This window comes from Oncorhynchus masou, chromosome 9 (genome assembly GCF_036934945.1).
Source record: "Oncorhynchus masou masou isolate Uvic2021 chromosome 9, UVic_Omas_1.1, whole genome shotgun sequence".
Taxonomy (NCBI): Eukaryota; Metazoa; Chordata; class Actinopteri; order Salmoniformes; family Salmonidae; genus Oncorhynchus; species Oncorhynchus masou.
In genome coordinates this window covers 29,873,180-30,109,740 of record NC_088220.1, presented here as the reverse complement: position 1 = coordinate 30,109,740, position 236,561 = coordinate 29,873,180, and the positions used below count along the sequence as shown (strand labels likewise).

Genomic DNA, 236,561 nt, shown 5'->3' with positions numbered 1-236,561 from the left:
CCATCTCAACCAAAAATGTAAATGAAAGAACAGGATCAAATCTAAATTTATATGCACTTTAAATAAAGTTATTTGATTTAGTCCTATTTTGTTTTACTTAGAATGTTGAGATGGAGATGCGAATCCAACATATACATTATAAATTAGTAGACAAACTGGAATTAAAGCCAGACTAATTCAGTGGCACATATTGAATTAACCCAGCAGAAGATACGTTGCCTTTAAATATTGATATTTGGTTGCGTTGACAACCAAACACAATTGAATATAACTAAATATCATTCCATTTGAAATCAACCAGAGCTTGAAGCCCACAAGGCCTATTGTATTGTCTATTGATGACTTTACAAATTCTTCATAGTATTTAGTTTCTCTCAATCGTTCTCATGATAGCACATTAGTAAGTCAGTGACAAATAACATAGCAGGGTTTGGTTAAAACCTTGGCTGGGAGTCTAAAGGGTTGCTGTTGATATATTTTCCAGTAGGAGGTGCCGCACAGCCTGGTTTTTTTCTGATCGTGGATATATACAATATACACTACATGTACAAAAGTATGTGAACACCCCTTCAAATTAGTGGATTCGGCTACTTCAGCCACAACCGTTAATGACCGGTGTATAAAATTGAGCACATTCATGCAAATCGCCATAGACAAACATTGGCAATAGAATGGCCTTACTGAAGAGCTTAGTGTATTTCAACGTGGCACCGTCATAGGATGCCACCTTTACAACAAGTCAGTTCGTCAAATTTATGCCCTTCTAGAGCTGTCCAGGTCAACTGTAAGTGCTGTTATTGTGAAGTGGAAACTGCGAGGAGAAATAACGACACAGTGCTGGCCCGTGAGTGCTGAAGTACGTTTATTTAAAAAAAAAAGTTACTTTTTTTAAAATCGCCAGTCCTTGGTTGCAACACTCACTACCGAGTTCTAAACGTCACAATAACTAGAGCTTCATGAAATGGGTTTCCATGACCAAGCCTAAGATCACAATGCGCTATGCCAAGTGAATGATGGAGTGGTGTAAAGCTTGCCGCCATTGGACTCTGGAGCAGTGGAAATGCGTTCTATGGATTTATGAATCCTGCTTAACCATCTGGTAGTCCAGACGAATCTGGGTTTGGTGGATGCCAGGAGAATGCTAGCTGCCCCAATGCATAGTGCCAACTGTAAGGAGGAATAATGGTCTGGGGCTGTTTTTCATGGTTTGGGCAAAAACAATAAAGAACAATTTAGTTATCTTGTCCCATCACTGCAACTCCCCTACAGAGAGGTGAAGGTCAAGAGGTGAAGGTCAAGAGCCTCTGAAACATGACCCTGCCAAGCCACACTGCTTCTTGACACACCAATGTGCCGCACCAATGTGTCAGAGGAAATACAGTTCAACTGGTGACCTAAGTCAGCTTGCAGGCACCCGTCCCGCCACAAGGAGCAGCTACAGCGCAATTAGACAAGGAAATCCCAGCTGGCCAAACCCTCCCCTAACCCGGATGACGCTGGGCCGATTGTGAGCCACCTCATGGGTTTCCTGGTCACGGCCGGCTGTGACAGAGCCTGGGGATGAACCCTGGTCTATAGTGACGTCTCAAGCACTGCGATGCAGAGCCTTTGATCCCTGTGCCACTCGGGAGGTTCAGTGAAGGGAAATCTTAACCCTACAGCATACAATGACATTCTAGACTATTCTGTGCATCCAACTTTTGGGAAAGCCTTTTCCGGTCTCAGCATGACAATGCCCCCATGCACAAAGCAAGGTCCATACAGAAATGGTTTGTCGAGATCAATGTGGAAGAACTTGACTGGCCTGCACAGAGCCCTGACCTCAACCCCATGGGGAACAGGCCTAATAGCCCAAATCCATATTAATACCCATGATTTTGGAATGAGATGTTTGTCGAGCAGGTGTCCACATACTTTTGGTCATATAAGGTATTTTAAACAGGGTTTGTCTGTTGAAATTCAGTTACCATGACACAATCCTGTGGTTGAAATTGCTCCCTCAAAATTATTTTTTTCTAATCCAATGTATTTCTCACGTAACAATACGTTGACAAACTACATTGAAACAATGTTGATTCAACCAGCTTGTACCCAGTGGGAAGACATTTTTGGAAATCCGCCCCTCTTTCAAGTATAGGTGCCCAAAAACCCACACTGGTTACAGAAAGAATTAGTCATTGTCAACCACACCAACGCTTGAGAGCCCAATGTTATCCCACAAATCAACAGCAGGGATGGTTGGTTTTCATCAGAATTCTGTAAATTGCTGTAAGAGCCACCCCCAGCCTCCTCTCATAGTGAAGCATTTGAGTTGGACCACAGGACGAGCAAGAATGGAAAGACTGCTAGCTTGAAGGTATGTTAATATATGTATGGTTTTACTGAAAGTGGAGCAGTGTTCCACATTTGCATGCAACATTTCACAGGTGGGTTGTGGGCAAAAAGTCATCCCCTGTGGCTTGCCTCAAAACAGACCCCAGAGTTGATGTAACCTTTTAGCTTGAAGGTGCACTATGCAGAAATCACTCTGCCATTTCCTGGTTGCTAAAATGTTAACAATTTCCCTAATTTCAGGTTGTGACAAAACAAGCAAATAGTGTAGAGTATCTAAATCGCTGTTTAATATATTTTCCATAACAAAGAGTATTTTCAGCTGATGTACAAAACCGAAAATAAAAGATGCAAAAAACAAAACTTGAGAACAGGAAGCATAGAAATAGCACACATAACAGATCTCCCGCTTCTTAGACTTGTTTTCAATGAGTGACATATCTATAACTCACATTTCTAGGCGCATTTGGTCAGGTCGCCCAAAAAAAGTTAGTTATTGCCGCTTTAAAGTGACACCCCATCCCGTGAACGGGACCGTTGTCATCATCTGACACTAATTAGCATAACGCAATGGACATAAATCTTCCTAGAAAATGTTCCTATTCATGAAAATCACAAGTGAAATATATTGGAACACAGCTTAGCCTTTTGTTAATCACCCTGTCATCTCGGATTTTCGAAATATGCTTTACAGCCAACACTAGACAAGCATTTGTGTAAGTTTATCATAGCCTAGCATAGCATTATGTCTTGCGAGCAGCAGGCAACCTTGTCACGGAAATCAGAAAAGCAATCAAATTAAATCGTTTACCTTTGATGAACTTCGGATGTTTTCACTCACGAGACTCCCAGGTAGACAGCCAAAGTAAATTTTTTCCCAAAATATTATTTTATGTAGGTGAAATAGCTCCGTTTGTTCTTCACGTTTGGCTGAGAAATCGCCCGGAAATTGCAGTCACCACAACACCGAAAAATATTACAAATTAGCTCCATAATATCGACAGAAACATGGCAAACCGTTATTTAGAATCCATTCTCAAGGTGTTTTTCTAATATCTATTCGATAATATATCCGTCGGGACAATTTGTTTTTCACTAGGACCAATTGGAGTAATGGCTACCTCCTGTATTTTGCGAGAATCTCTCTCGGAGCCACCATGTGACCACTTACGTAATGTGGCCGCCTGCGGCTATTCTTCAACAGAAATGCGTAAAACTACGTCACAATGCTGTAGACACCTTGGGGAATACGTAGAAAGTGTAAGCTCATTGATGATACATTCACAGCTGAATAGGGAGTCATTGGAACGCAGCGCTTTCAAAACTTGGGGCACTTCCGGATTGGATTTTTCTCAGGCTTTCGCCTGCAACATCAGTTCTGTTATACTCACAGACAATATCTTTACAGTTTTGGAAACGTTAGAGTGTTTTCTATCCAAAGCTGTCAATTATATGCACATTCTAGCATCTTTTCCTGACAAAATATCCCGTTTAAAACAGGAACGTTTTTTTTCCAAAAATGAAAATACTGACCCTAGCACCAAGAGGTTGGGACTGCAGTTGTGAAGCTTTCTAACAAAAAACAGTTAATGATACAAATACTCGCTCGTATCGCCATTCTTTCACTTATACACTTCCCTTTAACTGTATGAATTTTGTACGCTCCGTCTATGCGGAACTAATATCATTCACCTGCTTTTAAAATTGAATGAGTATTTTAACACCAGCGTTTGAGCTTGTTTTTCACCATTTGTGCTAATTCAAATGTAATTCAATTGGGGGGGGGGGGCTTAAATCCTGGAGTTAAATCAGCCATTTGTTTAGCCCAGTTGCACTAGAGACAATGACTTTGCTTGCACTCCAGGCACCATAAAAGGTACTTGAAGCACACTCAAGTCCTAATTTCCTTCTCTAATAGCCAATACAAGTTGGATGCTAACAACTGGGTCAGGATCTGACCTCCCCCATGGAACCAAAGTTAAAAGCACTTTCTAACTAGTTCTCCACTAATTTTTACCCCTGGGTGCAAAGGAGAAGTTTCTGTATGTGAGCGCATTTGAGTGGTAAAGCTACACTAACCACTGTAAACGAAAGTTGAAGAGGTGCCTCTGCAACAGCCAAATGTCAGACACTAATCTGTTTATCCAGCAAGGCTCAGAGTAACATGGCAGTGTTGCCATTGTTTGGAAGTTTCTTTGATGTAAAAAATCCCTCATCACACACACCCCACCAACTGAAATCCTGTGTGAACATGGTATAATCAGCCTCATATATCACAGAAATTTGTAGCCACTGTATGAATCTCGTCAAAGTTGGTTCCCGCTTCAGTCTCGTCACATTTGCGTCAAAACCAAACAAACACCCTAACGATTAGGGGACAAGAGAGGCTCCCACTATGCAGGTGATGAAAAGCGGTGATCAATGACTTGATGCCAGATCTTACAAGCCTGCATAAGTATTTTTCATATCAGCTAACCACATGTTGCAGGGCAGTCCTAGAGAGCCAAAATACTTATTGTTTTCATTCTCTCCTTCTACTCAGACCTGGGACACCAGGTGAGTGCAATTAACTACAAGGTAGAAAGAAAAAAACTGAAGTGCTTCAGCCCTCCTGGATCAGAATTGCACAGCCCTGTAAATCTGGTGCCCGAAGGCACAGTTGATGAAGTGTCAAGCGACCACTGATTGACACATGCAACGTGTGAGCAGAGGTACACACACACACACACACACTGTAGAGGAATCACAAGGTGGAACTCAAGGGAACTCAAGGGAAGATTATGGTCAAGTCAGGATTTCTCAGTAAATGGAAAGATTCTAATTTAATCCTATTGAGTCAAGCAGTTTCCATAGCATTTCATCAGCAGACTTATTTGGTGTGGTAGTCTACTTCCGAAATGGCACCCTAGTCGCTTTATAGTGCACAACAAGAGCCATGTTCAAAGGTAGTGCACTATAAAGACAATAGGGTGCCATTTCGGACGTAGACTACCACTAAATGTCTTGGGTTAACACTCTGCACTAGCAGTAAAAGAGGACTTAAGACAAACGAGGGGGGAAAAAACCCCTGAAACTTTCATTTTCATAATGCACATTGCTGAACAGAGAAATGACACAGTTTGAAGTGTTCCATTATTAAATGCAGCCTTGGCAGCAGTTCTTTTTTTTTTTTTTTACTACAAAAATGTTTTGGCATCAGTTTAGTTTCCTTGCATCTAAAATATGAACAATGACATACATTGCAACAATATAGCAACTAATACAGCAGCATATTAACATGACTGGCAAGCTGTCTAGACAAAGTTCATCAATACACAACTGCCATAGCACTAAATTCTACATTATAGGCATAAGGGAAATACACATTTATATTTAGTATGGTGATCAGTAACAGACCGGGGCTTCCCCTTCTCTCTGGTGGTGTGCCCCTTGAGCTATAGTATTTGTTTAATTTGTTCAGAGCACTTTGAATATGAAGTAGCAAGAACACTTCTTTTTAACGAGACTGTCCTTGAAAGAGATAATGTTTTTATATTTTCTCAACTGCAGTATTGATCTGACCATTTTTGCACCCCCCCTTTCCTTTAAATGTATTTCCATATCGTTTGTTGAAATCCGATTGGTTTTGCAAATTATTTTGATTCGACAGAATTGGCTGTAGAGCAAAAATATTATGGCGGTCCGCAAACAATCGTTTATGTACACGACACCACATACTGTAAAGTAAGATAAAATCATGATCTGCCCAATTCTGTACTACCATGAAAATAAAATTCTAAACCAAATAAATCCCTAACTTCTACCACACCCTCCCCCAAAACCCCCTCCCAATTAAACTTTCTCTATATCATGCTGAAACACTCCACCCTTAGGATTGTTCAGCATGTCAACAAACATTTCAACAGTAACATCTGTTACCCCCAATGTCTTTTGCCATCTCCACAATAACCTTCAACCTGGTATTTTGATATTGATAACCTTACCAATAAAAGTTATGAAGTCAACTTTATTCATTATTAAAGTATCCTTTGATGCTACACATTGATGAGCACAACATTTCTGAACAGGCCTCAAAACCCTGCCAGGACCATGAGAAGCATCAGCCCTGACAGTAGGTCCACTTACTACAGGTACATCCATGTAATCTCCATCAGTCCCCACTGTAGTTCTAGCAATCTGTTTCACGGCCTCTTCATATGACACATCATGACTGATCCTATATCTCTGAGCTTCTCTAGCCTCTCTCTGTACCTGGCATCCACCAAATGCTGCACTGTGTTCTCCCCCACATGTACAGCACTTAACCTTCACATCGCTTCTACATTCACCATAATCATGTTCCCACGTCTTTTCTTTACACTGAGCAACTACAGTACGTCCCATGCTTTGACATTTAAAACATTTCGGTACATATGGGACACATTCTAACATAGAATTCCTTAGTTTCAATCTGTACTTTGCCCAGCCAGACTTTCTCCTACCTCAGCATCACTGATAAGCTTTCACTTCTTTGACCAGCTTTCCTACTGATGAACCCTTTGGCCTCAATCACTCTGCCTCCTATCATATTTTCTTTAATGTCATCTGTGGACATAGATATTGGGATCTGCCATGACTGTCCTGTGAGGATCCAAATGGGTCAGATCAGGTTTGCAATGAATAGATGTCGGCAAGATCCTCTCTCCCCACATAGGGGGGAGGGAGCTGTTGGGGGTGGGGTTGACATTTCACACCCTGTTGCAAATCAAGGAAAAAGAAAACATCCCTCTCCAAATTCACACAGGAATGTTCCTTTGTCTCCACCAACAGTTTCCCACAGAAACTCTAACATGTTCTAAAGCCAATACTGGGACAATATTTCTAACATAGAACGTGGGGAATGGCCAGAGGTGATCTAAAGAATGTCATATGGGTTATTTTGTGATGCCATTAAAAATGTTATAAAGGAAATACTGTAACTTAAAGTATAAACACTACATGTACAAAATCTCCCTCCTCTACATTGTGCATGAAATATGAACAATTATGAAAGTATTTGTTAAAATATTTTTGGAGCCAGAGAATTTGCTTTCTATAAACGTTGCACAGTGAATAGCCTGGCGGAAACGTCCCTTTCGACCAGAATGTTTAAAAAGAATGGTAAAGAACATTTAGACCAGAGAGGAATGAAGCTGCAGCTCACGTCCAAAGTGGTTTGAACTCTGACTATCAACACGAGGTAGAGGCGATAAACTCACCTCCTGGACAATCACTGGTACAGCTGAATAGCGGTCCTAAGTAAAGTATCTAGAAAAGTGAATTTAAGTGGGACCATTCTACTACTCTTCTCAAATCACTGTAGTATGCTACTCTCAAAACAGCTGGCTAGCCTATCTTCAAATAATGATTTATTCCAGAGCAAGTGGAAGCAGAGTGAGCTCTAGTTCTGTTCAGGACTACACAACGGGTCACTGGATTCCAGGTGACGGCAGAGAAGAGCAACAGTAGAAGAGACCGTGTGCCGCAGAAAGACCCAACCAAACCCTTTCCAAGAAAGTTTGGTTCCGACATAGATAAATGGCAAATGAAGACATATACACGTAAATACATTCATGATTTCTTACTCCAAACGGACGGCGGTTAGTGTGCAAAGTATATGATTAATGGGAGAGTAGTTCCTAAAATGTATCAACGATAAGTGTCTTTCTATCTCCTTTGTAACAAGCCGCCATATGTTGTGTCAGTCTGCTAGTGACCTTTTTCTAATGTATTAAGTGTGTATGTTTATCCTGTGTTAGTTAGTTAGTAAATCAACCGATTTGTGTAGTGCTGAATCATAAATAAGGCTGGGGCTTTTGCAGATGCAGGAGGTTACAACTGTTCAGAATGATGATATGATACAAGGTTATGATGAATACATTGACTGTTTTATTGATGTGAGAGGTAAAGACCTTGAGTTTCATTCAGGAGATGGTAACTCTAAAACAACCGCTTGTGGTGCCCCAAATCCTAATGAGTTAATTGTTACATGATTCATTTCAATTAGGTAACAATTAAACATAGTTGATTATCTGATGACTTATCTAATGAAAGTAAAGTCACGACAGACCCCAGTGATGACTCCCCTTAACCTAGCATACGCAGCAGGTACATGGCTTTTAATCTTCACTCTCAAAATCTTCTCTTGCTGAGCCTGACTACCACACAATATTAACAATCTTTTAATCTTCACTCTCAAAATCTTCTCTTGCTGAGCCTGACTACCACACAATATTAACAATCTACCATTTCCAATTAACCAAGCTATTTTCACTTTACTACATTAGTTAGTCAGATAGGGCCTCACTTACACCCTGTGGTCGCAAACACCACCACTTCCCACTCCAACACATCATTACCACTTCCCACTCCAACACATCATTACCACTTCCCACTCCAACACATCATTACCACTTCCCACTCCAACACATCATTACCACTTCCCACTCCAACACATCATTACCACTTCCCACTCCAACACATCATTACCACTTCCCACTCCAACACATCATTACCACTTCCCACTCCAACACATCATTACCACTTCCCACTCCAACACATCATTACCACTTCCCACTCCAACACATCATTACCACTTCCCACTCCAACACATCATTACCACTTCCCACTCCAACACATCATTACCACTTCCCACTCCAACACATCATTACCACTTCCCACTCCAACACATCATTACCACTTCCCACTCCAACACATCATTACTCTTGCTTCCTACGTTGGCCCTCTTGACTAGACACTCCACTGCTCTCTTTTCCCCCCATGTCTTTCCATTATGGACCATCGACAGCATTCAGCCCTCGAACTTCTATGATCAGTGTACATCACATTATCCTCACACAGAATCAAAAGATCAAGGAAACTGATTTGACGTGTGTCAGATTGCATAGGGAATCTCAGGTGCTCAGAACAGGAGTTAAGAAAAGCTTGGAACGCCTGGAGCTGTTTAGCATCACCCCTCCATAGAACATATCTGTGGAGCCAGGCTAGTAACCATCACCCCTCCATAAAACAGAAATATCAATGCACCATTTCCAAATAATTACGTTATGCACATTTTTTTATTGGTGAGATGATTGATAATTTACTGTTTCTCCATGTAACCCACATACACATTAGCATAGTTAGGAGTGATAGGGGATCCCATAGCAGTACTAATAGTCTGGATAAAGAAGTTGTTTTGAAACATTAAATAGTGAGTACTATTTCAGTATTTCAGCCAATGTTATAATGCATGCACTGGAGGGTAGTTAATTTGGATCACATTGCAAAAGAAGAAAAAAAAATGTTCCATGGCTTCAATTACCGCCCTCATGTGGAATATTAGCAAAGATTTGTATAACTTAATTAACCAAGAGAACACAGCCTGTCGTTTCCAATGTGAACAAATGAGTCAGAGGGCAGAACATTCAAGGAAGTGGGCAGAGCCAAGCACGAGATAGCAAGATCCTATTGGCGCGTTCTAGTCTGCATCTGCATATTTCCGTTAGGGAACGCAACCTATGTGCACGTGCAATAACTCAATTTGCCTTTGTTTAAGAGTGCAATGACATTTTTTACACATTTTGCAAAGGGTAAAGTCTAGAAAACTTAGTCCACTCTGTTCATAACATTCTAGTTTTGGGAACCAAAAACTATTGAGATCAAATGTTTCATTGAGGAGAGAATTTTCAGTATGTCGGCAAAAATCTCTCGTTCCATCATCTCCCACTGTCAGCCAGTGGGCTTCTTCTCACTACCATATTTTGATGTTGACAGTGTGTAACGAGTCAACATCAAAAGTAACTGACAAAGTATTCTCAGGGAAAGGATAGCATATCAGGAAGTGATTTTGCAGGCTAGCTCAGTGCTGCCTCCTCTCTGAGTAACTCAAGTTGTAGGCACACTGGGCTACTGCAGGCTGTCACTAGCAACTAAACTATCCTTGTATCTTCTGTGTGCGATTTTAAAATAAAAATCGGTTCAAAGAAATACATCTGGTGTATTAAAAGCAATTACTTCCTTGGTGGCTTCCATGAGAGGGGGCAGTCGTTCTCCTCTGTTCCCAGGTCATGGTGTTCTTGGTTTGGATTTGTGTTGCGGTTCCTGTCCATTAGTGTTTCATATGTGTCATGTTTTGCGTGGACCACAGGAAGAATAGCTGCTGCTTCTTCAGTAGCGAATGGGAATCTGAAATAAAAATCCATCTCAGAGTGTGGTTCCCCCAGCCCAGTAGAGGGGGGGGGCGCTCTCAGGGTGTGTAGTGGACCACAGGTGACCTGGTGTGCCACTCACTCCGCAGGCCACAAAGGGGGGAATTGCTGGGGTTCCTGTAGCCTAGTGCATGTGGAGAGCCGAGCGAGTGCTGTTTTGGGACCAGGGAGGGGTGTGAGAGGGGTGTCTCGGGGTAGTGTTCTCCTCTCTGCTGCTCTGCTGGGTGTTGAAGCCGTACACAGACTGGGGCTCCTCTATGCACCTCACAAAGGCCACGAAACATCTGTAAAACTGACGCACACACACACCACTTTGAGTGTCAATCTCTTTCACACACACTGAAGCAATAGCATTTGACAAAGCATCCATAAAAGACAACACACTGAACTTCTAGTTTAGTATGTGTACTCTATTAACAGGAGTTATTTTAAATCCAGTCTGTGTTGATACTCCTCTTCTTGGCTCAAGGGCAGCCAGAGACAACAGATGGGATGCCAGATAGCTTTAAATCCTGCCTGCCTGAGCGCTTGTAGCCGCCAAACTAACTATGTCAGCCGGTCCATTCTTAAGTGACATTGGTAGCATCTGGGAGGCAGGATTGCAGAGGGTGTTGAGAGGCAAAGTAATTCCTGGGAGTGTGTCCTCTCAATGACAGGAGCCAGGGTGTCACTGTCAGTAGTCCTTGTGGGGACATTAGCAGTGTCACTCCACCCAGCCCCTCTCTGCTCTTCACTGACAAGCACTTTAACCCCCATTGATCAACCGAGCTCTCACAAGAGACATGATTAGCTGGTCAAGCTAAAGTCATCATGTCTATGAACAACACTGAACCTGAACTAGAGTATTTAGCAAAAACATCATGTCAGCATGGTAGGACAAATAATAATGATACCCACATAAAATGATGCCTCAATGATAGCCACAGTAATGACTCTGAAAGGCTGTCTGTGCTTGTTTTTCTGGCCTCACATGCCAGGATGCAATAGAAGGCTGTCTAAGCTGCTATTCAAGCGGCACCCCACTGCTGAAAAGGCTACACGACAGGTGAACACCATTGTCCTCTGGTCTGCCCTCTAGCGCCCCATCTCACCTGGTTGTTGAACAGCACGTAGATGACAGGGTTAATGACGGTGCTTCTCTTAGCCAAGACGGTGGGCACCACGCTGGCCACGGGGGTGACCAGGCCTGACCGAAGGTGGCCACTAGGGCCATGACGCCGTAGGGCATCCAGCACAACAGGTAGCACGACACCATGGACAGCACCATGATCAGGATGTGCTGCTCTCGCCTCTGGGCCGACAGCAGGTGGATCTTAGCCACCTGGGAACAGGAGGGAGAGAAGAGTTGGACTGCCAGAAAGTTGTATGGTTGCTATTAACAATGTGTAGCACCCTTGTAATGCTGTGGTGCTAGTCAAGCATGTTAAAGGTTCAAAGACAGTGGATCTTATGTAATGTGTGAAAGAGCTAAATGATCAACTGTGTGTCAATTTCACTCCTCAGAACATAAGGTTCTTCTGCATCCTGTCTTGGGGTTAAAGTAGCCCAGTCCTGGCATGAGACCTCCCCAGAGTTCATTTAACATTAAACAATGTCCATTGACGCCCCGCGTCAGCAACCTAGCCAATGAGCATGGCCGACTAGGGATACCACCTCTTAGATGCTCAATTGGGCCTTGTAGCCCATGTCATGACTGTCCTGATCAGGTCAGGTTACAGGAGACCACAACCCTACATATTATCTCTCAACCCCAACAGAGGAGGAGAGATCTAGGGGTCTGTAGATGTGGGGGGTTTATGACCCCTCACGCCCCTGGTAAATCTCAGGCCACAGACAAATTCCTTTGTCCTGTTAGTATGGAGAACCAGCTTCAGAACATTAAACATAAAATAAAGGGACTTTGAACAATGGTCTCCATCAGCCACAATGGTGGTCATGACGATAGATGGAATAAGAAAATGTATCTTATTTTTGTTTTGTTATTAAAGATTAATAGATGACCTTATTACAAAAACATCTACTAGTGAAGAGTTTTCCTAGTAGATGTTTGATGTTTATACATTGTATAATGTGTGGAAAATGTCCAAATCAAAGGGAATGTTTTGGTAAATATGAAATGTTAAGTTAGTTGTCTAAAATTGGATTTGAGTGAAATCTAGACCTTGCCCTCATTAACTTGGTACGCCCAGAGAATTGCCCTAAAGGCGGTTACGCCCACTTCTGACCCAAGGGTATAAAACCTGTGAGTAAAGAATTCACAGAGTAGACTACGTGACCCAAGCTGCAGCCAAGGTCTAAAAAGTCAACAAACCCAGAACGCAACACAAGTTTGAAGACAAAGAAATCCTTTTCTACCCAAGCTACGGATGAGTAGCTGTGTCTCAGCGGGTGAATTCAAGCCGGACCCCCTTCGCATCCAATCCCAACGAATCTTGGTATCTAAGAGGTTTCATTTCTATGCTGTGAGCTCTGAGCTACAGAGCTGTCTGTCCTCAGAAGACCCATTCCAGAGCAAAGGGTGAGGGAACAGACTCCTAAGCCAAAAGGACACTGACATCGGGAGGAGGATCAGAGAGGTGTGCATGAGAAGTGCATCATCGAGCAGCTGAACGGTCCCCGCAGAGAATCCTCAGAGATCATCCCCACGTAATTACATCATTATATTCTGACCCATAAGAGCGGCAGTTTGGGGCAAGGCTAGGGTTATTTATTTTATTTTACCTTTATTTAAATAGGCAAGTCAGTTAAGAACAAATTCTTATTTTCATTGACGGCCTAGGAACAGTGGGTTAACTGCCTTTTCAGGGGCAGAACGACAGATTTGTACCTTGTCAGCTCAGGGGTTTGAGCTTGCTGCAACCTTCCGGTTACTAGTCCAACGCTCTAACCACTAGGCTACCCTGCCACCCCAGTTAGAATAAACATAGCTGACAAATTCACCCAAATGTATATTTCTCTCGTGTACTTTCTCTTTTTCTCTCTCTTTGAAATCCCCATTTTGGGTAACATGTGCCATAGTGTGTTGGCCCGTTATACTAAGTTCTAATCAAGTTAATTTGGGAAATAGAAACTCAATAAAAACTAGTGTTCAACCATGTAGTGGCAAGGAAAAATGTGAACCCTTTTGAATTACCTGGATTTCTGCATAAATTGGTCATCAAATTTGATCTTCATCTAAGTCACAGACAAGCAATGTGATTAAACTAATAGCACACAAATTGTATTTCTCGTCTAAATTGAATACATATTTTAAACATTCACAGTGTAGGTTGTAAAAAGTATGTGAACCCCTAGGCTAATGACATCTCCAAAAGCTAATTGGAGACAGGAGTCAGCTAAGCTGGAGTCCAATCAATGAGACGAGATTGGAGATGTTGGTTAGAGCTTCCCTGCCCTATTAAAATATATATATATATGTATATACACTGCTCAAAAAAATAAAGTGAACACTAAAATAACACATCATAGAGCTGAATGAATGAAATATTCTTATGAAATACTTTTTCTTTACATAGTTGAATGTGCTGACAACAAATCACACAAATTATCAATGGAAATCAAATTTATCAACCCATGGAGGTCTGTATTTGGAGTCACACTCAAAATGAAAGTGGAAAACCACACTACAGGCTGATCCAACTTTGATGTAATGTCCTTAAAACAAGTCAAAATGAGGCTCAGTGGTGTGTGTGGCCTCCACGTGCCTGTATGACCTCCCTACAACGCCTGGGCATGCTCCTGATGAGGTGGCGGATGGTCTCCTGAGTGATCTCCTCCCAGACCTGGACTAAAGCATCCGCCAACTCCTGGACAGTCTGTGGTGCAATGTGGCATTGGTGAATGGAGCGAGACATGATGTCCCAGATGTGCTCAATTGGATTCAGGTCTGGGGAACGGGCGGTCCATAGCATCAATGCCTTCCTCTTGCAGGAACTGCTGACACACTCCAGCCACATGAGGTCTAGCATTGTCTTGCATTAGGAGGAACCCAGGGCCAACCGCACCAGCATATGGTCTCACAAGGGGTCTGAGGATCTCATCTCGGTACCTAATGGCAGTCAGGCTACCTCTGGCGAGCACATGGAGGGCTGTGCGGCCCCCCAAAGAAATGACACCCCACACCATGACTGACCCACCGCCAAACCGGTCATGCTGGAGGATGTTGCAGGCAGCAGAGTGTTCTCCACGGTGTCTCCAAACTCTGTCACGTCTGTCACATGTGCTCAGTGTGAACCTGCTTTCATCTGTGAAGAGCACAGGGCGCCAGTGGCGAATTTGCCAATCTTGGTGTTCTCTGGCAAATGCCAAACGTCCTGCACGGTGTTGGGCTGTAAGCACAACCCCCACCTGTGGACGTCGGGCCCTCATACCACCCTCATGGAGTCTGTTTGAGCAGACACATGCACATTTGTGGCCTACTGGAGGTCATTTTGCAGGGCTCTGGCAGTGCTCCTCCTGTTCCTCCTTGCACAAAGGCGGAGGTAGCGGTCCTGCTGCTGGGTTGTTGCCCTCCTATGGCCTCCTCCATGTCTCCTGATGTACTGGCCTGTCTCCTGGTAGTGCCTCCATGCTCTGGACACTACGCTGACAGACACAGCAAACCTTCTTGCCACAGCTCGCATTGATGTGCCATCCTGGATGAACTGCACTACCTGAGCCACTTGTGTGGGTTGTAGACTCCGTCTCATGCTACCACTAGAGTGAAAGCACTGCTAGCATTCAGAAGTGACCAAAACATCAGCCAGGAAGCATAGGAACTGAGGAGTGGTCTGTGGTCACCACCTGCAGAACCACTCCTTTATTGGGGGTGTCTTGCTAATTGCCTATAATTTCCACCTGTTGTCTATTCAATTTGCACAACAGCATGTGACATTTATTGTCAATCAGTGTTGCTTCCTAAGTGGACAGTTTGATTTCACAGAAGTGTGATTGACTTGGAGTTACATTGTGTTGTTTAAGTGTTCCCTTTATTTTTTTGAGCAGTGTATATATAAACTCTATTTGAGTTTGCTATTCACAAGAAGCATTGTCTGATGTGAACCATGCCTCGAACAAAATAGATCTCAGAAGACCTAAGAATTGTTGACTTGCATAGAAATTGACGTTATCAACCGGGAACTCTTGGCTGTTAAGCTGGCTCTTGAGGAGGGGCGTCACTGGTTAGATGGTTCAGTTCTTCCCTTCATTGTGTGGATGGATCACAAAAATGTTGCCTACATCCAGACCGCCAAATGTCTCAACTGTCGGCAGGCTAGATGGGCATTGTTTTTTGGAAGATTCAACTTCACACTCGCTTATCGCCCTGGATCTAAGAATACCAAGCCTGATGCCGTCTCTTGTCAGTTCACCGCAGACAACAAAAGTTCAGAGCCTGAGACCATTATGCCATCCTCCTGCATCGTTGCTGCCGTCTCCTGGGAGATTGAGTCCCGTGTTCGTCAGGCTCAGCTAAACCAGCCTGATCCTAGAAACAGCCCTTGTAAGGATCTGTTTGTGCCAGATTCAGTTCGTTCTGAGGTTCTTCAGTGGGCCCATTCTACTCACCTCACCTGTCACCCTGGCATGAACCGGACAATTGCCTTCCTGCATCAGCGATTTTGGTGTCCCACCATGGAGAGAGACACTTGGGAATTCATATCAGCCTGCTCAGTCTGTGCCTGGAATAAAACCTCCACCAAACCTACATCTGGGCTGCTTCATTCTGTCACATGTACTGACGCTGGAGAGATGAAGCAGGTACGGGGAGTAAACATTTTAATGAATAACAGACATATAATGAGCCCAGTCAGAGTCCTGACCTCAACCCGATTGATATGCTGTGGCATGACCTCAAGAGAGCAGTTCATACCAGACATCCCAAGAATACTGAAACAGTTTTGTTAGGAGGAATGGTACAAAATTCCTCCTGATCGTTGTGCAGGTCTGATCCGCAATTACAGAAAACATTTGGTTGAGGTTATTGCTGCCAAAGGAGGGTCAACCAGTTATTAAATCCAAGGGTTCACATACTTTTTCCAACCTGCACTGTGAATGTTTACACGGTATGTTCAATAAAGACATGAACATATAATTGTTGGTGTGTTATTAGTTCAAGCAGAATGTTTGTCTATTGTGACCTAGATCAGTTCAAATTTTATGACAAATTTATGCAGAAATCCAGGTATTTCCGAAGGGTTCACATACTTTTCCACTGTAATAGGTATTCTACTGCTGCCAAGACAAAGGGGCTCAATGTTTATTGCCTGGTACATTCTTTAATCTATCCCAGACCCACAGTGGAAGCAGGTACTGAGGAGCTTTTATCCTGGAAGCGCATGCTGATCTAGTCAGGAAATGGATAAAAGGTCATTCGTGACACCTGGGGATTTGGTCATGCAATTGAGTAACACATTCGGATGCATTAGTAACGTGTGCACTGTATTCATAGTGAGGCACAGTGGTGGCATGATACATCACTGTGAGAGTTGATGCAAAGGGAGAGCCTTTCACAACCAGCAGTGTGCCTGGAATTAAGATGTGCAGCAAGGCCCAACCATATATATATTTTAAAAACTTGATCCATACGGATTCTCTTCATATGAACATTATTTCTCTGTGTGATGTGTCATTACATGGTAGATGATTGGAAGATACTGACACCCGGCATCATAACAAATTGACACGGTCATAACTGCCAACAACCTGCCATAATAATGCTCTCTTGCTGATGACTGGGATGAAGGCAGGAGCAGGACAAGGCACCCTCTTTGTGACTTATGACTGACATAAGGGCATGTGATCGGTATTATATGATTGATTGTCATAGCGCTTCATGACAGTGTCATAAAGGGCATGTCAGAGCAAAAACCAAGCCATGAGGTTGAAGGAACTGTCCGAAGATCTGAGACATGATTGTGTCGAAGCATAGACATTGCAGCATCAACGGTCCCCAAGAAGACAGTGGCATCCATCATTTGTAAATGGAAGAAGTTTGGAGCCAACAAAACACTTCCTAGAGTTGGCCACCCAGCCAAACTGAGCAATCTGGGGAGAATGGCCTTGGGTCAGGGAGGTGACCAAGAGCCCGATGGTCACTCTGACAGCTCCAGAGTACTTCTGGGGAGGAACATTCTAGAAAGACAACCATCTCTGCAGCACTCCACCAATCAGGCCTTTATGGTAGCGTGGCCAGGTGGAAGCCACTCCTCAGTAAAAGGCCCGCTTGGAGTTTGCTAAAGGGCACCTAAAGACTCTCAGACCATGAGAAACAAGATTCTGGTCTGATGAAAACAAGATTGAACTCTTTGGCCTGAATGCCAAGTGCCATGTCTGGAGGAAACCTGGCACCATTCCTACGGTGAAGAGTGGTAGCAGAATCATGCTGTGGGGATGTTTTTCAGCGGCACGGAGACTAGTCAGGATCGAGGCAAAGATGAACAGAGCAAAGTACAGAGAGTTCCTTGATGAAAACCTGCTCAGGACAACGACCCCAAACACACAGCAAAGACAATGCAGGAGTGGCTTCGGGACAAGTCTCTGAATGTCCTTGAGTGGCCCAGCCAGAGCCCAGACTTAAACATCCTTAAACATATGGAAAGACCTGAAAATAGCTGTGCAGAGACACTCCCCAGGCAACCTGACAGAGCTGGAGAGGATCTCCAGATACAGTTGTGGCAAGCTTCTAGTGTCATACCCAAAACGACAAAGCTGTAATTGCTGACAAAGGTGCTTTGAAATACTGAGTCAAGGTTCTGAATATTAATGTGAATGTAATATTTCAGTATTTAATTTGAGCAAAATGTTCAGAAAACCTGTTTTGCTTTGTCATTATGGGGGTAGTGTGTAGATTAAGGGGGAAAACAATTTAAACAATTTTAGAATAAGGCTGTAACATAACAAAGTGTAAAAATCAAGGGGTCTGAATACTTTCCAAATGCATTTTTTCCAGATAGCCTTTCTATTCCAGTCACACTGCAAAGGGATAATAGATCAACAAGCTCAAAGGCTGAGCTTGGCCTACAGTACCAGTCAAAAGTTTGGACACACCTACTCATTCAAGGATTTTTATTTTTACTATTTTCTACATTGTAGAATAATAGTGAAGAGATCAATACAATGAAAATAAACACATGGAATCATGTAGTAACCAAATAAAGAGTTTAATCAAAATACATTTTATATTCTTCAAAGTAGCACCCCTTTGCCTTGATGACAGCTCTGCAAACTTGGCATTCACTCAATCAGCTTCACCTGGAATGCTTTTCCAACAGTCTTGAAGGAGGTCCCAAATATGCTGCTTTTCCTTCACTCTGCAGTCCAACTCATCCCAACTCATACTGTAGGTGCTGGATGTCAGGAAAGCTTGGCCCCAGAGAAGTATGGAACCGTACGCACTACCCTCTGTAGCACCTTATAGTTAGATGCTGAGCAGTTGCCATACCAGGCGGTGATGCAACAAGTCAGGATGCTCTCGATGGTGCAGCTGTATAACGTTTTGAGGATTTGTGGACCCATGCCATTCCTGAGGGGAAAAGGTGTTGTCGTGCCCTCTTCACAACTGTCTTGGTGTGTTTGGACCATAATAGTTTGATGGTGATGTGGACACCAAGGAAGTCTCGACCCGCTCCACTTCAGTCCTGTCGATGTTAATGGGGGCCTGTTCGGCCCTCCTTTTCCTATTGTCCACAATCAGCTCCTTTGTCTTGCTCATATTGAGAGAGAGGTTGTAATCATGGCACCACACCGCCAGGTCTCTGACCTCCTCCCTATAGGCTGTCTCATCATTTTCAGTGATCAGGCCTACCACTGTTGTGTTGTCAGCCTCTTGCTGCCATTATGTCTCTAATCATCCTCTGCTCCTTCTTCAGTCAGCTCCATTGGCGTGTGAAGGGCCGCTCGCCACGCCGGCCTCTCCTGTGGTGCTTAGATCACACCTACGATGACTGACACAAGGGGCAATGGGTGGGATAGAAAGCTTGGGTAGGTGGGTGACTCATCCGCCTCGGTTTCCTGGAGTTAAAAAAAAAAACCCCATCTGAGTATTATAAAGAGCAGCGCATTGCTTTTGATGAGGTGTTCTTCTATATTACGAAGAAACATTTCCTATCTACGTCTCATACTGAATCCCTGCTAGTTTATTACTCCTGGTCAACGACTTCCTGAGTATCGAAAAGCCTATGAGTGAGTGGTCTTCGTGACTTAGAATAACACGTTGAAAACACACTGTTGATTGACACCTACCCCTTTAGCCACAGCTCAAGCTGCTGAAACCTGTGGTTTTGGAGGAAAGGTGTATTCAGGAATGATGCTCTTTATTCCCTCTTCTGCCCTTCACAGGTGTGACCCCATGCTTGGCTGTTTGGACTCTCACTGAGAGTCATCTTACACCTGTTACCTCCCTGTAGACTGGTCTGTATTAGTGTCATAGGAGATGATCTGGGCTGTACGTCACACCTATTCAACTGAATCCCCCTCCTAAGACTGTCATGATGATCAATATTGCTTCTCAAAACTATTCCCTTTATTGACACTGACTACTATGACGACTTAAGTGGTTTGACAATGGATTGGGAAGGAAATTGGAATGGATTGAAACTGATAGAGGTGTAAAGTACTTAAGTTAAAATACTTTAAAGTACTACTTAAGTAGTTTGTTTGGTATCTGTACTTTATTATTTATATTTTTGCCAACTTTTACTTCACTACATTCCCTGACACCCAAAAGTACTTGTTACATTTGGCAAAAGAAACAGGTCCAATTCACACATCATTAAGAGAACATCCCTGGTCATCCCTATTGTCTCTGATCTGGCGGACTTATTAAACACAAATGCTTTATTTGTAATGATGTCTGAGTGTTGGAGTGTGCCCCTGGCAATCCATAACATAAGTTTGCCGCTTGGTTTGCTTAATATAAGGAATTTAAAAATAATTTATACTTTTAGCAATTCCATTTACTTTTGATACTTAAGTATATTTAAAACCAAATACTGACTTTCACTTTTACTTAAATCATTTTCTATTAAGGTATCTTTACTTTTACTCAACTACGACAACTGGGTACTTTTTCCACCACTGCAAACGTGGCAGGGGAAAGGTCAGACTCCGAGGTCAAAAGGTGACCTCACCACATAGCCTATAGAGGTTATGTCACCTTTTTTACTTCTGACCTGAACTTTTCCTAACTGTGACCTCATTTTTCTGCCTCATTGAAATTGTTTATCTGAGTCATTACAGTCAGAGGTTAAAAGGTGAAGGCTGATTGAGGAGTAGCTATGAAGGCACAGATCAGAATCAGAGAGGGGTTGAGTTATTTTCGGTTCCGTCATGTCAGTAAATGCAAGACTTGGTGATAGTTTACAGTGGTGGAAAAAGGCTTCTGAGTTAAATGTTAGCGACAGATAGAAATCAAATGTATTTATAAAGCCCTTCTTACATCAGCTAATGTCACAAAGTGCTATACAGAAACCCAGCCTAAAACCCCAAACAGCAAGCAATGCAGGTGTAGAAGCACGGTGACTAGGAAAAACACTCTAGAAAAGTTGAAACCTAGGAAGAAACCTAGAGAGGAACCAGGCTCTGAGGGGAGGCCAGTCCTCTTCTGGCTGTGCCGGGTGGAGATTATAACAGAACATGGCCAAGATGTTCACATGTTCATAGATGACCAGCAGGGTCAGATAATAATCACAGTGGTTGTAGAGGGTGCAACATGTCAGCACCTCAGGAGTAAAAAAGCCCCCCGACACATGAACTACTGCAGCATAAATACTGGTGTCTGAGACAGGAGGGGTCGGGAGACAATGTGGCCCCGTCCGACGATACCCCCGGACAGGGCCAAACACGCAGGATATAACCCCACCCACTTTGCCAAAGCACAGCCCCCACACCACTAGAGGAATATCTTCAACCACCAACTTACTATCCTTAGACAAGACCGAGTATAGCCCACGAAGATCTCCCCCACGGCACAAACCCGAGGGGAGGCACCAACCCGGACAGGAAGACCACGTCAGTACCACAACCCACTCAAGTGAGGCACCCCTCCTGGGGACGGCATGGAAGAGCACCAGTAAGCCAGTAAATCAGCCCCCATGTAGAAATGAAGATGGAGACCAGACAGAGCAAAAAGTAGAGTCCGTTATTTTGACCAACTGAAAAATCACAGCAGTTGAACATTTTTAGAGAGTGGAGAAAGGCATCGTCAACATGGTTTGAAGTGATTTAGGTTAGCCCACTAGAGCATGTTAAAGCGCTCTTTCAACACACTGTTTTGGACTCAACAATGCTAACTGACCAATGAAACAAACTCTTGGGTTACTAGCTCTCTGGGTCCATCAACTTTGAAGGTATCCATACGAGGTCAATCTGTAACTTCGACAAACTATCAGGTTCTAAACATTCTAATCGTCTTTGGGAAACTGAAATGACACATTACCAAAGGAATTATCTAGGTGACATTAATGAATCTCAGGGCTGTTATATTTTATTGTTCCACATTGACATCCCTGTTTGTCTTTAACTAATTAGCTAAGGATGTAAGGTATAGCACCACTGCTGTGGCTCCAACACTGCTGTGGCTCCAACACTGCTGTGGCTCCAACACTGCTGTGGCTCCAACACTGCTGTGGCTCCAACACTGGCCTCTGAGTCACTGATAAACTGTTAATGAAGGAAAAGAGCGAGCCCTACAAACTGATTGGACGGTGCTTCTGTGACAAAGGCAGATTGTAGTGAATCAGTCAACCCTCGATGTAGTGAATCAACCCCTCCTCTCCTCTAAGGAAAACCAAGATGTGAATGGAATGCTTAGAATGTCTGGAACTTTGAGTAATCAGCCAGTGATGTGAAATCTCAACAAAATACATCAATCCAATGATTGTCTCAGAAAGCTTTTTTCCATGTATTGAGATGCCCTCAGATGTCTGTTGGTGTTGAAGCTAAGGAACATAGGCTCTTTGGTATCACCCGTGGTGACACACAGTTTAGCCCAGGACAAACACATAGGCCATCTCAGCCAAGCAGGAGGCTCAAGGTGTTTCTATACTACAGTGCGGACCTTATAGTGTTTAGCTACTACATAGATAGGATGTGTGAGTGTGTGCATTGAGTTGGATGATGAGAGGATTGCCTGGTCCTGGCATTGCCCCTTTGGACTGGGGTTATTACAGTACCAGATGGGAAGGTGCTAAAATGAGTGCAGAGACATCCATAATCCACAAGCAAGCATGTGGAGATACAGTAGTTGTTCCTCCATCTGCAGCGTTCAATGTGGGTTCTTCCTATGCTACTGCCTCACCTGTCTGCTCTTTTCCTATGGTACTGCCTCGCCTGTCCGTCCTCTTCCTATGCTACTGCCTCACCTGCCCGTCCTCTTCCTATGCTACTGCCTCATCTGTCTTCTCTCTTCCTATGCTACTGCCTCACCTGTCTGCTCTCTTCCTATGCTACTGCCTCACCTGCCCGTCCTCTTCCTATGCTACTGCCTCATCTGTCTGCTCTCTTCCTCTGCTCCTGCCTCACCTGCCCATCCTCTTCCTATGCTACTGCCTCACCTGCCCGTCCTCTTCCGATGCTACTGCATCATCTGTCTGCTCTCTTCCTATGCTACTCCCTCACTTGTCTGCTCTCTTCCTATGCTACTGCCTTAACTGTCCGTCCTCTTCCTATGCTACAGCCTCACCTGCCTATCCTCTTCCTATGCTACTGCCTCACCTGTCTGTCCTCTTCCTATGCTACTGCCTCACCTGCCTTTCCTCTTCCTATGCTACTGCCTCACCTGCCCGTCCTCTTCCTATGCTACTGCCTCATCTGTCTTCTCTCTTCCTATGCTACTGCCTCATCTGTCTGATCTCTTCCTATGCTACTGCCTCATCTGTCTACTCTCTTCCTATGCTACTGCCTCATCTGTCTGCTCTCTTCCTATTCCACTGCCTCACCTGTCTGTCCTCTTCCTATGCTACTGCCTCACCTGCCTGTCCTCTTCCTATGCTACTGCCTCACCTGTCCGTCCTCTTCCTATGCTACTGCCTCTCTTGTCTGTCCTCTTCCTATGCTACTGCCTCACCTGCCCGTCCTCTTCCTATGCTACTGCCTCACCTGTCTGCTCTTTTCCTATGGTACTGCCTCGCCTGTCCGTCCTCTTCCTATGCTACTGCCTTACTTGCACGTCTTCTTCCATGCTACTGCCTCACCTGCCTATCCTCTTCCTATGCTACTGCCTCACCTGCCCGTCCTCTTCCTATGCTACTGCCTCACCTGCCCGTCCTCTTCCTATGCTACTGCCTCACCTGCCCGTCCTCTTCCTATGCTACTGCCTCACCTGTAATTCCTCTTCCTATGCTACTGCTTCGTCTGTCTGCTCACTTCCTATGCTACTGCCTCACCTGTATGTCCTCTTCCTATGCTCCTGCCTCACCTGCCCGTCCTCTTCCTATTCTACTGCCTCACCTGTCTGCTCTCTTCCCATACTACTGCCTCACCTGCACATCCTCTTCCTTTGCTACAGCCTCATCTGTCTGCTCTCTTCCTATGCTACTGCCTCACCTGCCCGTCCTCTTCCTATGGTACTGCATCACCTGTCTGTCCTCTTCCTATGCTACTGCCTCACCTGCACATGCTCTTCCTATGCTACTGCCTCATCTGTCTGCTCTCTTACTATGCTACTGCCTCATCTGTCTGCTCTCTTCCTATGCTACTGCCTCATCTGTCTACTCTCTTCCAATGCTACTGCCTCACCTGCCCGTCCTCTTCCTATGCTACTGCCTCACCTGTCTGCTCTCTTCCTATGCTACTGCATCACCTGTCTGTCCTCTTCCTATGCTACTGCCTCACCTGCACATCCTCTTCCTATGCTACTGCCTCATCTGTCTGCTCTCTTACTATGCTACTGCCTCATCTGTCTGCTCTCTTCCTATGCTACTGCCTCATCTGTCTACTCTCTTCCAATGCTACTGCCTCACCTGCCCGTCCTCTTCCTATGCTACTGCCTCATCTGTCTACTCTCTTCCTATGCTACTGCCTCATCTGTCTGCTCTCTTCCTATGCTACTGACTCATCTGTGTACTCTCTTCCTATGCTACTGCCTCATCTGTCGAGTCTCTTCCAATGCTACTGCCTCATTTGTATGCCCTCTTCCTATGCTACTGCCTCACCTGCCCGTCCTCTTCCTCTGCTACTGCCTCATCTGTCTACTCTCTTCCTATGCTACTGACTCATCTGTGTACTCTCTTCCTATGCTACTGCCTCATCTGTCTGCTCTCGTCCTATGCTACTGCCTCACCTGTCTGCTCTCTTCCTATGCTATTGCCTCACCTGCCCATCCTCTTCCTATGGTACTGCATAACCTGTCTGTCCTCTTCCTATGCTACTGCCTCACCTGCACATCCTCTTCCTATGCTACTGCCTCATCTGTCTGCTCTCTTACTATGCTACTGCCTCATCTGTCTGCTCTCTTCCTATGCTACTGCCTCATCTGTCTACTCTCTTCCAATGCTACTGCCTCACCTGCCCGTCCTCTTCCTATGCTACTGCCTCATCTGTCTACTCTCTTCCTATGCTACTGCCTCATCTGTCTGCTCTCTTCCTATGCTACTGACTCATCTGTGTACTCTCTTCCTATGCTACTGCCACATCTGTCGAGTCTCTTCCAATGCTACTGCCTCATTTGTATGCCCTCTTCCTATGCTACTGCCTCACCTGCCCGTCCTCTTCCTCTGCTACTGCTTCATCTGTCTGCTCTCTTCCTATGCTACTGCCTCACCTGTCTGTCCTCTTCCTATGCTACTGCCTCAATTGTCTGTCCTCTTCCTATGCTACTGCCTCACCTGTCCGTCCTCTTCCTATGCTACTGCCTCACCTGTCTGCTCTTTTCCTATGGTACTGCCTCGCTGTCCGTCCTCTTCCTATGCTACTGCCTCACTTGTCTGTCCCCTTCCTATGCTACTGCCTCACCTGCCCGTCATCTTCCTATGCTACTGCCTCACCTGTCTGCTCTCTTTCTATGCTACTGCCTCACCTGTTTGTCCTATCCATATGCTACTGCCTCACCTGTCTGTCCTCTTCCTATGCTACTGCCTCACCTGCCAGTCCTCTTCCAATGCTACTGCCTCACCTGTCTGTCCTATCCATATGCTACTGCCTCACCTGTCTGCTCTTTTCCTATGGTACTGCCTCACTTGTCTGTCCCCTTCCTATGCTACTGCCTCACCTGCCCGTCCTCTTCCTATGCTACTGCCTCACCTGTCTGCTCTCTTTCTATGCTACTGCCTCACCTGTTTGTCCTATCCATATGCTACTGCCTCACCTGTCTGTCCTCTTCCTATGCTACTGCCTCACTTGTCTGCTCTCTTCCTATGCTACTGCCTCACCTGTCTGTCCTATCCATATGCTACTGCCTCACCTGTCTGCTCTTTTCCTATGGTACTGCCTCGCCTGTCCGTCCTCTTCCTATGCAACTGCCTCACTTGTCTGTCCTCTTCCTATGCTACTGCCTCACCTGTCTGTCCTCTTCCTATGCTACTCCCTCACTTGTCTGCTCTCTTCCTATGCTACTGCCTCGCCTGTCCGTCCTCTTCCTATGCTACAGCCTCACCTGCTGTCCCCTTCCTATGAAACTGCCTCACCTGCCTATCCTCTTTCTATGGTACTGCCTCACCTGCCTGTCCTCTTCCTATGTCACTGCCTCACCTACCCGTCCTCTTCCTATGCTACTGCCTCGCCTGTCCGTCCTCTTCCTATGCTACAGCCTCACCTGCTGTCCCCTTCCTATGCAACTGCCTCACCTGCCTATCCTCTTTCTATGGTACTGCCTCACCTGCCTGTCCTCTTCCTATGCTACTGCCTCACCTGTCTGCTCTCTTCCTATGCTCCTGCCTCACCTGCCCATCCTCTTCCTATGCTACTGCCTCACCTGCCCGTCCTCTTCCGATGCTACTGCATCATCTGTCTGCTCTCTTCCTATGCTACTCCCTCACTTGTCTGCTCTCTTCCTATGCTACTGCCTTACCTGTCCGTCCTCTTCCTATGCTACTGCCTCACCTGCCTATCCTCTTCCTATGCTACTGCCTCACCTGTCTGTCCTCTTTCTATGCTACTGCCTCACCTGCCTTTCCTCTTCCTATGCTACTGCCTCACCTGCCCGTCCTCTTCCTATGCTACTGCCTCATCTGTCTTCTCTCTTCCTATGCTACTGCCTCATCTGTCTGATCTCTTCCTATGCTACTGCCTCATCTGTCTACTCTCTTCCTATGCTACTGCCTCATCTGTCTGCTCTCTTCCTATTCCACTGCCTCACCTGTCTGTCCTCTTCCTATGCTACTGCCTCACCTGCCCGTCCTCTTCCTATGCTACTGCCTCACCTGTCCGTCCTCTTCCTATGCTACTGCCTCACTTGTCTGTCCTCTTCCTATGCTACTGCCTCACCTGCCCGTCCTCTTCCTATGCTACTGCCTCACCTGTCTGCTCTTTTCCTATGGTACTGCCTCGCCTGTCCGTCCTCTTCCTATGCTACTGCCTTACTTGCACGTCTTCTTCCATGCTACTGCCTCACCTGCCTATCCTCTTCCTATGCTACTGCCTCACCTGTAATTCCTCTTCCTATGCTACTGCTTCGTCTGTCTGCTCACTTCCTATGCTACTGCCTCACCTGTATGTCCTCTTCCTATGCTCCTGCCTCACCTGCCCGTCCTCTTCCTATTCTACTGCCTCACCTGTCTGCTCTCTTCCCATACTACTGCCTCACCTGCACATCCTCTTCCTTTGCTACAGCCTCATCTGTCTGCTCTCTTCCTATGCTACTGCCTCATCTGTCTGCTCTCGTCCTATGCTACTGCCTCACCTGTCTGCTCTCTTCCTATGCTATTGCCTCACCTGCCCGTCCTCTTCCTATGCTACTGCCTCACCTGTCTGTCCTCTTCCTATGCTACTGCCTCACCTGCACATCCTCTTCCTATGCTACTGCCTGATCTGTCTGCTCTCTTACTATGCTACTGCCTCATCTGTCTGCTCTCTTCCTATGCTACTGCCTCATCTGTCTACTCTCTTCCAATGCTACTGCCTCACCTGCCCGTCCTCTTCCTATGCTACTGCCTCATCTGTCTACTCTCTTCCTATGCTACTGCCTCATCTGTCTGCTCTCTTCCTATGCTACTGACTCATCTGTGTACTCTCTTCCTATGCTACTGCCTCATCTGTCGAGTCTCTTCCAATGCTACTGCCTCATCTGTATGCCCTCTTCCTATGCTACTGCCTCACCTGCCCGTCCTCTTCCTCTGCTACTGCTTCATCTGTCTGCTCTCTTCCTATGCTACTGCCTCACCTGTCTGTCCTCTTCCTATGCTACTGCCTCACCTGCCCGTCCTCTTCCTATGCTACTGCCTCACCTGTCTGTCCTCTTCCTATGCTACTACTGTATGTCCTCTTCCTATGCTACTGCCTCACCTGTCCGTCCTCTTCCTATGCTACTGCCTCACCTGTCTGCTCTTTTCCTATGGTACTGCCTCGCTGTCCGTCCTCTTCCTATGCTACTGCCTCATTTGTCTGTCCTCTTCCTATGCTACTGCCTCACCTGCCCGTCCTCTTCCTATGCTACTGCCTCACCTGTCTGCTCTTTTCCTATGGTACTGCCTCTCTGCCTGTCCATCCTCTTCCAATGCTACTGCCTAGCCTGTCTGTCCTCTTCCTATGCTACTGCCTTACCTGCCCGTCTTCTTCCATGCTACTGCCTCACCTGCCTATCCTCTTCCTATTCTACTGCCTCACCTGCCCGTCCTCTTCCTATGCTACTGCTTCATCTGTCTGCTCTCTTCCTATGCTACTGCCTTACCTGCCCGTCTTCTTCCATGCTACTGCCTCACCTGCCTATCCTCTTCCTATGCTACTGCCTCACCTGTCTGCTCTTTTCCTATGGTACTGCCTCACCTGCCCATCCTCTTCCTATACTACTGCTTCATCTGTCTGCTCTCTTCCTATGCTACTGCCTCACCTGTCTGTCCTCTTAATATGCCACTGCCTCACCTGCCCGTCCTCTTCCTATGCTACTGCCTCATCTGTCTACTCTCTTCCTATGCTACTGCCTCATCTGTCTGCTCTCTTCCTATGCTACTGACTCATCTGTGTACTCTCTTCCTATGCTACTGCCTCATCTGTCGAGTCTCTTCCAATGCTACTGCCTCATTTGTATGCCCTCTTCCTATGCTACTGCCTCACCTGCCCGTCCTCTTCCTCTGCTACTGCTTCATCTGTCTGCTCTCTTCCTATGCTACTGCCTCACCTGCCCGTCCTCTTCCTATGCCACTGCCTCACCTGTCTGTCCTCTTCCTATGCTACTGCCTCAATTGTCTGTCCTCTTCCTATGCTACTGCCTCACCTGTCCGTCCTCTTCCTATGCTACTGCCTCACCTGTCTGCTCTTTTCCTATGGTACTGCCTCGCTGTCCGTCCTCTTCCTATGCTACTGCCTCACTTGTCTGTCCTCTTCCTATGCTACTGCCTCACCTGCCCGTCCTCTTCCTATGCTACTGCCTCACCTGTCTGCTCTTTTCCTATGGTACTGCCTCGCCTGTCCATCCTCTTCCAATGCTACTGCCTCGCCTGTCCGTCCTCTTCCTATGCTACTGCCTTACCTGCCCGTCTTCTTCCATGCTACTGCCTCACCTGCCTATCCTCTTCCTATGCTACTGCCTCACCTGCCCGTCCTCTTCCTATGCTACTGCTTCATCTGTCTGCTCTCTTCCTATGCTACTGCCTACCTGCCCGTCTTCTTCCATGCTACTGCCTCACCTGTCTATCCTCTTCCTATGCTACTGCCTCACCTGTCTGCTCTCTTCCTATGGTACTGCCTCACCTGCCCGTCCTCTTCCTATGCTACTGCTCATCTGTCTCTCTCTTCCTATGCTACTGCCTCACCTGTCTGTCCTCTTAATATGCCACTGCCTCACCTGCCCGTCCTCTTCCTATGCTACTGCCTCACCTGTCTGCTCTTTTCCTATGGTACTGCCTTGCCTGTCCGTCCTCTTCCTATGCTACTGCCTTACTGCACGTCTTCTTCCATGCTACTGCCTCACCTGCCTATCCTCTTCCTATGCTACTGCTTCACCTGCCCGTCCTCTTCCTATGCTACTGCTTCATCTGTCTGTCCTCTTCCTATGCTACTGCCTCACCTGTCTGTCCTCTTCCTATGCTACTGCCTCAGCTGCCCGTCCTCTTCCTATTCTACTGCCTCACCTGTCCTCTCTTCCTATGCTACTACCTCACCTGCAAATCCTCTTCCTTTGCTACTGCCTCATCTGTCTGCTCTCTTCCTATGCTACTGCCTCATCTGTCTGCTCTCTTCCTATGCTACTGCCTCACCTGTCTGCTCTCTTCCTATGCTACTGCCTCACCTGCCCGTCCTCTTCCTATGCTACTGCCTCACCTGTCTGTCCTCTTCCTATGCTACTGCCTCACCTGCCCGTCCTCTTCCTATGCCACTGCCTCACCTGCCCGTCCTCTTCCGATGATACTCCCTCACTTGTCTGCTCTCTTCCTATGCTACTGCCTCGCCTGTCCGTCCTCTTCCTATGCTACTGCCTCACCTGCCCGTCCTCTTCCTATGCTACTGCCTCACCTGCCCGTCCTCTTCCTATGTTACTGCCTCACCTGTCTGTCCTCTTCCCATGCTACTGCCTCATCTGCCCGTCCTCTTCCTATGCTACTGCCTCATCTGTCTGCTCTCTTCCTATGCTACTGCCTCACCTGCCTGTCCTCTTCCTATGCTACTGCCTCACCTGTCTGCTCTCTTCCTATGCTACTGCCTCACCTGTCTGCTCTCTTCCTATGCTACTGCCTCACCTGCCCGTCCTCTTCCGATGCTACTGCATCATCTGTCTTCTCTCTTCCTATGCTACTGCCTCATCTGTCTGATCTCTTCCTATGCTACTGCCTCATCTGTCTACTCTCTTCCTATGCTACTGCCTCATCTGTCTGCTCTCTTCCTATTCCACTGCCTCACCTGTCTGTCCTCTTCCTATGCTACTGCCTCACCTGCCCGTCCTCTTCCTATGCTACTGCTTCACCTGTCCGTCCTCTTCCTATGCTACTGCCTCACTTGTCTGTCCTCTTCCTATGCTACTGCCTCACCTGCCCGTCCTCTTCCTATGCTACTGCCTCACCTGTCTGCTCTTTTCCTATGGTACTGCCTCGCCTGTCCGTCCTCTTCCTATGCTACTGCCTTACTTGCACGTCTTCTTCCATGCTACTGCCTCACCTGCCTATCCTCTTCCTATGCTACTGCCTCGCCTGTCCGTCCTCTTCCTATGCTACTGCCTCACCTGCCCGTCCTCTTCCTATGCTACTGCCTCACCTGCCCGTCCTCTTCCTATGTTACTGCCTCACCTGTCTGTCCTCTTCCCATGCTACTGCCTCATCTGCCCGTCCTCTTCCTATGCTACTGCCTCATCTGTCTGCTCTCTTCCTATGCTACTGCCTCACCTGCCTGTCCTCTTCCTATGCTACTGCCTCACCTGCCCGTCCTCTTCCTATGCTACTGCCTCACCTGTCTGCTCTCTTCCTATGCTACTGCCTCACCTGTCTGCTCTCTTCCTATGCTACTGCCTCACCTGCCCGTCCTCTTCCGATGCTACTGCATCATCTGTCTTCTCTCTTCCTATGCTACTGCCTCATCTGTCTGATCTCTTCCTATGCTACTGCCTCATCTGTCTACTCTCTTCCTATGCTACTGCCTCATCTGTCTGCTCTCTTCCTATTCCACTGCCTCACCTGTCTGTCCTTTTCCTATGGTACTGCCTCGCCTGTCCATCCTCTTCCAATGCTACTGCCTCGCCTGTCCGTCCTCTTCCTATGCTACTGCCTTACCTGCCCGTCTTCTTCCATGCTACTGCCTCACCTGCCTATCCTCTTCCTATGCTACTGCCTCACCTGCCCGTCCTCTTCCTATGCTACTGCTTCATCTGTCTGCTCTCTTCCTATGCTACTGCCTTACCTGCCCGTCTTCTTCCATGCTACTGCCTCACCTGCCTATCCTCTTCCTATGCTACTGCTTCACCTGCCCGTCCTCTTCCTATGCTACTGCTTCATCTGTCTGCTCACTTCCTATGCTACTGCCTCACCTGTCTGTCATCTTCCTATGGTACTGCCTCACCTGCCCGTCCTCTTCCTATGCTACTGCTTCATCTGTCTGCTCTCTTCCTATGCTACTGCCTCACCTGTCTGTCCTCTTAATATGCTACTGCCTCACCTGCCCGTCCTCTTCCTATGCTACTGCCTCACCTGTCTGCTCTTTTCCTATGGTACTGCCTCGCCTGTCTGTCCTCTTCCTATGCTACTGCCTTACTTGCACGTCTTCTTCCATGCTACTGCCTCACCTGCCTATCCTCTTCCTATGCTACTGCTTCACCTGCCCGTCCTCTTCCTATGCTACTGCTTCATCTGTCTGCTCACTTCCTATGCTACTGCCTCACCTGTCTGTCCTCTTCCTATGCTACTGCCTCAGCTGCCCGTCCTCTTCCTATTCTACTGCCTCACCTGTCTGCTCTCTTCGGATACTACTACCTCACCTGCAAATCCTCTTCCTTTGCTACTGCCTCATCTGTCTGCTCTCTTTCTATGCTACTGCCTCATCTGTCTGCTCTCGTCCTATGCTACTGCCTCACCTGTCTGCTCTCTTCCTATGCTATTGCCTCACCTGCCCGTCCTCTTCCTATGCTACTGCCTCACCTGTCTGTCCTCTTCCTATGCTACTGCCTCACCTGCCCGTCCTCTTCCTATGCCACTGCCTCACCTGCCCGTCCTCTTCCGATGATACTCCCTCACTTGTCTGCTCTCTTCCTATGCTACTGCCTCGTCTGTCCGTCCTCTTCCTATGCTACTGCCTCACCTGCCCGTCCTCTTCCTATGCTACTGCCTCACCTGCCCGTCCTCTTCCTATGTTACTGCCTCACCTGTCTGTCCTCTTCCCATGCTACTGCCTCATCTGCCCGTCCTCTTCCTATGCTACTGCCTCATCTGTCTGCTCTCTTCCTATGCTACTGCCTCACCTGCCTGTCCTCTTCCTATGCTACTGCCTCACCTGTCTGCTCTCTTCCTATGCTACTGCCTCACCTGCCCGTCCTCTTCCGATGCTACTGCATCATCTGTCTTCTCTCTTCCTATGCTACTGCCTCATCTGTCTGATCTCTTCCTATGCTACTGCCTCATCTGTCTACTCTCTTCCTATGCTACTGCCTCATCTGTCTGCTCTCTTCCTATTCCACTGCCTCACCTGTCTGTCCTCTTCCTATGCTACTGCCTCACCTGCCCGTCCTCTTCCTATGCTACTGCCTCACCTGTCTGTCCTCTTCCTATGCTACTGCCTCACTTGTCTGTCCTCTTCCTATGCTACTGCCTCACCTGCCCGTCCTCTTCCTATGCTACTGCCTCACCTGTCTGCTCTTTTCCTATGGTACTGCCTCGCCTGTCCGTCCTCTTCCTATGCTACTGCCTTACTTGCACGTCTTCTTCCATGCTACTGCCTCACCTGCCTATCCTCTTCCTATGCTACTGCCTCACCTGTAATTCATCTTCCTATGCTACTGCTTCGTCTGTCTGCTCACTTCCTATGTTACTGCCTCACCTGTATGTCCTCTTCCTATGCTCCTGCCTCACCTGCCCGTCCTCTTCCTATTCTACTGCCTCACCTGTCTGCTCTCTTTCCATACTACTGTCTCACCTGCACATCCTCTTCCTTTGCTACTGCCTCATCTGTCTGCTCTCTTCCTATGCTACTGCCTCATCTGTCTGCTCTCGTCCTATGCTACTGCCTCACCTGTCTGCTCTCTTCCTATGCTATTGCCTCACCTGCCCGTCCTCTTCCTATGCTACTGCCTCACCTGTCTGTCCTCTTCCTATGCTACTGCCTCAACTGCACATCCTCTTCCTATGCTACTGCCTCATCTGTCTGCTCTCTTACTATGCTACTGCCTCATCTGTCTGCTCTCTTCCTATGCTACTGCCTCATCTGTCTACTCTCTTCCAATGCTACTGCCTCACCTGCCCGTCCTCTTCCTATGCTACTGCCTCATCTGTCTTCTCTCTTCCTATGCTACTGACTCATCTGTGTACTCTCTTCCTATGCTACTGCCTCATCTGTCGAGTCTCTTCCAATGCTACTGCCTCATCTCTATGCTCTCTTCCTATGCTACTGCCTCACCTGCCCGTCCTCTTCCTATGCTACTGCCTCATCTGTCTACTCTCTTCCTATGCTACTGCGTCATCTGTCTTCTCTCTTCCTATGCTACTGACTCATCTGTGTACTCTCTTCCTATGCTACTGCCTCACCTGTCTGTCCTCTTCCTATGCTACTGCCTCACCTGCCCGTCCTCTTCCTATGCCACTGCCTCACCTGTCCTTCCTCTTCCTATGCTACTGAATCACTTGTCTGTCCTCTTCCTATGCTACTGCCTCACCTGTCCGTCCTCTTCCTATGCTACTGCCTCACCTGTCTGCTCTTTTCCTATGGTACTGCCTCGCTGTCCGTCCTCTTCCTATGCTACTGCCTCACTTGTCTGTCCCCTTCCTATGCTACTGCCTCACCTGCCTGTCCTCTTCCTATGCTACTGCCTCACCTGCCCGTCCTCTTCCTATGCTACTGCCTCACCTGCCCGTCCTCTTCCTATGCTACTGCCTCACCTGCCCGTCCTCTTCCGATGATACTCCCTCACTTGTCTGCTCTCTTCCTATGCTACTGCCTCGCCTGTCCGTCCTCTTCCTATGCTACTGCCTCACCTGCCCGTCCTCTTCCTATGCTACTGCCTCACCTGCCCGTCCTCTTCCTATGTTACTGCCTCACCTGTCTGTCCTCTTCCCATGCTACTGCCTCACCTGCCTGTCCTCTTCCTATGCTACTGCCTCACCTGCCCGTCCTCTTCCTATGCTACTGCCTCACCTGTCTGCTCTCTTCCTATGCTACTGCCTCACCTGTCTGCTCTCTTCATATGCTACTGCCTCACCTGCCCGTCCTCTTCCGATGCTACTGCATCATCTGTCTTCTCTCTTCCTATGCTACTGCCTCATCTGTCTGATCTCTTCCTATGCTACTGCCTCATCTGTCTACTCTCTTCCTATGCTACTGCCTCATCTGTCTGCTCTCTTCCTATTCCACTGCCTCACCTGTCTGTCCTCTTCCTATGCTACTGCCTCACCTGCCCGTCCTCTTCCTATGCTACTGCCTCACCTGTCCGTCCTCTTCCTATGCTACTGCCTCACTTGTCTGTCCTCTTCCTATGCTACTGCCTCACCTGCCCGTCCTCTTCCTATGCTACTGCCTCACCTGTCTGCTCTTTTCCTATGCTACTGCCTCGCCTGTCCGTCCTCTTCCTATGCTACTGCCTTACTTGCACGTCTTCTTCCATGCTACTGCCTCACCTGCCTATCCTCTTCCTATGCTACTGCCTCACCTGTAATTCCTCTTCCTATGCTACTGCTTCGTCGGTCTGCTCACTTCCTATGCTACTGCCTCACCTGTATGTCCTCTTCCTATGCTCCTGCCTCACCTGCCCGTCCTCTTCCTATTCTACTGCCTCACCTGTCTGCTCTCTTCCCATACTACTGCCTCACCTGCACATCCTCTTCCTTTGCTACTGCCTCATCTGTCTGCTCTCTTCCTATGCTACTGCCTCATCTGTCTGCTCTCGTCCTATGCTACTGCCTCACCTGTCTGCTCTCTTCCTATGCTATTGCCTCACCTGCCCGTCCTCTTCCTATGCTACTGCCTCACCTGTCTGTCCTCTTCCTATGCTACTGCCTCACCTGCACATCCTCTTCCTATGCTACTGCCTAATCTGTCTGCTCTCTTACTATGCTACTGCCTCATCTGTCTGCTCTCTTCCTATGCTACTGACTCATCTGTGTACTCTCTTCCTATGCTACTGCCTCATCTGTCGAGTCTCTTCCAATGCTACTGCCTCATCTCTATGCTCTCTTCCTATGCTACTGCCTCACCTGCCCGTCCTCTTCCTCTGCTACTGCTTCATCTGTCTGCTCTCTTCCTATGCTACTGCCTCACCTGTCTGTCCTCTTCCTATGCTACTGCCTCACCTGCCCGTCCTCTTCCTATGCCACTGCCTCACCTGTCCTTCCTCTTCCTATGCTACTGCCTCACTTGTCTGTCCTCTTCCTATGCTACTGCCTCACCTGTCCGTCCTCTTCCTATGCTACTGCCTCACCTGTCTGCTCTTTTCCTATGGTACTGCCTCGCTGTCCGTCCTCTTCCTATGCTACTGCCTCACTTGTCTGTCCCCTTCCTATGCTACTGCCTCACCTGCCCGTCCTCTTCCTATGCTACTGCCTCACCTGTCTGCTCTTTTCCTATGGTACTGCCTCGCCTGTCCATCCTCTTCCAATGCTACTGCCTCGCCTGTCCGTCCTCTTCCTATGCTACTGCCTTACCTGCCCGTCTTCTTCCATGCAACTGCCTCACCTGCCTATCCTCTTCCTATGCTACTGCCTCACCTGCCCGTCCTCTTCCTATGCTACTGCTTCATCTGTCTGCTCTCTTCCTATGCTACTGCCTTACCTGCCCGTCTTCTTCCATGCTACTGCCTAACCTGCCTATCCTCTTCCTATGCTACTGCCTCACCTGTCTGCTCTTTTCCTATGGTACTGCCTCACCTGCCCGTCCTCTTCCTATGCTACTGCTTCATCTGTCTGCTCTCTTCCTATGCTACTGCCTCACCTGTCTGTCCTCTTAATATGCTACTGCCTCACCTGCCCGTCCTCTTCCTATGCTACTGCCTCACCTGTCTGCTCTTTTCCTATGGTACTGCCTCGCCTGTCCGTCCTCTTCCTATGCTACTGCCTTACATGCACGTCTTCTTCCATGCTACTGCCTCACCTGCCTATCCTCTTCCTATGCTACTGCTTCACCTGCCCGTCCTCTTCCTATGCTACTGCTTCATCTGTCTGCTCACTTCCTATGCTACTGCCTCACATGTCTGTCCTCTTCCTATGCTACTGCCTCAGCTGCCCGTCCTCTTCCTATTCTACTGCCTCACCTGTCTGCTCTCTTCGGATACTACTACCTCACCTGCAAATCCTCTTCCTTTGCTACTGCCTCATCTGTCTGCTCTCTTTCTATGCTACTGCCTCATCTGTCTGTTCTCTTCCTATGCCACTGCCTTATCTGTCTACTCTCTTCCTATGCTACTGCCTCATCTATCAAGTCTCTTCCAATGCTACTGCCTCATTTGTATGCTCTCTTCCTATGCTACTGCCTCACCTGCCCGTCCTCTTCCTCTGCTACTGCTTCATCTGTCTGCTCTCTTCCTATGCTACTGCCTCACCTGTCTGCTCTCTTCCTATGCTACTGCCTCACCTGTCTGCTCTCTTCCTATGCTACTGCCTCACCTGTCTTCTCTCTTCCTATGCTACTGCCTCATCTGTCTGATCTCTTCCTATGCTACTGCCTCATCTGTCTACTCTCTTCCTATGCTACTGCCTCATCTGTCTGCTCTCTTCCTATTACACTGCCTCACCTGTCCGTCCTCTTCCTATGCTACTGCCTCACCTGTCTGCTCTTTTCCTATGGTACTGCCTCGCTGTCCGTCCTCTTCCTATGCTACTGCCTCACTTGTCTGTCCTCTTCCTATGCTACTGACTCACCTGCCCGTCCTCTTCCTATGCTACTGCCTCACCTGTCTGCTCTTTTCCTATGGTACTGCCTCGCCTGTCCATCCTCTTCCAATGCTACTGCCTCGCCTGTCCGTCCTCTTCCTATGCTACTGCCTTACCTGCCCTTCTTCTTCCATGCTACTGCCTCACCTGCCTATCCTCTTCCTATGCTACTGCCTCACCTGCCCGTCCTCTTCCTATGCTACTGCTTCATCTGTCTGCTCTCTTCCTATGCTACTGCCTCACTTGTCTGTCCTCTTCCTATGCTACTGCCTCACCTGCCCGTCCTCTTCCTATGCTACTGCTTCATCTGTCTGCTCTTTTCCTATGGTACTGCCTCGCCTGTCCATCCTCTTCCAATGCTACTGCCTCGCCTGTCCGTCCTCTTCCTATGCTACTGCCTCACCTGCCCGTCCTCTTCCTATGCTACTGCCTCACCTGTCTGCTCTTTTCCTATGGTACTGCCTCGCCTGTCCATCCTCTTCCAATGCTACTGCCTCATCTGTCTGCTCTCTTCCTATGCTACTGACTCATCTGTGTACTCTCTTCCTATGCTACTGCCTCATCTGTCAAGTCTCTTCCAATGCTACTGCCTCATTTGTATGCTCTCTTCCTATGCTACTGCCTCACCTGCCCGTCCTCTTCCTCTGCTACTGCTTCATCTGTCTGCTCTCTTCCTATGCTACTGCCTCACCTGTCTGCTCTCTTCCTATGCTACTGCCTCACCTGTCTGCTCTCTTCCTATGCTACTGCCTCACCTGTCTTCTCTCTTCCTATGCTACTGCCTCATCTGTCTGATCTCTTCCTATGCTACTGCCTCATCTGTCTACTCTCTTCCTATGCTACTGCCTCATCTGTCTGCTCTCTTCCTATTCCACTGCCTCACCTGTCTGTCCTCTTCCTATGCTACTGCCTCACCTGTCCGTCCTCTTCCTATGCTACTGCCTCACCTGTCTGCTCTTTTCCTATGGTACTGCCTCGCTGTCCGTCCTCTTCCTATGCTACTGCCTCACTTGTTTGTCCTCTTCCTATGCTACTGACTCACCTGCCCGTCCTCTTCCTATGCTACTGCCTCACCTGTCTGCTCTTTTCCTATGGTACTGCCTCGCCTGTCCATCCTCTTCCAATGCTACTGCCTCGCCTGTCCGTCCTCTTCCTATGCTACTGCCTTACCTGCCCGTCTTCTTCCATGCTACTGCCTCAACTGCCTATCCTCTTCCTATGCTACTGCCTCACCTGCCCGTCCAATTCCTATGCTACTGCTTCATCTGTCTGCTCTCTTCCTATGCTACTGCCTCACTTGTCTGTCCTCTTCCTATGCTACTGCCTCACCTGCCCGTCCTCTTCCTATGCTACTGCCTCACCTGTCTGCTCTTTTCCTATGGTACTGCCTCGCCTGTCCATCCTCTTCCAATGCTACTGCCTCGCCTGTCCGTCCTCTTCCTATGCTACTGCCTTACCTGCCCGTCTTCTTCCATGCTACTGCCTCACCTGCCTATCCTCTTCCTATGCTACTGCCTCACCTGCCCGTCCTCTTCCTATGCTACTGCTTCATCTGTCTGCTCTCTTCCTATGCTACTGCCTCACCTGTCTGTCCTCTTCCTATGCTACTGCCTCACCTGCCCGTCCTCTTCCTATGCTACTGCCTCATCTGTCTGCTCTCTTCCTATGCTACTGCCTCACCTGTCTGCTCTCTTCCTATGCTATTGCCTCACCTGCCCATCCTCTTCCTATGGTACTGCCTCACCTGTCTGTCCTCTTCCTATGCTACTGCCTCACCTGCACATGCTCTTCCTATGCTACTGCCTCATCTGTCTGCTCTCTTACTATGCTACTGCCCCATCTGTCTGCTCTCTTCCTATGCTACTGCCTCATCTGTCTACTCTCTTCCAATGCTACTGACTCACCTGCCCGTCCTCATCCTATGCTACTGCCTCATCTGTCTACTCTCTTCCTATGCTACTGCCTCATCTGTCTGCTCTCTTCCTATGCTACTGACTCATCTGTGTACTCTCTTCCTATGCTACTGCCTCATCTGTCGAGTCTCTTCCAATGCTACTGCCTCATCTGTATGCTCTCTTCCTATGCTACTGCCTCACCTGCCCGTCCTCTTCCTATGCTACTGCTTCATCTGTCTGCTCTCTTCCTATGCTACTGCCTCACCTGTCTGTCCTCTTCCTATGCTACTGCCTCACCTGCCCGTCCTCTTCCTATGCCACTGCATCACCTGCCCGTCCTCTTCCTATGCTACTGCCTCACCTGTCTGCTCTCTTCCTATGCTACTGCCTCGCCTGTCCGTCCTCTTCCTATGCTACTGCCTCACCTGCCCGTCTTCTTCCTTTGCTACTGCCTCACCTGTCTGCTCTCTCCCTATGCTACTGCCTCATCTGTCTGCTCTCTTCATTTGCTACTGCCTCACCTGCCCGTCCTCTTCCTATGCTACTGCCTCATCTGTCTGCTCTCTTCCTATGCTACTGCCTCATCTGTCTGCTCTCTTCCTATGCTACTGCCTCATCTGTCTGCTCTCTTCCTATGCTACTGCCTCACCTACCCGTCCTCTTCCTATGCTACTGCCTCACCTGCCCGTCCTCTTCCTATGCTACTGCCTCATCTGTCTGCTCTTTTCCTATGCTACTGCCTCACCTGCCCGTCCTCTTCCTGTGCTACTGCCTCACATGCCCGTCCTCTTCCTATGCTACTGCCTCACCTGCCTGTCCTCTTCCTATGCTACTGCCTCACCTGCCCGTTCTCTTCCTATGCTACTGCCTCACCTGTCTGCTCTCTTCCTATGCTACTGCCTCATCTGTCTGCTCTCTTCCTATGCTACTGCCTCACCTGCCCGTCCTCTTCCTATGCTACTGCCTCACCTGCCCGTCCTCTTTCTATTCTTCTGCCTCACCTGTCTGCTCTCTTCCTATGCTACTGCCTCACCTGTCTGCTCTCTTCCTATGCTACTGCCTCACCTGGCCATCCTCTTCCTATGCTACTGCCTCACATGCCCTTCCTCTTCCTATGCTACTGCCTCATCTCTCTGCTCTCTTCATATGCTACTGCCTCATCTGTTTGCTCTCTTCCTATGCTACTGGCTCATCTGTCTGCTCTCTTCCTATGCTACTGCCTCATCTGTCTACTCTCTTCCTATGCTACTGCCTCACCTACCCGTCCTCTTCCTATGAACGGCCTCATCTGTCTCCTCTCTTCCTATGCTACTGCCTCATCTGTCTGCTCTCTTCCTATGCTACTGCCTCATCTGTATGCACTCTTCCTATGATACTGCCTCACCTGCCCGTCCTATTCCTGTGCTACTGCTTCATCTGTCTGCTCTCTTCCTATGCTACTGCCTCACCTGCCCGTCTTCTTCCTATGCTACTGCCTCACCTGTCTGCTCTCTTCCTATGCTACTGCCTCATCTGTCTGCTCTCTTCCTATGCTACTGCCTCACCAGCCCATCCTCTTCCTATGCTACTGCCTCACCTGTCTGTCCTCTTCCTATGCTACTGCCTCACCTGTCTGCTCTCTTCCTATGCTACTGCCTCATCTGTCTGCTCTCTTCCTATGCTACTGCCTCACCTGCCCGTCCTCTTCCTATGCTACTGCCTCACCTGCCCATCCTCTTCCTGTGCTACTGCCTCACCTGCCCGTCCTCTTCCTATGCTACTGCCTCACCTGCCCATCCTCTTCCTATGCTACTGCCTCACCTGCCCGTCCTCTTCCTATGCTACTGCCTCACCTGTCTGCTCTCTTCCTATGCTACTGCCTCATCTGTCTACTCTTTTCCTATGCTACTGCCTCATCTGTCTGCTCTCTTCCTATGCTTCTGCCTCATCTGTCTACTCTCTTCCTATGCTACTGCCTCATCTGTCTACTCTATTCCTATGCTACTGCCTCACCTGCCCATCCTCTTCCTATGCTACTGCCTCACCTGCCCTTCCTCTTCCTATGCTACTGCCTCATCTGTCTGCTCTCTTCCTATGCTACTGCCTCATCTGTCTGCTCTCTTCCTATGCTACTGCCTCACCTGTCTGCTCTCTTCCTATGCTACTGCCTCACCAGCCCATCCTCTTCCTATGCTACTGCCTCACCTGTCTGCTCTTTTCCTATGGTACTGCCTCGCTGTCCGTCCTCTTCCTATGCTACTGCCTCACTTGTCTGTCCCCTTCCTATGCTACTGCCTCACCTGCCCGTCCTCTTCCTATGCTACTGCCTCACCTGTCTGCTCTTTTCCTATGGTACTGCCTCGCCTGTCCATCCTCTTCCAATGCTACTGCCTCGCCTGTCCGTCCTCTTCCTATGCTACTGCCTTACCTGCCCGTCTTCTTCCATGCTACTGCCTCACCTGCCTATCCTCTTCCTATGCTACTGCCTCACCTGCCCGTCCTCTTCCTATGCTACTGCTTCATCTGTCTGCTCTCTTCCTATGCTACTGCCTTACCTGCCCGTCTTCTTCCATGCTACTGCCTCACCTGCCTATCCTCTTCCTATGCTACTGCCTCACCTGTCTGCTCTTTTCCTATGGTACTGCCTCACCTGCCCGTCCTCTTCCTATGCTACTGCTTCATCTGTCTGCTCTCTTCCTATGCTACTGCCTCACCTGTCTGTCCTCTTAATATGCTACTGCCTCACCTGCCCGTCCTCTTCCTATGCTACTGCCTCACCTGTCTGCTCTTTTCCTATGGTACTGCCTCGCCTGTCCGTCCTCTTCCTATGCTACTGCCTTACTTGCACGTCTTCTTCCATGCTACTGCCTCACCTGCCTATCCTCTTCCTATGCTACTGCTTCACCTGCCCGTCCTCTTCCTATGCTACTGCTTCATCTGTCTGCTCACTTCCAATGCTACTGCCTCACCTGTCTGTCCTCTTCCTATGCTACTGCCTCAGCTGCCCGTCCTCTTCCTATTCTACTGCCTCACCTGTCTGCTCTCTTCGGATACTACTACCTCACCTGCAAATCCTCTTCCTTTGCTACTGCCTCATCTGTCTGCTCTCTTTCTATGCTACTGCCTCATCTGTCTGCTCTCGTCCTATGCTACTGCCTCACCTGTCTGCTCTCTTCCTATGCTATTGCCTCACCTGCCCGTCCTCTTCCTATGCTACTGCCTCACCTGTCTGTCCTCTTCCTATGCTACTGCCTCACCTGCACATCCTCTTCCTATGCTACTGCCTCATCTGTCTGCTCTCTTACTATGCTACTGCCTCATCTGTCTGCTCTCTTCCTATGCCACTGCCTTATCTGTCTACTCTCTTCCAATGCTACTGCCTCACCTGCCCGTCCTCTTGCTATGCTACTGCCTCATCTGTCTACTCTCTTCCTATGCTACTGCCTCATCTGTCTGCTCTCTTCCTATGCTACTGACTCATCTGTGTACTCTCTTCCTATGCTACTGCCTCATCTGTCAAGTCTCTTCCAATGCTACTGCCTCATTTGTATGCTCTCTTCCTATGCTACTGCCTCACCTGCCCGTCCTCTTCCTCTGCTACTGCTTCATCTGTCTGCTCTCTTCCTATGCTACTGCCTCACCTGTCTGCTCTCTTCCTATGCTACTGCCTCACCTGTCTGCTCTCTTCCTATGCTACTGCCTCACCTGTCTTCTCTCTTCCTATGCTACTGCCTCATCTGTCTGCTCTCTTCCTATTCCACTGCCTCACCTGTCTGTCCTCTTCCTATGCTACTGCCTCACCTGTCCGTCCTCTTCCTATGCTACTGCCTCACCTGTCTGCTCTTTTCCTATGGTACTGCCTCGCTGTCCGTCCTCTTCCTATGCTACTGCCTCACCTGTCTGCTCTTTTCCTATGGTACTGCCTCGCTGTCCGTCCTCTTCCTATGCTACTGCCTCACTTGTCTGTCCTCTTCCTATGCTACTGCCTCACCTGCCCGTCCTCTTCCTATGCTACTGCCTCACCTGTCTGCTCTTTTCCTATGGTACTGCCTCGCCTGTCCATCCTCTTCCAATGCTACTGCCTCGCCTGTCCGTCCTCTTCCTATGCTACTGCCTTACCTGCCCGTCTTCTTCCATGCTACTGCCTCACCTGCCTATCCTCTTCCTATGCTACTGCCTCACCTGCCCGTCCTCTTCCTATGCTACTGCTTCATCTGTCTGCTCTCTTCCTATGCTACTGCCTCACTTGTCTGTCCTCTTCCTATGCTACTGCCTCACATGCCCGTCCTCTTCCTATGCTACTGCCTCACCTGTCTGCTCTTTTCCTATGGTACTGCCTCGCCTGTCCATCCTCTTCCAATGCTACTGCCTCGCCTGTGTCTCTTCCTATGCTACTGCCTTACCTGCCCGTCTTCTTCCATGCTACTGCCTCACCTGCCTATCCTCTTCCTATGCTACTGCCTCACCTGCCCGTCCTCTTCCTATGCTACTGCTTCATCTGTCTGCTCTCTTCCTATGCTACTGCCTCACCTGTCTGTCCTCTTCCTATGCTACTGCCTCACCTGCCCGTCCTCTTCCTATGCTACTGCCTCATCTGTCTGCTCTCTTCCTATGCTACTGCCTCACCTGTCTGCTCTCTTCCTATGCTATTGCCTCACCTGCCCATCCTCTTCCTATGGTACTGCCTCACCTGTCTGTCCTCTTCCTATGCTACTGCCTCACCTGCACATGCTCTTCCTATGCTACTGCAGCATCTGTCTGCTCTCTTACTATGCTACTGCCTCATCTGTCTGCTCTCTTCCTATGCTACTGCCTCATCTGTCTACTCTCTTCCAATGCTACTGCCTCACCTGCCCGTCCTCTTCCTATGCTACTGCCTCATCTGTCTACTCTCTTCCTATGCTACTGCCTCATCTGTCTGCTCTCTTCCTATGCTACTGACTCATCTGTGTACTCTCTTCCTATGCTACTGCCTCATCTGTCGAGTCTCTTCCAATGCTACTGCCTCATCTGTATGCTCTCTTCCTATGCTACTGCCTCACCTGCCCATCCTCTTCCTATGCTACTGCTTCATCTGTCTGCTCTCTTCCTATGCTACTGCCTCACCTGTCTGTCCTCTTCCTATGCTACTGCCTCACCTGCCCGTCCTCTTCCTATGCTACTGCCTCACCTGTCTGTCTCTCCCTATGCTACTGCCTCGCCTGTCCGTCCTCTTCCTATGCTACTGCCTCACCTGCCCATCATCTTCCTTTGCTACTGCCTCACCTGTCTGCTCTCTCCCTATGCTACTGCCTCATCTGTCTGCTCTCTTCATTTGCTACTGCCTCACCTGCCCGTCCTCTTCCTATGCTACTGCCTCACCTGCCTGTCGTCTTCCTATGCTACTGCCTCACCTGTCTGTCCTATTCCTATGCTACTGCCTCACCTGCCCGTCCTCTTCCTATGCTACTGCCTCACCTGTCTGCTCTCTTCCTATGCTACTGCCTCATCTGTCTGCTCTCTTCCTATGCTACTGCCTCACCTGCCCGTCCTCTTCCTATGCTACTGCCTCACCTGCCCGCCCTCTTCCTATGCTACTGCCTCACCTGTCTGTCCTATTCCTATGCTACTGCCTCACCTGCCCGTCCTCTTCCTATGCTACTGCCTCACCTGTCTGCTCTCTTCCTATGCTACTGCCTCATCTGTCTGCTCTTTTCCTATGCTACTGCCTCACCTGCCCGTCCTCTTCCTGTGCTACTGCCTCACATGCCCGTCCTCTTCCTATGCTACTGCCTCACCTGCCTGTCCTCTTCCTATGCTACTGCCTCACCTGCCCGTTCTCTTCCTATGCTACTGCCTCACCTGTCTGCTCTCTTCCTATGCTACTGCCTCATCTGTCTGCTCTCTTCCTATGCTACTGCCTCACCTGCCCGTCCTCTTCCTATGCTACTGCCTCACCTGCCCGTCCTCTTTCTATTCTTCTGCCTCACCTGTCTGCTCTCTTCCTATGCTACTGCCTCACCTGTCTGCTCTCTTCCTATGCTACTGCCTCACCTGGCCATCCTCTTCCTATGCTACTGCCTCACCTGCCCTTCCTCTTCCTATGCTACTGCCTCATCTCTCTGCTCTCTTCATATGCTACTGCCTCATCTGTTTGCTCTCTTCCTATGCTACTGTCTCATCTGTCTGCTCTCTTCCTATGCTACTGCCTCATCTGTCTACTCTCTTCCTATGCTACTGCCTCACCTACCCGTCCTCTTCCTATGAACTGCCTCATCTGTCTCCTCTCTTCCTATGCTACTGCCTCATCTGTCTGCTCTCTTCCTATGCTACTGCCTCATCTGTATGCTCTCTTCCTATGATACTGCCTCACCTGCCCGTCCTCCTATTCCTGTGCTACTGCTTCATCTGTCTGCTCTCTTCCTATGCTACTGCCTCACCTGTTTGTCTTCTTCCTATGCTACTGCCTCACCTGTCTGCTCTCTTCCTATGCTACTGCCTCATCTGTCTGCTCTCTTCCTATGCTACTGCCTCACCTGCCCGTCCTCTTCCTATGCTACTGCCTCACCTGCCCATCCTCTTCCTATGCTACTGCCTCACCTGCCCGTCCTCTTCCTATGCTACTGCCTCACCTGCCCGTCCTCTTCCTATGCTACTGCCTCACCTGCCCGTCCTCTTCCTATGCTACTGCCTCACCTGTCTGCTCTCTTCCTATGCTACTGCCTCATCTGTCTACTCTTTTCCTATGCTACTGCCTCATCTGTCTGCTCTCTTCCTATGCTTCTGCCTCATCTGTCTACTCTCTTCCTATGCTACTGCCTCATCTGTCTACTCTCTTCCTATGCTACTGCCTCACCTGCCCATCCTCTTCCTATGCTACTGCCTCACCTGCCCTTCCTCTTCCTATGCTACTGCCTCATCTGTCTGCTCTCTTCCTATGCTACTGCCTCATCTGTCTGCTCTCTTCATATGCTACTGCCTCATCTGTCTGCTCTCTTCCTATGCTACTGTCTTATCTGTCTGCTCTCTTCCTATGCTACTGCCTCATCTGTCTACTCTCTTCCTATGCTACTGCCTCAACCACCCGTCCTATTCCTATGTACTGCCTCACCTGTCTCTTCTCTTCCTATGCTACTGCCTCATCTGTCTGCTCTCTTCCTATGCTACTGCCTCATCTGTCTGCTCTCTTCCTATGCTACTGCCTCATCTCTCTGCTCTCTTCCAATGCTACTGTCTCATCTGTCTGCTCTCTTCCTATGCTACTGCCTCACCTGCCCGTCCTCTTCCTATGCTACCGCCTCACATGCCCGTCCTCTTCCTATGGTACTGCCTCACCTGTCTGCTCTCTTCCTATGCTACTGCCTCACCAGCCCATCCTCTTCCTATGCTACTGCCTCACCTGTCTGCTCTCTTCCTATGCTACTGCCTCATCTGTCTGCTCTCTTCCTATGCTACTGCCTCACCTGCCCGTCCTCTTCCTATGCTACTGCCTCACCTTCCCGTCCTCTTCCTATGCTACTGCCTCACCTGCCCGTCCTCTTCCTATGCTACTGCCTCACCTGTCTGCTCTCTTCCTATGCTACTGTCTCATCTGTTTGCTCTCTTCCTATGCTACTGCCTCGCCTGTCCGTCCTCTTCCTATGCTACTGCCTCACTTGTCTATCCTCTTCCTATGCTACTGCCTCACCTGTCTTTCCTCTTCCTATGCTACTGCCTCACCTGTCTGTCCTATTCCTATGCTACTGCCTCACCTGTCCTTCCTCTTCCTATGCTACTGCCTCACCTGCCCGTCTTCTTCCGATGCTACTGCCTCACCTGCCCGTCTTCTTCCGATGCTACTGCCTCACCTGTCCGTCCTCTTCCGATGCTACTGCCTCACCTGTCTGTCCTCTTCCGATGCTACTGCATCACCTGCCCGTCCTCTTCTGATGCTACTGCCTCACCTGCCTTTCCTCTCCCTATGCTACTGCCTCACCTGCCCGTCCTCTTCCTATGCTACTGCTTCATCTGTCTGCTCTCTTCCTATGCTACTGCCTCACCTGTCTGTCCTCTTCCTACGCTACTGCCTCACCTGCCCGTCCTCTTCCTATGCTACTGCCTCACCTGCCCGTCCTCTTCCTATGCTACTGCCTCACCTGTCTGTCCGCTTCCTATGCTACTGCCTCATCTGCCCGTCCTCTTCCTATGCTACTGCCTCACCTGCCCGTCCTCTTCCTATGCTACTGCCTCACCTCTCTGCTCTCTTCCTATGCTACTGCCTCACCTGTCTGCTCTCTTCCTATGCTACTGCCTCACCTGGCCATCCTCTTCCAATGCTACTGCCTCACCTGCCCTTCCTCTTCCTATGCTACTGCCTCATCTCTCTGCTCTCTTCCTATGCTACTGCCTCATCTGTCTGCTCTCTTCCTATGCTACTGTCTCATCTGTCTGCTCTCTTCCTATGCTACTGCCTCATCTGTCTACTCTCTTCCTATGCTACTGCCTCACCTACCCGTCCTCTTCCTATGTACTGCCTCATCTGTCTCCTCTCTTCCTATGCTACTGCCTCATCTGTCTACTCTCTTCCTATGCTACTGCCTCATCTGTATGCTCTCTTCCTATGCTACTGCCTCACCTGCCCGTCCTCATCCTGTGCTACTGCTTCATTTGTCTGCTCTCTTCCTATGCTACTGCCTCATCTGTATGCTCTCTTCCTATGCTACTGCCTCACCTGTCTGTCCTCTTCCTATGCTACTGCCTCACCTGTCTGCTCTCTTCCTATGCTATTGCCTTGCCTGTCCGTCCTCTTCCTATGCTACTGCCTCACCTGCCCGTCTTCTTCCTATGCTACTGCCTCACCTGCCCGTCCTCTTCCTATGCTACTGCCTCACCTGCCCGTCCTCTTCCTATGCTAATACTGAAACACAATGCAACACCCCTCTAGCTGTCGTTCCTCTCTTTTTTAGTATCATTGGATAAAGAATTTGACAGTTATGTTTAACACCTTTTAGCAATGTACCGTTCAAAAACATTTACAGGGAGGAAGATGCATTGTCATAGCCACTTTGTTCTAACCAACATTTTAACAAAAATGCTCTGCCCAGTTCGGAGGAGATAAAATATTTTATTTGTATTCCTGAATATAATCCACTATGCATCAATAAAATATCCACACATGAAAAATGAATGAGAAAACAAAATAACTTTTCTAATATTCATTTCAAGTGACATTTTGTACATTTGGCACCTCTTCCCTCTTCATGTTTCAGCCATATGGTGGCAGTATGGTCAAACTTGTTCTAAATGGCTCGAGGTCTGTTCCTGTGAGAGTAATGTACACTTTCCAGGCAAAAGATATTTAATCTAATCCAGATCAATCCAGATGTCCAGATGTTTTTGCACTTCATTAAGATGTAACAGATAATTTTTTTTATGTTTAATCCAAAGTCTTACAACTCAATTATTACAGTAAAAGAGGTTTGTGTCAATGCCTACAGTGCAATGTAGATTGCTGCGGAGCATACAAAGTAGACAATTTCTGAATAACCTATTTCATAAACCTCTCCAAAAAAAACCTTTCATTTTCATGACAATCATAAGGATATCAACTGCATTTCATTCATTTGCTGTGAGCTAAACCTTATTAGCTGGTTCCACATCACAAATGAAGATCACATTTTTAAAAAACTCCTTCCGAAGTCCACACATTGAAGGAAGCAAGAGCTATTCATAAACACCCGTATTTCAATAAATGTTTGAAATTGTTAAATTGTAAAAAAAAAAAAAAACATTGAAAGTTTTTTTACATTTTTTACATAGGAACTTGATGTAAGTATCTAATGTAAACTTTCTCCACAGTCGAAACAGGCTATTTTTGATTTTTGATGTGACACTGACACCCCACCCCCCGACTCCTTGAATTATAATCCGGTTTGCAAACAGGTTAGTCAGAAAGTGTTTTGTTTCTGAGAGGCCGTTCCAGCTGTTGCATTTCAGGGAACTGATATCCTTCTGCGAGTGGCTGTGGAGGAGGCTGGTTTGGCAGGAAATTGTCTGATTACCAGAGGAGGGAGCACAGCATGAATGTGTTGCAGACTCTTCTCTCTCTTCCCTGCGCAGTGACACTTCATTTAATACCAATACAGGTCCTTTTTCTCCAGAACTAGTCCTGAAAGAGGGAGGAATAGGTGATGAATAACTCAAAACAGACCTTTTGAAAACCAACCAAACAATCAAATGATATGAAGTTGAGAAAAAGTACTGAAGCACAGGTACTGTGAAACCTCCCTAATCTTCACATCATCAATTCATTTTGGATGGTAGATTTATCTGACAGTGAACTAGGCTACAGTCGACTATCTAATCTGTGTAAGAGAGAAGTCTTCCTTTTCCTACACATGAATAGTGATAAGGGATCTGTGTTGAGGCAGCCATACCTGAGTCAGGGTTCATGGGTTCTCTGAAGACCGGGTGACCCGTCCAGCTAGGGAAAAGCTCTGGTTTGGAGCCTGAGACCATGTCTGCAGCCACCTCTGACCGGTCACTGTGGAGGAGATTGAGCAGGGAGTTGGTGTAATGCTGTCCAGTGACCCCCAGGCCCTCAGGGGACATGGCATGGGGATAGGCCATGGCGGGAAGGCCCAGACCACCATGTTGCCTGGAGGCAAAGGCCCAGGGGCTGGGGCTCTCGTCTGGGGAGTCGAGGGCGAGGGGGTGGCTGGAGCTGGACTCCTTGGTGTTGCTCAGCTGAAGGGAACCAGAGACAGGGGCAAAGTGGCCTTCAGACCAGGACGGGGTTGAGACACCCCACCGACAAGACGTTAAGTCAGACTCTGAAACAGATTGAGAGAAAGTATCTAGAATTTTATTTCATTGTGTACATTTCACATGTTAGTGAACACCTGTTTTCTTGTTTGGTGCACACAGCATCAGGATGATAAACTTAATTGCACAGTAAGAGATATTGTGCAATATTGTCTGCTCACCAGATTTGACAGCTTTGCGGCTCTTTTTGCCCTTCCCGCTGGGGGCCTTGTTCTTGTCGGCCTTGCCGAGGGCACGGGTGAAGTGTTGGTCCACCATGCTACCAATGTCACCCTGGAAGTAGGTGAAGATGACTCTATCGGACTGCACCTCTGTCTTTACAACTTCCTGGGGGCTACCTGAACGAACTGCCATCGCTGACTCAACTCAGATCCTGGTGGAACATAGGAGAGTACAGTGGAGGCTGCTGAGGGGAGGATGGCTCATAATAATGGCCGTAAGGAGCATATTGAATGGCATCAAACACATGGAAACCATTTGTTTGATGTGTTTGATACCATTCCGCTCCAGCCTTTACCAACGAGCCCGTCCTACCCAATTAAGGTGTCACCAGCCTCCTGTGGTAGAGTACAATTGTTGAAAGGTAGAGAACATTGATATTGTGAATAGCAAATCCATCTGTAGGCTAGGCTACTCATACAGCATGTGATTGTTTCATTCATTGGAATTATGCTGTTTGTAAGTCTATCATTTAGGATATGGATTTAATTTGCTTTGCTTTGCTTTATCTTGGCCAGGGCGCAGTTGTAAATGAGAACTTGTTCTCAACCAGCTTACCTGGTTAAATAAAGGTGAAATGAATTTTTTTTTTTTTTTTTAAATGTTATAACTCTCTCGGTTTGGATTGGATTTCCTGACTTGGATGGATACTGTAGCATCCAGGGGAATTAACAAATCATCTCGCCATGAAGTAGTCAAATGCTTATTTTTTATTTGGTTTTAATCCAAAAAAAGGAAAGTATCCTGGTGAGCTTATTTGATTCACAGACAGTTGAAAAATCCCCATCAACCGTGTATGTATGACCGCAATAGAATGGGCAGGATAAGCTTTCCAAAACGTGACTGAAATGACATCTTTTAATTAGCAGATATCTGTTATTTAAAAACAATGTCTGCTTGTCAGTACACACATTATAGGTACAAAGTAAATCAATGCTCATTGCTGTCCACATGTTACAAGCTCCATACCTTTTATCACAACTTTGTGATAGACAGATTTTTATCTTTGATTCAGTCAAATTGTATCAACAACCACATCAAATTGAATGAAAAAGTTCCTAAGTGACATAAATTAGAGAATAATAATAATTCACCATAAACGGTTATGGTGAATTATAATAATCAGACATGTATCTGCAAATATTGTTAAAACCATATATTACATTGACAGTATTCTTAGATTATATCAGAAGAAAGGAATACGTGACATGTACTCTTACCTGAGCAGGTGAGCTCCTCTGACCAAGGACCAAGTTCCTGGTTGGATTGATTGAAGGAACCTTTGCTGTTGTTGATTACATGCAATTTCCAAAAATGAGTCAAAATATCATTCCTTTGACAACAGCACTGGCATTCTTCAAATGCTGCTGATATAATACAACCTTTGAAGATCGTCGTGCTCTTTCAAGTTTCCAGATTGACGGAGTAAACATCAAACTGTCCGCTTGCTTATTGGAGTCAGTCAACCCGCCTCCCTTCAACACATCCAGCGCTCCAGCTGCCTGCTGTGCAGTAGACGTCGGGAGGGAGGGCGTGACGGGCTACAAACTCGGTATGATGAGAATGTAACTCAACAAGTTCTTCCACACACTTGCAGCACCTACTAAAAACATTCCTTAGTGAACTGCACTGCCAAAAACGTCTGTTCACTTTTAAAGAAGAATTTATGGGGAACACATTCTATATGGGAAGGGTTTGTCAGTTAGAAAGTTTGGAAATATCTACAGTTTGATATTTGAAGGGTTAAAATAAACAATAGCATGGTTATAGAAGGCTATTGCTTTGTGATATTTACATTATCTTACTTTATGTGCACTGTGCAAGTAATAATCCTCATGGCAATCTAAGACAAGCATTGTATGCTCAGTATAGATGTTTTCCTATGGGCAGAATGCAGACAGCTGACCATTTTCGGACAGTAAGGTAATTGCAATAATGCAATAAATAAATATTCTATATTAGACTTGAAATTCTTATTTGAAACAGCTGTCTTTAGAAAAGGAGACAGTGTTCCACATTCAGACAGAGAACTACAATGAAAGTCCCAGCCACCAATGAAGATGTGATGCAGACATCTTTTCACTAGTCAACACAAGGACACATTGCCTTGTAACCATACAGCTGAAACAACATGAGATGTTATGCTGTCATATGCTTGACACAGATCCTCCTTGTCAGATGTCTTTCCATTGAAATGTCCCCAAGTTTACATTCGGCACCTTTTGAATGGGCCACCTAGCCTTATCTTTCTGTCAAAATGCAAGTGTGGGAAGAGTGCTTTTCATAAGGTGTATTTTAGATGGAGAAATGGAGAAAAGACTGAAAATAAAAGATTCTCCGCTATGCTAAACAAACCACATTCATCAACCTTCAAGTCTTTTGGAGATGGCGGTAAACATAACGTGTTTCATTAAATGTCATGGATTGTTTCCTGTTAAAATGGCGAGAGACTGCCCAATGGAATGCCTACATTACGAGGCATTGAAAATATAGGGTTCTATGAAGTCAATAAAGGTTTTAAAGTGTCGTTGACTCTTTACACTTCAAGGTTTTCATTCCTCTTCTTTATTTGCAAAAGTTTTTAATTTAACATCATGAAAAGATAAACAGAAACACATTATGGAGAAGAGAAATGCAATTTACCAGATAGAATGCACAAGGTAACAACATATTGATCATTTACTACAACAATAGTTCACTTAGAATACACATCATTCATAGAGTTTGTGTCCTTTAATGCACAGAACAGGCTAACACTTAAACCTAGATTATGTTTGTCTCCTGAGGAAGTTGAGACTGCACTGCAGTGAGACATACGACAGTGCAATTCAGAATGGACTGAACTCAGGTGTCTGCTATTATGTCCTGAGCTCAAGCTTTTCCCATCGTTTCAGATGAAGGATGTTATAGCACATGTTGTGTAAAGTTCAGTGTCCCTGTCCTGTGAGCCATGCTAGGCCCCCTGGTGGAGCTAGGCTTGGCCCCCTGGTGGAGCAAGGCTAGGCCCCCTGGTGGAGCTAGTCTAGGCCCCCTGGTAGAGCTAGGCTCCCTGGTGGAGCTAGGCTGGTGGAGCCCCCTGGTGGAGCTAGGCTCCCTGGTGGAGCTAGACTAGGCCCCGTGGTGGAGCTACAGTAGACTAGGCCCCCTGTTGGTAGGGTGTGCCAGAGCTACAGCTGGCTGTAGTGGAGTCATCAGAGATCTTCCTAGAGGAGGTGTTGACAGACTTGACAGATGGAGAGCGGTGCACCAGCTGGTTCTGCTTGGTCTTGCTGCCCATCGTCATGGAGTGACTCCAATCTAAACCCAGGTCAAAGGTAAAAATGAAGCAACTTCAGGAACACTCTCTATGAACCATATTTACATTTACATTTGAGTCATTTAGCAGACAAACTGCTTGGAGGTCCATCGACTGTACCTGAGTAGTCATTGAGCCTGAATCGGCCACAGCACAGATGGATCCTCCACTGCTTCCTCACATTCTCTTTCATCAGGCAGTGGAAGACAAAGATAAAGAACCCTGAAACATAGACAGAGAGGAGATAATGGGGCTTCTCTCTTTCTTTCTATCTCTCTCTCTCTCTCTCTCTCTCTCTCTCTCTCTTTCTCTCTCTCTCTCTTCCTCTCTCTTCCATACCTTCTTGTACAATAGACACTATTATATTGGTCCCTTACCTTGCAGACTGTTGAGGACTGAGAAGAGGTAGAGCATAGGGACCCTGGCTGGTCCCCAGGTAAAGAAGGCTATTGGCCAGGTGAGACCCAATAGGAAGGTGAGACTGGCCACTGCTCTCAAATCATGCATGGCACAGCGCTTGTTTCCTGTTGCTGCAGGCTTATTGGTCTGCATGTGGCGGATTTGGACCAGAACCACAATGAACACGACCACGTTAAAAACAAGGACCAGCAGCACGAACGACACGACCGTGACGTAGAAGAAAACATTACTCTGCATCCAACAGCTGAGAAAGGGAGAGAGAGAGATGATTAATAACATGGATGTGATGAACTGCCACACACCCCTATCAATAACCTTTATCAGTAACACTGGTCAACTGACTGTGTAGCACACTCACAATGGCTCAGAGCCCTGTAGAGAGTCAAGGGAGGCCTCAGATAGAACATTGCCATAGGCATCCTTCTCTACGGCTAGGACCATGCTGACAATCACCAGAGGAATGCCTGTGTGGAGACAGAGAACTTTACCTCTTCATTCTATTCCCTCATCAAACATGGTCAGCTAATCCGTTAGATCAGGGCCTGTGTAAACGTTTCAAACACTGACTACAATACAAAAGCGTCTATAAGGAAAGTAAATCACTGTCATTTACCTTGAATTGATTGATCTTTTTTTATCGACTCAAGGCTCTCAACACATATTAGAATGTTATTCGGAGACAAGCAAATAAAAAAAGATAATTGGAGTCATACAATTCTTGCTCTAAAATATTTGACAATTCTTGCTCTAAAATACAAGTGTCCTTATTTTGCTTCAGACTAACTTACCCCAGCCGAGGGCGCAGAACTTGTGGATGTAGAGGGGGACATAGACGTTGAAGACCTTGACCAGAGCGAAGTACATGTGGATGGCCTCCAGGCCCATCCAGGTGAATGAGGCTAACAGGAAGTAGTGCAGCGTGGCTGCCGTGCTGATGCAGAGACCGTAGCTGCCGAAGGAGGACAGCCAGGAGTCCAGCAGGAAGACTAAGTTCAGGCCCAGCAGAGCCGCAGAAAGATTGATGAGGATCTTAGATGGGTAGTCGCTACGCAGCTTCCTATGACGGAGTGGAAGAGAGAGAGTGAGAGAGAGAGAGAGAGAGAGAGAGAGAGAGAGAGGGAGAGAGAGTGAGAGAGTGAGAGAGAGAGAGAGAGAGAGAGAGAGAGAGAATGAGAGAGTGAGAGAGAGAGAGAGAGAGAGAGAGAGAGAGAGAGAGAGAGAGAGAGAGAGAGAGTGAGAGAGAGAGAGAGAAAAAATAATAATATTGGGAGATGAATGGAAAGAGGGTGAGAATGAGAAGAATAGTGTGAATGGCAGATGAAGCACAGGAGGAAATAAGCCAATGACACAGAGAGAAAGGAGGAGAGATTGAGAATGTGATGTGAAAGGCTACAGAAAAGTAGAAAACAGTGTGTAGTAATATCACCAAATAGTCTGCCCTGCCTGTCCCATCCATGAATCTGCCTCCTTGACTATCTATCCAGATGCTGACTTACTCAAATACCACGTAGGTGAGCAGGCTGATGCCCAGGAAGATGGAGGACACACCACAGCCCAGGTAAGAGATGACCGTCAGGATCTCCTGGTCAGCCTCACCGATAGGAGTCCTGGACACATCCTGTAGGACACCACAGAGGCCAAAGGTCAATAGGAGCCTTATATCAGTTCAGATGCAGTGCACTAATGTCTTTTGTTTCCCTCAGTCGACGACCAAAGTGACTCACCAGGAGCACGCCGAAATGGGTCAGGTGGTAGCATTGGCAGGTGGTCTGATAAGCGGAGATACTTGGAAGTGTCTCACAGCCGTTGCTGTCCCATCCACCGCACCCATTGTTCTTCTGGAAGTCCCAGTACACACACACCACCTTGTCGTTTTTCTGTTGGGGAAGCAAAGGGTGCAGCTAGTCAGGCTCTAAAGCAGAAACATCACTATGTTCAGTGGTAAGATGAAGCTATTTTTCATTCCTCACCTCTTTAGGCTTGAGGTGACGAAGTGTCACCACCACGGGATCCCTGAGGTTGCTGACATTGCTGTTGTTGACACTGGCAGACACCACATAACTATTCAGCGTGCAGTTGGTTGCTGGGTCCTGTGAATGATCATAAAACTTTTAACACTGAACTACTGTACGTTTGCTGTAAGCTTCCCTTCAAAATAAGTAAACCATCCTTCCATAGCGTCCTGCAGTCAAGTGACCACATCGCCCTCTAGTGGCCTCATGGGTGGAACGTTATAAATATTGTTCATCATTTCCTAAATTACTTTTAAAAACTTGCTGTTTCTATGTCAAATGTTTAAAAATATATATATTTCAGTTTTCTGTGATATATATTAAGTGTAATATTGGGATGCAAACTCAAAATGTAATACATTTCAACTCTATATCTGACATGGTACAGGTGTCTTCTTTTTTTAAGCCATAACCTTGTGTGTGAGGTGTATAATTTTGTTTCGGAGTAGATTTGTTTAAGACTACCAAGAAACACTCTGTTTGACCCTGATTTAGCCCACTGAGGTAAAAGGTTATTCATAAATAATTAACCAAAAATCATGATGCACCTCATACGTTGTTAACGACATCAAGTCATTCTTAACCAGGTACCTTGAAAAGCTCTTGTATGCCATAGAAGTGGAACTGAACTCTCTTTTTTTTGTTTCCCTGGGGGAAGAAGTTGTGAAGGGACTGCGGAAGGGAGATGGATGCGACTGTGCCATCACAAGGCCGACTCAAGAACGTCTGGTTGACGTAGGTCTATAAAAGAAAGTGGTGTACCAATAATCAAAACGCATGTACAATGATTTATTCAAATGGCCATATATAACTACATTTCATCATGGAACAAAAGGTCATTGCACCACAATGAAAACAATGGACACATGCTGGAATAAACAATCTTCTTGTTTCTGTAAATCGTCATATTTTCATTACCATTTGCTGTGTCAGCACAGTTGAAATTAATGCTACAGATGTAGGATCTTAATTTGATCACCCTGTTGCAGGAGAGTTTTTCTGCAGTGCAGGAAATGTAAAACTTGGAATGTCCACATAAAAATTCACATTTGCTGTTATGCAGGATTATTTATCTTTTCCTTTCTCCATATAACATCTACATGTGTCATATAACATCTACATGTGTCACATAACATCTACATGTGTCATATAACATCTACATGTGTCGTATAACATCTACATGCGTCGTATAACATCTACATGTGTCACATAACATCTACATGTGTCATATAACATCTACATGTGTCGTATAACATCTACATGTGTCACATAACATCTACATGTGTCATATAACATCTACATGTGTCACATAACATCTACATGTGTCGTATAACATCTACATGTGCCGTATAACATCTACATGTGCCGTATAACATCTACATGTGTCGTATAACGTTATATAACATCTACATGTGTCACATAACATCTACATGTGTCATATAACATCTACATGTGTCATATAACATCTACATGTGTCACATAACATCTACATATGTCATATAACATCTACATGTGTCACATAACATCTACATGTGTCACATAACATCTACGTGTGTCACATAACATCTACGTGTGTCACATAACATCTACATGTGTCACATAACATCTACATGTGTCGTATAACATCTACATGTGTGTTGTATAACATCTACATGTGTCATATAACATCTACATGTGTCATATAACATCTACATGTGTCGTATAACATCTACATGTGTCACATAACATCTACATGTGTCGTATAACATCTACATGTGTTGTATAACATTTACGTGTGTCGTATAACATCTACATGTGTCGTATAACATCTACATGTGTCGTATAATATCTACATGTGTCATATAACATCTACATGTGTCACATAACATCTACATGTGTCACATAACATCTACATGTGTCACATAACATCTACATGTGTCACATAACATCTACATGTGTCACATAACATCTACATGTGTCGTATAACATCTACATGTGTTGTATAACATCTACATGTGTCGTATAATATCTACATGTGTCATATAACATCTACATGTGTCGTATTTCATCTACATGTGTCGTATAACATCTACATGTGTCGTATAACATCTACATGTGTCGTATAATATCTACATGTGTCGTATAACATCTACATGTGTTGTATAACATCTACATGTGTCGTATAACATCTACATGTGTCGTATAACATCTACATATGTCGTATAACATCTACATGTGTCGTATAACATCTACATGTGTCGTATAACATCTACATGTGTCACATAACATCTACATGTGTCGTATAACATCTACATGTGTCGTATAACATCTACATGTGTCGTATAACATCTACATATGTCGTATAACATCTACATGTGTCGTGTAATATCTACATGTGTCATATAACATCTACATGTGTCACTTAACATCTACATGTGTCACATAACATCTACATGTGTTGTATAACATCTACATGTGTCACATAACATCTACATGTGTCGTATAACATCTACATGTGTCGTATAATATCTACATGTGTCATATAACATCTACATGTGTCACATAACATCTACATGTGTCACATAACATCTACATGTGTCACATAACATCTACATGTGTCATATAACATCTACATGTGTCACACATTTCTCCGTTCCCTTAAGGACATGTCCTCATTTAAATGGAATAAAAACAGTCCAGTTAATTATGTCATTTATTTTTAGTAGGAAGGGCTCAGTATATCACAGGGAGCAATAAAGAACGGGACATTTATATGGACATATTGACAGGACAGGAAATTGGCTGCGCTACTGGACCATGGACACTGTATCTCTGAGTTGTGATACTCACTGCTAGTCAAATCCAGAAAGTGCTTGACCAGACAATAGGGTCATGTTACAATTTTACCTCTGGAACAAGGCCAGTCGAAAACGAGGAGACACCAAACGTGAGGCCCTGGAACTGCTCTGGATCTACGTTGATCATGGAGAGGGCCAGGGAAGTCACGGTCACATTTAGTGACTCCTCGGGGAAATCCATCTGGTCCCCAATGCTGTCTGTGATACCCAGAATTCTGTTGGGAACATGATGGAAAATGTCAGTGACAAATTTGTCATAAAGAACAGCAGAGGAGGAGGAAAATACACAGGTGACATCAGAAAATGAGGAAAAATTACACGAAATCTTGCAACCATATTCCCTCTCCCCATTGCCCCTTCCCCTTACTCATTGGCAACCGCTGACAGGTCAGAATTGGACACCAGGATGTCAGCGACGATGTTGACAATATCTCTGCCGAGCTGAGGGGTCACCGTGCTGACCCACAGAACCTCATCCAGCTTCTGGACCACGGTGGCCAGCTGGGAGTCACTCAGGTCCCCCTCGTCACCCAGGAGGTTCTTAATCATGTCCATCACATCTGCTGAGTTGTCTGGGAGGAAAAGACACAAAGTCCAATGTTATGTAGCACACTGCACTGTGGAATATTTTAATATAATACAACTGAAAAACACAGGGGAAGAGGCTAGGGAAGAACATGCATGCCATAGCTACAGTACAACATAACAAATGACGGTTATTTCACCAAAACCTAGTGACTGGTATTTAGACTGCACAAGGCACTTACTTGCTGTGACGGTGACTTTGTCCAGATCAGAGATGGTGATTACCGGCTTGCATGCCTTCAGGTTTGGCTTAGCCCATTGGGCTTTCTCAGTCACTCCATCTAACTCACTAAAGGGAAGAAGGGGGCCAGGAGAAAAAAGAGATGAAGGTGAAATGAGCAGAAGACGAGAGGACCAGTCTTGTCTTGTTCTGATCTGTTGTCAATAAACAATTTGTTACTATTTTGCATAATTGCACACTTCTTTTTACGATGATTTAAAAAAATATTTGGTGTATTGTCGTTTCAGGGAGAAGGGTGGACTACGGAGGCATCATGGGAAACGTAAGTCAAAGGGCTTTCTTTCAATTATAGGTAATGATTCTTTTCTTTCCCTTCAATGTTTACTTCCTGCAGACAACCTTCCCCTGGTAGGCTTAATAAACATTGGCATAATGTATCACTGCTAGCATAATACACGCTAGGACAATGTTTCACTCTGACACCAGAGGCGTTCCGTCCACCCAATTCAATTGAAGGAAATGGATTCTTGCACTGAGAGATCCACCAGTGTCACCTCTGTGACTGAGTGATTGTGTGCACATAGGTAAGAGCGTGTGTGACAGGGTTGCACTGTGTCTAGAAGACATTTGAAGGATCTCTTCGCTGAGCCGTCTCTATGGCAACGGGTGATTTTACCCATAGAAATATGATCTTGCCCTTTGACCGTAGTCACAGCTCTGGTATTGAACAGGTTAAAAGACATATTCTGAATCCTCAGAAAGACTTATAGCGCTAAGATGATTCAGCAAGAAACTGTTTGAATAAAGATAACAAGATCTACCATACCATGGAATATAATGCACATCATTTTACTTCACAGTATCTACTATATAAACCACCATTTATGGTACTCCCACCATCATCACTACAGCCATGAGATTTTCCGACCCCAATTAACAAGCATTATTGCAAATGTAACGTTAGCTGGGCCTTCACCATTTCCTGGAAGCCCTTGATCCAAGGTTCTTCTCACAGATCATAGTTATTGTCACCTGGACCTCTGTGATTGGCCATTTATACACGCCCCAGAAACTCTCATGGGTGTCCTTAGGACAGCTCCCAGGATCTGGAGAGGGGAAAATAGGTTAATAAGTCAGGCACGTTCCTTCCTCCTTTCTCTTTCTCCTCCTTTCTTTCTTTCTTTCTTTCTTTCTTTCTCTCTCTCTCTCTCTCTCTCTCTCTCTCTCTCTCTCTCTCTCTCTCTCTCTCTCTCTCTTTCTTTCTTTCTTTCTTTCTTCCATGCCTCCCTCTTGGAAGTATGATCTGAGAAAGTATGATTGGTGACAGTAGTTGGGTGGACACCATTCATTCACTCTAAAATAGATTGGAAAATCGAATACAGATGGAGGAATGGTCAAAGGTCAGCCATACTGTACCTATATGTGAAACGTGGACATCTCTGCGGTCAACCTGGATCTCTTCATCAACATGGTTCCCAGACAGAAGGTCAGTGATGAGTGTTTGAGTGGTCGTGACATTACGTGCATCAGCATCCTCAACCTGGAAGGTACATCTAAACCTACAGATAAAATGTGGGATGAAAACCCAAAACCAACCTGGTGACCAACCTGGGGCAGCAGGTAGCCTAGTGGTTAGAGCGTTGGGCCAGTAACTGAAATGTTGCTGGATTGAATCCTGAGCTGACAAGATTAACATCTGTTGTTCAGCCTCTGAACAAGGCAGTTAGCCCACTGTTCCCTGGTAGACTGTCATTGTAAATAAGAATTTGTTCTTAACTGACTTGCCTAGTTAAATAAAAGGTACATTTTAAAAAACAGATTCAGTTAAAAAAAATGGTTACTGAAATGTCAACAGCATACTAAAACAAGTTGGGGAAAACAAAACACAACATGTTGGCATCAATATCTATCAAGTCTACATAACAAAAGGGCAACTGCTGTTTTTTTTTTAAAGAATCTCTTACCTCTTTTATCATCTCTTACCTTTTTTATCATCTCTTACCTTTTTTATCATCTCTTTCCATTCTTATCATCTCTTACCTTTTTTATCATCTCTTTCCATTCTTATCATCTCTTAACTTTTTTATCATCTCTTTCCATTCTTATCATCTCTTACCTTTTTTATCATCTCTTACCTTTTCTCATGTCTCAGCTCAGCAGTCTAACAGAGAAGACACCACAATGAAATATGCACTATACATCTTACTTAACCAAAAACAATTCATGACTAGTGGGCAATAAATTGTTTACTCATATTGAAAGCCATAAACTTACAGTGTGGTAATAAAGATTATGCTCATTAATTTTCGCAATAGTATAACTGGTTCCTTACTGCTGCGATTATGATTAAATGTAGTTACACCCTAAATCAATTTCCAATGTTGATACAGTCATTTGTTTTTAAAACAGCCTCACCATCTCCAGTTCTTGAATCTTTTTATGATCATTGACTCTACAACAAAAACAGAAGGAACAAGCCCCCGTTAAAAAGCGCACCTCAGGGTCTTATTTATCTTATGCTATACAGCATGTCATAATGCAGTTAATGCCAGGACTTACTTATAAGTCGAGTTTAAAATATTGATGTTTAATACGTTCATCTTGACTTTCCCAAGGTTTCTCTGAACCTGTAACCCAGACAAAAAGACGCTGTGACGACCGTTAGGCTGAAGAGAATGTTGTTGTACGTTTATCATCCTCCAGTGCCGATGCTGTTGTTGTTGTGTTTCTTACCCACTTCTGAATGATCTCCCCTGGGTCGTTGCCAGTTACAGTCGTTGTCATATTCAGTTTCATATTAACTCTGTAGAAGGTGGATGCAATGCCTAATAACAGCATAACAGTGGAAATTGTTGTACATTTGAACAGCCTTCATCTCTCAACCTAGGTCTTACACCTATGGAAAATAAACTTATTTTAGAGCCACTGATATTTTTATATGAAAATGAAGCTTATTTGTAGCGTAAGCAGACAGGTAATCAAATGTGTCATATTGGCTGACCAGGTTTTGTTGAGTTGAAGTCTAAAGATTCTCTGGTTGTAGACAGGCCAGTGGGATTTGCAGGCACTCCAATGGATGGTTGGTGTGTCTCTGAAGGAGAGCCAGGGTCTACAGACAAGAAAGGAACCAGCTTCTTTAGAATAGAGATTGGTGAAAATGGAATGGAAGCCAATTTCAGGTCCTCCTTAGTGCATAGCAGTCCAGCATTTCTATTTGATGAAAGAACTGTGTCACCTGATGCAGTAGTGCTGGTTGGTGAGCAGGTAGTAGTTCTGGTTGGTGAGCCAGTAGTAGTTCTGGTTGGTGAGCCAGCAGTGGTGCTGGTTGGTGAGCCAGCTGTGGTGCTGGTTGGTGAGCCAGCAGTGGTGCTGGTTGGTGAGCCAGCAGTGGTTCTGGTTGGTGAGCCAGCAGTGGTGCTGGTTGGTGAGCCAGCTGTGGTTCTGGTTGGTGAGCCAGCAGAAATTCTGGTTGGTAAGCCAGCAGTGGTGCTGGTTGGTGAGCCAGCAGTGGTTCTGGTTGGTGAGCCAGCAGTGGTGCTGGTTGGTGAGCCAGTAGTAGTTCTGGTTGGTGGGCCAGCAGTGGTTCTGGTTGGTAAGCCAGCAGTGGTTCTGGTTGGTGAGCCAGCAGTGGTGCTGGTTGGTGAGCCAGTAGTAGTTCTGGTTGGTGAGCCAGCAGTGGTGCTGGTTGGTGAGCCAGCAGTGGTGTTGGTGTCAGTGGGAGGATAAGCTGTTGCATTGGGGAAAGCCCCTGTGAGGAATGAGCAAGATATTACACAACAGGGTGCATAACAGTGTGCGAAAATATGAATGTGCAATCCATTTGAATCCATGTGCATGTGTGGGCATGCTATTTGTAGGTGTATATGTGAATATGTACAGTACCAGTAAAAGGTTTGGACACACCTACTCATTCAAGGGTTTTTCTTTATTTTTTACTATTTTCTACATTGTAGAATAACAGTGAATACATCAAAACTATGACATAACACATATGGAATCATGCCGTAACCAAAAAAGTGTTAAACAAATCAAAATATATGCTATATTTGAGATTTTTCAAAGTAGCCACCCTTTGCCTTGATGACAGCTTTGCACACTCTTGCTCTTTCTCTCAACAAGCTTCATGAAGTAGGCACCTGGAATGCATTTCAATTAATAGGTGTGCATTGTTAAGTTAATTTGTGGAATTTCTTTCCTTCTTCATGAGCCAATCAGTTGTGTTGTTACAAGTTAGGGGTGGTTTACAGAAGATAGCCCTATTTGGTAAAAGACCAAGTCCATATTGTGGCAAGAACAGCTCAAATAAGCAAAGAGAAACGACAGTCCATCGTTACTTTAAGACATGAAGGTCAGTCAATATGGAACATTTCAAGAACTTTGAAAGTTTCTTCAAGTGCAGTTGCAAAAACCATCAAGAGCTATGATGAAACTGGCTCTCATAAGGACCGCCACAGGAAAGGAAGACCCAGAGTTACCTCTGCTGCAGAGGATACGTTCATTAGAGTTACCAGCCTCAGAAATTCCAGCCCATAGAAATACTTCAGAGAGTTCAAGTAACAGGCACATCTCAGCATCAACTGTTCAGAGGAGACTGCTTGAATTAGGGCTTCATGGTTGAATTGCTGAAAATAAACCACTACTAAAGGACACCAATAAGCAGCAGAGACTTGCTTGGGCCAAGAGGCATGAACAATGGACATTAGACCGGTGGAAATCTGTCTTTTGGACTGATGAGTCCAAATTTGAGATTTTTGGTTCCAACCGCCATGTCTTTGTGAGATGCAGAGTAGGTGAACGGATGATCTCCGCATGTGTGGTTCCCACCGTGAAGCATGGAGGAGGAGGTGTGATGGAGCGGGGCTGCTTTGCTGGTGACACTGTCTGTGATTTATTTAGAACAAGTCACACTTAACCTGCATGGCTATCACAGCATTCTGAAGCGATACGACATCCCATCTAGTTTGCGTTTAGTGGGACTATAATTTGTTTTTCAACAGGACAATGACCCAACACACCTCCAGGCTGTGTAGGGGCTATTTGACCAAGACGGAGAGTGATGGTGTGCTGTATCAGATGACCTGGCCTCCACAATCACCCAACCTCAACTCAATTGAGATGGTTTGAGATGAGTTGGACTGCAGAGTGAAGGGAAAGCAGCCAACAATTGCTCAGCATATGTGGGAACTGCTTCAAGACTGTTGGAAAAGCATTCCAGGTGAAGCTGGTTGAGAGAATGCCAAGAGTGTGCAAAGCTGTCATCATCATGGCAAAGGGTGGCTACTTTGAAGAATCTCAAATCTCAAATATATTTTCAACACTTTTTTGGTTACTACATGATTCCATATGTGTTTTTCATAGTTTTGATGTCTTCACTATTATTCTATATGCATAAAATATAAAATATTAAAAATAAACAAAAACTCTTGTACAGCTAGGTGTGTCCAAACTTTTGACTGGTACTGTATGTGTCTGTGTGTGTGTGTGTGTGTGTGTGTGTGTGTGTGTGTGTGTGTGTGTGTGTGTGTGTGTGTGTGTGTGTGTGTGTGTGTGTGTGTGTGTGTGTGTGTGTGTGTGTGTGTGTGTGTGTGTGTGTGTGTGTGTACCCACCTATGGGGCGTACACTGAGGCTGCTGGGGTCTGCAATAAGGGTGACTTGGCCAGAGGTGAAGGCTAGACTCAGCTTTCCAAAGATATCATTCTGGGCCGCTCCAACATCAGTCTCAGGACTAACACTCAAATAGACCAAACAGCTGACACTATGGAGAGAGACACTACAGTGAAGCAATAAAACATCAGACTAGAAACTATAATGTCCATTATGCATCCTCATGCATCCTTATGCATTCTCCTCATACCACTTATCAGAAGTTGAGATGAACTCCATTTTTCTTGATTCCTGGAAACAAACACATATTTATGATTTTAGTTCTAACTTGTAAGGTCTCTTAATTACAATTCTCCCACTTGTTCATGAGTTTACCTTTCCCCTCGTCTGTGACCTGACAAAAGGGTTTACGATGAAAGCCTGTCTGCCAGTTTCCTGCCTGTCCTGTTGAATAACAACGTTATCTGGAGCCCTTCACTGCTGTCCCTATCAGCACGGTGCTTCTCTGAGGATATTGCAATCCTCGTTATGGAAAATCAAATTGAGGCACTGGATAGTGACGTACCTGAGCTTTCTCTGTGTTTCGCACACTAGGATTATAGCCCACTTGACAGATCTGGCTGTGTGGGAACACAGAAACACTAGAGATTAGGCTAAGGGGCATGTGTCCACGCAGTGTTCATTTCAATGTTCTAGGTTGCTTCAACACACACACATACACACATCATCATATTCACACAAGATGTTGAAAGTCTAGACAGTTTTGTTATTTATGTTGGTTTCTCATATAGATATGGCTTCGCTATAGTACACGCACATACAAGCACCCACAAACATACACGCACACTTGCACACACGTACGCATATACGCATGCACACACACACACATATAAAAACACCCTCCCCATTCAAGCAATGCTGTACATTATATTCCAATGGACAATTCCGTTCAATTGACACATGAAACTACCTTGGAGATGACACAAAGATGTCACGCACAGAAATGTTCCCAGGAAATATGGTCCCCAGCTGATGGAAAATGACAAAAGAGACAAATAGGGTTCATATTCAACTGGGATTGAATATCATGGCACCTTCACGTAATGGAAAAAGCAATCCTTTATCACATTCTTCTTACCCATTTGCGTATGATGTCCTCTGGGGAATTGAAAGGCTTGTCAAGAGGGTGCCATTGTGCTATGACGGCCTTCATTTCAATTTTGAACATTGACCATGCTAAGAAAGGTGACCGAGACGATCCAAACGGAGAAGACAGGGCATTAACCAGATATTCCATTATAGACATCACATACAGATGTTCCCTCACATTACCTACAGATGTTCCCTTACACATTATATCAAAAGGATGAAATCTCCCTACTTACTCAAAGAATACATATTTGGTCACAATCATTTTTTCCACTTCACTGTACATTTGTTCAGTGGGGCCCTTTGAATAGAATAGAATGGTGCCCAGGGCTGCCTTTCTCAATAGGACTCAAAATAGAATACAGTGGAAGACAATAAGTATGGAAGCTAACCACACTGGAGGCTAGTGTCATCTTCAGGTAGGCAGCTCTGGTAGTCCCAGTCACGGGTGTCCCAGCTCACCACGTTCCCATCGGCACAGCTATGGGCCCTCACCTCCTCAGCCGTCTGCTCCCACCCCCACATCCTGAACAGGCTTATGTCCCCCAGGAAGTTCTTCCCGTCCTCAAACTCCATCACCCCATCTACTATGTTATGGGACACCCCCAGGGTCAGGGTGCCATTGTGGGACAGTTGCCGGGACAGGCTGGCATTAACGTGGGCGTCCAAGCGACTGCTCCCATTGATGTAGAGTCTGAGCCTGTTGGAGTTGCTGGACCAGGTGAGGCAGACGTTTTGCCAATGTTCCAGGGGCAGGTCCTCTGGTACCAACCACTCCTGCCCAAACAGCCATGCCACCAGGAGCCCTCCCCGGCCTGCAAGCCCCAGCTCTACCTGCCTGTTGCCAGGCACCTTGTACACAAAGCCGGTCCACTCAGGCGTCGCGATCTTCCGGCACAGGTGCACACACACACTGAGCTCTTCCAGGAGGGGCATTACACACTCCTTACCCAGCTGCCACATACATGGACGGCCCAAGAACACCGCCTTCTTACCCCACAGGCTGGGGCTCTGGGAGCCTGGCACAAACACAGAACCAACGTCACACACTGACATTGGACATTTTGGGGACAATTGGACAAAACGTCCTCTAGTGGAGTTCAGTCTTCAGCCATAATGCATTCTATTGACACTACTTTTACACTAGCAAGTATACAATTGCTTCATAATCACTTCATTAAATATTTGTATGTGACCAATACAATTTGATTTGATTTATTTATGGCCATACCGGAATATGGAAGACAGGTGGTTGCCAGTACCCAGAAAAACACGGTTATGAAACAGGGCCTCCTGGCAGAATCCATCACCAGTCTAAAACAAAAGAGGAATATCTCTCCATGTAAATATCATGTCAGAAAAGGGGAACAATGAAGTATATCTGCAAAATAGAACCGTTATCAGACAAGAGTACAATATGCAGTACCAGTCAAAAGTTTGGACACACCTACTCATTCAAGGGTTTTCCTTTATTTTACTATTTTCTACATTGTAGAATAATTGTGAATACATCAAAACTATTAAATGGAATCATGTAGTAACCAAATAAGTGTTAAACACATCAAAATATATTTTATATTTTTCAATGTAGCCACCCTTTGCCTTGATAACAGCTTTGCACACTCTTGGTGTTCTCTCAACCAGCTTCACCTGGAACGCTTTTCCAACAGTCTTGAAGGAGTTCCCACATATGCTGAGCACTTGTCGGCTGCTTTTCCTTCACTCTATGGTCTAACTCATCCAAACCATCTCAATTGGGTTGAGGTTGGGTAATTGGAGTGGCCAGGTCATCAAATAGCCCTTTCGTCCTCCATGCTTCACGGTGGGAACCACAAATGCAGAGATCATCCATTCACCTACTCTGTGTCTCTCAAAGACATGGCGGTTGGAACCAAAATCTGAAAGTTGGACTCATCAGACCAAAAGATAGATTTCCACCGGTCTAATGTCCATTGGTCGTTTTTTTTTGGCCCAAGCAAGACTCTTCTTCTTATTGGTGTCCTTGAATAGTGGTTTCTTTGCAGCAATTCGACCATGAAGTGTCTGTTACTTGAACTCTGTGAAGCATTTATTTCAGCTGCAATCTGAGGTGCCGTTAACTTTAATTAACGTATCCTCTGCAGCAGAGGTAACTCTGGGTCTTCCTTTCCTGTGGTGGTCCTCATGAGAACCAGTTCCATCATAGCACTTGATGTTTTTTGCGACTGCACTTGAAGAAACTTTCAAAGTTCTTGAAATTTTCCATATTGACTGACCTTCATGTCTTTATTCATTTTTTTTATTAACCCCTCCACCACCCCCCCTCCTCGGAGGACAAATATCTTTGATTTTTTTTTTACATCTTTTTTGCAACATATATATTGCTTATTTGAGATGTTCTTGCCATACTATGGACTTGGTATTTTACCAAATAGGGTTATCTTCTGTATACCACCCTTACCTTGTGATTGGTTCAAATGAATTAAGAAGAAAAGAAATTCCACAAATGTACTTTTAACGAGGCACACCTGTTAATTGCAATGCATACCAGGTGACTATCTTTTTTGGTTACTACATGATTCCTTTTGTGTTATTTCACAGTTTTGATGTCTTCACTATTAATCTACAATGTAGAAAAATGGTAAATGGTAAAAATTGTTGAAAAAAATTAAGAAAAACCCTGGAATGAGTAGGTGTGTCCAAACTTGACTGGTACTGTACATGCAAACAAAACTATGACTTACCTGTGTCATCCCCCAGTCCAAAAAGCAATGTCCTTCGCCAGATAAAACAAGCAAATTAGAATTGAATAAACTGTCTCTTACATGTCTATAACACAAAATGGATGGTTAAGAGAAAAGGTTGACCTCCTGGGATAATAGTCTTTGTTGAATGAGGGAGACTACAATGTCTTCCTCTTTAAGAAGACCTCCACGCCCTCTCCTTTTGTATCCTGGCTTACTTATTAATCAGACACAGAGCAATAAACATAACTAAGGCAACAGAGGGCAGATTGACCATGATATCTACAACTTTAGTTCTTCAAATATCGAAATAGGTATATACAAATTCTACCCAATTTTGAATTCTACTAAATGTATATGAAAGGCTTTGGGTGAATGGTTTTGGATGATTTACTTGGTCCTGTCACTATATTCTGACTATAACACATGTTCCTGTTGATTGGTATGGAGCTAACAGACAGACAGGTCCAGAGAATCAGTAAAGAGTGTTGGGAAACTGACTGATGCCTTGACATCTTACACAATGTGTGTTTCTAATCCTGGGTGCTGATTGGTTAAAACCGCATTCCAGACCGTGTCTATTCCACAAGTTACCACCTGCTAAACCTATGACCTTAAAATGCCTATTTACTCTGTTCCATCTGACTGCGCAATCCACTGTCTCATCAACTCAGCCAGGCAATTTATATACTAGATCTACATTGTAAAAAGCCTCTAGACATTATCTACCATTTCTTTTAGATTAGCATTTGGTTGTCAACAGCGGAGATTTGTAATAACCTTGCTCTCTGTATCGCTGAAATTTGCAGCATTGCTTCAGTATTGAAATTTGATCTCCGCTAGCATGTCGTGGTACACACCTTCCATGTCCGTCATTATTCTCCATAGAACGCAAAGCCTCTTGTTGATCATCCCTTATGTAATGTACAGAACGTCTGCTTTTATCCCTTACTTATCTAGTCACTTTGCCCTACTATAACTAAATACAGTGCCTTCGGAAAGTATTCAGACCCCTTGACTTTTTCCACATTTTGTTACGTTACAGCCTTTTTCTAAAATGGATGAAATAAAAACAAATCTTCAGCAATCTACACACACAAAAACTGTTTTTTAGAAATGTTTGCAAATGTATCAAAAATACCTTATTTCAACAAGTATTCAGTCCCTTTGCTATGAGACTCAAAATCAAAGTCAGGTGCATCCTGTTTCCATTGATCATCCTTGAGATGTTTCTACAACTTGATCGGAGTCCATCTGTGGTAAATTCAATTGATTGGACATGATTTGGAATGGCCCACACCTGTCTATATAAAGGTCCCACAGTTGACAGTGCATGTCAGAGCAAAAACTAAACCATGAGGTTGAAGGAACTGTCCGTAGAGCTTCGAGATAGGATTGTGTCGAGGCACAGATTTGGGGAAGGGTACCAAAATATTTCTGCAGCATTGAAGGTCCCCTCGAACACAGAGGCCTCCATCATTCTTAAATGGAAGAAGTTTGGAATCACCAAGACTCTAACTAGAGCTGGCTGCCCGGCCAAACTGAGTATTTGGGGGAGAAGTACCTTGGTTAGGGAGATGACCAAGAACCCGATGGTCACTGTGACAGAGCTCCAGAGGTTCTCTGTGGAGATGGGAGAACCTTTCAGACGGACAACCATCTCAGCAGCACTCCACCAATCAGGCCTTTATGGTAGAGTGGCCAGACGGAAGCCACTCCTCAGTAAAAGGCACATCACAGCCTGCTTAGTGTTTACCAAAAGGCACCTAAAGGACTCTCAGACCATAAGAACAAGATTCTCTGGTCTGATGAAACCTGAATGCCAAGCCTTACGTGTGGAGGAAACCTGGCACCATCCCTACGGTGAAGCATGGTGGTGGCAGAATCATGCTGTGGGGATGTTTTTCAGTGGCAGGGACTGGGAGACTAGTCAATATCGAGGCATGGGTGAACGGAGCAAATTACAGAGCGATCCTTGATGGAAACCTGCTCCAGAGCTCTCAGGACCTCAGACTGGGGAGAAGGTTCACCTTCCAACAGGACAACAATCCTAACACAGGATTAAAATTTTATTTGTCACATGCTGTTACGTTCGTTGAATGGAGGAGACCAAGGTGCAGCGTGATGTGAATACATTCTTCTTATTTAATGAAACGAAGAACACTTAAACTTACAAAACAACAAAACAAACATGAAGCTATATATGATAAATGCAGACACAGGCAACTAACCCACAGAGAACCTAAGGAATATGGCTGCCTAAATATGGTTCCCAACCAGAGACAACGATAAACAGCTGCCTAATTGAGAACCGATCTAGGCAACCATAGACATACATAACACCTACACTAGAAACACCCCCATAACCATACAAAACCCCTAGACAAGACAAAAACACATAAATCACCCTTGTCACACCCTGACCTAACCAAAATAATAAAGAAAACAAAGAATACTAAGGTCAGGGCGTGACAGTACCCCCCCCCCCCCCAAAAGGTGAGGAAACCCGGCCACGCAAATAGGCCTATATGGGAGGGTCTGAGTGGGCATAACTCCGCGGTGGCGGTTCTGGTGAGGGACGTGGACCCCGCTCCACTTCTGACTCGGCCCACTTACGTGATGTCTCTGGAGCGGGAACCCTCACCGCCGACCCCGGACTAGAGGACGCCACTGGACTGATGTTCGAGTCTGGAGTGAGTGGCGCCTCTGGACTGGAGGGAGACTCTGGCGGATCCGGACTGGAGGGAGGCTCTGGCGGATCCGGACTGGAGTGAGACTCTGGTGGTACCGGACTGGAGGGAGACTCTGGCGGTACCGGACTGTGACCCGTTGTGGTAAGTTCCGGACTGTGACCCGTCGTGGTAGGTTCCGGACTGCGGCCCGTGGTAGGTTCCGGTCTGCGGCCCGTCGTAGGAGGTTCCGGACTGCGGCCCGTCGTAGGAGGTTCCGGTCTGCGGCCCGTCGTAGGAGGTTCCGGTCTGCGGCCCCTGCGGCCCATCGTAGGAGTTTCCGGTCTGCGGCCCGACTGGACTGGGTACTGTTGCCGGACGCTCTGGACTGGGTACTGTCGTCGGATGCTCTGGACTGGCGAGGCGCACTGTAGGCCTGGTGCGTGGTGCCGGCACTGGTGGTACCGGGCTGGGGACATGCATGTCATGGCGAGTGCGGGGAGGAGGAACAGGGCGTAATGGACTGCCGAGGCGCACTATAGGCCTGGTGCGTGGTGCCGGTACTGGTGGTACCGGGCTGGGGACATGCACCTCAGAGTGAGTGCGAGGAGCAGGAATCAGGGAGTACTGGACCCTGGAGACGCACTGGAGGCCTGGTGCCGGCACTGGTGGTACCGGGATGAGGACACGCACCTCAGGATGAGTGCGGGGTGGAGGAACAGGGCGTACATGGTTCTGAAGGCATACTGGAGTTATGGAGTGTAGAGCTGACACAACCCGTCCTGGCTGGATGTTTATACTCACCCTTCAAATGCAGGGCGCTGGCACAGGACGCACTGGGCTGTGCAGACTCACAGTGCGCAAAGCCGGCGCAGGATATCCTGGTCCAAGGAGGTATCCTGGTGACCAGGAGCACTGAGCCGGCACCCTCCTTCCTGGCTGGATGCCCATTCTAGCCCGGCCAATGCGATGAGCTGAAATAGAGCGCACTGGGCTAGAAATGCGCACTGGAGACACCGTGCCACCGCATAACACAGTGCCTGACCAGTAACACGCTCCCCACGGTAAGCACGAGGAGTTGGCTTAGGTCTCCTACCTGACTCAGCCAGTCTCCTCGTGTGCCTCCCCCCCAAAATCTTGGGGCTGCCTCTCGGGCTTCCGTGCTAGCCGTGTACCCTTATATCGTCGCCGTTCCTCCTGTGCTAACTCCAACTGCCTCCATGGTAGGTGATCCTCTCCTGCCAGTATCTCCTCCCACGTCCAGGATCCGTTAGCGTCCATTATTTCGTCCCAGGTCCATCTTTCCACCAAGCGCTGTTCCTCCCTTTCACGCTGCTTGGTCTTTGTTTGGTGGGTTATTCTGTCACGTTCATTGAATGGAGGAGACCAAGGTTGCAGCGTGATGTCTGTCTGTCTGTCTGTCTGTTAACCTGTCCCTGCCTCTACACCTGTGCTTACAGACACAGTAACTCTATGTGTTACATCTGTCTGTCTGTCTGTCTGTTAACCTGTCCCTGCCTCTACACCTGTGCTTACAGACACAGTAACTCTATTTGTTACGTCTGTCATCTGTCTGTCTGTCTGTCTGTCTGTCTGTCTGTCTGTTAACCTGTCCCTGCCTCTACACCTGTGCTTACAGACACAGTAACTCTATGTGTTACATCTGTCTGTCTGTCTGTCTGTCTGTCTGTTAACCTGTCCCTGCCTCTACACCTGTGCTTACAGACACAGTAACTCTATGTGTTACATCTGTCTGTCTGTCTGTCTGTCTGTCTGTTAACCTGTCCCTGCCTCTACACCTGTGCTTACAGACACAGTAACTCTATGTGTTACATCTGTCTGTCTGTCTGTCTGTCTGTTAACCTGTCCCTGCCTGTCCCTGCCTCTACACCTGTGCTTACAGACACAGTAACTCTATGTGTTACATCTGTCTGTCTGTCTGTAAACTCTACCTGTGTTAACTCTGTCTGTTACATCTGTCTGTCTGTCTGTCTGTTAACCTGTCCCTGCCTCTACACCTGTGCTTACAGACACAGTAACTCTATGTGTTACATCTGTCTGTCTGTCTGTCTGTTAACCTGTCCCTGCCTCTACACCTGTGCTTACAGACACAGTCTCTGTCTGTCTGTCTGTCTGTCTGTCTGTCTGTCTGTCTGTCTGTCTGTTAACCTGTCCCTGCCTCTACACCTGTGCTTACAGACACAGTAACTCTATGTGTTACATCTGTCTGTCTGTCTGTCTGTCCCTGCCTCTGTCCCTGACACTAACTCTATTTGTTACATCTGTCTGTCTGTCTGTTAACCTGTCCCTGCCTCTACATCTGTGCTTACAGACACAGTAACTCTATGTGTTACATCTGTCTGTCTGTCTGTCTGTCTGTCTGTCTGTCTGTCTGTCTGTCTGTCTGTCTGTCTGTCTGTCTGTTAACCTGTCCCTGCCTCTACACCTGTGCTTACAGACACAGTAACTCTATGTGTTACATCTGTCTGTCTGTCTGTCTGTTAACCTGTCCCTGCCTCTACACCTGTGCTTACAGACACAGTAACTCTATGTGTTACATCTGTCTGTCTGTCTGTCTGTTAACCTGTCCCTGCCTCTACACCTGTGCTTACAGACACAGTAACTCTATGTGTTACATCTGTCTGTCTGTCTGTCTGTTAACCTGTCCCTGCCTCTACACCTGTGCTTACAGACACAGTAACTCTATGTGTTACATCTGTCTGTCTGTCTGTCTGTCTGTTAACCTGTCCCTGCCTCTACACCTGTGCTTACAGACACAGTAACTCTATTTGTTACATCTGTCTGTCTGTCTGTCTGTCTGTCTGTTAACCTGTCCTGCCTCTACACCTGTGCTTACAGACACAGTAACTCTATGTGTTACATCTGTCTGTCTGTCTGTCTGTCTGTCTGTCTACTGTCTGTTAACCTGTCCCTGCTCTACACCTGTGCTTACAGACACAGTAACTCTATTTGTTACATCTGTCTGTCTGTCTGTCTGTCTGTTAACCTGTCCCTGCCTCTACACCTGTGCTTACAGACACAGTAACAGTCTGTCTGTCTGTCTGTCTGTCTGTCTGTCTGTTAACCTGTCCCTGTACACCTGTTGTCATCTGTCTGTCTGTCTGTCTGTTAACCTGTCCCTGCCTCTACACCTGTGCTTACAGACACAGTAACTCTATGTGTTACATCTGTTGTCTGTCTGTCTGTCTGTCTGTCTGTCTGTCTGTCTGTCTGTCTGTCTGTCTGTCTGTCTGTTAACCTGTCCCTGCCTCTACACCTGTGCTTACAGACACAGTAACTCTATTTGTTACATCTGTCTGTCTGTCTGTCTGTCTGTCTGTTAACCTGTCCCTGCCTCTACACCTGTGCTTACTGTCTGTCTGTCTGTCTGTCTGTTAACCTGTCCCTGCCTCAGTAGACACAGTAACTCTATTTGTTACATCTGTCTGTACTGTCTGTCTGTCTGTCTGTCTGTCTGTCTGTCTGTCTGTCTGTCTGTTAACCTGTCCCTGCCTCTACACCTGTGCTTACAGACACAGTAACTCTATTTGTTACATCTGTCTGTCTGTCTGTTAACCTGTCCCTGCCTCTACACCTGTGCTTACAGACACAGTAACTCTATGTGTTACATCTGTCTGTCTGTCTGTCTGTTAACCTGTCCCTGCCTCTACACCTGTGCTTACAGACACAGTAACTCTATGTGTTACATCTGTCTGTCTGTCTGTCTGTCTGTTAACCTGTCCCTTACAGCAGTAACTCTACACACCTGTGCTTACAGACACAGTAACTCTATGTGTTACATCTGTCTGTCTGTCTGTCTGTTAACCTGTCCCTGCCTCTACACCTGTGCTTACAGACACAGTAACTCTATGTGTTACATCTGTCTGTCTGTTAACCTGTCTCTGTCTGTCTGTTAACCTGTCCCTGCCTCTACACTCTACACCTGTGCTTACAGACACAGTAACTCTATGTGTTACATCTGTCTGTCTGTCTGTCTGTTAACCTGTCCCTGCCTCTACACCTGTGCTTACAGACACAGTAACTCTATTTGTTACGTCTGTCTGTCTGTCTGTTAACCTGTCCCTGCCTCTACACCTGTGCTTACAGACACAGTAACTCTATGTGTTACATCTGTCTGTCTGTCTGTCTGTTAACCTGTCCCTGCCTCTACACCTGTGCTTACAGACACAGTAACTATATGTGTTACATCTGTCTGTCTGTCTGTCTGTCTGTCTGTCTGTCTGTCTGTTAACAGTAACTCTGTCCATCTGTCTGTCTGTCTGTCTGTCTACACCTGCCTCTACACCTGTGCTTACAGACACAGTAACTCTATTTGTTACATCTGTCTGTCTGTCTGTCTGTCTGTCTGTCTGTCTGTCTGTCTGTCTGTCTGTCTGTCTGTCTGTCTGTTAACCTGTCCCTGCCTCTACACCTGTGCTTACAGACACAGACACAGTAACTGTCTATGTGTTACATCTGTCTGTCTGTCTGTCTGTAACCTGTCCCTGTCTGTGCTTGACACTGTAACTGTATGTGTTGTCTGTCTGTCTGTCTGTCTGTTAACCTGTCCCTGCCTCTACACCTGTGCTTACAGACACACAGTAACTGTCTATGTCTGTTACTGTCTGTCTGTCTGTCTGTCTGTCTGTCTGTCTGTCTGTTAACCTGTCCCTGTCTGTGCTTACAGACACAGTAACTCTATGTTGTCTGTCTGTCTGTCTGTCTGTTAACCTGTCCCTGCCTCTACACCTGTGCTTACAGACACAGTAACTCTATGTGTTACATCTGTCTGTCTGTCTGTCTGTTAACCTGTCCCTGCCTCTACACCTGTGCTTACAGACACAGTAACTCTATGTGTTACATCTGTCTGTCTGTCTGTCTGTTAACCTGTCCCTGCCTCTACACCTGTGCTTACAGACACAGTAACTCTATTTGTTACGTCTGTCTGTCTGTCTGTCTGTCTGTTAACCTGTCCCTGCCTCTACACCTGTGCTTACAGACACAGTAACACAGTCTGTCTGTCTGCCTCTCTGTCTGTACATCTGTCTGTCTGTCTGTCTGTCTGTCTGTCTGTCTGTTGTCTGTCTGTCTGTCTGTCTGTCTGTTAACCTGTCCCTGCCTCTACACCTGTGCTTACAGACACAGTAACTCTGTCTGTCTGTCTGTCTGTCTGTCTGTCTGTCTGTCTAACCTGTCCCTGCCTGTCTACTGTCTGTCTGTGCTTACAGACACAGTAACTCTATTTGTTACATCTGTCTGTCTGTCTGTTAACCTGTCCCTGCCTCTACACCTGTGCTTACAGACACAGTAACTCTATGTGTTACATCTGTCTGTCTGTCTGTCTGTCTGTTAACCTGTCCCTGCCTCTACACCTGTGCTTACAGACACAGTAACTCTATGTGTTACATCTGTCTGTCTGTCTGTCTGTTAACCTGTCCCTGCCTCTACACCTGTGCTTACAGACACAGTAACTCTATGTGTTACATCTGTCTGTCTGTCTGTCTGTTAACCTGTCCCTGTCCCTGCCTCTACACCTGTGCTTACAGACACAGTAATTCTATGTGTTACATCTGTCTGTCTGTCTGTCTGTTAACCTGTCCCTGCCTCTACACCTGTGCTTACAGACACAGTAACTCTATTTGTTACGTCTGTCTGTCTGTCTGTTAACCTGTCCCTGCCTCTACACCTGTGCTTACAGACACAGTAACTCTATTTGTTACAGTAACTCTCTGTCTGTGTTGTCTGTCTGTCTGTCTGTCTGTCTGTCTGTCTGTCTGTTAACCTGTCCCTGCCTCTACACCTGTGCTTACAGACACAGTAACTCTACCTGTGCTTGTTACATCTGTCTGTCTGTCTGTCTGTTAACCTGTCCCTGCCTCTACACCTGTCCCTGCCTCCTGTGCTTACAGACACAGTAACTCTATGTGTTACATCTGTCTGTCTGTCTGTTAACCTGTCCTGTCTGTCTGTTAACCTGTCCCTGCCTCTACACCTGTGCTTACAGACACACAGTAACTCTGTTAACCTGTCCCTGTGCTTACAGACACAGTAACTCTATTTGTTACGTCTGTCTGTCTGTCTGTCTGTCTGTCTGTCTGTCTGTCTGTCTGTCTGTCTGTCTGTCTGTCTGTTAACCTGTCCCTGCCTCTACACCTGTGCTTACAGACACAGTAACTCTATGTGTTACATGTCTGTCTGTCTGTCTGTCTGTCTGTCTGTCTGTCTGTCTGTCTGTCTGTCTGTCTGTCTGTCTGTCTGTCTGTCTGTCTGTTAACCTGTCCCTGCCTCTACACCTGTGCTTACTGTCCCAGCACTGTGGCTATGGGGATGGGGAGAGGGGAGAGGGGGCTGCTGTGTGCCGTGTGCTGAGGGGCAGTTCAGTGTCTAGACTGGGTTAGCCTCCTGCTGGTAGTGCATTCAGTGTATTCTGCTAAACCGCCAGGAGAGTGCAGCGTGCTCACCCACCAACAATGCCCAGTGTGACAACCTCCTCCCAGGGTTCGATGTCTATAGAGGGCTGGTGGCACCTTAATTGGGGAGGACGGCTCATAGTAATGTCAGGAACCGAATAAATGGAATGGGTTCAAACACAGTATAGTTTTCTTTTCAATAATTTAAAGATAACTGAAGCCACTGTGATCTTAGAGAGCAGTAAGGAAACAGAATCGGTCATGATCATCCCCATAGGCCATGCTGTGTACATCATTATGTGTGGTGTTTATGTGTGGTGTTTATGTATGGTGTTTATGTGTGGTGTTTATGTGTGGTGTTTTTATGGTGTGTGGTGTTTATGTGTGGTGTTTATGTGTGGTGTTTATGTGTGGTGTTTATGTGTGGTGTTTATGTGTGGTGTTTATGTGTGGTGTTTATGTATGGTGTTTATGTGTGGTGTTTATGTGTGGTGTTTATGTATGGTGTTTATGTGTGGTGTTTATGTGTGGTGTTTATGTATGGTGTTTATGTGTGGTGTTTATGTGTGGTGTTTATGTGTGTTTATGTGTGGTGTTTATGTGTGGTGTTTATGTGTGGTGTTTATGTGTGGTGTTTATGTGTGGTGTTTATGTGTGGTGTTTATGTGTGGTGTTTATGTGTGGTGTTTATGTGTGGTGTTTATGTGTGGTGTTTATGTGTGGTGTTTATGTGTGGTGTTTATGTGTGGTGTTTATGTGTGGTGTTTATGTGTGGTGTTTATGGTGTTTATGTGTGGTGTTTATGTGTGGTGTTTATGTATGGTGTTTATGTGTGGTGTTTTATGGTGTTTATGTGTGGTGTTTATGTGTGGTGTTTATGTGTGGTGTTTATGTGTGGTGTTTATGTGTGGTGTTTATGTGTGGTGTTTATGTGTGGTGTTTATGTGTGGTGTTTATGTGTGGTTTTTATGTGTGGTGTTTATGTATGGTGTTTATGTATGGTGTTTATGTATGGTGTTTATGTATGGTGTTTATGTATGGTGTTTATGGTGTAGTGTTTATGTGTGGTGTTTATGTGTGGTGTTTATGTGTGGTGTTTATGTGTGGTGTTTATGTGTGGTGTTTATGTGTGGTGTTTATGTGTGGTGTTTATGTGTGGTGATATAAGCTCCTGTCATGGACCTGTTGTGCATGCCCTCACAGCAGGCAAGGTCAACAGCCAGCCAACAGATTAATGCTGTTTAGCAAACAACTACAACATCACCGTAAGCTTTCCACTGGTAGATCCTGTTAATTTTCAAATGATTCTTCTCATACTGAGAATTAGTCAACAGAATTTAATTTCATCAGAATTGGCCATCACTATTTCCAAGAGAAGTTCCAAAGTGTAACGATCTGGGTGTAGTGGGTGTGAAGTCAGGCGCAGGAAGCAGAAAGTTCAGGGTAGTGCTATTTAATGCACAAACGGCGAACATAAGCCACCCCACGAAACACAGGGCAACACAAAACAAATGCCCCAAACACGGTCCAGCAAAAACCCACGAAATGGGAAACACGTTAACCTCAAACGTGCACACTAGTCACACAAACAATCCCGCACAAAGAGCAGGCGGGCCTACTGGTTAACATAGCCCGACTAATCAGCCTAAACACAAAACAGGTGAAACCAATAAACAGAAAGGGGGAAAAGGATCAGTGGCATCTAGTAGGCCGGTGACGACGACCGCCGAGAGCCACCCGAACAGGAAGGGGAGCCACCTTCGGTAGGAGTCGTGACACAAAGGAGTTACAGAGAACATTGAGTACATGACGTTGTAAAACAAGTTGTGTAGAAGAGGGTTATGTGTGTATTGTTGAGCTACAGTAGTGACACTGGATACGGTTCATGTCTCCATGGCTCTTATTGATTCAGTGACTTCCACATCGACCTATCTACTACTTCTGTTGCTCTGGGCCCTTCTGCTGTTCATTGAAAGATTCAGTGAATTTTGACTTTACTGAAAAGAGAACACTTGTACCCCCTCAGAGAGACAACCAGTACCCCCTCAGAGAGACAACCAGTACCCCATCAGAGAGACAACCAGTACCCCCTCAGAGACATCACCAGTATCCCCTCAGTGAGACCACCAGTATCCCCTCAGTGAGACCACCAGTATCCCTTCAGAGAGACAACCAGTACCCCCTCAGAGACATCACCAGTATCCCCTCAGTGAGACCACCAGTATCCCCTCAGAGTCCACCAGTACACCCCTCAGAGAGACCACCAGTATCCCCTCAGTGAGAACACCAGTATCCCATCAGTGAGACCACCACTATCCCCTCAGAGTCCACCAGTATCCTCTCAGTGAGACCACCAGTACTCTCTCTCAGAGAGAGAGAGGCTTTGCCCTGTTTAAATAATACACTACTGTGGCCCATTAAATGCTGTTACACAATCAAATCATTGCTTGGATTTTTACATGAACATTCAACCAACTGTATGTTTTCAAAAACTGAAATCAGGTTTTCTGTGTCAAACTGTTTTCAACTCTCTATCACTGCGCTGACACCAATATTTAAGTAATTGACTGACACTGAACTCTTCTCTTCTTGTCTTCTTGTTGGTCCAGGTGAAGAGGCTGGGCTATTCCCTGGGCTTCTCCCCTGAGGTCCTTTCTAACCTCCATGGGTTCCATGATCTGTTCCAGTACCTACACCCTACTGTCCCAAGCCGCCGCCCTCCTGCCCCGCCTTGACATTGTTGCTAGGATACATTGTGCTCTGGTGGCCACTCATACGGTGACGTCCAGGCCCTAGGGACATGTTGCCATGACTCCAAGCAATCCAAGCTCAACTTGGCCTTTGTGACATATATACTCCCCTATATATTTATTTGTTCAGTGAAGCTAAAATGTTTTAGTTGTCTCTATATTGCATTATTTTGGATTTGAGATCAAATGTGTCATATGAGGCGACAGTACTTAATGTCACCTTTTATTTGAGGGTATTTTCATACAAAACTATTTTACAATTAAGAAATGAAAGCACATAATGTATCTTGTCCCCCCATTTGAAGTATTTGGACGAATTCACTTATATATGTATTAAAGTAGTCAAATGTTTAGTATTTGGTTTCATATTCCGATATATATCAGCAAAATTATACTCCCAGAAATATGACCCTCCCCTGTTATTGGTTATGGTGAGAGGTCAGCATGTCTTGGGGGTATGATGATTGTGTGTCTAACTTCCTCACTCATCATTATTCCCGATTCATTCAGGATTATCTGTAATCATGGTAGCATCCACATTAATGTAGAAGTAGTCAAAAGTTTAGCATTTGGTCCCATATTCCTAGTACGCAATGACTACATCAAGCTTGTGAATCTACAAACATGTTGGATGCATTTGCAATTTGTTTTGGTTGTTGCAAACTTTGTTGTGCCCAGTAGAAATGCCATTTTGGACTCACTTTACGGAGAATCCTGAATGAATTGTGAATAATATTGTTTGAGAAAGTTACAGATGCACCAATATCATATACCCAAGTCATGCTAACCTCTCACCATTATTATAACAGAGGAGGTTAGCATTTTATATCATACCTCCAAGTCATGCTAACCTCTCACCATTATTATAACAGAGGAGGTTAGCATTTTATATCATACCTCCAAGACATGCTAACCTCTCACCATTACAATAACAGAGGAGGTTAGTATTTTATATCATACCCCCAAGACATGCTAATCTCTCACCATTACAATAACAGGGATGTTAGCTATGATCTTTGTGCCTCTGTAACTTTCTCAAACCTTAATATTTACTAAATATTTACTATTGATTCATGATAATCGGTAATCATGGTAGCATCCACATTAATGTAAAAGTGTTCAGAAACATATTCACTTCTTATTTACAATAAAAGTGACTCCAAAATGACACTACATTATTTACCATTCATTTCTGTTGGCCAACATAATCTGAAACACAACCAAAACAAACTGCAAGTGCTTTTAACAAGTTTATAGAGTCACAAGCTTTATGTAGTCATTGCGTGCTAGGAATATGGGACTAAATATAAACATTTTGACTACTAATGAGTGAATTTGTCCAAATACTTATGACACCTTCAATTGGGGGGACTAAATACAGTACAGAAAGTGGTTTCATTTCTAAACGGTAGAACAGATATGTATGAATTAAAATATCCTCAAATAAAAGGTGACATTATGTACTGTTGCCTCATACAGTATAAACCAGTTTAACTGAATTCCAAAATGCTGGAGTATAGAGCCAAATTAAACGCTTTAGCTTCACTGTACAAATAAATACGTAGGGAAGTGTACTGTATGTAGCACTATGACCAGAATCCTCATCATGGTATGCCACACCATGGGAAAGGGACACCAGTATAGTGCAGAGTGTGACATGAGACTCCTGGATAATGTTCTAGTTCTGCAACGTATTGTTAGACAGTGGGGCTACCAGCTTGTTATATGATATCCAATTATGTCAATGTTCCTTTAGTAAAACAACTCAAAGGGAAAGGGAGCAGAACTTGACCGTTTGAAACTTTTTTTAGGGGGGGGGGGGGCTAGAAACTGCTATTGCTTGTTCACAGTGGGTTAAATCGATCCATTAAATGTATAGCCATTATATATGTAATACCCTTGAACTATTTTCTGTTGCATAAGCCATAATGGTATCATTTGTCTGCATACTGTAAGGTGTGAATAGTCAGCATTGTAATGTGACCTAGATTACTTTTTCATCTGAGTCACTGGATGCAACGCACAGAGACTTGGCAATGAGGCCCTTTATCTACCTCCCAGAGTCAAAGGAACTGCTGGATAACATTTGTATGTCTCTGTGTCCAGAATGAAGGAAGTAAGAGGTAGTTTCGCGAGCCAATGCTAACTATCTTTAGTGCAATGACTGGAAGTCTATGGGTATCTGCTAGCATGCTTTTCAATGCGAAGCTAACTCTAATTTCCTTCATACTGGACACAGAGACATGCAAACACTATCCACAAGTTAATCTGACTCTGGGGAAGTAAACAAAGGGCCTCATTGCCAAAATCTTGAAGCATCCCTTTAACCATGTCAATGGGAAGGCTATTTGCCTATGATGAATACCAGTATAGGGTTTATGGTATCTCACTGCTATACCGGACCAACCTCTCACTTAACACTTCCATTATATGTGATGGTTGTTAGTGTTAAATAACCTCTTCTGTATTGTTCAGTGCAGTATAACTGAACCCACAATGTATTTTTGTTTACCCTGTTTTCCATGTAAAACGAACGAGGGCCCCGCTGGCTAAGGCATGTGACATGGGGTAGGACAGAAGCGTTAGTGTTGGATGAAAATAGACAGAACAGAGCACAGGGAGGATGTGGTGTTTTCTTTATTTGTAGGGGTTGGTTCACTACTGCTGCAAAGCAGTTCCCCCTGAAACTAACTCCTTAGACTCTTCAACTCTTTCCATAAGGTAAGTCCTCAAGGAAGCCAATGCCTTGACTTCTCTAAACTGCTTCTCTAATGTAATGTCATGACAGAGACAGAACAATATGATTGACACAAATGCATCTCTAACTTTTATAGTGCATCTGACAAAGTTTAGCTTTTATGTTCTGACATAAATATTACTTTCTGTTTGCTTGAGTTAATTGTATTCCCACTATCATTCCCTGGGTGGTTTGATTACACTTTATATTCAACATGGCAAACTTTGATAAGCAGCTGTTGCCTTCTCACAACCATAGATTTTCACGCTAGGTGGCGCTATTGCCTATCGATGGCCCGTTCCCTAGTTTTACTTGGATGTCCACGTAACCGCGTACGTATTATGCGCGCCTCTGTTGCCCCAAAAAAATTGAGAAGGAAAACTTCATAGAAATGGCGGAGGGTGCAACATCTCTGAAGGGTTTGCGAGCTCAAATGGGTAAGGAATACACTTAGCATAACTAATTGTTGATGTGCCAATGTAGCTACTTAATGAAGTCGAATTTCCTCTAAGTTGCTTGCTAAGTGACCCCTCTACCGGCAACCTACTCATTTTGAACATGTTTTGTGGCTAGCAAGCTAACCTTATCCGCTGACAAAAGGAGTTGGAAGTCCGCAACTCTGATCCCCTCCTGCCAGTTTGAAAGCTAGCTGCACAACCTAATAAGCTAGCTGCATGAACATCAACGTTTACCGGGTCATTTATTTTGCACTATATGTAACTAGTACAACGTTCCTATTGAATGTACTTATTGTAAAATCACATTAAAACCTACTCTAACTGAGCCATAGTAGCAGAACCAGAGAGCCAATCGTTGTTGGATCCAAAATTAAATGTAATCACCGGTTGGAACGGATCTGTGTGCGCGCTGCTGAGGCGCCATAAATTGCTACCTAGCTAACGTTACACATCAAACTTGTTGAAATAGTTGCCTAATTAGCTAGCTAATTATTAACTAAATAATTAATTTGCCAATAAGCATAGTTTACTTAGCTAGCTGGGTAGCTAACTTATACAGGTAGCGTCATAACAGTGCCTATTTTCTGACTAGCTAATTTAACTAATACTAGCTACAGTAGCTACTTTATGGTCATCTTTGACATCTCCAAGTTCAAGCTAGGAGGTAACGTTAGCCAACGACTTGCTAGCCATTGTCTGCAAAGGAGCAAACCGTATTTTCTGGTTGGCTAGTTAGTTTAATCAGATTGACCCTGGAGAGGCTGCACGAAACTGTCGTGTAAACTACACAAATTGTCTGTTGGTATGTTAAGTGACGCTAGGCCAATTCTAAAACGGTGATGTGCAAGTAACGTTAGCTACGTAAGTATTGCTATTTTTTTGTGCCGGTCTTAATGCCCAGAAAGTACGTTTGTTGTGGTATTCCTGAGGGCTTTGAATGAGAGTATTCCCGTGGGCTTTGGATGTTGACAGGTTTTGACCTGGAACTGGGAGGTGATTGGTGGTTTCATGGGATTTGAGAGGAAGTTATGGTGGTTTTTGTGTGTTGCATGCCTAGCTAGCTAATTCCTCTCTAGAGACAAGTCACCAATGCAGTTTTCCTTCAATGCATGTGGCTCATTGGTATTCAAGCAGTGAAGAGAATCTGAAATTAAACTATTTGTCTAAGCTTGTTGACATGTGACAGATTCCGTTGTCTTGGCAAGGTAGCTAGCTGCTACATTTATTTTATTTAACCTTTATTTAACTAGGCAAGACAGTTAAGAACAAATTCTTATTTACAATGACGGCCTACTGGGAAACAGTGGGTTAACTGCCTTCAGGAGCAGAACTACAGATTTTTACCTTGTCAGCTCGGGGATTCGATCTACATCACGATGTCTGACGTGGTTTTGCACTGAGTTCCACAGACACTGAACCAAAAGTCCACAAAGCTGCTCATGGGATGATGACTATCCATTTACTGCTAGTTTTCTTGGATGCAGTCAGTGATAAGGGGTTGTTTGTTTCTTGTGTATTTGGTTCCACTTTTTCACTGTACAAAATTGCTGTATAAGCCAACGCTTTTTCTGTCTTAACATTGTTAACAGAAGTTATTTTACGTCGTAAGCTGGGCCTCTTCCTGAGTGGCAGCCAAAAGCACAGATGTTTACTGTTTGTCTGCATCAGAAGGTCTGAATCCCCAGTTTGTTTTGTACTCAAACTGTTGGACTGGGCTGAATTGCTAGTGTTTCTTTCCGTCAACATACCAGGCATGAAGGGTTGTTTTTGAAAGTAGGTCATATCTTTTCTTCATCCACTTTTTCATTCACTATTTTCACTCTGAAAGCTATATCCACTGAAATATGTGTCTTTGTGAAAGTATTTTCCAGGGATATTCAATCTTGCCCGTCAGTGAACTGCTGAGAAAGAGGGTGATGAGGGGAGGTTTGAAAAACCCAACCGCACTGTGTTCATAGATAGGAAGGGTAACAAAAGAATGGCTGGAATCCAGTACATTGTTGAAACACACAAATACTTGGTTATCTCCGCAAGATTGTGGGTTGTACCTACACTGTCATTATGAGTGCAGATCAGATGCCTGTGACTGGAACCTAGCAGGGCTATCTGAATCCTGGCTCTGCCTGGCCTGAAGAATCAAAAGCATGAAAAATATTTCTGAATTGTTCTGAGGGAACCGAAGGAGGAAATTGTTTAGCCTTTTTTTGCTCGGAATCTTGTAGCAATGAAACAGAAACAACTAGTTAGGAGTTCCTCTCATCCCAGTCTTCTACAGGAGGTTAACCCTGAGTTCAGAGGTCATGACATGCTAGTCTGAGATTGCAGAGCCCCCGACAGTGACACAGTTTGGTTTCATGGCAGGCATTACAGCACAGAGAGAAACGAGCCCCAGGCAGGTCAACTATTTTATCGGGTGAATAAGAGCTGATTCATGTGATGCAGTAAAATATCATGGAAGTTGGATGTGCCCACTCATATAATACATCAATAAAAATCAATTTAGCCTCATAAATAATGAAACATGTTCAATTTGGTTTAAATAATGCAAAAATAAAGTGTTGGAAAAGAAAGTAAAAGTGCAATATGTGCCATGTAAAAAAAGCTTGCTCAGTTTTTGCTCAGAACATGAGAACATATGAAAGCTGGTGCTTCCTTTTAACACGAGACTTCAATATTCCAAGGTAAGAGGTTTTAGGTTGTAGTTAATATAGTATTTATTTGACTATTTCTCTCTGTACCATTTGTATTTCATATACCTTTGACTATTGGATGTTCTTATAGGCACTTTAGTATTGCCAGTGTAACAGTATAGCAGTATTGCAATGTCCGTACTGTGAGACGCTTAAGACAGGGCGGACAGCTGACCCACCGTCGCTGGACCAGACAGGACTGGCAAAAAGTGCTCTTCACTGACGAGTCGTGGTTTTGTCTCACCATTGGTGATGGTCGGATTTGCGGTTATCGTTGAAGGAATGAGCATTACACTGAGGCCTTTACTCTGGAGCGGGATTTCTGAGGTGGAGGGTCCATCATGGTCTGGGGCGGTGTGTCACAGCATCATCAGACTGAGCTTGTTGTCATTGCAGGCAATCTCAACCCTGTGCGTTACAGGGAAGACATCCTCCCCCCTCATGTGGTACCCTTCCTGCAGGCTCATCCTGACATGACCCTGCAGCATGACAATGCCACCAGCCAGGCTGCTCGTTCTGTGTGTGATTTCCTGCAAGACAGTAATGTAATGTCATTGAGCACGTCTCAGACTGTTGGATTGGAGGGTGGGGGCAGGGCCATTTCCCCCCCCCCCCCCCCCCCCCCCCAGAAATGTCTGGGAACTTGCAGGTGCCTTGGTGGAAGATTGGTGTAACATCTCAAAGCAAGAACTGACAAATCTGGAGGAGATGCGCTGCGGTACTTCATGCAGCTGGTGGCCCCACCAGGTACTGACTGTTACTTTTGATTTCGACACCGCCCTTTGTTCAGGGACACATTATTCCATTTATGTTAGTCACATTTCTGTGGAACTTGTTCAGTTTTTGTCTGTTGAATCTTGTTATGATCATAAAAATACATACACATGTTAAGTTTGCAGTTGACAGTGAGGATGTTTCTTTTTTGTTGAGTTTAGATGCTTTGTATGAGTTGAGTGTATAAGCATTGAGCCTAGGCCTTTCCACTCCATTGTGCTTGTTGGCCTGCCATGAGTGATGCTGATGAAACGTGATGTGTGTGTTACACATCAGCTAGTCCTTGTGTGAGCCCAACTCTGGTCAGGGCATTCTGTCATTAGCCAGTGAGAATGGAGCTCAACCTGCTGTCGTCAAGGTGTCATCATCCCGGTGGCTCTGGAAATAGCCCCGGCTTACCTCTGAGTGAATGTGTCCCCAATAATCCTGGACAAGATCTGCTGTGTGTGTGTGTGTGTGCGCACCCTCATCGCAGCTGTGCCCGGTGAAGACTGTCATTATTAGACAGTGTGGACACATTCCCCTCCAGGTATCTGCAGTACTGCACTTCCTGCTTGCCAAGAAACACCCAACCATTTCTACTGCTGGGCCCCAGAGGGAATGAGGTCACTTCACTGACCCACTGAACTCACTATTGTCTCTGACTGATATTTGTGTGTGTTGAGTGGTGGATGGTTGTGTTAAGGGTGGGGGTGGGGGCTGTCGTTTCTTTGTGCCCTGTCTACTGACAAGTGGCTGGACTCTGCTTTATTTTTGGCTGACTGGTACTGAGCACTGAGGTGTCAATCTCACTGTGGCTTTGGACAGGAGGCACGAACGCAGCAGTCAGCATGTCTTCAGCAGTGGCCCAATGTAAATTTATTGTGAATAGTATGTAATTTATGAACAGAAGGTTATATGCCTCATACTCTTTTATATTGGTGTTCATTACCCATAGTGCTTTGAAGTTAGACATTTCCTGTTTGAACACTGGTGGTTTTGTCCGGCTGTGAACAGAACTGCAGCTGCATGATGGTGCAGGCTGGCCTGCTTCCTGTTTATGACCAGTGCCTGCCCTGTCTGTGGAGCCATGATGAGTGTTCCAGGACAAGACAGGAGCCCCCTGATGAGTTGGATTTTACTGCCTCCCCTAACTGCTCTGCCTGGGGGATGTTTCCTAGCCTAGCTAGCCTAATCAATATAGCCAGTCTATTTACTATGTTGTGTGTGATTATAGAGTGCAAAGCTGTTGCGGTGCATACTGTACCCTAACTGCCTAATAGGATAAGTTAGGTACTGCAGACTAATCGGTGAGGTGTTTCCCCCATCACAGCAATATGTTGACACTGTAGCTAGCAAGCATAGGCTAATTAAAATGGCATGTCGTCTATGGTTTGATGAAAAAAAAGTAGGTTGTTTTTAAACATATTGTATCTTAGTTGTGGACATAAAATAAACACATATTTTTCCAGGTTAGTCTCATTGTTAATCTGTCTGTTTTACAAGAGAGACCTGGCCAAAATGGCAGCACACAAAGTTGCAGACACATTTACATCATAAAACACGAAGCGCTACATTTAAAAAAAACATACATTTACATACAGAAAAGCAAGATGTTTTGGGAAAGTGTGGTGCAACTGTGGGTCAGAACATTGATAATCCTCTTATTTTCCATCATAGAGTTCAACCTAACTTTAAACACATTTTGAAATGGGATGAGCTCCTGTCATTTTCGGACCTTTTCAAGTTTGTTCCAAGTGGAAGGGGCAGAGTTAAAAAGCTTTTTGCCCTAGCTCTGTACGGGCCTTAGGCACAATCAGCTAGACACAGTCATCTGTGCACAGACGATAGTTTTCATTTGACTGCTAGACAATGTAGTTACAAAAGTAAAATGGTAGCTGTCTCAATATTGTCTTATAAATAAAAATGTACCAATGATTTAATCTCTGAAGACCTAACAAAGGCCAACCCACTCATGTAGAGGGTACAGTGATGTGAGAGTTTTGGAGTTAGTAACAAACCTCAGCTCCTCATGGCTTTTATTTGTATTTATTTTTTTATTGCAGAAAAAACAGACAATGGCAAAATAAATCTAAAACTCTTTCTGGATGCTCAACACAAAGTACAGTTAATGTATTTTTTGTTTCATCTGGTAATGATTCGCAGGGTAATACTTATGGATCATTCTGAACGAGACCTTTGACCTTGTTAACAAGCAGGTATTTGTGTGGTAATAACCATACTTTTTCCCCAACAGATATTATTGACAAATGTATTCCAGTGAGTCGTGACATAAGGAATTGATTCTATATCCCTTTTGAAGAAAGCAGGGATGTATCTGTTGTTCTGAGGGAGCAAGGAGAAACACAGTTTACCTATTGGAGAGTCAACTGGATTAAGCGAGGGCAGGTCAAGAAGGTGAGGTCTGGCTACACCTCTAAATAACATGAGAGTTCCAGATGGAATAGCATCAGACTATGGTGAACTCTCTAGGTGTGACAGGGATATTGTAAAGAGAAAAATTCCTTATAATGATTGACAATCCTTCTGCATTAAAATGTTGACTCACCAGCAGGATATGACTATTAAACCAGTTCTTAAAAAAATAGACTTGTTTCTATACAAAATATCCTTATTTTTCCAAATGAAATTTAATGAGCATCTTTCCTGTTGTTCCTTAGATATGGTAATCCCAAGGTACGTTACTTTTTCCTTGACTGGAATATTGAATATAGAGGGTATCACACAGTCTTTAACAGCAAACAATTCACACTTAATACAGTTTAGGCAAAGACCAGATGCTTTGGAAAATATATTTATCACATCTACTGCTCTAGGAATCTGGTCAGCATCTTTCAAAAAGAGGGTGGTGTCATCTACAGGCTTACTGGTGATGATATCTGTCAGCAATAGAGATCCCTTTTTATATTGCTGGATTTAACAAAACTTGTAAAAGTTGGGTTGCAAGCAGGAAGAGGTAAGGTGAAATTGGGCAACCTTGCCTAGTTCCTCTTTTCAATTCTAGGAGGAGTGCCATGCTCTAATTTACTGGAACTGTTCCCATTCTCCTCATGTTAGTGTCCAGCATGTGTAATGATGTCACAGGGACAAACATGTTCAAGATATCACCATAATCAATTACAGGCACGAAAATAGCGGAAACGAGCCTCTTTCTCTCTTCAAAAGGAAAAAATGACTTATTATGAAAATAAAAACCCAACTTGAACCTTCGATGTGGGTTTTAAAGGTGACACTCATCTATCAAGAGACCCAGCCACTTGTAAGTTGCTTCTCTTTATACTCTGTCTGCATAGTGACTATACATGGGAGAGTCTGAGGTTTCATCTTAGATTTTGTGAAAACCATAAACTTTTTTTGCATTTTAAAAGCCACTTCAGCTGACAGAGCTGATTCTGGACAATAGTGAAGGTAGATTGCAGTTCTTCAAAGGCCTTATTCAATGTTGCGGCACAACAATAAATATCTGTTGTCAGCATAAAAATGAAAACTAGCATTTGACACGTCATTATTATACCAACATTATTAAAGGGATTCTTCGGGATTTTGGTAATGAGGCCATTTATCTACTTCCCCGTAGTCCGATGAACTCATGGATTCCATTTGGTCAGTGTGCGGTTTGAAGAACGTCTCTAACTAGTGATAGCGCAAATGCTAACTAGCGTTAGCGCAATGTCTTGAAGTCTAAACCCATAGATTTCTAATTGTGCTAAAACTAGTTAGCATCGGCTCGCAAAACTTCCTCCAACGTTCTTCATACTGGACACAGAGACCTACAAATGGTATTGAGAAGTTCATGTGACTCATTTCCAAAATCCATAAGTGTCCCTTTAATATAAATAGAGAACTGTGGTCCTGCCCCCTTCTGGACAGTTAACCTATCTGGTGTCTTGCCATCAGAACTCTATGTCCAGTTTTTGACACACAGCTTTTGAACCAAGAGACTGCCTGATCAGATAATTCTGTGTTGGCAAGTCTTTGCAACATGTCATGATCAACTGTGTCAAATGCCTTTTGATAGATCGATTAATAAGGGTGCCGTTTCTTGTCCATGGAATCAATGATATAATTAACAACATTTGTTGCTGCAGTAGAAGTGCCATGCTGTTTTCTGAAACCTGATTGAAACGTAACTCCAATTGACATTGACATCGGCTAGGCAGGCAAATTTGTTGTGTGTGCTAATGGTTTTGCTTAATACCTTCACTCCGTCACCATTGCTGTTGTCCCCATTGACATTACTGTTATAAAAACGCCACCCACGCTCTTGTCCGGCTTTGTGCTGCGTCATCCAGTGTCTGATTTACAGCAGCCAGCCCACTCGGGTCTAATGTATGCTTATCAATGCAAATCTCCGTAGTGATGGATGCAGATGCCCTCTCCCCCCTCTCGTCAGCTCTCCTTTCAGTGTGCACAAGGACACCTGGCTCTTTCAGTTCTACAATACGTGGTCCTGTGTGGTTCAGTTGTTGGAGCATGGCTCGAACCCAGGATTGTGGGTTCAATTCCCATGGGGGACCAGTACGATAGCAACAAGTAAGTCACTCTGAATAAGAGCGTCTGCTAAATGACTAAAATGTCATATGTTTAAGTCTCTGTGGTGAAAAGACCTGAATAAAAGCATTATATTCAATTGAAACCCCTATTGCATTGTCCAGTTAATGTAGGCTAGTCTATGACCAATATTAACTTTGGATAAATTGATGCTATCACTAGCCTCCCAGGTGTGGCAGAGTTAATGGGTATGGACTGGAGCATAGGTGGTGTAACCAGGGACTCAGTCCTTTTATTGTTGCTATGGTGTACTGTTATTTGCATGCTTTGTGCTGGAGGAGAGGGCTCACTGTTTGCCCACTGTTCTCCTTTGTGAGTGACTGAGAGGATGAGGACAGTGACTCAGACAATCCCTTTTGCATATTCTCTATATCCTCTGGCCTGCTCTTTTAATCTGCGTCTGTGAGGGTAGGGTGCACCTACTTCTAATCACGCTATCACACAAGCAGGGAATTATTTCAACTTCTTTTAAAGATGACTGTCTTCAGTGGAACTCTTTTTGGATTGACAATCTGAATGACCACTGCCTGGGCCAAGAGTCTGTCTATGAGAGGTTGTCTGAGTTTGGTTCGCTTGAATTCTGTGCCCCAAAAAAGGGACCAGATCAATGTGAACACAAAGCTCTCCACGTTCGCTTGTCATTATTCCCACACCACACAGTAGACTACTGCAACACCATTTCCCCTGCCATAACCCCTCACATTGATGAGAGAAGATGATGTGCAGGTTCGTGGGAAAAGAATGTGTGCTGTTTATGGATATTGAGTAGAGATTGTCAAGGATGCACAGAAATTCAAAGATACAGTTTTGTACTGACATGATGTTCAGATTATTTTTTATTTCACCTTTATCTAACCAGTTAAGCTAGTTGAGAACAAGTTCTCATTTGCAACTGCAACCTGGCCAAGATAAAGCATAGCAGTTCGGCACATACAACAACACAGTTACACCTGGAATGAACAAAACATACAGTCAATAATACAGTAGAAAAAAAAAAACAAAAAGTCTATATACAGTGAGTTCAAATAAGGAAGTTAAGGCAAAAAATAGGCCATGGTGGCGAAGTAATTACAATATGGCAATTAAACACTGGAATGATGGATGTGCAAGTAGAGATACTGTGGTGCAAAAGGAGCAAAATAAATAAATACAGTATGGGAATGAGGTAGATGGGCTGTATACAGATGGGCTATGAACAGGTGCAGTGATCTGTGAGCTGCTCTGACAGCTGGTTCTTAAAGATAGTGAGGGAGATGGGAATCTCCAGCTTCAGTGATTTTTGCAGTCCGTTCCAGTCAGTGGCAGCAGAGAACTGGAAGGAAAGGCGACCAAAGGAGGAATTGACTTTGGGGGTAACCTGTGACTAATACCTGCTGGATCGTGTGCTAGGAGTGGGTGCTGCTATGGTGACCAGCGAGCTGAGATAGGGCGGGGCTTTACCTAGCAGAGACTTGTAGATAGATAACCTGTAGCCAGTGGGTTTGGCGACGAGTATGAAGCGAGGGCCAGCCAACGAGAGCGTACAGGTCGCAGTGGTGGGTAGTATATGGGGCTTTGGTGACAAAACGGATGGCACTGTGGTAGACTACATCCAGTTTGCTGAGTAGAGTGTTGGAGGCTATTTTATAGATGACATCCCCGAAGTCAAGGATCAGTAGGGTGGTCAGTTTTACGAGGGTATGTTTGGCAGCATGAGTGAAGGAAGCTTTGTTGCGAAATAGGAAGCCGATTCTAGATTTAATTTTTGATTGGAGATACTTAATGTGAGTCTGGAAGGAGAGTTTACAGTCTAGCCAGACACCTAGAATATGTGTATAACTACAAATACCTAAGTCAGAGCCGTCCAGAGTAGTGATGCTGGATGGGCGGGCAGGTGCGGGCAATGATCGGTTGAATGGCATGCATTTTATTTGCGTTTAAGAGCAGTTGGAGGCCACGGAAGGAAAGTTATATGGCATTGAAGCTCGCCTGGAGGGTTGTTAACACAGTGTCCAAAGATGGACCAGAGGTATACAGAATGGTGTCGTCTGCGTAGAGTTGGATTAGAGAATCACCAGCAGCAAGAGCGACATCATTGATGTATACGGAGAAGAGAGTCGGCCCGAGAATTGACCCTGTGGCACCCCCAGAGACTGCCAGAGGCCCGGACAACAGGCCCTTCGATTTGACACACTGAACTCTATCAGAGAAGTAGTTGATGAACCAGGCGAGGCAATCATTTGAGAAACCAAGGTTGTTGTGTCTGCCAATAAGAATGTGGTGATTGACAGTCGAAAGCCTTGGCCAGGTCAATGAATACGGCTGCACAGTAATGTCTCTTATTGATAGCCGTTATGATACCGTTAGGACCTTCTTGAGGTGCACTCTGACCAGGGAAACCAGATTTAGAGGAGAAGGTATTTTGATTCAAAAATCTCAGATGATACAAAAGAGGTTTTGCAACAAGAGATAATTTAAGAAAAGATGTCCAGATTGTCTATGCATATAATTGCAGCTCTTTCAGAACATCAGCTATCTGGATATGGGTGAAGGAGAAATAGATCTTCTCTGGCGTGCCCTTTGGAGGGAGCTTCAGGCAATGACCAAGATGAGATGGCAGCCAGGTGGAAAATGACAAGGATTTTGATTTTGAAATTCTCTGTTTGTGGATTTGATCTGTTTAATATGGCTAGCCTCCGAGCAGTGGGTAGCTGGGATGAGGTCTCTTATTCTCCATGGACTTTACAGTGTCCCAGAAGGTTTTTGAGTTTGAACTGCAGGATGCAAATTTCTGTTTGTAGCCTTAGCTTTCCTAACTGCCTGTGAATATTGGTTCCTAACCCTGAAGAGTTGCCACACGGGGCTATTCGATGCTAATCCGCACAGGATGTTTGCGCGAAAGTGGTCAAGGGCAGACAGGTCAGTGAACAAAGGGCTACATTTTCCCAAACAATACAGAATGGGGCATGCATATTTAAGATGGTCAATGAAGGATATGTGAAAAAACACATCTTCTACTGATTGGGAAGGTCAATGTTTGCCAGGATACCCCGGCCAGGTATTATGAAAGGTTAATCCGGAAATGTTTGAGGGACGTTGTAGGATGACTGGTCGTTTGCTTTCAGTAGCCATTACGGATGCAGGCAATGAACGGAATGATCTTCTCCTGAAAACACAGATGTTTTGGAGGGTGATTTGGTGATGTGACTGAGGGTCTCCTCGGATTTGGGGTTATATCTGGAAGCTCTTGATAAATTGGTAAATGATTTAGATTTATTTGTTAATCTGGCTTTTGTGAAAATGTATTGGGTGCGTAATCATGCCTCAAGCTCATTAGCAAAATGCAATGTTAACTATTTATGAAACTCGCAAATGAAATAAATATATTGGTCAATTTCTTTGGTTCAACACTGTCATCTATTTTCAAAAATCTGAGATGACAGCATTTGTTAAGAAAAGGCTAGCTAGCATAGCAAACGCATTATTTTACATTTTCACAAAAACAAGAAAATTTTCAAATAAAATAATTTACCTTTGAAGAACTTTGGATGTTTTAATGAGACTCTGTTAGATAGCAAATGTTCAGTTTTTCCAAAAAGATTATTTGATGGGGAGTTTTGTTCAACGTTTGGTTAAGAAAAACCTTGAAAATTCAGTCATTACAACGTGCAAACTTTTTTCCAAATTAACTCCATAATATCGACAGAAACATGGCAAACGTTGTTTAGAATCAATCCTCAATGTGTTTTTCACATATCTATTCAATGATAAATCATTCGTGGCAGTTGCCTTTCTCCTCTGAACCAAATGGAAAAGTGGACGCAGCTGGAGATTGCGCAACACCAAGTGGACACCTGGTAAATGTTGTCTCTTATGGTCAATCTTCCAATGATATGCCTACAAATATGTCACAATGCTGCAGACACCTTGGGGAAACAACAAAGTGTAGGCTCATTCCAGGCGCATTCACATCCATATAAGGAGACATTGGGACACAGCACATTCAAAATCTGGGGCATTTCCTGTATGAAATTTCATCTTGGTTTCGCCTGTAGCATTAGTTCTGTGGCACTCACAGACAATATCTTTGCAGTTTTGGAAACGTCAGTGTTTTCTTTCCAAAGCTGTCAATTATATGCATAGTCAAGCATCTTTTGGTGACAAAATATCTTGTTTAAAACGGGAACGTTTTTTTTATCCAAAAATTAAGAGCGCCCCCTATATCGAAGAAGTTAAACATGTCAAGCATTTGTTTGCAATATGTTGATCTATAGGCTAAGATAGCTTCATACGCTGTTTATTGGTTGTGGGGTTTGAATAGTGTGAAGACCACTTATTTGGTGAGACTCCATAACATGATCGTCAAATCCATTCTAGCTCTTAAAGGGGCAGTAGCCTACATTGGGTGTACAATTTTAAATTAGGCCTACAGCATGATTTAATCAGCAGTTATTCTACTGGTATTTTAATGTTACAAATACTATTTACATGTTCATTTTATCTTCTGATTACAATTGTCATCTTTTAACAAAATGCTATCTATTAGCTTCCAAAATGTTAGTAGGTAAGTATATCTAGTTGTCCGATAGCATATTCTGATGGAGTGGCTTGTCCTGTATTTTTACCCAGAGTGCATTGAGTGAATGTTGGAAAAATACACCGAACAAAAATATAAAATCAAAATGTGAAGTGTTGGTCCCCATGTTTCATGAGCTGAAATAAAATATGCGCAAAAATAATCTAATTTTGTGCACAAATTTGTTTACATCCCTCTAGGTGAGCATTTCTCTTTCGCCAAGATAATCCATCCACCTGACAGGTGTGGCATATCAAGAAGCTGATTTATACAGCATGATCATTACACATGTGCGCCTGGGTAAAATAAAAGGCCATTCTAAAATGTGCAGTTTTGTCAAACGACACAATGCCACGGACGTCTCAAGTTGAGGGAGTGAGCAATTATCATGCTGACTGCAGGAATGTCCACCAGAGCTGAATTGAAGAGAATTGAAAGTACATTTCTCTACCATAAACTGCCTCCAATGTCATTTTAGAAAAATGTGTCAGTACGTCCAACTGGGCTCACAACCACCACACCTGTAACCACACCAGCCTAGGACCACCTCATCTGGCTTCTTTGCCTGTGGGATCGTCTGAGACCAGCAACTCAGACAGCTGATAAAACTGAGTAGTATTTCTGTCTATAATAAAGCCCTTTTGTGGAGAAAAGCTCATAGTTGGCTGGGCCTGGCTCCCCACCCATGGCTGTACTCTTGCCGAGTTGTGTGAAATCCATAGATTAGGGCCTATTGAATTAATTTAAATTGGCAAATTTACTTATATGCACTAATTCAGTAAAATTGTTGAAACTGTTGCATGTTGCATTTTTATATTTTTTGTTCAGTGTTTCTTGGTTCCTTTCTAAACATAGCAATGTAAATGCATAGAGTACTGGGACCTAACAAAGTTGAATTTAACTGGCGGTAGAGAGAAATCCTCATTCAAAGGTGAGGGCAGTGTGAATTCTTTACTTTTTTTACCCAGAGCCCTGCCCAACTACATGACATGCTACCTCAGACATGGCCCCTGATGACAGACCAGACTTTCATTTGATAAATGTGGTCAATATATGGCCCAAGTGTTCATGTAAAGGAACTACTAACCTAAAATTGGTCATTATGAAATTGACTGCAATCTTTTTAAAGAGAATTGTTCTGGATTTTGGCAATGTCGGATGAACTGGTGAATACCATTTTATGTCTCTGCGTGCATTTTGTAGGATGTTTCTATCTTGCGTTTGCGCAATTACTAACTAGCATGCTCGCTGTTCCCATAGACTAATAATTGTGCTAATGCTAGTTGGCATTGGTTTGCAAATCTACCTCAAACTTTCTTCATACAGTATGCAGAAACATAAAAAGGTATCCACAAGTTCATCTGACTTAGGGCTCCCGAGTGGCGCAGCGGTCTAAGGCACTGCGTCTTAGTGCTAGAGTCGTCACTACAGACCCTGCTTCGATTCCAGGCTGTATCACAACTGGCCTTGATTGGGAGTCCCATAGTGCGGCGCACAATTGGCCCAGCGTTGTCCGGATTTAGCCCGCGTAGGCCGTCATTGTAAATCAGAATTTGTTCTTAAATGCCTTGCCTAGTTAAATAAATAAAACAATAAAATCCTTCACTATCCATTTTAAAATTCTTTCAGTTGTCTTGGGTCTCTGAAAAGACTTTGGTGCTTGTCTTGGAATGAGTGAATTGAGGCTTGTAATGACAGTGAGTGAGATGCATAAGCCCTTTTCTGGTCGCAAGCTGTACTCTGCTGGACAGTTGCCATGTGACAGAACAGCCTAAGTCTTGGCAGGGTGAGGAGGACACTAGATGAATGGTGTGTTGTAAGAGTCCCTTTTAGGCCGATGTGATGAGGTTCTGAAGTTCGTCTAGTGGATGATTCCTTATCTGCACCAACTTGGATTAGATTATATATTTTTCCTCTGTTTCGTACATTCAAGAGTTGTATATTGGCCTACCTTAATCTATTTTCACACCCTCTCATTGTGTTTTGTTTATTCCCCTGAGGGAAGGATGGATGTTAGTCACTAGCTCATGAGACACCACTAATACTAAGCACCCCTCAGTTTCTAAAGAGGCGCAGTGGGTTAGCTCATTTGTGTATTAGACCTATCTGAGTCTAAGAAGGTAGGTATCAGATAGTTATAAGGCCATTTAACTTTTCACTTAACCTGGGATTCCCACTCTGTGAAGCGTGATGAAAGTAAACTGATGTCCACTTCCTATGGGATTATCAGCAGACTTTGACCGAGTCATTCATCTGTGACGACCTGAGTGAAATATATTGATGCTGTTCCATTGAAGACTATGGTATTGATGCAGCTTTGTTTGTTTGTCGTGTTGGTTTTGTCCTCCCGTTGACTTTTGCTATCTGCTCTGTAAAGGCCAATGGCTAAAGATATACATCAATGCCAGTCCGTCCGTTTGGGAGTGGAAGAGTGAACTTACAGATCCATTGTCTGTTGTTTTGAGGTTTCTCTTCTCCAGTCAGAACCACACTGATATGGGCTAATGTAAAGAGCTGTAGCATAGTCCTCTTCTGTAGTCCACTTCCTGATTTGGAGTTTCCACTCACTCATAACCTGCCTTTGGTTTTATTGTGTTCATATCCGGATGAGTTTTCTCCCGCAGATTCTCGCCCTCTGTATATGAGCTTTCCTGTACTATGCACTCCCACTCAACAAACAGCATGGCAGATAGCAGTGAACACAGAGCACCATCAGGGTCTTGTAAAGAGGGCCATTGTCACCACTCCCCATTGGATAATACTTTAGTGTTGCCATACTGTCTCATGTTAGGGATAAGCAGAGGTGCTGTGGGGAGTAGGGTTCATGGTTCCCTTCTGTTGCACTAAAGTTGTTTGTATGTGACATAAAGGCATTTAGACAGGACATGTTTTTTGTTGATGTTGTTATGATGGCTTGAAGTAGCATGATGGCTACTTTAGTATCCCATACACTCACGGGGCTTTGCTAGCCTATAGCACTGAACTGCAGAGACAATGTTGCTGTTTTAATGCTAATTTAAGCAAATTCTGCACATTTTGCCATCGGGAAGAGAATATTTGAATTATTTTTTTAAATTCTAGTTTCCTGTAATTCTACACATTTGTCATGTGGCTGAGAGCGAATTCCGTATTTAAACAAAGTAACTGCAATTATACACATTTTACCATGGCTTATGCCTTGTTCATATGTTATCTGAGGGACTCAAACATTATAACAAAGTCAATGGCGGGCCTATGCCATGACATTGTTTTAAATTTCAGGTTCTTCCTGGGATGTTTGTATAGAAAAGCCCAGCACTGTTAGTGTCATGACCAAAGCGCATCTGACCCAGTGTGTCACAGAGCCCTGTGTACAGCTGCCTGGCTGACCATTGACGAGGGGGTGGCTAGAGGCTGACTAGATGGATTGTTCTGTAGTGTTAAATCATCTGGATCTCTCTAGAACATGCATTCCTATGGAGGATAAACAAGGCACAGTGTAAACTGCTTGCTCAGCAGCTCCTTATTCCAAAATCATTTTCATTTCATTAGATGTCTTTTTTTAAATGTATTTTTATTGATCATGCTAGACTGTGTGTGTATCTCTCTCTCTCTCTCTCTGTGTGCTTACAGCTGCAGCTGCGCAGGCACAGGCAGAGGAGCGGCGCAGCCTAGCAGGGAACAGCCCAGGGCCTGCAGTAGCAGCAGCTAACACGCCATCCGCAGTTGTAGCAGCAGCTAACACGCCATCCCCAGTAGTAGCAGCAGCTAACACGCCATCCCCAGCAGTAGCAGCAAAGTCTCCCCGACCAGGTAACAAAACAGCCCCTGCCTTCTGCATCTGTATAAACCCAAACTGTCACACACACATGTACGAATATAGAGTACACACACATGTATATATTATGCATAGGCATACATACCACCAGAATGAGTCCTAATGTCACTCTAAGCCTCTGCCGTATTTCAAGGAGGCCTAGCTAATGTTATGTTTTTATCATGCGCTAACATGATCTTAACCTCAGTAGTAATAAATTAGGCCTACCTGCTATAATTCATTGCAGAGTAGCCTAATCAGTCCCTCTGTGATTCCACGATCACTGTTTTTCTGCAAAATCAATAATTCACTGGAAATGAGGGCTTGGAAATTTGACCGATCTTCGCACTATTTCCACGTAACAGTTACAGTAATACGACTCAAGGTAGGCACATGATGGACACATCTGCCTGTCAGGTGATTCACTCAGTGACACTGCAGCTCATTATAATCCCCCAACGATGCTCCACCCATGTTCACACTTTCTCCACCGCGTGTGAAGGTGAGTATGTTCCCACTTACCTGTGTGTCTGTGTGTGCATGCAGTCATTGATGGTGCTGCACTAAGGATAGACGAGCGTCTTCGAGTGGCGAAAGAGAGACGAGAGGAGGCCGATAGGCAGCAAGGTAAGAGCTCAGTCTGAATGGTGGTTCAGAATCCAACAGAACATTCTCGTAGAGGTCGCAGGATACCTGTACCCCATCCTCTTTAATGGGTCCAGTCTTGGACCCTGACCGTTTCAGCCCTAATCAAATCATTGGATTAGCAACATACACAAGTACATACATTGCAAGTCCTCAGAGGCATTTCCTGTTAAGACAGGAAATGCCTTTAGAGTGTAAAGGGACCTTACTGGGAGATTTAATCAGGTGACCTCTGGGCTGGTCACAAAGTAAACGAACCAATGTGTTTTCCCTCGGTTTTTTCATCACACCCTTTCACACCAACACACACTTGCACCCTCACAACCCCGCCCCATCTTTAGCTACAAAGGAAACTCAGATCCTGGAGCGGGAGCGTAAGGCCAAGCTGCAGGTGGAGCGTCAGATGGAGGAGCGCCAGAAGAAGCTGGACGAGCAGCGCAGGAAGGAGGAGCAGAGACGCTCAGCCGTGGAGGGGAAGAGGAAGCTAAAACAGGAGGAGGAGAAGGTACAGGCCCCTGGGGTCATCCTCAACACCAGGGCACACTACAGATACAGCTGGTATTATTGGGATATATTCTAGTTAACTGGTGTGTGCAGTGCTGGGCATGGAACCTTTTTGTCCACCAGCTACTGTGGCAGGTAGATGAGAAAAATAATTTATTTCTGCTACAATTACTGCTGCATTTATTTTGGTGATGAATGTTCTCATAATTTACTTAATTCTTATTATTTGCTAATGGGAGTGAAATGCTTGCACTGTGGGTCCCAGACCACCTGCCAACGTGGCTGGAATAGACATCTTACCCGCCGATGTCAACACCGACCCGTATTTGGCATGTGTTAATTTTAGCCCCTGAGATGCAGTGGTTTGGGAATGATACAAATGTGTCTGGACCAGGCTATGCAGATGTACAAGTAAGCAAGAAGAATGTATTTAAATTGGTACTGGTGAACTTAACTCATCACGAGGTGGTTATGCTCACTGCTCAGGTCTGTGGTATTTTGTGGTGTAGCCTAATTGGCAGAGTTAATGCTATGTCTCGGTTAGAGCATGGGTGAAGAACTTCAGGGAAGTCTGCATACTTTGGTACGTGTTATGAATGAAACCGTATCCTGTTTTAGCTTCTTTTCATGGGCGTCTGCTGCAGGAAGCTCAGTCACTCAGAGTTCTTATTCCAGACACTTTATTAGTAGCCTGCTGCTTTTCACCACTACAGCAACGGCCCCAGAACAATTTAGTGATGGTCGTGACATCTGAAAGATTTCAGAATTTACAAGATATTTTAGGGATATGTGTTTTTATTTCAAACAGAACAGACTATTTGGCTTGATCTCTCATATGACGTTATCTGACATCTTGTTTGTCTCTCAAAATGATCTCCCTCACTTACCTCCCCTCACACCACTATGGTCATATTATAGAGAACTGTTAGTGTCAGCTAGTCAGGCAGAAAATGGCATTTCACCTTGAGTTACTGACTCAAATCATTCTGGGACATATGTTCATGTTGTTATTTTTGTCCCATTATCTGTTTGACCTTGTTTATTTTGGTTTGGGAGACCAAGATTATTTCTGAATGACTTTGCATTCTACCAATGTGCCCATCTCTCTCCATATCTCTCAATCTCCCCCTCTCTCTCTTTCTCCTCTCCATCCCCCCCCCTCTCTTATATCTCTCGCTCGCTATCCCCCCTCTCTTGCTATCCCCGACTTTCTCTCTCGCTCCCCTATCTCTCTCTTTCGCCCTCTCGCTCCCCCATCTCTCTCTTTCGCCCTCTCGCTCCCCCATCTCTCTCTTTCGCCCTCTCGCTCCCCCATCTCTCTCTTTCGCTCTCTCGCTCCCCCATCTCTCTCTTTCGCTCTCTCGCTCCCCCTCTCTCGCCTTTCCCTCTCTCCCCCCTCTCTCTTTCGCCCTCTCGCTCCCCCATCTCTCTCTTTTTCGCTCCCCCATCCCTCTTTCGCTCTCTCCCCCATCTCTCTCTTTTTCGCATCTCTCTCTCTTTCGCTCTCTCGCCCCCATCTCTCTCTTTCGCCCTCTCGCTCCCCCCATCTCTCTCTTTCGCCCTCTCGCTCCCCCATCTCTCTCTTTCGCCCTCTCGCTCCCCCATCTCTCTCTTTCGCCCTCTCGCTCCCCCATCTCTCTCTTTCGCTCTCTCGCTCCCCCATCTCTCTCTTTCGCTCTCTCGCTCCCCCATCTCTCTCTTTCGCTCTCTCGCTCCCCCATCTCTCTCTTTCGCCCTCTCGCTCCCCCATCTCTCTCTTTCGCCCTCTCGCTCCCCCTTCTCTCTCTTTTTCCCCCATCTCTCTCTTTCGCCCTCTCGCTCCCCCATCTCTCTCTTTCGCCCTCTCGCTCCCCCCATCTCTCTCTTTCGCTCTCTCGCTCCCCATCTCTCTCTTTCGCCCTCTCGCTCCCCCATCTCTCTCTTTCGCCCTCTCGCTCCCCCATCTCTCTCTTTCGCCCTCTCGCTCCCCCATCTCTCTCTTTCGCCCTCTCGCTCCCCCATCTCTCTCTTTCGCCTCTCGCTCCCCATCTCTCTCTTTCGCTCTCTCGCTCCCCCCATCTCTCTCTTTTCTCTCTCCCCCATCTCTCTCTTTCTCTCTCGCTCCCCCATCTCTCTCTTTCGCCCTCTCGCTCCCCCATCTCTCTCTTTCGCCCTCTCGCTCCCCCATCTCTCTCTTTCGCTCTCTCGCTCCCCCATCTCTCTCTCTCTGTGTGTTCGTGCTGCAGGAGCACTATGAGGCGGTGATGCGACGGACCCTGGAGCGCAGCCAGAGAGTGGAGCAGAAGCAGAAGAGGTGGTCCTGGGGGGGGCTTTCAGAGTCAGACAACCGACCTGGTAAGGAACCCTCCATCATACCATTCCCACTGCTTTCTATACCATCTAGATACGACTACAACGTGTATAGGACTCCACCTGTGTGTAAGAAGTTTCTGTTTCTGCTTGTCTGACAGCGGGACGCTGAATGACACAAGTTGGTTAAACTTGCTGATGCATCTTCACATTGACTGGCTCGTTATTGGTTCTCTGTCAGCTGGAGTTATGTTGATTGGCTCTGTTTCTCAATGTTTTCTGTTTTTAGTCTTGACTGCCTTTAGTTAATGAAGCGTACTATTAATGTGCAGTGACACAGCTGGCTCACTCTATCACAAAAAAAGTTTAGTTTTTATTTCAGTCAAGGCATTTATTGTATATCTAGGGGCAGTTTCCCAGGAATAGATTACACCTAGTTCTGGATTTAAAAACATGATAGAAGATAGTCTCCATTTGAAAGTGCTTTTCAGTCCAATTGTGCTTAATCTGTGTCAGGGAATACAACCCATACTGTATAAAACCAATGTATTTATTAGTATAGGTCCAAAATATGTACGTTATCAGTCTTTATTTGACATTTCTGTGGTCCGATCCCATAGAGCCTCATCCAAGTCTTATGAGCCTGTTTCCCAGTAGTGTTGTGGGCTCTGATGGTCAGAGAGGTGAATCTGTTGATGTTTGTCAGCCAGCCCTGTTCCTCTTCCACTCTGTCCATGTGGGGATCTGTTGATGTTTGTCAGGGGTCCATGTGGGGGGGGGGGGGGGTGTTGGGCTCTGATGGTCAGAGAGGTGAATCTGTTGATGTTTGTCAGCCAGCCCTGTTCCTCTTCCACTCTGTCCATGTGGGGAGGGGGGGGGGGGGGGTGTTGTGGGCTCTGATGGTCAGAGAGGTGAATCTGTTGATGTTTGTCAGCCAGCCCTGTTCCTCTGTCCAGGGGGTGTTGTGGGCTCATGGTCTGTCCATGTCAGGGGATGTGGGGGGGTGTTGTGGGCTCTGATGGTCAGAGAGGTGAATCTGTTGATGTTTGTCAGCCAGCCCTGTTCCTCTTCCACTCTGTCCATGTGGGGAGGGGGGGTGTTGTGGGCTCTGGTCCATGTTTGTCAGGGACTCTGTCCATGTGGGGAGGGGGGGGGTGTTGTGATGGCTCTGATGGTCAGAGAGGTGAATCTGTTGATGTTTGTCAGCCAGCCCTGTTCCTCTTCCACTCTGTCCATGTGGGGGGGTGGGGGGGGGGGTGTTGTGTCTTCTTCCCTCTCCCTGCTGAGACCCTTTCTCACCCACAGGAGACCCTGACGCAGGCGCCTCCTCTCCAGTAGCTATAGTTATCTCCCCCGCGTCTCCAGAAAAGCCCCCCAGGACACAAGGTGCTGGTTGATACCTGTACTATACCTACAGTACAGTAGCATGGACTGGCACTGTTATGTTAACCACTAGCCCTTTTCTTAGTCACTCACTGCCTCACTAATATCTTCCTGTTCTCCCAGGGATGGTTTAATGTTGCTTGTATGCACAGATCTAGTATCAGCTTACCCTCCCCCAATCCTAAAATGAACCGTCAGGAGTGAAAATGCAAGGCTGACCTTAGATCAACATGTAAGGGAACTTCACTGTTGCTTCTGTCCCACATGCCTTGGGCTCGCTGAATGGAAACGCAGCCTGTGGGCGTCCTCACCTTCTTTCACTCTCACTCACGCTTTACCACTTCCAGGTCAGCTGTCACATGGAGGCACTGAGCTCTCTGAGCAGCACTACTGTTGACTGTTTCACGCATGTGCCAACTAATGTCCACGTTCTCTTGACTGTTCACCTGTGGTGTCTATTCAGTTGATATTTTCTGGATTTTCAATTCTTTCCACTAACTGCTGTGCCTGGCTAAGAATTGGAATGGCTTTGGTCTGGCCCTTGATGTTCATGTATGCCTCACTTTTATATCCATGGCTGATCAAAAACTCATGCTCTCTTGTCTCTCTGCAGCAGACACATAGGCTGCATTTAAACAGGCAGCCCAATTCTGATATTTTTTCTACTAATTGGTCTTTTGACCGATCACATCAGATCTTTTTCAGAGCTGTTCTGATTGGTCAAAAGGCCAATTAGTGAAGAAAAAACCCTGAATTGCGCTGTGTGTAAACGTAGCCATAGTAAGCAATATGTTTTGGAACATCAGATTACAGTATCTAATCACAATACATCTAGAATCGTGAAAGTCACAGTACAATTCTGCACCAAACTATCGTGAAAATTATCGTACTGTGAGGTCCCTGGCAATTCCCATCCCTATTGATCAATGTTTGGTTTAAACATTGCCCCGCTAGTGCAGTATACCATAGACATGAGACTAAATGAGTGTTGAATATTAGCTGCCGGCAGGGCATTCGGACACTGCAAGAACCCTGCCCCTATCTCCCTCTTTCCTCTCCCCCATGCCCAGTCTCCAAGTGGTCCTCCTGTATAACTCCCTCATCCCTTCCTGTCTGTCTGTCCCTGCCTCCCCTTAGCTGACAAGCGCTCTACCTCCACCATGAACCTGAAACAGCCGGCCGATTCTGGCATCAACAAGCGCCTGTCCTCCTCCTCTGCCACCCTCATCAAATCACCTGACAAAAGTAAGTCCCTGCCCACCTTCATGCCCAGCCACTGTCACAGTTGTCGTCAACCTTGTTGACCCTCTTCTTCCTATGTCCAGGAACTGAGTGACAAGCCGATCAGAGGAGCATTAAGAGACTGGTAAACAAATGCTGTGGCTCGCTGTCTCTGATCTCAACCAATGACAAACCCAGCATGAACTTGTGATTCCATTGCATCCATTTAGTGCTCCCTTCCACTTTCTAGTGCAATTTGTGACACAGGGAAGTGTCTCAGAATCATAAGGAGGGGTGCCAAAGGATCAGTAATCTGTTTATGATCTACCTTCTCTCTCCTCTCTTCTTCAGTAGTCATTGTACTGTACCTTCCTTTCTTATCCTAATGCAGTTCATCCTGATTTGATTCACAAGGAATTGCACTGTTTCTGTCCTTTGAGAAGACTCATCATTCTGGTTCCAATCTAGGCTTGGGCAGTATAGCATATATACCATATACTGGGGTATTTTGAAATACCCGTGGTATGATTTTCAATACTGTCTCTATTTATTATTTTAATGTATTTTATTTATTTTTATTCACAAATCAATTGAGTCAGTTACATGGTATACTTGTTTACAAGGAGCACGTGGAGCCAGCTGACGTTTCCTAACTTGACGCCCACTGTTGAGTAGCACAAGAGGTGATCATGTTGCGCTTCAAATTCAATCCTATTGTTTTCCCGCTAAATATCTTAAATTATAGTTATAACTCTCAAAGTGCCAAATAATTTTCTCCAGTTCAGGGCTCCAGCTTTGCATTTGGTTTGCTAACTTGCTAGGTATAGGTGGCTCGCTTGCAAAGTCAAACTTTTGGGATACAGCAGGGACAATCAATCCCATCCTCGATCAATTGTGAGTAGCCTTTTGACAGTTTATATTTGAGCTGGGTGGTCTTTCCTAGCATTTACTTTGTTCTTTTGCGCTTGTTAGCATTTAGCTACCGTCCGCAATGGCAATTTGTTCTAATCAATATAAACAGTACCAGTCAAAAGTGTGGACACCTACTCATTCAAGGTTTTTCTTTATTTTTACTATTTTCTACATTGTAGAATAATAGTGAAGACATCAACTGAAATAATACATATGGAATCATGTACAGTTGAAGTCAGAAGTTTACATACACCTTAGCGAAATACATGTAAACTCAGTTTTTCACAATTCCTGACATTTAATCCTAGTAAAAATGTCCAGTCTTAGCACAGTTAGGATCACCACTTTATTTTAAGAATGTGAAATGTCAGAATAATAGTAGAGTGATTTATTTCAGCTTTTATTTCTTTCATCACATTCCCAGTGGGTCAGAATTTTACATACACTCAATTAGTACTTGGTAGCATTGCCTTAAAATTGTTTAACTTGGGTCAAATGTTTCAGGTAGCCATCCACAAGCTTCCCACAATAAGCTGGGTGAATTTTGGCCAATTTCTCCTGACAGAGCTGGTATAACTGAGTCAGGGTTGTAAGGCCTCCTTGCTTGCACACGCTTTTTCAGTTCTGCCCACAAATGTTCTATAGGATTGAGGTCAGGGTTATATGATGGCCACTCCAATACCTTGACTTTGTTGTCCTTAAGCCATTTTGCCACAACTTTGTAAGTATGCTTGGGGTCATTGTCCATTTGGAAGACCCATTTGCCACCAAGCTTTAACTGATGTCTTGAGATGTTGCTTCAATATATCCACAATTTTCTCCCTCATCTATTTTGTGAAGTGCACCAGTCCCTCCTGCAGCAAAGCACCCCACAACATGATGCCTCCACCCCGTGCTTCACAGTTGGGATGGTGTTCTTCAGCTTGCAAGCTTCCCTTCTTTTCCTCCAAACATAACGATGGCCATTATGGCCAAACAGTTCTATTTTTGTTTCATCAGACCAGAGGACATTTCTCCAAAAAGTATTATCTTTGTCCCCATGTGCAGTTGCAAACCGTAGTCTGGCTTTTTTTATGGAGGTTTTGGAGCAGTGGCTTCTTCCTTGCTGAGCGGCCTTTCAGGTTATGTCGATATCATTTTACATCATTTACATTTAAGTCATTTAGCAGACGCTCTTATCCAGAGCGACTTACAAATTGGTGAATTCACCTTCTGACATCCAGTGGAACAGCCACTTTACAATAGTGCATCTAAATCATTAAGGGGGGGGGTGGTGAGAAGGATTACTTATCTTATCCTAGGTATTCCTTGAAGAGGTGGGGTTTCAGGTGTCTCCGGAAGGTGGTGATTGACTCCGCTGTCCTGGCGTTGAGGGAGTTTGTTCCACCATTGGGGGCCAGAGAGCGAACAGTTTTGACTGGGCTGAGCGGGAACTGTACTTCCTCAATGGTAGGGAGGCGAGCAGGCCAGAGGTGGATGAACGCAGTGCCCTTGCTTGGGTGTAGGGCCTGATCAGAGCCTGGAGGTACTGCGGTGCCGTTCCCCTCACAGCTCCGTAGGCAAGCACCATGGTCTTGTAGCGGATGCGAGCTTCAACTGGAAGCCAGTGGAGAGAGCGGAGGAGCGGGGTGACGTGAGAGAACTTGGGAAGGTTGAACACCAGACGGGCTGCGGCGTTCTGGATGAGTTGTAGGGGTTTAATGGCACAGGCAGGGAGCCCAGCCAACAGCGAGTTGCAGTAATCCAGACGGGAGATGACAAGTGCCTGGATTAGGACCTGCGCCGCTTCCTGTGTGAGGCAGGGTCGTACTCTGCGGATGTTGTAGAGCATGAACCTACAGGAACGGGCCACCGCCATGATGTTGGTTGAGAACGACAGGGTGTTGTCCAGGATCACGCCAAGGTTCTTAGCGCTCTGGGAGGAGGACACAATGGAGTTGTCAACCGTGATGGCGAGATCATGGAACGGGCAGTCCTTCCCCGGGAGGAAGAGCAGCTCCGTCTTGCCGAGGTTCAGCTTGAGGTGGTGATCCGTCATCCACACTGATATGTCTGCCAGACATGCAGAGATGCGATTCGCCACCTGGTCATCAGAAGGGGGAAAGGAGAAGATTAATTGTGTGTCGTCTGCATAGCAATGATAGGAGAGACCATGTGAGGTTATGACAGAGCCAAGTGACTTGGTGTAAAGATATTGAACTCGTTTTACTGTGGATATAGATACTTTTGTATCTGTTTCCTCCAGCATCTTCACAAGGTCCTTTGCTGCTGTTCCGGGATTGATTTTCACTTTTCGCACCAAAGTACATTCATCTCTAGGAGACAGAACGTGTCTCTTTCCTGAGCGGTATGACAGTTGCGTGGTCCCTTGGTGTTTATACTTGCGTACTATTGTTTGTACAGATGAACGTGGTACCTTCAGGCGTTTGGAAATTGCCCCCAAGGATGAACCAGACTTGTGGAGGTCTTGGCTGATTTCTTTTGATTTTCCCATGATGTCAAGCAAAGAGGCACTGACTTTGAAGGTGGACCTTGAAATACATCCACAGATACATCTCCAATTGACTCAAATGATGTCAATTAGCCTATCAGAAGCTTCTAAATTTATGACATTGTTTTCTGGAATTTTCCAAGCTGTTTAAAGGCACAGTCAACTTAGTGTATGTAAACTTCTGACCCACTGGAATTGTGATACAGTAAGTTATAATTGAAATAATCTGTCTGTAAACAGTTGTTGGCAAAATTACTTGTCATGCACAAAGTAGATGTCCTAAACGACTTGCCAAAACTATAGTTTGTTAACAAGACATTTGTGGAATGGTTGAAAAACAAGTTTTAATGACTCCAACCTAAGTGTATATAAACTTCTGACTTCAACTCTAAAGAGAGCTGTGTCACAGCTTCACCGTTTCACCGTGGGTGTCTCCTCGTTGTCTCTCAGGTGCTCGTGTGAGGAGTTTGTCACTGAACCGGTTGCCTAGAAACAACAAAGTCGACCTAGACACTCAGCCCACTAAGGAAGGCAGAAAAAAGCTTCAGGTGGAACAGACAGGTGCATATTAAGCCCCCCCAGTACACCACTATCCTCACCCAACTCAGCCATCCTCTTCATGCTCCACACTCCATTTGATAGGTCTGAGCAACCATTGCCTGATGTGGCTCTGAAGCTTTTGACAACACCCTCATTCTGCACAGGAAACAAGCACCTATAGAGATGAACACAATTGATCTGGAGAGTACCACGTGTCTAGACATGTTTTGCTTGTTAGAGAAACAAATGTTTTCTTTAAGACTGAATAGTTGGCAGATGCAGGCTAACGTCACGGTGGTGCTAGACATCATGTATCCCTCTATCGAGAGAAAGCAAGTAATCAGATTATGATCATAGTGTCATTTAGCCACACAGTCCACTAAACATAGAATTCAAGGCATATTGATTTGTACTGTAATGAGAGAACAAAATTACTCTTAATGAAAACCATGTGTTTCGAGAGGCCCTTTCAGGGGAAATTGCTCCTGCCCCCTCTGTCCTTGATAGGCTGTAACCCCACTCTCCTGTCTGTAGGCCCCTCCCTGAAGAAGAGAAGCTCCTCCCTGACACGAGCTGGGGGGGGCAGAACGCCGACCCCCTCCAAGCTCGATAAGGGGACGTCAGACGACCAAGGTGGCTAGCATGAACCAAGTTTATTTTCTTTTCTTGTCCTTGTCTGCATTACTCGGGCCTCCTCCTTTTGTAATAACAAGCACGCATCTCCAACATTTGTCTGCTCATTCTCTTCACTCTTATTCAGCTCCTAGTACTGATTTGTATGCGCAAGCTAGGGAGGTTTAGGCAGTTCAGGCTACTGTTGGTGCAGTGCTTGTAAAATGCAGCAAGCTAGTGATTTAAAACTTCCAAACCGGCCTTCATCCCTTTCCTCCACTCTTTCCTCCTCTCTCTATAGGTGTGCTCTTTTCCAGCCAACACTACACCCTCGACTGCCCCGAACTCCTGCGCCTTTGTCTGTCCCTGGTTTTTACCAGGGGTTCTCTCTGGTGCCTCGTGTCACTAACACACCCTGCTCTTTCTCTTACAGATCTCTCCTGTATTGTTGCTCTCCTGTGTGTTTAACGCCCAGCTAATCTTGTCTTAACCTCTCCCCTCCACCCTTCTTACCCCCCCCCTCTCCTTCTCTCTCATTCCTTTGAGCTGCTAAGCACCAGGAATGGCTCCTAACTAACACAATGTTTTGTTTGTTGGTCATGTTGTGTTTGTTGTTTTGCCTGCAGATGACGTTTGTAAGCATTGGATTTGACACATGGTCTCGTGCACCGCGCTGTCTCTCGGTGCCATCCCACTGTAGCTCCTAGGGTTTAGAGAGCACTGACATGGCCTCTGTCTGTGTTAACCATATCCCACTGCATCCAACATACTGTATGTCAATGTGTTAACCATGTCCCACTGTATCCAACATACTGTATGTCTGTGTTAACCATGTCCCACTGTATCCAACATACTGTATGTCTGTGTTAACCATGTCCCACTGTATCCAACATACTGTATGTCTGTGTTAACCATGTCCCACTGTCTGTTACTGTATATCTGTGTTAACCATGTCCCACTGTATGTCTGTTACTGTATATCAATGTGTTAACCATGTCCCACTGTATCCAACATACTACTCTTGTAGTAGTTGTTCAAAGTGACTATTTAGAGTATTCTCATTTACAGGGTAAATAGTTTCTCAGTGATATGAGACGCCATGAACTGTTTAAACATCCTTTAGCCTTTTTTGTTTATCAACTCAAACTTTGAATCTCCCATACTGAGAGGAATCCCACAACGAGCCATCCATGTCTGTCCTTAACCTGGATCCTTTCACTAACCAGACAGGGAAAACTCTCCCATCCCCAACCGTTCCTAACCACGTTCCCTGGCCGACCCTGACCTCCAATCAGTCTGGAGCTTCACAGCTGGATCTGAAGAAGTTTAAGGGTCTGGCTCCATGCTTTAAGAGGCTGGCCCACTCTACGTCTAACATGAGTGTCTGCAACAGATGTCCCCTCTCTGTCAGGGAGCCTGAAGGAGGCCTCAACGCAAATCCCTTTATCCAAAGTGCCAAACAGGAATATAGAGCAACGGCCGATTTACTTTAACGTTTCTGTTGTTTATTGACCTTTGTTACTGGGATACTGGTCTTCCATAGGAACCAAGGGGGAACTGTCATCCTTCATTTCGTGAGATCAAGAGCTCTTGGTTTCTACTGTCAGACTCCAGGTCTCCTGCTAATATGTACACCACTGTGTATTCACATACAGTGCATTCTGGAACTATTCAGACCCCTTGACTTATTCCATATTTTGTTAAGTTACAACTTTATTCAAAAATTGATTGGAGCAAAAATAGAATGTTTGTTTCCTTCTGTTTCTACTTTTTAAAATTGTATTTATCACAAGTGCAATATTTAGGTGTGTGTGTGTGGGGTCACATGCGTTCTATTATAAAGGCTGTCATGACTAACTACAATATTAGTGTATTGTTTTTTTTCTCAAGATTTGAGTGTCATTTGCAGTCAAGTCTAGGGAAAAAATAACATTGGATTGCTTTCTTTAATTATTTTTTTTAGCTGTGACTTAGGTTCACATTAACCACTTTTATTTTACACAAAGAGACTGCTCATGTAGATCATATTCTTTATTGATTAGTTAGTTAAAGCCTGCATTTCCCCCTAGCAGGGATTTTTTTTGAATGTTTCGGTGCCAAAAAAAAAGTGTCACCTTTTTGGGCCCTCACCAGTTTTCTTGAGTCTTGGTGGTTCCAAACTACTTCAATTTAAGAATTCTGGAGGCCACTGTGGTCTTGGGTCAATGTTGTTGAAATTTTTTAGTACCCTTCCCCAGATCTGTGTCACGACACAATCCTGTCTCAGAGCTATACGGACAATTCCTTCAATCTCATGTCTTGGTTTTTGCTCTGACATGAACTGTCAACTGTGGGACCTTAGATAGGTGTATGTGCCTTTCCAAATCATGTCCAATCAATTGAATTTATCAATTGAATTTACCACAAGTGGACTCCAAGTTGCAGAAACATCGCAAGGATGATCAATGGAAACAGGATGCACCTGAGCTCATTTGAGTCTCATAGCAAAGGGTCTGAATACTTATGTTAAGTTAATTGTGTTTTTATTTTTATATATTTGCACACACAAAAATCTACAAACCTGTTTTTGCTTTGACATTATGGGGTATTGTGTGTAGATTCATTAGGAAATTGTTTTATTTAAGCCATTTAGAATAAGGCTGTAACAACAAAATGTGGAAAAGGTCCAGGGGTCTGAATACTTTACAAATGCGTAGTGGGCAGGGCCTGGAGTTACCATCTTGGTTTGGCAATTTCAATGTAAGACTTTAAGTTCTTGTTCTTTCCAATACAAAACACTGCTATAGTCTGAACAGTAGAAACCACTTACTTTGAGCCCTTAGCTCCATGTTCCCGGTACGTCCTATCCACCCCATAGCACACCCCCTCCTGTTTGTGGGCGGAGTTCACTAATACCCTTTTTACCCCTCAGCATCCCCTCTGCACCAGGAACACACCTTGATTAAACCTCATTTGTAGTACTCTTCAGTTGCTTGACACTCACTCTGGGTCTGTGTACCAATACTCTTTCCTGGTCTCCTTGTCTTCATTCCCACTGGGTGGAGTCGGTGAAAGGACTAGGTTTCCTCAAGGACTCCCTTTAAGACTATTGAGACACAGCCTTGGTTTCTTAAGTGGATTCTCTCCTGTGACTGGTTGAAATCAATCATATGGTGACCCCAAATCCCGCCCCCTTCTTTGTGTTGACCCCCCCCCCCACTCGCCTCATTCTTTTCTTCTTGTTTTGGCTTCTCCATATTTTGGGGGGTTTGCCTTGTTCCGGCCATGTAGCTCGCAAGCCCCTGGCGAGCCCCGTGGACGGAGGGTTCCTCAGTCGCCTTCTCATCCCCACCCAGGCATCAATAGCTAGGAGCAAGAGCGCCGCAGCCCTGTCCGAAGGAGGTGAAGCCCCAGGTAACCCCCACAGAGGAGACCCCCTGTAGAGAGTGAGGACCCAGCAACGCACAGGGACCCACCCCACTGCTGTCCTCCATTATATCACTAGATACAGTATAAGATAATTCCACCTCAATCCACACCCCTGCCCCCATTACATCACCAGTTAATAGCTATAAAACACCCACCCAAGGTCCCTACTATGCCCCTAGCTGTTTAGACATATCTCTATAGCCCAGGTCACTACTATGTCCCTAGCTGTATAGACGTATATCTCTCTAGCCCAGGTCCCTACTATGTCCCTAGCTGTATAGACGTATATCTCTCTAGCCCAGGTCCCTACTATGTCCCTAGCTGTATAGACGTATATCTCTCTAGCCCAGGTCCCTACTATGTCCCTAGCTGTATAGACGTATATCTCTCTAGCCCAGGTCCCTACTATGCCCCTAGCTGTATAGACTATGTCTATGTCCTAGCTGTATAGCCCAGGTCCCTGCTATGTCCCCAGCTGTATAGACGTATATCTCTCTAGCCCAGGTCCCTACTATGTCCCTAGCTGTATAGATGTATATCTCTCTAGCCCAGGTCCCTACTATGTCCCTAGCTTTATAGACGTATATCTCTCTAGCCCAGGTCCCTGCTATGTCCCCAGCTGTATAGACGTAGCCCAGGTCCCCCTATATAGCCCAGGTCCCTGCTATGTCCCTAGCTTTATAGACGTATATCTCTCTAGCCCAGGTCCCTGCTATGTCCCTAGCTGTATAGACGTATATCTCTAGCCCAGGTCCCTGCTATGTCCCTAGCTGTATAGACGTATATCTCTCTAGCCCAGGTCCCTGCTATGTCCCTAGCTGTATAGACGTATATCTCTCTAGCCCAGGTCCCCTGTATAGACATATAGCCCAGGTGCTATGTCCCTAGCTGTATAGACGTATATCTCTCTAGCCCAGGTCCTGCTATGTCCCTAGCTGTATAGACGTATATCTCTCTAGCCCAGGTCCCTGCTATGTCCCTAGCTTTATAGACGTATATCTCTCTAGCCCAGGTCCCTACTATGTCCCTAGCTGTATAGACGTATATCTCTCTAGCCCAGGTCCCTGCTACTGGCTCGGCAAATCCTTTGAAGAAAACTGGCCCTTTTCTGGTTTATTTTTTTTCTGGTGGTTGTCCAGCGGTGTCTATATTACTGTTGATGAGGCCTGCTTGCTCAGTGGTTCATGTCTTGAACAGAATGTGCTATCCAGTAAAAGTACACTTGAGATCACAGTTGTGCATACATATGTAGATGGGCGCCACACATACAAGTGCAGGATCTGCTCACATGCACTCACAGCTCAGACACAATTGGCTGGGGTGTGTGCAGAGTCTTGTCTGGGAGCTGGTTCAGTGTCTGAGGAGCCTTGGGAATCAGAGTTCATGCTGGGTGGCTTTGCACTAAGCTACTTTCCTGTGGGCCCAGTGCAGCCCGCAGCTGGTTGCCTAAGAGATTGAGTGTTTGTGCTGGTAACTGGTCAATGAACCCAGGGTGCTGGAGACTTGCTAGACGGTATTAAGAACTAGTCTCAAACCACAGACCAGCAGCTTACACTGACTCTGTATGAAAGACTTACTCACTTACTTACTTCTAGAGGGGCTAGCTACTGGAATACGCAGGGTTGTGGCTGACGTACATCATTCTCTGTGAAGGATTTGTCCTATTCAACTTTGGGGTTTTTGATTTGGATTGGATTCAAACTGCATATAATATTGTGTGTGGCATTGGCATACTAGACTAAGCCCCTAAAACTCTCTTTTAAAAAACAGAAAATGCTAGAAAGCCTGAAATGACCAGCCTGAAATGACAGAATATGATTGAATAGGGATGGGAATTTTTGCAACCTCATTATACCATATTATCACAATACTTAGGTGCCGATACGATATACACTATTGTGATTTTCACGATTCTATATGTATTGTGATTCGATATTCCAAACATTTTGCTCATCATATGTCTGCTGCAGATTCAAGCGAGCCATGAGAAAATGAGTTTTGATCATGGAAATAAAAGTGATGAAAACAATTTGGCTCAAAAAACAATATAGTTTTGGTGCAGGTCCAGCCATTAGAGCAAAATTATTGTGACATTGTCAAAAACAATATTGCTATATATCTCTCGCTCTCTGTAAATGTATACCCCGACATGTAACTACCAATTTTTTTCTCACCCATCACCATGAATGAATACTAGAAATGAATGCACTACTCCAGCGTGCTTGAGTGTTGCTATTGGATAGTGATGGTTTAGGGTGTTTATAGACTAATGTGTGTGTGTGTGAGCGCTGCCAGCGTTTTCTGCTTTGATGTGATTTTGTGACGGTGGTGGGTTGTGTGTCAGCTGTGGTGATGTGCTCATTGCCGTGTTGTCTGTGTTATTGCCGTGTTGTCCATGTGTTTTGCTATGAGCAGCACCGGAGCTTTGGCACCAATCAGGGGATACCAGTCTCTGTCCTTGCCTCTCTGCCTCCACCCTCCAGCCCTTCCACTTCCAGTTTTCCCCAATGCTTCAACAACCAACTGCGTGCTACCATAATCTAACAATAGGTTGTTTTGTGCTCTTATCCCGCAAACCATTGTCTTCCTCTCTTTGTACTCTCTCTCCATTTTTTTCCCCCATGCCTCCTGCTTTGCTCACCCAACTCGGCTGCTTCTACCCGTGCTCCCATTGGCTGGTTTCCCTGCGCTACGATGACTGTGTCCTTTTACCAGAGTGTCACCTGTGTCCTCGTTCAGCCTCACCCAGCCCCCTGCACCTGATGCAGAGAGGACCCGTGCGCAGCCGCAGCATCGACCGGCAGAAGAGCACCACCCTGCCCACCTCGGCCTCGGCAGACCAATTGAACCCCTCACTGGTGAGACGTCATGAATCTAGAAGACATAGAATGGACCAATGGAAGACACCGAATTAGTGGAGTGGTGCAAATGTAGAGCACTTAGAACTAATGTGTTCATGTGCACGATGACAACCTGTTAACTTCTTGGTGCACCCATCCTGTTAGCAGGATCATTTTCATCAACATCCGCTGAATTGCAGAGCGCCAAATTTAAATTACATTTTTTTAAACATTTTCATGAATTCGCAATATAGCAAAACACAGCTTAGCTTGATGTTAATCCACCTGGTGTGTCAGATTTCAAAAAAGCTTTTCGGCGAAAGCTATCCAAGCGTTTATGCTAGGACATCTCTCTCAGCAGACAAAACATTACAAACAGCTAGCAGCAAAGTATATTGTTCACGAAAGTCAGAAAAGCAATAAAATGAATCTCTTTGATCTTCGGATGTTTGCACTCACGAGACTCCCAGTTACACAATAAATGTTCCTTTTGTTCCATAAAGATTATTTTTAAATCCAAAAACCTCCATTTGGTTGGCGCGTTATGTTCAGAAATCCACAGGCCGGAGCGGTCACAACGGGGCAGACTAATTCAAAATAGTATCCATAAAGTTCGTAGAAACATGTCAGTTTTTTAAATAATCAATCCTCAGGTTGTTTTTACAATAAATAATAAATAATATTTCAACCGGACTGTAGCTTTCTCAATAGGGGTGAGAGAGAAAATGTCTGATCCAAGCTGCTCGCGCATGCAAAACACCGCTGGCACCCAGCCTTCCACTGATGCGATGTGATCTTTCTCGCTCATTTTTCAGAATAAAAGCCTGAAACTATGTATAAAGACTGTTCACGCCATGTGGGAACCATAGGAAAAGGAATCCGGTTGATATCCCTTTAAATGGAGGGAAGGCATGCAATGGAACAGAGGTTTCAGGAAAAACAGCACTTCCTGGTTGGATTTTCCTCAGGTTTTCGCCTGCAATATCAGTTCTGTTATACTCACAGACAATATTTTGACAGTTTTGGAAACTTTAGTGTTTTCTATCCTAATCTGACAATTATATGCATATTCTAGATTCTGGGCCTGGGAAATAGGCAGTTTAATTTGGGTATGTTTTTCATCCAAACATCCAAAAAATGCCCCCTACACTCGAGGTTAATGGGGTGTGATTAGGTTTCAATTTTAGCGACTTAGCAGTCGGCTATGCATGCATAGATTTTGTGTTCTTAGCAAGTACAGTCCCCTCCCAGGTCATCAAAAATAAATGAAGGAGACAGTGGAAATGTAGATCATGTAAAGGTGTGTGGGTTGTCTTTCCCAGAAGCCCTTTGGACACCAGGATTTAGTTACAGGAACATGGTGATAACACTCTCGCCAAACCTGCAATGATGTTGAACAAAATAACTGTATACAAATGTCACTCAGTTATATGCGTACATCCTCTATAATTTGCCAGTCAAAGCAGCCCTGTGGGTTATCCATCCATCCATGATACTGAGCTGTTTGCTCAGAATCCCACTGCTCTCTCACGACTCGGACATGTCGGAATTACATTGAATACCTTCATTGTCCATTGGGGAGAAGACCATTGTTCACTAGAGAAATGCTTCTTTCACTCTTGTTGCATTAGAGATGTTTACCAAACAATTCAGTAAGACGAGGTTGCCACTACTGCATTCAAGTGTTTTAGGTTCATTGGGCATTAGTAACGTCATGTTAGCCTCGAGACATGTTCCATGCAGCCTGAGGCAAGCTTTGATTCGTTCAGTGTCCTCCACTGCCTGGCTCTCTCGCCCTCTGTCCTTTCTCCATGGTCCTCCATGGATATGAAGGAGCGCCTTTGTCACAGACAGACAAAGGAGCCCACAACAGGCTGAGTACAGTTGGGAGTGGCTGGCTGTGGCTGGTTCAGGCCATGCAGAGCAGGACAGACAGACGGCGCAGGCAACACCCTGGGCCTATCAAATCAAATTGTATTTGTCACATGATATAGATAGATCTTACAGTGAAATGCTTACTTACAAGCCCTTAACCAACAATGCAGTTTTAAGAAAAGTGGTAAGTAAAAAAATAATAATTAAATAAAAAATAATTACAGCAGCAGTAAAATAACAGTAGCAAGGCTATATACAGGGGGTACCGGTACAGAGTCAATGTAATATGTACATGTACAGTAGGTGGAGTTATTAAAGTGACTATGCATAGATAGTAAGAGTAGCAGTGGTGTAAAAGAGGGTAGCCCTTTGAGCTGTTCAGGAGTCTTAACGCTTGGGGGTAGAAGCTGTTAAGAAGCCTTTTGGACCAAGACGTGGCGCTCCGGTACCGCTTGCTGTGCGGTAGCAGAGAGAACACTGACTAGGATGGCTGGAGTCTTTGACAATTTTTAGGGCCTTCCTCTGACACTGCCTGTTATAGAGGTCCTGGATGGCAGGAATCTTGGCCCCAGTGATGTACTGGGGCGTTCGCACTACCCTCTGTAGTGCCTTGCGGTCGGAGGCTGAGCAGTTGCTATACCAGGCAGTGAAGCAACCAGTCAGAATGCTCTCAATGGTGGAGCTGTAGAACCTTTTGAGGATCTGAGGACCCATGCCAAATCTTTTCAGTCTCTTGAGGGGGAATAGGTTTTTTGTGCCGCCTTCACAACTGTCTTGGTGTGCTTGGACCATGTTAGTTTGTTGGTGTTGTTGTGGACACCAAGGAAGTTGAAGCTCTCGACCTGCTCCTTTACAGCCCTATCGATGAGAATGGGGGTGTGCTCGGTCATCCTTTTTCCTGTAGTCCACAATCCTCTCCTTTGTCTTGATCACGTTGAGGGATAGGTTGTTATCCTGGCACCACACGGCCAGGTCTCAGCCTATAGGGAGGAGGTCAGTCTCATCATTGTCGCTGATCAGGCCTACCACTGTTGTTCTTGCAGTCATGAGTGAACAGGGAGTGCGGGACTGAGCACGCCCCAAATATTGAGGATCAGCGTTGCAGATGTTGTTACCTATCCTTACCACCTGGGGGCGGCCAGTCAGGAAGTCCAGGATCCAGTTGCAGAGGGAGGTGTTTAGTCCCAGTGTCCTTAGCTTAGTGATGTGCTTTTAAGGGCACTATGGTGTTGAACGCTGAGCTGTAGTCAATAAATAGCATTCTCACGTAGGTGTTCCTTTTGTCCAGGTGGGAAAGGGCAGTGTGGAGTGCAATAGAGTGCATCATCTGTGGATCTGTTGGGGTGGTATGCAAATTGAAGTGGGTCTTTGGTTTCTAGGATAATGGTGTTGATGTGAGCCATGACCAGCCTTTCAAAGCACTTCATGGCTGCAGACGTGAGGGCTACAGGTCGGTAGTCATTAAGGCAGGTTACCTTAGTGTTCTTGGGCACAGGGGACTATGGTGGTCTGATTGAAACATGTTGGTATAACAGACTGTCAGGGACAGTTGAAAATGTCAGGGACAGGTTGAAAATGTCAGTGAAGGCACTTGCCAGTTGGTCAGCACATGCTTGGAAATCACGTCCTGGTAATCCATCTGGCCTTGCGGCCTTGTGAATGTTGACCTGTTTAAAGATGTACTTCTCCTTAATGCAACCACTGTGTCAGATTTAAAAAAAGCTTTACGGAAAAAGCACACCATGCAATAATCTGAGTACAGCGCTCAGGCACCAAATCTAGCCATACAGATATTCGCCATGTTGTGGAGTCAACAGAAGTCAAACATAACATTATAAATATTCACTTACCTTTGATCTTCATCGGAATGCACTCCCAGGAATCCCAGTTCCACAATAAATGTTTGTTTTTGTTCGATAAAGTCCATAATTTATGTTCAAATACCTCCTTTTTGTTCACACGTTTAGTTCACAAATCCAAATTCACGAGGCGCAGGCACTTAGTCCAGACAAAGTCAAAAAGTTATATTACAGTTAGTAGAAACATGTCAAACGATGTATATAATCAATCTTAAGGATGTTTTTATCATAAATCTTCAATAATATTCCAACCGGACAATTCCTTTGTCTTTAGAAATGAAAAGGAACACTGCTCACCCTCACTGCCGCGCGCATGACTTGGCTCATGGCATTCTGCCAGACCTCTTAGTTAAGCAGCTCTTATTCGCTCCCCCTTCACAGTAGAAGCCTAAAACAAGGTTCTAAAGATGGTTGACATCGAGTGGAAGCCTGAGGAAGTGCAATCGGACTAAACTTACACTATCTTGGATAGGCAAAGACTTGAAAACCAACAAACCTCAGATTTCCCACTTCCTGGTTGGATTTTTTTCTCAGGTTTTTGCCTGCCATATGAGTTCTGTTATACTCACAGACATCATTCAAACAGTTTTAGAAGCTTCAGTGTGTTTTCTATCCAAATCTAAATATATCTAATAATATGCATATCTTAGCTTCTGGGCCTGAGTAGCAGGCAGTTTTCTCTGGGTACCTTATTCATCCAAGCTACTCAATACAGCCCCCCAGCCATAAGAAGTTAAAGGTCTTGCTCACATTTGCCAGCCCTGCCACATCCAACAAGCGTCGGAGCCGGTGTAGTACGATTCAATGTTAGTCCTGTATTGACTCTTTGCCTGTTTGATGGTTCGTCAGAAGACGTAACAGGATTTCTTATAAGCATCCGGGTTAGAATCCCGCTCCTTGGAAGCGGAAGCTCTGCCCTTTAGCTCAGTGCGGATGTTGCCTGTAATCCATGGCTTCTGGTTGGGGTATGTATTAGAGGTCGACTGATAATGATTTTTCAACGCCGATACCGATTATTGGAGGACCAAAAAAAGCCGAAACCGAAATCTTCCGATTTCAACAACAACAAAAATCACATTTTTTTTTTTTTACATTTATTTGTAATAATGACAGGAATATTTAATATTATTTAAATTATTATTTAATATAATATTTAAAATACGGAACGGTTCCATATTTCACTGAAATAATAAGTTTTTTTTCCGAAATGATAGTTTCCGGATTCGGCCATATTAATGACCTACGGCTCCTATTTCTGTGTGTTATTATGTTATAATTAAGTCTATGATTTGATAGAGCAGTCTGAGCGATGGTAGGCACCAGCAGGCTCGTAAACATTCATTCAAACAGCATTTTCATGCGTTTTGCCAGCAGCTCTTCGCAATGTTTCAAGCATTGTGCTGTTTGTGACTTCAAGCCTATCAACTCCCGAGATTAGGCTGGTGTAACCGATGTGAAATGGCTAGCTAGTTAGTGGGGTGCGCGCTAATAGCGTTTCAAACGTCACTCGCTCTGAGACTTGGAGTAGTTGTTCCCCTTGCTCTGCATGGGTAACGCTGCATCGAGGGTGGCTGTTGTCGATGTGTCCCTGGTTTGAGCCCAGGTAGCGGCGAGGAGAGGGATGGAAGCTATACTGTCACACTGGCAATACTAAAGTGCCTATAATAACATCCAATAGTAAAGGTATATGAAATACAAATCATATAGAGAGAAATAGTCCTGTAATTCCTATAATAACTACACCTTAAACCTTACCTGAGAATATTGAAGACTCATGTTAAAAGGAACCACCAGCTTTCATATGTTCTCATGTTCTGAGCAAGGAACTTAAACGTTAGCTTTCTTACATGGCGCATATTGAACTTTTATTTTTTTCTCCAACACTTTGTTTTTGCATTATTTAAACCAAATTGAACATGTTTCATTATTTATTTGAGGCTAAATTGATTTTATTGATGTATTATATTAAGTTAAAATAAGTGTTAATTCAGTAGTGTTGTAATTGTCATTAAAACAAATACATTTATTATTCAGTGTCTGCTTTTTTTTTTGGTCCTCCAATAATCGGTATCGGCGTTGAAAAATCATAATCGGTCGACCTCTAGTCAAGATTGATTGTTTTTTTTACAAGTTTAATGCAAGCAAGCAACTTACCATGGCTCCTCGCTGCCTGCACTCGCATAACAGGTGGTCAGCCTGGCACGCAATCTTATCGTGAATTGCAACATAATCGGCGTCCAAAAATGCTGATTACCGATTATTATGAAATCTTGAAATTGGTCCTAAATAATCGGTCGACCTCTAACTTCTACCCCACTAGAAGCAAACAGTTTAGAACTAAATTCACCCTGCTCTTTTACTAAGCAGTGTTCAGATAAACCCTGATTAAATAGTTATAGCTGTACACACACACCTCCTAAGTTTGGCATGCATGTCAGTTTACGTGTGTGACCCTCTGTGTTACCAGGTGTGGGTGTCCTTGCTGTGCCGGTCAGCATACCCCTCTTGTGGTACGGGCTTTTTATAAATGGATATATTTGAATCAGACTTGCCCACACCTGTGATGTTATTTAAAGCCTGCTGTCTGCTGCAGTAGGGGGGGACACTCTGAGACCACATGGGGAGACTCTGTGTCATGGATCAAGTGCTATCTGGTCATTCCATGTTCTCGATCCACTTCTACTGGTTCACTGTATTCTCATGAAGGGTTGCTGTTCTAGTGTTAATCCAACGTGTTATTTTAAGGATACCCTAGCCGGATGACGTAATGGACTGAATTGTCTCTCTCTTTGTGGAACGACAGAAGGAGAAACGGTTCTCGTCGCCCGGAGGGAAGCGCCCTGCCTCGCCCTCCAACATCGCGGGACGCCACCGCTCGCCCTCCCCTGCCACCCTCCCCGCCAGCAAAAGAACCCCCTCCCCCAGTGCAGCAAAGTAAGACATCACAGCTCTCCGCCAGAAAATGTGTTAACAATATTGGATATTAAACAATATTAGATGTTTCTTGTTTAATTGTGTACTATGAAATAGTTTAGATTTGTTGGATAGTTGATAAAACTGTCAAATCTTGTCTCCCCTCTACAGGCAAAGTCCCCGTAACCGTCCCCCGTCACCCGGAGGTACCAAACATCGCCCCCCGTCCCCTCAACCCAGCTCGGCCAAGCCCCCATCCCCTCAGCCCAGCTCGGCCAAGCCACCACCCATCCAGAGACCGGCCCTCACCCCGACCGGCCCCCCCACCCTGCGGAAGAAAGACTCCAAGCCAAAGGACCTGTGTCCCATCCAGGCTGTGGCCCCCCAGTCCCCAGAGCCCCCCCAGACCAGCTCAACACAGACTCCTGCTCCCACATCCTCCACTAAGACCAAAGACAAGGACGGTGAGCAAAGAGAACCTACAACCTCACTGAGATGGCCTTTCTCTCAGCTGAGTAAGCTATTTCCATCTGTTAGTACCACAGTCATGACATAAGGCTGAAATCTCACTTAAGTAAGGACTTTGCCGAGCTCAGATTAATCAAGAACCAACGCGGACAATCTCAGTGTTCTGAGACTCACTTTCTTTGAATAAGGAGAGAGGGAGCCTATACTGTAAGCCCCTGAGGCAGTGTGTTGGAAACCCTGTATTGTATTACTGAGTTCCCATAAAGAGCATCAGCCTCTGCTCTGTCCTCTATCCGGATGTATTTAAATGATTTATGGCAGTGATCATCAACTAGATTCAGCAGCATATTTCTTTTGTTGAGTGGATGGATCGGGGGCCAGAACATAATTATAAATGATTTGTAGACTGCAAATTGACCGCAAGAAGCCCAAACCGATATAATATGTATGTATATGATCTCTGTTATACGTGGAAATACTTTAAGAGATTTCCCAAATTAAATTAACTTGGACCTGATTTCCTGGTATGAAAAACAATATACAAATATGTCCAACAGAGGGCCAAATAAAAACGTGCGGCCTGCCAGTTGGGGAACCCTGATCTATGGCTTAATAGCTGTTTCAACACAGTGTGGTAGTGGGCTCCTGTGCGGTTCATTAGCAAGGGAAAGGGACATGGCAGCCCGAGCAGCAGCTTAGTGTGGAGCTGTAAATGCTCTGTGAACCAGCTGTAGTTCCATGCTGTTAGCCCTAGAGGTCTAGTACCCCCTTCTGGTTCGAGTCCTGTACTACTACTGTATAACTCATTAGGAGATAGTTAAGGAGAGGGTTAATGGATTGTGTGTGTGTGTGCGCGCTGAAGGCCCTCACTGCTCCCAATGGGACTTATTCTGCAGTATATATTTTTATGACCAGCAGCCACAGAGATGGCTGTGTCGCTCTCTGTGTGTCGCTCTCTGTGTGTCGCTCTCTGTGTGTCGCTCTCTGTGTGTCGCTCTCTGTGTGTCGCTCTCTGTAGTAGTGCTATGGCTGCTGTGTGGTTATTATGTTGTGGCTTGGTTATGTCAAAGGTTCACCCATTTTTAATGTTTTGTGGTTTTAGTGCATCTGAGTGATTTATCAATTCCCTGGGTCATTTCATGTTTTCATGTGTATCTGAGTGATTGGCGGTGAAGCAGGCAGAAATCCATAGCGTTGTGATAGAACTTCCAGTGTAGTGATAGCGACTAAGTTGCAATATTCCTACCTGGAGAATTGTCATTTATTAACAGAGGGTCTAGCACATTATTTCTGTTTGTCTGCCTCTTTAGTCCAGGGTGCATTGCATGGCGACGTTGCCAGAGATATTATAGAAAGGAGATAGGAATCCAATGAATGAAGGAATGTATATCGCCCCACCCAGTAGACTTTTGACCAATCGCGTTCACGTTGTCATGCTGTGTCACGCGGTTGCTAAGCTAATCGTCATGCGATCCCTTCTCAGCCTATTTTCCTCAATGCCACGATTCCAAAGCTATACGATACTATAGATGGCAAGTTAATTCTCACATCTCAGAAAAGATTTGTAATGATGTACTTCTTGTTGACGAAATTCGTGCTAATGTTGGGTTTTTGAGCTAGTGACCCAAAAGACTCCCATTCACTCCTTGAAGGAGAGCACACTATTGACGTTTCCCATCACCTCAAAGGTATATCGGCCGTTGTGAATGTCAGACTACTGTGAGGCACATCGATCTGCAGGTTGAACCTGGTGAGATTGTAGACTCCTAAATTGATAGTGCAGTTTGTTTAGGCGATTTCTACAGCTAACTAGCTACTTTGCATGCTGATATTGTCTTTCGAATTTGTGTGTAGCTACGTTTGCTAGCTAGCTAGATAGCCAGCCAGCCCATAAAGAGAACATTGCATTGTGGATTTTGTAGTCGACTTGAGCTGCAACCGATATCCACAACAATTCTCCTTGTTGCTACCAGCCTTCATTATAATGCTGAAATGAAACATTTGTTCACAAAAAAATATTGTTCTCACATATTAGTGTTATTTAACACTCTAAATTAAAGCAATGGTTTTGGGTGGATTTTTTCCTTTTAAAGAAACAATACATTTACTAACCTCCTGTGTGGCTCCTATCGGTCTCTCAGAGAAGTCCATGGCGGGCACCAACTCTGCAGCCGAGGCCGCCATGATCCTTGCCGAGAACCGCCGTCTGGCACGGGAGAAGAAGGAGAGAGAAGAGGCACTCCGAGTACTGAGAGAGGAGGAGGAGAAGTAAGGAGGCATGCTGCTAGAACACTTTCAGGTGGTCTCCATCTTTCTGTGGGGGGGGGCATTGACCTTTCCTATCCTATCTACAGGCTGAGGAAGGAGGAGGAGAAACGCTTGGCCGAGGAGGCACGGTTGAAACGCCTGGAGGAGGAGAGGAGGCTGGCGGAGGAGAAGAAGAAAAAGGAGGAGGAGGACGCTCTCATGGCCGAGGCAGACCGAGAGAGACTGGAGGCTGAGGAGGCCGGGAGACAGGCTGAGCTACAGAAAGAGGTAGGGGGACACACATTGACAGTGTTGTTGGTGTCATTTTATAGTTTGATTGGTTGCTTGTGATTGACCACTTGTTTGTCCAATCGCAGCGTGAAGAGGCGGAGGCTCAGGCTGCAATTGATGCAGAGAAGGTCCGCGTTGAGAGGGAGAGGGTAATGGCCCAGAACCATAAGGAACGCATGGAGAGGAAGAAGGTGGGTGGAGAATCACCATCACATCATGCATGCTTGATCATACACACTGCATACGTTGACTGGATGTTTCAGTAACCTGTTCATCATGCACACTCAGTGAAAATAGCACCTGCATCCACACCCTGTATACCAACACTTGAACGTAAAGGCAGCCCAACCATTCAAACATTTTATAACTTGTTTTATATTGAGCATGTCTGCAGGGTGTAATTTGCCAGAAGTTGTTCACGTGAATCTCCCTGTTGCTCTTCGACTTGCAGAGAATTGAGGAGATCATGAAGAGAACCAGAAAAGGGGACCAAGAAAAGGTGAGTTCACATTTCTCAGGCTCTGATATCTCCATGGAAACTGCTTTCCACAATAGCCAAATCAGCTGGCTTAAAACATCCAGTAATCCTCCCACATACTAGTTGATACATATTTTAACTGACGCTCTGTCCATGTGTCCTGTGTAGGGAGGAGGAGATGATGATGATGATGAGGATGAGAAAGACATACAGGATGAAGAGGGAGAGGAAGAGGGCGAAGAAGAAACCAACTGTGTCGAAACCAAAGGTAACTGTCCTCACTTAACCATCCCTTTGACACAACGGGGGTGTGTGTGTGAGACAGCTGGGCAGTATGGGCAAAAATCCCATAAATGGACTGAGTTATAGCGATAAATAGAACTAACTTTAATGAGTACTTGCTACTTTAGATGTAACCATCAACTGTCTTGTTAGAAATTTCCCAAATTAGCAGACTTCTTTAATTTCAAACTTCACATTTCTCTGGTATAGGCCATTTATCCCAGTTATCGATATCAGTAAAATGCCTTTGGTAAGTGGTCGTTGTTAATCATTTTCAGTATGTCATCCCAGCTCCAGCGTGTGTTAGGGGTGTGAACGTTTAAACATTCAAATGTTTAAACAAAGTTGGGATCCTTATAATTACGTTTTTTTTATACCAAATTTAAATCACAATGCAATTATCTAATTATTATAACATATTATTTTCTGTGTTATAGCCTAACTAGATGGTTGGCTATGAAGGCCTGGAGAATGTTGTCCTTTAAATAAAAACAGAGTGTGAGGGGCCAACTTTAGGCTACTTTGGTGAATTTGCAAGGCAAGAAAATCAAGACATTGTGAGACAGATTTCCTAGACATTCTTTCAGCCTGCCCCCTCGTCCCTCTCTCTTACCCTGGCTTGCCTGATCTTGGCCAGAGTTCTGTATATGATGACGAGACACTCATGTCTCCACCCTAACAATGGGAATTGTTGTCCCAAAGGCGGGAAAGCAGGTGACAAGCTCAGGTCCAAAATAAATAAGACCTTTTTGGACAGATTTTGGCAAGAGTGAAACCTCTCTTCCTCTGTCTTTGCTAATGATGCAAGTGTGTGTGTGTGTGTTCAGTCTTCGGTCTTTTGCACGTAGAATATCCTAGCCAGGACCTCCCGTGTGGCGCAGTGGTCTAGGGCACTGTATCACTGTGCCACCAGAGACTCTGTGTTTGAGCCCAGGCTCTGTCGCAGCCGGCCGCGACCGGGAGGTCCATGGGGCGACGCACAATTGGCCTAGCGTCGTCCGGGTTAGGGAGGGGTTGGCCGGAAGGGATATCTTGTCTCATCGCGCACTAGCGACTCCTGTGGCGGGCCGGGCGCAGTGCACGTTAACTGGGTTGCCAGGTGCACAGTGTTTCCTCTGACACATTGGTGCGGCTGGCTTCCTGGTTGCGCACTGTGTAAACTGTCGTGGCTGAAGCAAAGAAATTGTGGGATACAGCTTTTGATTGCGATGGATAGGACATTGCAATGGAAAGACCTGCCTATAATGGATGCTGACCTACCTATACTGATGGGGATGACTGTCTGGTGGCAGCTTACTGATGGATGCCTAGTGCACGGTTCTTGCCTATACTGATGGATAGGCCTAGGTTCTGACTGTCTGGTGGCTGACCTGCCTATACTGATGGATAGGCCTAGTGCACGGTTCTGACTGTCTGGTGGCTGACCTGCCTATACTGATGGATAGGCCTGATGGATAGTGCACGGTTCTGACTGTCTGGTGGCTGACCTGCCTATACTGATGGATAGGCCTAGTGCACGGTTCTGACTGTCTGGTGGCTGACCTGCCTATACTGATGGATAGGCCTAGTGCACGGTTCTGACTGTCTGGTGGCTGACCTGCCTATACTGATGGATAGGCCTAGTGCACGGTTCTGACTGTCTGGTGGCTGACCTGCCTATACTGATGGATAGGCCTAGTGCACGGTTCTGACTGTCTGGTGGCTGACCTGCCTATACTGATGGATAGGCCTAGTGCACTGGTGGCTGTTCTGACTGTCTGGTGGCTGACCTGCCTATACTGATGGATAGGCCTAGTGCACGGTTCTGACTGTCTGGTGGCTGACCTGCCTATACTATACTGATGGATAGGCCTAGTGCACGGTTCTGACGGTTGACCTGCCTATACTGACTGACCTACCTATACTGATGGATGGTGTCTGGTGGCTGCTGACCGTGCCTATACTGATGGATAGGCCTAGTGCACGGTGCTGACCTGCCTATACTGATGGATAGGCCTACTTATGATGGATAGGCCTAATTTGTCTTGGTTTTAACGGACACAGATACAAAAATGGCAGTTTAAACTTTAAGAAAAATTGTCCAGGCGTCACATCCCAAGTGAGTGCATACACTGTATGTGATTGACTTGTCTGTTTGCACAGACACCACTCCTGTTTGTGAGTGTGCATATTGAGTCATCTGCTTATTTGTCCCCGCAGACAACGAGTCAACCCAGCCCGGAGATGTTGCCTTGGAGACGGATGACCTGGAGCGTGGACTGGCCCGCAGTGAACCAATGGGAGTGCGGGAGGAGCCGTTGGGATGCGTGAACGGGATACCGGAGGCAGACAACAAGGAGAACAACAGAACCACCGCTGAGGGGCCTCTGGCTGTTAGGTATGACACACACACCCACACAAAGTATACCACTCCCAAATGCTCTAGACACAATGATATAGGATTATTTTTGGCTATAGGCATCTTTCATTCACTCCCTCTCTCCCCTCCAGTCCAGTGCCTAAGGTTTGTTCAGTGGGGGGCTCAGAGTTCCTGAATGAGGACTCTAACAAGCTGGCCCCGGGGCTGAACGGTAAGCCTGGCCCCTGGAGCTTCGAGGAATTCATTGACCTGGGCGTCAACTCCAAGGGCCGTCCCCTCATCGATGCTGACGGCCGCAACCAGGGCCTCATCGACTGTGACGGGGCCCCCAATGGACCCAGGGTGGCCTTCGAGGACAAGGGGGCCCCCGTGTCCACCCTCCACCCCTCCAGTCAGCCCATTGAAGCCCTGTCAGGTGTGAGAGTTATTTTGGAAACAACTGTTTGTATAGTTGATTTATTGTTACTGTACTGCACATGTTGTATAGAAAAGTGAATTGCTTTATGGATGTCAAATATTGACACTTGTTCTCTTTGTATCTTTTTCTCTTTAGAGATGTGAGGCTGCAGCTCTCCCTTCAGAGGCCTGTGAATATTGCACTTCCAGAGTTCTTGTCCAGCTGAGCTCTAGACCCCGTTACCCCCTCCACACGTACACACCCGCCCTCAGCCAGAGGAAGAGCACAGGGGTTGAGGGGGGGACAGGGACTCCCAGAACGCTAACTTTGCACCCCCACCACATGAAAAGAAAAACATATATATATATATATAAAAAGAGAAACAAAGCTTCAGGGGAAAATCTCTATTCCTCCTTCAATGTGCTCACTTCAAGGGCTCTCATCCTCCCATACTTACAACAGTTGACACTTGGTTATTTTTTTAAATGTTGTTTTGTTCATACTGTTGTTTTTTAAGTGTTGTGCAGAGCGTGCGACGTAATTTATTAATTTTGTTGTCTTCGTTAGATGTAATTGCTGTTATCTCATGTCTAGTTTTAGGGGGGTAGGCTGGTTTGAGAATATTCCAGGACCTATGTACATAACACTTTGCTATATGATCGCTAGTACTGATTGGTGGGCTGGGGAACCTGGGTATTGTAGTCTCTCAGGGTCTGCCTACATGATCCCTAAGTATCTCCAGTGGATAAGGGAGTATTTACACGTGTGTTACGACTTGCCGGTTCCCAAACCAGAAGCGGCACTATGTAACTCTAATCCCATCCTACCCAAATTGTAATCCGACCTAGAATTCTGGATTTGTCTGGGTCTGGTAAGACTCTCCAGGTCCTATTCTCCCATGGTTTACCCCTATGCCCCAAAGGGCTGGTCAGAGCCCCTCCGCCTTCCCTTGCCATCTCCCAGCAGTCCCTCACTCCTGCACTTCTCCTTATTGGCCACTAGGGGGCACTCAGGTCTATGAATCAAACAAATGGTTTTATGAAATGACTGTTGCCTACTAACCTAAGGTAGCAGGCATAAAATAAATGCCTGAGTGGGGTCGTAAGAAACCGGAAGCATCCGGCTTTCAAACTTCGCCTCTTCTCAGCTTTTCCCCTGAAAACCGGATGCTTCCGGTTTCTTCCGGCACTGCTGAGGGTGGTTGCCTACTATTTCAAATTTACAAACGGAAGGATGTAGGAATTTGACAAAGCTGGTGATTTAGTAAATATTTGAACTGTTGCTGTTAACTTTCGGTTCCTGGTCTTTAGGTTTATGTCCTCAGATCTTGACATGTTATGTTTTTACATGTATGTAGACTTAATGTTTAACTAACTCATATCAATTTTGAATTTAATTGCATCCTGAGCGCTGAGGTATAACTTGACCCCCAGCAATGACTGCATGAATTTATACACTTACCATATGAATGGCTATAGCCTGTAGTGGATTAACGTGTGTGTGTTGGTTAATTGCAGTCAGACGAGGTCCATGAGTTTCATTTTACGTCACTCTTCTCTAAGGGGTGTACTAGTCCAGAAACTAACTTGAATGGTTGGAAGTTTTCTCTTACGATGCCCAAAGTTCCTTTTTCTAGGGCTAAAACGCAGTTTTGACCTGGCTGTAGATGTATGGAGTGTCTCCTACATTCGCTGTCTGTCTGTCTAGCTCGTTCCATACAAATTCCAGTGCTTCTCCACTAAGCTTCTATGTTACTTCTCCTGGCAAAAAAAAAAGTGTTTCAAATATTTGTGTCATAATTTGGCTGTCTGTTTATATACAATATACGAAAATACATTTCCTCTTATTTAAGTGTTATTGTATTATGTATGTAATCAGTATTGGGCCAATGCGTCTGTGGGTGGGGTACTGCGAATGGATGTTACTTTATTTAAATGTTGGTTCTATTAGACTCGTGCCCTTTGCCAGGGTAGTCAGTGCTGTTACCCTATGGTCTGTTCTAAATTAAGCCCTGTCTCCTGCCCTCTAGGCCCTTTAGTAGATTGGATTGGTGTAAGCAATATGGTAACAATTCCACAAGGTGAAGCTATTATATTGCTTATACCTGTCAAATGCTTACAAAGTGCCAAGGGATAGGGACTAAGGGTTGGTGTGGAATTGAGTCAGGTCCGGTTTTGGTGTTACCCAGGAGGCTACAGGAAACCCTCCTGTTCTCCAGTACTCTGAGCCTAGGGCAGGGGATCCTCATACTGTAGAGGGAAGATGTCTGTGCACATTGATTGAGGGCATTTTGTGAAGTTGTGACTTTCATCCCCCAACCACCTCTGACAATCGCCTTGGTCTCCGACAGGGGTGGACTGAGGGGTGGAAATGTTTCAGTGCTTTATCACAGTGTGAAAGTTTGCAGTCATATGGTGTCTGAAGGTGAACTCTGACTACTGCGCCACACGCTTCTCTGTATAGCAGCAGTGTGACGGAGTGAATCTACCGCTAAATGATGGAGATGGGAGCAAATGCGATTTGGCCAGTCTTGTTCTTGTCTGGTTTATGGCTTCTTTAAAATCTGTGTCGAGAAGCTTGAATTCCCTATGCTTGAATCATCCAAACGGAGAGGTTTGGGGACCTTTTGTTTTTTGCTTCATAATAAATCTGTTGACTCTGTCACATTTAATAAACCAGAAGGTTTCTCTGAAATAGCTTTATATTTTACATACCTTATGTCTGGACTTAGACCCATGAGCTTAGCTTTGAGAATGTAACTTTAACTAAACAAACAAGCCCTTAATCATTTAACATGCTTCTCTTTCTGAGGAGAAGCCTTTTTTTGTTTTCATGTGCAACCAGTTTTATTATTCATCACAACATAAGACACTTTGCACTGTGGGAGGTTTTCCACTACTTGAAAGGGTTGAAAAGCTTTCTAAAATGAATTACACAGGGTTGACTTGTCACCAAGAAGTAACTTTACTGTATAGTCCTGTTCCCGAGGTGTGTGTGTGGTATTCTGGAAAGAAAGTTCTCTCTCCTCTCCGGTCTCCTCCCATCCAGGCCTTTTATGAACTCCACACCTTGACTTGACTAACCTTTTATCTTTTCAAAGTGCAGGGGATTGCTGTAGACTTGTTCAATATGAAACGCTTGTTCCTTGGTCAGGTCTACATGTGCTTAGTTAATGGCAGTGGCGCTGGCACATCCAGTCACGGATACTGTAGATCGGACCAATGCAGGACAGTCGCTGATTTGATACTAGAAATGTTCCAGGTCCTGTTAAGTTTTTTAATTCCGATCCCTTTCTGCATCTGTGGGCCTGAATACAGAGCTAACTGTTCTTAATTGATCTCATGATTCAGTGGCTATGACGGTAGAATAGAATGCCTTAGATTGAGAATAGGCTGTATTTTTATTTTATAGTAATTAATAACTAATCAAATGTGTCACGTGTCCTTGCGTCGGCCATGACAATCATTCTAACCGACCAGGGCTACAATGTGAATATCAATAGCTGTTCCAGACCCTAACCCAAGCCATGTCCACAAATTATATTTGTAAATATATCTAAAGTGTTCTGAGAAGATATGAACTGTTAAAATAAAGTTTTGCTAAATAAAAGTAGGCGTTTTTGTTATTTCTGTCTAGCAGGAGAAAATACTCAATTTATCACTTGCCTTTATTGACCCATCATAATGTGCATTCTCATCCCGAACTTTCCCTCCACGTCAGAAAGTTACAGTATGAGTACATGATTAGATTACTATCTCATAACACCACTTGATACCTACAGATGACCTAGTTTGTCCATACTGGTTATTACAAGAAGCGTTCGTTATATGTGAAACCCTCATACGTAACTCTGCAAACATCACTTCAGAGGTGCCGTGACTGATTGTATTTAGTGAAGCTAGTATATAATTCGAGAAGCAATGTGAAGCATTGTAACATGTAATTGCCATATTAGTATTACCAAAGCAGTGTTCCAGTAAGGCAGTGAAAATAGCATTCCCTAATATGGCTATGCAGTGTTCAAGCTTGTTAGTATTGCATATCGAAGGCCCACAAAAGCAAACCAGTTGACGTGTGTTAGTATTCAACAATGACAACACTGGAACAAGATTCTAATTTGGCTGCTGTTCAAATTCACTCAAGTAATTGACCTTTCTCTAGTTTTAACCCTTGGATTGACCTCTCAACTTTAGTTGGCACTAATTTATGTTCCTGACCCTGTCAAAACATCTCAACATGAATGACAGAACTTTTTGGGCATCCTGGCTGGCTGTGCTCACAGCTTCTTGGCACAGTCAGGGCAGTAGATGTTCTCTCCGTTGATGACAAAGCGCTTGTTGGCCAGGGAGAGGGAGCATTTCTTGCAGTTGAAGCAGTACTCGTGCCAGGAGTGACCCTCGTAGTTCACCACGTTGGTCCCATGGCCAAACCCTGTATTATGGGTGATGGTATGTGGAGCAGTCAGCGTAGTAATGGACCAGATATGATTACCAGTGCTGCTTACAGTCAAAATATAATCTCAACAAAACAGAATATCATGTAATTAAAACCTTTATCATAAAAACAGAGCATCTGTCCATACAATAATATCAGGTATACATGTTCATGTAAACTCTGTGTGGGTGACTGACCTGTGATGGGGTTCTTGCAGCCGTTGCACTGCTTGGCAACGGAGGTCTTGTAGCAGTCCACACAGTAGACGTGCTCCTCGTGGGAGGTGAAGCGGGTTCCGGCCAGGTTCTTACGACAGGTATGACACACAAAGCACTCAGAGTGCCATGGCTGATCCTGGTAGCTTATACCACCTGAAGTTATGGGCTGAGGGGAGAGAAACATCATGTTAGTTCTATTGGAAGACAGACTTATTCTGTATGAATAATAACAGAAAGCATTTCCTTTAACTTGTACCTTGCGAATACTATAATTAGGTCTACTGTAAATTACACTGTCATAAGGGACAGATTGAAATGCATTGGAAGGAGTAGTGGTCCAAAATAGGGGAGGGTTGTCAATTTTATTTATTTACTGTTGAAAATGTACAGTTGAAATTGAGGTGAGGAAGACTGTTTCAGGCCTACCAGAGTTACTCCTGACATAAAGAAAAGCATGTTGTAGCATGCTGCCGGTATCTCTCTCTCTGGGGTATATAATATTAATATCAAACGGTGGACATCTATGCCTTTAGGCCTTTGCATGCAATGTCCTGATGCATCTGGTGCTCAAATCTCTGACAGCTGAACCGTGAGGTGGACAATTATTGTTTTCGGAAAAGTAGCCCCCCCAAAAAAAGAGGCTTTAAAGTTTTGCATATGCTACGCATCGAAACACAAGGAATGGTGCTTCTGTAATTGGTTCTCGTCTTTAAGGGCACGTAAATGTGGCTCATTTGGCTAACAAATGTTTCTTGGATGTTTATTGATGGCGCTGACTGCGCCAAGTCGGATCTGAATGCATATAGATGTCCATTAAATTTTCCAATTGTCCAGTAAATTAAAATCTTCCCTGTCATGTTGTCCGGTGCCAAATATTCCTAAAGGAAACTGAAATGGCATATTGTTTTTATGAAAACTTTAGAATATTCACATCAATCTGTCTACAATCAGAAGGAAACCTAGCTATAGACACCCTAAAGACTCTGGCAAGTGCGCTAGTCCAGTGTCACTTTGATTCTGTCTGCACATCATGGTTCACCAGCAGCCCCAAACATCTAAGGATATAGACCAAGAATAAAGAACAGGTTACCAGCCAAACAAGCGTGTAAGAATTGAACTTAAACTCCCTCCTCATACTCATCTGGAGGTTGAGCACTTTTTTGTCTGTATCTCTGTAATTAAATATGTATTTATGTCAAATATAGGGACCACAATGGAAATAGGTCCCTGACTTTATTGTGCAATCCTGGCCACTATTAACATGTTTGTATATATGTATTTTATTAACTGATAAATCAGATCAATCGATCAATTCAAACTGTGCAGCGGCCAATTGATGAAAGGGACATCTGTTGCAAAACAAGAAGTTTAATGACATTCAGAGATTCAAGCAACGCCTTCGATACTGGGTAAGCCTACAATGTTGGGAGGGATGCATTTTCTGTTTGTTGACACAGTCTATTTATTGTGGTGTTGAAAACCATGATATTGAAATGCTTGAAGTCGGTATACTTTGTTTATTGGTTGTATGGGGTATTGGCACAGAAACCTGTTGGTGGAAAATTTGTTGCATATACACTGCTCAAAAAATAAAGGGAACACTTAAACAACAATAATGTAACTCCAAGTCAATCACACTTCTGTGAAATCAAACTGTCCACTTAGGAAGCAACACTGATTGACAACATATTTCACATGCTGTTGTGCAAATGGAATAGACAACAGGTGGAAATTATAGACAATTAGCAAGACACCCCCAATAAAGGAGTGGTTCTGCAGCTGATGTTTTGGTCACTTCTGAATGCTGGCGGTGCTTTCACTCTAGTGGTAGCATGAGACGGAGTCTACAACCCACACAAGTGGCTCAGGTAGTGCAGCTCATCCAGGATGGCACATCAATGCGAGCTGTGGCAAGAAGGTTTGCTGTGTCTGTCAGCGTAGTGTCCAGAGCATGGAGGCGCTACCAGGAGACAGGCCAGTACATCAGGAGTCGTGTAGGAGGGCAACAACCCAGCAGCAGGACCGCTACCGCTGCCTTTGTGCAAGGAGGAGCAGGAGGAACACTGCCAGAGTCCTGCAAAATGACCTCCAGTAGGCCACAAATGTGCATGTGTCTGCTCAAACGGTCAGAAACAGACTCCATGAGAGTGGCATGAAGGCCCGACGTCCACAGGTGGGGGTTGTGCTTACAGCCCAACACTGTGCAGGACGTTTGGCATTTGCCAGAGAACACCAAGATTGGCAAATTCGCCACTGGCGCCCTGTGCTCTTCACAGATGAATGCAGGTTCACACTGAGCACATGTGACAGACTTGACAGTCTGGAGACGCCGTGGAGAACATTCTACTGCCTGCAACATTCTCCAGCATGACCGGTTTGGCGGTGGGTCGATCACGGGGCGGCAGGGTAGCCTAGTGGTTAGAGTGTTGGACTAGTAACCGAAAGGTTGCAAGTTCGAATCCCCGAGCTGACAAGGTACAAATCTGTCATTCTGCCCCTAGGCTGTCATTGAAAATAAGAATTTGTTCTTAACTGACTTGCCTAGTAAAATTAAGGTAAAATTAAAAATGGTGTGGGTTGGCATTTCTTTGGGGGGCCGCACAGCCCTCCATGTGCTCGCCAGAGGTAGCCTGACTGCCATTAGGTACCGAGATGAGATCCTCGGTTGAATGATCCCTTGTGACAGACTTGACAGTCTATGCTGAGTGCCTGCAACATTGGCCCTGAGTTCCTCCTAATGCAAGACAATGCTCGACCTCATGTGGCTGGAGTGTGTCAGCAGTTCCTGCAAGAGGAAGGCATTGATGCTATGGACTGGCCCACCCGTTCCCCAGACCTGAATCCAATTGAGCACATCTAGGACATCATGTCTCGCTCCATCCACCAACGCCACGTTGCACCACAGACTGTCCAGGGGTTGGCGGATGCTTTAGTCCAGGTCTGGGAGGAGATCCCTCAGGAGATCATCCACCACCTCATCAGGAGCATGCCCAGGCGTTGTAGGGAGGTCATACAGGCACGTGGAGGCCACACACTACTGAGCCTCATTTTGACTTGTTTTAAGGACATTAAATCAAAGTTGGATCAGCCTGTAGTGTGGTTTTCCACTTTCATTTTGAGTGTGATTCCAAATCCAGACCTCCATGGGTTGATAAATTTGATATCCATTGATAATTTTTGTGTGATTTTGTTGTCAGCACATTCAACTATGTAAAGAAAAAAGTATTTAATAATAAGAATATTTCATTCATTCAGATCTAGGATGTGTTATTTTTTTGAGCAGTGTATTTTATATAATAATGAATATTGCATCAAAATGTTTAAAATGTGATTTTTTCCCCCTGGCTGATCATTGTCCGCAGCCGGCTCTGATGGTAATGTAATGAAACAGGAGAGTGAGCTCGTGTGGTGGTCGGTGAACCATCAACCTTCTGGCCTGTAGCCCTAAGTCAATATCCTCATGAATAAAGACAAATTCACTACAGTTATTTGTGGTAGTAAACATACTTTAGATTTAATTCTATGATGGGAAGGATGTTCAATATATTTTACGGTACAAGAGGAGGGTCATGTGAAAATATTTAAATTTGGGGAGGGGGGTGCATTTTTTTAATGACATCTTGAGTTGGACCATTACTATCTAATAAAAAAATCATCTGTATTTGGGTGTGTGAAGGGGAACATTTTGTTATTCACCTGCTTGCAGTGGAAGCATTTCTTGGCAAACTTCTTGTCATGGCACGGGCCGCAGTAGATGTCCTCGCCCTTGTTCAGGAAGCTCTGAGCGCGGATTGGCTGCTTGCACTCAAAGCAGGTGAAGCAGTCCTCATGCCACACCTTCTTCTTATACTCCACGTTCTGTGTGCCTGGCAATCCAAGATACAGAAGAATAGAATAAAAAAACCCTGTCTCATAATGTGGGAATTGAAAATGTCAACATTGAAAATGTTAACAGCAGCCACGTGCACAGTGCTAGGTCACTTTAAAGAAAAGATGAAGAAGTGCGTTATGGTTAAGCCCACCTGGCATGACCACCTTGTAGCAGGCCTGGCACCGGTTGCCATCCTCGCGGGAGCCACACTTGCCACACATGATCTTGCCGTCGTCCCTGGCGCTGAAGGGCTCGTTGGCCAGGGGCTTGTAGCACTTGGCACAGCGGAAGCAGTCCTCGTGCCAGTGGCGGTTCTTATGGTTCAGCTCCTGGACAGGAAGGGGGGGAGAGGGTCAAGAGTAAGATACATTAATACACACGGGCTTCATAGACACCTCATTAAACTGAGCCTCATTTCCCTATCAATTGTAGGCCACGGTATTCAGAGGAGTTTGCCAGAGAACAGAGTATGTCCATCTGGAAAGAATTATTAGCATTGGAGATTAAGTGAATTTGAGTGCAGCGTAGCATGAAGGACTGACAGCCAATACAGGCAGACTACAGCCATGGTGAAGCAATCCTACGGGGTTAGTCAGTAATGATAGTGTCTATCAGACAAGTGTCCGTGACTGCATGTTGACTGTTATGTTGTGGATCTGCTGCTCATTGAGGAAGAACAGATATGAAACACTGGTCTTAATCTGGACATATGAACGGAAGCCAGTCAGCCTACTGAACACAAGCACGCACACTCACAAGGACACTCCAACACACAGACACACAATACCCACCTTGGCATCAGCCCCAATGGGGCGACGGCATTCTGCGCAGGTGTTGGCACAGAGCTTGTCGAAGCACTTTGTACACACGTGCTTCTCATCCTTCTTAATATACTTCTTCCCATGCAGGTTGTCACGGCAGTAGTAACAGTCGAAGCGTTCAGTCATGGTGGAAGTAGCGTAGCTCCTGGGCCCTGTACCAACACACACAACAATCACATTTACTACTGGGGATCGAGTCACGTGTACATGATTAACTCGTCAAATTAATTGATTGACAAGTAAATAAACGTCATTGGAGATGAATTGACTGGAAGCACGTGAACTGTCAAGGCTCTGGTTCAGCTGGATGTGATGTCTCAGAGTCACCACAGGGTGGCAGTGTAGGTTACATTTTGATTGAGTCAACCACTACCGACTTCTGCAATACGGATTGAATAGAGCCCTAGATCTCAATATGGTCCGTGTGGGTCTAAGAGAAAGTAATACCTACATGACTTATTCATCATATTATTAGACTACCATGATCCTCAGCTATCTGCAACCCTGCCCTGAGTCATTCCAAAAGTCCTCCCCTTTCCATAATCCAACATCCAAGCTAAGAGGAAGATATATTCAAGCTGGCATCCCAGCATGTGTTCTGTCCTCTAATCAGAACCAGCCAGGTGAGGGGCTTAGCACCGGCATGCCAAACAGCTGAGGGAAGTGGCACACAGATGTCTGCCTGTCCTGAACAGAGCTTTAGCATGTAGTCATCACTCCATGTCGGACTCAGCCCCACGGGGGGCTTTGCTGGAAAGTTTAGGCCATATTTTTAGAGTGCCTGGCTCACTCACTACAACACACCCCATCCAACCAACTCCATTGGCTGTTAGTGTAAACAATAAAGTCCCCCTGCTCCTCTCATCAACATACCAACATTCCCATCACAACGGGCAGAGACCTAGCTGTTCCCTGGAAGAGATTGGTGTGTTTATATGTTTGTGCTCTTGGGTCTCCCTGGAATGAACTATGAACTTTCAGCCTTTTACTTATGTGTCATCTAAACTACGCCAAAACTACCAAAGGTCAATCAAACTGGATCTCTATGCTGGGGTTAGCCGTTTGGGAGCCAGAGCAAAAATATCTGTGATTTATGAGACACAACAGATGAGATATTATTGTGAGTTCTCAAGTATCTTAATCCAGTTGAATAAAATGAGTGTGATGGAGGGAAATACTAACAAGGGAATGACATTATATCCTGGTAGCCATGGGAACACTGCAAATATTTACGAACGCCAATTGGTGCTCTTCGAGGTCTCTGGGGATGTGTGTGGTGAACTGAACGGGATGAGTTACAGACACTGTGGTATGTGCTCTCTCCCAGCTGTAGTGTCTAGTGAGGATGGATGGGTGGGTGGAACAGGGGAAAGAGACAGGCTTGTCTTCAGCTGTGCCAGAGGGATAAAAGAGGCAGCCCGGCTTAAGCCCCTATGCTGAGTCACCGGTGAGTCATCCCCATTCTTATCTCAGTGGTACGAGCCAGCCAGGATCAGTCCAACAGAATCTAACTTGCAGGATTGGATCAGTGGCTTGATTATGGGGAGTAGGGTAGCAAGGTATCACAGTCTCAGAAGCCCGAATCCATCTAAAACTGAGTAAACATGCATTCCATTCTGAGTGTATAAGCACTGTGCACTTGTTTCAGGGACATCACTGGGGTCGAGCTTCCTGCCATCCAGGACGTCTATACCAGGTGGTGTCAGAGGAAGGTCCTAAAAATGGTCAGACTCCAGCCACCCAAGTTAGAGACTGTTCTCTCTGCTACCGCACAGCAAATGGTACAGGAGCGCCAAGTCGGAACAAAAGGCTCCTGAACAGCTTCTACCCACAAGCCATAAGACTCCTGAACAGTTCATCCAACCCCCTTTTTTCCACTGTCTCTATGCACATTCACTGGACTCCACTCACACATACTACACTGACACTTAAACACACACACACACACACACACACTCACACATACTACACTGACACTTAAAAAAACACACACTACACTGACACTTAAACACACACACACACACTACACTGACACTTAAACACACACACACACACACACATACTACACTGACACTTAAAACACACACACACACTCACACATGCTACACTGACACTTAAACACACACACACACACACACATACTCCACTGACACTTAAACACACACTCACACATACTACACTGACACTTAAACACACACACACACTCACACATACTACACTGACACTTACACACACACACACACACACACACACACATACTCCACTGACACTTAAACACACACTCCCACACTCACACACACACACACTCACACACACTACACTGACACTTAAACACACACACACACACACACACACACACACTCACACATACTACACTGACACTTAAACACACACACACACACACATACTACACTGACACTTAAACACACACACACACACACACTACATATGCTCACACAAAACACACACATGCATATTGATGCCACACTCACACACAGGCACAGTTTCACACTCTTTCACTCTCTTCACATACGCTGCTGCTACTTTGTTTATTATCTATCATGATTGCCTAGTCACTTTTACACCTATGTACATATTACCTTAATTACCTCAACTACCACATATCCGTGTACATTGACTCCGTACCGGTACTCCTTGTATATCGCCTTGTTGTTGTTATTTTATTGTGTTACTATTTCCTTTTTTATTGAGCTAATTGTTCTTACTTTTTAACTCTGCATTGTTGGGAAAGCGCTCATAAGTAAACATTTCACAATCATGTCTACACCTGTTGTATTCAGCAAGTGACAAATAAATGTTTGATTTGATTTGATCTAGACCCACAAACTCAGAGGAGTGACTTTTGAGGACACTGTGGGTGCCACTGTGCCACCGTGACCATTATGGGTCTAGATTCCTAATAAAAGGGCAGAGTAATTAAACGCTAAGCCCTTCAGCTACCGCCAATCACATAGCACCCCCTGCAGAAACAGCTCTGGTATGCACCAGCGCTCTGTAGGAGGGGTTGGAGTATACCACTTTGGTCCCTGGGGTGGGAAGCACTCTACAGTGGAAAGAGTAAGAGAAAGAGCACACTGAGTGGTGAACCAGGATGGTGCCAGGGAGCCTGGCTCTCATCTCTCACTGATGGCAGATCAAAGCCAAACGGCTCCCAAAGAGAGAGTTATGGAGGTCAGGCAGATCAACTGTTAGTATCTCCCATGTGATAACTCTGTCTGACTCATCATGTACCAAATCAATATTAAATGAAACCTCTTTGATTCACTACTGACAGCCTAAATGATGCTGTCCCAAGGACTTCCACGAAGTACATTAATCCTGCTGTAAATGGCATTGCCTTAAAAAAGGTCAAACTATCCCTTTTCTCCCCAAAAACACGTTCAACTTCTTTCTACCTCTATGGACCTTTCTGCTCCCTCTGTTGTGTCACAAGACCTTCGTTCTCTTTCCACCAAAAAAAAAAAATCAATAATCAGATCAAGTACTCCAGGTTCCCAAAATGTTTTCAATTCTGACCCACTAAACAAACCCATGTTTCTAACCAAGACCCAAGAGGAACTTCCCACAACCCACCAGTCAGTCTCTGACCGGACTTGAGAAAATCTCCCCAAACCACCACCACTATTCCAGCACTAGGTATCAGTAATGGAATAAAATAATCTATCATAATTATTTACCTGAAAGTCTGTAAGCCATGTTTAGGTCCAGGTAAGAGAGGTAAGGACAGAACCAAGGAACGGAGGAGAGAGTAGCATCCACACAGGGTGATCCACACACCAAGGTATAGGCTATATATACACCCCCTCTGATCCACGCCCTGAGGCTAACAGCTGCCCCTCACCCCGACACCCCTCACCCCCTCACCCACACCCCCTAACCCCACACACAAACCCAACCATGAACCATTCCATTTTAGGATATGCATCAAAAGAATAGAGTGTAGGGGAGGGGAAGAGGGATTCCAAAGCTCTGGAATGAGGACCACGAGGGACAACAGATAGTAGACCCCCACTACCCCTATGATATTTGTTTGTTAGTGTGTAGAATGTGTTTGCAGTACGTGAATGGATTAATATCAAGCACTGAAGCACTGCAACCGACCAGCATGTTGATATCATTACTCAGTGAAAGGCATTGTGCAAACAGGCTGAGTGTCAGTCAAACCTTCATTTATGGTTTGTTTATTTAGTAACACTTTATATTACCATAAACACTTAGAACATGGTGGAAGGCTTTATAGGAAATATGAAAAAATGTGTGCGTGCCCATGTTGCGTCTGCCTGTGTGTGTGTCGGTACTCCCATAACTCAATGATGTATTCTCAAAACTATGTCCTAAAGTGCTCCCAGCCAAGGTTATTCAAGGCACACGCGGGTAATACATTTTCAAGCACTTTGTTTTTCAGTGTTGAATACCTCTGTGACCTCAGTGGCTCTCAGCAGAAATATTTCATTGAAAGTAGCGAAGACGACATTTGTAACACCAGAGGGACCATCAACTCGACTCAGCCGCGGGACGTTTTTCCCCCCCTGAGGGGATGGTCTTTGGGGCCCGGAACATAATTACTGATCATTTGTAGACTGTAAATTGAACGCAAGAATTCCAAACAGATATAACATTTGACTAAAACATAATCATTTCAAATGTTGTGTACGATCGCATACACTGAGTGTACAAAACATTAGGAACACCTCCTCTTTCCATAACATAGACAGACCAGGCGAATCCAGGTGAAAACTACGATCCCTTATTGATGTCACTTGTTAAATCCACTTCAATCAGTGTAGATGAAGGGGAGCAGACAGGTTAAATAAGGATTTTAAGCCTTGAGACCATTGAGCCATGGATTGTGTATGTATGCCAGTCAGAGGGTGAATGGGCAAGACAAAAGATTTAAGTGCCTTTGAACGGGGTATGGTAGTAGATATCTCATGCACCGGTTACAGTGTGTCAAGAACTGCAACGCTGCTGGGTGTTTCATGCTCAACCGTGTCCTGTGTGTATCAAGGACATCCAGCCAACTTGACACAACTGTGGGAAGCATTGGAGTCAACATGGGCCAGCATCCCTGTGGAATGCTTTCGACACCTTGTGGAGTCCATGCCTCAACGAATTGAGGCTGTTCTGAGGGCCAAAGGGGGTGCAACTCAATATTAGGAAGGTGTTCCTAATGTTTTGTCCACTAAGTGTTTATCTCTCTGTTATGTGTGAGAAGACCTTGGAACATATTTCCAAAATGAACATTTTGAGATGATTTTCTGGTGTTTTTACAGTCTTTTATGTCCAAAATAAATCAATAAAAACTTGCGGGGCCAAATACAATCCCCTGTGGGCCGCCTGTTAGGGAACCCTGCCATAGACAGACAGTACAACAGTATTAACTCACATAAATAAGGTTTGGAGGAGAGGGAGGGGAAGAGAGAGAGACAGAACAGAACAGAAAGGGATTGGAGGTAATGACGGAAAATTGGGTGAGGAGGCCAGTAACTGGATTGAATAATCAGGACTCATCATCAAGTCAATGACCTGAGTAAAGAGATCCCCATTATTTATTGTTGCCCTAATGAGTCTACCATGTCTCTGCACTTAAATGACATCCTATCCTTTGCAAAGATCACTGCATTTGACTAGAGCCCTATGGACCATGGTCAAAAGCAGTGCACTATATAGGGAATAGGGTGCCATTTAGGACAAGAACCATATAAACCAGGATAATAAAAACACTAGGCCAGACAGAGGACAACAGATCCAACAGGAAGGAAGAGAATGCAGTGGATGTTTGTTTAAGGCATCTGGTCGTACTTGCAGATTTGATTTGTCCCATTACTGAGGATCGAACATCATGTTTTTTCATTCATTGCCTGTCTGTTTATATCATCTGTCCCTCAAACTAAACCCACAGAGAAGCATTAATGATCAGGCAGCAGCCGTGGACACCACATCACACCACTTAAAGCCCCCTGAGGAAGAGTCCCGTCTTCTCTCCTCTGTTGAGTACATATATAGGATCTTCATTTGAGCCAGTTTGCTACAGCAGGAAAATAATCCTGCAGCAACAGGAAATGTTAATTATTTTGTGGATTATAATGAATGGACATTTTTGTCGGGTTGAGGTTTTCGTAACCGAAAATCAAGTCCAAAATGTCCATATTCAGAAGCCTTTTAAAATCTCAAGCACATTACAAGTTTAACATTTACTGCGCTGCAGGAAATTTCTCCTGCAACAGGGTGATCAAATGTAAATCCTACATCTGTATACCCATCCCCCATACCCCCCCTTTCTGCCTTGTACAGCCTCCATTAGTTATTCTCTTCATGTTTCTCTCCTCTCTCTCCCTCTACCTCTCCCTTCATCTCTCCCTCTACCTCTCCCTTCATCTCTCCCTCTCTCCCTCTCTCCCTTCATCTCTCCCTCGACCTCTCCCTTCATCTCTCCCTCTACCTCTCCCTTCATCTCTCCCTCCACCTCTCCCTTCATCTCTCCCTCTACCTCTCACTCCACCTCTCCCTTCATCTCTCCCTCCACCTCTCCCTTCATCTCTCCCTCCACCTCTCCCTTCATCTCTCCCTCTACCTCTCACTCCACCTCTCCCTTCATCTCTCCCTCCACCTCTCTCTTCATCTCTCCCTCCACCTCTCCCTTCATCTCTCCCTTCATCTCTCCCCTCATCTCTCCCTCTGTCTGGAACAGGCAGTTGTTTTGTTGATTAAAGCTTTAAAGCGGTCTATGGTTTAGTACTGTACAACAATATAAATCAGTGTTTGTGTTTTGTGTGTGTGTGTTTGTGTGTGAATGTGCGTGTGTCCGTGCTTATCCATATGCACATGCGTGTGTGTAATGTAGACAGCGGTGTGACAGGCTCATTTGCAGGTACTGCTGATGAGACTGTGCTTACTATCCTTGTAGACAATAGCAGAGGAACGCACGCCCACCTGCAAGTCCCTTAGGTCCTGCCCTATACAAGACAGAAATAGCACCACACACTCACCCTGGCTCCATCAGCAAAAACAAACCTCACCAGAACCACAAAGAGCTTTTCCAACTACAAGATGTACTTGTTTAGTTAAAAAAAAAAGCCATACAGACGTGACACATACTGTAGGAAAATTGACTACCTTCAGTTTCCTATCTTTGTAATCTATTGTGTCATGTTGCAGTGTGTCAGCCTGTCCAACAGAGATGGGGACTCTTTAAAGTCTGAAATACATTCAGAGTTCTCGTGCATGGAAAGCTATTTCCCACACAAATGAGATGTAATGTGTGTTGATGGAGTGTTCCTCACTCTGGGGTGTGGCGTCAAACTCTACTCTCTCTAGGAGAGATCAAAGAGGCTGTTGGGAGGAAATCCTGGCAGCAGTTCTGTAGTGGTGGTGGGGGTGATGGATAATGTGAAAACTCTGTGCATTAACATCACATATCTAACCAGACAGAGTCTAATTGCTCATGTTACCAGGCGGTTTCAACAGGACGCCTGGAGTGGACTATCTGACCAGAAGCAGGAATAGGGCCCATGCCTCCACAACCTAAGACCACCAGAGCCCTGTTCCCTGTGAGACAGACAGATATATCACTGAGGTCCATTGGCAACAGGCATTATTCATCTGGTGTTTGACTTGTCAATTACACATTTTCTGACCAACAAATGCCAGCCTCTGATCATGATATAAGAGTTAATGGATGGCTGTTATAGCCCAGACAGAAACAAAAGGACAGGCTTTCCAATGGTTCATTTCTCAGAATGTCCCCTCTGTGTGTCTCTCTGAGTTCTGTTATGACTCAGTCACCATCTGTTCCTGGTCCCGGGCAGTGGACAGGGTAGTGATAGGGCCATCTTATCTCTGTCAGGGGAGTACTAAAGTATTACTGACTCACCACCACACACAGGGAGACGGTGACACAGCCACGGCACTACTGTACATCAACACACATTACCTAGCAACAACAGACGTGCGGGGAGAGTTGTGAGGTGTAGACTGACAGGGTCAAATATGTGTGATTTCTGAGTGGACACGAGCCTAAAAGGCCACGGCCATTTTGTCAACAAATTGACATTGTCACATCTCACAACAGGACGTGGCACTAACAAAATATCCACAACACTCGATTCCGGAATGACTCCTAGTTGTGCACAGAGGTGTGTGTGTGTGTGTGTGTCCATCAAGGACAGCAGGGCACCAAAAAGGTGGGGTAGGTGGGGGGATTACTGCATGTGTGTCCTTTTCCATTCAACAGCATCCAAACTTCTTCTCCCATGATGCAGAATTCAGACACACACACACACTCATTGATTCAGACTTCACGGTGGGCAGACCAACACTTCAGGCTCCCTTTGCTTCTGCATGACTCACAGCTCTCTGGAACTCTGCAAAGGTCAACTGCTCCAATAGCTCAGTCTGCTCGGTTGATAGGGATGGATAAGCCTGTCCACAATATATGTCAAGTTGACAAGATAGGATCAGTAGGACAATGGAAAGAGCATGTAAAGAAGGACAGACTCACTTGTTCAATAGGTGTGAGGTTCCCACTGACTTCATCCGTCCTTATAGGCCAGCAGACCACACTTAAAAAGCGGTAAGACTCCAAGATGCAGAATATGGTTACATTCACAGTCATGGGATGGATAAGTATGATTACATCAGGTTAGGGTTTGAAGAGGGACACACAGCTAGTGGGAAAGAGGGAGATCTGGTCTGGGAGAGGGTTATGAGCTCTCTCTTTCTCTACCTCTTTACCTCTCTCCCTCTACTCTCTCTCTCTCTCTCTCTCTCTCTCTCTACCTCTCTTTCTCTTAATTCAATTCAATTTAAGGGGCTTTATTGGCATGGGAAACATATGTTTACGCTGCCATAGCAAGTGAAATAAACAACAAAAAATGTACAGTAAACATTACACTCACAGAAGTTCCAAAAGAATAAAGACATTTCAAATGTCATAGTATGGCTATATACAATGGGCCAGAAAAGTATTAGGTCAGCCACCAATTGTGCAAGTTCTCCCACTTAAAAAGATGAGAGAGGCCTGTAATTTTCATCATAGGTACACTTCAACTATTACAGACAAAATGAGGAAAACAAATCCAGAAAATCACATTGTAGGATTTCTAATGAATTTATTTGCAAATGATGGTGGAAAATAAGTATTTGGTCACCTACAAACAAGCAAGATTTCTGGCTCTCACAGATCTGTAACTTCTTCTTTAAGAGGCTCCTCTGTCCTCCACTCGTTACCTGTATTAATGACACCTGTTTGAACTTGTTATCAGTATAAAAGACACCTGTCCACAACCTCAAACAGTCACACTCCAACTCCACTATGGCCAAGACCAAAGAGCTGTCAAAGGACACCAGAAACAAAATTGTAGACCTGCACCAGGCTGGGAAGACTGAATCTGCAATAGGTAAGCAGCTTGGTTTGAAGAAATCAACTGTGGGAGCAATTATTAGGAAATGGAAGACATACAAGACCACTGATAATCTCCTCGATCTGGGGCTCCACGCAAGATCTCACCCTGTGGGGTCAAAATGATCACAAGAACGGTGAGCAAAATTCCTAGAACCACACCGGGGGACCTAGTGAATGACCTGCAGAGAGCTGGGACCAAAGTAACAAAGCCTACCATCAGTAACACACTATGCCACCAGGGACTCAAATCCTGCAGTGCCAGACATGTCCCCCTGCTTAAGCCAGTACATGTCCAGGCCCGTCTGATGTTTGCTAGAGAGCATTTGGATAATCCAGAAGAAGATTGGGAGAATGTCATATGGTCAGATGAAACCAAAATATAACTTTTTGGTAAAAACTCAACTCGTCGTGTTTGGAGGACAAAGAATGCTGAGTTGCATCCAAAGAACACCATACCTACTGTGAAGAATGGGGGTGGAAACATCATGCTTTGGGGCTGTTTTTCTGCAAAGGGACCAGGACGACTGATCCGTGTAAAGGAAAGAATGAATGGGGCCATGTATCGAGAGATTTTGAGTGAAAACTTCCTTCCATCAGCAATGGCATTGAAGATGAAACGTGGCTGGGTCTTTCAGTATGACAATGATCCCAAACACACCGCCCGGGCAACGAAGGAGTGGCTTTGTAAGAAGCGTTTCAAGTTTCTGGAGTGGTCTAGCCAGTCTCCAGATCTCAACCACATAGAAAATCTTGGGAGGGAGTTGAAAGTCCGTGTTGCCCAGCAACAGCCAGAAAAACTTCACTGCTCTAGAGGAGATCTGCATGGAGGAATGGGCCAAAATACCAGCAACGGTGTGTGAAAACCTTGTGAAGACTCACAGATAACATTTGACCTTTGTCATTGCCAACAAAGGTTATATAACAAAGTATTGAGATAAACTTTTGTTATTGACCAAATACTTATTTTCCACCATAATTTGCAAATAAATTCATTAAAAATCCTACAATGTGATTTTCAGGATTTTTTTTCTCATTTTGTCTGTCCTAGTTGAAGTGTACCTATGATGAAAATTACAGGCCTCTCTCATCTTCTTAAGTGGGAGAACTTGCACAATTGGTGGCTGACTAAATACTTTTTTTGCCCCACTGTAAAGTGCTGTCACAATGTGGAAATAGTGGAATGCGGAAAGTACACAAGGGGAAATAAATAAACATAAATATGGGTTGTATTTACAATGGTGTTTGTTCTTCCCTGGTTGCCCTTTTCTTGTGGCAACAGGTCATACATCTTGCTGCTGTGATGGCACACTGTGGTATTTCACCCAGTAGATATCAAATCAAAGTGTATTTGTCACGTGCGCCGAATACAACAGGTGTAGACCTTACAGTGAAATGCTTACTTACAGGCTCTAACTAATAGTGCAAAAAAGGTATTAGGTGAACAATAGGTAGTTAAAGAAATAAAAACAACAGTAAAAAGACACTGAAAAATAACAGTAGCGAGGCTATAAAAGTAGCGAGGCTATATACAGGCACCGGTTAGTTGGGAGTTTATCAAAATTAAATGTGTTTTTTAATTCTTTGTGGGTCTGTGTAATCTGAGGGAAACATGTGTCTCTAATATGGTCATACATTTGGCAGAAGATTAGGAAGTGCAGCTCAGTTTCCACCTCATTTTGTGGGCAGTGTGCACATAGCCTGTCTTCTCTTGAGAGCCAGGTCTGCCTACGGCGGCCTTTCTGAATAGCAAGGCTATGCTCACTGAGTCTGTACATAGTCGAAGATTTCCTTAATTTTGGGTCGGTCACGGTGGTCAGGTATTCTGCCACTGTGTACTCTCTGTTTTGGACCAAATAGCATTCTAGTTTGCTCACTTTTTTTGTTCATTCTTTCCAGTGGGTCAAGTAATGATCTTTTTGTTTTTTCATGATTTGTTTGGGTCTAATGGTGTTCCTTGTCTAGTAACTGATATGGGCCATACAGGAAACACAAGGCCCTCCAGTAACTGATGTGGGCCATACAGGAAACACAAGGCCCTCCAGTAACTGATGTGGGCCATACAGGAAACACAAGGTCCTCCAGTAACTGATGTGGGCCATACAGGAAACACAAGGTCCTCCAGTAACTGATGTGGGCCATACAGGAAACACAAGGTCCTCCAGTAACTGATGTGGGCCATACAGGAAACACAAGGCCCTCCAGTAACTGATGTGGGCCATACAGGAAACACAAGGTCCTCCAGTAACTGATGTGGGCCATACAGGAAACACAAGATCCTCCAGTAACTGATATGGGCCATACAGGAAACACAAGGCCCTCCAGTAACTGATGTGGGCCATACAGGAAACACAAGGTCCTCCAGTAACTGATGTGGGCAATACAGGAAACACAAGGTCCTCCAGTAACTGATGTGGGCAATACAGGAAACACAAGGTTCTCCAGTAACTGAGCCCACTGATCTAACATGTCACAATGTGTTCCAATGGGCATCCTGTCTGTGGATATTGGGTCCTGCTGCTATTGCTGGTGTGTCAGGCTTATGCGACTGGTTGATAAGACTAAACTTTGCATGACCAAATTCTTCATGAAGGCACAAATGCTCACTTTACAAACAAATGGAACTTCGTCAATCAGTCTGATTAGAAACAAGGGCTGTACAGTAAAGTATCATATCATTTATCTACCATATTCTGAAAAGCTATGGGCACTAAACCCAATCCAAAGATAATTATTTTGTATTTTATTGATTAAAATGGTGACATCATTGTAACAATGAAAGCCAGTCATAGTAGAGGAGGAGGAGCCTCTCTGTGTGTTCTGAGGCTGCTGCTGCTGGGAGAAAATGACATCATACATTTGACTTGGCAGCTGGCCAAACGAGTAAAGCGTAGCAGAGCTGAGGGCAACTTATTGTACTGTGTGTTTCCTAGAGGGATTTTGGGCTGACCTTGAATAAATAAAGGTGAAATCAAAATAAAAATAACCCACGGGGGAAAGGTAGGCTACTATTATGATGGTATTGTTGAGCACTGATGCTTTTGACATGGGCTCTGGGCCCTATTCAATTAAAACGGGTTTAATTTCAACTACAGGATATGTCCAAAACAGCATTATTTGCAGTCCAGTTTCTTTTTGTGTCCCATTGTAAACAGTACTTTGCCTGAGGTAGACAAATGCTGCTTATGACTTTTGCAAGAAACCTGGTTTCAGGGTTTGATTGAATAGTTGACATCATGCATGCACAGAACCTAATAATCTGTCTATAAATAAAGTTTTTCAGTGAATCATTTTTCCTTATGTCAGTAAAACTATGAAATTTGGAATAACAATCATTAGTAAATGTAATTTACTAAACTGTTCATGCTTAGACCATTAAAATCTGGCCACATGGGCTACAGTAAATGACCAAGTCACACACTCCCCATATGCATAAAGACACTCAGAAATCCTTGGTTTCATCTGAAATGTGAAAATCTTTACATTTTTGGTCAGCAAAATGTATTGCAGCAGCTACTTTACAAATAATACTTGTGATGAATGATTTCCAATAGGCTAAAATTCACTACGAATAAATAACAGCACATACCTCCAGGGAAGGGAAATGACTTTATATCACTGACTATTAAAATTCCAGCCCTCCTTATCAGACCTCTTAAACTGCTTCACCGCTATGCTGCCCACTACAAGGAATTTGATTCTGTAAACCAGCATTCAATGACGAAAATGCACATGCACATTGTGTCTAATGTTTTTTTGCATGGACCCAAAACCAAAATGTTACAAAAACTGACAACAAATTAAATTCAAACATGTACGTATGTCATAGACAACCGGAGTAAAGAAATATATGTTATAAAAAAACAAAAAAAGTTAACATTTTACGCACAACAGTCGTTCCACTGAAAAGTCAAAGAAAAACATTATAACATATTTTCACTAGGTTTTAGATTGTTTTTTACTTCTCAAAATATGGCATTTGACTCACCTATCTGCACACCGATGCGTCCAGCGGCAAGGTTTTTAGCGTGGAAATACCAGACGCTCCTTAAAAGCGAGTGGAGCTCAGAAAAAATAAACTGCAGGATATGATCCAAACCTCTCCGTTCATATCAACAATGACCTCAGCCAGGAATTTACAAGCTGTAGCTAATAGGTTCTCACTGGCTAACACCGGAGGTAATAGGGGTAATACTGTTGCATTCAAAAGGGCCTTTGCGTCACAAAGCGCAATAAGCTACTCTTTGAGAACAGGTATATGACTCAAGAAACTCAATAGAAGTGTGTCATGTTTTAGTATGGCCTGCATCTTTTGGTTTAACACGAGCCCTATGCTTTCTTCATTACATAGATAGATTGAATGGCCTCATTAGGAGGATGGCTTGTGCTGTCCAAAAAAAACCGAATGAAGGATGAACAGTTTGACATCTATATGTCATCTATGTTAACCCTACAGTGTGCATGCCGGTATTCCCCAGTGCATAAGCACCTCCATCTTTAGTAAGAAATATATTTTGCTATGAGAGATTGCAACAAAGATGAGTCACACTCAGCCTAAGTAGATACAGTAGGTGTATCCTTGCTTACCCTTCCTCCAGCCTGAACAGCTGTGTTACTACAAAGGTATAACACAAGTGAATATTATTTAGGGTCCCTTGGAATCACACAGGTTCTATCATGTCCGGTACTGTATCAACGACATAACAATAAACATATTTTCTATTCCTTCAGTCATATCGAAAGCATCATTCTGTCAACATGGATAGAAATGGCTTGGCTTTACCTTTGGCATTTATGGATGGGAAATCCCAGGGGGGTTCACACCCCCCTCCCAGTGGTTCTGTTACCCTGCTGGAAGTGCTCCTGGTTGGGCTGCCAGGTCCTGTAGGATTAGCTGTCTCAAGGGCACGGCAGGAGGCTTGGCTGGGAGCTCAGCTTTTGTAAGGATCTACAACAACAAAAAAGAAGCTAAAAAGCTAAAGTATCCAGAGAGACCTGGACTCAATTTACACTGAACAAAAATATAAACGCAACATGTAAAGCATTGGCCCCATGTTTAATGAGCAGAAATAAAAGATCCCAGAAATGTTCCATATGCACTTAAAGCTTATTTCTCTAACATTTTGTGCACACATTTGTTTACATTCCTGTTATTGAACATTTCTCCTTGGCCAAGATAATCCATCCACCTGACAGGTGTGGCATATCAAATTAGCTGATTTAACAGTATGATCATTACATAGGTGCACTGTGTGCTGGGTACAATAAAAGGCTACTCTAAAATGTGCAGTTTTGTCACACAACACAAGTTTTGAGGGAGTGTGGAATTGGCATGCTGACTGCAAGAATTTCCACCAGAGCTGCTGCCAGAGAATTTAACGTTAATTTCTCTACCATAAACAGCCTCCAATGTCGTTTTAGAGAATTTGGCAGTGCGTGTAACCAGTACGTGCAACCAATTTGGCAGTACGCCAGCCCAGGACCTTCACATCTGGCTTCTTCACCTGAGGGATTGTTTGAGACCAGCCACCCGGACAGCTGATGAAACTGTCAGAAACCGTTTTAGGGAAGCTCATTTGTGTGCTCGTCATCCTCACCAGGGTCTTGACTTGACTGCAGTTCCGACTTCAGTGGGCAAAAGTTCACCTTCGATAGCCACTGGCACGCTGGAGAAGTGTGCTCTTCATGGATGAATCCCGGTTTCAACTGTATCAGGCAGATGGCAGACAACGTGTATGTCGTCGTGTGGGCGAGTGGTTCGCTGATGTTAACATTGTGAACAGAGTGCCCCATGGTGGCAGTGGGGTTATGGTATGGGCAGGCATAATCTACGGACGACAAACACAATTGCATTTTGTCAATGGCAATTTGAATGCTGTGAGATACCGTGATGAGATCCTGAGGCCCACTGTCGTGCCATTCATCTGCCGCCATCACCATCATCGCCATCACACGTTGCAGCATGATAATGCACGGCCCCATGTCGCAATGATCTGTACACAATTCCTGGGAGCTGAAAATGTTGTGTTCCAGTTCCCGCCAATATCCAGGAACTTCACACAGCCATTGAAGAGGAACGGGATAACATTCCAGGCAACAATCAACAACCTGATCAACTCTATGTGAAGGAGATGTGTCGAGCTGCATATGGCAAATGTTGGTCACACCAACTGGTTTTCTGATCCATGCCCCTACCAACAGATATCTGTATTCCCAGTCATGTAAAATCAATAGATTAGGGCTTAATAAATTTATTTCAATTGACTGATATCCTTATGTTAAAATTGTTGCTTGTTGCGTTCATATTTTTGTTCAGTGTAAATACCTCACATTTTATTTTTATGGTGTCTTTTACAATTTCATAGGCAATGGATGTCACGCCTTGGTCTTAGTATTTTGTGTTTTAGTTAATTAGTTGGTCAGGCCAGGGTGTGACATGGGTTTATGTTATTGTATTTCGTATTGGGTTTTGTAGTTATTGGGATTGCGGCTGAGTAGGGGTGTTGCATAGGCTTGGCAGCCTGAGGCGGTTCTCAATCAGAGTCAGGTGATTCTCGTTGTCTCTGATTGGGAACCGTATTTAGGTAGCCTGGGTTTCACTTTGTATTTCGTGGGTGATTGTTCCTGTCTCTGTGTAGTTTCACCAGATAGGCTGTAATTAGGTTTCACGTTCCGTTTTGTATCAGTTATTTCATGTACCGCGATTCATTCATTAAAGACATGAGTAACCACCACGCTGCATTTCGGTCCGACTTTCTTTCGACAAACGAAGAACGCCGTTACAATGGATGCCTAACATGTTGGCTAAACTTACCAAAAATAATCAAATGTTCTCTCAAACAGTTGTTACGTAACTTGGTTTCAGTTTGTGTACATCTCTACTCCAAAGTCACTAATCTAACCATCTTTACTCTTTAGAGATTTGAGAGTCATAAATGGTCATTTAAGAGCCACAGATGGGGATTTGAGAGCCACAGATGGTACTTTTCGCTGAGAGAGAGTTGGTCAACTGGAGTCTGTAATGTCTTCTAGGTGTCTGAGCTTACATAGAGCTGGTGTTCCTTTCTACTGAAGGGGAGGGTAAAGGCTGACACACACACACACACACTCTCGCTCTCGCAGAAACAAATGCACAGTATCATACAGAGACAGCTCCCATCTTCTCTCGGAGAGATTAACATCTCACTTACTTGTAAACAAGCTCTGGTGACACAGTTAATGAGAGTAAACACATACCTCTCTCTTGGCATGGCTAGTAAGAAATCATGACACTTTCCTTCCGTAAACTGACGATGGTGAGACCCTGCCATTGGGCCTCCTCTGTATGCTAATGAGGAGAACGAAGAAGGTGATGCTATTGTCTTCCTGTAGATACCAAGGGCATCTGTATTGAGATTCAACAATCTCTCTGTAAATGAAAGCATGACATATTTCCTAGATGACAGCCTTTCCTGACATACTGCCACAAATTTAGAGGAAGATGAATCTTAAACAGGTGTGCTATGTCTTCCATTGTAATTCGAGGATCTGGCTGGCTAGCAGAGTTAGCTACCTCATGTCATGTGTTTGCCATGACATTTAGCTTTCCTGTCCCCGTTACATATTAGCAGGTGAGGAGTGGTTGCTAAGCCACCATACACTGTGAAGACCCACAGACACTCCATACAGGGTCAAACTTACAAGAGTCTCAGCCAAGGAGATGCATTTCTGAGAGGTGTGTGTGTGTGTGTGAGAGAGAAAGATAGTCACAGAGGGTACTGGCTTTCAAGAGCAGACCTGGCTCTCAAGAGAAGACAGGCTATGTGCACACTGCCCACAAAATGAGGTGGAAACTGAGCTGCACTTCTTAACCTCCTGCCAAATGTATCATATTAGAGACACATATTTCCCTCAGATTACACAGATCCACAAAGAATTTGAAAACAAATCCAATTCTGATAAACCCCCATATCTACTGGGTGAAATTCCACAGTGTGCCATCGCAGCAGCAAGATTTGTGACCTGTTGCCACAAGAAAAGAGCAACCAGTGAAGAACAAACTCCATTGTAAATACAACCCATATTTATGTTTATTTATTTTCCATTTTGTACTTGAGCTATTTGCACATCGTTACAACACTGTATATAGATAGACACAATGACATTTGAAATGTCTTAATTCTTTTGGAACTTCTAAGTGTAATGTTTACTGTTCATGTTTGTTGCTTACTTCACTTTTGTTTATTATCTACTTCACTTGCTATGGCAATGTTAACACATGTTTTCCATGCCAATAAAGCCTTTCAATTGAAATTGAATTGAAATAGAGAAGAAAAGGGGGTGAGAGAGACAATGGAGGGAAGGAGCGAGGGGAGAGAGAAAGTGGCAAAGACCCTCAAGAGAACATGAGGCAGTCCCAGTCTCCCTTTAATAAAGTTGATATTTCCTCCCTGTGCTGTAAGGGAACCAAACAGGCATTCTGGAGTTCTGCCCTTATTAGGAATGTATCCTGACACTGAGGAAATGTGCTGGAGGGAGAACGCCTAACAATCTGGCAGTAGAGAGTCGCCTCTCATCTGAAACACATCTCCACCCTGGAATGGTGAATGGGAAATGTCTATCCCTAGACTATGGTTCGGGTCAGGACAGTAGTGTCTCATGACTAGGGAAAACTCTGGGTCCTATATATTCTTGGGTCGTCACTCTTCAGAAATTGATCAACCCGGCCTGTTTCTAAAATGTATCTTCTTAAAATAGGATTTTTAAACCTAATCTTAAAAAAGGGGTACATGGGAACATGTGGAACCCATGTTTATGTCTCTGTGTTCAGTATGAAGGAAGTTAAGAGGTAGTTTTGGGATTCAATGCAAACTAGCGATAGCGCAATGACTGGGAGTCTATGGGTACTTGCATCCATAGGATTCCAGTCATTGCGCTAACACTAGTTAGCATTGGCTTGTGAAACTACCTCCAACTTCCTTCATACTGAACACAGAGACATAGAAATAGTATCCGAGTTCATCGGACTCTGGGGAAGTAGATAAAGGGCCTCATTGCCAAAATCCCAGAGTATCCCCTTAACCCAGACCATAACCACACAGCTAACCTTATGCCTAACCCTAACTTTAAATGAAGACCTAAAAGCTCATTTCTGTTTTCAGAATTTATTTATAATTATAGCCAATTTTGACTTTGTGGCTGTGGTAACTAGTGACAATCTTATTTTTGGTCAGGAAAATCTCCAAGTGCACCTCTCATATCTACATCTGCCCTGGGAGGAAAGCTTACTCCACCTCAGCCTGTCAGTCCATGAGAAGGATGGGCTATTCTCTATGGAGAGGTGAAACCATTTTTAAAAAGAGATGGTTGAGACTGTCCATAGGGGGAATGTGATACACTGTTAGGGGTTGAAGGCCAAGGCTGGTGGAGAAATTACTGGGATGAATTCAGTTTTTCCTGTTCTCATTCCCGGCCAAACCTTAGGGGAAGGTCAGGACTGGACTTTCTGGATCTGGCAAGCTATTAGCTAACATTACATTCATCCACCAGCACATGTTCAGAGGCAAACCAGACCGTGTCAACATCATCATGTTGATGTGAAATCAGCAGGTCAATCAGGAGACATTAGAGAGTTCAATCAAAAGCACAGGCTTTGTTTATTGACCATTGCACGCAACTTGAACAGGTGAGAATATTTACAGAGATGTAAACAGTCAGTACCTGCAACACTTAGGAAGCACAGTGTGACACACACAGCGAAGTAGCAGTATAAACACATCGGACAGTCTGAAAACACAGAGTACAACAAGCCCCTTTGGTCAGCTACTTCAGACTAGTGTCAACATGTTAATTACAAGTTACCATTCATCGTTCAAAACAATAGAACACATACTGTAAGAACAGTACAGGCAAGGTATAAGGTGACCTATAATGGGTCTTTTTTTGACATTACTTCATATGTTAGTTATAGACTGGTACACAGTCATGATCTTGCTTGATTTCTTTTTTCCTTAAAGTGAAGACGGAGTCAGAGTCAATGGCATGGAAAAGCAAGGAGGCCAATCTTGTTACTCTTGGTTACATAGATCATAACAACCTGTACATCAATGGATACCACCCTTCAGTTCGTGACCTCCGACAGTTATGACATGACTCCATGAGTTTCTACTAAAAATCATAGTTCACAGGATTCATGTCAATTCCTTCATAACCCCAACAAAAGCCAGTTAAAAACAGCAACACAAACACGACCAATGGAACTTACAAGACAAATCTAACTCAAACAAAGGTTTCTTAAAAGACAAGTGCAAATGCTGCGCCATCCCCGACACTCGCCTTATTTCCCTTCTTCATCAAGAATAAACAAAATAGAGGAAAAAAAACTATATATAAAATGGTGGGAAGAAAAAAATCATTTCCTGCACATTGTGGTGTCGAGAGGCAGGCTTGATAAAAAAGGCAAAAAGAGGAGACCACACGCCGTCAGAGGTTCCTGCACAACAGGAGATAACACTGAGTGGTACACTGCCCTCCTCTGCCCCTCCCTCCCCAGGTGCGAAAGTCAATAACATTGAATATAGGTAGAATGTCTACTATTTCTCTCTCTACCTCCCCTTTCCTCTGCTCCTACCCTGTCCCTCTCTGTGTACTTCCCTCCTACTCTGCCCCCCCCCCCCTCTGTAATGCTGTCTGGCACAGGGCCTGATTCCATCCACATCAACAGTGCGTCGTCAGGGTGGTGCCCTGTCAACACTTCCTGCTACACCACATTAACAGCCACCACTGATCCCAGACCAGTCACAGAGCAAACCCCCATATAGCCAAGGAGCTCAAAGGAGCTACTCTGGTACCAGACATCAGCTATAAATCAATCCAGCCCCCATACATTGTAGCGCGAGGCATATAGGATACGTTAGACTCTAATATAACCTATTGTATGATTATTTTACACAAATAAAGTATTGCACACATACATTTTTCTACAACCATTTCGTTTTCTTCAACTGATCCCTACCAGCTTTTGTCTACATATCTACTCTGAATCATAGAAACACAGAAATGATTGCTTGAAACATATCTTCATAGCATTTCAATAACAAATATATGTCTGTGGTTTTGGATCATTTAAACTCAAAATGTTATGATTCCAACTGGCCTATTCAAGTTGTTTCTGATAGTATGTACCAATCCTTTGTCACGTTATACAGTACCAGGGACAGCATAGTCAATAACTCAAGGCAGTTAACAGTTGAACTGAGGTCCACTACATAGTGGAGCTGCAGCACCTCAACAATGTTTGACATGGACATACTCAGGCCATTTCCATAAATAATCCAACCAAGGAAATTCGATTTGAAATAGAATTGAATAAGAAATGAATGTTTATCCAGATAAATTTGCCAAAAACAAAGCAGATTAGATCCTTAATTATGAGCTACTGTAACATGTTCCCGCTACTACTCCTGTAACTAAAGCAGATAGATCTTAGCCAATAGGAAGCAAAGACTTAGCCCAGATAGAAGTACACACTCGGTTTGATTTGAGTAACATTTCAATCCCTAATGTCAAATATACACCATGTTACACGTGAATAGTATTAGAATTACAGTGAAAACGAGGATGTAACTAAAGTACTTGTAGTATGTTGCAAAATACATCAAGTTTTTTCAGGCTGCCTGCACTCAATTTTCATCAAACGTCAATGGAGGAGGAATGGCACCAACTTTCACCATACGGGAGATCTAGAACTCGTACTCGAAACGACAGCCCTTCGTTCTGCTTCTGTGGTGAGTGACATCAGCTTCTAAAAGAAGGTGTCAAACCCTCCCAAAGTCACAGTCTGAGGTCATTGTGGGAGATCCAAGACTTGTGCTAGGTTACACAGAGCGAGCTGAATTACATTGTTAACTTGGTTGAACCAGGCTAGAACATCTTTAACTATCTACAGAGCAATGGCTCAAAACGCAGGCAGCCTGTCAACCGTAGAGAGGTCGCCACCCAGTGGACGGAGGAGTGTATCACTTCTAAAAAGGGAACATAAACTAGTGTTCACTCAGGCACTTGATTCTAACCGTATGCATAGCAACACAATGCAACGCCGAGCCAATAAGTCAGCCAGCATCCCTTGGATCACACAGAGAAGGCAGCAACATTCAGAATCAGACCCCAAAACAGGGCTACAAAACTCAGTCAGCCCCTCGACCTCCCCACTCCCCAGGCATAAAAAAAAAACGGTATTATGCACCCTGTGATACAGAGACAAATGGTATTAGCTAAGCTAGCTGTTGCACTGTGACCTCCACATACAGACTAATGCATGCGTATAGACGACGCTGCAGGGCTACGGTGAGCAGATTGCCACGTGATTTCAGTGTGGTCCTGTTAGAAGACAAACTGTAGAAAAGATATCGGTTTAACCGAATCAAAAGAAAAGGATACATGAATAAATAATTCATATTAGAATGATGGCGACAGGAGTATAGAAATGAACAAACAATAATGAGGTAGACATGGATTAACCACTTGAGAAACTCAAAGAGGAGAGGCAGTGGGTGAGAGAGAAAGAGATGAGGAGCGGTATGAGAGAGAGAGCGAGAGAGACAGAGAGAGAGACCAGTCTCTTGCTGATCTTAGTTGATCTAATTCCTGCAGCCTGCGGGGGAGCAGGACGTAGTGAGTTGGTCATCTGGCTCGCTGGCCTCTCTTTTGCCTCACATCCGCATACGGTGTCGAGGGTCGCCGAGCGGGGGCTCGGAGTCGTCCATGGGCAGGACCAGACGAGTACCCCTCATTACCAGCTCGTGGTCCCCGTACGTCAGCTCGCGGTCCAGGTCGTCAGCAGAGATGACGGCGGAGGTGGTGCCCGCGGGCCCGGCACTGGTGTGGGCGCCGCTGGCGTCTGTGCTCACAGTGATGTCACCGTAGGTCAGGCTGATGTCCCCGTCCGTCAGGATGAGGTCTGAGTCGTCGTCCTTCAGCTGGCACTCGTTCTGGTGGCAGGAAAGAAACATTTCAAAATAGGTTACCACTAGATGACATTCTGATTATGACGGTTCTCACTAATCAAATACTCCTGCTATAACTGAACTAATTCTTTAGCTTTGATGAAATCAGCAACTCTTCATTTGCGTTCATTCAAATATACACTATCTGCTGTGATACTCATTAAAACAAAGAAGAAAACACTTCCTCACTACATGTCATCACTATTACCATAATCCCCCTAACAGGGTCACCGGATTAATAGGAACACATGGTTTGTGGGGCCTGACCTCATAGGCCTGTGGGCTGGTGAGACATCTGGCCAGCGGTCCACAGCAGGCAGGCATGGTGACAGTGAGTGGGGGGCCACTGTGGGTCAGGATGGGCTTCAGGTAGCTGGAGAGGGCGTAGAGTCAAGGCCTCAACTGTGTCACATAGTAACAAAACAAACTGCTCAAATATGTAATGGGAGACTTACTATAGAAGAACCATCCACCTCTGCTTCAGTACACCACTGCTGTAGGCTAGTATGTTATTGCAGTAGTTTTACACACAATCATTTTGGTTATGAAGGACAAATCATGACTTAATACACTGGTTAGAGAACATTAAAGCTTTGTCTGTGAAATGAATATCGGTCACTGGAGCACCGGCTGCTGTGAGTGGACGGGAGTGACATCAAAGGATACTTGTGGTCAAAGTTGTACCAGATCCTGAAGAGCCAGGCACTCTCGTGTTTGGTGTTCCGCCGCTCTGATCCATCTGTCATGCTCATCTGACCAGACACACAAGACTGATACAGCGATCCACTCAAAACAAGACGATTACAGCATTCAAGTTAAATAACTCAACTTTCAGAGTCTTAATACTCACTGTGTTATCTGCGTCCGAATCGACTCCAACACTGTTAGAAACGCAGATACACATAAATGAGTGGACCAGATCCCAGTGGTCACAGAAGATCATATTGAAGACAGACAACCTTATGTGCTTTGTGTATCCTCGATTAAAATAAACATCAATTCAACAAAGGTACCGTTTGAAGGCAACAACAATAAATAGGCAGAGACCAACACCGAAATCCCCTAACCTTTGACCCCCTGTGGTGGACCTACCGTATATGCTGGCAGGAGAGCATCTGAGTGGTTCCCCCTCCACAGACCCACACGGTGAAGAAGACGATGAGGAGGGTGGTGGTGAACATCATCTGACGGGCGTACGTAGCCGTGTCCCGGATGGAAAGGGCAAAGGTCATTGCTCCGCGCAGACCTGTGGAGGACAAATCATTGGTCACACACATATTATTGCGGGTGTAGTGAAATGCTTGTGGATAATGTAAGAAATAACACACACAAAAACAAAATACTGCAAAGTTGCTTGGAAGCCTGGATTCTTCTGGAAACAAGGAGGGGTAATACTGTGTGTGTGTGTCTCCACAAGTAATATCACTTAAAACAGCTTTTTGTTAGATAACGTTACTGGTGTGGGAACTTTGAACATTTCCAATTACAGTGATCACATGACAATCAGTTAAAACAGGTCCATAGGGGTCATTGAAACAACAGGTGCTGGTATGACTGAAATTACTACATTAATAATCTATAAAGGATATACTGTATTATCAAAACTGCATCTCCTAAATCACCAGACACAAAAGCAGACTCATAAATGAACATATATTTTTTTAAAGCTTTAGGACAAAAATTGGTAGGATATTTATTATTTTAATTCCCCAAACATTTTATATACAGTCACGGCCAAAAGTTGACACAAATATACATTTTCAAAGACTGCTGCCTCAATGTCTTTAGATATTTTTGTCAGATGTTACTATGGAATACTGAAGTATAATTACAAGCATTTCATAAGTGTCAAAGGCTTTTATTGACAATTACATGAAGTTGATGCAAAAAGTCAAATATTTGCAGTGTTGACCCTTCTTTTTCAAGACCTTTGCAATCTGCCCTCGCATGCTGTCAATTAACTTCTGGGTCACATCCTGACTGATAGCAGCCTATTATTGCATTATCAATGCTTGCAGTTTGTGGGTTTTTGTTTGTCCACCCGCCTCTTGAGGATTGACCACAAGTTCTCAATGGGATTAAGGTCTGGGGAGTTTCCTGGCCTTGGAACCAAAATATCGAAGTTTTGTTCCCCGAGCCACTTAGTTATCACTTTCGCCTTATGGCAAGGTGCTCCATCATGCTGGAAAAGGCATTGTTCGTCACTAAACTGTTCCTGGATGGTTGGGAGAAGTTGCTCTCGGAGGATGTGTTGGTACCATTCTTTATTCATGGCTGTGTTCTTAGGAAAAATTGTGAGTGAGCCCACTCCCTTGGCTGAGAAGCAACCCCACACATGAATGGTCTCAGGATGCTTTACTGTTGGCATGACACAGGACTGATGGTAGCGCTCACCTTGTCTTCTCCGGACAAGCTTTTTACCGGATGCCCCAAAAAAATCAGAAAGGGGATTTATCAGAGAAAATGACTTTACCCCAGTCCTCAGCAGTCCTATCCCTGTACCTTTTGCAGAATATCAGTCTGTCTATGATGTTTTTCCTGGAGAGAAGTGACTTCCTTGCTACCCTTCTTGACACCTGGCCATCATCCAAAAGTCATCGCCTCACTGTGCGTGCAGATGCACTCACACCTGCCTGCAGCCATTCCTGAGCAAGCTCTGTACTGGTGGTGCCCCGATCCCGCAGCTAAATCAACTTTAGGAGACGGTCCTGGCGCTTGCTGGACTTCCTTGGGCGCCCTGAAGCCTTCTTCACAACAATTGAACCTCTCTCCTTGAAGTTCTTGATGATCCATTAAATGGTTGATTTAGGTGCATTATTTTTTACGAACCCAGAATCTCTGGTGGCACAGCCTTAGACCACTGCGCCACCAGGGAGGCCCCTTAGGTGCAATCTTACTGGCAGCAATATCCTTGCCTGTGAAGCCCTTTTTGTGCAAAGAAATGATGGCGGCAGGTGTTTCCTTGCAGATGACCATGGTTGACAGAGGAAGAACAATGATTCCAAGCACCACTCTCCTTTTGAAGCTTCCAGTCTGTTATTCGAACTCAATCAGCATGACAGGGTGATCTCCAGCTTTAGACCGTCAACACCTGTGTTAATGATAGATTCACTGACATTATGTCAGCTGGTCCTTTTGTGGCAGGGCTGAAATGCAGTGGAAATGTTTTTTGGGGGATTCAGTTCATTTGCATGTCAAAGAGGGACTTTGCAATTAATTGCTATTCATCGGATCACTCTTCATAACATTCTGGAGTATATGCAAATTGCCATCATACAAACTGAGGCAGCAGACTGTGAAAATTAATATTTGTGTCATTCTCAAAACTTTTGGCCACGACTGCACAGTACCAGTCAAAGGTTTGGACACACCTACTCATTCCAGGGTTTTCCTTTATTTTACTATTTTCTACATTGTAGAATAATAGTGAAGACATCAAAACTATGAAATAACACATACGGAGTAACCAAAAAAAAAAAGTGTTCAACAAATCAAAATGTATTTTATATTTGAGAATCTTCAAAGTAGCCATCCTTTGCGTTGATGACAGCTTTGCAGACTCTTGGCATTTTCTCAACAAGCTTCATGAGGAAGTCACCTGGAACGCATTTCAATTAACAGGTGTACCTTGTTAAAAATGTATTTGTGGAATGTCTTTCCTTCTTAATGTGTCTGAGCCAGTTGTGCTGTGACTAGGTAGGGGTGGTATACAGAATATAGCCTTATTTGGTAAAAGAACAAGTCCATATTATGGCAAGAAATGACAGTCCATCATTACTTTAAGATATGAAGGTCAGTCAATACAGAATATTTAAGAGCAGTCACAAAAACCATCAAGTGGTATGATGAAACTGGTTCTCATGAGGACCTCCACAGGAAATGGAAACCCAAAGTTACCTCTGCTGCAGAGGATAAGTTCATTAGAGTTACAAGCATCAGAAATGGCAGGCCAAATAAATGCTTCACAGAGTTCAAGTACCAGACACATTTCAACATCAACTGTTCAGAGGAGACTGCATGAATCATGCCTTCATGGTCGAATTGATGGAAAGAAACCACTACTAAAGGACACCAATAAGAAGAATAGACTTGCTTGGGCCAAGAAACATGAGCAATGGACATTAGACATGTGGAAATCTGTCTTTTGGTCTGATGAGTCCAAATTTAAGATTTTTGGTTCCAACTGCCACGTCTTTGTGAGATGCAGAAGGAGAGTGATGGACAGCCACACCTCAACATCAACTATTCAGAGGAGACTGCATGAATCAGGCCCTCATGTTCAAATTGCTGTAAAGAAACCACTACTAAAGGACACTAATCTGTCTTAGTGAGACGCAGAGTAGGTGAACGCATGATCTCTGCATGTGTGGTTCCCACCATGAAGCATGGAGGTGGTGTGATGGTATGGGGGTGCTTTGCTCGTGACACTGTCAGTGATTAATTTAGAATTCAAGGCACTTTAACCAGCATGGCTACCACAGCATTTTGCAGCAATACGCCATTCCATCTCGTTTGCGCTTAGTGGGACAATCATTTGTTTTTCAACAGGACAATGACCCAACACACCTCCAGGCTGTGTAAGGGCTATTTGATCAATGAGCGTGATGGAGTGCTGCATCAGATGACCTGGCTTGGGATGAGTTGGACTGCAAAGTGAAGGAAAAGTAGACAAGTGCTCAGCATATGTGGGAACTCCTTCAAAACTGTTGGAAAAACATTCATTATGAAGCTGGTTGAGAGAAAGCCAAGAGTGTACAAAGCTGTCAAGTCAAAGGGTGCCTACTTTGAAGAGTCTAAAATATATTTTGATTTGTTTAACACTTTTTTGGTTACTACATGCTTCCACATGTTCTATTTCATAGCATTTAATGTCTTCACTATTATTCTACAATGTAGAAAATAGTAAAAAATAAAGAAAAACCCTTGAATAAGTAGGTGTGTCCAAACTTTTGACTGGTACTGTATATATAACTGTGGCTGATATTTCATCCCCAGAAACCCTGAAATGGGATAGAAAGGGATAGCTTATTTTACTTCACACGCTTTTTCTCTTCAAGTAAATACAAAGTTATTTATTCTGGTGACTGAACGTAAGCTGCAATTTATGAGAAAAGAAAATGACAAACTGTGGCGCCAGATCTCTGTCTGACCACGTCACACACTGTACCAGCAAACATCATCATGTGTTGGAAGTTGGAGCTGATCTTGTTCCTGCGTCCCAGGTTGAGCAGGAAGGACAGGGGGTAGATGTTGGCTGCTCTTCCCAAGAACACTGCCAGCTGGGAGGGGAACACTGTCAAGGAGGCCTCCAAACAGTCCAGAGAAACAAAGATACCCCTCCAGTTTCACCAACTTTACATGCAATATAGTCCATACTCCACATGAACTCCCTACAGTGCTACTAAATTAAAAGTTGAACTTTAATTGAAGTATTATAGTTTTGAGTAAAGATACGAAAGCCCCGACAATAAAGGTGGGGTTGAAGATGTGGTTCTTGAAGGTGAACAGCGCCAGACCCATGTAGGAGAAGATGAAATTCTCCGCCAGGAAGTTCAGCAGCTCAAACAACTACAGGACAACACAAAAACAACCTTTCAGGGACACTGACGGAACAACAGTATTTAGCCGATGACATTGCTGTCCAGAGTAGCTTGCCCTTAAATAACTGCCATGGTAAACGTTGTCCTCACCTGTTTGGTCCTGTCCTGAGACTCAGGGGACAGGTTGTTGAAGGTGTAGTGAGCCTGAGTGATCCCACAGAACAGCACCGCCACCACACCTGCACACACAACATCAACCAGACACATCCACATCGTGATTAACCATAATAAGCTGGGTGATGAATAATAACCCATGGGGTGGGACCATGACCTGAGTGTGGATGAGGGTTCACCTGTGAAGCCACAGGCCTCAGCCATTAAGAAGGTGCTCCAGGACATGAGGAAGAAGAGAGCTGTCTCCAGGAGATGGAAGTCTCTCAGCTTAGTGAACTTAGTGACGTGAGGAGAACAGTCAAGGAGAAAATAACACATGAAACACTACACTGACATTAGGAACACCTGCAATTTCCGTGACATAGACTGACCAGGTGAATCCCGGGGAAAGCTATGATCCCTTATTGATGTCACTTGTTAAATCCACTTCAAATCAGTGTAGATGAAGGGCAGGAGACAGGTTAAAGAAGGGTTTCTACGCCTCCAGATATGGACTGTGTAGGTGTGCCATTCAGAGGGCAAATGGGCAAGACAAAATATTTAAGTGCCTTTGAACAGGGGTATGGTAGTAGGTGCCAGGCACACCATTTTGAGTGTGTCAAGAACTGCAACGCTCCTGGGTTTTTCACCCTCAACAGTTTCCTGTGTGTATCAAGAACGGTCCACCACCCAAAGGACATCCAGCCAACTTGACACAACCGTGGGAAGCATTGGAGTCAACATGGACCAGCATCCCTGTAGAACACTTGAAACCTGTTGAGGGCAACTCAATACTGGGAAGGTGTTCCTAATGTTTATACACTTAGTGTATACACTACACAACTCACTATACACCAGCTATTGCCACCATGGCAGAGATGGAGAAGAATGGCTCAGAGAGCCTGGCCAAGTCTCAGTTCCCACAATTCATGGAGGAAGGGAAAATTGCAGTAAACTAGTTTTGAAATGGAAGAAGGCAGTTTTATCTGTTTTGCTTAGTTTTTGTTTTACAGAGAAGCTTAGAGATTTAAGTTTAACATATAGCAACAAGCAAGTTGATAATACCAAAAAAACACAACTTCATACATTCTAATACAAGAACAAAAGCATTTCCATCAGTTTCTAACCTGGATGTGATTGCTATATCAATCTATATATATATATTTCTAGACACTCAAATCACACAGGAAGTATATCACTGCGTAAAGGATATGAGTGCTGTCATGACACCGGTGGCCACACCCAGGGCGAAGGATCCACTGAAAACACCCAGGAACACCCCGAAGGACTTCAACATGGCCATCACATCAAAGGTGTGACTGTTGTCCCCCTCCGGCTGGTATGCCACAATGGACCTGGTACAAACACAGTCAATATTAGAAAAGGTACAACAGAACAGTTCACGTGCCCTATGTGGGTGGATGAAGTGTTATAAGGCTGGAAATTAAATACCAGTATGTACTGTAGCATTTATGGAGCCTAGAAATAAATGTGCTTTGCTTGCAGAATACTTAAAGAAAACATGGATAATTTGGAAAATTTCAGAACTAGAGAGCTGCTTTATAATGTGCTTCCATCCTGAGAAGGTTGAAAGTCTTGAATAATCTGCAAACCATTGATATCAGAACCAAGGTATGGTATATTAATACAGACCTGGGGAAGGCTTAATCCTAGTGGTCCCCATAACTGATGATCAGAACGATCCTAGTGGTCCCCATAACTGATGATCAGAATGATCCTAGTGGTCCCCATACCTGATGATCAGAACGATCCTAGTGGTCCCCATACCTGATGATCAGAACAATCCTAGTGGTCCCCATAACTGATGATCAGAACGATCCTAGTGGTCCCCATAACTGATTATCAGAACGATCCTAGTGGTCCCCATACCTGATGATCAGAACAATCCTGGTGGACCCCATAACTGAACGATCCTAGTGGACCCCATAACTGATGATCAGAACGATCCTAGTGGTCCCCATAACTGATGATCAGAACGATCCTAGTGGTCCCCATAACTGATGATCAGAACGATCCTAGTGGTCCCCATAACTGATGATCAGAACGATCCTAGTGGTCCCCATACCTGATGATCAGAACAATCCTAGTGGCCAGAGACTACACTGTATAGTACTAGTACTACCGTTTGCATGCCCAGTCTGTTTGAAGTGCAGATGGATCTCTTAGGCAAATACGTTGTGGCTTGCTTTCATAGTTTCAGATGGAAATCAATAAGGAATGATGAGATTGTACTACAGTATGTAAATATTTGTGTATGGACATCTGCTAGTAAGTACTGTACATGATGCAACTATTTTAGTAGCAATGTGCTACGCTAAAGGGTTCTATGGGAATTCCAGCTACCAAGTTAGATCCATCTTCAGGTATTCCAGCTACCAAGTTAGATCCATCTTCAGGTATTCCAGCTACCAAGTTAGATCCATCTTCAGGTATTCCAGCTACCAAGTTAGATCCATCTTCAGGTATTCCAGTATTCCATCTATTCCAGATACCACGTTAGATACATCTTCAGGTATTCCATTCCAGCTATCCATAAGTTAGATATATCTTCAAGTATTCCATCTACCTAGTTAGATACATCTTCAGGTATTCCAGCTACCAAGTTAGATCCATCTTCAGGTATTCCAGCTACCAAGTTAGATCCATCTTCAGGTATTCCAGCTACCAAGTTAGATATATCTTCAAGTATTCCATCTACCGCGTTAGATACATCTTCAGGTATTCCAGCTACCAAGTTAGATACATCTTCAAGTATTCCATCTACCGCGTTAGATACATCAATCCTTAAGAACTTTGGCAGAAACACTTCAACAGCTTTTTATTCAATTCAAACTGGAGGAACTATTAGGCCTAGATTTTGAAACTGGTAAAATATGGGGAACCACTCGTGAAAGATTAGCTGAAGCTTGGAATTAATGATGTTAGATAACATGTCAAAATACAAATGGAGTCAATGGAATGGAAACCACTTGCTTTTATGTGCTTGATACCATTCCATTGACTCCATTACAGCCATTATTATGAGCCGTCCTAACCTCAGCAGCCTCCACTGGACGTAACAACAAACTTGTATCACCCAAACAGCAAATCACCAGAATTTCATACCACCAGAACTGGGTTGCAGTTTGAATTGGTGCATCAAGATTTTCCCTAATGCATACCTCTGGATCTAATATGGGCTCAATACTCAACTTTTATGTTCTGCAAACACCTGACAAACTTTGATTTGAGTGAACGATCCCTTTCTGGGTTGTACTTGTGCTGTGGTTCATATCTGCTATCTGGAGTGTAATGGTTGGTCATTTGCCGTGTATGTTCTAATGAAGCAAACGAAACCACTGCAAAAGCACTGGGCTAGCACACCAGCTCAGGGGAGTGTCTCGCGTCGCCGCCACACCCTCTACCCACTGACTGGCTCCATGGGCGTGCCGCACCCCCGCACTGAGCCAACCATAACACAACCGAATTCTGAAATATTAAGAGTTCCCGGCAGAGGGAATGTAGTGGTTAGGGTTACCAAAAGGTCAGCCTCACACATTCCACAGTATTAATACTAGGCTTGTTATTGGTATAGTGCCAGGTCACACACAGGAAAATCCATACCAACAAGTTGTTCAAGGGTGTCTGTGTGCGCATGTCCATGAACCTGTGTGGGTGTGTAGGCTAAACGCCCCCTTACCCTGCACAAATTATATATTTTTAGAAATAAAAAAATACAGTTTCAAAGTAGATCTGATGAAATATGAGATTTGTCAGCCAAAGCGCCACAACAATGGATCGCAAAGACAAACACAAAACCTCACAGCGTGAGTGTGTACATACAGGCGCAGACAGACAGACGGTAGACAGGTGGGTCAGGTTAAGACGGAGGACTCACGAGGACAGCACCACGGCCACGGCGTCATTGAGAACGCTCTCTCCAAACAGCAGAACGTACAGATCCACGTCCACCTGCAGCTCGTTGAAGATGGCCAGCACCGTCACTGCAGGACGAGAGACACAGTAACCACCTTGAGACTGTCTACAGAATGGCACAATGACATGCAGATGGACCCCCAAGGCCACATTCTACAATGTCAGACGGGCAACATATAGTTGGCAACATTCTACTAAAAATAACCCACAAATAGAGCCCTATAGGTTAGAAATCATTGGTGGTGTGTACATCAGCCTATGCTATATTCCACAACTCACATTTTCCCAGTCACTGAAATAATTAGCGGCAGTGCATGTTTTTGCAGCTTGTGAATCAGGAAATCGCCCTTTAAATAACTATGTCTGACCAGGCATATTACTAGTGAAGCAAGCGGTTGACCATTATGTCATGTACTAAAGAGGTGACTGAGGTGAACGGGGTCTGTACCGGGGTCAGTAGCAGAGACAATGGCTCCAAACAACAGGCAGTCAGTGAAGAAGAAGTCCCCGTCAAGCTGTCCCACTTGCTTCATCAGCGTGACACAGCCATACATCAGTAACCTGTACAGAGATAGAGATCATACTACTTCAGCTGAGCATTTCTCTGACATGTCACACAAAACCCTGAAGGTGCATAAACACACAGATGTAATGGATACATGTATAATACAGGGTGTGAACTCACCCAATGATGAAACATGATATGACTGTTCCCAGAAAGGCATAGGCTAGGATGGATCCCATGTTCCTGAAGAAGTGTCTCTGGGAGATAGAATTAGATGAAGGATTAGGCATGAATATTACCCAAGAACAAATCAACACTGTGATTTAACTATCGTTTAAAGCTGCAATATGTAACTTTTGGGGCGACCTGACCAAATTCACATGGAAATGCGTGTTATAGATCTGTCATTATCATTGAAAGCAAGTCTAAGAAGTGGTAAATCTGTTCAGTGGCCACTATTTCTATGCTCCCCATATTTAAGTTTAGTTTTTGAATCTTTTACTTTTGGTTTTGTACACCAGCTTTAAACATCTGAAAATACAATATTTGTGGTTATGGAAAATATTTTTAACTATGGTTTAGATGGTACAATGATTATCTACACTATACTTGCTTGTTGTATCACAAACTGAAATTAGGCAAACTGTTAGCATTTTAGCAACCAGGAAATGGCATAGCGTTTTCTGCATAGAGCATCTTTAAACAACTAACTACATGTCTTACCCTCTTCAGACTGTAGCCGGCATGGAAGATGATGGGGGGCAGGAGGATGTTAAAGAACACTTCAGGGTCAAAGGTCACCTATAGAAAAGAGGAAAAACACAAGAGGGATTGTATTACATGACTGAACTGTAGTCTCCCACTGACTATGGAGGACTACAACTAATAAAACCTGTTATTATTAGTTTGAATCTAATTATAACTACCTGTAATAATAACTAACAAGGGTTCTAAATCCCTTTTCAATTGTGTCGATGGATGAAAATAGCGCTAGTTGTTATGTTTGTTAATCTAATGTCCTACGGTTAGGCCTAGTTCTGATCAAGCCTCTTTAGGCTGACATCAACTCTAAGTCCTAAATGGCATCAAGGAAAGGTTTATTTTCTCTGATCAGGTGACACAGTGTTTGCATAGAACAGAGCTGAATAGTGCTCTGTAGGCTACCTCCGGACATGACTGATTACATATGCTATGCTCCGAGTTAGACACAGTCTCATGAGTGTGTGTCAGACAGTGAGTAAGTGTGGAAAATGTCTCGGGAAAGATTGAGAATGAAATATGTCAACAAAGGCAACCTACTTGCCTGATTCGTACTAAGCCTCCCAAACAGCACTTCAAATATGCAGAAACACTTTCAGACAACAACCATGCCATCTGTAAGCACCCACTGTTTTGGTCAGTCAAGCCATTCATGTGCATCACATTAACAAGGACCACATCTGTTTGGGACTCTACCTTGCGAAGCATCTCGTTGTCTTGTACATCATTGATCTCAGAGGGGCTGATCTCACCCTTCAGACTGTACTCGTAGAACTTGCCACTGACGTTGACGAGCAGTGTGGGCGGGCTGGCGTTGACATGACAACTGAGGGTGACGTTACTAATGTCACGGGGTACGTGGATACCATAGCGCAGGACCACACCAACCAGCACACCTGGAGGGAGAGAGAGGGAACAGAGGGTGAACAAACACAGAATTGCACCTATGAACGCCCCTACAGTACATGCCACAAGGCAACCCCTGCTAACTGGGTTCACAGTTGTCCTCTCCACCCTTAAAGCTGGTACAGCAGCACCTTGTGAATTATTGTAAATAAATAACCAGGTAACAGGCTTCAGGGAAGTGCATGGTGTGTAGTAGAGAGTACTACACTAAACTACAGTAAAACACTGAAGTAAGTTGGACCTTCCTGGGTGAATAACACAGAACGGTATGGGGTTTAGTGCATGCACACAGTCACATAACTGATCAGGCATGAATATTGTTTCCCAACAACAGAGATGTACACTGAATAAAAATATAAATGCAACAGGTAAAGTGCTGGTCCCATATTTCATGAGCTGAAATAAAAGCTCACAGAAATGTTCCATATGCACATAAAGCATATTTCTCTCAAATCTTGTGCACAAATTAGTTTACATTCCTGTTAGTGAGCATTTCTCCTTTGCCAAGATAATCCATCCACCTTTAACAGATGTAGCATATCAAGATGCTAATTAAAAATAATGATCATTACACAGGTGCACCTTGTGCTGTGGACAATAAAATTGTGCCGTTTTGTCACACAACGCCAGATGTCTCAAGTTGAAGGAGTGTCCAATTGGCATGATGACTGCAGGAATGTCCACCAGTGCTGTTGCCAGATAATTTAATGTTAATTTCTCTGCCATAAGCTGCCTCCAATGTCGCTTTAAAGAATTTGGTAGTACGTCCAACCGGCCTCACAACCACAGACCACGTGTAACCACGCCACCCCAGGACCTCCACATCCGGCTTCTTCACCTGCGGGATCGTCGGAGACCAGCCAGCCGGAAAACTGATGAAACTGTGGGTTTGCACAACCAAATAAATTCTGCGTAAACTGTCGGAAACCATCTTAGGGAAGTTCATCTGCATGCTCGTCGTCCTCATCAGGGTCTCGACCTGACTGCAGCTCGGAGTCATAACCGAATTCAGTGAAAAAGGTAAAAAGCTAACATTTGATGGCCACTGGCATGCTGGATAAGTGTGCTCTTCACGGATTAATCCCGGTTTCAACTGTACCGGGCAGATGGCAGACACGTATGGTGTCGTGTGGGCAAGAGGTTTGCTGATGTCAACGTTGTAAAGAGTGCCCCATGGTGGCAGTGGGGTTATGGTATGGGCAGGCATAAGCTACGGACGACAAACACAATTGCATTTTATCGATGGCAATTTGAATGCTGTGAGATACCGTGATGACATCCCACTGTCGTGCCACTCATCACCTCGTGTTTCAGCATGATAATGCACGGCCCCATGTCGCAAGGATCTGTACACATTTCCTGGGAGCTGAAAATGTCCCAGTTCTTCCATGGCCAGCATAATCACCAGTCTGGATCAACATGTATGACAGCGTGTTCCAGTTCCCGACAATATCCAGCAACTTCGCATAGCCATTGAAGAGGAACGGGGCAACATTCCACAGGCAACAATCAACAACCTGGTCAAACTCTATGCGAACAAGATGTGTTGCGCTGCATGAGGCAAAAAATAGTGGTCATACAAACTGGTTTTCTGATCCATGCCCCTACTTTTAAAAAAGGTTTCTGTGACCAACATATATCTGTATTCCCAGTCATGTGAAATCAATAGATTAGCTCCTAATGGATTTATTTCAATGGACTGATTTCCTTCTATGAACTGTAACTCAGTAAAATCTTTGAAATTGTTGCATGTTGAGTTTATATTTTTGTTCAGTATAACATAGTGATTACAGCCATTCTAGGACTCACATAGACCTAGGCATTATGTTGTCTCTTACCGCATCCCTATAGGAATGACAACACTGTCAGCATATTTCCAGGTAATGTTAAAGGAATACTGTGAGAGTTAGTCCTTGTTCTACTTACTCAAGAGTCAGATGAACTCGTGGATACCATTTTTTTTATGTCTCTGTGTGCAGTATGGATGAAGTTAGCGGTAGTTTCACGAGACAATGCTAACTAGCGTTAGCGCAATGACTGGAAGTCTACAGGTATATTAGAAATGCTACATAAACATGCAATGACGTGTATAGCTAACTACATAAACAATATGACGGTGAGTAATAACAATATCAATGACATCATGCAGTCTCCTGACAAGTGGGCCTCTCACCCATACTCACCATAGATCATAGCTAGTCCCGTTTCATGCAAAAACCTGAAACGACGGTGCTTGAATAACCAAATAGTTAAAATCGTGAGGGTTAGGAGCATGATGAAAATCAGCAGGTCGGCACTGTCTTGTCTGTGGTTATCTTCAACCTTCCTCTCTGTTACGATGTTCTCCATGGCACTATCCTCTGCCCTGCAAACACTGATGCAGAACGACAAACAGGTTAGAACGGTCAAGGCTAACGTCTTCGACATCTTCCGAGTTGCGTTGACTCTGAATTTATTGTAACCCATGTTGAACATTCAATCTTCAAGATAGTAGCTACGTTGTGGTTATTCAAGGTTTCTATATATATATTTCATGCGAGATAACTAAGCGGAGACAGCAACAGTAGATTGATGTTTCCCTTCTCTTCGGTGGGGTTTATCGGCGGTTGGCATTAAACGTTATGGTGCATTATCGCCACCTTCTGTACTGGAGTATGGGAGAGAGGCAGGGAGAAACTAAATCCTACCTGCCACCCCGTTGCTTTTAAAACATATAACAACATATTTGAGACTATATATAATAAAGTTCTACTCAATATAATCTTTAACATAATTTCCTGTATCCCCTTCTCCCTCATACTAGATGTCAGCCTCTCTCTTTCCTCTGATACTGCCCACACTGTAGCAATACGGTCTCTGTTTCCTGGCAATTATCACACTTTCCTTTTGGAGGCTTTCCTATCACATTTAAAATCTTATTCAATCGGCTGTGTCCCACTTTTAATCTTCTAAAAATAGTCTCCTCTCTGCTGTCCCTTCCTGGCGATGGATGGTCCCAGAAGGGAAAATGTTTTTTGTCTCCGTATTGCATTTTTTGTTGTTCAAATTAAAAGTATTTTCGGATGATAAAAATAAAATATGATAATGCTGCTAATTGTATGTGCCCATATTGGTGATTAATGTGTCAAACTATATATTGACTGTTTTGGTGTTTTTGGACCATGATAGGACCTCAGTGATAGGTCCAGAGGAACTTGAAGGTTATGACCGACTCCACTACAGCCCCATCGATGTGAATGTGGGTGTGTTTGGCCCTCTGTTTCTTGTAGTTTCAGCTCCTTTATCTTGCTGACGTTGAAGGAGAGGTTGGTGTCCTGGCACCACACTGCCAGGTCTCTGACCTCCTCCCTGTAGGCTGTCTCATCATCGTCGGTGATGGCCTACTACCATCATGTCAACAGCAAACTTAATGATGGTGTTGCAGTCATGTGCTGCCACACAGTTGTGGGTCAACAGGTAGTAGAAGAGGGGGCTAAGCACACACCCCTGAGGGGCTCCTGTGTTGCGGGTTAGCATGGCAGATGTGTTGTTGCCTAGCCTTACCACCCGAGAGCGGCCTGTCAAAAAGTCCAGTATCCATTTGCAGAGGGAGGTGTTTAATCCTAGGGTGTGTTGAAAGCTGAGGTGTAGTCAATGAACAGCATTCTCACGTAGGTGTTCCTTTTGTCCAGGTGGGAAAGGGCAGTGTGGAGTGCAATAGAGATTGTCATCTTTTTATTTTTTATTTCACCTTTATTTAACCAGGTAGGCTAGTTGAGAATAAGTTCTGTGGATCTGTTGGGGCTGTATGTGAATTAGAACGGGTCTAGGCTAACGCAAAATGGTACGCAGCATCATCTGGATATGTGTGCAACAAAAGTTTAACATTCACCTTCTGCTACCATTTCTGTCAAACCATTCACACATACAGTTTGAAACATATGTTCCATAAATCCAACGTATGCAGCACACAGAACGCACTACAACTGCCTCTGCAACCCAATGCTGAATGGAAAACGCAGCGTTCCATCTGAAATGAATGTACTTCGGTGTCCCCACCTCTGTCGGTGTGATCGAGGCGTTATGCTGCACTGTGTGTGCTGCAGTTACACTGCAATGACTGCAATATTTTTCCGAAAGGGATATACTACCGTCCTGCTCCCATTCTGACCAGTAGGTGGCGGAATAGTCCATTGAATTAGGTCAAACGTAATCAAAGAAGATTCTTCCGGTTTGCTGTGTTGTTTCTAGCTGTGTGTGCATCGACAAGGCTCTTTATTTCTAATTTCAAGTAGTCACCATGCAGAACAAAAAGACCAAATCGACCTCCAAAATAAAAGGTACGTTTTGTTAACATGTGGAATAGGAGATCGCCCGTCTTCGGTGAAGCAAGCGTAACGTTAACGTTAATAGAAACTCAACCAGATAGCTAACTAGCCAGCTAGCTAACTAACTAACCAGCTAGCTAGCTAGATAATCAAACCTACCAAATATGACTATTAATATGTTATTATGCACTGATTTGCAGTGGGGAAGGTCGGTTCGAAAAACAAAGATGATGCACCCCATGAGCTGGAGAGTCAATTTGTCCTGCGGCTGCCTACGGTAAGGAAACACATGGAATACAATGGGATAAGAGCATTTTTGGTTTTGTGTATACTTTTTTTTTTAAATAGCCACGTATCTCAAATTCAAAATGATGCTATTTTTTAACCAACTTAGCTACAGTCTACCTGCTGAAACTTGTGAATTTTGTCCCAGAATGAATGTCACCATGATTGATTAATAATTGCCAACCATAATTGAACCGGATACTCAAAAACTCGTTCGCCTGTATTGTACCTTTCTGTGCAACCATGTCTTGAAATAAAGGAAATCATACTTGACATGGCATAAACTGTTTTGGAATTGATGTATATCTTGACTGCATGATCTCTGTCAAAGGAATATGCCTCAACAGTGAGATGTATTGCCCAGTCGAGCAGCATGAACCTCAAAGACAGACTCACCATTGAACTGCACGGTAGGTATTGAGCCTTCATGTCTTGTTAGTTCAAGTGTACCTTGTTGTTTTCATGGAATGGTCCTAACTGTTCACTCACAATATTACCATCTGCTGCAAAGGAAGTTGGTCACACTGTAAATGTAGAAAGTTAGGCTTTGTCATTTGCATAATTCAAATCAAGGATAAGGTAAATTGGCCTCATTAATCATGCTAATGAAGCAACTTGAAATTAAAGTAGAGAGAACCTTGTTTAACCCTGGTGCTCATTTAACCTTTTTTTGGTTCATAAGCAGTTATACCAGCATCACATTACAGAATGGCCATTCCTTCCCAAGAAAGCACCTATTGCCAACATAAGGATGAAGTCATAGAAGTAGGATAATTACAACGGACATTCAAGTAAACCTGTGATAGAAAAATAATTTGACTAATGGTCACCTATGTGTGAAATGACATCATATGATGTTCTGTAGCTGATGGTCGTCATGGCATCGTGAGAGTGGATCGTGTACCTTTGGCGTGTAAACTGGTGGATCTGCCCTGCATCTTGGAGTCTCTGAAAACAGTGGACAAGAAGACCTTCTATAAGACTGCTGACGTCTGTCAGGTAGGACAGGAAGGATGCTCTCATACAACCACCATATAGGAGTAGAATGGTGTATGAAGTCTCCAGACCAGTTGTCAACGGCTGCAGTGTCTGCTCTAAGGTTTAGAATGCCCTGTTTCTGGGCAAGCCGAGAGTTTTTTCACCTAGTCGGCTCGGGGATTAGAACCAGGGATGATTGATAATGACCTCACATAGTATTGGTTTATATATTTTCAAGCATTCTATAAGGTCAATTTATTCATTGCTCTTTGACCCTGTTCTGTGTGGGGTAGATGCTGGTGTGCACGTTGGATGGAGACCTCTACCCTCCCTTGGAGGAGCCCACTGGTACTGTAGACCCCAAGAAGAAGAAGGACAAAGACAAGGACAAGAAGTTTGTGTGGAACCATGGCAGTAAGTAGAACTATATCCCCTCTGTATTGAAATATGCTGAGTAGCACTTTGCAGCCCGCAGAGACTTATCTTCAAGCCTCAGCCAATCTGACAGTTCTGTTAACTTTAAATCATGATGTTTTGGTCTCCAGTCACCTGTCCTCTAAAGAACACAAGGAAGAGAAGATTCAGGAAGACGGCAAAAAAGAAGGTACTGACATCTTGTGTTTCCCCTAGAGCTCTCTCTCTCCCTCATCTTGTGAATATTTTCTTCAGATGATGTCGGGTTCTCGTCCCAGGCCTTTAATTCAAACAACACATTTACATTTCATAAAAGAGGAACTGCAGCGGATGTAAAAACTAAGATTTACATAAAAAATAAAGGCCTTCCATCTTCATTTGCCCCAAAGGTTTGCAAGAGAGCAATCTAACTCTCTGCTTTGATCCAAGTGACAGAGAGAGCGAGTGAGAGGAAAGATTCCTACTTTGTCTTTTGAATAAATCTTCTTTAAGGTGCAACACCATATCGGTTTGGCTCGCTGTTCTTAATCGCTAATGTGTTTGCTGGCACATGGCCAGCCATTCGCTAGGGGTGTGTGTGGGTGTGGGGGTGGGTGGGTAGTCTGGAGGCATGAAGTAAGTCTAACCTGATTTCCTCTGCAGTACATCGAGTCTCCCGACGTGGAGAAGGAGGTGAAGAGATTACTGAGCACGGACGCAGAGGCCGTTAGTGTCCGTATCCTTTTAGCTCACTCACTGGGGCAAACGCGCACACACACACTCTGTCTCTAACGCTGCACCAAACCGTCACCGGGTATTGCGGTACCTTTTATACATGCACTGTAAATGACACACAACACATCCAATAGCTGTTGACCAGCGGGGGCCCTACTCTGCTGGGCCTCACTTGAACTGACTCCTGCTAACGTGTTAATGTGAGACCTGCACACCAACACCTTCGTCAATAAGCACCGTGACGAAATGATAAAGCAGGAGGAACCATTCCCCAGGGACGTTGATGTGAATGTGTTCTCGGTCAACTTACCTGGTGGGGGGGGGGGGCGTGCACAGAACATGGGACAGCATCAACATCGGAGTGCATCTCCCTTAGTGTAGATTTCAATGGGCGGTGGTACATGTTAATATGCCCTTGTAGGCCCATAGGGAAGCCAGTTTTGAGTAGCTGGAACGTGACATAACTTAATGAAAGCGGTGAGGTAGTGTTTGGTGTACAATGTTTCCCTAACTTGGCGTTCAGGCTGGGAGGTGATAGCTGAGGATGAGACCAAGGAGGCAGACAACCACGGCTCTCTGGCCAACCTGGACTCATCACCTGGGACATCAGGACACAAGATGGGGCATGGCTCCTCAGGTAAGCACCATGGAAGTGGGCAAAATGTAGTAATACTTTAATATGATCATTGAGCAGATGTGAAGGTTCCGTGCAGAGTGACTCTCAGTTAACTTAGTCCACATATTGAATAGATGTATTATGTTTGGAATGAGAGCCATAACTGATATTACAGGCTCCTACCACCTTAGGGCTGTCACACCCACACAGAAGTTAGAACATACAGTATGCCACATAGCCTTTCACTGCTCCAACGCAGTACAGTAGTACAGTAGGCCCTAGTGCAGGGTTTCCCTAACTTTCTTTTGGCCCACAACCCTATTTTGGTCTCAATTGTTTTTGCGAATCCCCCCCCCCCCCACACACACACCATGTTAAAAAACGGCCATCAACGGCCAATGTTAACTTTTTTAATTGGGGCTATGACAATCTATTAAAAATCAGTCTGACAGTACTTTTGACAGTAGTTTAATTATTTAACCTTAATTTAATCTGAAGGAAGTCCGGTTTGAAGTGACTGAAATGCATCAGAAAGGTCTTGGGATGTTCAGAAGATCATCAGACAATCATTTTGTTTGATCTTGATGTTCTTTTCCCCCCAGTCTGATTTAGTGCCTGGTCTTGTCCACTCTGTTCTAATGAGGCTTGTTGGGTTTTGTAAAGAGAAACAGAAGACACATACGTGTTCCTGAGAGTCTAACCTTTCAGTGATGGGGTCATAATATGTAGTTTAAACCAATCAAAAGATAGAGCCACATTTGTAGGGAGAAAACAGAAACCGCTCTGTTTATTACAGTCACATCTAGCGGCTACCGGAGGTTACTGACATAACCCCGGTTTTAAGAACTAAACAAGATTATTATGATTTATTTTTTAAGTTTCTCTCGCGACCCCTAGTTTGGGAAACGCTGCTATAGCTTGTTCTCCATCTTTTAAAATAGTGAGCCAACATGTTTTCAGCACTTATTTCCCTGACTGATTCAAACTTGTTTTACTCGGGCTCTCGTCTCTGCAACAAACATACAGTTCCCTCAGAAAGTATTCACACCCTTGACTTTTTACATATTGTTTTTGTCACAGCCTGAATTTAAAATGGATTCAATGTACATTTTTGTGTCATTGGCCTATACACAATACCCCATAATGTCAAAGTGGAATCATTTTTTGACATTTTTGAAACAAATTAATAAAAAAGGGAAAGCTGAAATGTCTTGAGTCAATATTTTGTAGCTTAAAGCCGTGTCGTGTCTTTACTATCATTAAGTTGACAGTAAATTCTCTGTAATTAGTAATACGCGATTAGACTTAATCATGTAATCGTAATTAACTAGGAAGTCGGGGTACCAAGGAAAATATTCAGATTACAAAGTTATCATTTCTTAAAATAACTTTTCAGATATTTTATATCGGATCAAATAGTCTTCTGATTAATTAATTATTTACTTTACCTCACGTTAGTCTCATTCCAAACGTTGTAAATGGTTGGTTATCTGCACGAACACAGTCTTCACTGAGTCATCCATACATCAATTGTCTTAAATCATTTAATTATTACTAACTAAGTAATTAATAGAAATGCATAAACAAACAAACAAGGTAAATATGGTTACAAGAAATGTGCCCTAGTGGGCTAAACCGGCATCGTGGCTTGGTGGACAAAAGGGTGAGTCAGCTGAGAAGTCACTACAGAGTGATAATTATAAAAATTGAAATGCTAATCCATGAACGCTCACTCATTCGGGAACAATTGCAATCAATATATATATTTTCGCTCAGTGTGTCATCTTGATCTCTGTTGAAAAGTTGTTTCTTTTGTAGAATTGTCCGTCTCTCTCTCTCTCTCTGTCGTGGTTAAAGTGGATAGTTCAGAGTGACATTCATGTTGTTGTAGAATGGATGTTTCGGCGGTTGTCGTTCTTCGCGTTCAATGATACCGAATTCCTAGCTGCAGACTAGTAATTAACATCAAAGACTTGTTCTTATTCTGTCAGTATCGATAGTCTAAGAGTTTAACCACGTGGAATGTGGTATGGATTCAGCAATGGTCTACAACCTTTGTACTCCCGTGATTGAGAGAAACATGGTCTGGTGATAATTTCTCAAAGTTGGGTTTTATTCGGAATTGCAGAAAAGGGCTGTCCCAGGATGCCTGACCCTAACTGGGCTCGGGCGGTCCTCTGATTTAGTTAAATTCAGAAGGGAATTGGAGTTTCCTTCATTACAGTCCAGAATCACATCACACAATTTTACAAACAGTATCATACTCACTCATTCATCTTATATAACAATTAGATGTAAACCTCATATCTGAGGCTATTATATAAACAGCGTTATGGCAATGTGGCCACACCGTCTGCCATGAGCCTCATGAGAACATAAATGTTGTTCGGACCTCAAGTTCTGTGAGGTGGAAGAAATTCCTTTGTTCTCTATGAAAATTCACTCTGTCTCTTATACTGTGTGTCCATGAGGCAGGGTCTTCTCAGGAATTTACGACCTCTCTCTGACCACAGCAGCCTAGTTGAAGGAGGCAGGGAGAGGGGGGTGGGCTTGCTGAACCCAAAGAGGGCAACGTCATGACAGCCGCAATCAGCAGTTGAAACGATAGTGTGCTCTGGAGTAATGGAACCACTCTCAAATTCATAGACATAGGTATGGTTGCAAAGACTGGCCATCCGTGATATCAAAATGATAGCTTTATCATGTTGTGAGTGTTTGTTTACATTTACTTTGTTTACAGGCATTGGTGTTAAAAAAGCTTGTATTTTGGTTTCCCATGGAGTATGACAGTTGCGCTAATGAGGCATTTATAAGTTATATTCTTCAAGAATCACTGTGTACATATCATTCATTCATTTATAGGTCTAAAATGTATGTACAGTAGCTACTGCGTATTGCTCCTTTAAACCATTCAAAAGATAGAGACATATTTGTAGGTAGAAAACAGAATCCTCTCTGTTTATTACAGCCACATCTAGCAGCTACCGGAGGTTACTGACATTTTCCCGGTTTTATGAACCAAGTGCGAATTTATTTATTTAGAATTCTTTGAATATTTTTTTGCTGCGGACCCATTTTCAAATTAGGTGGGGTCCGGACCCCTAGTTTGGGAAAAGCTGCCTTGGTGTTTCTAAAACTGTCCTTAAGGGAGGACTGTGTTTTGTTGGTGAAGAGTGGTCACAGTAAGAAGACTGAATTATTATTCTTATACATTTTTTTGATATTTTATTTGACAATGTGAAAATCAATATTTTCTTCCAGCCCAACGTGATGAGCTGAGGGAGATCTTCAACGACATCAGCAGCAGCAGCGATGATGAGGAGGACGAAGGGGACCTTCGTCATGAGGACGAGGACCTGAACATCATGGACATGGAGGAAGACCTGGTTAGACAGCTCCAAGACAAACTCAACGAGTCATCAGACGGTGCTCGGGACGAGGCAGACAGGAACAACCAGATAGGTGAGGCCGGAGGGAGAAGAGGGGTGCTGGAAAGAGAAAGAAGGGCAACGGAGAGTGGGCGAGTTTGTTTTTCATCACCGGGGCGATTGGGGGGTTGAAGATTGCAGTCATAGATATTAAGAGATTGGCACACCGTCCCCATGTTGGCACAACATGTTCCTTTGCAATAACATTGTTATTTCTATTTATTATAAGTGAAGTGTGATTGTTTTGTAATTGGTATAAACATGGCGCCTACCTACAGTATTGGAATAGCAGCCAATGTGGGGAGATGTGGCTGTAATAGCAGAACAGAAGCACAGAGTATGGACAGACAATAAGAGGGCCTCAAATCACATGAAACACTCTCATTGTCCCCATGTCAAAACGGACGACGGCAATACCCTACAACAAGTGAGCTTGAGTTGGAATGAAGCTGAGTTTTCTAGGTCAGAGAGACATCTCCCTCCCTCCCCCTATCCCTTCATCTCCAGTTATATCCCCATTCAGAAGACGGACAGGTACTCGCTCTCTCCTCCTGGGGCTGGTTCAGCCACTGTGCTTTCTGTGACAGCTGACTGGCTTACATGGAACTGTCTGTCACACAGCCAACACTGCACCCCCGTCCTGCAGCTCTCTCTCCTGACTCTTGTAGGGCTGCATCTTTCAAAGTCTGGCTGTGGCCGCCGACACGTAGTGCTTGTAATGAGGACCATGGCAACTGAAAACGGGTTTTCAATCCATACTGACTGTGTGGGATGATGTTAGCTAAGACGGTGGCTCATTGTGCATTAGGTTTTGATTGAGTTGAATGGAAGCCACATGACCGTTGTTCCTTAGTAATACGAGCCCCTGTGGAACAGAATGAGAGCAGTCTGTTCTATTCCTTCTATTTCTATCGAGCAGACAGCTAACATTCACCTCAGTCACTTAGCCTGGTCTTATATTCACTTTAAATTGGCCTATTGCACACTTTAAAACCCAAAGATCGAATCAGGGTCTGTAGTGACGCCTCTTGCACTGAGATGCAGTGCCTTATACCACCTTAGACCACTGTGCCATCTTAATAGTCTCACAACTTTTCATTTTTTTTATACCCTGAACAAAAATCTAAACGCAACATGTAAAGTTTTGGTCCCATATATTATGAGCTGAAATAAAACATCCCAGAAATGTTCCACACGCACAAAAATTTTATTTCTAAAAAATCTTCCTGTTAGTGAGAATTTCTCCTCTGCCAAGATAATCCATCCAACTGACAAGTGTGGTATATCAAGAAGCTGATTAAACAGCATGATCATTACACAAGTAACTTTGTGCTAGGAACAAAAAAAATGGCATTCTAAAATGTGCCGTTTTGTCACACAACACAATGCCATCTGTATGTAGGCGAGCAGATTGCTGATGTCAATGTTGTGAACAGAGTGCCCCGTGGTGGTGGTGGGGTTCTGGTATGGGCAGGCAGGCATAAGCCATGCACAACAAACACAATTGCATTTTATTGACTACAATTTGAATGCACCAAGATACCGTGACGAGATCATGAGGCCCAAGGTATCTGTGACCAACAGAGGCATATCTGTATTCCCAGTCATGTGAAATCCATAGATTAGGGCCTAATGAATTTATTTCAATTGACTGATTTCCTCGTGAACTATAACTCAGGAAAACCTATGACATTTTTGCATGTTGCATTCATATTTTTGTTCAGTATACAGTGGGGCAAAAAAAGTATTTAGTCAGCCACCAATTGTGCAGGTTCTCCCACTTAAAAAGATGAGGCCTGTGGTCATCATAGGTACACTTCAACTATGACAGACAAAATGAGAAAAAAAATCCAGAAAATCACATTGTAGGATTTTTAATTAATTAATTTGCAAATTATGGTGGAAAATAAGTATTTGGTCACCTACAAACAAGCAAGATTTCTGGCTCTCACAGACCTGTAACTTCTTCTTTAAGAGGCTCCTCTGTCCTCCACTCGTTACCTGTATTAATGGCACCTGTTTGACCTTGTTATCAGTATAAAAGACTCCTCTCCACAACCTCAAATAGTCACACTCCAAACTCCACCATGGCCAAGACCAAAGAGCTGTCAAAGGACACCAGAAACAAAATTGTAGACCTGCACCAGGCTGGGAAGACTGAATCTGCAATAGGTAAGCAGCTTGGTTTGAAGAAATCAACTGTGGGAGCAATTATTAGGAAATGGAAGACATACAAGACCACAGATAATCTCCCTCAATCTGGGGCTCCACGCAAGATCTCACCCCGTGGGGTCAAAATGATCACAAGAACGGTGAGCAAAAATCCCAGAACCACACGGGGGGACCTAGTGAATGACCTGCAGAGAGCTGGGACCAAAGTAACAAAGCCTACCATCAGTAACACACTACGCCAGGGACTCAAATCCTGCAGTGCCAGACGTGTCCCCCTGCTTAAGCCAGTAGATGTCCAGGCCCGTCTGAAGTTTGCTAGAGAGCATTTGGATGATCCAGAAGAAGATTGGGAGAATGTCATATGGTCAGATGAAACCAAAATATAATTTTTTGGTAAAAACTCAACTCGTCGTGTTTGGAGGACAAAGAATACTGAGTTGCATCTAAAGAACACCATACCTACTGTGAAGCATGGGGGTGTTTTCCTGCAAAGGGACCAGGACGACTGATCCGTGTAAAGGAAAGAATGAATGGGGCCAGAGATTTTGAGTGAAAGCTTTTGTAGGTGACCAAATACTTATTTTCCACCATAATTTGCAAATAAATTCATTAAAAATCCTACAATGTGATTTTCTGGATTTTCTTTTCTCATTTTGTCAGTCATAGTCGAAGTGTACCTATGATGAAAATTACAGGCCTCTCTCATCTTTTTAAGTGGGAGAACTTGCACAATTGGTGGCTGACTAAATACTTTTTTGCCCCACCGTATATATTGTAGACAAAACATCCACATACAGAGGCACACCAACATCCACTCTATCATCCCTGCCCAGGCCCACAGCCCCGTCTCCAGCGCCCGTATCACCCTCCACTACATGGCCTCAAACTGCACCATCTTGTTCCTCTCTGTTGCCCACGCGCTTAACATTTAAATAATAAAGCATTTGGACGATGGAGGTTTGGTTGATTTCCAATTAAGCATACGCTTTTTTCAAGATGATATGAGAAAAGTATTGTCGAAGTCAGCAGGTTTCTCACTACACCCCCATATGCCATGTCTTGAAATATGCAGACAGACGGATTAAAAGTTAATGTACATTGTAATACTACTGACAGCCAACGTTCTAACTCCGCCCATAACTTTTGGGTTTTATAGTATTCCCAGAAGGCGTGCATCATTTAGTCATGGTTCGTTTTACACTTAAGTCATGACTCTGCCTTTGTGCTGTAGAATTGGTGAATCCTGTCTCTTGTCTAATCAATTCTATACATTGTTTGTGCTGGATTGAGCGTAGATTTTCATTACCTGGAATTTCGTTAGATCCAATATTCCCTACATCCTGTGCCAATATCAGTTATTTTTAAGTCTTGGTTCCAATAGTTTATATATTTTTTTTATCTTAACTATCATATGAATATCATTTTCTTACTCAGATAGGGTTTCTTCAAAATTACCCTGATGTCCAACAGATTTCAAATTGGCATTTCTTGATATGAAACATTTAAGTTGCATGTTTGAAAATATTTACACTACCGTTCAAAAGTTTGGGGTCACTTAGAAATGTTCTTGTTTAAAAATAATAATAATAATAATTGTCCTTTTAAAATAACAAAATTGATCAGAAATACAGTGTAGACACTGTTAATGTTGTAAATTACTATTGTAGCTGGAAACGGCTGACAAGTCCTCAACTGGCAGCTTCATTAAATAGTACCCACCAGTCTCGACGTCAACAGTGAAGAGGCGACTCCAGGATGCTGTCCTTCTAGGCAGAGTTCCTCTGTCCAGTATCTGTGTTTTATTTGCCCATCTTAATCTTTTCTTTTTATTGGTCAGTCCGAGATATGGCTTTTTCTTTGCAACTCTGCATAGAAGGCCGGCATCCCGGAGTCGCCTCTTCACTGTTGACATTGAGACTGGTGTTTTGTGGGTACTATTTCATGGAGCTACCAGTTGAGGACTTGTGAGGCATCCATTTCTCAAACTAGACACTCTAATGTACTTGTCCTCTCGCTCAGTTGTGCACCGGGGCCTCCCACTCCTCTTTCTATTCTGGTTAGACCCAGTTTGCTCTATTCTGTGAAGGGAGTAGTACACAGCGTTGTATGAAATCTTCATTTTCTTGGCAATTTCTCGCATGGAATAGCCTTCGTTTCTCAGAGCAAGAATAGACTGACGAGTTTCAGGCCATTTTGAACCCACAAATGCTGATGCTCCAGATACTCAACTAGTCTAAAGAAGGACAGTTTTATTGCTTCTTTAATCAGAGCAACAGTTTTCAGCTGTGCTAACATAATTGCAAAAGGGTTTTCTAATGATCAATTAGCCTTTTAAACTGATATACTTGTATTAGCTAACACAATGTGCCATTGGAACACAGGAGTGATGATTGCTGATAATGGGCCTTTGTACGCCTATGTAGATATTCTGTTCAAAATCAGCCGTTTCCAGCTACAATAGTCATTTAAAACATTAACAATGTCTACACTCTATTTCTGATCAATTTGGTGTTATTTTAACTGACAAAAAATGTGCTTTTTTTTTCAAAAACAAGGATATTTTGAAGTGACCCCAAACTTCTGAACGGTAGTGTACATTGGTCACTCCAAAATTGCTTTTTTAATTCTGTAATGGAAATGAATCTATTTCCTAATGCCAAGTGTTTTAGGGAGTGTTATTGGTTCTTTTGGAATAAGTAACATTTTCTTCCACATCGTTGTAGTGTTCATAACTATGAAGTTGTTAATGTGCTTAGCTTTATCCTTAGAAAATAGACACGTCAAAATATTCTGTCCGGTCCTCTGGCAGTCTCTATGGGGGTGCCACAGGGTTCCATTCTCGGGCCGACTCTTTTCTCTGTATATATCAATGATGTTGCTCTTGCTGCGGGCGATTCCCTGATCCACCTCTACGCAGACGACACCATTCTATATACTTCCGGCCCGTCCTTGGACACTGTGCTATCTAACCTCCAAACGAGCTTCAATGCCATACAACATGGCCTCCAACTGCTCTTAAACGCTAGTAAAACCAAATGCATGCTTTTCAACCGATCGCTGCCTGCACCCGCATGCCCGACGAGCATCACCACCCTGGATGGTTCCGACCTTGAATATGTGGACACCTATAAGTACCTAGGTGTCTGGCTAGACTGTAAACTCTCCTTCCAGACTCATATCAAACATCTCCAATCAAAAATCAAATCAAGAGTCGGCTTTCTATTCCGCAACAAAGCCTCCTTCACTCACGCCGCCAAACTTACCCTAGTAAAACTGACTATCCTACCGATCCTCGACTTTGGCGATGTCATCTACAAAATTGCCTCCAACACTCTACTCAGCAAACTGGATGCAGTTTATCACAGTGCCATCCGTTTTGTCACTAAAGCACCTTATACCACCCACCACTGCGACTTGTATGCTCTAGTCGGCTGGCCCTCGCTACATATTCGTCGCCAGACCCACTGGCTCCAGGTCATCTACAAGTCCATGCTAGGTAAAGCTCCGCCTTATCTCAGTTCACTGGTCATGATGGCAACACCCATCCGTAGCACGCGCTCCAGCAGGTGTATCTCACTGATCATCCCTAAAGCCAACACCTCATTTGGCCGCCTTTCGTTCTAGTACTCTGCTGCCTGTGACTGGAACGAATTGCAAAAATCCCTGAAGTTGGAGACTTTTATCTCCCTCACCAACTTCAAACATGTGCTATCTGAGCAGCTAACCGATCGCTGCAGCTGTACATAGTCTATTGGTAAATAACCCACCCATTTTCACCTACCTCATCCCCACACTGTTTTTATTTATTTACTTTTCTGCTCTTTTGCACACCAGTATCTCTACCTGTACATGACCATCTGATCATTTATCACTCCAGTGCTAATCTGCAAGGTTGTAATTATTTGTCTACCTCCACATGCCTTTTGCACACAATGTATATAGACTCGCCTTTTTTGTACTGTGTTATTGACTTGTTAATTGTTTACTCCATGTGTAACTCTGTGTTGTCTGCTCACACTGCTAAGCTTTATCTTGGCCAGGTCGCAGTTGCAAATGAAAACTTGTTCTCAACTAGCCTACCTGGTTAAATAAAGGTGAAATAAAAAAATAAATAAAAAATTCTGGGGATGAGCATGCTAATCTTCAATATGTTGTTTTAGTGTGTTTAACGATGTCGCAAGTGAAAGCCCTGGGTGGCCGCTTCTCAATTCTCAATCTCCTTTTCCACCATTCACACTCATTAAGGAGTTGGAAGAAGGAAGCTCTGTGTATTCTGATCAGTGCCGGTCAAAGAGAGGAAGCCCTGTTTGTTTGATTTCAAGAGAGGAAGCCCTGTTTGTTTGATTTCATTTGGGCCTGTAGCAAATGGCTGGTCTTGGCTATGTGTGGAATAGTCAGTTGGTTGAATCTCCATACGAGTTTCTTCCTCCTTTCAAGTTTTCCTTTCCCTGCTTCCTACATATCTTAAATTGATGCATGTCTCGTGGTAGGTGTCCAGCGTGTTGTTTTCACTCTAATGTAGGCTAAAGGAATAGCTATCTTTCTGTGTTTTTTCTACTTCATTAGTCCACTATTGATACGGTCCCGACATGTTTTGCATGTCAGCAATCAAGTTCAAGATATAGGATGTTTCAAAATGCAAATTGTAACTTGAACATTTTGGGACGAATGAAGAACATTCAAAAAAGCTCTCCTTTTTAGTGTGGGCTATTCCTTTTTAAAGAGTGGAGGCGAGCAGAGGAACACACTTGATACTATGGAGATATTAAGTAGACTGTGTGTTTTGTGACGGAAGATGGGAATGGTTCCTCTGTCTGTTCCTGTAGTGATGGAGTACCAGATGCAGATAGACGGTGTGAAGGCCAAGCTGAAGGAGACGCGCGCCCGCAAGAAACAACAGGAGGACCTCATCATGAAGGTGGAGAACCAGGCCCTGAAGGTGAATTATAGACGCACACAACTTTTGACATTTACGTTTGATTCATTCAGCAGACTGAGACGACCACAAAGGCCGATTCATAAATAAGGCCTTCAAAAACAAGTCTTAGTAGCAGGCTCATATTCACACACACACCCACACACTCTCCCTCACTCTCACACATACAGACACACACTGTCCCTCACTCTCACACACACACAGACACACACCGAGGCAACCTTGGAGGGAGAAGTCTTTATGTGGAATATAACCCCTCTAAGCGACTGAGTGTAAAACTTCCCAAACTCAGACCGCATAAAGAAGGCATAAATATTACATTTCCACCATCAGCCCTTTGGGCAGGGGGGAGGGGAGCATTAAAAAATCATTGTTCCGCCAACTGCTCTTCGGGGACAGATTTACAGCGTGTGGGACACGGGCGGGGACAGAATTATTTTTTTTCCCATGTCGTTTCAGCTCTGTGCTCGGCTGGCCGGGCCTGGCTGTGATCTATCTTTCACTGTTATTATCACAGCCACAGGAAAAGGTCACGGTTGTCTGACTGGCATTCCAAATGTCCTTTCTGTCAGATGGAAGATACGCTCGCTAGGAAACGGCAGCACGCTGGATTTTCAAACATCAGAACAAGCAAAGGGAACTGTCTAATGACTGAACCCTTTTTGTTGTTGTTTTTCCTCCCCCTCTTCTTTCTGCAGAACCGCTTTCAGGCTCTGCTTAATGAAATTATCCACCAGGAGGAGAGAGAGATGGAGCAGGTAACGTTGTCTGAGGAAGACAGGAAAGGATATTTTAAAACTGCATCAGTTTATGACCTCTTGTTTGGTTATGAGTTATAAATGTAATGAATTATTGTCTTTGGTATTAAGCAGCATTTGCTGTAAAGGTGCAACTACGCTGCTTGAGTAAGAGAGACAAACTAACCGAAACATGTTTGTTTGTAAGAACTGCTATTGTTTTCCTCTAGTGACTGAACATCCCTACACATCCCACTTTTAGAAGGATACGGGTGGTCTTTATAGCCAACATCCAAGCCAAGTAGTTTACTCAATCTTAATTTGGATTGTCAAGAACTCCTAACACCAATCTGAGTATCTGTTTCAACTTGTGTCTTCACATTAGCTTGGTTTGCTGTTTTGTATTGACAAATGAATAATGTTGGAAGATGTGTCAATCATCCACTTAGCCTACCAATTACAGCCGGGCTCCGTTTCTCTGTTCCAACAGCTGGCCTCGCTTCAGGAGCAGCTGGACTCGCTGATCGAAAAGTGACCCAAGTGACCAGCAGGGGGCAGCCAAGTGTCAAATAGGCACAGTGAGAACCATGGGGGAAGAGCGAAGAAGCATCTGCCACCTCTGACAGCCCTCCTCAGTGACATGCTGTGTCATTCCATTATACATTTTCCCTTTAGCCTCCAGACATCATGATTCATTTTTATTTTGTATTGTTCCTATTTTAATTCTGGGATGTTGTCATGTTAGTAGGATTATAGAATGAGGGTTGTCTGTCTGCTACTCTGTATGAATAAACACTTTGTCTTACCATTCAATCGTGTGTCTGTTTTTGACATTTTATAGTGACACCGTCTTACTTCATCTGAGTGACCATACCTATTACATACTAAGTCATCAACCCTGTTGACTGGACAGTAGTCTCCAATGTCCTCTCTGATTACCCTGCTAACTTCTAGAAAGATTGTCTTCCAGATCTCTCTCTACCTCACCCTCACATGTTCCTCTGGTCACCCGCCTCTGACTTCTTACAGGGGATTATTTTGAGGATTGGGGGGGGGGGGATTAGCACACTCAGATTAAAATGGCCATCTCCAAAACTCTGGTAATCCAGCCATCTGTCAGAGAGCAGGAGGGATGCCCCGGGCTGCAGCAGGACGCCAACACAAACAATCCCGCCTCACTAGGCTAATTAGGGAGAGCAGGAGAGTGAGAGGAGAAAGACACACACTGGGAAGTGGCACACGCTCCACTGTCTTTCTCCCAGAGCCTGCAGTGTAGCCCCATGGTATGAAATACACCTTTATACCTTCTGACAGTTTACAGAAAAGGAGGTTTGGTCCCGAAATGGAGGAGATGTACCTACTGAACAGCCATGAAGAACGTTCTGGCTGGAGGGACTGGCCCAATGCCATGCTTAACGCCGGGGACCAAGGTAACACCCTGCATTCGTGAATGCATCAATTCCTTATAGGGCAATATTTTTGATTAGGGCCAACATATAGTGCTCTGGTCAACAGTAGCATCCTATATACCGTACGGAATCGGTTGCCATTTCAGAAAACGCTGAACCCTAGATGTGCCGAGGGTTTAATGTGTGGAGGAAACGATGCAATGTATAATTAGCATTGTGTAGTAATTAATACTTCACAGACTGATTCATATTTTTAGAGAGCATTGTATCTCTCTGCCTACCTCAATTAGACTCTGTTGAATAATTCATGCACGCAATTAAAATATTCTGTATCTGAACGTAACACACCACAAACATTTGGTCAACGCAATTGCTACACAGCGTATTGGCATCTGTGGGGTTTGAACAGTCGCGGATCAGTGTGTTCGTGCACGGGCTTTGTGGTACTGATCTATGGCTGATGACGTCCCTAACCACACACAGACACCTCACCACATCCAGCCATATGGCCCCGGGCCTGAAGTCCAAGGATGACAAAGATTTTCCGGGACAATGCCAACATGAATATCTGGCCCGTTCCCCAATTGTGTTCTGTGCTGCTCCCATTCTGTCGAGGAGCCTCCCACTCGGTTCCACACAGTTCAAACTCAACAGAATTGAGTTGAGGGTCAGCCAGAGTCCATAAACACACCCCAAATGACACTGTGTGTGTATGTGCGTATGTGTGTGTTGACAGCGGAACGTTCTGGAACATATGACAACCGCCTTCTCTGCTCTGCCCTACCACCTAATCCCCACTCTCTACCCCTCCCCCATAAAACCAAAGTGCCGGCACTAGATGTTTGTGGGGAAGATGTTCAAGACGGAGGTGTGGGAGAAGCTGCTGACCTCCATGAGGATCGGAGAGGTGGCCGAGTTCTGGTGTGATGCCGTTGTGAGTCCAGCGACCGTTCAATCAAATACACACACACACACAACGTACCTTGACTGGCACAAACGCACAGACACACACACTTTCCCCAACCCGAGGTGAAACAGAGGCCAGAGTCAGAAGACTCAGGGACTTTCAATTTTCAGGTAATTAGTGTTCACTGGGATGGGGAAGGAATCTACTCCTCTCCTCCTTCTCATGCAGATGAAGCAGCCTCCGGTGGCCACCTACATGCTCTTATTAAAAACTGAAACAAATAAATATTTTTTGTGCGCTCTCCATCTGGAGAAACAAAGAGTGGGAAGCGTTTGCAAGTATAAACAGGGAGTAGCAGTACTGAGTCGATGTGGAGGGGTACGAGGTAATAACATGGCTACAGTATAAACAGGGAGTAGCAGTACTGAGTCGATGTGGAGGGGTACGAGGTAATAATATGGCTACAGTATAAACAGGGAGTAGCAGTACTGAGTCGATGTGGAGGGGTACGAGGTAATAACATGACTAGAGTATAAACAGGGAGTAGCAGTACTGAGTCGATGTGGAGGGGTACGAGGTAATAACATGACTAGAGTATAAACAGGGAGTAGCAGTACTGAGTCGATGTGGAGGGGTACGAGGTAATTGAGGTAGCTATGTACATATAGGTAGGGGTAAAGTGACTAGGCAACTAGATAGATAAGAGACAGCAGCAGCTTATGTGGTGAAAGTGTGTGGTGTCAGTGTGAATCTGTGCGCGTGTTATGTGTGTGGGCGTATGTAGTGTGTGTGTGTGTGTGTTTTAGTCTCAGTGTAAGCATGTATGAGTGTGTAGGTTGAATCCAGTGTGTCAATTCAGAAACTATCAAGCGCTATGATGAAACTGGCTCTCAAGAGGACCGCGACAGGAAAGGAAGACCCAGAGTTACCTCTGCTGCAGAGGATATGTTCATTAGAGTTACCAGCCTCAGAAATTGCAGCCCAAATAAATGCTTCACAGAGTTCAAGTAACAGACACATCTCAACATCAACAGATCAGAGGAGACTGCGTGAATCACGCCTTCATGGTCGAATTGTTGCAAAGAAACAACTACTAATGGACACCAATAATAAGAAGAGACTTGCTTGCGCCAAGAAACATGAGCAACGGACATTAGACTGGTGGAAATCTGTCCTTTGGTCTGATGAGTCCAAGTTTGAGATTTTTGGTTCCAACCGCCATGTCTTTGTGAGACGCAGAGTAGGTGAATGGGATGATCTCCGCATGTGTGGTTCCCACTGTGAAGCATGGAGGAGGAGGTGTGATGGGGTGGGGGTGATTTGTTGGTCACACTGTCAGTGACTTATTTCGAATTCAAGGCACACTTAAACAACATGGCTACTTCAGCACTCTGTAGTGATACGCCATCCTATCTGGTTTGCGCTTAGTGGGAATATCAATTGTTTTTCAACAGGACAATGACCCAACACACATCCAGGCTGTGTAAGGGCTATTTGACCAAGAAGGAGAGTGATGGAGTGCTACCTCAAATGACCTGGCCTCCACAATCACCCGACCTCAACCCAATTGAGATGGTTTGAAAAGAGTTGGACCGCAGAGTGAAGGAAAAGCAGCCGACAATTGCTCAGAATATGTGCGACCTCCTTCAAGACTGTTGGAAAAGCATTCCAGGTGAAGCTGGTTGAGAGAATGCCAAGAGTGTGCAAAGCTGTCATCAAGGAAAAGGGTGGCTCCTTTGAAGAATCTCAAATCTGAATATATATTCTGACTTGTTTAACCCTTTTTTTGGTTACTACATAATTCCACGTGTTATTTCATAGTTTTGATGTCTTCACTATTAGTCTACAATGTAGAAAATAGTAAATATGAAGAAAAACACTTGAATGAGGAGGTGTGTCCAAACTTTTGACTGGCACTGTATATATAGGGGTAAGGTGACGAGGCATCAGGATATCTGATAAACAGAGAAGTTGCAGCGTAAATGATGATTGTATGTGAGTGTGTGTAGAGTCAATATAAATATCTGTGGGTGTTATGTATGTGTTGGAATGTCAGTGTGTGCGAGTGTGTAGAGTCCTGTTAGTGTGAGTAAAGACACAAATTAAAATAAAATACAAGGGTCAACTCAGACTGGTACTGCTTGCCATGCAGAAGCATAGATAACTGTTTATGGCTTAGGTGGCTGGACTCTTTAATCTTTTTCTGGGCTTTCCTTCCACACCACCTGGTGTAGAGGTCCTGGATGACAGGGAGCTCGGCCCCAGTGATGTACTGCGCTGTCTGCACCCCCCTCTGTAGCATCATGCAATTGAGGGCGGTGCTGTTGCCATACCAAGCAGTGACGCAGCCAGTCAAGATGCTCTCAATGGTGCAGCTGTAGAACTTCTTGAGGATTTGAGGGCCCATGCCAAACCTTTTCACCTTTCTAAGGGGGAAGAGGCGCTGTCATGCCTTCTTCACGACTGTGCAAGTGTGAGTGGATCATTGTAAGTCCTGATGAACAACCCCCCCCCCCCTCCCCCTTATCAATCAGGTAACATTCTGAATATACACTGAGGGTACAAAACATTAGGAACACCTTCCCAATATTGAGTTGAATCCCCCCTTTTGGGGCATGGACTCTACAAGGTGTCGAAAGCGTTCCACAGGGATGCTGGCCCATGTTGACTCCAATGCTTCCCACAGTTGTGTAAAGTTGGCTGGATGTCCTTTGGGTGTTGGACCATTCTTAATACATACGGGAAACTGTTGCGTGTGAAACACCCAGCAGCGTTGCAGTTCTTGACACACTCAAACCGGTGCCCCTGGCACCTACTACCATATCCCGGTTCAAAGGCACTTAACTCTCTTGCCCATTCACCCTCTGAATGGCACACATACACAATCCATATCTCAGTTGGCTCAAGGCTTAAACATTCTTCTTTAACCGGTCTCCTCCCCTTCATCTACACTGATTAAAGTGGATTTAACAAGTGACGTCAATAAGAGATCATATCTTTCAGCTCGATTCACTTGGTCAGTCAATGTCATGGAAAGAGCAGGTGTTCTTCATGTTTGTCTACTAAGTGTTCAGCTATGGTTTGGCGAAGGGTTAAAGGGAGAGGAGAAAAGAGGGGTTGAATGCATTACACACAACACACACAGGTTTAACAGGTAGTACACACACACCAGTGATAATACACACACACCAGTGATAATACACACACACCAGTGATAATACACACACACACTAGTGATAATACACACACACACACACGTGATAATTGGCACATCCCATTAGTGGTATACTCCCCACTGTTTATTGAAACATATCTAAACACATGCAGCAACACACCTCCACACCTCCACACACACACACACACACACACACACACACACACACACACACACACACACACACACACACACACACACACACACACACACACACACACACACACACACACACACACACACACACACACACACACACACACACACACACACACACACACACACACACACACACACACACACACACACACACACCACTGCCGATCACAGACATCTGTCCAAACAAACATCTTGGCGCACACAAATACAGTTACATTACAAGTCAACTCCAAACACAGCCTTCTCTCTCTGTCTCCAACAAACAACATCACATCCTGCCTCAACCACTCAGCTCACAAACAAAACGAGTTATGCAACCAGCCACTAACCACCAGGGGTACAGGCGGAGGCATTAACAACAGCCTGGATCCTTGGGATGTCATTACTCCATTTAAAATGATTAAGGTAAGGGTTAAGTGTAGGGACGTCCTAAGGATCTCCAATACCACTAACCAACATTAACTCCTCAGCCAAGTGGAGCTGGGTCATGTTCATTTGGCACCAAATGAAGAAAACTAGGAGGGACAAAAAGGTCTTGTCCAGTAAGAAATGCTAATTTTCATTTTCAGTGGCAAAACGTTTTGCTACCGTGTGCGTTATTAAACTAGACCCTGGATTATTTTTTCATTTGCTCTGCCTGTCGCCCCTGCTCTCCCCAGATGGGAGACCCCTTCTCTTACAAGCGGGATTTGTGGATATTGGACAAGGATGAGAAGATGAAGGAATTTTCCACATTTCCAGGGATTAGCAATGTGCTGCCTTCTATGATTGTCTCCATAATCCTCAAGGAGTCTGACATACACTATATAGCTCAGTACCCTATGAATCATACTGAACCCTGAGACACTGTCCTTTCTTGGCCTCTCTGTCCATCAGTCCGTGAGGGAGGGGAGGGGAGGGAGAGGGAGAGGGAGAGAGAGAGAGAGAGAGAGAGAGAGAGAGAGAGAGAGAGACAGAGACAGACAGAGACAGAGACAGAGACAGAGACAGAGACAGAGACAGAGACAGAGAGAGAGAGAGAGAGAGAGAGAGAGAGAGAGAGAGAGAGAACATCGTGGAATCCCTCCCAGCTCCAGTAGGACTCAACAGTCATAATGAGGCTTATGGGAATGGCCTGCCTGCTGGTTCCTAGTACCTTCCTTCTTCTCATCTACGAGAGCACCTTTCCTCAATCTCCTCCTTTCCCCTTTGCCATCTCTCACTCTCTTCCCTCCCCTTGTCGTGTCATATTATCTTCTAGTCTCCATCACTTCCTATCTGCCATCTCCTCCTTCAATCCTTCCCTCCATCTGGGGAGACATCTTCGTTCTGAGAGGGACTCTGAGTCGGCAGAGGCTCTCCGTGGAGCTCTGTTGTGGCCAGAGGCTATGAAGAAATCATTTTAAATGTTGGCAGAATGAAAGATTTAGAGGGAAGTGGGGATGAAATAGAGCGGAAAAGAGAGGAGAGCCATCAATGGGGATCTAAACCGGGCATTCCAGCCCACTCCTCAGAGAGACAGGATTAGGTGGCGTTTCTGAGACAGGAGGCCTGAGTCAGAAGGACACTCTCTGTTTCCTTCTCAGTCTCTCTCTTTTATATTCTCTCTCTTTTTTCTCTCTCTCTCTCTCTCTCTCTCTCCTCAGCTCTCTCACACGCAAACGCTTTATGTCTCTCCCTCTGTCTCTCTCTCTCACACACACACACACACACACACACACACACACACACACACACACACACACACACACACACACACACACACACACACACACACACACACACACACACACACACACACACACACACACACACACACACACACACACACATTAAATCCCTCAGTAGGTTTGACATGTTCTGCGCTGATAAGAAAACACAGTAATTGGCGATGTACCATATTCAAGCATGCACAGGCCTATATGAATAAAAATGACTATCACAGCTATTTCATATTGGTTAATGACACTACACTGGTGGATCCATTCTAATCAAGCCTCAATTTCAAATATAGTAGTGAATATTGATTAATATTTCCATCGTATACCTTAATATAGTCTCTGTCTCTCTCGCTCCCGTTCTCTCTCTCCAGCTTCCATTAATAACATCTCTCTCTCTCCCCTTCTCTCTCCATGCTTCCATTAATAACATCTCTCTCTCACTCCCCTTCCCTCTCCATGCTTCCATCTCCCCCTCCCCCTGTCCTACTATAAGAGGCCTAAGAGGAATTGCATAGTCAATCCGCCTTCTGCATTGTGGCAATGGCGCATTTACTGTGATATGGCCTCTGCAGAAGTCAGGGAATTCATACTTCTTGTGCTTTGTATAGCAGATCAGAGCTGTTGTGAAGGACGTTGTCAAGGAAGTTAGTTTGTGTTTATACAGGACCTCCCGCACCACCTACCTTCAACCACACTGTTACAAAATTTGGTCGGCGCACTGATATGCGGTTCAGAGCTCGATTTGGCCTCTGCATGCGTACGGAGACTCCGCGATTGCGTAACACCCTTCATAAGGAGCCTCCGCCACAAATTTCTGATGAAGCATTTCAATTGGCTTTAAGGCCTATCCTCAGAGCTTCCAATTGACGGCATTGGTCGTGAGACACATACATTTGACACGCTTCTCGCGCGCACACCTCTTATATCTCACCCAATGGAAAGTACTGCTTTTATTAGTTGTATTTGTCCATTGTATAGTGCGTATACAATGTCTACTTTTCAACTGTGCTCCAAATCGTTATGAAATCAAAGCATCTGCGACCGCAATTTAATATCACGCGCGGAACCTCTATCATTGTCGCGTCTTGCCACAGCGCACATTGAAGCATATGATTGATTTAGTTACGTAAGGGATCAAACGGGATTGGATGCGAGTTGTAAAGAAACGCCCATCAAGATAAGAGTGGAGCTGAATGGAGAGAGAACGTTCTCCACTCAGATGATGAAACTGTTTAAAGAGCAGCACTGTAGCACTGTTTTATGCGCAATGTTGTCAACACAATTAGATTTCCGTTACTCCCGTCCCTATTCAGCCTTTTGACAGCATGTACTAAAATCGATTTAATCCACACTTGCATTAGTCCCCTCGTTTGGTGATTGGTATTTAGGCGGTGACAACAAAAAAGCAGCAGACAGACAGACCTACAGCATGTTTTAGCAGGGAAGTTTGGTAGTGACCTGCTGAATGGTAAATATCAAAATCATTTTGTCAACACAAAAGTGTAAGTTTTGATTCTAGAGGGGGTACAATAAATATACAAATACCTGGGGGAAGATTGATGTAATCTTCTCTTCGGTAGATTTCGTTATCAATTTACTTTATTTAGTCTGATCAGCGGAACAATTCTCATTCTTACCAATGGCCCAAACTCTAGGGTAATTACTGTGCTTGTCAGCAACAACACGACTGCTATTCGCCACACTACCCGACAGTAGTTTATTACTGCACGTCTTCCCCGTTTTGCCAGTGGAATCACAGATTTGAAATCTGACAGGTCTTGTGTCTGGTTGAAAATGATTTATATGAGGCTTTGTATTTTGTACAGCCTTTCATGGCCAGTTTGGAATAAGTCATGCAAATAAGCATTGGATATTAATTTCTCCAGGCCTTGAACATCCTTTTTTGACATTTTAGTATTATGCGGATTCTAGTCAGAAATGGTAGGGGGAGACTCGCAACTCATAAACAAATCCTATTTTGTCTATGTAAGATGATGGCTAGGATATTGATGTTTATTAGATTTCTCTTCAAGGTTGGGTGATTTTGAGAAATGAATTGTTATAACAAGAACATGTTCAAACACCAATCATTTGGGAAGCATAGACCAGGGAAAGACAATCCTCCTGGGAAGGAAGCAGGATGTTCTTCTTTTTAAAGAGATAGTTCACCAAAATGACAAAATATAAAAGGTTTGTATCCTTATCTTGAAAGCAGTGTTTGGACAAGAAGACAGCCATCTGTGATTTGGTGACCCCCTGCCATTAGTACTTTAATAGTATTTGATTTGCAGAGCATTCCCACGGACCTTCCCTCTGTTTCCCCATGTCATTTCACTACTGTCTGAATAGTGTCAAACCACCTAAGAAAAATCTTTAAAAAATATTTAATCCCCCGAAAATCTCAAAGTAAAAGTCATCGAATTTTGAGTGTTCATTTAATGTTAAAGGTTTGTCTGAATAGCCCTGACCTGTAAAATGTTCCTCCCCCAGACCCCGTCTCGGCAAAGTCTCAATCCAAGCTTTCTTCAAAAGATGGCAGTCCTGCCCAAGCTGCCCAGTGTGGAACGAGAAGGAAGCCAATAAATGCTTTCACATGGTGTCCAACCCGGACATACACTTGCCTCTCTGGTACACAAAGAGCGGAGGGCCTTCGCTGATAGAATGAGGGGGAAATACTGGGAGGAGAATGAGAAATACTGGAGGAGAAGGAGAAATACTGGAGGAGAAGGAGAAATACTGGAGGAGAAGGAGAAATACTGGAGGAGAAGGAGAAATACTGGAGGAGAAAGAGGGGAAGAAAGGGGAGGAAGAGGAAGAAGAGAAAGAGGATGCAGTGTAGGATGAGAGCAAGGAGACCGAAGTGAAGAAGGAGGATGAATGCAAAGATGAAAATCCATGGAACATGGTTGTAACGAAGGGTGAAACCGCCGTCACTGTTACAGTGAAAGATACGGCGACAATGACGGATGAAACAGCCAATAAGAAGGCAGAGAGCAGTCTGGAAACCCAGACCAATCAGAGGTCTCCGTCCGTGGGAGAGAGGATGGACTGGCAGCAGAAGTTAAGACATCACGTTCCTGCAGAAGGAGGGTAACGTCCTGCTAACAGAGCAATACAGAGAGGCCACAGGGAATTCCAAGGAAGCCCTGGAGCGTGTGGACGTCATTCAGAACAAGGTGTGTTCGTTCATTCAGCGGTCAGTTCAGTGGTATTTTAATTCAGTGATGTGTTCCAATGAGGTGGAATGTTCATTCATTCATTGGTCTGTTCATTCAGGGTAAGGTTTTCATTCAGTGTGAAACAACATTAATCGAGTCACAGAACTGATAATACACTTGGAAATAAGTATTTAGAGAGAAAACAACACTTTATTAGAGTGGCAAGCTGAAAAACTAAATAAAATATGGTTATAAAATGGTTAGGAATGATGACGACAATCCATAAAGGCAATAGGACATTTGTTGGATAATGTTTGTGTTTTTGGATATTCTTTTGAACACAAGGCGACTCCTCTAAGAGACCTGATGTGTAAGAGCCATCGGTTCATGCCGTCTCACAAGCTCTAATCATGTTCCATTGTTGCCACTCCACTGACGAGAGAAGAGCAAGGCTATAGGGTTGGAGGTACGCTGGCAGAACAGATCAGGAACAGACAGAGGAGAGATGGAGCTAAAAATAACAGAGACCCTTGGAGAGTTAGTGACAGCGCTCGCCCAGGCATCTCTTACTTTCTGCTACCCCCCTCCCCCCCCACTCTTTCTGTCTCTCTCTCTCTCTCTCTCTGTCAAGCCTTCTCCATTTTATCTCTCTGTCTCCCTCTGTCTCTCTCTCCCCACCCACTCTTTCCCTCACTCTATGTATTCCTCCCCTCTCTCCATCAATATATCTGCCTCTCCCTCCCTCTTCCCATCCCTATATTTCTCTCTCCCCCCCCCCCCTTCCCCCTCCTTTCCTCCCTCCCCATCCCTCTCTCATGGAGGTGGACTATGAAGGGAGGAGGGAGGACTGGGACTCTCTGGAGAGGGTGCGCGTGCCGAACACTCTCAACCTTATCCCATGTCTGCTGGAGCTCAGGGACTATCAGGAAGTTGTGGCGCTCAACACCAAGCTGCTCAAGAAACACACAAGTACTTTTCTCACACACACACTACCTCTCATTCATCACCCTCTCTCTTCTCCCTGTACCTGTCTCCTCTTCGTCTGTTTCTCTCTTCATCACCCTCTCTCTTCTCCCTGTACCTGTCTCCTCTTCATCTGTTTCTCTCTTCCTCACCCACTCTTCTCCCTGTACCTGTCTCCTCTTCGTCTGTTTCTCTCTTCATCACTCCCTCTCCTCCCCGTACCTGTCTCCTCTTCGTCTGTTTATCTTCATCACCCTCTCTCTTCTCCCTGTACCTGTCTCCTCTTCGTCTGTTTCTCTCTTCATCACCCTCTCTTCTCCCTGTACCTGTCTCCTCTTTGTCTGTTTCTCTCTTCCTCACCCTCTCTTCTCCCTGTACCTGTCTCCTCTTCGTCTGTTTCTCTCTTCATCACTCCCTCTTCTCCCCGTACCTGTCTCCTCTTCGTCTGTTTATCTTCATCACCCTCTCTCTTCTCCCTGTACCTGTCTCCTCTTCGTCTGTTTCTCTCTTCATCACCCTCTCTTCTCCCTGTACCTGTCTCCTCTTCATCACCCTCTCTCTTCTCCCTGTACCTGTCTCATCTTCATCTGTTTCTCTCTTCCTCACCCTCTCTTCTCCCTGTACCGGTCTCCTCTTCCTCTGTTCCTCACCCTCTCTTCTCCCTGTACCGGTCTCCTCTTCCTCTGTTTCTCTCTTCCTCACCCTCTCTTCTCCCTGCACCGGTCTCCTCTTCCTCTGTTTCTCTCTTCCTCACCCTCTTTTCTCCCTGTACCGGTCTCCTCTTCCTCTGTTTCTCTCTTCCTCACCCTCTCTTCTCCCTGTACTGGTCTCCTCTTCCTCTGTTTCTCTCTTCCTTCATCTGTTTCTCTCTCTTCTCCCTGTACCGGTCTCCTCTTCCTCTGTTTCTCTCTTCCTCACCCTCTCTTCTCCCTGTACCGGTCTCCTCTTCCTCTGTTTCTCTCTTCGTCACCCTCTCTTCTCTCTGTACCTGTCTCCTCTTCTTCTGTTTCTCTCTTCCTCACCCTCTCTTCTCCCTGTACCTGTCTCCTCTTCATCTGTTTCTCTCTTCCTCACCCTCTCTTCTCCCTGTACCTGTCTCCTCTTTGTCTGTTTCTCTCTTACGCACCCTCTCTTCTCCCTGTACCTGTCTCCTCTTTGTCTGTTTCTCTCTTCATCACCCTCTCTTCTCCCTGTACCTGTCTCCTCTTCGTCTGATTCTCTCTTCATCACCCCCTATTCTCCCTTTACCTGTCTCCTCTTCGTCTGTTTCTCTCTTCATCACTCTCTCTTCTCCATGTACCTGTCTCCTCTTCATCTGTTTATCTTCATCACCCTCTCTCTTCTCCCTGTACCTGTCTCCTCTTTGTTTGTTTCTCTCTTCCTCACCCTCTCTTCTCCCTGTACCTGTCTCCTCTTCGTCTGTTTCTCTCTCCATCACCCTCTCTCTTCCTGTACCTGTCTCCTCTTCATCTGTTTCTCTCTCCATCACCCTCTCTCTTCCTGCACCTGTCTCCTCTTCATCTGTTTCTCTCTCCATCACCCTCTCTCTTCTTCCTGTACCTGTCTCCTCTTTGTCTGTTTCTCTCTTCGTCACCCTCTCTCTTCTCCCTGTACCTGTCTCCTCTTCGTCTGTTTCTCTCTTCCTGTACCAGTCTCCTCTTCGTCTGTTTCTCTCTTCATCACCCTCTTTCTTCTCCCTGTACCTTTCTCCTCTCTCTGTTTCATTCTCTAGGTACTGTTTTCTAAAGACAACAGTCAAGAGTGATATTCATTTTCCTTTGTATCTGAATCATTTATCACGGAGTGGATGTGACATTGATTTACTGATCATATCCTTCTCCTTCACTCTTTCTGTTCTCTCACTCCCTTTGTATTTTTCTTCTCTCTTCCTCTTTTACCCACTTTCTCGGTCTGTCTCCTGTTCCCTTGCTCAATCTCTAACTACACATATTTTACTCTGTCTCCATCTCTCCCTGTCTCTTCCAATATCCCTCTCTCTCATTTCTCTCTTCCTTCTCCCTGCCTTTTCTCCTCTTGCAATGTCCTTACTTACTTCTTTCTGACTGTTCACTATTCCATTTCCTTCCCTCTACAAATGTCTTCCTCTACTGTATTCTCTATCCCACCCTCCTCTACACCTCCTCTATCTATTCCTCCCTCCTCTATCTATTCCTGCCTCCTCTATCCTTCCCTCCTCTACCCTTCCATCCTCTATCCCTCCCTCCTCTATCCCACCCTCCTCTATCCATCCTCTACCCCTCCCTCCTCTACCCCTCCTCTACCCTTCCCTCCTTCCTCTACCCCTGCCTCCTCTATCCTTCCATCCTCTACCCCTCCTTCTCTACCCCTCTACCCCTGCTTCCTCTATCCCTCCTCTACCCATGCCTCCTCTTTCCTTACCTCATCTACCCCTCCTCTATCCCTCCCTTCTCTATCCATCCTCTACCCCTCCCTCCTCTATCCCTCCTCTACCCCTGCCTCCTCTATCCTTCCCTCCTCTACCCCTCCCTCCTCTATCCCTCCTCTACCCTTCCCTCCTCTATCCCACCCTCATCTATCCTTCCTCTACCCCTGCCTCCTCTATCCTTCCCTCCTATATCCTTCCCTCCTCTACCCCTCCCTTCTCTATCCCTCCTCTACACCTGCCTCCTCTACTCCTCCCTCCTCTATCCCTCCCTCCTCTACCCCTCCCTCCTCTAACCCTCCTCTATCCCTGCCTCCTCTACTGCTCCTCTATACCGCCCTCCTCTACCCCTCCATCCTCTATCCCTCTTCTACCCTCCCTCCTCTACCCCTCCCTCCTCTATCTCTCTTCTACCCCCGCCTCCTCTATCCTTCTCTCCTGAATCAATCCCTCCTCTACCCCTCCCTCCTCTACCCCTGCCTCCCCTATCATTCCCTCTATCCCGCTTCCTATATCCCTCCTTCCTCTACCCTTCCTCTATCCCTCCCTCCTCTCTCTCTTCTACCCCTCCCTCTATCCTTCTATCTTTCCCTCCTCTATCCCTCCCTCCTCTATCCCTCCCTCCTCTACCCCTCCCCTCCTCTATCCCTCCCCTCCTCTATCCCTCCCTCCTCACTCTTTTCTACACCCCTCTATCCTTCCCTCCTCTACCCCTTCCTCCCCTATCCTTCCTTCCCCTCTCTTTTACCCCCCCTATCCTTCCCTCCTCTATCCCTCCCTCCTCTACCCCTTCCTCCTCCTCCTTCCCTCCTCTATCCCTCCTCTACCCCCCCTCCTCTATCCCTCCTCTACACCTTCCCTCCTCTTTCTCTGTAGATATCTTCAAGGCAGTGTACCAGCGGGCTAGGGCGCACTTGGCTCTGTGCAACAAGCAGGAGGCCAGGAAGCACTTCCGGATGTTGGAGCGTTTGGAGCCCAGGTTCAAGCCCATCGTCAATCAGGAAAATAAGAGGATGGGTAAGAACCTCTGGAACAAGCACGTCAGCAATAAGAAGAACTACTGGGAAATTACAGAGGAAAAGTGGGGCCCTGAGGAAGAGAAAGTAAAGAAGACCGGAGGGGAGTGCTCAGAAAGAAGGGAAGCAGACCAGACTGTAAAAGAGGGAAGTAGTGACGGAGTGAGAGAGGAGAAGAAGCAAGAGGTAAAGGGGTGGGGGGAGTGTGAAGACAGCAGCCACTGCTGAGAAAGAGGGAGGTGGTGGTGGAGTGGAAAAGGAGAAGGCTAGTGGGAAGGGAACAGAGAGTGTCGAGGTAGAGAGATGGACAGGCGGGGTAGATAACAGAGCAGGAGATAAAGAGACAGATATGGCAAGGAGATAATGTACAGTTGAAGTTGGAAGTTTACATACACTTAGGTTGGAGTCATTAAAACTCATTTTTCAACCACTCCACAAATGTCTTGTTTACAAACTATAGTTTTGGCAAGTCGGTTAGGACATCTACTTTGTACATGACAAGTCATTTTACCAACAATTGTTTACAGACAGACAGTTTATTTAAATTATAACTTACTGTTTCACAATTACAGTGGGTCAGAAGTTTACATACACTAAGTTGACCTTTAAACAGCTTGGAAAAATCCAGAAAATGATGTCATGGCTTTAGAAGCTTCTGATAGGCTAATTTTATATCATTTGAGTCAATTGGAGGTGTACCTGTGGATGTATTTCAAGGCCTACCTTCAAACTCAGTGCCTCTTTGCTTGACATCATGGGAAAATCAAAAGAAATCAGTCAAGACCTCAGAAAATAAATTGTAGACCTCCATAAGTCTGGTTCATCCTTGGGAGCAATTTCCAAACACCTGAAGGTACCACGTTCATCTGTACAAACAATAGTATGCAAGTACAAACACCATGGGACCATGCAGCCGTCATACCGCTCAGGAAGGAGACACGTTCTGTCTCCTAGAGATGAACGTACTTTGGTGTGAAAAGTGCAAATCAATCCCAGAACAACAGCAAAGGACCTTGTAAAGATGCTAGAGGAAACAGGTACAAAGGTATCTATATCCACAGTAAAACGAGTCCTATATCGACATAACCTGAAAGGCCGCTCAGCAAGGAAGAAGCCACTGCTCCAAAATCGCTATAAAAAAGTCAGACTATGGTTTGCAACTGCACATGGGGACAAAGACCATACTTTTTTGAGAAATGTCCTCTGGTCTGATGAAACAAAAATACAACTGTTTGGCCATAATGACCATCGTTATGTTTGGAGGAAAAAGGGGGAGGATTGCAAGCTGAAGAACATCTTCCCACCCGTGAGGCACGGTTGCAGGAGGGACTGGTGCACTTCACAAAATAGATGGCATCACGAGGGCGGAAAATTATGTGGATATATTGAAGCAACATCTCAAGACGTCAGTCAGGAAGTTCAAGCTTGGTAGCAAATGGGTCTTTCAAGCGAGCAAGGAGACCTACAAACCTGACTCAGTTACACCAGCTCTGTCAGCAGGAATGGGCCAAAATTCACCCAACTTATTGTGGGAAGCTTGTGGAAGGCTACCCAACAGGTTTTACCCAAGTTAAACAATTTAATGGCAATGCTACCAAATACTAATTGAGTGTATGTAAACTTCTGACCCACTGGGAATGTGATGAAAGAAATAAAACTGAAATAAATAATTTGCTCTACTACTATTCTGACATTTCACATTATTAAAATAAAGTGGTGATCCTAACTGACCTAAGACAGGGAATTTTTACTCTGATTATTAAATGTCAGGAATTGTGAAAAACTGAGTTTAAATGTATTTGGCTCAGGTGTCAGGGAAGGCTGTTATAAAGGCTAAATGTCAATCAACTGCCCCCCAGGAAGTAAATGGTTGCACAAGGAACAAAAGCACCAATGAGACAATTTACAGTATCATTCAATCCGAATCAACCAATAGGAGTCCATTAGCCACCGCTGACCTTCCTAACCGGCAGGCCACAGAGGTACTTTCAGAGGTAGCTGAGGTGAGTCAGGTTAGACACACAGATGGACAGTCCTAACAAAGGAGAGTCAGGTTAGACACACAGATGGACAGTCCAAACAAAGGAGAGAGTCAGGTTAGACACACAGATGGACAGTCCTAACAAAGCAGAGAGTCAGGTTAGACACACAGATGGACAGTCCTAACAAAGGAGAGAGTCAGGTTAGACACACAGATGGACAGTCCTAACAAAGGAGAGAGTCAGGTTAGACACACAGATGGACAGACCTAACAAAGGAGAGAGTCAGGTTAGACACACAGATGGACAGACCTAACAAAGGAGAGAGTCAGGTTAGACACACAGATGGACAGTCCTAACAAAGGAGAGAGTCAGGTTAGACACACAGATGGACAGTCCTAACAAAGGAGAGAGTCAGGTTAGACACACAGATGGACAGTCCTAACAAAGGAGAGAGTCAGGTTAGACACACAGATGGGCAGTCCTAACAAAGGAGAGAGGTTAGACACACAGACGGACAGACCTAACAAAGGAGAGAGTCAGGTTAGACACACAGATGGACAGTCCTAACAAAGGAGAGAGTCAGGTTAGACACACAGACGGACAGACCTAACAAAGGAGAGAGTCAGGTTAGACACACAGACGGACAGTCCTAACAAAGGAGAGAGTCAGGTTAGACACACAGATGGACAGTCCTAACAAAGGAGAGAGTCAGGTTAGACACACAGACGGACAGACCTAACAAAGGAGAGAGTCAGGTTAGACACACAGATGGACAGTCCTAACAAAGGAGAGAGTCAGGTTAGACACACAGACGGACAGTCCTAACAAAGGAGAGAGTCAGGTTAGACACACAGACGGACAGTCCTAACAAAGGAGAGAGTCAGGTTAGACACACAGATGGGCAGTCCTAACAAAGGAGAGAGGTTAGACACACAGACGGACAGTTAGACACACAGACGGACAGTCCTAACAAAGGAGAGAGTCAGGTTAGACACACAGATGGACAGACCTAACAAAGAGAGAGTCAGGTTAGACACACAGATGGGCAGTCCTAACAAAGGAGAGAGTCAGGTTAGACACACAGATGGACAGTCCTAATAAAGGAGAGAGTCAGGTTAGACACACAGATGGACAGACCTAACAAAGGAGAGAGTCAGGTTAGACACACAGATGGGCAGTCCTAACAAAGGAGAGAGTCAGGTTAGACACACAGACGGACAGACCTAACAAAGGAGAGTCAGGTTAGACACACAGATGGGCAGTCCTAACAAAGGAGAGAGTCAGGTTAGACACACAGACGGACAGTCCTAACAAAGGAGAGAGTCAGGTTAGACACACAGATGGACAGACCTAACAAAGGAGAGTGTCAGGTTAGACACACAGATGGACAGTTAGACACACAGACGGACAGTCCTAACAAAGGAGAGAGTCAGGTTAGACACACAGATGGACAGTCCTAACAAAGGAGAGAGTCAGGTTAGACACACAGACGGACAGACCTAACAAAGGAGAGAGTCAGGTTAGACACACAGACGGACAGTCCTAACAAAGGAGAGAGTCAGGTTAGACACACAGATGGACAGACCTAACAAAGGAGAGAGTCAGGTTAGACACACAGATGGACAGACCTAACAAAGGAGAGAGTCAGGTTAGACACACAGATGGACAGAGGAAAGTCAGGTTAGACACACAGACTAGTCCTAACAAAGGAGAGAGTCAGGTTAGACACACAGATGGACATACCTAACAAAGGAGTCCTAACAAAGAGTCAGGTTAGACACACAGATGGACAGACCTAACAAAGGAGAGAGTCAGGTTAGACACACAGATGGACAGACCTAACAAAGGAGAGAGTCAGGTTAGACACACAGATGGACAGACCTAACAAAGGAGAGAGTCAGGTTAGACACACAGATGGACAGACCTAACAAAGGAGAGAGTCAGGTTAGACACACAGATGGACAGTCCTAACAAAGAAGAAGTCAGGTTAGACACACAACATGGATTAAGGGAGGACACACAAACAGTCCTAACAAAGGGAGAGTCAGGTTAGACACACAGATGAACAGCTAACAAAGGAGAGAGTCAGGTTCCATCAGATGGACAGAAACAAACCAAGTGGGGTTCAGCTGGAAGTATCCATCCCTCCAGTCAGGTTAGACACACAGATGGTAAACAAAGAAAAATAGGTTAAAACAGATACACAAAGAGTCAGGTTAGACACACAGATGGACAGACCTGATGAGTCAAGACATGGATTGTCAAGACAGATGTGAATCATGACATTGATGTGATCAGACGTTGATCAAGACAGATGGGAAACAAAGGAGACAGTTGATCACCCAGATGGACATTGATGGAAAGCAAGAGGAAAAATTCAATGGCATTGATGTGATCAAGACATTGATGTGATTCATCATGACATTGATGTGATTCATGAGATGTGATTCATGACATTGATTCAAGTGATTCATCATTCAAGACATTGACGTGAATCAAGAAATTGATGTGAATCAAGACATCAAGACATTTGAATCAAGACATTGATGTGATCAAGACATTGATGTGAATCATGGCATTGATGTGATCAAGACATTGATGTGATTCAAGACATTGATGTGATTCAAGACATTGATGTGTTTCATGACATTGATGTGATTCATGACATTGATGTGATTCATGACATTAATATGATTCAAGACATTAATATGATTCAAGTCAATGTCTTGAATCACATCAATCACATTAATGAATCATATTAATGATTCATATGCATTGATGATTCAATGATTTTAATCATTAATATGATTCATGGCATTGATGTGATTCAAGACATTGACGTGAATCAAGACATTGATGTGAATCAAGACATTGATGTGATCAAGACATTGATGTGAATCAAGACATTGATGTGAATCAAGACATTGATGTGAATCAAGACATTGATGTGAATCAAGACATTGATGTGAATCAAGACATTGATGTGATCATGACATGTCATGTGGTGATTACCATAATTCAATTCAAGGTCATACTTGGTGGCATACACAAAAGACAAGCAGACGTTGTGTATAACAAATACAAATTGTATTTATTCTTTGTACACAAAGAGTAGAAAGCAGCCAGTAACCCACTCGTTATTAAAAGCCTTTCTTTTTCAATCATTTTATACAGATTAAAAACCGATGGGGAGGACAACAACAGGGAGGAATGTCAGTACAGAACACATTTAAATAAAACAAATAAGTAAATGACAGACACATTAGTCATTAACAAATGGAAGTAATGAGGCGGAGTAACGTTGCTTTAAAAAAGCCAGTAGAATAGAAAAGATGAGTGTGTGTTTTTTACGGAGGCGGGGCGTCGCTGTGTGGTAAAATAGGCTAGTGTATGTCGTCGTAGCTCTGATTCCCATAAGAGGTTAAGTAATTCATAACCCTGCCGTGTTCGAGAACACCAACAACCCTCCCTGTGTCTTATAACGATGCCAAGGTGCCCAGAACTCAGCATGCACAGAAGGTCTCGCCATTAGGAACAACGAGCGGGGCTCTATAACGCGTTGACCAACTATATATAGCAAGGACACAGCCATACCCATTGGCCATGTCCTCTAAACTGTCTCTGTCTCCGGCGACTAGGGCTTCTCTTCAATCACGGCGGAAATGATCGGACTGGTATCCAGCGTAAGGTGGCGCTACGGGGAGCCCGGGACACTACTTGTAGAGCTCCATTATGGTTCGAGCTACACAGTGGTTTTATCTCGAACATGAGACGCCTCAGATGGATAATCACATGACTACAGAGAGACGTGATGTGAGGGCAGTATAATGTAGTGTTTTTACAGAGGCTTCGCATTCGATGGGCTGTAACACAATGCCTCTACAAAGGCAGTATGGACTTCTGGGAGTTAAAGTAAGAGGGACACAGTGAAGAGCTACAGTTTTCTACTGCACTGTTCCATGTATCGTTATATCAGTCTGCCAAACTACCTACTACAGCGGTGTAATCATTCATTCCACCTACTCTCTCCTACCTCCAGTATTGTCCAAAACACACAAAACATGTACAGAGCCTTCAGAAAGTATTCATACCCCTTCACTTATTCCACATTTTGTTGTTACAGCCTGTATAAGAAATACACTTTTCCCCCTTGACCCATCTACTCACAATACCTCAATGACAAAGTGAACTAAATGTTTTTAGAAATGTTAGCAAACGTATTGAAAGTGAAATACAAAAATATCTCATTTAAGTATTCACACCGCTGAGTCAATGTTAGAATTGCCTTTGGCAGCGATTACAGTCTTTCTGGGTAAGTCTCTTAGAGCCTTGCACACCTGGATAGGATTTTGCCTGAACATAGCTCTATTCCATTTCTTTTTCTAATAACAAAAAGGTCCCTGAGTCCTTGCCATTTACAAGCATTCCCATAACATGATGCAGCCACCACCATGCTTGAAAATATGAAGAGTTGGAGTCAGTGATGTGTTGTGTTGGATTTGTCCCAAACATAACACTTTGTATTCAGGACATAAAGTTGATTTCTTTACCACATTTTATGCAGTTTTACTTTATTGCCTTATTACAAACAGGACGCATGTTTTGGAATATTTTTTATTCTGTAAAGGCTTCCTGTCATTTAGGTTAGTATTGTGGAGTAAACATTTCCCCCCAAATAATTCCACTTTGACATTATGGGGTATTGTGTGTATAGGCCAGTGACCCAACAACTAAATGTAATCGATTTTAAATTCAGGCTGTAACTCAACAAAATGTGGAAAAGGGCAAGGGTGTACAGTTTCTGAAGGCATATAGGTCTACATGACATATGGTTTCTAGGCCTAATCGCTGTAGTTCATAATTGCACACACAGAGAGCGAGTTGTGATGCATTCACAGCTTCTATGTTCAGAGCCAAAACTATGTTCAGGAGGCTCATCGATGTGTCATGAGACATATGTTTACAAAAAAACTAAAACACATTAAAAGAGGTTTGCAAAGAGTAAACATTATTTGCGTTGCGTGTTTTTTTTTCACTTGAGCAATTCTTTGTTCCTGGATCCTGCAAAGAAGGATGCCGGTGCCCTTGGCAAAGGTAGAACAGATGTCAATGATAATGACTTTCCATGCCAGTTAAACACTGAACAGTGGCAGGCATTGTTCAGCGGGGGTGGTTAAGGAGTGATCGGGGGACAAGGCGGTTAAGGTATGGAATCGGTGCACCCTCTCTTCCCCATATGGTTATTATCATTTCCATTATGAACGGCGCCCCACCTTGCCGACTCTCAACCTGTACAGTGTACAGTTCCCTAGCAACAGCAGCAAAACAAACAGACAGCCACGACAGAACTCGACGATGTCAAATGTGAACGCTGGCGCCTGGAGGGGATAAAGTCTAACGAATACTGGGATGGGATTCAAACTGAAATCTGTTCTTGGCAATAAGGTCAGAATGTTCTCTGAATGAATACAAAACTATTCACATCATGGCTCCCTGCGACTGTGGGTGTAAGGACTTTATGGAAGTGCTACCTCATAAAATAACAGAGCATCTGTCCTCTTTTTTTTTCTAACAAACCGCTCGCCTACTGTCTGCGTCCGTCTCTTGGAGATTTGCTGTGGCAAGCACATCAAAGTGGATGGCTCCTCTCCACTCAGCCCAGGAGCACTAAACAGACTATTTTCTTCACCTTTCCTTTGGTCTCTCAGATCTCTCCTACTCCGAGTCTCCCTTCCACTTCGCTATCACATTCCCACCATCCTCCCTCACTCCACCCCGCCAAAGCCCTATTTGACCCAAGCCTTTTAATTAGTCTCTCAGGTGCTAGGCCGCTCTAGCGCTGTCAATTCCCACTGTCTTCCCTGTCCTTACTCATAAAGGCTCTCTGATGCCTCTAATGCAAAATGCCACAGAACCCAGACCCCTAAACAGAACTAGCATCTGACATTGAATGACATTCACATCCACCCACTACACCCAACTGATGCAATTTCCTCCTCTGATTGTGAAAACACTGAATGGCAAAAAAAGGCATATGTGAGCCAGTACTTTAACATCTGATACACAAATGTTGAGTCACAAGCATAAAAAGAGAAAAGAAGAGAGGGAGAGGAGAGAGAGAGAGAGGGACAGAGAGAGACAGAGAGAGCGAGAGAGAGAGCGTCAGGGCCAACTCCATTTAATAATGTTTGAGGCAGCAACATAAAACACATGTATTGGTCCATGCTGGGCTCTGTCTGGGTTTAAGGCAAATAGAGTGTGCTCTGTCTGTTGTGTCACATGATCCTGGTGTGATGGTAGCCCAACCCCCCGCCAGCCTCCAGCGCCTAGGCATTTGTGTACCCCTAAGCAACATGGGGCACCATGCCTTCTCTGCTGTACACACAGCAGGAGCCAGAGGAGGGCCCGACGTTTAAAGCTTGACTCCTTCTCAGCTAAACCCATATCGGCGTTGTCTCGAGACTCTCCTCCTGAACAGAGAGACGCAAAATCACAGCCCTTCTTTTGTCACCAATTTCTTTTCACAAAAGTTTGCGGCTGTGAGTGTAAAAGCATATGTGCGTCTCTACGTGTTTATAGGTGTGTATTCCTACTGTGTGCGATATGAACGTTCATATGAATCGTGTGTTAATACAGCATGAGAGTTCATCTGAAACAACGTGTGTCTGCGCGTGTGTGATAGGTGCACTCACTGTGACAGAGAGAGCGGGGGGCCATGCGAGAGAGACGACAGGCATCCCCGTTTGGGAAGATTAGAGGAGCTGTGAGCACAGAGGCAGCGCTGCATGCGCTGGCGGGCACTTTGGCTGTCTTAAATAAATCATAGGGTTTTACTGATGATGTGTCAGTCCCACAGAGTCAATAAGCTTGTTGTGGGTCCCGCTGGCTCCCAGGCAATCTGCTCTGCTTTGCTCTGGGTACGCCTGCCCCAGCCGCCTGATCACAGCCACATGAAACGCAGCCAGCCTGGCCCAAATCCAGTCAACGGTGGTGCGCATGAACGCCTCGTAAAAAAAAGAAAAGAGACCTTTGAAACGCATTAGAAAACAGGAAAAACACAAACGCACGCAGTTACTGGATAGAACAAACATGATGGAAATCCTCACGCATTTTTGCATTGTGTAAAAGTCCTTTTTGTGGAAGGTTCTTGTGCTGTATGGATATAAAGCGTCACACATTCGGACGACTACGCCGACGCTGGTTAGCACAGTGTCATGGCTGGGATGCTAGCGTTAGCCAGTAGTGGATTAGCTAGCTAAAACTGTTTCTGCCTGGCTGGGCTACTAACGTTAGCCGTTAGCTTCCTTAGCCTTCTTAGCTGGTTAACACAGTGTCTGGCTGCACCGCTTAGCCATAGCATAACATTAGCCATAGCATAACATTAGCCATAGCTTGTTAGCATAGTGCTTGGCCCGGCCTGGACGTTAGCATTAGCTGTTAGCCTTTGGCTCCCACAGGGGTGGTTAGTGCACAGAGGTCCAGGGGGAGGGAGAGGGGTCAGCTCTGGGTGAGCTGCTGTATGGGTCAAGGACCTGGTGCACTCTCTGTCCCTCTGACGGCAGCTATATGGTGCACGGGCCATCAGGCATCCCACCAGGCATCACTCTGCACTCCAAGCGTCGCCCTGGGTTAGATGAGTGACGTGGTTCCTGGAAGAGGAGAGAGGGGGAAAAGTGGCAATTAAGGGTCAAAATTCATTTTTAGAACACAAGCAGAATGGCCAGTACTCAATGTGGGTCTTCAGCAGGCTAATGGGTTTTTGATCAGGCTAGTAAACTGTACATACCCTGCTTCTTCTATCTGCTGGAAGAAGACTCACTACCTTGATGTGCACAAGTAAATGGTTGTATCTGTGGCGTGTCTGTCTCAGGTCTGTAGGGTCAGAGACTCACCAGGTTCCGAAGGGAAGACGTTTCTCAGCTGCTCTATGACCTCCTGCAGTTGCTGCACTGTGTCATGATCCTCACCTCCATCTCCTGTCACACACAGCATCACACGGAGAGAGATGAGTGACAACAGAACACTCGATCATCTCATTCCAATGTTGTTATGGCCCACTAAATTAACAAATAAATATTTTAAAGTCAATAATCCAGCAGGAATCGCTTGGAACTTGCAACCTACCAGTGGGACCGAGCCTGATTGCTGTCTCTGTTCATTTGGCAAATTACAGGAATGGCACGGAGTGGAATGTTAGCTAAAAAGACTGGTACCCAGACGAGACAGGACCTAATATTCGGGAACATTTGCCTTAGTAGCTCACCTGCTGCCTCTGTGTCTGTGGTCTCTCTACTGGGTCCGTCCCCCTGACGGCCTCCCCCTGACACCGGAGATGACAAGGACGAAGGTTCCGACCCGTTGGCCTCCGAATCGTCTTTGGGCTGGTGGAAAGTAAATAGTGTCATCAATCACCACAAAATTCCCATTGACAGCTACTTCGGAAAAGCACAAACGTTACTGGAATGTGTTGGTTGGGGTTGAAGGACACAGTAAACATGTAGACGCACTAAATAAGTCAAAGTGTTCCAGGGAAACTGAAGGCTGCGTTGGCTGGGGATTCAGACCTAGTTGTACAACGAACGAAAGAAAAACTACTTTCTACGGAGATGAAAACAGAACGGTTGACACTGACAGTTGACTGCCCACACCCACTCCACCACTTCATATTGGAACAATAGACTGAAGGAAATAAAGAATCTGTGTGCATGAACATTTCTTAAGAAGGGATTGAAAGGCATTTATATGATATGAGAGGTTCATGGAAGTGTTGAGAAAGTTCAAATCTACAGCTTTAGAATTCTTGGTACTCAGTCCCGCTGTTCCCAATCCCATTCCCCTCTTTCCACTAAATGAACCATCTCTCCAGTCTCTCTTTCTATCTCCTCTCTCTATCCCCAATTTCCAAGTCTTTTCACCTGAGGAAATGCCTTTCTGTCTCTCTTTCTCACTCTTCCCTCTACTGCAGCAGTTCAAAAGATCTTTCCATTCCTTCCTCTCCCTCTCTCTATTCCCCATTCACACATTCATATTCTCCTACAGCAGTGTCCTATTTTCTCTCAGTCCAGCCATTCTCTTTGTTCCCCTTTTATCGTCGAGCTTCTTAATCCCTCTTGAGTCTATCCCCCTCTTTCTTTCTCTCCTTACCGTAGGTATTTCCCTCAGTCTCTCATCAGCTCCCCTCCCTTTCTGTCTCTGTACCTGCAGTTTTAAGCCCTTATAGTTGTTCTCTACCTCACCCCCCCCTCGCCTCTTTTCCAAGCCATATTTTTTCTTTCTTTCTTTCCACTTTCCCTTCCCCTTCCTCCCTCCCTCCCTACCTGCAGCAGTAACTCTCGTAGCCTGTGCAGCTGGGACTCCAGCTGTTTGTTGTGGTCCTCCAGGATCTGCATGCGTGTCTCCAGGCGAGTCTTGTGCTGCCGGAGGACCCTTGCCTCGGCCAGGAGCTCCTCGTCCTGCTGGCCCTCCATGGGAGATCCCGGAACACCCTCACCGCCCTCCGTCAGCTGGGGCGCCGCCGCCGCCTCCTCATGCCTCCACTTCAGCCGCCGCCACTCCCCCTGCAGCACCCTGGGAAATAGGAGAGAGGACAGAGACATCAGCAGACAGTATTTTGAAGAGCTGGGACACACACACTGTCCACAATAGGCTATGATAGTAAATGGTGTGAGCGCCGTAGTGCGTATAACTCAATGACTTTATTTCCACTGTATAGCACATTTCTAAAAGATCATTCATTTCAAAGTGGTTTACAAATATAATTATAAAAGGAGCGAAAGATAACACAAAACGTTTTCGATACAAATATACATTTAAGATAGACGAGAATTTTCTTTTTGAGACAGATTCAAAAAGTAAAACAGTAAAATAACAGTGGACATGAGAATATAGCGAAAGACGTATAAATAAATGAAGATGGCACTATGGCTAAGACAAGCTAAAGCACCGTAGGTAAAAGTGCAGCTAAAAAAGTATGTCTTCACCTTTTTCTTCAAATTGTCTACCATTTCTGAGGCCCTCAGATCCTCTGGCAGGCTGTTACAAAGGCCAGCTTCACAGTGACTAAAGGCAGGACCGGTTTCCTGGCATGCAGTGCATTCGGAAAGTATTCAGACCCCTTGACATTTTTCACATTTTGTTTTACGTTACAGCCTTACTCAAAAATTGAGTAAGTACATTTTGTTCTCATCAATCTACACACAATACCCCATAATGCCAAAGCAAAGACAGGTTTTTAGCAATGTGTGCAAATGTATAAATGAAAAAATATAGAAATATCACATTTACATGAGTATTCAGACCCTTTACTCAGTACTTTGTTGAAGCACCTTTGGCAGCGATTACAGCCTCGAGTCTTCTTTGGTATGGCACTACAAGCTTGGCACACCTGTATTTGGGGAGTTTCTCCCATTCTTCTCTGCAGATCCTCTAAATCTCTGTCAGGTTGGATGGGGAGTGTCCCTGCACAGCTATCGGGTTCAAGTCTTGTCTCTGGCTGGGCCACACAAGGACTCAGAGACTTGTCCCGAAGCCACTCCTGCGTTGTTTTGGCTGTGTGCTTAGGGTTGTTGTCCTGTTGGAAGGTGAAACTTCGCCCCAGTCTGAGGTTCTGAGTGCTCTGGAGCAGGTTTTCATCAAGGATTTCTCTGTACTTTGCTCTGTTCATCATTCCTTCAATCCTAACTTCTCTCAGTTCCTGCCGCTGAAAAACAGCACGATGCTGCCAAAACAGCAGGATGCTGCCACCACCATGCTTCACCGTAGGGATGGTCCCAGGTTTCCTCCAGATGAAAACGAAAGACGCTTGGCATTTAGGCCAAAGAATTCAATCTTGGTTTCATCAGACCAGAGCATGTTGTGTCTCATGTCTGAGAGTCCTTTAAATGCCTTTTGGCAAACTTCAAGTGGGCTGTCATGTGCCTTTTACTGAGGAGTGGCTTCCGTCTGGCCACTCTACCATAAAGCCCTGATTGGTGGAGTGCTGCAGAGCTGGTTGTCCTTCTGGAAGGTTTCCACACTCCACAGAGGAACTCTGGAGCTCTGTCAGAGTGACCATCAAGTTCTTGGTCACATCTTTGACCAAGGCCCTTCTCCCCCCATTTCTCAGTTTGGCTGGGTAGCCAGCTCTAGGAAGAGTCTTGGTGGTTCCAAACTCAGATCATATTAACATGGCATAAGTCAATACAACATGTGTCGAACTGCAGGAAATTAGCTTTAAAACTGCAAAAACGTTTTGTTTTGTTATAAACTTACAAAGTTCTTGCCGCCCCATGGCAAAATGTATAGAATGGCAGGAAATGAACTTTAAAACAAAGCATTTTCTTTCCACTGTCAAGAGGAGGCCATTAAAACATTTTGCAGCGAGGTGGCAAACTATTAAGTGCACTACGTTTGACCAGAGTACTTTTTTATTTTGATTTCACCTTTATTTAACCAGGTAGGCTAGTTGAGAACAAGTTCTCATTTACAACTGCGACCTGGCCAAGATAAAGCACAGCAGTGTGAACAGACAACAACACAGAGTTACACATGGAGTAAACAATAAACAAGCCAAAAACACAGTAGAAAATAAGAAAAGAAAGAGTCTATATACATTGTGTGCAAAAGGCATGAGGAGGTAGGCGAATAATTACAATGGGTGGCAGGTAGTCTAGCGCTTAAGACTGTTGGGCTAGTAACCAAAAGGTTGCTGGTTGAAATCCCTGAGCTCCCTAAGTGAACAATCTTGAGCAAGGCTCTTAACCCTATTTGCTCCTGTATGTCTGCTAAATGACTGAGGGTCCCACCAACCAAAACTAACTCAGGGCTGACTAAAGGCCTCGTCACAAAATGTTTTAGAACATCTCAAACACTGGTGCCAGAGGATCTAAGGGACCGACCGGGCACATATCCTAAATGCATATGATACATTTGTTCAGGTGCAAAAGACCACATAGTGCTTTAAAAATATATAAAGCAATTTTAAAACTGTAAAACTAACATGCAAACAATGAAGGGACTTTAAAATAGGTGTTATGTGTGCAGTCTTAGTTAGCACAGGTGCTGCTGCATTCTCAAATAATAGGCTGTTGGCCAATGTTTTTCTTGGTAAGACCAGACATGAGACCATCGTAGTAACCAAGCCTGGTAGTAATAAAAACATGCATTAGTCTCTCAGTGTTGGCCTGGCAGAGAAACTGACGCACTTTGGCAACATTAGGTAGATGATCAAATCTAAGTTTATTGGTCTCATACACAATTCTGTTAGGAAAACTGATTTGGTCACATTTCGGAGTCTAAAATCACACCTAGGTGTTTAGCCAGGTGGGGTTTTATATCTAATGTTCACCGTCTGTGTGCTGATCATGCGAACTGACTAGTGACATAGTCAGGAAAAATTATCGCTCTGAAAATATACACTGTAGGAAAACAGAAACGTAATCGAGTTGAACTGTTGATCAGGATTAACTTGTGTTTTACATAAAGACGAATCCTGTGCAAGCATCGTTTACCACAGCTCATAATTCATTTCTGTCTGTACGGAAACAGAATGCCTATGTCTCTATAACATTTGTGACGACCCTTCCACTCTGTCTGCCGAATTCTTTCTCTTTGCTCTTGTTCTCCTTATTAGGATGTCAGCAGCACGGGAGGGTTGTCAGCGAAATGGGACACACCTGGGCCCGGGTGTGTCCTGGGGATAAATTCCCCCATTCATTGGGGAGACTCTCTCCACGCAAACACACTGCTGAATTTTGGTTGTGGCATTTTTTGATGTGGCTGTTTTGTTTGTTTGCATTATCACATCTGTTAACGCAACCACTCACTTACACTAATGACTACACACACACCATTGTTACTTGTTTACAGTTTACTTTAGTTAATAAATATATTTGTGTTATTCCTTGATCTCCACATTGTTTCCCTTTCTGTTGCGAGCGACGAGTCGGTTCGCGACACATTTCGCACAGACAATAAAGATCACTTTTCTGAGCACTGAAATTGTGCGCGGGAATCTTTTTTATTCTTATTTTCCTGACAAAGAAAGAAAGTTGAGGCATGGGATGACGGTACTAATTCTACCACATATTCATGAGCTACACACTCATGACTTCCACAATGAGTCTGATTTTGGTCGTCAGGCCCAGATTCTGACATATGACATGGGGTCCTATAAGCCAATCAGAATAAAGGAAGACAGCTGCAGTGCTAACTGAGGAACACACAGGATATAACTCATCATAACAATACAGAAATAATACCAAACTAGGTTAAAGTTTCAGACAACAGCTGTGTGTATATATGTTACTAATCTAGCTTTATTAACCTATAATTCATCGGTGACAAACGGAGCGCAAACAAATGTGTGTGTGTGTGTGTGTGTGTGTTGGCCCGAAGGTCAGGGGCACGTAGAAAAGACAAAATAGAATAGATCCGATGAATCATACCTTTTCAAGTTGCCTCTGGTATCAAATTAAGTGTATGGGAAAAACATTATTCTCTCTCATTTCAACTTTTACTTCAAGGTCTTAAGGGTACTTAAGTAACACAGAATCCTATTTGGCCACGAGGATCCAATTGATGTCTTACAAAGCCATTTCTTTCCCATCACACTCAAGCATCATACAGTAGTAGTATACTCTGTTCACTATACAATCACCCTAACGATGGTGTAGTTCTCACATTGGGTGTCAGAAGCATGGATAATTGATTAGGATTGGGGTTGTAAGAGCTAATGTTTGGAAGTCCTACAGGTACTAAGACAAAACAGTTCTACACCTTAATGGTTCCAAGACCAACAGGTTCTATGTTCTAAAAGTTAAGACAAAAAGTCTCTACACCTTAAAGTTTCTAAGACCAAACGGTTCTGTTCTAAAAGTTTTAAGACAAAAAGGTTCTATACCTTAAAGGTTCTAAGACCAATAGTTCTAAAGGTTCTGGGATAAAAGATTTCTAAAACCAAAAGGGCTCTATTTTCTCACCGGTTCTCGTTCTCCAGGCGGGCCAGCGTTCTCTGCAGCTCGTCCTTGTCTTGACAGTCCAGGTGGGCCAGCAGCATCTGCTGTCCACTGGGGGAGTCCTGGTCCAGGGTACCGGGGCTGGAGTGACGCAGGAGGTACTGATCTTCATCCCTGAGTCCCCCACATGACACAGCACAGGAGACACTCAGCACACTGAGCCACAACCCTGCCACCAGCAGCATAGCACAGCAAATAGCCACAGCACAGGACAGGACAGTGTACAGCCACAAACAAGACAGCGCAGCACAGGACAGGACAGAGCAGCACAGACAGCACAGCAGAAGCAACAGACACAAGCACAACAGACACGTTGGTATGGTGGAGCAGTACTGACACGGAATGGCACAGACACACAGACAGCAACAGACACATGGACAGCAACAGCAGCACAGGCAGGATAGACGCACATCAGCTCAAACCCAGACAGTCTTCAATTCTGAGAACAAGTGGCCGCATAGACAGACATGACATAGACAGACATGCAGAAATAAAGGACACTAATGACGCCAGAGCATAGCCAGACATACTGCAGCACTGGGCAGCAAGCTAACAGAGTGACATGAGAACGAGGGGATTCAGGACACACAAAGAGCAGCAGTAGAGACAGGACACAGAGACAGAAGACAGGAGACAGAGCAGTGGCCCTACTGACAAGAACAAAGTACAGAAACACTTGGAACAAACATAGGCACAGTGTCACAGTGATAAACCAGACACACAGAGCAAATAGCTTGCAGACAAACAGCACACTGAACAACTATACAAACAGCCATGTTGACACATCAAATAGGCAGCTTCACACACCATGCCAATGCCCTCCCTATCTCGCAAATACACATGTGCACATACAGACACACATACACAGACATGAACGCACACACTGACACACACAGACATGAATGCACCCACACATATACACAGATATGAATACACACACTGACGTGGACCTATGCACACACAACGCACATAAACACAAACACACCCTCGCTCTCTTTCTCTCGACACTAAAAACACACACAGTAAACCCTTTGATGGAGGCCACTACACCTTGGTGGTAAAATTAATTTTGTTATAGCAGTGCTCATAATGAAAACACCCACGCACGCACACACACACACACACACACGCCTCACCCCCGAAACAATCTCTGTCTCAGCCAAAGCCTTTGATCAGGGCCAACACCTGTGTCCAGTCAGTTTATATGATTCCTTAGTGAGGGGCTCAGCTTATTGACTCCACCATTCACATCAAAGCTACTCCCCCTCTCCCCTCCTTTTCGCCCAGCCAGCCTCTGGCTCTTAACATCATGTTCTGTATTATTTCAATGGGCCTCCCTCACTCCCATGCAGCAGCCCTTTGTATTTGGTCTTTGGGTCCTTTCATAAACTTGGTGATTATTTTATGTGACTGACCAGCCTTCCCTGAATGTGTGTGTGCACACTCGGGGTACACATAAACACTTGTCTGAAATGAGAGGGTTCTGCTGTGCGGGGGAAGTGGGAGTGTACTCACAGACTCTCATCAGGCGACAGGCTATCTGTGAAGAAGGAACAATTCTGGTTCTCCATTTCCGCCAACCTGGACAACAGGAAAACGAAAACAACACACACACACACACACACAGAGAAAATAGGTAGGTACTCTTTTATTTATCCATTATTTTACAAGGTAAGTTGACTGAGAACACGTTCTCATTTGCAGCAACGACCTGGGGAATAGTTACAGGGGAGAGGAGGGGGATGAATGAGCCAAATGTAAACTGAGGATTATTAGGTGACCGTGATGGTTTGAGGGCCAGATTTGGAATTTAGCCTGGATACCGGGGTTAACACCCCTACTCTTACGATAAGTGCCATGGGATCTTTAATGACCTCAGAGAGTCAGGACACCCGTTTAACGTCCTATCCGAAAGACGGCACGCTACACAGGGCAATGCCCTGAGGCATTGGGATATTTCTTTAGACCAGAGGAAAGAGTGCCTCCTACTGGCCCTCCAACACCACTTCCAGCAGCATCTGGTCTCCCATCCAGGAACTGACCACAGAAGCAAGCCAGCAGTGGTATGCGGGGTAGTATGGTGCTGGCATACTCTAGTAAAAAGAGGTCAAGAGCAACAGATTGACAGATTGAATTTATTTTATAAAGAAGAGGGGGTTTCATTCCAAGAAGAGCTATTCAGTACAGTACTGTATTGTTTCAGGACCAAGGACAGCGAGTCTAGGTTTTCAGTCCTGCAGCAGTGACTATTGTTTTTCAGTGCCATGGACAGCAACCCCACTGCACTTCTCTTTCTACTGCCTTACAGTGCAGTTGAGAAGATTGGCAGATAAGCACCATGGACAGCTACCACACTGCTACAGACTGTTATCAGAGACAGAAGAGGGAGCGAGACACCCCAATCGCTGTTTTTTTTCTTCGGGTTTAATGAAAGTCAATGAACGAAGTACACCAAACCCAGCTGCTATTCCATTTGTGTTTATGGGGGAGACACCCATTTAAGTAAACCAGAACTGACCATTTTTTTACAATGGTAAATGGCCAGAGCGAACTATCTTAATTTATCCACCATCTGTGCTGTTATACTCCTCCCCTATTACCAGAATCAGCTTAATTCACCAAATACATTTGCATGTACAGGAATTTGATCTGGCAGCTGACTAGGCAGAACTTAGCTTTTAGCGACACCTCACTCTCTCAGCAGTGGGAACGGCCTTCTGAGGGAGCTGCCAGGATACTGTGTTGGAACCACCAGCCATGTACAACCTCTGCCAGAGACACTAATGAAATGTGTCTCATGCTACTCAGGCTCCAGGCCCCCCACAACACACACACACACACACACACACACACACACACACACACACACACACACACACACACACACACACCACCAAAAAACCTATATTGATTGATGGATGGAGGGAGAGAAAAGAGGGATGAGGATGGAGTGATGGCCCCTCCCACCAAGGCCCATAGAGAGTACAGGCCACCCACTCTCATCATTATGACCCCTCCCAAAGGCCCTATATTGATTGATGGATGGAGGGACCTGGAGAAACAGACCTGGGATGAGGATGGACCGTGGCCAGACCTGGCCCTTCCCTCCACCACCAAGGCCCATAGAGAGTACAGGCCACCCACTCTCATCATTATGACCCCTCCCACCAAGGCCCATAGAGAGTACAGGGCCCGACCTGGCCCATTATCCATCCACTCTGACCGTGGCCAGACCTGGCCCTTTATCCATCCACTCTAACCGTGGCCAGACCTGGCCCTTCATCCATCCACTCTGACCGTGGCCAGACCTGGCCCTTCATCCATCCACTCTGACCGTGGCCAGACCTGGCCCTTCATCCATCCACTCTGACCGTGGCCAGACCTGGCCCTTCATCCATCCACTCTGACCGTGGCCAGACCTGGCCCTTCATCCATCCACTGGCCAGACCTGGCCCTTCATCCATCCACTCGTGGCCAGACCTGGCCCTTCATCCATCCACTCATCCATCCATCCACTCTGACCGTGGCCAGACCTTGGCCCTTCATCCATCCACTCTGACCGTGGCCAGACCTTGGCCCTTCATCCATCCACTCTGACCGTGGCCAGACCTTGGCCCTTCATCCATCCACTCTGACCGTGGCCAGACCTTGGCCCTTCATCCATCCACTCTGACAGTGGCCAGACCTTGGCCCTTCATCCATCCACTCTGACAGTGGCCAGACCTTGGCCCTATGGCTAACAGACATTCATTTAGCCACTCTCACTGTGGCCAGATCTGTCCCCTTAATCTAATCAGTTAGGCCATTAATCAAATGGTTGTTACAGGACCGGAAGGCAGGGTAGAGAGGAGAGGGAGCCTCACCCCAGTATTCTATGTGAGAGCTGTAGACTTGGCCCCTGTCCTCGGGACAGTATTGATGATGTGGGAAGTTGTGAGTTAATTCCTATGAGTCTCACACTCTGAGAAAAAAAAGGTTACTTTTGGTTCGAGGTACAACCCTTTTTGGTTCCAGGTACAACCCTTTTTGGTTCCAGGTACCAACCTTTTTGGTTCCAGGTACAACCCTTTTTGGTTCCAGGTACAACCCTTTTTGGTTCCAGGTACAACCCTTTTTGGTTCCAAGTACAACCCTTTTTGGTTCCAAGTACAACCCTTTTTGGTTCCAGGTACAACCCTTTTTGGTTCCAGGTTTTTGTTCCAGGTACCAACCTTTTTGGTTAACTCCTTTGGGTTCCAGGTACAACCCTTTTGGTTCCAGCCCTTTTGGGAAAGGGTTCAAGTACACCCTTTTTGGTACAACCCTTTTTGGTTCTAAGTACAACCCTTTTTTGTTCCAGGTATAACTCCTTTGGGTTCCATGTAGAGCCCTCTTTGGAAAGGGTTCTACATGGAACCCGAAAGTGTTCTACATGGAACCCGAAAGGGTTCTACTTGGAACCAAAAGGGTTCTACTTGGAACCAAAAAGGGATCTTCAAAGGGTTATGTTATGAGGACAGCAGAATAACCCTTTTATGTTCTAGATAGCACCTTGAGCTCCCTCCCTCCCTCCCTCCGAGTCTGTACTAATGACAAAAGGAGAGCTCTCCACTAGCACCTTGGTGTGTGACACACCAGCAAATCTGGATCCAACCCAAAACATCAAATACCCACAATCCTCCTCTGGGACATCATATTCTTACACTGGATTAACATGTACACCCCCTCATATGCCTGAGTAGAGACAGACACTCTGTTCTTCTGCTGTGATGTCAGCCTCAGGGACCTTTTAATGTACGTAGTTGCCTGGCATGGTTCTGACAGCCAGGCGTTTGCAGTACTATGTGAATAAATATATATAGTCCCTCATTTGAAGTGTTTTTCAAGAGGGAGAGAGAGCGAGAGGAAGAGAGAGAGAGAGAGAGAGAGAGAGAGAGCAAGAGAGTGTGTGTACTGGAGCCAATTTTGCATAAAGCAAAGTACAGATTGAATGGCATCTGTGCAATGTACATTTTTAAAAGAATCAGCTTTTTCTCATTTAGCGAGCTCTCAGATCATGTTGGAATATAGTTCAAGTTAAACTGTCCTCTGTTAGGCTTTCAGAATCCAGTTCAGAGTCCTCTATGGTTGATAGACTTGTGAGGAGCTCAAGATGTTTAAGAACTGTAAGATGGCACACTACATCCAAAGTACATAAAAAGAGATAGAAACTGTGAAGCCAGCATAAAGCTACAAAGATACAACATCATCTCTGTCTTAACAGCAACTTCAGGAACACTGAGACTTCTTTGGCAAATCTGCAAGCCAACAAATTAAGACATATAAGCATATCTCACTTAAGCAAATTGCACGGCTCCCTGCCCATTTCTCACTTTCTGTTTATCAATCAGTGAAGTTTTGTGGGTCTTCGGCTTGAGCCAAGGAGTTGTGCCAACTAAATGATTCTAATTGGCAGGAGAAGACTAATAAACGTGAGGGGACTTTGGAATAGAAGCAATTAATACAAGTCAATGGAAATAATGAATTTGAATGAGTGGGAGAGAAAAGAGTGACAACAATGACTTAACTAAACAGTGAAAAAGACTGAAAGGGAACCAATTTGGAGAGAGAGAATAGAAGATATCCTGCCTCTGTTGGTGTGTGTCTCCTCTGTCTTGAATAGTGGCAAGGCCATCAGACTGTTAAACAGCCACCACTAACATTGAGTGGCTGCTGCCAACACACTGACTCAACTCCAGCCACTTTAATAATGGGAATTGATGTAAAATATATCACTAGCCACTTTAAACAATGCTACTTAATATAATGTTTACATACCCTACATTATTCATCTCATATGTATATGTATATACTGTACTCTATATCATCTACTGCATCTTTATGTAATACATGTATCACTAGCCACATTAGACTATGCCACTTTGTTCACATACTCATCTCATATGTATATACTGTACTTGATACCATCTACTGCATCTTGCCTATGCCGCTCTGTACCATCACTCATTCATATATCTTTATGTACATATTCTTTATCCCTTTACACTTGTGTGTATCAGGTAGTAGTTCTGGAATTGTTAGTTAGATTACTCGTTGGTTATTACTGCATTGTCGGAACTAGAAGCACAAGCATTTCGCTACACTCGCATTAACATCTGCTAACCATGTGTATGTGACAAATAAATTTGATTTGCTTTTGATTTGATTTGCTTTGGTGTGGAGCAATGCTGCCTCAGGTAAGGAGCACTCTCACATACAACACACACACACAAGAAGGTGATCTGTGTCCTGTCTCTCTCTCTCTCTCTTTCTGCAGTGATGTCCTGCTCTGCTGTGGGCATGACTTCCCGTGGGTGAGGGACCCCCTCTGCCATGCCCTGGCTGTGCCCTCTCTATAACCCTGTCAGACAGACTGCTGATCCGCCTTCGCATCCTCCAGGTGACCAATGGACCCAGCGGAGTGCCACACTGCACTACCATGCCGTCGGGCATCCACAACCAGGAGGCCCCTGCTCACCCCAGACCAAACGCACAGCGCTCATGCCCTTTTCAGTGTGTGTGAGTGAATGAGCGAGAGCTAGAGTGAGAGAAAGAAAGAAAGAAACGAAGAAAGAAGGAAAGGGAGAGAGAGGATACCCGCAAGGCACAACAGTCTCCACTCAGGTGGAAGGTCAGACCAAGATGGATATCTCAATCAACTTGTGGAGAGAGAACTGGGGAGTGCCAGAAGAAAGAAAGGAGGGAAGATCTGGAGTAAGCAGAGTTAGGTAAGGAAAGACGGGGGGGGGGGTCATTATTTTTGGTTTTTGGTGTGTGTGTATATAACACCCTACCTGCTAGCAAAGTGCTCGATTCTGCTGTGTGTGTCTGCATGGGGTAGCTTGGGAGAGGAGCACGGCCTGGTCAAACACAGAAAAACATCATTAATACCAATATTACTGGTACTCCCTAGTGTGTGTGTGTTGGTGTGTGTGTGTGTGTGTGTGTGTGTGTGTGTGTGTGTGTGTGTGTGTGTGTGTGTGTGTGTGTGTGTGTGTGTGTGTGTGTGTGTGTGTGTGTGTGTGTGTGTGTGTGTGTGTGTGTGTGTGTGTGACTTGCAAACCAGATGTGGCCTTTAAACTAGGAGTTTCAAACCAATGTATTGAGATAAAATTACTCAGCCCTCAAAATAAGGTCTTATGTAATATGTATTGTATTGTCTTAAAGAATTGAATTAATTTAATCTAATTGAATGATAACATATTTGCTTAGATTGCACTTGGTGAAGACCACATGGCTGAAAATGAATTAATGCAACCATGTCTTCGTCACTAACAAATGCAGTCATAGGTGGTAACTTTACAATTCACTTGAAAGACAAGGCACACTGGGACACTGGGACAAGGCACACTGGGAAATATGCAAATAAGTCTTTACACTAAGCAAACTGTTAAGTGTGGACCCATGTACAGTGCATTCAGAAAGTATTCAGACCCCTCGACTTTTTCCCACATTTTGTCAGGTTACAGCCTTATTCTTCCATCTCATATTTCTCAAATAAACAGCAACCCCAGGCTGTCTAGCTGCTGCTAATAGGTATCCTAATAAAATACCAAATAATCTAAAATTGATTAAAATGTTTTTTTCTTCATCAATCTACACACAATCCCCAATAATTACAAAGCAAAAACAGTTTTTTGGAAATTTCTGCAAATGTCTTAAAAATAAAAAACGGAAATATCAAATTTACATAAGTATTCAGACCCTTTAATCAGTACTTTGTTGAAGTATCTTTGGCAGTTGAGTCTTCTTGGGTATGATGGTACAAGCTTGGTACACCTGTGTTTGGGGAGTTTCTCCCATTCTTCTCTGCAGATCCCCTCAAGCTCTGTCAGGTTAGATGGGGAGCATCGCTGCACAGCTATTTTCAGGTGTCTCCAGAGTTCGTTCGGGTTCAAGTCCACGTACACACACATGCACACATAGACACATTCTCCACTCAAAGACATTCAGAGACTTGTCCTGAAGCTACTCCTGCGTTGTCTTGGCTGTGTGTTTAGGGTCGTTGTCCTGTTGGATGGTGAACCTTGGTCCTGAGCGCTCTGGATCAGGTTTTCATCAAGCTCCGTTCATCGTTCCCTTGATCTTGACTAGTCTCCCAGTCCCTGCCTCTGAAAAACTTTCCCACAGCATGATGCTGCCACCACCATGCTTCACTGTAGGGATGGTGCCAGGTTTCCTCCAGACGTGACACTTGGAATTCAGGCCAAAGAGTTCAATCTTGGTTTTATCAGACCAGAGAATCTTGTTTCTCATGGTCTGAGAGTCTTTAGGTGCCTTTTGGCAAACTCCAAGCGGGCTGTCATGTGCCTTTTACTGAGGATCGGCTTCTGTCTGGGCACTCTGCCATATAGGCCTGATTGGTGGAGTGCTGCAGAGATGGTTGTCCTTCTGGAAGGTTCTCCACAGATTGAACCCTTCAGTCCTGATTCAGTGTTGATTCAACACTGTGTGTATACTTTTTACAAACTTCTTAAATCCACGTCATGTACAACCAACTACCGTCCATGTCCCAAGTCTTCTCTCCCCTCAACATCTTTTAATATAACACTTCATACACAAGCAATCTCCCTCTCAACAAATAAAGTCAATGTCTATTTTTACAAGCTATTGTCCTGTCTTCTCAGTGCCAGTTTATCTAGCCGTCTGTGTCTATAGGGGTATGACTCACGTGTCAGAGCTCTCGGCCTCCAGCACCGACTGGACAGGCAGGTAGCCCCGCTGAGGGTGCTTACTGAAGTACTGCTTCGACCGGAACTTGTTCTTCAGCGTCTTGGCAAAGTCCCGCATCTTCTCTCCTGAGGTGGTCTGACACATGGTTTACATGAAGGGACCGGGATGGAGGAGAGGAGAAGGGGATGAGGGGTGGAGGAGAGGAGAGGGGGATGAGGGGGGGTGGAGGAGAGGGGGATGGAGGGGAGAGGAGAGAAGAGGGGGAGGATGGAGGAGAGGAGAGAAGAGGAGGATGGAGGAGAGGAGAAGGGGATGAGAGGTAGGGGTGGAGGAGAGGGGGGGATGAAGGAGAGGAGAGTGAGGGGTAGGGGAGGAGAGGAGGATGAAGGAGAGGAGAGTAGAGGGGGATGGAGGAGGGGATGAGGGGGATGGGGAGAGGAGAGGAGAGGGGGATGGGGGGATAGAGGAGAGGACAGGCAGATGGGGGGATGGAGGAGAGGGAGGAGAGGGGATAGAGGAGAGGAGAGGACAGGGGGATGGAGGAGAGGGGGATGAGGGGGTGGAGGAGAGGGGGATGGGGAGGTTAGGGGCAGTGGGAGGACAGGAAGACAAAGTGAACCACTTTAGAATTCTCCATACTGCACATGCATGCACATACTCGTGCACGCAGGGACGCACACACACACTTGTGCACACATGCACCCACACACACACACACACGCATGCACACACAGACACAAACGCGCACACACACGCACCTTGTGTTGAACTAAACTTTGTGATAGGTGCCCTGCGGCTAATGCAGTACTCTGTCTCCCTCGGACCTGACTAACCACATCCACTCCATCATACAACCCAGCAGTATAGGAGTCAAAACAGGTGAAAAGCTCCAGCTCAGCTCCACTTCAACCTCCCCCTGGTTGACATACTGCCCAGGGAGAAATGATTTGGATGTCTCTCTGCCATATCTCCAAGCCTCCATTGACTGGAGCTGAAGTAGTGTGCGAGTGTGGCCTCCTCTTTGTGTACTCTCTTAAAGGGGCGATCTACAATTGCCATATCCATTTTTGGACTGTTAAATGAATGATATATGCCCATAGATTTTTGAAGCCTTATGGGCTTAGTTCAGCTGTCTAACCCTATCAGAACCCACATTATAAACATGTCTTAATCCACTGTTCGTAAACAATGTCATTGTATGCCAACGATGTATAGCCTCAAAACGTGGTTAAAGAGATAGTACACCCAAATGACTAAATGACATATGGGTTTCTTCACCCTGTAAGCAGTCAAGGTATGACAGCAATCAATGATTTGGTTCAGTCCCCTTGGAACTGTTTCCACATGCTAATGTACTAGCATTTGTGGCACAAATCCCATTCAAGACATGGGACCGATACAAACATTTTTCACGCATCATGTTCAAAACATCTATAAGTGACTTTGTTGGGGTTCACAATCAATTTGAGATACTTTCGTATGATTTGGACATGTGTGAAAAATGCTAATATCGGTCCCATGACTTGAATACTTACAGGGTAAGGAAACCAGTGTGTCATTTTAAAACTATCATTTTGATATTACGGACGGTCAGTTCTTGCATCCATAGCTCTGTCTATGCATTTGAGAGTGGTTACATTTCTCCAGCCACAACCCTCAGCTGTCGACCGAAACAGTGGAGGGGTGGCCACTTTGTTATTGTTTAAACTGCAGATTGCCTCTTTAAGAGAAAAGTGTAGGTTATAGTGTGGGCTGTGTCTGAAATGGCACCCTATTCCCTACATAGTGCACTACTTTTGACCGTTAATAGGGTGACATGCAGGAGGCAGCCTGGGTGCGGTACTCTTTCCTACTGGGGTGCGGTACTCTTTCTTACTGGGGTGTAGTACTCTTTCTTACTGGGGTGTAGTACTCTTTCTTACTGGGGTGTAGTACTCTTTCTTACTGGGGTGTAGTACTCTTTCTTACTGGGGTGTACTCTTTCTTACTGGGGTGTAGTACTCTTTCTTACTGGGGTGTAGTACTCTTTCTTACTGGGGTGTAGTACTCTTTCTTACTGGGGTGCGGTACTCTTTCTTACTGGGGTGTAGTACTCTTTCTTACTGGGGTGTAGTACTCTTTCTTCCTGGGGTGTAGTACTCTTTTTCTTACTGGGGTGTAGTACTCTTTTTCTTACTTTCCTTACTGGGGTGTAGTACTCTTTCTTACTGGGGTGTAGTACTCTTTCTTACTGGGGTGTGGTACTCTTTCTTACTGGGGTGTAGTACTCTTTCTTACTGGGGTGTAGTACTCTTTCTTACTGGGGTGTAGTACTCTTTCTTACTGGCGTGTAGTACTCTTTCTTACTGGGGTGTAGTACTCTTTCTTACTGGGGTGTAGTACTCTTTCTTACTGGGGTGTGGTACTCTTTCTTACTGGGGTGTAGTACTCTTTCTTACTGGGGTGTGGTACTCTTTCTTCCTTACTCTTTCTTACTGGGGTGTAGTACTCTTTCCTACACTGGGGGGGCGTAGTACTCTTTCTTACTGGGGTGTAGTACTCTTTCTTACTGGGGCGTAGTACTCTTTCTTACTGGGGTGTAGTACTCTTTCTTACTGGGGTGTAGTACTCCATGATGGGATATTGGAGCTGCTTCTTTCCCTTGGTGGTGCGTCCCGTGAGGAAGCACGTCTGGCAGATGTCCACGTTGAATTGTTTCAGACTGCGGTACCTGTCAGGACAGATCGGTAGAATGGACGATCATATCACAGTCAGTAACATTAGATAAGCCACATGAATTGCTCTATCCTGCGTGTGCGTGTGTGTGTGTCACACATCCACCTTCCCTCATCTCTGATAGAGGTACAATAGACCTGCCTGAATCCCTTGATGGGGCACTGTTTACAGATGTAACACTTGGCCTGGTGCTTGGCTGACTCGGCCACTGCCACACGCTGTAGAACAGCCAGCCACACTACAGACTGGGGCTCCAGGCTCATCCACTCCAGGAAATGAGATACCTCGATGGCTGGCTTCCCTGGGGCCTACGGGAGGAAGAACATAGGAAACATTTTACCTGAGTATCTTGTACTTGTCTCCTGCTTGATTGTCTGTAAAATGCTACTATCCATTACAGTTATGCAGAACAATTTACCAAACAGCACCACTTCATCAAACTACCTGCAGTTCCATAGGGCACGTATTATTAGGTAATTACATATTCCATTAAAGTTCCCCTGGAAGAACTCTGTTAAAAGCACAAATACATAAACAGGAGGTTGATAGCGGCCAGAGAGAGGGGTGACTTGCGTGAGGGCCGTGAGTACCTGTTAATGTTCTAACGCTCCAAAGCAATTCCTGTGTTAGAGAGACAGCAGATAAACGGGATAACAGGAAGTCAGGTGAATAAAGGACAGCCTCGCCAAGCGCAGAAAATCCATAATGTGCTAAATTCTCATTAAGTGTGCATCAGAGATGCATTAAAAGGTTGATTTCCCTGGAGCCTCGTCTCGACTATGCCAAAGCAGGGTAATTAACGTATGTGTGTGTACGTGTTATGGAGTGAGGTCTCTAGGGGAACAAGGCTCCTCGGCTCCTTCGCTCTCTGCTCTTTTCTCTGCCCTGCTCTCCTCAACCCTCAACTCTCTCCAACTCTCAACTCTCTTCAACCCTCAACTCTCTTCAACCCTCAACTCTCTTCAACCCTCAACTCTCTTCAACCCTCAACTCTCTTCAACCCTCAACTCTCCTCTACCCTCTCCTCTACCCTCTCCTCTCCTCTACCCTCTCCCCTCCTCTACCCTCTCCTCTCCATGAGACTATCCTAGCTAGTAGAACTGGACCCACTGACTGTCTACAGTATCAATAACTAGAAGAACTGGACCCACTGACTGTCTACAGTATCAATAACTAGTAGAACTGGACCCACTGACTGTCTACAGTATCAATAACTAGTAGAACTGGACCCACTGACTGTCTACAGTATCAATAACTAGTAGAACTGGACCCACTGACTGTCTACAGTATCAATAACTAGTAGAACTGGACCCACTGACTGTCTACACAACGTACACTCTCCATGGCCTGATAGAGTACAACAGACTGGTCTCTATACATACAGACCACGGAGGGCCACAGCACAGAGTGTCTACTATAGTGTAACTCCCTCCCTCAGATCCCGCCATCCTCTATGTAGAGCCAAACCCATCTGCCCCTCTGTCATGAATGACCCCACTACACCTCTACGCTACACCCTACAACCTACACCCTACACCCACAGAACGTGCTCGCGCGTGTCATCCCCTCACTTTGACTTCACTGCCATGCCAACGTGATAAATTGTTTATCTGGGCACTTCTGATTGGAACGACACTGATAATAAAATCTGCTCATAAAAGACATGACATACAGGAAATAGAGTTGACAGACAGGGTTTTAATCCCCGGTGGCTGATATCAGGAGCGGGACGGGAATCCAGCGACATTTCATTACGGGTCGGCTGTAAAAAAAGTGAAGATTTTTTTATTTTTATAAAGGTTTTAAAAAGCCACCGCCCAAAAACCTACTACCTACTCGTCCCAACTCT

General features: G+C 44.9%; 7 protein-coding genes across 11 annotated transcripts in view; 2 read left to right on the top strand and 5 right to left on the bottom strand.

The window, feature by feature from the left end:
- Positions 1–48,116: 48,116 nt before the first annotated feature.
- LOC135545823 (transcription cofactor vestigial-like protein 2) lies at positions 48,117–51,574 on the bottom strand. Of its 2 annotated transcripts, XM_064973737.1 has the most exons (5): positions 51,438–51,574; positions 51,276–51,340; positions 49,998–50,209; positions 49,449–49,844; positions 48,117–49,180 (listed from the first exon to the last, which is right to left on the bottom strand). In XM_064973737.1, exons 3-5 carry the CDS (start codon positions 50,188–50,190, stop codon positions 49,143–49,145), a joined length of 627 nt encoding a protein of 208 aa, XP_064829809.1. In that variant the 5' UTR covers positions 50,191–50,209; positions 51,276–51,340; positions 51,438–51,574; the 3' UTR covers positions 48,117–49,142. The 2 variants fall into 2 exon arrangements, with proteins under 2 accessions (XP_064829809.1, XP_064829808.1); XM_064973736.1 differs by having other exon boundaries at positions 51,276–51,574.
- A 1,021-nt stretch (positions 51,575–52,595) lies between these two features.
- Positions 52,596–68,994, bottom strand: LOC135545822 (adhesion G-protein coupled receptor G4-like). The gene is made up of 28 exons (XM_064973735.1): positions 68,863–68,994; positions 67,371–67,453; positions 66,532–67,158; positions 66,129–66,226; positions 65,961–66,019; positions 65,556–65,610; positions 65,241–65,281; positions 64,993–65,141; positions 62,621–63,133; positions 62,387–62,494; positions 62,119–62,210; positions 61,945–62,012; positions 61,801–61,837; positions 61,521–61,546; positions 60,802–60,944; positions 60,362–60,491; positions 59,387–59,493; positions 58,987–59,191; positions 58,669–58,834; positions 56,374–56,523; positions 55,741–55,860; positions 55,495–55,647; positions 55,267–55,388; positions 54,559–54,827; positions 54,129–54,234; positions 53,728–54,014; positions 53,471–53,572; positions 52,596–53,352 (listed from the first exon to the last, which is right to left on the bottom strand). Exons 2-28 carry the CDS (start codon positions 67,444–67,446, stop codon positions 53,192–53,194), a joined length of 4,170 nt encoding a protein of 1,389 aa, XP_064829807.1. The 5' UTR covers positions 67,447–67,453; positions 68,863–68,994; the 3' UTR covers positions 52,596–53,191.
- Positions 68,995–83,782: 14,788 nt separating this feature from the next.
- On the top strand, positions 83,783–133,875 carry LOC135545820 (ensconsin-like). Of its 2 annotated transcripts, none has more exons than XM_064973729.1 (21): positions 83,783–83,865; positions 100,069–100,248; positions 100,799–100,879; positions 101,239–101,402; positions 103,627–103,735; positions 104,996–105,076; positions 106,211–106,318; positions 110,148–110,258; positions 110,772–110,870; positions 114,120–114,242; positions 116,973–117,115; positions 123,635–123,765; positions 123,916–124,208; positions 126,354–126,480; positions 126,567–126,747; positions 126,837–126,941; positions 127,202–127,249; positions 127,397–127,496; positions 129,710–129,887; positions 130,001–130,284; positions 130,423–133,875. In XM_064973729.1, the coding sequence occupies exons 1-21, from the start codon at positions 83,820–83,822 to the stop codon at positions 130,428–130,430; spliced, it is 2,700 nt and encodes an 899-aa protein (XP_064829801.1). In that variant the 5' UTR covers positions 83,783–83,819; the 3' UTR covers positions 130,431–133,875. The 2 variants fall into 2 exon arrangements, with proteins under 2 accessions (XP_064829801.1, XP_064829803.1); XM_064973731.1 differs by having other exon boundaries at positions 127,202–127,250; positions 127,401–127,496.
- A 40-nt stretch (positions 133,876–133,915) lies between these two features.
- Positions 133,916–153,309, bottom strand: LOC135545821 (four and a half LIM domains protein 1-like). Of its 3 annotated transcripts, XM_064973734.1 has the most exons (7): positions 153,020–153,309; positions 148,132–148,209; positions 139,581–139,762; positions 138,941–139,118; positions 138,615–138,784; positions 134,898–135,084; positions 133,916–134,697 (listed from the first exon to the last, which is right to left on the bottom strand). In XM_064973734.1, the coding sequence occupies exons 3-7, from the start codon at positions 139,734–139,736 to the stop codon at positions 134,543–134,545; spliced, it is 846 nt and encodes a 281-aa protein (XP_064829806.1). In that variant the 5' UTR covers positions 139,737–139,762; positions 148,132–148,209; positions 153,020–153,309; the 3' UTR covers positions 133,916–134,542. The 3 variants fall into 3 exon arrangements, with proteins under 3 accessions (XP_064829806.1, XP_064829805.1, XP_064829804.1); XM_064973733.1 differs by lacking the exon at positions 148,132–148,209 and having other exon boundaries at positions 153,020–153,308; XM_064973732.1 differs by lacking the exons at positions 148,132–148,209; positions 153,020–153,309 and adding an exon at positions 143,309–143,416.
- A 5,333-nt stretch (positions 153,310–158,642) lies between these two features.
- Positions 158,643–176,411, bottom strand: LOC135545819 (sodium/hydrogen exchanger 6-like). The gene is made up of 16 exons (XM_064973728.1): positions 175,997–176,411; positions 173,604–173,803; positions 172,872–172,949; positions 172,329–172,405; positions 172,092–172,204; positions 171,606–171,711; positions 168,921–169,062; positions 167,908–168,013; positions 167,705–167,793; positions 167,469–167,582; positions 167,182–167,293; positions 163,107–163,260; positions 162,865–162,895; positions 162,681–162,766; positions 162,282–162,387; positions 158,643–161,999 (listed from the first exon to the last, which is right to left on the bottom strand). Exons 1-16 carry the CDS (start codon positions 176,286–176,288, stop codon positions 161,721–161,723), a joined length of 2,085 nt encoding a protein of 694 aa, XP_064829800.1. The 5' UTR covers positions 176,289–176,411; the 3' UTR covers positions 158,643–161,720.
- Positions 176,412–178,007: 1,596 nt separating this feature from the next.
- Positions 178,008–193,213, top strand: LOC135545818 (transcription initiation factor TFIID subunit 7-like). Its single transcript, XM_064973727.1, has 12 exons — positions 178,008–178,132; positions 178,321–178,397; positions 178,737–178,815; positions 179,271–179,404; positions 179,677–179,797; positions 179,929–179,987; positions 180,440–180,512; positions 181,035–181,148; positions 184,389–184,589; positions 191,554–191,666; positions 192,362–192,421; positions 192,891–193,213. The coding sequence occupies exons 1-12, from the start codon at positions 178,093–178,095 to the stop codon at positions 192,933–192,935; spliced, it is 1,116 nt and encodes a 371-aa protein (XP_064829799.1). The 5' UTR covers positions 178,008–178,092; the 3' UTR covers positions 192,936–193,213.
- Positions 193,214–231,949: 38,736 nt separating this feature from the next.
- LOC135545817 (dystrophin-related protein 2-like) overlaps positions 231,950–236,561 on the bottom strand; it is a 109,287-nt gene continuing 104,675 nt past the window's right edge. The window contains exons 15-17 of the mRNA XM_064973726.1: positions 234,854–235,020; positions 234,593–234,707; positions 231,950–232,132 (exon numbers count right to left, since the gene is read on the bottom strand). Of these exons, the coding sequence (XP_064829798.1) occupies positions 231,992–232,132; positions 234,593–234,707; positions 234,854–235,020 (423 nt within the window). The 3' untranslated portion in view covers positions 231,950–231,991. The remainder of the gene's footprint in view (positions 232,133–234,592; positions 234,708–234,853; positions 235,021–236,561) is intronic.

Bases quoted from the DNA above. Each gene is read 5' to 3' on its own strand.
- LOC135545822 (XM_064973735.1), bottom strand. From the start codon at position 67,446: ATGGATTCTGCCAGGAGGCCCTGTTTCATAACCGTGTTTTTCTGGGTA. The intron at 65,142-65,240 runs GTATGAGGAGAA...CTCTCTCCATAG, and splicing joins ATCTCAACTTCTGATAAGTG to TGTCAGCTGTTTGGTCTATT. The intron at 60,492-60,801 runs GTACAGTATGGC...TCCCCTCTCCAG, and splicing joins TGTCCACGTTTCACATATAG to ATCCTGGGAGCTGTCCTAAG.
- LOC135545818 (XM_064973727.1), top strand. From the start codon at position 178,093: ATGCAGAACAAAAAGACCAAATCGACCTCCAAAATAAAAG. The intron at 178,398-178,736 runs GTAAGGAAACAC...TCTCTGTCAAAG, and splicing joins TTGTCCTGCGGCTGCCTACG to GAATATGCCTCAACAGTGAG. The intron at 181,149-184,388 runs GTAAGCACCATG...ATTTTCTTCCAG, and splicing joins GATGGGGCATGGCTCCTCAG to CCCAACGTGATGAGCTGAGG.
- LOC135545819 (XM_064973728.1), bottom strand. From the start codon at position 176,288: ATGTTCAACATGGGTTACAATAAATTCAGAGTCAACGCAACTCGGAAG. The intron at 167,794-167,907 runs GTGAACCCTCAT...TTGTGTGTGCAG, and splicing joins TGAGGCCTGTGGCTTCACAG to GTGTGGTGGCGGTGCTGTTC. The intron at 167,294-167,468 runs GTATCTTTACTC...TTCCCCTCCCAG, and splicing joins CCTTTATTGTCGGGGCTTTC to CTGGCAGTGTTCTTGGGAAG.
- LOC135545821 (XM_064973732.1), bottom strand. The intron at 139,119-139,580 runs GTGGGTATTGTG...CTTCCTGTCCAG, and splicing joins CCATTGGGGCTGATGCCAAG to GAGCTGAACCATAAGAACCG. The intron at 135,085-138,614 runs GTGAATAACAAA...CTCTCCCCTCAG, and splicing joins AATGCTTCCACTGCAAGCAG to CCCATAACTTCAGGTGGTAT.
- LOC135545820 (XM_064973729.1), top strand. From the start codon at position 83,820: ATGGCGGAGGGTGCAACATCTCTGAAGGGTTTGCGAGCTCAAATGG. The intron at 100,880-101,238 runs GTAAGAGCTCAG...CCCCATCTTTAG, and splicing joins GGAGGCCGATAGGCAGCAAG to CTACAAAGGAAACTCAGATC. The intron at 126,942-127,201 runs GTGGGTGGAGAA...TTCGACTTGCAG, and splicing joins AACGCATGGAGAGGAAGAAG to AGAATTGAGGAGATCATGAA.
- LOC135545823 (XM_064973736.1), bottom strand. From the start codon at position 50,190: ATGGCAGTTCGTTCAGGTAGCCCCCAGGAAGTTGTAAAGACAGAGGTG. The intron at 49,845-49,997 runs GTGAGCAGACAA...AATCTGTTTCAG, and splicing joins CCGCAAAGCTGTCAAATCTG to AGTCTGACTTAACGTCTTGT. The intron at 49,181-49,448 runs GTATGGCTGCCT...TCCCTCTTTCAG, and splicing joins ACCCATGAACCCTGACTCAG to GACTAGTTCTGGAGAAAAAG.